Raw genomic sequence first — 232169 nt, forward strand, 5'->3', positions numbered from 1 at the left:
AGGCACAGACACGGTCTCAATGGGGATAGCTGAGCTGACTACACTGACTGTGCTAGTGGCAGACTCCACTAAGTTGGCAGGCTGGCTAACAGCCTGCTGCCTGGCTTTCACCCTATTTCATTGTGGAGCTAGGGGAGTTAGAGCCCTGTCTATGTTCGTAGATAAGATGAGAGCACCCCTCCAGCTTGGATGGAGTCCGTCACTCTTCAACAGGCCAGGCTTGGTCCTGTTTGTGGGTGAGTCCCAGAAAGAGGGCCAATTATCTACAAATTCTATCTTTTGGGGAGGGGCAGAAAACAGTTTTCAACCAGCGATTGAGTTGTGGGACTCTGCTGTAGAGCTCATCACTCCCCCTAACTGGGAGGGGGCCAGAGACAATTACTTGATGCCGACACATCTTTCTAGCTTATTTACACGCTGAAGCTATGTTGCGCTTGGTGACCTCTGACTCTTTCATCCTAACATCGTTGGTGCCGACATGGATAACAATATCTCTATACTCTCTACACTCGCCAGTTTTAGCTTTAGCCAGCACCATCTTCAGATTAGCCTTAACGTTGGTAGCCCTGCCCCCTGGTAAACAGTGTATGATCGCTGGATGATTCGTTTTAAGTCTAATAGTCGCCAATGACTAGGGTTTTCAATTTGTCAGAGCTAATGGTGGGAGCCTTCGGTGTCTCAGACCCTGTAACGAGAGGAGTAGAGACCAGAGAAGGCTCGGCCTCTGACTCTGACTCGCTGCTTAATGGGGAGAACCGGTTGAAAGTTTCTGTCGGCTGAATGAGCGACACCGGTTGAGCATTCCTACAGCATTTCCATCCAGAAGCCATGAGAAAGTTGTCCGGCTGCGGGGACCGTGCGAGGGGATTTATACTAACGTTACTATCTGTACTTACTGGTGGCACAGACGCTGTTTCATCCTTTCCTACACTGAAATTACCCTTGCCTAACTGAAGCTGGGCTTGCAGCACAGCTATCCTCGCCGTAAGGCGATCGTTCTCCTGTTTTTTATGAGTACAGCGACTGCAATTAGAAGGCATCATGTTAATGTTACTACTTAGCTTCGGCTGTTGGAAGTCCTGACGAACCATGTCCAGATAAAACGTCCGAAGTGAAAAAGTTGAATGAAAAAAAGTTGAGTGAGGGAAAAACTAAAAATATAAATATAAAATATAAAAACCGTAAAGTTGTCAGGTAGCAAAGTAAGATTGGCAACAAAATGCACAGCAGCACGTAAACAAGTCTGCAAGTTGTGACCGGAAATTACTCTAGTCTGATCTGTAAACCGAAATTCCAAACTGTAGCCAAGAGATCCGGCCAAGAGATCCAAACATCTTGACAAAGTCGCAATGTGTTGGATTAAGGCCGATTGTGTCCCCGTGGCACCAACCCACTTCTGACACCAATGTAGCGATTCGGGGGGGTAGCCCGGACCGGGACTCAAACCCGGGTCCAGTGATGATCAACCCAGTGCCGTAGCGGTTATGCCAAGAGATCCGAACATCTTGACGAGGTCGCTTAAGTCAGGTTGCCAATGGGATGCAGGTCAGAAGAGTCACCATAGTCTCTCCCAGAGCCAATGCAGTTGAACATTCTGAGAGCTACACTTTTTCCTCCATATACGTTGCTAAGTGATAATTAACGCTTCTGCGTTCTGCTGTTTATTTCTGATAGTTTTCTAAACCTATGAAGATGTCCAGTGAAAGCAGATATGCAATATGTTGACACTACACAGTAAAGACTTGGATACACATTTTCCCGAATGCTAATCAATAAAAACGACTGTTAAATATGCTGCTCTATTTTGCTTGTTTACAGTGGGTCATTTCATAGGAAACTGTTGGAGGCGCTCTTGTATTGTTACATCACCAACATTTCAACAATAAAGTTCTATATGGGCACTAACATGGCAGCCGCTTGTTATTGCCCTAACTCTCTATATACTGTATATGGCTTTGCTCTCTCCCATCTTTATCAGCATCAGAGAAGAAGAGGAGAAACAAGAGGGTCCACGCCCATCAGAACGTCTCCACAATAAGCAGACCGATAAGCAGACTAATATAAGCAGACTAAGCAGCAGACCGCCTGCCTCCTCGCCTTTGGGAGGACTCCCATAGTTAGGGTGGAGACAAGACCATCTTGTCAATATATAGGCTACAGTATCTCTGTCAGTAGTGAGTCACCTCCTAGGTCGTTGTCTTGTCCAGATGACATCATAGTTAAAACATACATATTTTCACCACAGAATCAAGTTTAAAAAATTGATCCATTCATATTTTTTTTGCCACTCAGCTCATGAGTTTGCAATACCTTTCATTCCACTCATCCCTATCCACTGTAAATTCTTCCAATTCCCATTATTGAATAGACCTTGTTCCAATCAAATAAACAAGTTCCCTATATTGCACTCATTCCTTTACCCCTCCCACCACCACCTCCCCCACCCCATACCCAGCCTGTCTCTCTATCGAAGAGAATATTATAATTTCAATTTCAAGATGAAAATGTATGTTAGGGGAGCTGGGTCAACGTGCGCACAGAATTCAAAATTAATGAGGGATTATGGGCCGCGAGAAGATCAAAACTCAGTGGTCATAGCGTTTCTTCATATTTCAGAGGATTATATTCTTAGGATGTTGCTAAGCAGCAGCCTGGGCCTGGTACCTTGTTTTATTAGTGTTTAACCAACCCTTATTCACTGTAGCTCTGCAATGCCCTGTAATGTACAGTATGGCAACTGAAGACCGTGGCCACATAGAGATTTTGCCACATGGTTTTTAACAGAGATGACTGCATGAAAAAACACACACTATGTCTGCCTTTGTGCGGTATGCAGCCAATCAGAAAACTGTTGACAAACAAAAACGGACAATAATTGGTGACTGCTTGGTGAATGCGTGTAAGCCTATAATTTAATCACAGCCTTTTCGATGACCACAAGATGATATTTGAATGTAACTAACTGCAGGTCACACCACCATATGGACAGGGATAGACAAAATGTTACACTTTATCAATACATAATAGATGGACATTTGAACAACTATCAACAAACTGTTATCAGTTATATGCAGCCCAACCCAACTACGTTTGGCTACTACCACACACACACACGCGGTAACACTGTGTGTGTGTAACACTGTTTACAGGGCATCAGCTGTGCAATAATAGTATACAAGAGCGGTACCTTTAAGAGGGTATGAGTAGGAGGGGTGATGGTCGTGTTTCGACTGATTTCTACTTCTCTGCTCGTTTACACAAACCGGTCACATTCGCTGTGAGTGTAGCGGGCGAATGAACAAGTCTGCGGGAGAGCGAGGCAGGCGACTTAAACCTACGAAGTAGGCATCGTTCTTTATTGGCTTTAACCTGTCTTGTGTGGTTGTGTCTTTTGATGGTTACAACTTCAAGGGATTATTATCGAACGACACGTTTCCCTGAAATGAAACCAGTCGGTAAGTCACAAATGTATGTTATATTTGCTGATAATGGTTAGGCTAATTTGGAGCGCTCCCCTCGTTTGGTTTTCATAGATTCAATGGCCAGTGCCAGAAGAAAGGTAAAACCACATCCTCCACTTCGCTATTTAGTAAAATTGTGGTAGTCTATTGGACATGTGTCATGGCACTGGTACTTTGTAGATCAATGTTTTGTGCGTGTATCCAAATGTAAGTTGCGTAATTTAATTGTATGTGGCTATACTTCCTTCCACTCATGATGGCTACTATGAAACCTAGATATGCAAATTTGGCCAATAAAATGATTATGATGAGAGATCATTGCTTTCTGTGGAGCAGTACACAACATTTGTTTCACGGTAACACACACCAAAGGGCAATTCGTAGGCTATGTATTTAGCCTAATCGAAAAGCACCACCATTACCTACCAAAATACTGTATGAGAACACCAGCTGGAAGGTAAATCGTTAGATGCGTAATACCGTTTTGCTCACGAACATGCATAGCGTTATGTGCGTCAGCTGGGATGGTTTAGCAAATGGTTTTGGAAGAATTTTTGCTAAAAATGACATATCAGGCTTTATATGTTAATGTCCATTGTTGGGCTACTATACATTGTGCTTGTGCAGGCCAGTTTGATTTAATCGGCGTACGGTTTCTGTTTTTGACTACAATTATATTTGCTGTGTATGTTCAGTAGGCTAAACTGTGATGACTTTTGTCATTCCCGTCGCTACAGATGGAGGGCACTGTCTGACCTCAACATTTCTGTCAACAAGACAGAGTGGAAAATACAGTATCGTAATCTGGTCAGCAGTCTATCCATGGCTTTTCTTAAATCTTGCTGTACAATTTGGCTTGTGAAACATTTCGGGTGTGTTTTACACAACCAATTTGTCAAAATATGTCTCCCTTGTAAAGAATAAAACTCTGTGCTTGCAGCGGCTTATGGTAGAGAAATTAACATTCAATTCTCTGGCAACTGCTCTGGTGAACATTCCTGCAGTCAGCATGGCAATTACACACTCTCAACTTGAAACATCTGTGGCGTTGTGTTGTGACAGCTGCACAGTTTAGTGGCCTTTTATTGACCCCAGCACACGGTTCACCTGTGTAATGATCATGCTGTTTAATCAGCTTCTTGATATGCCACAACTAGCAGGTAGATGGATTGTCTTGGCAAAGGAGAAATGCTCACTAACACGGAACCCAAACTGGCTGCGCGCGTGCGCCATCGTGCGCTATCGTGCATAAATGTATTTTGTCTCCCTACACCAAACGCGATCACAACACGCAGGTTAAAATATCAAAACAAACTCTGAACCAATTACATTAATTTGGGGACAGGTCGAAAAGCATTAAACATGTATGGCAATTTAGCTAGTTAGCTTGCACTTGCTAGCTAATTTGTCCTATTTAGCTAGCTTGCTGTTGCTAGCTAATTTGTCCTGCAATATAAACATTGAGTTATTTTACCTGAAATGCACAAGGTCTTCTACTCCGACAATTAATCCACACATAAAACGACCAACCGAATCGTTTCTAGTCATCTCTCCTCCTTCCAGGCTTTTTCATCTTTGAACTTATATGGTGATTGGCATCTACACTTTTACCACGACAATCGGCAAAACATTTAGTCTTTCAATCACCCACGTGGGTATAACCAATGAGGAGATGGCACGTGGGTACCCGCTTCTATAAACCAATGAGGAGATGGGAGAGGCAGGACTTTCAGTGCGATCTGCGTCAGAAATAGAAAGGAGTTATATTTTAGCCCTTGGCATTGCAGGTGCTCGTTGGCGTGTCCGAGCAGTGCGGGTGCAATAATTGAATAACATGGATTTCTAAATTTATTTTGCGACGCTCGCGCACGCGACGTGTCCGGTCTGGTCAGCGTGTAACAGGGATGTAAACAAATTTGTGCAACAATTTGAAAGAAATAAGCTTTTTGTGCCTATGGCAAATTTATGGGATCTTTTATTTCAGCTCATGAAACCAACACTTGACATGTTGCTTTGTATTTTGGTTCAGTATACATTTTAAGTTAAATATTAGCTTTTGTCTGAAGCTGAAAAAGACCAAAAATTCAAAAGCTGATTTGACCTATGCCCTGACAAGGCTTTTAAGCATCTATCTTCACTACTGCTAGAGTGCTGTAGCTTTTATTGATCTACTGTACTTCAACAACAGATGTATTCACATTGGATGGGTTAATTTTTATGATCCAAACCTTCTAAGAGCCTAATACATACTCTTAGAGTAGGTTTACCCCATTAAAGTACTTGGTAATGTAAAAACATGTATTCAGGTAAGACACATGCAATCTGGGAAGCTGTTCAATGTTCCTAATCTTGATATATGTGACTCACCATCTGGATTCGGTCTTATGTGGAATTGTGTTTTTTTACATTGGATAAAAGTAGAGGCTCAGAGCTACAAAATGGTATATCATGCACTGCATTTTTGAGGAATAATGGGAAAGTAATTCTGCTTTGAAAGTTGATCAACTTGTAAACTCACTTTTGAGAAAATGTCCTTTGAATGTTTTGGAATCTAGAGAAGAGCTCTTTGTCTACACCCATTCAGCATCGTTCACACCCTCTTTAAGCTTTAGCCCCATCCATCTAGTTTTGCTCTCGGAGCATTGAGCGCACACCTGGCGCTCTGGCTGATTTGTTACCTCTGGATAACATGAAAACAGCCTAACCAGCTCTGCTGGCAACAATTTCACTACGCTTTTTTTGCAGATGTTTACTGACACCGGCCATATTCAATGGGTGTTGTACACTTTAGCTTAAGACATGTAGCTAGCTAGGTAAACAATGAACCTAGCTAGGTAAACGTGTAAGATCACACACGTAACGTTTGCTAAAGAGCCAGCCAGCTAACAATAGCTAGTTAAACAACAATGAACACAGTGCCACATTATGTCATTACTACCCTGCATTAATATTCTGGAAGCTAACTAACCAGGTTCAATGTTAGCTAGCTAACATTAGCCTCTAACTAGAAATACAAATGGCTCTGGGATATGAATAATATCAGCTAGGGAGCCAGCCAGTTAACGTTAGCTAGCTCGCTAAAGTACACTTTAGCTTGAAATTAGAAACATGTAATATCTGAAAGTCTAGCATTAGCTAGCTACAGTATCTTACCTGTATACATCAGCATGCATGTTGGACTCGTCTCCCTGTCACGGATTCCATGCTTGGCCTTAGTTTGAAGATGTAATCCGGAGACATGTCCATCTCTTTAGCTATCATACTCTAATTCCACTGATTTCAAAACTTGATCCTCCAGAAAGTGGAGAGCAACACTTATGCAGATCCACTACACAATACATTTCCAAAAAAGCTGCGTTCGACAGGATTACCAACAGACAGACCAACTCAAATGGACAGAAGCCGTCTATATGGCAGACCAATCCGAACTCCTCTCTCAGCATGTCCAGCCCACTCGTCTCAGCCAATCATGGCTAGTGGGAAGGTTGCTGACTATCTGTGGCTTAACCAACAAGGCTCGTAATTTAACAATTGTATTCCTATTTACAGATGGCATACAAGTTTGTTATTAAGGCAATTGAACTAAGCTCATGAGACTTACTATATTGACTCTTTAAATACTGTAACTTAATGTCTCAAGAGCATAGCGCACCTATCTTACCCTGTCATAACCTAAAATATAAGGTTGCGTTACTCCATTGTTTATAATAGGAACATAAACCATGTATAGCTTCAAAAGCTGTCAACTACTGAGTAGCTTTATATATTAGGCTAATGTCAAATGTAGGGTTAAGGAATGGTTTCGTGAACTAGAATTCATTTGGGCTGGAGATTTTCCAGTCCTCTTGCTTTTTAGTCCAGGAAAACCTCCCCATAATGTTTAAATGGGTGCAATGTGATGTCTTACTATAAACACGTTTACGTTACCCATCTAAAGCTCATTTCCTGCATTTTACCACCATCTAATATGCCGTCTCTATTTAGAACAAAAAGTAAGGAAATATGCCTACAGTCATCAAGCTAGGTAAGATGTCATTATTGAATATGTTTAAGTGATAAGACTGAACTAGATCAAAGGTAATTCAATAATATTGTGTTGCACCTGTAACCAATAGCCTAACAAATGAACAACTCTTGACAATCAAGTCTTTTTCTCTTTATCAAGACATCCTCTATCAAATTTCAGCCAGACCGCCCAGCCAGCCCGAGCCTCCTGCATGCCCCCCCCCCCCCCCCCCCCCCCCCCCCCCCCCCCCCACCAGTCTATTCAAAACTCAACTCTCTCCCAACACAATCTCCTTTCCAGTTTCCACCTTAAAACAGTTGTATTCACATAGGGAAAGGTTTGGGAACCAAAAAAAAACCTACAGTCAAAATATACATGAAAACACAAACCGCAAATCCTCCATATAATTAAACAGAGGCCTAATAGTACTGTAGAGCTCTTTACTTGCACACACTATTTGGGTAGCCCCGTCCTGTGCCTAGGGGTCCACCACCCTGCAGCATCCCAACCCAACACAACCTACTCAGCTTTAGAATCGTAGTGAAATATTATTGGTTTCGGGTGTTAGGTCAAGGCCTGAGTGACAACCCACAGGACGGCAAACCCCCAGGCCCAGGACTGAGCAGCCCAGCAGCTAGGGATTGCCTAAATGGGCATGTTTTTAATACAGGTTCCTTTAGTCGTACTGTGTTCCATATAAGGCATCCAGACCGTATGAAAGTTGCCCAGTATACCCTTAATCTTGTAATAAATCAAACCTAGTGATGCATACTTTTACAGTTTGAGAGGATAACCAAAATTACAAATAATGGCAATGCATTTCTTACCCGCTATAAATGCTTGGTTACAGTCTCTTCAGATAAGTCTCCAGTATCAACATTTCGAAGCAAACAAAAACAGGGAGACTGAAGAATCTGTAGACCTGCTGAGATAAAAGTATATGGTCTTTGCCAGAATTCAGCCAGCCTTCACAAAAACATAACATAAGCCTTAGGAAAGTATTCAGACACCTTGACTTTTTCAACAAATTGTTAGTTTACAGCCTTTTAAAATGTATGAAATATTTTTTCCCCTTGTCAATTTACACACAATATCCCATAATGACAAAGCAAGTGTTTGCAAGTATTCAGACCCTTTACTCAGTATTTTGTTGAAGCCCCTTTGGTCTTCTTGGGTATGACACTACAAGCTTGGCACGCCTGTATTTGGAGAGTTTCCCCCATTCTTCTCTGTAGATCCTTTAAAGCACTGTCAGGTTGGATGGGGAGCGTCACGATACAGCTATTTTCAGGTCTCTCCAGAGATGTTCGATCAGGTTCAAGTCCGGGCTCTGGCTGGGCCACTCAAGGACACTCAGAGACTTGTCCCGAAGCCACTCCTGTGTTTTTTGGCTGTGTGCTTAGGGTCGTTGTCCTTTTGGAAGGTGAACCTTTGCCCCAGTCTGAGGTCCTGAGCTCTCTGGAGCAGATTTTTATTAAGGATCTCTCTCTGCTCCATTCATCTTTGCCTCGATCCTGACAAAGTCCCAGCCCCTGCCGCTGAAAAACATCCCTCCATCATGATTATGCCACCACCATGTTTCACTGTAGGGATGGTGCCAGGTTTCCTCCAGACGTGACTCTTGGCATTCAGACTCTTGGTTTCATCAGACCAGAGAATCTTGTTTCTCATGGTCTGAGAGTCTTTTAGATGCCTTTTGGCAAACTCCAAGCGGGTTGTTATGTGCCATTTTACTGAGGAGTGTTTTCTTCCGTCTAGCCACTCTTTCATAAAGGCCTGATTGGTGGAGTGCTGCAGAGGTGGGAGAACCTTCCAGAAGGAGAACCATGTCCACAGATGAGCTCTGTCAGTGACCATCGGGTTCTTGGTCACCTCCCTGACCAAGGCCCTTCTCCCCGATTGCTCAGTTTGGCCAGGTAGCCAGCTCTAGGAAGACTGTTGGTGGTTCCAAACTTCTTCCATTTAAGAATGATGGAGGCCACTGTTTTCTTGGGGACCTGCAATGCTGCTGAAATGTTGTGGTACTCTTCCCTAGATCTTTGCCTCGACACAATCTTGTCTCTGCGCTCTATGGACAATTCCTTCGACCTCATGGCTTGATTTTTGCTCTGACATGAACTGTCAACTGTGGGACCTTTTATATAGACTGGTGTGTGCCTTTCCAAATAATGTCCAATCAATTGAATTTACCACATGTGGACTCCAATTAAGTTGTAGAATTATCTCAAGGATGATCAATGGAAATAGGATGCACCTGAGCGCAATTTTGAGTCTCATAGCAAAGGGTCTGAATACTTATGTAAATAAGGCATTTCTTTTTTAAGAAATTTGCTAATTTCTAAACCTGTTTTTGCTTTGTTATTTTGGGGTTTTGTGTGTAGATTGCTAAGGATTTTTTATTTATTTAATCAATTTTAGAATAAGTCTGAGATCTGGCTAAGCTTGAAATATTGTTATCAGGTATCCTATTGAAATATTGAGTGCAATAGTCTAGGGTCTACACCAGAGGTTAATGGTTCTGTAGGAGGAAGGTATATGGTGGAGGCAATTAAGCTTGGAATGCAATGTGTAAAGTAAGTGTAATCACATGTGTCAGACACTGATAAGGATGGAGAGATGTGGTTTAGTGAGGAAGGGGGTCAGGCCAGGTCACATTAAGGGAGAAGGAACAGTTTATTGCCCTTATCGCTTTACATCTGTATTGCTAGACAGGAAGTTATGTTTAGAGAGGAGACTCCACACACATTGGAGTGTATATATACTACCACTGGTGGAAATATATTTTTGTCTGTTGAGCTGTTCGAGCATTTGAGTGAATAAACTTGGTTGGAGCTTTTATAGTGTCTGTAACGTAACAAAGTAGAAAAAGTCAAGGGGTCTGAATACTTTCCGAATTCACTGTATGTCCCCTTCTGTGTTTTACACCTCCAGCAGAGGAATAACATTTCTGAGTGTATGTAATTGTTTCACTGGCATATAGCACATTCTATGGATGGTCTTAAACTGCAGTAATGTGTCTGAGATGATATGAACATGACTGGGCATTCGAACATATCTGTATCCATTTATCATCAATAGCTTCTACCAGATCTTCACATTTTTTGTTTTACATGTTTTGTGTCATTGGGAAAAGCCTCTATCAACACTTGATACAGATTGTAAATCAACTTTGGAGGTTTGTCAGACTGCTTTAAAATAGCAACTGGCTTGTCCGGTGTTTGCTGCACAGAGAGAACAAAGAGTTGTATCTGCAAAAATCCACGTCAGCTCCATCAGACTGGCCTTCCCTGGCTGCCTGTCCCTGCTGAGACTACTGTTACCATCTGATCCTCCTAAAATGAGGCATGATAAAGAATTTCCATAATGGGAATGATGCAGAGGTGTGGACTCGAGTCACATGACTTGGACTCGAGTCACAAATATGATGACTTGGACTTGAGCCTTATGACTCGACCTGACTTGATACCCTCCCCAAGCCCAAATATAAAAAAAATGATGCTATTAAAAAAAAAGTGTGCAGCGCATCAACTCTTCATTTAACGGATTACAGTTTGAATCGGACAGCAGCCGAAAAAGTTGTGCGTGGCAGTGCAGAGGAATGTCGGCGAGTAAATTCAGATGGAGCCCTTGGATAGATGATACAACAAATTATTATTTTCGGATATAAAGACGACGCTGTATCAACAAAAAACGGATTGCGACTTGCGAAACATGCGGGAAGAAAATTACAGACGGCGGCGCAACAATTTCCAACTTTGTTCGACATTTGAAGCTGCACAAAGAACGGTAAGTCGTGGCTAATATAGCCGACAGCTATATAATTTATAACGTTAATAGTGTAGCATGTAGGCTAACGTAACATTAAATCAGTCAGCCTCCACACAGTCAGTGCGGGAACGTGATCATTGCACCCAAGGTTGAGCTACAACTGGCTAGGCAGTTGGTAGCCTAAAGCCTGCCTGACATTACTGCTGTTTCTAAAACCATTGACATACGTTAGCCTACTGTAACCACACAGAGAGAGTGTGAGTGTGTTGGGTGATTTTTGTACAAGCCTACATCGCCCGACTGCGATCCTCGATAGTCGATCACTATTGGGGGGGGGGGTCTTTCTCATGGCTACTCATGTATTTCCATGGAAATATAACGTTTATTTGGCAAGTAACACACAAATATATTATTAAAAGCATTCATGATTTGCCTAAATGTAATATACTAACTATTACTCTTGTTAAAAATATGAAGTGGTATTACATTTTGGTGAAGAGCACATTATGACTTGTTTAGGACTTGACTTGATACTTGACTTGGGACTTAAGTGCTAAGACTTGTGACTTGTAAACAATGACTTGGTCCCGCCTCTGGAATGATGTTCATTTATACATTTTTGATTCTATTCTTGTATAATATATGGTTTAATAATTGAAATGCCCATTATTCCCAGATCCCAGACTAACTTTATGCTTAACATGCTGTCCTGTAGCTACTGTAGGTCTACCCATTTCAAGATGGAACTTTTGTATCGTTCACTGATATTGTTAATATACTTCTAAATTCACCTGAGCTCTGTAGACTGGTCTTCCCTGGCTGTCTGAATCTGCTGGGACCCCTGTCACCATCTGATACTGCTAAGACATGAGTGTAGTGTAGTGCACAGTCAGTACACAAGAGGGCTGCATTCCCGCGGGATGCCTGCGGGAACTGCAGGTCCCAACCGAGATCATTACGGCGCAGTCGGCATTTTTCATTATGTGGGGGCAGGAGCAGGTGGTCAGACAGACGTCTTTGAGAAATAGTTTTGTTGTCCCACAGATGATCCTCTTTCTGCTTTTGTATGTGTTAGCCTACCTATTATTTTAAAAGCACATTTTTTTCGCATTATTCACACACAGAATTCGCTGCTTCAACTTCAGTAAGCATCACATTTTATTTGTCACATACACATGGTTAGCAGATGTTTAATGCGAGTGTCGCGAAATGCGTGTGCGTCTAGTTCCGACAGTGCAGTAACATCTAAACATTCCCCAACAACTACCGAATACACACAAATCTAGAGGTGAATGAGAATATGTACATGTAATTATATGGATGAGCGACAGTGCAATAGATGGTATAAAATACAGTATATACATGTGATATGAGTAATGTAAGATATGTAAACATTATTAAAGTGGCATTATTTGGAGTGCATTGTGTAAAGTGACTAGTGATCTATTTATTAAAGTGGCCAGTGATTGGCTCTCAATGTAGGCAGCATCCTCTGAGTTAGTGACTGCTGTTTAGCAGTCTGATGGTTTTGATGGAAGCTGTTTTTCAGTCTCTCGGCCTAGTTCCTAGCTCAAGTGTGCCTGTGTAGTTTCATTGCAAATAGAGTAGGCTGCCTCCATGGGTGGAGAATCACATGGCAGTTAATTTGAATATGACATTACGTTTAATGATTTAGACTGTAGTTTTACTACAGTGTCTGTAAATGTATAATGGAAAGAAGTGGAGGGCGCTCAACCAACGTGAGTCGAAGTGCAATCCATTTTTTTTATCATGATTGAAAAGGCACAACGCACACAGGTTAGGCTATGGTGAGCAAGTGTTTTGATTACCCTATTTGTCTCTGCCTGCAAGGTGTCCTCCTAAAAGTTAAGCTATATCCTATAGGCCTATGCAAGTCTCGCTGTCATTTGTTTTCTGCTTCAAGTTCAGTAGCCATACCTGCGAGATCGGGTGCGCGTGTGGTCTCAAATAAATGGAGTAGGCTATAGTCTACGACTGGGCGGAGAAGCACGGGGCGGATATCTTTCCAAGGAAATGTACTTCTTAAATAGATTAGACTATAGTTTACTACATTGCCTAGAGAAAAATATTGATCACCCATATTTCTCCATTTGGAAAATCGTCTGACTCCTAAAAGGTAGGCTATAAAAATAGCTCAAGAGAAAGTGCAAGTCTGTCCAACTCTGCTCTCTTCAAGTTACTTCTACCATATTGGCTGATATGAGGACATGCTGTATTTCTCACTTTGACTGAGACTAGTTTGTCATCTTAATTCTGTCCATCTTTTTCATTTTCTCCTTCAACAAAAATGATATGTTGGCCCCCATGTATCTAATTAGTTAGCTTTCCTTCATTGTTTGCTGTAAAAGATTGTTTTGAGTTACATCGACACCTTTCTTGAATATTCAAACGGAAGGAAGTGGTCATAATCTTTTTGTGATTCGAGTGTCACGTTTGACAATTAGGTCATTTATTGGAGGTAATTTCAAGTGCCAATTGGAAAATGCTAATATTTTAAAGCCTCACATGATTTTATATTACAGTTTAATAGACCAATTTGATTGGGTACTTGGCATACCTTTGTCCATTCCAGGTCGTTAGTGCTTGATAGATGTGATAAACTGTTTGATTAAACTCAATATCTGGCAATGTAATCGCACCTCACCTGTTTGCTGGGATTTCTTTGCCAGTAGTTAGGGCCTTATGGATGAAAGGATTGGTGCGGGTTGTCACATTTTTAATCAGACCAACCCTTTGGGAGTAGGTGTTTTGAGGGATTTGGAAATGTAATGCTGTTGAAGGAATTTGTGTAAATGTGCAATGCATGTACTTTTACACGCATCAAGAGGCCAGCATTGAAACCAGAGCTCACCGTGTTTGAGTCAACAATGGATGAATTAGTAGGAAGTCACAGGCCCGAGTGCAACACAGTGTGCATTTGAAGGACTGCATTATGGTAAAATTCGGCAAGCTTTTAATACACAAGTTCTTCAATTTCAGCTTTTCAGTGAGCTATGTTTAGCACAAAGTCACTTTTGGTTTGTTTTTGAGTTGAATTCAAGCCTCTTTTGGCACATTTGTGTTTTTTTTTAAAATATTTTTGTCCTATTTTGATGACACATGCTCGTCCGGCTACCTGTATGTTTTGGATGGAGTGGATGAAAAACATGTCTGGCATCCAAGAATAACAGGACGTGACTGGCTGGGCTAAGGTCTTCTCATCTTGGCCATGTCCCAGAGTAGTGCACAGACTGCTGACAAGGCAGGTAAGGGGCTTTTTGGCAATGGGGCAGAGGTGTGTGTGTGTGTGTGATGAATGGAAATAAAGCGCTGGGCAGTAGGTGTTGGGTGCAGAAACCACTCCATTCTCCCCTGGATGGCGTGGGGTTTGCTTGCTCTACCGGGCCAGATGTCGTGGTTGACAAGGGTTCCTGCCAGTCGCGGGGTAAGGTGAGAAGCTGGGCTGGGCTAGCTGCATGGGCGGACAAGCAGAGGGTACTTAGAGGCGTGAGCAGCTGCTGTGTAGACACCTATGCACACATCAATACAGGACACGCATGATCACAAACAGACACGTGCTATAGAATGGGCCAAAGGGATACACCTCAAATAGTGCCCATCCATTAAAGTACATGGACAGACATCAACATGCACCCACACAGAAGGAAGGCTTATCAAAACAACTGTCTTACTAATCCCAGATTCGTCCATCGGACTGCCATAAGGTGAAGTGCGATATATCAATCCAGAGAGCGTGTTTTTCGATTGCTCCAAAGTCCAATGGCGGTGAGCCATACACCACTCCAGCCGACCCTTGGCATTGCACATGGTGATCTTCGCCTTGTGTGCGGCTGCTCGGCCATGGAAACCCATGTCGTGAAGCTCCCGACGACCAGTTCTTGTGCTGACGTTGTTTCCGGAGGCAGTTTGGAACTCTGTAGTGAGTGTTGCAACCGAGGACCCATTCTGTGAGTTTGTTGCCTACCACTTCGCAGCTGAGCCGTTGTTGCTGCTGGATGTTTCCATTTCACGATAACAGGACTTACAGTTGACCGTGGCAGCTTTAGCAGGGCAGAAATTTGACAAACCGACTTGTTGTAAAGGTGGCATCCTGTGACGGTGCCACATTGAAAGTCGCTGAGCTTTTCAGTAAGGCCAAAGGAGATTGCATAGCTGTGTTCTCAATTTTATACACGTCAGCAAAGGTGTGGCTGACAAAGCAGAATCCACTAATTTGAAGGGGTGTCCACATACTTTTGTATATATAATGTGCCTCCTTTACCTCGTACCCCTGCACATCGAATCAGTACTGGTACCCCCTGTATATAAGTTATTGCTACTCAATTTTCAAAAATGTCTCCCTGCATTGTTGGGAAGGGCCCGTAAGCATTTCACTGTTTGTTTATGAAGCATGTGACAAATAACATTTGAATGATTTAAGTTTTGTCTAACCGTGGAAGAGAAGTCAGATTTCTGCCAGGATAGAACTGATTCTGATACAAAAAGGTTTTCTGGTGAGTTTTGCATTGATCTTTGTCAGGTCTTGTAGAAACTCCAAATAGAAATGAAGTGGGGAAAATAGCATACCCATGTCGTGGGCAGAATGGAGAGAGAAATGTGCAGCAGTTGCTGAATGCACTTTTATTTTTGGAACTATATTCAAATGTAAAAAAAATAATTTAAATTACATCTTAAACAAAGCTTTTTCATTGTTTAAAATAGGCCTACAAATGTTTTGCTTGGCTGAAACATGACTTTATACTGTGCTGTATGCTAGAATATTGGACATACACTGTCTCCCCTCATTTCAATTTTAAGCCTCCATCTCCGTCTACCAATCAGGGCCCCAGAAGAGTCAGAGGACACACTAACTCAGTGAAGTGTTACAGCGGGTGTGTTTGAGGACTCGGGCTGATCTGCTTGAATCTCAGAGATGTGAATAGGGAAACTGACATTTCAGTGGGGATTAAGGAAGCATGGTAGACACATACTAGTTTTGGGCTTGAAAAATACCTACTGTGCCTTTGGGAAGTATTCAGACATTTTCTTATGTTACAGCCTTATTCTAAAATGTATTAAGTTGTCTCGCCCCCCCCCCCCCCCCTCCCCTCATCAATCTATACACCATAATGACAAAGAATTTATTTTTTTAAGGAATTTTTGCAAATTTATTAACTTAAATATCACATTTACATAAGTATTCAGACCCTTTACTCAGTACTTTGTTGAAGCACCTTTGGCAGCGATTTACAACCTCTTCTTCTTGGGTATGACGCTACAAGCTTGGCACACCTGTATTTGGGGATTTTCTCTCATTCCTCTCTGCAGATCCTCTCAAGCTCTGTCAGGTTGGATGGGGAGCATCGATGCACAGCTAGTTTTAGGTCTCTTCAGAGATGTTCGATCAGGTTCAAGTCCGGGCTCTGGCTGGGCCTCTCAAGGACAGTCAAAGACTTGTCCCGACGGCACTCCTGCGTTGTCTTGGCTGTGTGCTTTTGGTCGTTGTCCTTTTGGAAGGTGAACCTTCGCCCCAGTCTGAGGTCCTGAGCACTCTGGAGCAGGCTTTCATCAAGGATCTCTACTTTTCACCGTTCATCTTTGCTTCGATTCTGACTAGTCTCCCAGTCCCTGCCGCTGAAAAGAGTGACCATCAGGTTCATGGTCACCTCCCTGACCAAGGCCCTTCTAGGAAGAGCCGGCCAGCTCTAGGAAGAGTCTTGGTAGTTCCAAACCAGTTCCATTTAAGAATGATGGAGGCCACTGTGTTCTTGGATCTTCAATGCTGCAGAAATCTGTGCCTCGACACAATCCTGTCTCGGAGCTCTATGGACAATTCCTTCAAACTCGTGGCTTGGTTTTTGATCTGACATGCACTGTCAACTGTGTGCCTTTCCAAATCCTGTCCAATCAATTGAATTTAACTAAGGTGGACTCCAAGTTGTCAAACATCTGAAGGATGATCAATGGAAACAGGATGCACTTTAGCTCAATTTTGAGTCTCATAGCAATTGGTCTGAATACCTATAAGGTATTTTACATCTGCAAAACAATCTGAACTTGTTTTCACTTTGTCATTGTGGTATTGTGTGTAATCAAATTTAAATAATGCTGTAACGTAACAATGTGGGAAAATCAAGGGGTCGAATACTTTCCGAAGGCACTATGTGAGCCTCAGTAAATGCAACACCTCCAATGAATATATTTAAGTCATTGCATTTGCAACTTGGCTCTTTGTTAGATGAAATGAATAAGAGAATATTACTTCTTTGTCATGGGTTGGGTGTTACTCCTGAGGTTGAGAAATTGACCAGTGGTCCCTTTTTTTTTTTTAAAGTCCGTGTTTCATGTTGGACTAACGGTTAGTCACTAACCCTCTATACGTCTTGGTTTCCTGTCTAGTTTGTCAGTGGAGGGTTGTGTTGGGAGAGTGTTTTAATGTCTTTTCACTTCAGGCAGTTGTCTGGCCTACTATACAGTATTTGTGTCTGGCTTGGGGGGCCTAGTGTTCACGGTGGGTTGGTGGGGCAGTGGTGCTAGGGTCTGAATAGTCTGGTCTGTTTCCCTCACACAGTAGTGGGGCTGTGAAACACCTGAGTCGGATAGGAACGGCAGCGTGGCAGGAATGCCCCCATGTGCCAACCACAACTGGCATCAGAACGGGACGAGGCTTGTCCAACCGTGGCGCGATGCTACGATATTAACAGGCACTGAATGCATGTGGGCTGGCTCCCACACTTACTTTCCACAGCGCGTGTCCGTCTCTCTGTCGCTCCTTTGTTGCCTCTTGGTCTCCCTCTACCCCTTTCTACTCCATCTTATGCATTTCTTTAACTTGAGGTCCATATCTTAAAATATACATACTTACATAGCATGGGAACTGTAGCACGATTTATCATATGCAGTTATGCAACTTGTAATGAATCTACTCCATTTTACATTTTAGTCATTTAGCAGACGCTCTTATCCAGAGCGACTTACATACCTGTCTGGCCTACTAAGCCCGAAAGCCACCCATTTTATACAGACCATAGTTTAAGTTCCTACGAGGAGGAAGTCTCCTTGCCTAATGGGATCTATTAAACAAAACAGTGGAAGAAGCTTTCTTATTCTTAACCCCCCCCCCCCCCCCCCCCACCCCCACCTCTTCTTCCTACACTTTTTTCCCCCTCCTCCTCAGTCTCTCCATCTTCATTTCCTCTGTCAGTTCCACAACACCCACGCCAACGTAATCGCGCGGTTAATTAACTCATTCTGCATACTCAATTGTAGAAAAAGATGCCTCCAAGTTCTGTTTTCATGTTCCCTTTTAACACGACGTGTTATCGTTGTCTACTGCCTTGACACCAGTGTTACTGTTGCGAGGAGAGCCTTTTCCTACCTGTCCCAGTACTTATTAATGGAAACAGTGGTTTGCTGCCTGAATAGCCTGTCTCTGTTGCTCCCACTAATTTATATTGGAGGTAATTTAAGCTTGGGCCGCTCTTTGAATTGTTTGAATTCAATGGAGAAGGGAGGCTGCATTTGCATCAATTCCTGCATAAATGAAGGCTAGATAGGTTCCTCGGTTATTATCTGACGCAAATGCTTGCAGAGCAGGTGCAACACTTGGCCTAATTATTCCCTGAGAAATGAAAGGGCCATCATGGGGAATGCTTTAGCACCAGGATAATGGGGGGGGGGGGGGGGGGGTTGTGAATATCCTAATACTTCTTGCAACCTGATGGCTTCAACCCCCTTCCATAATCCTCCTGCCCTATGCTCCTGCTCATCCCCCTTCACTCCTTCCCTGCCTCCATCACTTCCCCAGACCACTGACTCAATGAAATGGTTGTTTCTGTCCCCCGTCTCCCTTGCAGTCACAGGCAATTAGTGCACGTTATAAACAGGCCGCAGGACGGATGCCGGGAGTGGGCATCCGACCCTCACACAGTTATCTAATATTACCCTGGGCTACCGTGAAAGAACCATGGTAGGGGGTGGTTTGTGGAGAAAAGGCAGGGTCTGTTTCTGGACCCTCACACGTGCTACACTGAGCACAAAGCCCCTCTTTTACTAGGGATCTGGTGCACATATGGAAACATTTTCTTCAACTCCCCCCAAGCAAACCCCATTTTCTTCCCCTTGACTGCAGGTTTCCCCGCACCTCCACTGCTATCTACCTGAGGATAATTTGGGGGGCAGTGTACTACCTGGAAAAGGTTCTCTCTCCCTCTCCTTGTACCACAGAACCCTACTCACGCACCCGACTGCCTCAATGTCTGCTCATTCACTTACAGGGCCTTGCCCTCCAGCCGCAGGAGTAATATGAGGAATCCTAATTTTAACTGTGTCAATGCTTCTGGTTAGGGCTTTCTTTGTCTGGCAATACCAGCCATTCTAATGCAATGAGACAAGTATGACTGTTTCTGTTTTAGAATTTGACATGCGTACCTACTTAGGTCAGTCATTACCTGAGATTCTTGCAAAGGTACACCTTGCTGTCAGGCAGCAGCAGACCATTGGATCACATAAACATACATTTGTTGCATTCACTGCTTCACAGAAAGACTTCAGATTAGGTTCCTCCTTGCATTCCTTGCCTTGGTTCAAGATCGGTTCCTTGCGTTCAGGATCGAACATTCAGTAAAGTGTGCTTACTTCTCCATAATTGGATTCGTAGAAGCGCAACACTAGATTAACATCAGTACAACAGTAATACAATATTAGTGTGACATCATCTCGGAGCAGAGACCTTTGACTGCACAGCTGGGTGCAGATAACAGCACAGCTTGGATGTTTATTTTTCCCCCACTGCATTCCAGCTTCTTATTTATAATAGCGATGATATCCAACTCCGGGGGTTACTTCTATAAAAGGACATTTTGCAAACTCGCTAAAAAAAGGAGGGTTTGCATGCTACATTTTCCAGAGATGTAACCTTTAGATTTCCAGCAGAGAGACATCGATCACACTGAAATAATTGTGAGTTTGGCAAGGGTCAAAGATTGCGAGATGCATGACTGGGCACCGTAGCGAAGCTCGGCAAAATCCGAAGGCTGCAAATGGAAAGCTGTAAAGCTCCTTCAGTGGGGATCTGCTTGTGGATCTCCCATGTATATCATGGAGTTTAGGGTTTGAAACTGTGGTCGGGGATTAACTGTACTTCTATATTATGCACGTAGTCAAAGCTGGAATGTAGGCCGGTGGAGAAAGGGAAACCGGCTAAATGAATTTGAATAATCCTAGCCCTTCTACGTAGAGGGGACAGTGTTTTATCCAGAGGCTCGACAAATGTTTATCTGATTTTGAATAATAAATAATAAAATCTACCACAACATTAAACTCTACAACATCAACAGTATTGCAGAACATATAGACCAGAACAATTTAGCAGTGTCCTCATCTGAATATGAGCCAGTCAAACTATACTGGTAGCCATATTCTTTGGTGATACACAATGTGGGCCAACAGCGCTGGTCAGATGAACACATTAAACAGACTCTCGTCAGACTCCCGTTCATAGATCCTCAGAGTCCTTCCCATTTTTTCAGTTTGGAAAGACTGTTGAAATAGGAGTGGATGGGCCAGTTGGCCCAGCCGGGCCAGCCGCAAAGTCAAATTAGCTTTTTGGTCTTAAGGTTAGGCATAATGTTAGCAGTGTGGTTAGGTTTAAAATCTGATTTTATGACTTTGTAGCTAGGCTGGCTAGTGACCACCCTGTAGGCCTCCAGGACAAGATTCATCCCAATAAATGACAACCTGAAAAAAGAGGCCACGCCCAACACAGAGACCTGTGGAGAGGTTTGACCTTTTAACCTCTACAAACAGAATAAATGTCTTGGAGGGTTAAGTTGGTTATTAGACATCTGCAAAGGGGTGGTCATTATATACTTTGGATTCAATTATGCTGACAGCTGGGGGTAGTCACCCAAGGGCATTTCAGACCAAGCTCTGGAGTCATCTGACTTATGTTTTACTCCTCCACCAAACCTCGACTGAACTATTCCTCCCTCAACTTGAAGACTGAACAATTTGATCCCATTTGTTATCTTAAGATCTACCATTGGTGATTTGTTTCCTAGGATAGAACTCTGCTAAAGACAAATGAGTCCCCCCACAACACCCAATTTAATGCCTAGCAGATGGTTTTCAGGGCCCTCATGAGAGCCAGTTTCATTATAGTGGTTGTTGTGGGTTGACTGACCTTCATGTCTTAATGTAATGATGGACTGTTGTTTCTCTTTGCTTATTTGAGCTGTTCTTGCCATAATATGGACTTAGCCCTATTTGGTAAAAGACCATCTTCTATATACCAACCCTACCTTGTCACAACACAACTGATTGGCTCAAACGCATTAAGGAAAGAAATTCCACATCTGCACTTCAGGTGACTACCTCATGAAGCTGGTTGAGAGAATGCCAAGAGTGTGCAAAGCTGTCATCAATGCGACGGGTGGCTATTCTGAAGAATATAAAATATTTAGATTTGTTTAACACTTTATTTTGTTACTACATGATTCCATACGTGTTCATAGTTTGTCTTCACTGTTATTCTACAATGTAGAAAATTGTAAAGAATAAAGAAAAACCCTTGAATGAGTAGGTGTTCTAAAACTTTGGACCGGTAGTGTAAGTATTCAGACACTTTACTCAGTACTTTGTTGAAGCACCTCTTACTGACATCTACCCTCTTTTCCAACAAGCATCCTCACCCATGCGCACCGACCCACTCCGGATGTCTATGCACTTTGAAATTTGGTCAGTCTGCCCTGGCCGGACCAAATCTGAACCAATCATAGATGTCTATATTCCACATGTTTGGACAGTACAGAAGAGAACAGCACAGTGAAGAAAAGTACAGCAGAATAGAGTACAGTAGAGCACACTAGTGTACTGAACATATCTACTTTACTGTACTGAACTCTACCGTACTGTGCTCTACTGTGATGTCCAAACATGAGAAACATAGATGTCTATGATTGTTTCAAATTTGGTCTGGTACTGCCCATCCTAATGTCGTCTTGTCAATAATAGCCAGTGTGTAGAATAATACCTAAATATGCAAAATAAGGATATTTCATATTTCTACCTTTTTTTGTGTACCTATTCAGGATAACACCATGAAGAGGATGATATTCATATCCATAATTATTAGGGCTGGGAATTGCCAGGGACCTCACAATAAGACATATTATCACGAAACATCAAATTGTATTGGTCACATACACATGGTTAACAGATGTTAAAGCTAGTGTAGCAAAATGCTTGTGCTTCTAGTTCTTACAGTGCAGTAATATCTAACAAATTCACAACGACTACCGTATCCACACAAATGTAAAGGGATGAATATGTATGGATGATATCTGGATGGCCGTGCGGCATAGGCCAGATGCAGTAGATGGTATAGAATGCAATATATACATATGAGATGAGTCATGTAGGATGTGTTGACATTGTTAAAGTGGGGTTATTTAAGTGACTAGTGATACCTTTTTATTCAATGTATTAGTGGCAAGAGATTTTAGTTTGTATGTTAGCAGCAGCCACTCTGGTGCTGATTTTATATGTATTGCTATTCGAGGATCCAAACATATTGCTCACCATATGTATACTGCAGAGGGTCAAGAGGGAGCCATCAGTCATTGAAATAAAAGTGCTGAAAACAAATTTAGCTCCGTAATTAAAAAGATGGAGAACAAGCTATAAAGGAAAAATATATATATTTTTTTGTGCAGGTACAGCCAACTAGCGCAACAATTATATAGAGAAATTGTCAAAATGACTGTGTCTGTGACCCATTTCAGGAAACTAGGCATGTGTCAGCAAAAAAATATAATTCTACGCTCTGGATAACATGAAAACAGCCTAACCAGCTCTGTTAGTGTGAGTAAAATGGTCAGTGGGGTGTTCTCTCATTTGTGTCTGGAAGTAGCTAGCAAGTTAGCTTGGGTGCTTGACTGCTGCTGTTAGTACAAAACGCTTGGATCAACCCTTAATATTGCCTGCTAACATTATTTTGTTTTAACTAAAATATGCAGGTTTAAAAATATATACTTCTTAGTATTGATTTTAAGAAAAGCATTGATGTTTATGGTTAGGTACATTTGTGCAACGGTTGTGCTTTTTTTGCGGATGCGCTTTTATTAAATCACCCGTTTGGCAAAGTTGAATTGGGCTGTGAGTCGATGATAAATTAACAGGCACCGCATTGATTATATGCAACGCAGGACAAGCTAGTTAACCTAGTAATATCATCAACCATGTGTAGTTAACTAGTGATTATGTGAAGATTGATTGTTTTTTACAAGATACGTTTAATGCTAGCTAGCAACTTACCTTGGCTCCTTGTAGCAGCAAGGTCCTTTTGATGCTGCACTCGCGTAACAGGTGGTCAGCCTGCCACGCAATCTCCTTGTGGATTGCAATGTAATCAGCCATAATCTGCATCCAAAAAGGCCAATTACCGATTGTCATGAGAACTTGAAATCGGCCCTAGTTGCTACCAAATCATACAAAGGCCATTTTCTCAAAAGTGATAATGCAAGTTTGTCAACTTTCAAAGCAGAATTACTTTCCCATTGTTCCTCAAATGCAGTGTATGGTATGCCATTTGTCTCTGCTTTTATCCGATTTTTGCTTCATAAGACTGAATCAAAGCGGTCGGACACATATAGTAAAAAATAATATCTATCGATTTCAGGAAGTGTCTGGGAACGAGTTTAGCTGTAATGTGGCTAACATCTTCACTTTAGAACGTGTGCCATCCTTCAGCATAACACGTCAACCTTTTTTATAAAGCACATGTTTATCATATTCGACCATGGTGGGTTATGTCACATTTGACGTTGATTGCCACACAGTTGTGCCAAATTTATGAACCCTTTATAAAGCATGACATACGGTTATAGATGCTTTGCAACACATTTATGAAGGCTTTATGAAACTTTTATAAGCGGGACCCATTTCTGTATAGTACATTTAAAGCGGGACCCATGATGTCATGTTAACGGATGTAAATCCACTTCACCTACGGTAGTTCAATAACCCTTTTTTTTCTAAACTCAAGGTGTCATCTCATAGCAGACACCCCATCTTTCTGCAGACGTCTTTGACTCTTAATTCGGAGCAGATATTTCGTTTTTGGAAAACGTGATCATAACCTGAGGGAGGTTTTACCGTAATACTGTTACCAAACTTTGTATTTTATTTGACTAGGCAAGTCAGTTAAGAACAAAATTCTTATTTACAATGACGGCCAAGCCCGGAAGTAGTGCTTGTGCATAGAGTTGTAGGGTTTGTTAAACTTTTGAAATCAAAGTTTTTTTTTTGGTTTGTCATACGTTATAAAATATCGGAGTCAAAGCGCAATTCTGTTAACATGGAATTGCCCTGTAGCTGCTGTTCCCCTCCGTTCCCGCCCTCCCTCCTTCCCTTTCTCCCTCCCTCCAGAGGACAGGGGTCTTGGTCGCTGCCCTCTGCAGCTCTGTTTGTTTGTGGGAAAATTCCTGGTCGGTCCGTGAGAGCCCCCCGCTCTGGACACGTTTGTCCCTGGGGGTCTCCCGGCTCGGAGATGCTGAGCCCCCACCAGAGCTCTAGGATCTTCTTCCAAAAGCCACTGCGGGTGGCGGGCAGCTCCAGCACTATCCACTGCTTCCAGAAAATCCTCCCCCAGCCTTACCAAGCCAATTACGTATCCAGGGTGATTATTTTTATTTTTTTCTCTCTCTCTCTCACGCCACTGCAAAGAAATGAGAAAACACAATCAAAACAAAAGGGGAGCCGGTGAGATACAGCAGCCGAGCAAAAACAGTGCTCCCCAAATAAATCACCTCAGATCGAGGGCCAAGATCGAGACATGGATCTTGATGTGACACAGGGTTTGGAGAACAAGCCGAACAAAAAATATAAACACATTATGCAACAATTTCAAAGATTTTACTAATTTACAGTTAGTTCATATATGGAAATCAGTCAATTGAAATGAATTAATTGGGGCTTAATCTATGGATTTCACATGACTGGGAATACAGATATGCATCTGGTCAGATACTATTGAAAAAAGGTAGGGGCATGGATCAGAAAACCTGTCAGTATCTGGTGTGACCACCATTTGCTTCATGCAGTGCGACACATCTCCTTCATATAGAGTTGATCAGGCTGTTTGCTGCCTGTGGAATGTTGTCCCACTCCTCTTCAATGGCTGTGCGAAGTTGCTGGATATTGGCAGGAACTAGAACACCCGGTCGTACATGTCGATCCAGAGCATCCCAGACATGCTCAATGGGTGACATGTCTGGGTATGCAGGCCATGGAAGAACTGGGACATTTTCAGCTTCCAGTAATTGTGTACAGATCCTTGTGAAATGGGGCCGTGTGTTATGCTGAAACATGAGGTGAATGGCACGACAATGGGCCTCAGGATCTTGTCACGGTATCTCTGTCCATTCAAATTTCCTTGATAAAATGCGATTTGTGTTCGTTGTCTGTAGCTTTAACCTGCCCATACCATAACTCCACTGCCACTATAGGGTCCTCTGTTCACAACGTTGACATCAGCAAACAGCTCGCCCACACGACACCATGTCTGCCATCTGCCCGGTACCGTTAAAACCAGATCCCGTGAAGAGCAGGTGAAGAGCAGCGGGCAGGTGGCCATAGAAGGTAAGCATTTGCCCACTGAAATCAGTTACGACGCAAACTGCAGTCAACTCCAGATTCTGTTGAGGACGACTCCATCTCGTCCCTCACCCTCTTCAACGCGTCATTCTCCACCTGACTCTCCGCCAATGTCGACTGACTCGCCCATATCTCTGGAATGGGTAGCACCATAGAAAGAAGCTGGCTTACAGAAAACGATGTCCATTCCGTCTGTTCTCTTTGGTTTCAATGAAAAAAATGATGAGATGAACAAAATGTTGAAATGGTAACTGTTAAGGGCGGAGTTTAGGCTGGGGTGAGGAGTACTGGAAAGGTGTGACTCAAGGTTACAATAGGCCATACGTATACCTCCCACTGTCCTCAATTTGATTATGCTATAGCACATACGATGATGAGCGATCCCTCTGAAATGCAGACTATGACCCAAAACATACGTCCACCAGGGTTTAAATTGCAAAAAAGGGCAAAAAAATTTGTCAAAATTTGTCAACAGAGTAACTAGACCTACAACACTTTTTCACACCACATTACTTAACACTACTGAGACTCACCTAGCCTATGGTAGGCCTACAGTATATCTAAACATGTTTTTCATCTCTACATGTACTGTAGGTCTGATTTTTAAACTGGATCGAACTTGTTTGGCATCAACGGAAAACATTAAACCATAACTCCACCAATTCATCTTTGCTTGTAGGCTTGGCAAAGGCCGTCGACGTTTTGGCTTGAGAAACTGCCGATGCAACAAATATATTGATAATCTCAGCAAGGTTTCACCCGTGGTCGTGGAGCTAGGGGGAAGTGCAACTAAAATGTAGTTGAGATATTGTTGAAATAATATGCATTTTGAAAGTATTTATTGTATTCATGAAAACATGTAAAGATGTTGATGAACAATACTGTATATGCGTCTTTTAGAAATGTATAAATCATTACCTAATTATAAGGTTGATTTGATTATTATGTGGATTATAATAAATTGAAATATTTGTAGGTGGTTGATGCATTTTTCAGCAAATGAGGTCTGTGATATTGATGCAAGACAAATGTGAAATGTATCGGGTGAACTTTTGGTCTGATAATTGCCCCATAATCTCAAGTGTTCTCTTTCAATTGCTACAGTGTGCAAAGGGTGGCTACTTTGAAGATTCTCAGATATAAAATATATTTTGACTTGTTTAACACATTTTTGGTTACTCCATGATTCTATATGTTATTTCATAGTTTTGATGTCTTCACTAATACAATGTAGAAAATAGTAAAAAATTAAAAACCTTGGAATGAGTAGGTGTCAACTTTTGACTGGTACTGTATATCATTCATTCAAGGATTTTTCAAAACCAAATAACAAAGGGAGCCTTGAATAATTCAACAATAAATGAACCGTAACGTGAGTCGTGTTCATACTGTGTTTCACAACCTCTGTGGGCTTTTGGAGTTGCTTATACTGTACGCGATTTAGCAAAATAATAGGCTTACTCATTTATTTAGGCTACATTATTCCACATCCTCAATGTAGCCTAACCAATATCCTCACGGAGATTCAGTGAAAAGAAAACTCTGACATTGACATCAAGGGTGGATGGCTTCTTTTACATTCCAATTAATTGGAAATGCTGCGAAGATGTGAAACTTGTATTTAATTATGGTGAAATAAGTATAGCCAGTTATAATTGCAATGGCTTAGCAGATAAAAGATGGGCAGTATTTACCTTGCTAAAAGAGAAGGAATATATCTATTAACAGGAAACTCATTCAACAATTTTTAGATGAAGTTTTGTAGAAAAAGGACTGGGGGTGTGAAATTAAATATATTTCTCCCATGGGCAAAGAAATTCAAAAGGGGTGATGATATTAATTAACAGTAATTTTGATCCAAATGTGCAAATTGTCCAAACAGATCCTCAAGGTAGATGGATTATTTTAAATATGTTATTGGACAATAAACAGATATGGCTTATTAACCTATACGGTCCAAATAATGATGATCCACGCTTCTTTGAAAATATATATAATTTATCCAACCCTGCACAATACTCTATTATAATACGGTTTTAAATACTTCGATGGACCTTAAAGGAAATCACACTACAAACTATCACCCTCATGCACGTAAGAAAATCATGGATATATTGGAATTAGTGGATATATGGAGGCTTAAATACCCTGATCTAGTGAGACCGAGGAACAATGACACAGCCTACAGGGAGGAGGTGAGGGCACTCGGAGTGTGGTGTCAGGAAAACAACCTGTCACTCAACGTCAACAAAACAAAGGAGATTATCATGGACATCAGGAAACAGCAGAGGAAGCACCCCCCTATCCACATTGAAGGGCCTGTAGTGGAGAAGGTGGAAAGTTTTAAAGTTCCTTGGTGTACACATCACAGGCGAACTGAAATGGTCCACTCACACGCAACAGCACCTCTTCAAAAATACTTGAAATACCTTCAGATGTAAAAAGAACAGTCTTCACTAACTAAGGAAGTCTCGAGCTATTGTTCGCCTGAGGTAGAGTATCTCATGATAAGCTGTAGACCACACTACCTACCGAGAGAGTTTATCTGTATTCTTTGTAGCGGTTTACATACCACCTCAGAGGTTGGCACCAAGACAGCATTAAATGAGCTGTATTCTGCCATAAGCAAACAAGAAAACGCTGACCCAGAGGCGGCGCTCCTTGTAGCCGGGTACTTTAATGCAGGGAAACATCCGTTTTACCACATTTCTATCAGCATGTTAAATGTGCAACCAGAGGAGAAAGAACTCTGGACCACCTACACTCCACACACAGAGACGCATACAAAGCTCTCCCTCACCCTCCATTTGGTAAATCTGACCATAATTCTATCCTCCTGCTTACAAGCAAAAATGAAACTAGGGAGCACCAGTGACCAGACCAAGTTTTTAATTGATCAGATGAAGCAGATGCTAAGCTACATGACTGTTTTGCTAGCACGGACTGGAATATGTTCTGGGATTCCTCCGATGGCACTGAGGAATACACCACATCAGTCATTGGCTTCATCAATAAGTGCATCGATGACGTCATCCCCACAGTGACCGTACGTACATACCATGGATTACAGGCAGCATCTGCACTGAGCTAAAGGCTAGAGCTGCCGCTTTGAAGCTTTTTTTTTCTAACCCAGAAGCTTAAGAATTCCCTCTATACCCTCTGACGAACCATCAGAGTCAATACAGGACTAAGATCAAGTCGTAGTACACCAGCTCTGACGCTCGTCGGATGTTGCAGGGCTTGCAAACCATTACGGACTACAAGGGGAAGCACAGCCGAAAGCTGCCCAGTGACACGAGCCTACCAGACGAGCTAAACTACTTCCATGCTCGCTTCAAGGCAAATAACACTGAAACATGCAGAGCACCAGCTGTTCCGGAAGACTGTGATCACGCACTCCGCAGCTGATGTGAGTGAGACCTTTTTGAACAGGTCAACATTCACAATGCCGCAGGCCCAGACAAATTACCAGGACGTGTACTGTGAGCATTCACTGACCAAGTGTCTTCACTGACATTACCAACCTCTCCCTGTCCGAGTCTGTAATACCAACATGTTTTAAGCAGACCACCATAGTGCCTGTGCCCAAGAACACTAAGGTAACCTGCCTAAATGACTACCGACCCGTAGCACTCACGTCTGTAGCCATGAAGTGCTTTGAAAGGCTGGTAATGTCTCACAGCAACATCACCGCCCCAGCTGATCCACAGACGATGCAATCTCCATTGCACTCCACACTGCCCTTTCCTACCTGGACAAAAGGAACACCTATGTGAGAATGCTATTCATTGACTACAGCTCAGCGTTCAACACCATTGTGCCCTCAAAGCTCATCAATAAGCTAAGGACCCTGGGACTAAACACCTCCCTCTGCAGCTGTATCCTGGACTTCCTGACGGGCCTATCCCTGACGTAATCATATTGGATGATAAATAACCTAGCTATGAAAGCTAGAAGTTAATTAACTAGCTAAAGTCAGCTTTGCTGTCTCGCTCTTCCACCCTCCTTGCTCCCGTGTCACTCGCTCACAGTACAGACACCGCAAGGCCCCTCTGCCTACTAGAGCATCTCTCCCTCACACTTTATCAGCTCTGGGTAATAAAGTAGCTTACAATTGTACTTTTCTGCTGCTTCCCTCACTCGGATTGGACAGGTCTGGATCCGACCAGGTCTATACGGAACTGGTCTAGTTGTCTTTTGGTCTGAAACTGTTCTCTATATTTAAAAATGTATTCATGCATATCTGGTTTGGGTTGGAAAGCTCCAGGTCCATTTCAGGACAGGTCCAACTTTTTGGACCCGTGAAGACCTCTACTTGAGAGGCCCAACAAAACAATCCCTGTCACAACAAACAATGCCAGGAACATCGATTGCTGTCAGAAGCTGGACTTGGGCCAAAAATGGGGTGCATTTTATTTTTGCGTCTTTTGCCAGGTAAAAAAAAAAGAACTACAATAACTGTTGGAATTTCATTTTCCCGCTGTACCGTAACCGAACTGGGACCCCAAAACCGCAATACGTACCAAACCGTGGGTTTGGTGAACCGTTACACCCCTGGTTGTCATCCACGGTGGCTTTTCAATCGGAAAACGCTGCGGATGACACCACCCAAATGGCAAGGGCGATAGACCCTTTATCCTCCTGCCACCGTTTACAAAAACCTGGTCGCTGAATGACAAACCGTGTGGTTGGCAACAACCAAAGCATTCAACGGAGCTATGAAAAGGGCTCTTTATTTTGAGGGCCCTGCTGAAATGAGGCATTTTGTTTTCATCCCTGGTGAGGCAGATTGAACTCTCAGGTTTGCGCTGGTAGTACACTTCAAATGGTCTGAAAAGCAGAATGTTTATTTGTGCTGGGCTTTCAGCCATCCCCTTTCCCAAACCCATCATTACCACCGAGCGTACAGACACACACATTGGTGTTACTACTCTAATCACCCCATTACAACCCCTGTGACCTTGCCCCCCCCCTCCTCCCATCTTCATCTCCACTGGACCGGAAAAACAGCATAAGGTGAAAGAAATATGGTGGATATAGGAATTGCATCTAGGTTATGCTGCCCTCCTGTCTGTGTTGATGGATGTAGTTTTGGAAGTGTTTAATTGTAAATCAACCAAAAATAATGCACATCAAAATAGCCATTCTCAGATACAATGTGCATAATGTATGACTGGGTTCACATTGCTTTGATTTAGTGTGCATCTATAGGACAGACCACATTAAAATGTTATACTATAGAATACTGGAGATCTGTATTCCATTAGCAACTGTCAGTCAGTCTCATTCTCCTCAATTTTAGGATGTGCTTGACTACAGCTAAGTTGTAGAGTGGCGTGTTGTTTTTGGTTGCGCTCTGCTCGGTGCATAAATGGGAATAAGATCTGCTATCAGCATCCAGGAAGTCCGGAGGTAAACAAATGCCAAGCGCCAAGCCGTCAACAGAGACGCAAATTATTGGGCTGTGTCATAGCAACTACAGAGCAGGTTATTTGTGTGTGTGTGTTAGAATAGTCTGTTCTGTCAGCGAGGACAAACAGATAACCGTTAAGGTACTGTTCTGTGTGTGTGAGCCAAACTCTCATTCTCTCTAGAGCCTCTCATACTAAACAAAGCAGTTGAACCTGAGACTGACTCTCTCCATCCATCCCCCTCTTTCTAGCTCTCACTCACTCTCACTCATACTCCTCTCTGAGCACTGACTAACTGTTTAATATTATATAGGAACTAGGAACTATTGCATACAGTATTTACTCAAGGAAGGTGATATAGGCCTTCATGATATAATCCTTTTGAAGCCTGCCTCATCCCTCCTCCCTTCCCACTCTGGGAGTCTCCAACAGTAGGCACTGGGATTAATGCTGTGATGTTGCGTGAGGAGAGAAAAAGATGTGTCGAGAGAGACGGATAGGGAGGGACAGGGTGAGTGAAAGAGGATTGGGAGGGAGAGAGGAGAGCAAGACAGACTGGGAGAGCGAGCGAGAGATGTACAGACACACAGAGCGAGTGAGACAAACATACAGTGTGAAAGAGAGCCCTATAGAGAAAGGGTCTTCACTGACATTTTCAACCTCTCCCTGACCGAGTCTAATACCAACATGTTTGAAGCAGACCACCATTGTCTCTGTGCCCAAGAACACCAAGGTAACCTGCCTAAATGACTACCGACTCGTAGCACTCACGTCTGTAGCCATGAAGTGCTTTGAAAGGCTGGTCATGGCTCACATCAACACCATTATCCGAGAGAACCCAGACCCACTCCAATTTGCATATCGTCCCAACAGATCCACAGATGACGCACTCTATTGCACTCCACACTGCCCTTTCACACCTGGACAAAAGGAACACATATTTGAGAATGCTATTCATTGACTACAGCTCAGCGTTCAACACCATAGTGCCCTCAAAGCTCATCAATAAGCTAAGGACCCTGGGACTAAACACCTCCCTCTGCAACTGGATCCTGGATTTCCTGACGGGCCTCCCCCAGGTGGTAAGGGTAGGTAACAACACATTTGCCATGCTGATCCTCAACACGGGGGCCGCTCAGGGGTGCGTGCTCAGTCCCCTCCCTTTTCAACCATAACTGCGTGGCCAAGCACGACTCGAACACCATCAAGTTTGCCGGCGACAACAGTGGTAGGCGTGATCACCGACAATGATGAGACAGCATATAGGGAGGTGGTCAGAGACCTGGCCGTGTGGTGCCAGGATAACAACCTCTCCCTCAACGTGATCAAGACAAAGGAGATGATCGTGGACTACAGGTAAAGAGGGCTGAGCACGCCCCCATTCTCATCGACCGGGCTGTAGTGGAGCAAGTTGAGAGCTTCAAGTTCCTTGGTGTCTACATCACCAACAAACTAATGGTCCAAACATACTAACACAGTTATGAAGAGGGTACGACAACACCTATTCCCCCTCAGGAGACTGAAAAGATTTTGCACGAGTCCTCAGATCCTCAGTCCACAGCTGCACCATCGAGAGCAACCTGACTGGTTGTATCACCGCCTGGTATGGCAACTGCTCGGCCTCCGACCAGAAGGCACTACAGAGGGTAGTGCGTACGGCCCACTAGGAACAAGCTTCCTGCCATCCAAGACTTCTGTACCAGGCGGTGTCAGAGGAAGGCCCTAAAAATTGTCAGACTCCAGCCACCCTAGTCATAGACTGTTCTCTCTGCTACCTCACGGCAAGTGGTACCGGAGCTCCAAGTCTAGGTCCAAAAGGCTTCTTAACCGCTTCAAAAGGCTACCCAGTCTAGCACTTGCGTAGTTGCTCTTTAATTATTATTATTATTATTTTTTTTTAACTCTTTTTATTCTTTCTTTGTTTTAGTAAATACTTTAACACTTATTTTTCTTAACTGCATTGTTGGTTAAATTATGGCTGAGATCCCGCTACCGGGATCGATATGACAACAGCCAGTGAAAGTGCAGGGCGCCAAATTCAAAACAGAAATCCCATAATTAAAATTCCTCAAACATACAAGTATTTCACACCATTTTAAAGATACACTTGTTAATCGCACCACAGTGTCCGATTTCAAATAGGCTTTACGGCGAAAGCACCACAAACTATTATGTTGGGTCAGAGCCAAGTCACAGAAAAACACAGCCATTTTTCCAGCCAAAGAGTCACAAATCAGAAATAGAGAGAGAATTAATCACTAACCTTTGATCTTCAGATGACACTCATAGGACTTCATGTTACACAATACATGTATGTTTTGTTCGGTAAAGTTCATATTTATATCCAAAAATCTCAGTTTACATTGGCGCGTTATTTTCAGTAGTTCCAAAACAAAAAATCCGGTGATTTTGCTGAGAGCCATATCAATTTACAGAAATACTCATAATAAACATTGCTAAAAGATACAACTTATGCATGGAATTTTAGATCCACTTATCCTTAATGCAACCGCTGTGTCAGATTTCAAAAAAACTTTGCGGAAAAAGCACACCATGCAATAATCTGAGTACGGCGCTCAGAGCCCAAACAAGCCAAAAAGGTATCTGCCATATTGTGCAGTCAACAGAAGTCAGAAATAACATAAATATTCACTTACCTTTTGATCTTCATCAGAATGCACTCCCAGGAATCCCAGTTCCACAATAAATGTTTGTTTTGTTCGATAATGTCCATTTGTCCAAATTGCTCCTTTTTGTTAGCGCGTTTGGTAAACAAATCCAAACTCACGAAGAGCGTTCACTAGGAGCAGACAAAGTCAAAAAGTTCCGTTAGTCCGTAGAAACATGTCAAACGAAGTATAGAATCAATCTTTAGAATGTTAACATAAATCTTAAATAATGTTCCAACCGGAGAATTCCTTTGTCCTCAGAAATGCAATGGAACTCAAGCTAACTCTCACATGAACGTGCATGGTCAGCTCGTGGCACTCTGGGAGAGACCTTACTCAATCCCCTCTCATTCACTTTGCATGAGTCCCCCTTCACAGTAGAAGCATCAAACAAGGTTCTAAAGACTGACATCTAGTGAAAGCCTTAGTGGGATATTGGTCATATTGCACTTCCTATCTTCAATAGGGAATGAGTTTAAAAAACGACCAAACTCAGATTTCCCACTTCATGGTTGGATTTTCTCTCAGGTTTTTGCCTGCCATATGAGTTCTGTTATACTCACAGACATCATTCAAACAGTTTTAGAAACTTCGGTGTTGTCTATCCAAATCTACTAATAATATGCATATCTTAGCTTCTGGGACTGAGTAGCAGGCAGTTTACTCTGGGCACCTTATTCACCCAAGCTACTCAATACTGCCCCCAGCCATAAGAAGTTAAGGGCTTGTAAGTAAGAATTTCACTGTAAGGTCTACACCTGTTGTATTCAGCGCATGTGACAAATACAATTTGATTTGAAGAGAGCCAACGGTCTGTGACCATGCCCTTGACTGTGGGAAGGGGTGTTATGGTCTTAATGGGGCTGTGGCCTGATGGAGACATTAGCGCCTTTAATATCGACCACTCCTCCCCGCTGCTCCTACAAACAAATCTCTTAAATGCCCTTAAATGAACTACCAAAGTATTCTCGGTTATTAAGGGAGACGAGTAGAATGCTGGAAAAATTGATTTCTCGAATTTCTTTTAACACGTTTTTATTCGGCATGATAATGTTTTACATCAAGAAAGATAGGCTTTCATGCATGGATATTGTTGTGGGTGCTGCAAATGAGTGAAATGTATGGATACGTTTACTCAGTTAATGGTTTAACTTTTAAAAGTACCTTTATTGCTTCTGTATTACTTATTAGGGTTATTACAGTATTCCCATGATGACACCCTCACTTGCTAAATGTGAAAAGTAATTCAATTATAGTAACTATAGCTTTCTAACTCACCGGAATCATAACTGAAGAAAGAAAATTGTGCTTAACAGGCCATATTTCTTCTGCGAGCTTGGATGACAGAGAAAATTTAAGATAAGGAAGTAAAGAGAGGAGAGGGTTTTAGGTGGACAGGCAGAGACTTTAGAGATGGAGAAAGAGATGGGATTGACTAAACACACTGCCTTGTCACACAATACATACATGCACACACACACACACACACACACACACACTTCCTGACATTCCATCCGAGTGCTGAGGAAGAGGAAATGGTGCTGATGATACCAATGATTCACAGACATACAGGATAGAAATGAAGGCTTCCAGCTCATCAACAGACAGATCCCAGGCAACAGCTCCCTGTGCGCCACAGTACATTCCCTGATATGCTGTAGCATGTCCATCTCACATAAACAACCAAAGCTAGTGAGTGTGTTGCTGATGTTGTTTTTGGCTTGAGATGTAGGGCCTGTTCTCTCAGTGATAACATTTTGTGCTGATAATTGGCCAGTAGCATTGTCACCGGCTTGTTCTATCCAAACGGTGCCATACCTTCCTCTCTCCTGCCTCATTGTTTGATCTGCTCAGTGTGCACTGTTCTGGCTTTTTTGAGCTTAGGCCTCGGAGGTGTAGGTTCAGGCTGAGGCTCAGAATAATCATCAGAGATGTCATGATTAATTTATTCCCCACCACCCGAAGCGCTGCTACAATATCTGAATGAAAGCGACAATGCTGCATGTGCATCCATTCGTCTTGGTCTTCTTGCCATTGTAAATTCAGTACACTCACTGTGTACTGAAAGTAGGCCAGAGTAGACTGATAAGACTGCTTGGATTTGGTGGACTGATGTAGGGTACATATTATAATTAGAATATTACAATACACTGTTAGAAAAAAGGGTTCTTTGTGGTTTTATATAGAAACGTTTTAGTTCTTTGGACTATATTAAACAACCCTTTGCTAAAAAAAAAAAAGAGTACCAGTCAAAAGTTTGTACACCTACTCATTCTAGGGTTTTCTACATTGTAGAATAATAGTGAAGACATCAAACCTATGAAATAACACATGGAATCATGTTGTAACCCAAAAAGTGTTAAACAAATCAAAATATATTTGAGATTCTTCAAATAGCCGACCTTTGCCTTGATGCCACATGCTTGGCATTCTCTCAACCAGCTTCACATGGAATGCTATTCCAACAATCCTGAAAGAGTTCCCACATATGCAGAGCACTTGTTGGCTGCTTTTCCTTCACTCTGTGGTCCAACTCATCCCAAACCATCTCAATTAGTTTGAGGTCGGGTGATTTGTGGAGGCCAGGTCATCTGATACAGCACTTCATCACTCCTTCTTGGTCAAATAGCCCTTACACAGCCTGAATTCTAAATAAAGCAGACAGTGTCACCAGCAAAGCACCATAACACCACCTCCATGCTTCAGGATGGGAACCACACAAGCGGAGATCATCCGTTCACATACTCCGCGTCTCACAAAGACACAGCGGTTGGAACCAAAAATCTCTAATTTGATCTCATCAGACCAAAGGACAGATTTCCACCTGTCTAATGTCCATTGCTTGTGTTTCTTGGCCCAAGCAAGTGTCTTCTTATTATTGATGTCCTTTTAGTAGTGGTTTCTTTGCAGTAATTTGACCATGAATGCCTTATTCACGCAGTTTCCTCTGAAATGTTGATGTGTCTTACTTGAACCCTGAAGTATTTATTTAGGCTGCAATTTCTGAGGCTGGTAACTTTAATGAACTTATCCTCTACAGCAGAGGTACAGTTGAAGTCAGAAGTTTACATACACCTTAGCCAAATACATTTAAACTCAGTTTTTCACAATTCCTGACATTTAATCAGAGTAAAAATTCCTTGTCTTAGGTCAGTTAGGATCACCACTTTATTTTAAGAATGTGAAATGTCAGAATAATAGTAGAGAGAATGATTTATTTCAGCTTTTATTTATTTCATCACATTCCCAGTGGGTCAGAAGTTTACATACACTCAATTAGTATTTGGTAGCATTGCCTTTAAATTGTTTAACTTGGGTCAAACATTTCGGGTTGCCTTCCACAAGCTTCCCACAGTAAGTTGGGTGAATTTTGGCCCATTCCTCCTGACAGAGCTGGTGTAACTGAGTCAGGTTTGTAGGCCTTGCTCTCGCACACGCTTTTTCAGTTCTGCCCACAAATGTTCTATAGGTTTGAGGTCAGGGCTTTGTGATGGCCACTCCAATACCTTGACTTTGTTGTTTTTAAGCCATTTTGCCATAACTTTTGAAGTATGCTTGGGGTCATTGTCCATTTGGAAGACCCATTTGCGACCAAGCTTTAACTTCCTGACTGATGTTGCTTCAATATATCCACATAATTTTCCTGCTTCATGATGCCATCTATTTTGTGACGTGCACCAGTCCCTCCTGCAGCAAAGCACCCACACAACATGATGCTGCCACCCCCGTGCTTCACGGTTGGGATGATGTGCTTTTGGCTTGCAAGCCTCCCACTTTTTCCTCGAAACATAACACTGGTCATTATGGCCAAACAGTTCTATTTTTGTTTCATCAGATCAGAGAACATTTCTCCAAAAAGTACGATCTTTGTTCCCATGTGCAGTTGCAAACCGTAGTCTTTTTTATGGCGGTTTTGGAGCAGGGGCTTCTTCCTTGCTGAGCAGCCTTTCAGGTTGTCGATATAGGACTCATTTTACTGTGGGTATAGATACTTTTGCACCTGTTTTCTCCAGCATCTTCACAACGTCCTATGCTCTTCTGGGATTGATTTGCACTTTTCGTACGTTAATTTCGTTATTTCTAGGAGACAGAATGCGTCTCTTTCCTGAGCGGTATGACGGCTGCGTGGTCTCATGGTGTTTATACTTTCATACTATTGTTTGTGCAGATGAACTTGGTACCTTCAGGCGTTTGGAAATTGCTCCCAAGGATGAACCAGACTTGTGGATGTTTATTTGAGGTCTTGGCTGATTTCTTTAGATTTTTCCCATGATGTCAAGCAAAGAGGCAATGAGTTTGAAGGTAGGCCTTGAAAAACCTCCCATTGACTCAAATGATGTCAATTAGCCTATCAGAAGCTTCTAAAGCCATGACAATTTTCTGGAATTTTCCAAGCTGTTTAAAGGCACAGTGAACTTAGTGTATGTAAACTTCTGACCCACTGGAATTGTGATACAGGGAATTTTAAGTGAACTCTGTAAACAATTGTTGGAAAAATTACTTGTGCCATGCACAAAGTAGATGTCCTAACCGACTTGCCAACACGATGGTTTGTTAACAAGACATTTGTGGAGTGGTTGAAAAACGAGTTTTAATGACTCCAACCTAAGAGTATGTAGACTTCAACTGTAACTCTCGGTCTTCCTTTCCTGTGGCGGTTTCATCATGGTTTTTGCAACTGCACTTGAAGATACTTTCTAAGTTCTTGAAATGTTTAGATTGACTGACTTAAAGTAATGATGGGCTGTCGTTTCTCTTTGCTTATTTGAGCAGTGTAGTTATTCCCTCCGTAAGGCAATAAAACAGGCAAATGTAAATCAACGGCTCAGACATGAGACGTATGTGGCAGGGTCTACAGACAATCACGGATTACAAAGGGAAAACCAGCCAGGTCGCAGACACCGTCTTGCTTCCGGACACGCTAAACACCTTCGTCACCCGCTTTGAGGACAACACAGTGCCACCGACGCGGCCCGCTACCAAGGACTGTGGGCTCTCCTTCTCCGTGGCCGACGTGAGTAAGACATTTAAGCGTGTTAACCCTCGCAAGGCTGCCGGCCCAGACGGCATCCCTACCAACATCCTCAGAGCATGCGCAGACCAGCTGGCTGGAGTGTTTACGGACATATTCAATCTCTTCCTAACCCCACATGCTTCAAGATGTCCACCACTGTTCCTGTTCCCAAGAAAGCAAAGGTAACTGAACTAAATGACTATCTAGCACTGACTTCTGTCATCATGAAGTGCTTTGAGAGACTAGTCAAGGACCTCTACCTTACCTGACACCCTAGACCCACTTCAATTTGCTTACCGCCCCAATAGATCCACAGACGACGCCATCACACTGCACACTGCCCTATCCCATCTGGAAAAGGGGAATACCTATGTAAGAATGTTGTTCATTGACTATAGCGCAGCATTCAACACCATAGTACCCTCCAAGCTCATTGGTCTGAACCCCGCCCTGTGCAACTGGGTCCTGGACTTCCTGACGGGCCACCCCTAAGTGGTGAAGATAGGAACAACATCCACTTCGCTGATCCTCAACACTGGGGCCCCACAAGGGTGCATGCTCAGCCCCCTCCTGTGCTCCCTGCTCACCCATGACTGTCTGGCCATGCACGCCTCCAACTCAATCATCAAGTTTGCAGATGACACAACAGTAGTAGGCCTGATTACCAACAATGAGAGACAGCCTACAAGGAGGAGTTGAGGGCCCTGGGAGTGTGGTATCAGGTGGTGAGGCTCTCGTTATTACATTTGGTTACAAGAACCTGCAGTACAATGCCAGTGGCAAAAAACAAAATTCTGTTTGCAAAACTTGTGGAATTAACAGTAAAGATCTAACTTCATCTGACATTTTGAAAACTCACCGCGAAAGGTCAGTTAGGCTAGCTAGCTAACACTACAATGTGGTTAGACTAATAATAGCCTTGTTTAGCAAATGCCAGCTTGATATAGCTAGCTTTCTTGTGTGTCATCTTTTAGCTACGTGGAAATGTATTACTGTCGACTATTTCTTGAAAGGTTAAGAGGTGGGTTGTCAGATAGCTAGGCCTATTTGTTCGCAGAGATTATTAAGTTACATCTCAGCGATATGCATATCACAGATTTAATATACTTTGTTGTAGCCTGGTCTAGGAAGTAACTTAGTATAAAACGAGATTTCAAAGCATGCAACTTCTTGGACATTTCTGCTGAAAAATCCCATAGACTATATATATTTGTTTGAGTCCTTGTACTTCCATCTCAAGTCAGCAATAACTATCCAACATGTTGCTCATATGCAGGTTCACTGAATTCTGCAAAGCAAACGTGGCCAGCGCAGGGAAAGAAGGACAGAGCAGCATTGACTCATTCTTGACCAGCACAGGTGTCCATGTGTACAGACAGGGCCACCCCAGGCAGAAAGCCATAAGAGGCTATACTGCAAGACCTGATCATGTCCTGCAACCTGCCTATGTCCTTAGTGGACAACCCTTACTTTAGGCATTTCATGTCAGTGGTAGATGACATATAGACCAGTAAGTAGGCCCACGTTGACCAGGCGCCTGCATGACTTAACACTGATTAAAGAGGCTACAATCGAAAGTGCCCTAGAGAAGACAGAATCCGTGTCTGTCACTGTAGATATATGGACTGACAGGACCATGAAGGGCTTCATGGAAGAGAAAAAAACTCCCAGACTGGAGTCAGTTCTGTTGAGCTGTGATAGATTCACAGGGTCACACTGGGGAAAGAAGCAGTAACACATTTGAAGTGATGTGATCATTTTGGCATGAAACATAAATTAGATATGTGATAATGCTGCAAATATGAAAAAGGTCTTCACAGTTTGTTTCCTCAAAGCAAGCAATGATCACGATGATGATAACCCCAGCCTATGGAAAGAATTGTGAAGAGTACTGATGTTGAAGCTATCCAAACCAACTGCAGGCAACAGCGCATACAGCACTTTGCCCATTCATTACAACTGGTGATGTAGAGATGGACTAAAGGGAAACAAAAATCATAAACGGTGTGATGGCTAAGGTAACTAAACTTTGCAGCTTACTACATACTACCTGTGGTCTGAAAGAAGCATTTGAAGCCGAGTTTGGAGCCAATCGTAGTATCCTGCTGCTGTGTCGACCAGATGGAATTACATCCTCCGGCTTGTTAAAGCAGTCACCAATCTAAATCAACAAAGCATCTACTCGAGGCCCAAGGACACAAGGGAGCTCTGCTTATCACCAGGGGAATTGAGCCAGCTAGTGGACATTTTGGACCCCTTTGTCCAGCCCACCGACCTTACTCAGGGGGAGAAAGTGGTGACTCTCAGTGCTGACCTTCCTTGTGTACTGTAACTCAACTATCATCTGCAAAGTATGCTGAGCACAAGTCGTCTAGTAAAAGCACTGCAGCAGTCACTCAAACGCTGATTCCAGGGGGTGTTTGAATGGAGCACTCGGATGAACGGGCAACAAAACATTTGACAATATATACATAATGTCTGCCCTGCTGGACCCATCTTTCTGCCTGTTCTGGCTTGATCATGATGTCCATACCACATGAAGATAAAGCTGAATTGGAGAGTCTGATTGGTAGGTACAATGCATTGCAACATGCAACATTTTCTATTTCACTTGCAGTCAAATCGTTTTTTTTTTTCATGTATAATGTATACTGTTATATTCTTGATCATATACATTTTATGAATCTTTTTCAGACCTTGTTTTGGCTGAAGCACGGAAAGTCACCGTTAGAGAGCAGTAGTGGAGAAGACGACTAAGAACAACCACCTGCCAAAACCTCCAGACTAAAATTTGATTTGATTTGAGACTGTTCTCTGGCTACCGCAACAAGATCAGCAAGAAGGGAGACAAAGTCATCTGTCAGAGCAGAGATTATTCGCTACATTTTAAGTATCTTCTGATAAATGAAGTTGATTGCTTTGATTTTTGGAGAATCCATGCAAAAAACTTTAAGGCTCAAGCAGTTAGCAATGACAGTGCTGGCTGTGCCTGCCGGCTGTGCCCCAGTGGAGAGAGTGTTTAGTAAATGCGCCCTCATCATGCCAGGCCCAATGCAAGAATGCTGACAAACTTGATCTTTCTGAAATGTAAACTGTCTGCAACAGGAATGTTCTCTGTCTTAGGGCGCAGGACCTAATGTGCTACTTGTTACAGGAAATTGTATTTCTATTAAGTGTCCAGGTCAGTAAGTATATTTTAGGGATAAAGGTCATTATGTTTGAGGTGTGTGTGTGTGTGTGTATATACTGTATAACACTTTAGTAGTGCAGCTATTGAACAGTTGTCAGTCATTTTGGTTTACATTCATACTTGTCATTTATCTTCCCTCACCTACATATTTTCTGTTTTGTGTGACAGAATGAAGTGAAATATAGACAATGTCTGACACAAAATACCATGCACTTTAAAATGTTATGTTTGCTTTTTTTCCATATCCGGTACAATTACTTTTCTTAATGTAAACTGTCTACATTTTAAAATGACATTTATTTTGATTTAAATAGTGCCTGGTGTGCTTTCTTTCATACAAGTATAGACTAATGAACAAGGAAGTCTCTTCAAATAATTTACAAGGTATATAGACCTCTAACCCACAGCATGCAGAAAGCCATTGCCAAAAGGGACTTGAGACATGACTTGGCCCTAAAAGTCTTGAGACTTGACTGGGACTCTACCTCAAAGACTTGTGAACATCTCTGGTATATACTGTATTCTATTCTACTTTATCTTTAGTCTATACTGCTCTGACATTGCTCGTCCAAATATTTAGATATTCTTAATTATATTCCTTTACTGTAGATGTGTTGTTGTGAAATTGTTAGATATTACTGCACTGTTGGAGCTAGAAACACAAGCATTTCGCTCCACCCACAATCTGCTAAATACGTGTATGTGACCAATACAATTTGATAATTGTATATATGTGTGTGGTACAGAGAGGAGGTAGTCATGAAAAAAAATATGTTAAACAACAGTATTGCACACAGTCCATGCAACTTATTGTGTGAAAAGCACATTTATTTAGGCTTGCTATACCAAAGGGGTTGAATATTTATTGACTCAAGACATTTCAGCTTTTCATTTTGAATACATTTGTAAAAATTGGTGAAACCAAAATTCTACTTTGACATTATGGGGTATTTTGTGTAGGCCAGTGACTCAATTGAAATGTAATCCATTTTAAATGCAGCCCGTAACACAAAATATAAACAATTCAAGGTGTGTGTGAATACTTTCTGAAGGCACTGTATAACTTGTAGGGGTTCCATATATGAAGCAAGCAATATAACCCTTTTTGGTTCTATAAGGAACCTTTTTTCTACAGAATGGCAGTGTTATAAACGTATTTAGGCAAAGTTAAGGATGGAGGGGGGCATGACTTCTTCATTGTCAGAGTAATAACGCAATTAAATTCATGAGCAGTTGGTGTTAAAGGGACAATCAGGGATTTGAACAACAAAGCATTTACCACGCCACTGTTTTGGTTAACAGCTGAGTAGTGCTGTCCCGACTAAACAACATCTTGGTTGACAAAGTACTCTTCGTTCGACCAATCGATTGATCAAAATTTCAAAACCATTTATTTTTTCCATATATAGACACACCCTATGTTTTAATAAAATCAACTGTATGCTTGTCTGATGCTGTTTGATTAAATAAGACACAAATGACTCGAGTGCGCCAGATATCAAGATAACCATAAGAGAAAAACCTTAACCTGACCCGACCATCCTCCTCCCGCTCCTGTTAACTTTCGCAGATTCTGCCATTACTCTCCTGAAGTTGTCGGTAATAGGCTACACGAGGAGTTGGCAGCCTTTCCAATGTGGAATGCCAATTTATCTTAACATTTCTACCGCATATGAAAACCATGTTATTCATATGCACATTGTCATAGAACAATTTAATTTATAATAACGTCTTCGTATCATGATCATGTGGTTAATCAAACTATCCAAATCTACATGAAAATAATACAAACCTAAAAAGTAACTTATATTGCCATTGCCAACGATGTAAAAATAGCATATATAAAGCCAACAAATAAAAACATTGCAGCCTGCAGGTATAAATTATCCTGATAAAAATAAATGTCCTATGTATCACATTAGCTCCGCATGATCTGTCTGCAACGAACTTGAAACATTGTATAGTTTCCCCCACCAGTGAGCTCCGGATAGACACAGCTGTAGGCTATTTTGTGCAAGGGATAAGAGTTCATCAGGTAGATCAATTTTATGACATTTCCACTGGAGCACAACATTACATTTTTCCCCTTCACACCGAGTGGTTACCGAAAGGGAGAGTACTGAAACTATTGTCATTCTCAATGGATGAAAAAACAGAATTTGTTTGCTTGCTGTTTGAGGTGAAGAGAACATTACCCTGAGAAGCTCCACAGCTCATTCGTGGTGGTGCGTTAAGCCAATCAGAAATACTATCAGATTCCAAATTGGGCACATTTATATGCCTACATTTGCGCGCAGGCCAGGTAGCCTATAGGCCTACTTCTATGCGTAATCAGGTACGCGGCCTTACTCAACATTGACGGTAAGCACTCCAAACAAAAGACAATGACTAAATTGACAAAACTCGTAAATGGAATGAAATAAATAAAAACTTGTTTCTCACAAGTGTAGCATAGGTTGTGCGCTCTGCAAACAACGTGTCCACTTTGACAATGAAAACGGTAAAACCTGGAATAATAATATATTGAATGCATTAACACAACTATCCATAACCAAACAAACAGTTTGGTTATTAACGGTAAATATAGGCTACTACTGGTGATATAAACTGTATGCAATGGGGAATTGATAGACACTAACAATCAAGGCAAACGATGAATGTGCACAAATTGGCGGAAGAGAGACGTGCATTTTAGCCACACTCTTATTCTTGGACTGTGCCATCCACGAGGCTTCCGCAATGGATTAAAGGCGCTGCATGGTCATTCCGAAATCTGTTTTTTACGGTGATATGGCCTCTGCAGAAGGCAGAACATTCTTACTTCTTGTGCTTTGCTGCACAGCGCAGAGCTGTTGTCAAGGAAGTGAGTTTGTTTATACAGGACCTCCTGCCCTCACATCAACCAATCATGTCAATGAGGAGCTATATGGAGCCCTCCATTCTAAGCCAGAGCTACAGATGAAAAGACTGAAGTGTTAAAAAAACCTATGGCTATATACAATATGTCATTCATTTAAAACCCATAAGAGTCTAAGCCTTGTCTAAGCCGGGGGGTTCTGCTAAGCTATATGGCATTGTTTTAAGAATGTCATACCAAGGGTCATTTAGCTATTTAATTTGTAATTTTAAGACCCCTTGAAGTATAAACCAGCCGGTGTCTTTTCCACAAGTTACCACTGGCCAAATCTATGACTTTAAAATGGCAATTTACTCTGTTCCATCTGACTGCGCAGTCCACTGTCTCATCAGCCCAGGCAGGCAAATGATAAACTTAAAATCAAATACACATGGTTAGCAGATGTTAATGCAAGTGTAGCGAAATGCTTGTGCTTCTAGTTCCGACCATGCAGTAATATCTAACAAGTAATATAACTTAACAATTCCACAACAACTACCTTATACACACAAGTGTAAAGGAATGAATACAAATATGTACATAAAAATATATAAATGAGTGATGGCCGAACGGCATGGGCAAGATGCAGTAGATGGTATAGAGCACAGATAATACATATGAGGTGAGTAATGTAGGGTATGAAAACATATAAAGCGGCATTGTTTAAAGTGGCTAGTGATACATTTAATTACATCAAGATGGTAAGATGCAATAGATGGTATAGCGTACAGTATATACATATGAGATGAGTAATGTAGGGTATGTAAACATTATATAAAGTGGCTAGTGATAAATTGCTTACATCAATTTTTCCATTACTAAAGTGGCTGGAGTTGAGTCAGTATGTTGGCAGCAGCCACTCATTGTTAGTGATGGCTGTTTAACAGTCTCATGGCCTTGAGATAGAAGCTGTTTTTCAGTCTCTCGGTCCCCGCTTTGATGCACCTGTACTGACCTCGCCTTCTGGATGATAGCGGGGTGAACAGGCAGTGGCTCGGGTGGTTGTTGTCCTTGATGATCTTTTAGGCCTTCCTGTGACATCGGGTGGTGTAGGTGTCCTGGAGGGCAGGTAGTTTGCACCTGGTGATGCGTTGTGCAGACCTCACTACCCTCTGGAGAGCCTTCCGGTTATGGGCGGAGCAGCTGCCGTACCAGGTGGTGATACAGCCCGACAGGATGCTCTCGTTTGTGTATCTGTAAAAGTTTGAGGGTTTTTGGTGACAAGCCGAATTTCTTCAGCCTCCTGAGGTTGAAGAGGCGCTGCTGCGCCTCCTTCACCACGCTGTCTGTGTGGGTGGACCATTTCAGTTTGTCCGTGATGTGTACGCCAAGGAACTTAACTTTCCACGTTCTCCACTACTGTCCCGTCAATGTAGATTGGGGGCTGCTCCCTCTGCTGTTTCCTGAAGTCCACGATCATCTCCTTTGTTTTGTTGACATTGAGTGTGAGGTTATTTTCCTGACACCACACTCCGAGGGCCCTCACCTCCTCCCTGTAGGCCGTCTCGTCGTTGTTGGTAATCAAGCCTACCACTCTAGTGTCGTCTGCAAACTTGATGATTGAGTTGGAGGTGTGCATGGCCACGCAGTCGTGGGTGAACAGGGAGTACAGGAGAGGGCTGAGAACACACCCTTGTGGGGACCCAGTGTTGAGGATCAGCGGGGTGGAATGTTGTTACCTACCCTCACCACCTTGGGGCGGCCCGTCAGGAAGTCCAGGACCCAGAAGCTCAGGGCGGGGTCGAGACCCAGGGTCTCAAGCTTAATGACGAGTTTGGAGGGTACTATGGTGTTAAATGCTGAGCTGTAATCGATGAACAGCATTCTTACATAGGTATTCCTCTTGTCCAGATGGGTTAGGGCAGTGTGCAGTGTGATTGCGATTGCCTCGTCTGTGGACCTATTGGGGCGGTAAGAAAATTGGAGTGGGTCTAGGGTTTCAGGTAGGGTGGAGGCTATATGGTTCTTGACTAGTCTCTCAAAGCACTTCATGATGACGGAAGTGAGTGCTACAGGGCGGTAGTCATTTAGCTCAGTTACCTTAGCTTTCTTGGGAACAGGAACAATGGTGGCCCTCTTGAAGCATGTGGGGACAGCAGACTGGGATAAGGATTGACTGAATATGTCTGTAAAAACACCAGCCAGCTGGTCTGTGCATGCTCTGAGGACGCGGCCAGGGATGCCGTCTGGGCCTGCAGCCTTGCGAGGGTTAACACGTGTAAATGTTTTACTCACGTTGGCTATAGTGAAGGAGAGCCCACAGGTTTTGGTAGCGGGCCGTGTCAGTGGCACTGTATTGTCCTCAAAGCGAGCAAAAAAGTTGTTTAGTCTGTCTGGGAGCAAGGCATCGTGATCCGAGACGGGGCTGGTTTTTCTTTTGTAGTCCGTGATTGACTGTAGACCCTGCCACATACCTCTCGTGTCTGAGCTGTTGAATTGCGACTCCACTTTGTCTCTGTACTGACGCTTAGCTAGTTTGATTGCCTTGCGGAGGGAATAGCTACACTGTTTGTATTTTGTCATGTTTCTGTTCATCTTGCCCTGATTTAAAAGCAGTGGTTCGCGTGTTCAGTTTTGCGCGAATGCTGCCATCAATCCACGGTTTCTGGCACACCGAGTCAGCGTATTCTTCAATGTTGTTGTTCGCCGCAATGCGGAACATATCCCAGTCCACGTGATCGAAGCAATCTTGAAGTGTGGATTCCGATTGGTCGGACCAGCGTTGAACAGACCTGAGCGCGGGTGCTTCCTGTTTTAGTTTCTGTCTATAGGCTGGGAGCAACAAAATGGAGTCGTGTGACTGATTATGATCGAAGAGAATTCTCTTGGTAGATAATGCGGTCGGCATTTGATTGTGAGGAATTCTAAGTCAGGTGAACAAAAGGACTTGAGTTCCTGTATGTTGTTATGATCACACCAAGTCTCGTTAATCATAAGGCATACACCCCCGCCCTTCTTCTTACCAGAGAGATGCTTGTTTCTGTCGGCGCGATGCGTGAAGAAACCAGGTGGCTGTACCGACTCAGATAGCGTGTCTCGAGTGAGCCATGTTTCCGTGAAACAAAGTCTCGGATGTCTCTCTGGAATGCTACCCTTGCTCGGATTTCGTCTACCTTGTTGTCAAGAGACTGGACATTAGCGAGTAGTATGCTCGGGAGCGGTGCGCGATGTGCCTGTCTACGGAGCCTGACCAGAAGACCGCTCCGTCTGCCCCTTCTATGGCGCCGTTGTTTTCGGTGGCCGGCTGGTATCCAATCCATTGTCCTGGGTGGTAGGCCAAACAGAGTATCCGCTTCGGGAAACTCGTATCCACTTTAAAAGCATCTAGATATTATCTCATTTCTTTTAGAGTAACATTTTGTTTTCAACAGCGAAGATTTGTATGAACCTTGCTGTCTGTCTCTTCGACATTTGCAACATTGTTTCAATTAGAGGTCGACCGATTATGATTTTTCAATGCCGATACCGATTATTGGAGGACAAAAAAAAGCCGATACCGATTAATCGGCCGATTTATATATAAAAAAAAAATGTTTTTTTAAATATATATATATATCATACACACACACACATTTTTGTAATAATGACAATTGCAACAATATTGAATGAACAATGAACACTTTTATTTTAACTTAATATAATATATAAATACACACACACAGCTCTGAAGTGACAATGATACTGAAGAGTCTGCTTAGGAGACAAATACTCTCAACTGTTTGAATAAAAATAGAGTTTAAGTTACCTGTGATGAATGTTGAAAACAAAAACTTTAATTTCTATATGCAGGAAATCCTATTTTAATAATGGGCATGGTAAGAATTGACAACCAAAGTGCGAGTCATAATTCCCATGACACCTTCTAGCAAAATCTGAAAAGCGGTTCCTTAATTTATTCCATAGGATATTTTTAGATTCACTTAAAATAAGGTCTGTGTTTCGTGTAGGCTTACATCACCGTGCCAATTTTATAACTGTGTAGATATCCATAGGACAAGGTAACTCTGATCAATATTGGCTAAATATAAGCGAAGATAAAAAAAAATTGTAGTGGATTTATGAAAATATGTTGACAAACGTTACCTTATCCTAGTGAGATTTACACGGGTATCAAAACGTCGAGGCGGTTTAAGCCTGCACGAAACACAGACCTTATTTGAAGTAGATCAAGACATTCTCTATGGAAGACATGAACGGTAAAATAACGAAGGAACCCCTTTCAAATTCAACCGCAAGTTATTACAGGAATTATAACGCGTCGACTATTTCTCTCTAAACCATATACCTTTGACTAATCCGGAAACTTTCATCTCGAAAACAAAACGTTTATTCCGTTCCGTATTTTATCTAACAGGTGGCATCCATGAGTCTAAATATTCCTGTTACATTGCACAACCTTCAATGTTGTCATAATTACGTAAAATTCTGGCAAATTAGTTTGCAAAGAGCCAGGCGGCCCAAACTGTTGCATATACCCTGACTCTGCGTGCAATGAACGCAAGAGAAATGACACAATTTCACCTGGTTAATATTGCCTGCTAACCTGGATTTCTTTTAGCTAAATATGCAGGTTTAAAAATATATACTTGTGTATTGATTTTAAGAAAGGCATTGATGTTTATGGTTAAGTACACATTGGAGCAATGACAGTCATTGATTGATTGTTTTTTATAAGATAAGTTTAATGCTAGCTAGCAACTTACCTTAGCTTACTGCATTCGCTAACAGGCAGGCTCCTCGTGGAGTGCAATGTAATCAGGTGTTAGAGCATTGGACTAGTTAACTGTAAGGTTGCAAGATTGGATCCCCCGAGCTGACAAGGTTAAAAATCTGGCAGAACGTTCCTAGGCCGTCATTGAAAATAAGAATGTGTTCTTAACTGACTTGCCTAGTTAAATAAAGGTGTTAAAAAATATTTTTTTTAAATCGGCAAATCGGCGCCCAAAAATACAGATTTCCGATTGTTATGAAAACTTGAAATCGGCCCCGATTAATCGGTCGACCTGTAACGGCAGTCTATTTCGTCCTCCTCATCGGAAAAGGAGAGGCGAGAAGGATCGGAGGACCAATTTGCAGAGTGGTAAGTTTCCATGATATTTAATGTACACGAAAACAATACACGAGACAAAATAACAAACGAACATACCGTAACAGTCCCGTGTGGCACAAACACTGACACAGGAACAAACACCCACAAACCAAACGTGAAACCCCAGCTGCCTAAGTATGATTCTCAATCAGGGACACCGATTGACAGCTGCCTCTGATTGAGAATCATACCAGGCCGAACACAAAATCCCAACATAGAAAAACACACATAGACAACCCACCCCAACTCACGCCTTGACCATACTAAATACACACAAAACAAGGGAAATAAGGTCAGGAACGTGACACGACCTCTAGTTTCAATATTCAAATTCGATCTCCAGCTGTCCCACAGTAATGAACGTGTAGTGATGAGACACAGGCAGGCAGACAGGCAGGCAACGTTTCTCAGCCAGTCGAAATCATGAATCAGCTGGCATCATTTTTATGGATATATACAAAGAAATGTCAATTGAAAAAGGTAAAACGAAACAAAGAGCAGCTAGTTTGCAGTCTTTACAGCTTCAGTGTTTGAAGTGATTGTGTTAGCTGTGTTGTTGGCTAGCTCCTCTGAACAACAACGAGAGAGCAGATTTTTCCGTAGATACAGAACAAATAGAGTGAAATTGCAGGGCGCCAAATTCAAACAACAGAAATCCCATAATTAAAATTCCTCAAACATACAAGTATTTTACACCATTTTAAAGATAAACTTGTTGTAAATCCAGCCACAGTGTCCGATTTCAAAAGGGCTTTACGACGAAAGCACACCAAACGATTATGTTGGGTCAGCACCTAGTCACAGAACAACACAGCCATTTTTCCAGCCTAAGAGAGGAGTCACAAAAAGCAGAAATAGATAAAATTAAACACTAACCTTTGATGATCTTTATCAGATGACACTCATAGGACTTCATGTTGCACAATACATGTGTGTTTTGTTCGATAAAGTTCATATTTATATCCAAAAATCTTAGTTTACATTGGCACGTTATGTTCAGTAATGTTTTGCCTCCAAAACATCTGGTGATTTTGTAGAGAGCCACATCGATTTACAGAAATACTCATAATAAACATTGCTAAAAGATACAATTGTTATGCATGGAATTATAGATAAACTTCTCCTTAATGCAACCGCTGTGTCAGATTTCAAAAAAACTTTTGGGAAAAAGCATACCATGCAATAATCTGAGTACGGCGCTCAGACACAAAACAAGCCATACAGATAGTCAGAAATAGCATTATAAATATTCACTTACCTTTGATCTTCATCAGAATGCACTCCCAGGAATCCCAGTTCCTCAATAAATGTTTGTTTTGTTCGATAATGTCCATCATTTATGTCCAAATTCCTCCTTTTTGTTTGCGCGTTTAGTACACAAATCCAAACTCAGGAGGCGCGGGGCAAGTGCAGGCGAAAGTTCAGACGAAAAGTCATATTACAGTTCGTAGAAACATGTCAAACGAAGTATAGAATCAATATTTAGGATGTTTTTATCAAATCTTCAATAGTGTTTCAACCGTAGAATTCCTTTGTCTGTAGAAATGCAATGGAACGCAGCTAACTCTCATGGGAGCGCGCGAGACTGAGCTCGTAGCACTCTGCCAGACCCCTGACTCAATCAGCTCTTATTCCCCCCTCCATAGTAGAAGCATCAAACAAGGTTCTAAAGACTCTTGACATCTAGTGGAAGCCTTAAGAAGTGCAATATGACCCCATAGATACAGTATATTCGATAGGCAATGACTTGAAAAACTACAAACCCCAGATTTCCCACTTCCTGGTTGGATTTGTTCTCAGGTTTTTGCCTGCCATATGAGTTCTGTTATACTCACAGACATCATTCAAACAGTTTTAGAAACTTCAGAGTGTTTTCTATCCAAATCTAATTATATGCATATTCTAGCTTTTAGGACTGAGTAGCAGGCAGTTTACTCTGGGCACCTTTTTATCCAAGCTACTCAATACTGCTCCCCAGTCCCAAAGAAGTTAAGAACAAATTCTTATTTACAATGACGGCCTACCGGGGAACAGTGGGTTAACTGCCTTGTTCAGGGGCAGAACGACATATTTTTACCTTGTGAGCTCGGGGATTCGATCCTGCAACCTTTTGGTTACTGGCCCAACGCTCTAATCAGATAAAAGATAAAAGTGGAAAAGTGTTTATTGACAGCCTCTTGTAGTTGTCAATGTAGAGGGGGTCGTTCCATAGTCATGAGTGTTTGTATTCTGAAACTACTTTACACCTAGGCCTAAACAATGTCATAAGACAACTTTGTTGAAGCGAACTTTGCCTCGTAGCCCATAAAGTCGAGTGTGGATCTCCCTGTTTCAACCATAGTCTAACCACACGACTTAATGATTCTACAATCCACTGAACTGTCTATGGACAGTTGTTAAAAAATAATCTGCCCAGAGTGTAGTTGGTCGCTGGCAGATATACACTGAACAAAAATATAAACGCAACATGTAAAGTGCTGGTCCCATGTTTCATGAGCTGAAATGTTCCATACGCACAAAAAGTGTACTTTTCTCACATTTAGTGCACAAATTTGTTTACATCCCTGTTAGTGAGCATTTGATCCTTTGTCAAGATAATCCTTCCACCTGACCGGTGTGGTATATCAATTGGCTGATTAAACAGCATGATCACTACACAAGTGCACTTTGTGCTGTGGACAATAAAAGGCCACTCTAAAATGTGCAGTTCTGTCACAACACAATGCCACAGATGTCTCAAGTTTTGAGGAAGCGTGAAATTGGTATACTGACTGCAGGAATGTCCACCAGTGCTGATGCCAGAGAATTTTAATGTTAATTTATCTATTATAAGCCGCCTTATGAGAATTTGGCAGTACGGTCAACCGGCCTCACAACTGCAGACCATGTGTAACCACGCCAGCCCAGGACCTCCACATCCGGCTTCTTCACCTGAGGGATCGTCGTAGGGGGGTTGCGGAGGAGTATTTCTGTCTGTAATAAAGCCCTTTTGTGGGGAAAAAGATTCTGATTGGCTGGGCCTTGATCCCCAGTGGGTGGCCTATGACCTCACAGGCCCACCCATGGCTGCACCTCTGCCCAGTCATGTGAAATGCGTAGATTAGGGCCTTTTATATAAACTGTAACTCAGCAAAATCTTTGAAATTGTTGCATGTTGTATTTATATTTTGGTTCAGTCAGTTGGTGGTAGTTTAAATGAATAAGCTTCCCTTGGGGGGTAGGGCATACAGATCATTAACCAAGAGGTGAGAGTGATGGTGTGTGTGTGTGTGTTTGAAAGTGTAATTTTGGAGTCGTGTTGATCTTGAGACGTGTGGTGAATGGCGTGTCCTGAAGCGGTAGGGGGGTAGCTGTACCCAGCTGGTTCCAATCAACAGGACCACTCACACCCCTCAGGAGAGTAATCCGCACACAAAGACTTCCCTCATCATCACCAAAACAGCCCAGTCTACACACACACACACACACACACACACACACACACACACACACACACACACACACACACACACACACACACACACACACACACACACACCTATCAATCTGCTCTCGGTGTGTTCACTTAATTTACAAAGCCCTCTCATAGCTTCCTCTCATAGCTATCAGCAGGGGTGTATTCATTCCACCGATTCTGTTGCAAAACGTTTCTTCAACGGAAGCAAACGGAACAAAACAGGGATGAACCTAGCTGAATTTGTCCAATATAAACTCTTGCAACTGTTTGGGGGAATGAATACACCCCAGAATAGAAGGAACAGGGTAACATTGACCTAATACTAAAATCATGAATTTCAAAGACTTGGGCTAATGGTAACACGACCCAATGGACAACAACACATCACACTGTCTCATTGCATTCCACGTGACTCGGCTGGAGGGCCCCCGGGTCACCCTGTCTTGGAGGAATGTACATTTGGGAGCCCTCCTCTCTCTAGAGAACAGGATGTCCATGGCTGTGTCCCAAATGGCACCCTATTCCAAATATAGTGTACTACTTTTGACCAAGCCCTATGGGAATAGAGTGCCATTTGGGACACAGGCCATGTGTGCGAGAGGAGCGGCCGTAGTTATAAATCAGAACTGAACGCCTCTCCTCCCTAAGAGGGTTGCTGGACTGAAGGATGGAGGGATGAAATGACAGACTAACTCTCTCTCTCAGGGTTCGGGGACACAAAAGGCATTGAAAAATACTGCACCAAACATCTTAGTTAGTTAATTAGTTTCGCGACTAAGATCTCTTTGGCAAAATCGTCAAAACTCAAGAAATCGGTCATTAATTATCTTAGATGAAGTCTGACTATTTTGAGAGAGTGTATAATGGCTACGGTGTGTCAAAATGGACAAACAGTACTGTTGCTGCTTTTTTCTTGTTTTTTTTCAAGTGAAGGTCTTTTAAGGGAGTATGTGAGCACACTCCTTCGGTTCGGCTAGCTGAGTTCAGCTGTGCACCAGCCGAACTGAAGCATGCTGACTGACACCTTAAGCCCGTCTCTACAATACAAAGTGTCACACTTTTGTCAGAGAGCCCTTTGAAGAAAGGCTGCTGTGGATTTGCTGAGCGTGTTTTATTTTGTGCGTGTGGTATGCAGTGTTTGTGAGCATGTGTGTTTGGACATGTGTGTGTCAGAATCATTGTTGTAATGGTTGATCTATCAAGGGATTCATAGTACGAAACAACATATCCGTTGCTGATATTTAATTTCACAACCTTCGACAACACTCAGCTACTCTTTGTACTTGTCATCTGTTTTAGTTGTGTTCATTTTGGTTCAATAAAATAAAGGAATGAAATAAAGGGCTCAAGTAGGAAGGACAGTGGATTGCTTCAGGGTGAAGTGTCCCCGAGGTACAGATCTAAAATCGGCTTCCCCTCCCCCAATCTCTAACCTTAAAGCTGGAATCCTTAATACATTTTATTTTACAAAACCGGTCACCCTGCCTGTGTTTCAGTAAAAAGCTGAGGGATGGGCCTGGAGAAATGTAATCACTATCAAATTCAAAGCAAGAGTTATGTATGCAAGGACTGACCATCCATGATATCACACTTATAGTTTTAACATCAAATCAATCAAGTTTATTTTATTTTATATAGCCCTTCGTACATCAGCTAATATCTCGAAGTGCTGTAGAGAAACCCAGCCTAAAACCCCAAACAGCAAGCAGTGCAGGTGTAGAAGCACGGTGGCTGGGAAAAACTCCCTAGAAAGGCCAAAACCAAACCATAACCATGTTTTAAGGCTATACCGTGTTTGTTTACATTTACTTTATTTACAAACATTGCAGTATCACAAGCTTCTATTGTTATTTTTGAGGGTACAACAGTTACACTAATATCATGAGGTGTTTGTAAGTTTTATTCTTCAAGAATCAACGGGTATACAGTATATCATATATTTATTAGTCCAAAAAATGAATGTTGCTACTAAGGATTCTAGCTTTAACTACTGGTGGGGAAAATGCAACATCTACCCAAGATGAGCGTCTAGGGGCAACTTCACCCATCCAAAAAGATTGTTCCAGCCAGCCATCTTTATAGATAAACAGGAAGTGCTGTGTTTGTTATGGTTATCCTCTCTCTGGGGACTACATTAGACAGGGTTACAGTGCAGTGCAGCACCCTGACAGCTAAAGAAAGGTTAGTGACCACGAGGGAAGTTTGCTGTGGATCATTACGTTTCTAATAACTGGTCCAATGATTTTTTTTTAAATAATTTTTTTTGCTTAGTCAGTGATAGTGAGCGTTCATTTTGAGAGCTACCTTTTTGCAGTTGAAGTCGTTTTGGAACATGCCTTCACTTTCCAATCGCAAACTCTGCAGACATGCTCCACTGTAAACAAACGAGCACTTTACTTACAAGGGGTGAGAGAGCACTTATTTACAGTGTTTTACAGAGTTTAAGAAAGGACATTTTTGCACATGGAAATGCTTTTTTCTTATTTTTTTCTTGATTTACATTTCAATAAAAGCTGAATGTTGACAACACTCACAATGTGGCCTGATTTAAGGCAGAATCAGACTGCTTACTGTGTGAACCTCAAAAAAGCCATGTCCAGTCCGTACGTTCTGTTTGAGCACACATTCCACCCATAACAAGTAGAACTGCTTAAAGATGTATGTTCGTAATATTCTGTTTGGCCGTTCATTGTTGACCCCCATGACCAAATAATAACTTCATGGGTTACGAGGATGAAGCTGTCATCGTAAGTCATTTGCTATGCCGTTCTACAAACATGACAAAATGTAGCTGGCACACGTCCATACATACAGTGAGAAGCTTTGAGGGTGCAGGCGGTTGGTTGACTTCTAACCCTGCCCAGTCTGCTTCGTGGACAAAAGAGGTATTCAGAGGCCCAGTGGCTACTAAGTGACCCATACAAACACCAATGGTTGGGCCTGGAGGGTGCAAGTCATGCTAAATTACTAGGTTGCTAACTTGGCACTTTTGAGTAGACAGTTGAGTTGAGGCTGTGGTTGGTCAGAAAGGAGTGGGAGAAAGGGGCAGCATTTATTATTCAGCAACATATGAACAGTGGTAAGTAGCTGGTGTGAGGTCCAGTACAGAAGTGGCAAATCAGCACCACTGACCATAAATGTTCTGTACTTAAAAAAACACATGAAGAAAAGTTGTGTTTTTTGCATACTGGAACTACGTTGGTCATTGTTGTTAATTGGTGGCCTACAGTTTGTTCATGCACACATGTGTCTGCCGGTTACTGCTGTCAAGAGTTAAAGTTTTTAGCCAAGTAACCGTGTCAAGTTTCTGCTACAGCATGAGCATGTTGAGCGAGCAGCAACGTTTCCTCCTTTGCCCGTTAATTTATGTGCGGGCACCAGAGAGAATGCTTCAAGTGCGGTCCCAGGAATTCCTTGTGAGCCAAACAAACAGAAATAGAGTGACTTTCTGGCTAAGAGAAAACCTCAATAATGCATTAAGGAACAACACGTCGTAAAACATGACTTTCACCGTGATTCAGCTCCGGCAACGGCACAAGGACTCTTGCCAATTCTGCCTGGTTCCATTCGGTTAGGCCCCAGCAAAGGTGACCTCAGAGGCTGCTTTATGCCGTTTTCAATGGATTCTTATAAACTCTGCTTCTTTTCACTTTGCTGAGTTTGACTACTCCTCTGTACTAGACAAACCAGAAATGGAGAAAAAGAGGCTCGAGCTGCTATAGAGGCATTACAGAGACCACCCTGGATGGCCAGTTCATCGTATCCAATGTTCCGTCTGCCTTTTGTCTAACTCCATACAAGTGCCAAGTTCCCTTTCTCTTACAATCTGACAAAATTGTGCCTTTGTCAGGAGAGCTATAACATTGCCTCTGTTGTAGCAGCAGTGCTTCTCTTTCCGAAGGACAGATCAAATGCCTTTTTTTCACGGCGCTAGCTCAGCGAAATCAAGCTGAATGCTCAGACTGCACCCTGCAAGCCTCCCTGTAAGCTAGTCCTGAATGATTGGCAAGTGATTGACAGGTACTGTGGGGCCTTGTGTCATTCCATTCCGCACAGTAGACCTCTGGGGCTAGAAGAAACTCAGTAGAATGCTCCAATAAACCACTGAGCTCGTATTGCCATTTCAACAAGCGAGGGTAAATATAGAACCTTGTTGGCGGGAGACACCGATCAGTAACACGCAATTACCCAGGGTGCAGTGCAAGTTCACCCAAGTGATTTAGAGCAGTGGTTCCAAAACCTTTTTTGGTTACTACACCACCAACTGAATTTTGCTCTGCCCAGAGTATGCATTTTAGCAGTAGGCCTATGGTCTCATGAGTCTTCTCAAGTACCCCTGTGGATAGGCCAAGTACCCCCAGGGGGCCTTGTATCCCTGGTTGGAAACCACTGATTTAGAGGATCTGTGGAAAGGACTCTGTGGAGGCCACTCTATGGTCCATCCTATGGCGTACAGAAAGACAGTATGGTGTCGCAGACAAGGGTTTCTACCCTCTCATTTTCTTTTACTGGAAAGCGCACACTGCAATAACGATGAGTCATAACAAACACACCCAATCCAGAGAGAAGGATAACGGAGAGAATTTGGGATAATTTGTGCTCTGATGTTCCTCAGTTTTGTCAAAATGTATATCTTGAGTGCATTTGGCCCATCTCCATTTGCAATAAATAACCTATTTAATTTTCATCCTGTCAATCAGTGTGCCTGGGGTGGTCACGGTGTACAAGGTCACATTGAATCGTGAGATGAACTATAGGCCTATTCCCCTGTCTGGCTCCTGTGTTTTAGTCAAGGAGGTTTAACCTCCCATAGAGAGGGTAAAAAATGGAGGGGGGGTGAAAAGCGGTAGCGGGAGATGAAGGGAGAGAAGTAGACAGGCCGGGCTGGGAACTGGGCTAATGGATGTGTCCCTAGAGCTTGTTCAGGAATGTGTCCGAGTCTGTGTCACCTGTCTTCTGTCCCCCCTGAGAAAGATGGCATTCAACATTATGGCTGACCTTTATCGGGCTCTGCAGAAAATTAATCAATGGTTAGTAGGCGGGGTATCAGGAGAGGGGGATGGAGGTTTGGGTGTTGTGACTGTGTATGTCTTTGTGTATCTCGTCTTCATGGACAGAGATGCTTTTCATTTAGTTTTGGTATACCTATACAAAGACTTGACTCATGAGCATCAATGAATTGCTCTTTTCCTAATACTGTATACTTTTTTATACTGTACTTGAAATTGCTGTAACTGTTTCATCTGTTGCTGATTAATCCTTAATGTTTTTGTCAAGACTAATATATAGTGTATTCGAAAGTATTCAGACCCCTTGACTTTCAACATTTGTTACGTTGCAGCCTTATTATTAAATGGATACAATTTTTTTCCCCTCATCAATCTACACACAATACCCCATAATGATGAAGCAAAACTGTATTTAAATGTTTTTTTTTTGCAAATGTATTAAATATAAAAAACTATCACATTTACATAAGTATTCAGACACTTTACTCAGCACTTTTGTTTAAGCACCTTTTGCAGCGATTACAGCCTCAATTATTCTTGGGTATGACGCTACAAGCTTGGCACATCTGTATTTGGGGAGTTTCTCCCATTCTCTGCAGATCCTCTCAAGCTCTGTCAGGTTGGAGTTGGAGCGTCGCTGCACAGCTATTTTCAGGTCTCTCCAGATGTTTGATGGGGTTCAAGTCCGGGCTTTGGCTTGGCTACTCAAGAACATTCAGAGACTTGTCCAGAAGCCACTCCTACGTTGTCTTGGCTGTGTGCTTAGGGTCGTTGTCCTGTTGGAAGGTGAACCTTCGCACCAGTCTGAGGTCCTGAGCGCTCTGGAGCAGGTTATCATCAAGGATCTCTCTGTACTTTGCTCGATTCATCTTTGCCTCGATCCTGACTAGTCTCCCGGTCCCTGCTACTGAAAAACACCCCCCCTGCATGATGCTGCCACCACCATGCTTCACAGTAGGGATGGATGGTGCAAGATTTCCTCAGGCCAAAGAGTTCAGTCTTGGTTTCATCAGACCAGAGAATCTTGTTTCTCATGGTCTGCGAGTCCTTTCGGTGCCTTTTGGCAAACTCCAAGCGGGCTGTCATGTGCCTTTTTATTAAGGAGTTTCAAACTTTTTCCATTTAAGAATGATGGAGGCCACTGTGTCATTGGGGACCTTCAATGCTGCAGAAATGTTTTTGTACACTTCCCCAGATCTGTGCCTCAACACAATCCTGTCTCTGAGCTCTACAGACAATTCCTTCGACCTCATGGCTTGGTTTTTGCTCTGACATGCACTGTCAACTGTGGGACCTTATATAGACTGGTGTGTAACTTTCTAAATCATGTCCAATCAATTGAATTTACCACAAGTCGACTCCAATCAAGTTGTAGAAACATCTCAAAGATGATCAATGGAAACAGGATGCACCAGAGTTCACTCTTGAGTCTCATAGCATAGGGTTTCATTGTGTAAATAAGGTATTTCTGTTTTAACATCAAATATAAACCTGTTTTTGCTTTGTCATTATGGGGTATTGTGTGTAGATTGATGAGAACAATTATGTATTTAATCCATTTTAGAATAAGGGTTAATTAACAAATTGTTAATTAACAAATTAGCCCCCCTATTTACACAAATGACAACACACGTCACTAAATTCAGTACTTCCTAGGTCCATTAATAATTTATTTCAGTTATATTAAAAACAGGAAAATCTGGAGAGTCCCCATGCTGACCCATAAGTTTAATAAATTGTTACAATAAAATAATAACAAAGCTTATAAGCAATATAATGGCAAAAGTCTTTCCGGACTTGATACATATCAATCAAATAGGGTTTATTAAAAATAGACCCAAACAAATACAAGAACATGATTCATTTTAATACAATACACAAAAAAACTAGATATAGATTTATCATTAGTGGCTCCCGGGTGGTGCAGCAGTGCTAAAGGCGTCACTACAGACCCTGGTTTGATGCCAGGCTGTATCTCAACCGGCCGTGATTGGGAGTCCCATAGGGCGGCGCACAATTGGCCCAGCATCGTCCGGGTTAGGGTTTGGCCGGGTTAGACCGTCATTGTAAATAAAAATGTGTTCTTAACTGACTTGCCTAGTTAAATAAAGGTTAAATGAAATAAATAAAATGTCTGTTGACGCTGATATGGCTTTCAAACATCTTGAATGGCCTTTTCTGTTCAACATTTTGGAAGCTTTTAACTTTTCAGCTGAAATAGTCAACATTTTATAAAGGTATTGTATAAATGTCCTAAATACATTATCTGATGAAATTGCTTTAGAAAGGGGCTTATGATCTACATCAATCCTTCAAGTGGACCACAAAAAATATATGAAATACTTAGGAAGCTTAGTAAGTGACAACAAATATATAAATATAATTTTATTCCATTACTCAACAATATGAAAGCAGATCTAATTAAATTGGTTAGTCTTCCCATAAATCTTACTGGCAGAATAAACCTATTTTTAAAATGGCATGGCTCCAAAAGTTTTTGTATTGTCTGTAATACCAGTTTCTCAACCGAAGACATTCTTTGAAAAAGAATGCTCGGTCATAACAGACTTTATATGGTCTAATCAAATTCATAGAATAAAAAGGTACGTTTTACATTTCTAAGTCTGAGGAAGGTTTTAACGTAATTGTATCAACTCGCTACCCAAGGCTTTTACTGGCGACATTTAGTTAATGCACTAAAGAGGAACAATGTGTACATATCGAAGATGTGCATGCTCATCCCCAGATTTTTTTTTACATGTCTATTTTCAAAGGATAAAGCTAAGAACATTAACTTAACAGTTAAGAACACTATAACAATATGGAAGAAAATAAAACGTATTCAACAAGAACTAATATCAATCCCTAAAATAACAACCTCATGGAACACTAGAGTTCGTACTCTTAGGTGACCTAAACTGGGATATGCTTAACACCCCGGCCGTCCTACAATCAAAGCTAGATGCCCTCAAGTTCTCATTTACAACTGCGACTTGACCAAAATAATGCAAAAGAAGTGCGACACAAACAACAACAAAGAGTTACACATGGAATAAACAAACATGCAGTCATTATTACAATAGAAAATGTCTATATACAGTGTGTGCAAATGAGGTAGGATAAGGGAGGTAGTAAGGCAATAAATAGGCCATAGTGGCGAAATAACTACAATCTAGCAATTAAACACTGGAGTGATAGATGTGCAGAAGATGAGCGTGCAAGTAGAGATACTGGGGTGCGATGGAGCAAAATGAATAACAGTATGGGGGATGAGGTAGTTGGATGGGCTATTTACAGATGGGCTATGTACAGGTGCAGTGATCTGTGAGCTACTCTGACAGCTGGTGCTTAAAGTTAGTGAGGGACATATGAGTCTGCCTTTCTAAAATCTTCAAAAGCCATGTTAACAAACAGATCACCGACCATTTCGAATCCTACTGTACCTTCTCCATTATGCAATCTGGTTTCCGAGCTGGTCATGGGTGCACCTCAGCCACGCTCAAGGTCCTAAACGATATCATCACCGCCATTGATAAAAGACAGTACTGTGCAGCCGTATTCATCAACCTGGCCAAGGCTTTCGACTCTGTCAATCACCACATTCTTATCGGCAGACTCAATAACCTTGGTTTCTCAAATGACAGCCTCGTCTGGTTCACTAACCACTTCTCAGATAGATTTCAGTGTGTCAAATCGGAGGGCCTGTTGTCCGGACCTTTGGCAGTCTCTATGGGGGTGCCACAGAGTTCAATTCTCGGGCCGACTCTTTTCTCTGTATATATCAATGATGTCACTCTTGCTGCTGGTGATTCTCTGATCCACCTCTACGCAGACGACACCATTCTGTATACGTCTGGCCCTTCTATGGACACTGTGTTAACAAACCTCCAAACGAGCTTCAATGCCATACAACACTCCTTCCGTGGCCTCCAACTGCTTTTAAATGCTAGTAAAACTAACTGCATGCTCTTCAACCGATTGCTGCCCGCACCCGCCCGCCCGACTAGCATCACTACTCTGGACGGTTCTGACTTAGAATATGTGGACAACTACAAATACCTAGGTGTCTGGTTAGATTGTAAACTCTCCTTCCAGACTCACATTAAGGATCTCCAATCCAAAATAAAAATTTAGAATTGGCTTCCTATTTCACAACAAAGCCTCCTTTGCTCATGCTGCCAAACATACCCTCGTAAAACTTATTATCCTACCGATCCTTGACTTCGGCAATGTAATTTACAAAATAGCCTCCAACACTCTATTCAGCAAATTGGATGTAGTCTATCACGGTACCATCCGTTTTGTCACCAAAGCCCCATATACTACCCACCACTGCGACCTGTATGCTCTCATTGGCTGGCCCTCACTACATATTCGTCGCCAAATCCACTGGCTCCAGGTCATCTATAAGTCTTTGCTAGGTAAAGCCTCACCTTATCTCAGCTCACTGGTCACCATAGCAACACCCACCCATAGCACGTGCTCCAGCAGGTATATTTCACTGGTCATCCCCAAAGCTAACACATCTTTGGCCGCCTTTCCTTCCAGTTCTCTGCTGCCAATGACTGGAACGAATTGCAAAAATCACTGAAGCTGGAGACTTATATCTCCCTCACTAACTTTAAGTATCAGCTGCCAGAGCAGCTTCCCTGTGCACAGCCCATCTGTAAATAGCACACCCAACTACCTCATTCCCATATTGTTATTTTTCTTGTTGGTCTTTTGCACCCCAGTATTTCTACTTGCACATCATCATCTGTACATCTATCACTCCAGTCTTAATGCTAAATTGTAATTTTTTCGCCTCTGTGGCCTATTTATTGCCTTACCTCCCTAATCTTACTACATTTGCACACACTGTACATAGATTTTTCTATTGTGTTATTGACTGTACGCTTGTTTATTCCATGTGTAACTCTGTTGTTTTTGTCACACTGCTTTGCTTTATCTTGACCAGGTCGCAGTTGTAAATGAGAACGTGTTCGCAACTGGCCTACCTGGTTAAATAAAGGTGAAATAAAAAACTCCTTGGAAAGCTTTTCAGAATTCACTGATAAATTGGTCCACATGGAAAACTAAAGGCATGGAAACCGTAAATGGCTTGGTAACATTCCATTACAGAATTAAAAAGTTACTTGCGTTCTTGTTGATACGTTTCCAGTTTTTTGTTTTTTATGAATAAGCTTTTCATCATACCCACATTTGCACAAAATACTTACTTGCCAGCTTGCAATACAATATTTCAACCACTTGCAGATGTGTGTACACATGGTATAAAGTTTGTGGGGAGGTGAACACATTTTCACATCAAGTTAGATTTTTATAAATGCCAACTTTTGTGTGAATTGGCGCACGCTCATTTTGGGGAATATTTTGTATGTACACACGGTTTTTAAATGAGGCCCATGGTGTTGTCATTTCCTTTCATCCTGCTCTCTGTCTCTCTTTGTCTGTCTCTCTCTCTGTGTGTCTCTCTCTCTCTGTCTGTCACACGCACACATATATACACAAACACACACATTCACACACACACGCACACACACATATATATATATATACAAACACACGCATACACACACACTCACGTACACACCCTCACACACTTACACATACTCTCACTCAAACACATACACACACAATCATACACATACACACGCATACACACACACGTATACTCACACACATACATACACACTCACACACACAAATACACACATACAGATACATTCACACTCACACACATACACATACCAGCCAGGTCACCCGTGATACAAGTCAGTATTCGACGTCCATCCATGTCTGAGAACTTCAGAAGTTGACCTGGAAACCAGCCACTAGGGGGCAACAGTGAGCGCTGTTACCGACAAGTAATCAAATCACATTTTATTGGTCACATACACATATTTAGCAGATTTTATTGGGGGTGAGGCGAAATGCTTGTGTTCCTAGCTCCAACAGTGCAGTAGTATCTAACAATTCACAAAAATATATAAAAGTCTATCTAAAAGTAAGAAAATGGAATTAATAAATATATAAATATTTGGACACGCAATGTCAGTGGCATTGGCTAAAATACAGTATATACATATGAAATGAGTGAAACGGTATGTAAACATTATTAAAGTGACTAGTGTTCCATTATTAACACGTACCATCAAATGGGTGTGATCATTCTACAGTGGTCCCTGCAGCATACGCTCAAACCGGTGTGATTAGAACGCTTATTTAGAACGTCCAACATTTGAGCTTGCCATACTTTTTTCACAGAAGCATTTTGCTCAAACACAGTCCTTACAAAGTTATGTCCAGAATGTGACCAGTTTATTTTTGGATGCAATGTTCAGACATTCACAGAAGTAGCTATAGCATAACACAATCATCCAAACCGGAAAAATGTAGGCTACATTTGTCCTAGCGCTAACTGAGGAAAGATTGCCAGAAGAGGACTGGCCACCCCTCATAGCCTGGTTCCTCTCTAGGTTTCTTCCTAGGTTTTGGCCTTTCTAGGGAGTTTTTCCTAGCCACCGTGCTTCTACACCTGCATTGCTTGCTGTTTGGGGTTTTAGGCTGGGTTTCTGTACAGCACTTTGAGATATCAGCTGATGTAAGAAGGACTATATAAATACATTTGATTTGATTGACATAACACAAGCAGTCATATTTTTATAACTCTCCGCTGACAGAAACTACAATATGAATTAGCTAATAGCAATTACTATTTATAATTAATCACCCCACGGGTGAGCTCACCATTGATTTAAATAATTGAGTAAAACAATGGGTCGTTGTGCGCGCTGTCATGTTTGTTTTTTCGCTTCAACCAAAGATAAGAGGAGACAAGATGAGTTTGGTCTGTTTATAATATGCATGTTGAAGGGGGTGTGTCGTCTACGATCATTCATTTCCCTTCTTTCACTTTCGGAAGTTTACCCGAAAGATGAGTGAACCATTCCTTCACCTCATTATAACATCTTTGGTCTGACAGACGTTTACGTGACACCCAGAATTCATTGTATAATGTCAACAAACATGATGCCACACATAGCTGGCAAATAGCTTAGCATTAGCTCATTATAATCAGTAAAACCCTCAAAATAGTATTTTACACACATCACAGGTGTCCACTACAATCTATGCAATAATCGGAATGCATTATTTGTGAACAGTACTTGAATTTTGTTTCTGGTGTCCTTTGACAGCTCTTTGGTCTTGGCCATAGTGGAGTTTGGAGTGTGACTGTTTGAGGTTGTGGACAGGTGTGTTTTATACTGATAACAAGTTCAAACAGGTGCCATTAATACAGGTAACGAGTGGAGGACAGAGGAGCCTCTTAAAGAAGAAGTTACAGGTCTGTGAGAGCCAGAAATCTTGCTTGTTTGTAGGTGACCAAATACTTATTGTCCACCATAATTTGCAAATAAATGTATTAAAAATCCTACAATGTGATTTTCTGGATTTTTTCTCCTCATTTTGTCTGTCATAGTTGAAGTGTACCTATGATGAAAATTACAGGCCTCTCTCATCTTTTTAAGTGGGAGAACTTGCACAATTGGTGGCTGACTAAATACTTTTTTGCCCCACTGTACATACTCTCTCTCACTCTCACACACTCACTCAACTACACACACTCAAACATACTCACACACATTACACTCACATTCATACACACACACTCACACAAACACACATATACAGACGCACACGCATACTCACACACAAACTCACTCTCATGCACACTCACATTCCCACTCACACAAACTCACTCTCATGCACACTCACATACCCACTCACACACTCACTCTCATGCACACTCACATTCCCACTCACACAAACTCACTCTCATGCACACTCACATTACCACTCACACAAACTCACTCTCATACACACTTACACTCACATTCATACACACACTCACACATACACACACACCCACACACTCCCATACTCTCTCACACACATACATACACACACTCGCACACACACCCACTTGTTTACATACACACACTCACTCACACACTATCACACAAATACACACACAAATACACACACACACACATGCACACACTCAAACATACGCACACACTCAAACACACACCCACACGCGCACACCCACACACACACACACACACACACACACACATAGACATACACACACAAACTCTCACACACACACACTCTCTCTCACACACTCACTCAACTACACACACATTACACTCACATTCATACACACTCACACACACTCACACAAACACACATACACACAGACGCACACACACACTCACTCTTATACACACTCACATTCCCACTCTCACACACTCACTCGCATATTCTCTCACACACATACACACTCAAATACATACACACACACTAACATGCACACTCGCACACACGCCCACTGGTTTACATTCACTCACTCACTCACTCACACAAATACACGCACTCACACGCTCTCTCTCACACATACAACCACACACGCACTCACACGCTCTCTCTCACACACACACACACACACACTCAAACATACATTCATACACACACACACGCTCACTCCCATACTCTCTCACACACATACACACTCAAATACATACACACACTCACACTGTCACACTCTGTCTCACACACACACTCGCACATGCCTACTGGTTCACTCACTCACTCACTCACTCACTCACTCACTCACTCACTCACTCACTCACTCACTCACTCACTCACTCACTCACTCACATGCATACGCACACACATACTCACTCTCTCTCTCGCACTTGCTCACACACACACACACACACACACACACACACACACACACACACACACACACACACACACACACACACACACACACACACACACACACACACACACACTCACTCCCATACTCTCTCACACACACACACTCACACTGTCACACTCAGTCTCACATACATACATACATACATACATACATACATACATACATACATACATACATACATACATGCATACAACCACTCACACATACATACAACCACTCACTCACACACACACTCATACAGACTCACTCTCTCCCACTGGTTTACAGACTTACGCACGCATGCTGTCCAGGCAGGCCAGGCTGCTGTCATATGCAGGGCTTGGAATCCAGAAGGGGAGGTGTGAGGGAATAAGCAAGGAGCAGAGGAGAGATGAAGGGGGGGCAGGCAATGTCAACAGCTCGACTCCCAGCGCAGTCAGCTGAAATCCAGACCTCGATGCAGTAGTTCGGAGAGGAAGCAGCAATGCAGGCTGAACCGGGGTATATAGTATAACTTCACAACGTCTGAGAGACAAAACAGGACCTACTGCAGAAAGAGAAGAATATAATGCAATGATAGGATGTACAAAACTTTTCCTGGGAAATTTGTAGTGTCTTTCGGGTTGTGTTGATCGACAGTGAAAAGGACAATCCACAGGCAGCAGTCTGAAGTAGGTAGGTAACGAGACACATGATCTTCTCATTGCTCCCCGAACTCTTCCTCACTTGTCTATGTAGCTGCACCCCGGTGCTATCGGAAGGAGTTTGCAAGCGGAATGGTTTTATATGACATGTTGAGCGTGGCCAGGCCAGCTTGTCAGCACAGCACAGCCGCTGATGGCCTAGTAGGGAACCATAGACTTCTTCACCCGATCAATTACACTTTCGGGAATGGTGTTGGTGGCTAGCTGAGTAGTGAGGGGAGAGTAGAGACTGGACGGCAGCAAACAGACTCAGTTGGCTGTCTTGTTGTGATTGGAGACAGAATACAAAGATTGTGTTTTTACCAAGACTTTTACGGAATATTTTGCTACGGGGGTTTTATAGGTCATAAATGGTAGCGGGGACTTGTGTGTGTGAAACAGGAGCAGTCTTGAAGTTAGTGCTACGCATCGACTGGTGATGACAGCACTCTTTCATTCACCCCCTGAGTGAGGTGGGTTATACAGTACGTGTACACTAGCATGCAATGCCGCACGGTGAATCACCGCTTCCCGTTAATTTTCAATGGGCGGAAAGCAGTGAGAAGCAGAGAGAGCGGGGACCGTTGGGCGGCGCAAATGGGGAATGGGAGACAGAGAAAAAGTTCAACATTTCCCAACTGGAAATCACCAGCGCAAACCGCTAAGCGATGTAGGCGATGACCAATCATATCAAGTGGTTCCCATGACGAATTTGACGCTATGCGGCCCAAGGCTGGAGACTTTCTTCAGCAAAGATGGCTGACAAAAATACTAGGATGGGAAGGGGAAAGGGGGATACCTAGTCAGTTGTACAACTGAATGAAGCAAATGTAAGTAATTGTAACTAGCTAACATTAGCCAGCTAGCTGGCTAGCTTTATGGGTGTTGTGACATGAGTATGAAATTGTAAATCGCGTTGTTTCATGCTTTAGGGCCGCCTGAAACAACCAGCAAACCAGGCTGTCGTCTTGTTTAACAGTGGATTTAAAGAATCTAGCTAGCTAAAGCATTTTTACTGCAAATTGAATGTACAATTTTGCAAACTTGCCTTGCTGATATTTGCCATGCAATGCAGCTGAAGTAACGTAGCTAGCTAACTATTTACTTGCTTATTGTGCAGTGGAGGATAAAAATAACTGTGTGCCTATGGATGTGTAGCTAGCTATGTAGCCGATATGTGTATAGACCCTAAAACATTTGGTATACATATTAGTTCAGAACTTAGCTATGCACCTCAGCTATCATAGCCAGTTGTATCAACTTCAAAACAGTTTGAATGCCAAGGATGCAAGTCGTATATACATGTAGTTATTACCATGCATGAGATCCTCACATTGTAGCCTGTACATTTAATATATCATGTACTCTACCTTGGCAAATAAAGTTGCAGTGCAGGTATGAATGTCTGAGATTATTTTTCAGTCATATCCAATTCCAGGAGTATCAAATTCCAGTCTTTGAATGATGCTGTCTCTGCATGTACGTATTACAATTATACACTTCAAGTGTTTACCAATCCTGGTCCTAGGACATCAGTGGTTACAAATTGTAACTATACAATAGACTATAAACATGATTTAACTAGTTAAAGGCTGATCTGTAATTCATATATTCAGAAATAGAATAAAAAAACAGTACACTACACTTCCTATGCATCATGTAAATACTCTAAAACCGGTTCATCTCACTATCTAATTTCCTTCATCTGGATTGATCTGATAAACACAGGATAGGTTTAGCATTTCATCAAATGAGAGCCTTATTCCAACCAGTAGAGAATGTGAAACTCTTAATTGAAAGAAGTTCATTATTAAGTGTTATAAATGCATAATACATGCATTGGGCTACTGAGTGGCGCAGCGGTCTAAGGCACTGAGCTCTCAGTGCAAGAAGTGTCACTACTGTCCCTGGTTCGAATCCAGGCTGTATCACATCCGGCCCTGATTGGGAGTCCCATAGGGCGGCGCGCAATTGGCCCAGCGTCGTCCGGGTTTGTTCGGGGTAGGCCGTCATTGTAAAGAGGAATTTATTCTCAACTGACTTGCCCTGTTAAATAAAAGTTGAATCATTTAAAAAAAAAAAAGTTTTTTAATAAATATTATAATTGTAATATTATAAATACAATGTAAGTCTTTACGTCAATGCACATCAGGTGTGCATTATAGAGAGGTGTAAAGGGACGGGAAAGAGGCAAGAACAGAGCAGGGAAGACAGCATATGAATAACAGTGCTATGCTAATACTCTCTCAGTTCATCACAATTACATAATCGTATCTCTAGTGGTGTCTCCTAACAAACCTTTGGCTCCCTGTCCAGCCCAAAGGTTATCTTAAGAGCGGGTGGGGTGGAGATGACAGGACTGGGGGATGACAACCTCTCTCACATCAAAACATACCTGCAGACGAGAGACAGATGGGGAAAGTGCATGTTTAAGCCTTGTGTTTTTTTTAGTCTATAACACTGTCAGTCATAATCAGTGAAATGCAAAACTCACCTTGGATCATTAAATCTGGGACTACTACATCTCTATCTGTATTTCATTGTAAAGCATCTCTTTAATAATACTTCCTGTTGACCCGACCAAGTGACCTCTCACCTGTGATCATGCTGTGCCCTCTATGTAGCCAGGTCAGATGCGGGAGGGGTCAGATGCCGATATAACCTTGAGGATTTAGGGAGAAGGGGAGAGAGGGATTACATTTACATTACATTTAAGTCATTTAGCAGACGCTCTTATCCAGAGCGACTTACAAATTGGAAAGTTCATAAATATTCATCCTGGTCCCCCCGTGGGAATTGAACCCTGGTCCCCCCGTGGGAATTGAACCCACAACCCTGGCGTTGCAAGCGCCATGCTCTACCAACTGAGCCACACGGGACCACGGGATGAAGGGATGAAGTGAAGGAGAGAGACTGTTATTGAGAAAAAAAGGTAGTGAAAGCAACAGTGTTCAACAGGAATCTGTGTGTGTGGCCTCACCTGGTGTCCACACTAAGTGCTGAAAAACATGCACAGACACATGAGGACAAACAATATAGCGTAGTTATAGGGTTGGCCCTCTTGCCTATTCTTTGAAGGTGGAAGGAGCCACGGTTATACACCTGAGCCTGCTTACTGCACAACACAATCCATCAATCAGATTGATACATGAGTGTGTGGGTTATAGGGTGTATAATTGTTCTACTTTTTTTCTTTTAATACGGGTGACTTAAAATAGCCTGTTTTGTTTTTGTACAGACATCACACCCTTCCCTAAACAGCACCCTCACCTGAGAAGTAGAAATCAAAGGGAGAGAAACTGGGAATTGAATAACTGCAGTTGACATAGCTAAGTAAATGGATGAATACTCTTATTGCAATGAGGATGGCTCTTAAAAGAACCTTTTGGTTGTGCATAGTGTAGTCTATTGTGTTGCCAGGTAACAGCACCCTCTTCGAAGGCAATCGTTTTGAAGGAATCTCCAGTTACAAGGTATCTGTAGGAATATGGAAGACAATTAGACTTTTACATCAACAGGTCATTGTGGATTACTGAAGTATAATATCCCTTATAACAAATCATGATAACATTGGATTGACAGATGCATGTGCACACACATGTGCATGTGTAGCATGTGGCAATAGCAGGATCATATCAAGGATAGCGTCACAAATGAAACCATCAATACCACTTGAAGCTTGATGATGAGTTGATCATTTGAATCAGCTATGTAGTGCTAAGGCAAAAACAAAAATGTGCAGCCCCTCTGAGTCCCTCCAAGACTTTGTTTAATTTTATTTAACTGGGCAAATCAGTTAAGAACAAATTCTTATTTACAATGACAACCTACCCCGGCCAAAACTGGACGACGCTGGGCCAATTGTGCGCCGCCCTATGGGACTCCCAATCACGGCCGGATATGATACAGCCTGGATTGGGACCTGTTATTTTTTTCACCTTTATTTAAACAGGTAGGCCAGTTGAGAACAAGTTCTCATTTACAACTGCGACCTGGCCAAGATAAAGCAAAGCAGTGCGACACAAACAACAACACAGAGTTACACATGGAGTAAACAAACATACAGTTAATAACACAATAGAAGCGTCTATATACAGTGTGTGCAAATGAAATAAGATTAGGGAGGTAAGGCAATAAATAGGCCATAGTGGTGAAAAACTTACAATTTAGCAATTAAACACTGGAGTGATAAATGTGCAGAAGATGAATGTGCAAGTAGAGATACTGGGGTGCAAAGAAAAATAATATGGGGATGAGGTAGTTGGGTAAGCTATTTACAGATGGGCTATGTACAGGTGCAATGATCTGTAAGATGCTCTGACAGCTGATGCTTAAAGTTAGTGAGGGAGATATGAGTCTCCAGCCTCAGTGATTTTTGCAATTCGTTCCAGTCATTGGCAGCAGAGAACTGGAAGGAAAGATGGCCAAAGGAGGAATTGGCTTTGGGGGTGACCAGTGAAATATACATGCTGGAGCGCGTGCTACGGGTGGGTGCTGCTATGGTGACCAGTGAGCTGAGATAAGGCGGGGCTTTACCTAGCAAAGACTTATAGATGACCTGGAGCCAGTTGGTTTGGCGACGAATATGAAGTCGGGGCCAGCCAACGAGAGCATACAGGTCGCAGTGGTGGGTAGTATATGGGGCTTTGGTGACAAAACGGATGGCACTGTGATAACAAATTGGATGCAGTCTAAATAGAGTGTTGGAGGCTATTTTGTAAATGACATCGCCGAAGTCAAGGATCGGTAGGATAGTCAGTTTTACGAGGGTATGTTTGTCAGCATGAGTGAAGGATGTTCATCTGCAGACATGCTTTCACAGCTCTCTGTATCTGAGGACAGAAAACCTCACAATAAACAGAAACAGACTTCATTATACTCAAATTAGACCGCACTGAATATTATGTTACTATTATCTCTGGAACTACACAAAAGTATCCAGAATAGCCTCCTCTCTCACTTTGACAGTTGGGGCTGCTATCATTTCACACTCCACCATGGCTGTTCGCTAGCTACCTACAAGTGCCTTGCAAAATTATTCATCACCCTTGGCATTTTCCTATTTGTTGCTTAACAACCTGTAATTTAAATTGATTTTTATTTGGATTTCATGTCATGGACATACACAAAATAGTCGAAATTGGTGAAGTGAAATGAAAAAAATTAATTAAAAAAAAGAAATGTGAAAGTGGTCTATTCACCCCCTTTGCTATGGAGCCCCTAAATAAGATCTGGTGCAACCAATTCCTTTAGAAGTCCTATAATTAGTTAAATAAAGTCCACTTGTGTGCAATCTAAGTGTCACATGATCACAGTGTGTTTATATACACCTGAAAGGCCCCAGAGTCTGCAACACCACTAAGCAAGGGGCACCACCAAGCAAGCGGCACCATGAAGACCAAGGAGCTCTCCAAACAGGTCAGGGACAAAGTTGTGGAGAAGTACAGATCAGGGTTGGGTTATAAAAAAATATCTGAAACTTTGAACATCCCATGGAGCACCATTAAATCCATTTATTAAAAAATTGAAAGAATATGGCACCACAACAAACCTGCCAAGAGAGGGCCCACCAAAACACACGGACCAGGCAAGGAGGGCATTAATCAGAGAGGCAACAAAGAGACCAAAGATAACCCTGAAGGAGCTGCAAAGCTCCACAGCGGAGATTGGAGTATCTGTCCATAGGACCACTTTAAGCCGTACACTCCACAGAGCTGGGCTTTACAGAAGAGTTGCCAGAAAAAAGCCATTGCTTAAAAGAAAAAAACAAGCAAACACGTTTGGTGTTCGCTAAAAGGCATGTGGGAGACTCCCCAAACATATGGAAGAAGGTTCTCTGGTAAGATGAGACTACAATTGAGCTTTTCGCCATCAAGGGAAATGCTATGTTTGGTGCAAACCCAACACCTCTCATCACCCCGAGAACACAATCCACACAGTGAAGCATGGTGCTTGCAGCATCATTCTGTGGGGATGTTTTTCATCTGGAGGGACTGGGAAACTGGTCAGAATTGAAGGAATGATGATGCTAAATACAGGTAAATTCTTGAGGAAAACCTGTTTCAGTCTTCCAGAGATTTGAGACTGGGATGGAGGTTCACCTTCCAGCGTGACAATGACCCTAAGCATACTGCTAAAGCAACACTCGAGTGGTTTAAGGGGAAACATTTAAATGTCTTGGAATGGCCTAGTCAAAGCCCAGACCTCAATCCAATTGAGAATATGTGGTATGGCTTAAAGATTGCTGTACACCAGCTGAACCCCTCCAACTTGAAGGAGCTGTAGCAGTTTTGCCTTGAAGAATGGGCACATCCCAGTGGCTAGATGTGCCAAGCTGATAGAGACATACCCCAAGAGACTTGCAGCTGTAATTGTTGCACAAGGTGGCTCTACAAAGTATTGACTTTGGGGGGTTGAATAGTTTCACGGTCAAGTTTTCAGATTTTTTGTCTTATTTCTTGTTTTTATCACCCCCCAAAAAATGTTGCATCTCAAAGTGGTAGGAATGTTGTGTAAATCAAATGATACAAACCCTCCCAGAAATCAATTTTAATTCCAAGTTTTAATGCAACAAAATTGGAAAAATGCCAAGGCGGGTGAATACTTTCGCAAGCCACTGTACAAATCCATTTGGAGTTAATTTTTTTACAGTGATAAATACATCAAGATAGCTAGCTAATTTGAAGTTAGGTTGTTGGTGATATTTAATTCATTTAGTTAGCTCTCTATACAGTATGTCAAGTTGGCTAGATAGCTAGCTAGCTACATTAGCTGTTCACTGAACTGTAGCTAGTTAGCTAATAATCCATATTTTTTTTAAACATTTTTTAAATGTATTTACTTACTTGAATAGGTTCTCCCAGCCATATGAATGATTGGAAACAGGGCAGAAAAGTTTGTTTGTCACCAGAGCGTTTTAGAACATATTACTATGTACCTGTGAGTAAATTCATGAAATGGAGAATGGATCATTTGTTTTACCCATTACTGTGTACTAGTGCACACAAACCATAAGGCTCTGTTCTGCCTGCAGATAGTCAAGGAGTCTTTTTACAGTTCAAAATCCTCATGCCTCTTATGCATGCAAAGCAGTTAAGGAAGATGCTGATCAGTTGAACATGTAGCTGTGGGAATGAAGCGACCCATAGTTGCAGCATGGACATTTACAGGGTTAGGCACTCATTTGAACGTCCGGGGTGGCAAAAGGAACATTCCATATTTCCTGTATGGGAATTCTGGGATCCATATAATGGTTCCTGGTACATTTGGAATTTCAGGAATAGAGCTTGCCAGCTTGTAGTCCTAAAACCCGGACATGAGTTACCTCTGGGTCGTTCAGCAATCCCTATGGGAAAAATGGCTGATGAATGGCGAAGGGTTTTGGAATAAACCCTGAAAATAAGGTCTAAGGTTAACACACGCTTAAGAGATCTAATACATTTTGTAAAATTTTATTTGATTCTGAGATAATAGCAGTCAGTAGGAACCCCTCGACAACATTCTGCTGAAAAGGCAGCGCGGGAAATTAAAATATATTTTTTAGAGATATATAACTTTCACACATTAACAAGTGCAATACACCAAATGAAAGATAAACTTCTTGTTCATCTACCCATCATGTCCAATTTCAAAAAGGCTTTACAGCGAAAGCACAACATATGATTATGTTAAGTCAGAGCCAAGTCACAAAAACACACACAGCCATTCTTTCAGCCAAAGATAGGAGTCACAAAAAGCAGAAATATAGATACAATTAATCACTAACCTTTGATGATCTTCATCAGATGACACGCATAGGACATCATGTTACACAATACATGTATGTTTTGTTCGACAAAGTGCGTATTTATATCCAAAAATCTCAGTTTACATTGGCGCGTTACGTTCAGTAATGCTTTGCTTCCAAAACTTCCGGTGATTTTGCAGAGAGCCACATCAATTTCCAGAAATACTCATAATAAACATTGATAAAAGATACAAGTGTTATTCACAGAATTAAAGACAGACTTCTCCTTAATGCAAACGCTGTGTCAGATTTCAAAAAAACTTTACGGAAAAAGCACACCATGCAATAATCTGAGTACGGTGCTCAGAGACAATATCAGCCAAAGAAATATCCGCCATGTTGGAGTCAACATTAGTCAGAAATAGCATTATAAATATTCACTTACCTTTGATGATCTTCATCAGAATGCACTCCCAGGAATCCCAGTTCCACAATAAATGTTTGATTTGTTCGATAAAGTTCATCATTTATGTCCAAATTCCTCCTTGTTGTTAGCGCGTTCAGCCAAGTAATCCATCTTCATGAGGCGCGAGCACTAGTTTCAGACAAAGTCCAAAATTTCCGTTACAGTCCGTAGAAACATGTCAAACGATGTATAGAATCAATCTTTAGGATGTTTTTAACATAAATCTTCAATAATGCTCCAACCGGAGAATTCCCTTGTCTGTAGAAAAGCCATGGAACGAGAGCTACCTCTCACGTGAACGAGCGTCAAAGGTTTGTGGCACTCTGCCAGACCACTGACTCAAAGAGCCCTTATGAGCCCCTCCTTTACAGTAGAAGCCTCAAACAAGTTTCTAAAGACGGTTAACCTCTCTGGGATATGTGGGAAAATGTAGAGCGCCAAATTCAAAAAAATGATATAAAATCAAACTTTCATTAAATCACACATGTAAGATACCAAATTAAAGCTACACTCGTTGTGAATCCAGCCAACATGTCAGATTTCAAAAAGGCTTTTCGGCGTAAGCATAAGATGCTATTATCTGATGATAGCACAACAGTAAACAAAGAGAGTAGCATATTTCAACACTGCAGGCACGACACAAAACGCAGAAATAAAATATAAATCATGCCTTTGACGAGATTCTTTTGTTGGCACTCCAATATGTCCCATAAACATCACAAATGGTCCTTTTGTTCGATTAATTCTGTCCATATATATCCAAATTGTCCATTTATTTGGCGCGTTTGATCCAGAAAAAAACAGCTTCCAATTTGCGCAAAGTCACTACAAAATATCTCAAAAATTACCTCTAAACTTTGCCAAAACATTTAAAACTACTTTTGTAATACAACTTAAGGTATTTGTAAACGTTAATAATTGATCAAATTGAAGACGGGTCTATCTGTTTTCAATACAGGAGATCAACAAACTAACGCTACTTTTCGAGTCTTGCGCAACTCTCAAACAGTACACATGACGTTACACTGTTTCCAGATGGCCTTACTTCTTCATTGCACAAAGGAATAACCTCAACCTATTTCCAAAGACTGGTGACATCCAGTGGAAGCGGTAGGAACTGAAAACATGGTGATTAGAAATCCAGTATCCCAATGAAAACTCATTGAACAGACAGTGGCCTAAAAAATAAAATAAAAATGAATGGTTAGTCCTCGGGGTTTTGCCTGCTACATAAGTTCTGTTATACTTACAGACAAGATTCAAACAGTTTTAGAAACTTCAGAGTGTTTTCTATCCAAATCTACTAATTACATGCATATTCCAGCTTCTAGGACTGAGTAGCAGGCAGTTTACTCTGGACACCTTTTTATCCAAGCTGCATATCTTATATTCTGGGGATGAGTAGAAGGAAGTTGAAATTGGGCACGCTATTTATCCAAAAGTGAAAATGCTGCCCCCTATCCTAGAGAAGTTAACAAATAGTGGAAGCCTTAGGAAGTGCAAAATGACCCCATAGACACTGTGTATTCAATAGGCCAAGCTTTGAAAAACTACAAACCTCAGATTTCCCACTTCCTGGTTGGATTCTTCTCAGGTTTTCGCCTGCCATATGAGTTCTGTTATACTCACAGACATCTTTCAAACAGTTTTAGAAACTTCAGAGTGTTTTCTATCCAAATCTACTAATAATATGCATATATTCGTAACTGGGACTGAGTAGCAGGCAGTTTACTGTGGGCACGCTTTTCATCCAAACGTGAAAATGCTGCCCCCTATCCCAAACAGGTTAACATGACCTTTATGATTTAAGTGTTTTTAAGTACATCAATTCTTCAAAATTCACAAAAACTGACGTTAGCTGATGAAGATTATCTCATAGAACAAAACATTTAAGATCTCCTAAGCCTGTCTTTATCACAGACCTTACAAAAACGCTTTGTCCAATGAACCATGGTGTATTTAGTGCCTACAAAAAGACGCCATTACTGTTTTTCTCTCTTGAGAGAGGATGTCATGTCTCATGGGCATAGATCTTGAGTGTCACTATTTTTGTCCAATTCCTGGGATGATCTTTATCAATCACCAAGTCAGCCTTTTGGCCTATGTTATGGCCCATTATCCCATTTGCTAACTTGGTGAAGTCCCACTTTGGAACTCCCATTTACTGTGTAGCTTTGTTTCCTGAGGCTTGATTGCAGGGTGTAACTCCAACAGTGGCAAGGTCTCCCAGGAATGCCAATGCTGTTTGGGAAGGCTTTAAGAATACTAAGCACTGTCAGTGACACATTTTCCCTCTTGGGAAACCAATACTTTATGACCGCTCTCACCAACATAAACACTCTTTCTCCTTTCCCCCCGGAGTTACTCATTTAGAGAATTAGGGAGGCTCTGCCTTGCATCTTTCCCCTTTCCCCAGCTGCAGCTATCCCGGTGAGAGGACTTCATCCCGCTCATAAGTCCCCCAAGCGTCAAAAGCACTGTGATTTAAAGTTCATGCATCTGATCATGCATCAGCCCTGCACATTTCCACCTGTGGAATCAGTTAGGGATACCTGTTGTGGCTCTGCCCGGGCCCAATAGTTTATTGGAGGGGAAAATTCCAAATGGATCCCACAACCTCTTTTGCTTGAAAAGATGGGCCATCCTATTTCAGATGTTAATGGGGATTCAGTTGCAGAAGAAGAACTGTTTTGTGCCTCGTAAGAACGCTCATTCTAATAATTAAGACGATGTCTGTTTGCTGAACAATTTTGAGACCAATGACAAGTGTGTATTTTCACCCTGCTGGAGCAATGTTCTTTTTTTGTTGCAACGTGGCTTCGATAATATATTGCGAGGCTACATCTCTGTTTTGATTGAAGCAAAGAGACACATGCCGTTGCATTTTTCTGTATGAGCTAAAGAATCACACGTAAGCAGAGTGGCCTGTCTGAAAGATTGAGTGCTTGACATTAGTGAAAGATGAGGAGCTACAGCCAGGCCTTTGCAGTCAGCTCTCGTAGGTTTTCATTTTTTTGTCATCCATTACGGATGCATGAACTACTCTCCCAGGATTAGAGGAGTGGGTGGGCGGGAGAATGAGCGACTAACAGCTTTCAATCATCTCAATCCTGCTGCTCAGTTGAGGTTTATTAAACTATGTCCTCATTTGCAGAGCGAGAGAGAGACTTCTAAGACGGTCATCTTCGATGTAGTTGTTAAATATGTGTACATCTCTTGAAATAATAGTATTATCATTTTACTGTGTACATGTATTTGTTACTGTTGCTACAGTATCAGTATTTTAGGGTGTTCACAGTTAGATTGTCTGCAGGGGGAACACAGTGGAATTGCCCGCTAACAGGAAATACCGTCATCGTGTGTGTGAAAAGGCTGCCATTGTATTTGTGCCAGTGACACACTTTCGGGGCTTATGATGTGTAAGCATATCTCTACTGTACAGTGCCTCAATTCAGAGAAGAGCTTCACTGGAGGCTATTTTAGAGCCAGCCCCTTCAGAAGCCATTACCATGCATGCTGCTATAATGGTCCAAGATGAACATTCCAGACATTACCCACAAGCGCTGCAGCTGTTAACCTTTGAACCCCGCAAAGATGTGGCACAGCTATAAACAATGTGCAATATGGAGTGCGCAGAGCCGTAGACCATTCACGTCCACAGACTAGACTACACTCATGTCTATGGCACTTTGTTTCATGGGAACCCCTCAAAACCAGAAATTCTAGCCGGGGCTACACAGTCCTTAGACCTGCCATTGCTACAGCAAACTGACAAAACGCATCTGCTGAAAATAGCAGAGCGGGACCAGATAGTGTTTTTAGCATTTATAAAAATGTAAGTCATTGGTTATTAGCTGTTAAGTCAATGTTTTTGTTTCATTTGGAGTCCAAGCGTAAGCCTTTTACCACCCAAGACTGTCCGGCGGTTCCCAGACCTTGTGTGGTTTAGGTGACACAGCCCATGGAAATGTCCGCTTCCCTCCAAACAGGATCGAGACTAGACAACATAACATTTGAGGGAATGAATGTTTGAGGAACATTTCAGTATTATGCTAAGTCTTTCCCCTCTACTAGAGATTCTCGATTTCACCCTCTTTAGTTGTACCACTGCCAAAAAAAGGTGTACTGTGTATTTTTTCCCCAGCCTCCCGAGTGGTGCAGCGGTCTAAGGCACTGCATCGCAGTGCTTGAGGCGTCACTGCAGTCCCGGGTTTGATCCCAGGCTGTGTCACAGCCGGCCGTGACCGGGAGACCCATGAGGAGGCTCATAATTGGCCCAGGGTCGTTAGGGAAGGGTTTGGCCGGCCGGGATTTCCTTGTCCCATCGTGCTCTAGCGACTCCTTGTGGCGGGCCGGATGCCTGCAATCTGACTTCGGTCGTCGGTTGGACAGTGTTTCCTCCGACACATTGGTGCGGCTGGCTTCCGGGTTAAGCAAGCAGTGTGTCAAGAAGCAGTGGGGCTTGGCAGGGTCGTGTTTCGGAGGACGCATGGCTCTCGACCTTTGCCTCTCCCGAGTCCGTAGGGGAGTTGCAGCGATGTAACTACCAATTGCATAACACAAAATTGGGGAGAAAAAGTGGTGAAAGTACAAATATATATACACTGCTCAAAAAAATAAAGGGAACACTAAAATAACACATCCTAGATCTGAATGAATGAAATATTCTTATTAAATACTTTTTTCTTTACATAGTTGAATGTGCTGACAACAAAATCACACAAAATGATCAATGTAAATCAAATTTATCAACCCATGGAGGTCTGGATTTGGAGTCACACTCAAAATTAAAGTGGAAAACCACACTACAGGCTGATCCAACTTTGATGTAATGTCCTTAAAACAAGTCAAAATGAGGCTCAGTAGTGTGTGTGGCCTCCACGTGCCTGTATGACATCCCTACAACGCCTGGGCATGCTCCTGATGAGGTGGCGGATGGTCTCCTGAGGGATCTCCTCCCAGACCTGGACTAAAGCATCCGCCAACTCCTGGACAGTCTGTGGTGCAACGTGGCGTTGGTGGATGGAGCGAGACATGATGTCCCAGATGTGCTCAATTGGATTCAGGTCTGGGGAACGGGCGGGCCAGTCCATAGCATCAATGCCTTCCTCTTGCAGGAACTGCTGACACACTCCAGCCACAAGGGGTCTGAGGATCTCATCTCGGTACCTAATGGCAGTCAGGCTACCTCTGGCGAGCACATGGAGGGCTGTGCGGCCCCCCAAAGAAATGCCACCCCACACCATGACTGACCCACCGCCAAACCGGTCATGCTGGAGGATGTTGCAGGCAGCAGAACGTTCTCCACGACGTCTCCAGACTCTGTCACGTCTGTCTCATGTGCTCAGTGTGAACCTGCTTTCATCTGTGAAGAGCACAGGGCGCCAGTGGCAAATTTGCCAATCTTGGTGTTCTCTGGCAAATGCCAAACGTCCTGCACGGTGTTGGGCTGTAAGCACAACCCCCACCTGTGGACGTCGGGCCCTCATACCACCCTCATGGAGTCTGTTTCTGACCGTTTGAGCAGACACATGCACATTTGTGGCCTGCTGGAGGTCATTTTGCAGGGCTCTGGCAGTGCTCCACCTGCTCCTCCTTGCACAAAGGCGGAGGGAGCGGTCCTGCTGCTGGGTTGTTGCCCTCCTACGGCCTCCTCCACGTCTCCTGATGTACTGGCCTGTCTCCTGGTAGCGCCTCCATGCTCTGGACACTACGCTGACAGACACAGCAAACCTTCTTGCCACAGCTCGCATTGATGTGCCATCCTGGATGAGCTGCACTACCTGAGCCACTTGTGTGGGTTGTAGACTCCGTCTCATGCTACCACTAGAGTGAAAGCACCGCCAGCATTCAAAAGTGCCCAAAACATCAGCCAGGAAGCATAGGAACTGAGAAGTGGTCTGTGGTCACCACCTGCAGAACCACTCCTTTATTGGGGGTGTCTTGCTAATTGCCTATAATATCCACCTTTTGTCTATTCCATTTGCACAACAGCATGTGAAATGTATTGTCAATCAGTGTTGCTTCCTAAGTGGACAGTTTGATTTCACAGAAGTGTGATTGACTTGGAGTTACATTGTGTTGTTTAAGTGTTCCCTTTATTTTTTTGAGCAGTGTATATATATACACACACACACATACAGTACCAGTCAAAAGTTCGGACACCTACTTATTCAAGGGTTTTTCGTATTTTTTTACTATTTCCTACATTAGTAGAATAATAGTGAAGACATCAAAACTATGAAATAACAAATGTAATCATGTAATAACCAAAAAAGTGTTAAACAAATCAACATATTTTATATTTGAGATTCTTCAAAGTAGCCAACTTTTGCCTTCATGACAGCTTTGCACACTCTTGGCATTCTCTAAATCAGCTTCACCTGGAATGCTTTTCCAACAGTCTTGAAGGATTTCCCACATATGCTGAGCACTTAATGGCTGCTTTTCCTTCACTCTGCGGTCCAACTCATCCCAAACCACCTCGATTGGTCGGGTGATTGTGGAGGCCAGGTCATCTGATGCAGCACTCCATCACTCTCCTTCTTGGTCAAATTGCCCTTACACAGCCTGGAGTTGTGTTGGGTTATTTTGTATTTTCTTTAACCTTTATTTAATGAGGCAAGTCATTTAAGAACAAATTCTTATTTTACAATGACGGCCTACCCTCCCCTAACCTGGACAACGCTGGGCCAATTGTGCGCCACCCTATAGGACTCCCGATCACGGCCGGTCGGGATCGAACCAAGGTCTGTTGTGACACCTCTAGCACTGAGATGCAGTACCTTAGACCGCTGTGCCACTCGTGAGCCCTAAAGTAATTTCAAATGATAGTCCCTCTCACCGCAAACCAGATGGGATGGCGTATCGCTGCAGAATACTGTGGTAGCCATGCTGGTTAAGTGTGCCTTGAATTCTAAATAAATCACTGACAGTGTCACCAGCAAAGCAAACCCACACCATCACACCTCCTCCTCCATGCTTCACAGTGGGAACTACACATGTGGAGATCATACGTTCACCTACTCTGCATCTCACCAAGACATTTCGGTTGGAACCAAAAATCTCAAATTTGGACTCAAATCAGACCAAAGGACAGATTTCCACCAATCTAATGTCCATTGCTCATGTTTCTTTGTCCAAGCAAGCCTCTTCTTCTGATTTGTGTCCTTAAGTAGTGATTTCTTTGCAGTAAATCGACCATGAAGGCCAGATTCACGCAGTCTCTTCTGAGCAGTTGATGTTGATGTGTCTGAGGCTGGTAACTCTATCCTCTGCAGCAGAGGTAACTCTGGGTCTTCCTTTCCTGTGGCGGTCCTCATGAGAGCCAGGTTCATCATAGCGCTTGATGGTTTTTGCGACTGCACTTGAAGAAACTGTCAAAGTTCCTACATGTTCCCGATTGATTGACCTTTATGTCTTAAAATAATGATGGACTGTCATTTCTCTTTGGTTATTTGAGCTGTTCTTGCCATAATATGGACTTGGTTTTTTAACAAATATACCACCCCTACCTTGTCACAACACAACTGATTTGCTGAAACGCATTAAGAAGGAAAGAAATTCCACAAATGAACTTTTAACACGGCACACCTGTTAATTGAAATGCATTCCAGGTGACTACCTCATGAATCTGGTTGAGAGAATGCCAAGAGTGTGCAAAGCTGTCATCAAGGCAAAGGATGGCTATTTAAAGAATCTCAATCTCAAATCAATCTCGATTTGTTTAACAGTTTTTTGGTTACTACATGATTCCATGTGCCATGTTTTAGTTTCTGGCCCAGCTAGGGCTGGTGACTGCCAGTAATGCCTTCTCTGACAAAATAAGAATAGAAATAAGAAATCGATTTCACACTGCAGGGGAGCACTCTGGAATTTGAGGGAAAGGGATGACAGGAATTGGGTTTCAGTCTGAGCCCTGTTAATATGTGGGAATGTAAGGGTCCATGGAACGCCGGCGTGCCTGCCTTTCTACTATAGCTCCAGTATTAATAGCAGAGATATCCCAGTGATTCAGTCTATTTGGGGGAAACAACTGTGCCAATGCAAAGTGGGTCAACTGTATGACCATCAGAACTCGGACTTTGACCCCCTTGACATTGTCTCTTGCCACCATCAACCTCTCCACTAGATCAAACCAACCACCGGAAGGAGAGTCTTAACAAATTATCTTAAGAGTATTGTCAGGCTGTTGTTCCATACAAATGTTGGACTGAAACCTAGGAAGCAGAACTATCTCTCTGTAACAGATTAATAGCAAAAAAATGACAGAGCGGAATTTATGTGCCATGGCCAAAAGTGGTACACTATACAGGGAATAGGGTGCCATTTGGGACGCAAGCTAACTCTCAGAGGAAGCCCATTATGAAAGATCAGTGGATACAATAGCAATAGTGTAATCCTTTGAGTGCATTCATAGAAATGTGTCCTCTCTATCCATAGTCTCTTTCTGGCAAGGCCTAGATCTACCAAAAGCTGGATCTGTTTATAAACTGCAATGCAAATGAAAAATGTCTCGACCCAAATGTGATTGCGTATTTTGGGGGGGAACGTCTGGAAGCAATCCAGCAATAGCTGCTAACAATTATTTCAATTAATAGTCACTGTAATAATGGTCAACTTTTCTTGAACCATTCTGAAGTGGATTTCCTGTTTCTGTGGAGTGTAACGGTTCCCCTTCCATCTATTTACTGTAGCTCTATTGCTTCTTTTCAAAGAAAACTGTATGGATTCATAAATTCATAAATTAACTGGCGTTTTCTCGAAAACCTTGTTTCAGAAATAAATACGTGATTTCTTAAATACATTTAAGAACTGTGCAAGTACCCCAGCGTTTCCCTATATTCATTTAGCAGCGGAAAATAATCCTAAGGGAAACATTATTGTAGCCTATTGACCAGTTATTACTGTAGTTTCCATGGTTTTTTTTGTATGTTGCTCTTATATTTCAAAAAAACTTGGTACTGTAGTCCAAAGTGATGAACTGTACTGTTCAAAGAAATGGATCTGAAACTGGGAAGGACCACATTGACTTGTCCGATAAGAAACACTTATTTTTTTCGCTTAAAAAAATCGGTTTTTAAAAGGTTGTACACTTCCAGATGTAGAACCTGGTTTTACTATCCCAGAAGATGCAGACTGTCTGAAAGGATACCTTTGAATTGGCCAGTTGAATAGGTTTTCAGTAGCAAATACCAAGTCCTCTTCGTGCTTTCCTTTATCTGATCAAGGGAAGAGGAAGTGTTTGAGGGAGAAAGTGAGCAAGAACGAGGGAAGGATAGAATTTCCAATCTTCAGATCCTTTGCTCATCCTGGTAGAGGCCCTTCGGGACAGATATGGGCAGACAGGCACGTCACACAACCTTATCAGCAGTCACTCAAAACCCTGAGGTATTCTAGGGGTGGAGGCAGGGGGCCATAGAGGCAGCTTGGGGCATAACCTAATCTCTGTACCTTAACTATAGACAGAGCAGACTCCAAAATATTTTTGGACAACATCCTGTTGATTTCAGGTCAACTTAGAATAAAATGTTTTAAAGATTCTAATATAATACTTTGGTGTAATACTAGTTGAATTGATTTGTTGTTGTGCCACTCAATGTAACCAAGACACTTCTGGAAAAGAGTCATGCTATCACTGCTAAAATTAACCACCCTCAGATTTAGCCTACACACACATGCCCTAAAGTGAAAGGGAAAATATTTAACGTTGCACACATTGAAAAATACCCTGGCCTGCAGTGTTCACAACAACCCTACAGGGCCCCTCCAGAATTGTCCAAACTAAATCCTTTTTCCCATTGTTTCAGACGAGGACGCCGGCCGGCCTGTCATTGACCGAAAATGGTCTCTTTAAATGGTCACATCCATCCAAGAAATGTTTCAGTGTAAACATACAGGCCACACCTAATTTACTTTAACTACTGCAGAGCAAACATTTAAAGGCTTTTGTGCCACCTAAACCCGTCCAACTTGAACACTCATGTTTTCGCATCGTCCTTCCTATCGTTTTTGTTGTTTTAGTTTTTGTGGTACAAATGTTTCGTGGCGATTCTGTGGGAAAGTCAACCTGAGCATGCCAGAGAAAGTTTGTCATTTTTTAAAATTAAACCACTTTCATAATTGTCCTTAATGCTGGGCATACACTACACGACATCTAAAATGATTACACAATTATTTCCTAGTTGATCCTGCCCTGCAAGATCCACATTCCACATTATTATGTGCAGAAACATTAAAAAAGAGACGGAGGCGCAGAATATGGAGCTGCAAATGGGCATAAGTGGGCAGTTGGGCATAAGTGGACAATATGGACTTTCTATTCTACAGAGGGAATTGAAGGTAATATAAAACAATTCATATTGAAAAGACAGCTGTGTTCCCTCCACTGCTCCATCAGTCTGTCTTCCATAACCTCAGTTCGCACGTTGCTTTCCTCTTCACCGTCATTGTTTTGGTCTCAAACGCTGAGTGCTCATTGGCTATTGGCAGTAGTCCTTTCCCAATCGCATTGTGGCACTCATTCTACAAGATGCATGACCAAGATATCTGACAGAAAATGTATCGGGACATCCGACAGGGGTCTAGAGAACGGAACCTGCCATAATCGGCGCGTCTTTGACCCACTCAAACTACACGAGTCCCGATGTACTGATCCTAGACCAAGTTCATTGGATTTCACTCTGATCATGAAAATGTATCTGGGACAGCAAAAAAACGTGGCAAATTCGTGTAGTGTATGCCCAGCATAAGGTGTACATGTTGCAGTGCAGGCTTTATTTAACCAGTAATTTGCTTTATTTCTTCAACATGCCAATATGTACAAGTCTGCCTTTTTGGGCATACACTCCCCGCAAGGGCTACTATAGACACAGACATTAAATGTTTAATTTATATTTTGTCCATTCTATGAAACATTAAAGTAGTGATTTTGCGTCCAAATGCCTCATCCACAATGCTGGAGTCACCCTCAGCGATAGTTCCAGTTTCACCAAAACGTCCACTCCCTCGTCCTGCCTTCATCCCCTTGATGAAACCCGCTCTGAGAAACCAGTGATGCATACATACAGTAATGTGAGCTCGTCATTGCTAGCCATGTCCACATGCCATCTAGCAGACACTTTTATCCAAAGTGATTGCATGCACACTTCGGCCACCGACATTTTTCGTATCGGTGGCCCCAGCTGGAATCAAACCCAGAACCCTAGTGTTGCAAGCACCTTGCTCTACCAACTGCTTTTTCCACACGGTACCAAATGTCCAGGACTGTACCCGTTGGCCTCCGATGCATTACCTTAGAGGATTAGCTGCACAACATTGGCCTCTGACCCTGACAGGGAAGACTGATGTGTAATGTGTAGGGTTAGGATTTCCCAAGGGGCCCCATAGTGACCTCAGTGGGTGGAACACAAAGGTAGCGGGTCCCAAGGGAGAAGAGGTTTCCAGTGGCCCATTCATGACCAGAGATTTGGCTCCAAGCCAGAGAGGGTAGGAATTGGTTTATCCATTAGTCATTGGATGGACAGACAGTAAAAAGGGGGGTAGGTACATTTGAGAGGGCATGTCTGTCTGGGGAATTGCCGGCCAAATGCCCCTGACATGGTAGAGCATGGGTGGAATAGGCATTGTGGTGCTCATGTGAATTTCCTTTATTTTTTGGCTTCAGACCAATGCCTATTCTCACTTAAAACATAGCGACTTCCTTGAGTACTTGAAAAGTTGATATTTTCAAATAAACTACAAAATACATCTATTTTCTGCCCAGGTCTGACACATACACCACATACACATAATACTAGGGGCATGGGAATACTGCACCAAACGAATGAATGAGTGAATGACATTTTCTTATCAAATCACCAATTGGCAACCCATCCTTTATGGGATTAATTGGCACATAAACAAACATGACAATAATTCACTATGTTAATTAAATGATAATTCTTCTTCTGGTGTGCTCTGCATTGCGCATCGCATAAAGTGTGAATTAAAAAAATAAAATAATAAGGTTATCCAAACAATAATTACATCCCTAGAGCAGTAAAATAATATATATACATACATATATACACATACACACATACATACATACATACATACATACATACATACATACATACATACACACATACACACATACAGACAAATAAATACCAGTTGTTTACCATCAACATCAGCGGTGCGTGCACTCCAGCATGTTCTGTCAATTAGCGCTGCATTCCCAGCCCCTATGCCAACCTCATGCCAACCCCATAATCTATGTCTGTCTCTGTTGACATAGGCCTGCATGTGCCAGCAAGGCACAGCCCCCCTCCCCGCCACTGTTTGGTTACGTAAGCCACCTGTACCCTCCTCGCCCCAGTGCAACCTGTAGACTGACATTCTTTATCAGGGCTAGAACAATGTGTGGTCAGTGTCTTGCCTTTCTGTCTCACCATGACAGTCTCTCTTGCTCTCTTTCTCTCTCCTCTTTTCAATTCAAACTTGCTTTATTGGCACAACATTCAGGCACTATGTATTGCCAAAGCATACAACACATTTACAATGCAAGACATATAGATGGAAAGAAAAACATGAATGAGAGTGTGTGTTGTCTTCGACAGTGGGGGGTCTCGGTTGCTGCGTAGTTCGCTCCTACAGTATTGTGTAGGCAATGTGGGAGTATCAGTATTGTATAGTAATTAAGTGTCTGTGTTTAAAAAAAAGAAGAAACGTAATGATATACATCCAAAGAATAGTGTGTGTGTCTCTCTCTATCTCCCTCCCTCAACCTCAACCAGTACTCCCAGACCAGAAAAAGCCAGAGCTTCAATCACAACACAACATGTTATGGGTATGCTTGTAATCGTTAAGGACTGGGGAGTTTTTCAGGATAAAAAATAAACAGAATTGACCTTTTTTAAAAGCACACGTAGCCTGTATATCAATACATACACACACACTATCTAGGTCAAATAGGAGAGAGGAGTTGTGCCGTTAGGTGTTGCTTTATCTGTTTTTTAAAACCAGGTTTGCTGTATATTTAAGCAATATGAGATGTTCCATGCAATAATGGCTCTATATAATACTGTACGCTTTCTTGAATTTGTTCTGGATTTGGGGACTGTGAAAAGACTCCTGGTGGCATGTCTGGTGGGGTAAGTGTGTGTGTCAGAGCTGTGTGTAAGTTGGCTCTGTAAACAATTTGGGATTTTCAACACATTGTTTCTTATAAATAGAAGTGATGTAGTCAGTCTCTTCTCAACTCTTAGCCAACAGAGACTGGCATGCATACTATTTATATCAGCCCTCTGATTACAATGAAGAGCAAGACGTGACGCTCTGTTCTGTGCTAGCTGCAGCTTAACTAGAGGTGTGTTCGAATACTCATACTAACTGTACTAACCATACTATTTGTGATGTAAATTGAGTATGTAGTATGCTTATTGGTCATAGTATGGATATAGTTAGTATGTCAAAAGTTCCCGGATGTCATACTACTTTCGCCAAAGTACGAAGTATAAAAGCAGTGGACACTATTTCTGTGCTTTTAGGGCCCATAATGCAATTCTTCCGAAAATGGGTGTGGCTTCACAACGTTTTCAGATTTGAAGAAAATGGCAGAATAACTGATGAATTTACGAACGCTCAACACCCATTGAATGTGGCCTGGGTCAGTAAACGTTGGCAAAAAAGCATAATTAAATTGTTGCCAGCAGCACCGTTAGTCACCATCACTCTGGATAACATTAAAACAGCCTCACCAGCTCTGCTAGTGCGAGTAAAATGGTCAGGGTGAGGTGTTCTCTCATTTGTATCTGGAAGTAGTTAGCCAGTTAGCTTGGGTGCTTGACTGCCATTGTGAGGTCAGAACACTCGGATCATCCCTACTCTGAACACTCCGAGAGCGAAACGCTCTGAATTTACCCAGAGGGCACTCTGGCACTCCAGATTGAATTTACGAACACACCCGAAGTCGTAAGATGTCTAGTTAGTAATTTGTTATGCTAACAGGCTAGCAAGAGGTTGCATAGCAACAGCATCAACTTCCGGTAGACAGGCGAAGCGCTTAGTACGCTCAACTGAAAGAATACAGGTAATTTACAGTATACTAAAATTAACTAATAGTATGTAGTATATACTCATTAAGTATGTAGTATACAGTATGTTAGTATGAGTATTCGAACACAGCTTAGGTTTTCATTGCAGCACTAGGCCACACGACTGGACAATAATCAAGATTAGACAGAACTAGAGCCTGCAGAACTTGCTTTTTGGAGTGTGGTGTCAAAAATGCAGAGCATCTCTATTACAGACAGACCTCTCCCCATCTTTACAGCCATTGAATCTATATGTTTTGACCATGACCTTTGTTAAGGGTTTCAGTATCTTCATTAGCTGTGCGTATATGGTTGAATTATCAGCATACATGGACACACATGCTTTGTTTCATGTCAGTGGCAGGTCACAGTTAAAAATAGAAAATAGTAGAGGGCCAAGAGAGCTGCCCTGCGGTACACCACACTATATATGTTTGACATTAGAGAAGCTTCCATTAAAGAAAACCGTTTGAGGTCTATTAGATAGATAGCTCTGAATCCACAATATGGGAGAGGTTGAAAAGCCATAACATACGTTGTTCAACAACAGGTTATGGTCAATAATATCAAAGGCTGCACTGAAATCTAACAGTACAGCTCCCACAATCTTCTTATCAATTTCTTTCAACCAATCATCAGTCATTTGTGTCAGTGCAGTATATGTTGAGTGCCCTTCTCTATAAGTGTGCTGAAAGTCTGTTGTTAATTTGTTTACAAAGAAATAGCAAGCTGATAGGTCTGCTGTTAGAACCAGTAAAGGCTGCTTTACCACTCTCGGGTAGCAGAATTACTTTGGCTTCCCTCCAGGCCTGAGGACAAAGACTTTCCTCCAGGCTCAGATTAAAGCTATGACAGGAGTGGCTATAGAGTCAGCTACCATCCTCAGTAGCTTTCCATCTAAGTTGTCAATGCCAGGAGGTTTGTCAATATTGATTGTTAACAATATTTTTTCGACCTCCCCCACACTGACTTTACAAAATTCAAACTTGCAATGCTTTTTTTTCATTATCTGTTTTTTTATGCATGAATATGATGGATCACTGTTCGTTGTTGGCATTTCCTGCCTAAGTTTGCCCACTTTGTCAATTAAATAATAATTCAAATAATTTGCAACATCAAATGGGGTTTTGTGATGAATAAGCAATCTGATTCGATGAAAGATAGAGATTTGTCTGTCTGCCCATAATTTAATTTAAAGTACTCCAAAGTTGTTTTCATCATTCTTTATATCATTGTTCTTGGCTTCAAAATACAGTTTCTTCTTCTTTTTGTTGAGTTAAGTCACATAATTTCTCAATTTGCCACTCCTTTTGCCCCATTTCTTTCAACCATACAGTTTTTCAATTCATTATCAATCCATGGAGCCTTAACAGTTCTAACAGTCAGTTTCTTAAAAGGTGCATGTTTATCAATAATTGGAAGAAGCCATTTCCTAAATTCATCAAGTGCAGCGTCTGGATGCTCCTCATTAATCACATGAGACCAACAAATATTTTTTACATCATCCACATAAGAGTCACAGCAAAATGTTTTGTATGATCTTATACAGTGCCTTGCAAAAGTATTCATCCCCCTTGGTGTTTTTCCTATTTTGTTGCATTACAACATGTCATTTAAATTGATTTTTTATTTGGATTTCATGTAATGGACATAATAGTCCAAATTGGTGGAGTGAAATGAAGAACAAAAAAAAACTTGTTTCAAAAAAGTCAAAAAAATATATATATGAAAAGTGGTGCGTGCATATGTATTCACACCCTTTGCTATGAAGCCCCTAAATTAGATCTGGTGCAACCAATTCCTTCAGAAGTCACATCATTTGTTAAATAAAGTCCACCTGTGTGGAAAAGTGTCACATGACCTCAGTGTATATATACACCTGTTCTGAAAGCCCCCAGAGTCTGCAACACCACTAGCAAGGGGCACCACCAAGCAAGCGGCACTATGAAGACCAATGAGCTCTCCAAACAGGTCAGCGACAAAGTTGTGGAGAAGTAAAGATCAGGGTTGGGTTTTAAAAAAATATCCAAAACTTTGAACATCCCACGGAGCACCATTAATTCCATTATTAAAAAATGGAAAGAATATGGCACCACAACAAACCTGCCAAGAGAGGGCCGCCCACCAAAACTCACGGACCAGGCAAGAAGGGCATTAATTAGAGAGGCAACAGAGAGACCAAAGATAACCCTGAAGGAGCTGCAAAGCTCCACAGCGGAGATTGAAGTATCTGTCCATAGGACCACTTTAAGCCGTACACTCCACAGAGCTGGGCTAGACAGAAGAGGGCCAGAAAAAAGCCATTGCTTAAAGAAAATAATAAGCAAACATGTTTGGTGTTCGCCAAAAGGCATGTGCGAGACTCCCCAAACATTTGGAAGAAGGTACTCTGGTCAGATGAGACTGAAATTTAGCTTTTTGGCCGTCAAGGAAAATGATATGTCTGGCGCAAACCCAGCATCATTCTGTGGGGATGTTTTTTATCTGCAGGCACTGGGAAACTGGTCAGAATTGAAGGAATGATGGATGACGCTAAATACAGGGAAATTCTTGAAGGAAACCTGTTTCATTCTTCCAGAGATTTGAGAATAGTGATTAATAACCTGAACAAGATTTCATATACTGGTTACAGTAAGAAGCTTTCTCTTGAGTGGACAGCTTGATGAAAACCAGGAAATATTCAGGTCCCTATGAATGTAGACCTCTCTGTTTACATCACATACACTGTCAAGCATTTCACACATATTATTTAGATACTGACTGTTCACACTTGGTGGCCTATAGCAACACCTCCAAAGAAAAGTCTTTAGATGTGCCAAGTGAACCTGCAACCACAACACTTCAATAACACTTTACGTAAGATCTTCTCTAAACATTACAGGGATATGGCTCTGAATATTTACAGCAACACCTCCCCCATAAGCATTTCTGTCTCTTCTATAGATGTTATATCCTTGTATTGCTACTGCTGTATCATCAAAATAATTATATAAATGAGTCTCAGAAATGGGGATAAGATGGCGCTGACAGAGATGGTCGCCTCGCTTCGAGTTCTTAGGAAACTATGCAGTATTTCGTTTTTTTATGTATTATTTCTTACATTGTTACACCAGGAAATCTTAAGTCTTATTACATACAGCCGGGAAGAACTATTGGATATAAGATATAATTGCTCTTATATCCAATAGTTCTTCAATAGTTCTTTCTCAAGTTTTGAGGGAGCATGCAATTGGCATGCTGAATGCAGGAATGTTCACCAGAGCTGTTGCCAGATAATTTAATGTTAATTTCTCTACCATAAGTCTCCTCCAACGTCGTTTTAGAGAATTTGGCAGTACATCCAACTAGCATAGCAAACCGCAGACCACGTGTAACCACTCAACCCTAGGACCTCCACATCTGGCTTCTTCACCTGTTGGATCGTCTGAGGGGGAAGGGGCGCTGAAGATTATTTTTGTCTGTAATAAAGCCCTTTTGTGGGGAAAAACTAATTCTGATTGGCTGGGCCTAGCTCCGCAATAGGTGGGCCTGACTGTCACGACTTCCGCAGAAGTCGGCTCCTCTCCTTGTTCGGGCGGCGTTCGGCGGTCGACGTCACCGGCTTTCTAGTCATCGCCGCTCCATTTTTCATGTATCCATTTGTTTTGTCTTGTTCCCTGCACACCTGGTTTTCATTCCCCAATCAATCTACAAGTATGTATTCCTCTGTTCCCCATCATGTCTTTGTGTAAGATTGTTTGTGTTACGTGTTTGTTGTTGACACGCAAAACTGGTTTGTTTTTTCCGTGGTATTTCACGAAGATGTTTATTGTTAAACATAATTCTTGTGACTGGTTTGGTCGTTTTGCACTTTTGCCTCAATAAAGTGTGCACCTGTTCACAAATCTCTGCTCTCCTGCACCTGACTTCACTACCAGTACTCACACACCTGACACTGATTCCCAAGTGGGTATGCCTTTGCCCAACCATGGCTGTGCCCCTGCCCAGTCATCTGAAATCCATAGATTAGGGCTTAATGAATATTTATTAATATTGACAGATTTCCTTAAAAGAACTGTAGAATCTTTGAAATTGTTGCATATTGCGTATATATTTTTATATCCCCTGATATGGACCCTTTTCGCCCAGTGTCCCTCCCTCTCATCCTTCTCTTATCACTTCTTCTGCTCTCTGGAGCAATCAAACGCAGAGCAACCAGCATGCACCTCTCTGCTCCAGGGTGTGTACATGTCAGTGGAGGCTGGTGACTTGAAAATTGAGGAGGATGGGAGATCAACGGTGTTGTGTCTGACTATCATTAAATATGAAGACTGTTATCAAATCAATTCTCTATTTGTAATTATTATTATGTGATTAAACTAATCATGTAAACGTTTAATTAACTAGGAAGACGGGGCGCTACGGGAAAATGTTTAGAGTCTCTATTTCCCGAATAGACTCTTCAGATATTTTCACATCTTATCGATTAGTCTTCTATTAATGTATCATTATTACCTCTTCAGTCTCATATCTGAATGTCGCAAACCCTTGGATATCTGCATGAACCCTAGTCTCCATAATGAATCAGCGATATACAAATTGGTTTAATTATTTATTTACTAACTAACTAATCAAATCACAGAATTACATAAACAAACAATATAGTTATTGGTTACTAACACAATGCATTTAAGTCCCTAGTGGGCTAATCCGGTATGACGGCTTGGTAGACAATGGAAAGGGGTGGGGACAGATAAAGAGTGGGAAAGATAAAATGGATTCACTACACACAGTTGATAATTATATGCATTGAAATGCTAATACTTTGCACATTCGAAAATAAATAATTCGAAAATAATTACAATGTATATACACTGCTCAAAAAAATAAAGGGAACATTAAAATAACTGAATGAATGAAATATTCTTATTAAATACTTTGTTCTTTACATAGTTGAATGTGCTGACAACAAAATCACACAAAAATGATCAATGTAAATCAAATTTATCAACCCATGGAGGTCTGGATTTGGAGTCACACTCAAAATTAAAGTGGAAAACCACACTACAGGCTGATCCAACTTTGATGTAATGTCCTTAAAACAAGTCAAAATGAGGCTCAGTAGTGTGTGTGGCCTCCACATGCCTGTATGACCTCCCTACAATGCCTGGGCATGCTCCTGATGAGGTGGCGGATGGTCTCCTGAAGGATCTCCTCCCAGACCTGGACTAAAGCATCCGCCAACTCCTGGACAGTCTGTGGTGCAACGTGGCGTTGGTGGATGGAGCGAGACATGATGTCCCAGATGTGCTCAATTGGATTCAGGTCTGGGGAACGGGCGGGCCAGTCCATAGCATCAATGCCTTCCTCTTGCAGGAACTGCTGACACACTCCAGCCACATGAGGTCTAGCATTGTCTTGCATTAGGAGGAACCCAGGGCCAACCGCACCAGCATATGGTCTCACAAGAGGTCTGAGGATCTCATCTCGGTACCTAATGGCAGTCAGGCTACCTCTGGCGAGCACATGGAGGGCTGTGCGGCCCCCCAAAGAAATGCCACCCCACACCATGACTGACCCACCGCCAAACCGGTCATGCTGGAGGATGTTGCAGGCAGCAGAACGTTCTCCACGGCGTCTCCAGACTCTGTCACGTCTGTCACATGTGCTCAGTGTGAACCTGCTTTCATCTGTGAAGAGCACAGGGCGCCAGTGGCGAATATGCCTATCTCGGTGTTCTCTGGCAAATGCCAAACGTCCTGCACGGTGTTGGGCTGAAAGCACAACCCCCACCTGTGGACGTCGGGCCCTCATACCACCCTCATGGAGTCTGTTTCTGACCGTTTGAGCAGACACATGCACATTTGTGGCCTGCTGGAGGTCATTTTGCAGGGCTCTGGCAGTGCTCCTCCTGCTCCTCCTTGCACAAAGGCGGAGGTAGCGGTCCTGCTGCTGGGTTGTTGCCCTCCTACGGCCTCCTCCACGTCTCCTGATGTACTGGCCTGTCTCCTGGTAGCGCCTCTATGCTCTGGACACTACGCTGACAGACACAGCAAACCTTCTTGCCACAGCTCGCATTGATGTGCCATCCTGGATGAGCTGCACTACCTGAGCCACTTGTGTGGGTTGTAGACTCCGTCTCATGCTACCACTAGAGTGAAAGCATCGCCAGCATTCAAAAGTGACCAAAACATCAGCCAGGAAGCATAGGAACTGAGAAGTGGTCTGTGGTCACCACCTGCAGAAGCACTCCTTTATTGGGGGTGTCTTGCTAATTGCCTATAATTTCCACCTGTTGTCTATTCCAATTGCACAACAGCATGTGAAATTTATTGTCAATCAGTGTTGCTTCCTAAGTGGACAGTTTGATTTCACAGAAGTGTGATTGACTTGGAGTTACATTGTGTTGTTTAAGTGTTCCCTTTATTTTTTTGAGCAGTGTATTTATGCCCATATGTTGTTGTTGTCTTCTCTGTTGGAATCACCGGTCCATCTGCTGGAGAGTCAGTTCATCAGAGAGTCTCTGGTTAACTTCCCCAGAAGTCACAATGTCTTTCGTGGTTGTAGCTTTCTCAGCGGCTCTGGATAGTGTCTGTTGTAATGGATACGTCAGGCGTACACATGGTCGTTGCATAGAATAGATGCTTCCGCGGTTGTCGGTATTCTCGTATTCTACGTCTAGGATTTGCTCTTATTCTGTAGTGATCGATAGTCTCAATTTAACCATTTCCAACACTACACGCTGTCTGGTCTCCTGGGCCTATAGAGGGGTAGACATTTCAACGTGGGGACTCCGTCCCGGCGTTGTTTGACTTCAGTTTGTAGATTTCTCCACCATTCCAACATGTAGCGACAGCTCCATATTTTCTGGTCGAATATACATTTCGTCAGGAGTAGGTTTTATATACTTCTGAGAAAAGGGAAGTCCATGACGCCGACGTAATGTCTATGCTCAAGGTGTGACCACTGATTTGCTTAACTTTATATGAAAACCCTTATTTTCTCATTTAGAAGGTTAACATCACATTACATCTTTTCACAAATAGCTTCATGTTTAATCACATACGTTTCACAATATTTAGATGACAACCCCATAATTAAGAAGAGTACACAACCAAAGACACAGTAATGAGTGTTTCCTGTCCTTCACGAGATCACCAAATGAAACACACTCATCATGACTGTCCCTTAAGTGCCCACCTACCACTCCCACATTATCAAAATTAGAAATATTGTTTAATTATTCAAATCTTTGATGTCCAAGGGTCTCTCTGTGTTCCACAGTTTACATTCCAATCTCGAACACTACAGAGCATAGAGGCAGCGTATTTGATGACTGCCATAAAACAGTCGACTTGCCGCACTCCTCTACGAGAGAGAGCACGCTGTAGAGCGGACCCACGGTAACCTGATCTTTCACATCGTCACAGGAGAGTTATGACAATGGTATAGGCTAGGACCACATGGAGACGACAGTGTGTTTCAAAGACTAATTATTTTAACCAAAAGCATTTAATGAAGACATTTATAGTACAATATTATGGGGAATGGAAATGAGAGGGCTACTTACACAGTGTTGGGAAGGGATCACAGGGATTGAATGAGGGTATGAGACTTGAGTTCGGGTGTTCAGAGGCTTGATTTCAGTGCAGGACTTGACTGGGAAGAGAAAAAACAATAACACAACACACTACACAGTTAGACAAAAGAGCTAAGAGTGAGTTAGTCTAATCAAGGAGTAAATCATTGATGTGTTACAATCAAATGAAATCAAATTGTATTAGTCACATGCGCCAAATACAATAGGTGTAGACATTACAGTGAAATGCTTACTTACGAGCCCCTAATCAACAATGCAGTTTAAAAAAAACAGATAAGAGATAAAAGTAACAAGTAATTAAAGAGCAGCAGTGAAATAACAATAGCGAGACTATATACAGGGGGGTACCAATACAGAGTCAATGTGCAGGGGCACCGGTTATTTGAGGTAGTATGTACATGTAGGTTGAGTTCTTAAAGTGACTATGCATAGATGACAACAGAGAGTAGCAGCAGTGTAGAAGAGGGGGTGTTGGGGGGGCACTGCATATAGTCTGGGTAGCCATTTGAGGAGATGTTCAGGAGTCTTATGGCTTGGGGGTAGAAGCTGTTTAGAAGCCTCTTGGACCTAGACTTGGCGCTCCGGTACTGCTTGCCGTGCAGTAGCAGAGAGAACAGTCTATAACTAGCGTGGTTGGAGTCTTTGACAAATTTAGGGCCTTCCTCTGACACCGCCTGGTATAGAGGTCCTTCGATGGCAGGAAGCTTGGCCCCAGTGATGTACTGGGCCGTTCACACTACCCTCTGTAGTGCCTTGCGGTCGGAGGCCGAGCAGTTGCCATACCAGGCAGTGATGCAACCAGTCAGGATGCTCTTGATGGTGCAACTGTAGAACCTTTTGAGGATCTGAGGACCCATGCCAAATCTTTTCAGTCTCCTGAGCTGGAATAGGTTTTGTCGTGCCCTCTTCACGACTGTCTTGGTGTGCTTGGACCATGTTAGTTTGTTGGTGATGTGGACACCAAGGAACTTGAAGCTCTCAACCTGCTCCACTGCAGCCCTGTCAATGAGAATGAGGCGTGCTCAGTCCTCTTTTTTCCTGTAGTCCACAATAATGTCCTTTGTCTTGATCACGTTGAGGGTGAGATTGTTGTCCTGGCACCACACGACCAGGTCTCTGACCTCCCTATAGGCTGTCTTGTCGTTGTTGGTGATCATGCCTACCACTGTTGTGTCATCAGCAAATTTAATGATGGTGTTGGAGTAGTGCCTGGCCGTGCAGTCATGAGTGAACAGGGAGTACAGGAGGGGACTGAGCACGCACCCCTGAGGGGCCCCTGTGTTGAGGATCAGCGTGTCGGATGTGTTGTTACCTACTCTCACCACCTGGTGGTGGCCCGTCAGGAAGTCCAGGATCCAGCTGCAGAGGGAGGTGTTTAGTCCAAGGGACCTTAGCTTATTGATAAGCTTTGAGGGCACTATGGTGTTAAACGCTGAGCTGTAGTCAATGAATAGCATTCTCACATAGGTGTTCCTTTTGTCCAGGTGGGAAAGGGCAGTGTGGAGTGCATTGGAGATTGCATAATCTGTTGATCTGTTGGGGCGGTATGCAAATTGGAGTGGATCTAGGGTTTCTGGGATGATGGTGTGTTGGCATTACAGACTCGGATAGGGAGAGGTTGAAAATGTCAGTGAAGACACTTGCCAGTTGGTGATAATGTGATTCTGTTTGTGTATGTGATTGACTTTACATACAGTAATGAGAGAGAATTGATAGGGGTACTCACAGTGCTTGGAGAGGAAACATTCAATGTGCCAATGGACGAGGGGGCACGTGACGTGGCTTCATTTCATGTCAGGAGAGAGTTGACAATGATAGTGGAGTGGAGTTGTCATCACCTCTTAATCAGGTAACAGGAGGGGGCTTAGCTGTAAATATAACACACTACAGTATGTTCATTCTCCGATCCTAATCATATGATTGGATGGACAACGTCAGTTCATTCTGCAAAATATTTGATTGGTTGGAGGTCATCCTCCGGAAGTGGTCATAATTAATATGTAGGTCTATGGAAAGGGGGGAGGCCTACGAGCCTCCTAGGTTTTGTATTGAAGTCAATGTAGCCAGAGGAAAACGGTAGCTAGCTGTCCTCCGGCTACACTATGGCGCAACCCCAGAGAGTGCTGTTGAAGTTACTATAGACCTTCATTGCAAAACAACTTTTTTTGTGTTTCACTGTTTTAATTTTTATGACATTTTACTGAGGAGGATGGTCCTCCCCTTCTTTCTCTGAGGAGCCTCCACTGGTGTATCTGTATATTTCTAAAAACATGTTTTCAATTTGTCATTATGGGGTATTGTGTGTAGATGGGTAAAAACAAGTATTGAATCCATTTAGCATTCAAGCTGTAACACAAGAACATGTGCAAAAAGTCAACAGGTATGAATTCTTTCTGAAGGCATTGTATATATGATCCCCTGTGAGTTGCACTCTAGAGAATATTGTGTCGCCGTGAGTGACACACGCGCATGTAGGGAAAGACAGAAAGGTGTGCAGGCAGGCTTGCTCATACTCTCCCCTTGTTTCTGAGCTAGACTGCCATCACGTGGGTTGTATTTAAACGTGTTGTATAAAGCCATTGCTAGACATTTACATTTTAGTAATTTAGCAGATGCTCTTATTCAGAGCGACTTACAGTAGTGTGTAAACATTTTTTACTGGTCCCCCATGGGAATCGAACCCACAACCTTGGTGTTGCAAGCGCCATGCTCTACCAGCTGAGACACACGGGACCACAGACCCTGCTCTTGGGTCAGTTTATCATTTTTGGTAGTATGGTCGGGCAGACTGACTGCTATATTCACGTTTCCTTTTACTACACATGTCAGTGAAACAGAATGTGAGCGAGATGGTTTCATGCGATTTCTACCTTGAGAAAATGATGACGGAAAGGCGGGCGGTTCTCAAGATCCTCCCTTTAGCTTACTGAGCCAACGGTGTAGATTGCGTGTTGACGAACAGCATCAGTGCGGATGATACTAAGGCAGGCTTTTCAATGAGGTTTGTTTGGTTTTTTTAAACCTGGAATCTAGGGAGTATTTTGACTGAGAGTTGGCTTGATGTGGATGGGTGGAGTTGTGGTAATGTGGAGTGCGTGTGAGCCTTGCTGGATTGACAGCTCACTGACACAAAATGGCAGAGAGAGAGGGGGAGGGGGACGGAGAGAGAGATGAGACGAGAAACCAGAGAGGAGGAATGGAAAGGAATGACTGCGAGAGGTAGAAACAAAAAGGAAATGGGGAAAAAAGCAGAAGGAGATGTAGAGAGAGAAGTGGGATTGCCAAAGGTTAAGATCAGTGAGAGAAAAAGAAAATAGAGTGGTATGAAAATAAATGACAGTATTTGAGGAAGAATACGTTGAGGGAAGACTGATGGAGAATGACAAGAAGAGACAAGAGACAGTGCCTGAAATGGGGAAACAGACGAAACCGGCAATACAAGAAAGAGAAGGGAGGTCTAAAAAATACATAAGTTATTGTTAGAAGAGGGTAATGGCGGGGGGAGTTACAATTCTAACCCCTAAAGAAAGATGTAACAGTAGAAGGAGGAGGGGAGGGAGAGAAGAGGAAGAGAGATGAAACAGAAAATGAAAGAGTGAATTATTTGGAAGCAGAAACTGATCATATAGAAGGATGAGCAGCTATTGGGGATATTAACACATACTCTCTCTCTCTCACTCACTCACTCACTCACTCACTCACTCACTCACTCACTCACTCACTCACTCACTCACTCACTCACTCACTCACACACACACAGCTGGGGAAAGAGTGTACACACGTGTATGTGAGTGCATGTCTTGGCCTACTTTTCCTGGGCATGGTTGGAAGAGAGCCAGGGGGACTGTTGCTGAGTGAAGACTGACCGCACGTGGTCCTCTCTAGGAGGCTGGAGATATAGTATACACACACACACACACTCATGTGCTTATAATTTCTCCTTTCATACACTTGATCATGTGCTTACACTCACACACCCACATGCACACATACTTTCTGCTTTCATACACTTGTTCATGCAAATACACCACACACACACACACACTAATATGCTTATACGCTGAGTATACCAAACATTTGGAACACCATCCTAATATTCAGTTGTTGCACCCTTTTGCCCTCAGAACAGACTTAATTTGCCGGGACTCTACAAGGTGTCGAAAGCGTTCCACAGGGATGCTGGCCCATGTTGACTCCATTGCTTCCCACAGTTGTCAAGTTGGCTGGATGTCCTTTGGGTGGTGGACCCATCTTGTTACACACAGGAAACTGTTGAGTGTGATAAACCCAGCAGCGTTGCAGTTCTTGACACAAACCGGTGCATCTGGCACCAACTACGTGGACAACTACATGCGTGGACAACTACTATATGTGGACAACTACAAATACCTAGGTGTCTGGTTAGACTGTAAACTCTCTCTCCAGATTCACATTAAGCATCTCCAATCCAAAATTGAATCTAAAATCGGCTTTATATTTTGCAACAAAGCATCCGTCACTCATGCTGCCAAACATACCCTTGTAAAACTGACCATCCTACCGATCCTCGACTTCGGCGATGTCAATTACAAAATAGCCTCCAACACTCTACTCAACAAATTGGATGCAGTCTATCACAGTGCCATCCGTTTTGTCACCAAAGCCCCATATACTACCCACCACTGCGACCTGTACGCTCTCGTTGGCTGGCCCTCGCTTCATACTCGTCGCCAAACCCACTGGCTCCAGGTCATCTACAAGTCTCTGCTAGGTAAAGCCCCGCCTTATCTTAGCTCACTGGTCACCATAGCAGCACCCACCCGTAGCACGCGCTCCAGCAGGCATATCTCACTAGTCGCCCCCAAAGCCAATTCCTCCTTTGGCCGCCTTTCCTTCCAGTTCTCTGCTGCCAATGACTGGAACGCACTGCAAAAATCACTGAAGCTGGAGACTCATATCTCCCTCACAAGCTTTAAGCACCAGCTGTCAGAGCAGCTCACAGATCACTGCACCTGTACATAGCCCATCTGTAATATAGCCCATCCAACTACCTCATCCCCATACTGTATTTATTTATCTTGCTCCTTTGCACCCCAGTATTTCTACTTGCACATTCATCTTCTGCACCTCAATCACTCCAGGGTTTAATTGGTATATTGTAATTACTTCGCCACCATGGCCTATTTATTGCCTTTACCTCCCTTATCTTACCTGTAACTCTGTGTTGTTGTATGTGTCGAACTGCTTTGCTTTATTTTTGGCCAGGTCGCAGTTGTAAATGAGAACTTGTTCTCAACTAGCCTACCTGGTTAAATAAAGGTGAAATAAAATAAAACTACCATACCCCATTCAAAGTTACTTAGATATTTTGTCTTGCCCATTCCCCCTCTGAATGTCACACATACACAATCCATGTCTCAATTGTCTAAAAGCTTAAAATCCTTCTTTAACCTGTCTCCCCCCCTTCATCTACACCCGTTGAAGGGGATTTAACAAGTGACATCAATAAGGGATCATAGCTTTCACCTGGATTCACTAGATCCGTCTATGTCATGGAAAGAGCAGATGTTCTTAATGTTTTGTATACTCAGTGTACTTTCTCAACACACACGCGCTCACACATGGACACACACTTTTTCTGCTTTCATACACTCTTTCATGCACGTTCGCACACACACACACACAGTCATATGCTTATAATTTCTTCTTTCATACACTCGTTCATGACACACGCACCTGCACATACACGCACAGACGCACAGCTTGGAGAGATCTCAAGGACACTCATCGTTATTCATCACAGGGATAGAGAAGGGATGTTTTTTGCATGTCCCAGCTCAGTTTAGTTGACAGAAAATGCTACCCTGGCCTGCAGATGAACGACTCTGGTGGCAGTTGACATGTGATGTATGGTCACATCTGGTCAGTGTATTAAGTCCTGCTTTATGGGATGTGTGTCAACATTTATTTAAAAGGGAAATCTGGGATTTTTGTGACATTTTCACTTCATTTACAGTTGAAAACAGAGGGGGAGAGTGGCAAATGGAAGCAGGAGGACGGCTAGATGCAGGACTTCCTGTCTCCAGTGGGAAGTATTACATGACCAGCCAGGGAATTTTGGTTGAACAGCTGATGGAAGCGATTGGAGAAATGTAACCACTCTCAAATTGAGAGACGCAGCAATGGATGCAAGGACTGACCATCCAGGATAACAAAATTATAGTTTTAACCATGCTTTAAAGCTATAGTTTTTATTTACAAAAATAGAGTAAAACAAGATATTCTGTGTTCTGATAAAGTCTGACCGTTGAATTAAACTCGTGAGGCATTTCTAAGCTATCCCAAATTGCCCCTTTTAAGACCCTGTCCCCATTGACAGACAGATAAGCTTGCAGATTGATGGAAGAGGCTGGCAAGGCTAACACTATGGTAATTTCTATGTAGAAGGACCCATGAGCATGAACAGTTGAAGTTCATAGAAGCATGTCAAATTGTGTGTCAAATGAAAGCTAAGAGTCTTTTTTTGAGAAATTAATGGCATATAAATACATTTTTCAAACATTATCCATTCTAAAATTAGGAATATGCATAGACTTTGATTTCTGGTCAAACAGATAGAAAAGGGCTGTTAAGTCCCCTGCCAACTAATATCAACACTTATATTTAGTTTTTGATAAATGTTTCTAAGTTTAAAAAAACATTGCCTTGTTCTTTGACATTCTCTTACCAAAAACCCACATATCTTTAACATATTCGTTCACAGAAGTAACACACAAAGGTAGACCTACCAATTAGTTATAGTGTTTTTACTGATGTAATTTGTTTTATTAATTATTCAGTTATTCAAACTCGATATTTCGTGACCAAATCGGTAACGGAATTTCCAGCAAAATTGCTAACGTAATTTCTGCAGTTGAATTGACTACAGTGCGAAATCATAGTAGTCACAAACCACAGTTGGGTTCACAAGTTTGGACAGTACAGCACAGTAGAGTATGGTAAAGAAATGTATAGTTCAGTACTATACAGTACAATATAGTTCTGTACACAGTAAAGCAGACTAGAGTTGAGTGCACTATAATGTCTTGTACTGTAGTGAACTATACTGTACTGTAATGAACAACACTCTACTGTACTGAACTATACTGAATTCTAAAGTACTGTACTATAGACATCTATGATTGGTTCAGATTTGGTCACGTCCGGACTAACCAAATTTGGTCTTGCTTGGGGGCAGAGCACATTAAAATAATAGCCAGTGTGTAGAATAATACCTCAAAATGCAAAAGAGGATATTGCATATATATATCTTTGTGTACCTATTTAGGATACATCACCATGAAGAGAATTATATTAATATCCATAATTATACATTTATGTGTAGTACAGATCAGGAACCCATGATGAAATTCCGTTACAGCAATTCCGTTACCATGTGTCAATCCCCTTCACACAATAACCAGTCATTGTGTCATGTCACAGCCGAGTTTTTAGAAAATGTGGACACAAAAACAGATTTTATAGAAATTCTGTTACTAAACCTTGCATCTGCACAGTTCTTTCATTAAATGTGTTTTTGTAACATGTTCAATATAAATGGTTAAAAGTAGTCCTTGTGCGTAGAGTTGTATGGTTTGTTAAACTTTGAAATCAATGGTCTTTGATTGGCATACATTTTAAGTCAAAAATCAGTCTCAGCGCAATTCCGTTGCCGTGGAATTGCCCTTACCTGACTGCAAAGCTGATGTAAACGCCTGAGTAACATTAAGACAGCGCTAGCCCAACGCTGCTACCAGGTGGTTTCCATGGGGTCATTGATAGCGTTGGAATGTCACACCTCCCCTGCGAATGTTTGTGGCTTGTCTGTTTGCCTGTTTGTCTGTTTTCTTGTCTGTTTATGTCTGTACCCGTGTGTGTGTGCCCAAGTGTTTGTGCCTGTACAAACACACACACATCCACAAACACACAGATGCAATGTCAAACTCGCACATACTGTATAATGTATAAACCAGTACACATTGATGTACTGGCTTGCAAACCTACAAAGACACATTGAGCACAGCCACACATACACACAAATATTTTTTTTACTTAGGAGGGTCAGAGCAAGTCTGTTATTTCTCATTGGCAAACTACATTATGTTGATTACCATATCATTTGTATGGACTCTATGGAAAACATTGATTCTTCCTGAGTGCCTGACCACCTTGCTTCTGTTTCAGTCACTATTGTAATGTTTCTTAATTTGCTTTTAAAGAGAGAGCGGGTGTAGGAGGTTGAAAAACAAATGAGAGAAAGAACGAGAGAAACCAAGGTTTTTTTTCCGTCGCTTTTTTCCCACCTCAGACTCTGTTGAGAAAGGAGCATATTCATAAAGAATTTACAGTGCGTTGGCTACCATATATTTTTTAGAGATTGCACTGGAAACTCACTCCTACGTTGAGAAAACGCTTAGGGAACCTGCAAGAGAGATGCATGAGACTTGGCCTCTGGGTAAAAGTAACGCACTGTACAGGGAATAGTGTGCCAATGTTGTGTCTTATAAATGCTTATAGATTATTATGCTTTGTGAATGATTATAAATACATGCGTGCGTGTGCGTCTGTGCCTACTTGTACAACACCGGTATGGGAGTAAGCATTCATACGCCACTGACCACCTATCTCCTTTTCTAATCGCTGCAGCTCGGAAATCCTCCCGTCGCCTAGTCTCATTGAAAAATCAGCCCTTATTTTGGACTCTGTCATTGAGTATAGCCAGCCCATTTCTGCGCAAACAGAGTCCTTTACCCGTCTTGTCCTCCCCCATCCCCATCTTTTTTTGTGCTGCTTGAGTGAAGGAGCAAACATGGTACGGCCAGCTTTTAGTGCCGCTGCCTGCGCCCTCGCCCCACACAGACAGAGGCCTCGTTGTAGGTGGTCGAAGAAGGCCAGATAGGGCCCATGCGAATGCACGGCGAGGAGACGGGTGCAGGTCCCTGCAGACCGCATCTCAGGCCGCCGTGGCCCATCCCTTCTCGTATACCCCCCCTGCGCAAAATGGAGGGATGGATAGAGCGAGAAGGTGGGAAAAATAGTATGGCCCCTTGAGTGGACATGGGTGAGGGGTTCAGTGTGGTTTTATAGAAAGAAACGCATCTTCATTCTTGGCTCAGAGTGAGAGGGTTTTCTGGAAGGGAAGCCTTCTTCACTTTTTACTTTCCCGCTGGCCCTTCATTCACGGGTTTATGGCAACCTACTGTAACCTGCTTACCTAGGGATATTGTTAGGGGAAGATCTGGCAAACCTTGTGTCCCATTACATACCAGTACAACAAATTGGAAAGAAAATATAAAAGGCGAGTCAGGGAAGAGGATATGGCTATCAACATGATGGCAGATGAGGCTGTAATATTGAATCACAGTATCCATATATTGTTATGCCTGTTTCTTTTTGTTACTCCTTAGGAGGTTCTGTGATTGTACAGGACTATATCTTTGCGTATTTCAGGCTGTGAAGTTCTCAACAATGATGCAACTCACAATGTTGCCATGACAAGCCACCCTCTGGGATTGTTTAGCCCTAATTCTAGCCTTACCTCCCTTTCTCTCTTGTCTTTCAGATCATGCCCCCTAGATAGCAGCCTCACCACCCCTTTACTCCCCCCCCTTACCCCTCTCGTCCCCTACTCTCCGGTGGTCCACGATGCCCCCGCGGAAGCGGACGCGCCCCGCCCTGGGGTTCCTGTGCTGCTTTGGCAGCAGCGAGCCCCCGGAGATCAACCTGAAGGACAGCGTGCCCCTGCAGTTGCTGGAGTTCAGTGCCCCCATGCCCCCGGCCGAGGAACTGCACGCACGTTTCTCTGAACTGGTGGTGAGTAGGGGAGAAACAAATATTTCCATCATCTACTACAGCAGGGCTGCCCAACCGTCTTCCTTGAGTCCAACCCTAACCTAACATACCTGATTCAGCTAGTTAAAGGTTGTGTTTCCCTGCTCAGACGTTGCTGACGCATACCAGATCTTACAATGCCTGGATAGGTATCTTACATACAGTGGCGGCTGGTGGGAGGAGCTATAGGAGGGCGGGCTCATTGTAATGCCTGGAATGGAATCAATGGAACGGTATCAAACACGTTTGACTCCTTTCCAGGTTTTCCATTCCAGCTATTATATAGAGCCCCTCCTCCTATAGCTCCTCCCAACAGCCTCCACTTTTTACGAATCAACTAACCACATCATATATTATAGCAGTCTGGCGGCCGACTGCACAGCTGATGACATGCAACCATTGGTTGATGCATGCAACGTCTGAGCAGGGGAACGTGACCAAGGTCTTGGTGAGCAGCTGATAAGTAGAATCAGATGTGCTAAAAAATTAGGGTTGGCCTGAAATCCTAGGTTTCCAGGAAGAGCGTTGTGCAAGCCTATACCACAGTATATACACCAGTGGAGACTTGTGGAGGGAGAAATCAGATGATGGGAGAAATCGGATGAAGCATGCAAACTTTCCTACCATTCCAGCCATCTTTTTAAAATATTTATTTATTTTTATTTAACTAGGCAAGTCAGTTAAGAACAAATTCTTATTTACAATGATGGCCTACCCCGGCCAAACCCTAAGCCGGATGACGCTGGGCCAAGTGTGCGCCGCCCTATGGAACTCCCAATCACAGCCGGTTGTGATACAGCCTTGAATCGAACCAGGAGCTGTAGTGATGCCTCTAGCACTGAGAGGCAGTGCCTTAGACCACTGCGTCACTACAGACCCGGGTGCGATCCCAGGCTGTGTCACAACTGGCCGTGACCGGGAGTCCCATGGGGCGGCGCACAATTGGCCTAGCGTCGTCCGGGTTAGGGAAGGTTTGGCCGGCAGGGATATCCTTGTCTCATCGCGCACTAGCGACTCCTGTGGCGGGCCGGGCACAGTGCACACTGACCAGGTCGCTAGGTGTACGGTGTTTCCTCTGACACATTGGTGCGGCTGGCTTCAGGGTTGGATGCGCGCTGTGTTAAGAAGCAGCAGTGACGTACTTGGTTGGGTTGTGTGTCGGAGGACGCATAGCTCTCGACCGTTGCCTCTCCCGAGTCGGTGCGGGAGTTGTAGCGATGAGACAGTAACTACTAACAATTGGATACCACGAAATTGGGGAGAAAAAAAAGAAGAAAAAAAAGAAGCATGGTTTGGCTGGTCATGTTTTGGAGAACCCATGACTCGACTTTCGCCACTCGACTTTCGCCTCCCTGTTGGGGAGTTGCAGCGATGAGACAAGATTGTAATTGAATCCCACCCACTGGGGATCCAGGCCCAGCCAATCAGCATTCGTTTTCCCCCACAAATGGGCTTTATGACAGACAGAAATACTCCTCAGTTTCATCAGCTGTCCGGGTGGCTGGTCTCAGGCGATCCCGCAGGTGGAGAAGCCGGATATGGAGGTCCTGGTTTGGTGTGGTTACACGTGGTCTGCGGTTGTGAGGCCCGTTGGACGTACTGACAAATTGGAGGTGGCTTATGGTAGAGAAATGAACATTCAATTCTCTGACAACAGCTTTGTTGGACATTCCTGCATTCAGCATGCTCCCTCAAAACTTGAGACGTGTGGCATTGTGTTGTGTGACAAAACTGCACATTTTAGAATGGCCTTTTATTGTCTCCATCACAATGTTCACCTGTGTAATGATCATGCTGTTTAATCAGTGTTGATATTCCACACCTGTCAGGTGGATGGATTATCTTGGCAGAGGAGAAATGCTCACTATCAGGGATGAAAACAAATTTGTGCGCCAAATTTGAGAGAGCTGTTTTTTTGTGCGTATGGAAATTGTCGGGATCTTTTATTTCAGCTCATGAAACATGGGACCAACACTTTACATGTTGCGTTTATATTTTTGTTCAGTATACAGTGGGGCAAAAAAGTATTTAGTCAGCCACCAATTGTGCAAGTTCTCCCACTTAAAAAGATGAGAGAGGGCTGTAATTTTCATCATAGGTACACTTCAACTATGACAGACAAAATGAGAAAAAAAAATCCAGAAAATCACATTGTAGGATTTTTAATGAATTTATTTGCAAATTATGGTGGAAAATAAGTATTTGGTCAATAAAAAAAGTTTATCTCAATACTTTGTTATATACCCTTTGTTGGCAATGACAGGGGTCAAACGTTTTCTGTAAGTCTTCACAAGGTTTTCACACACTGTTGCTGGTATTTTGGCCCATTCCTCCATGCAGATCTCCTCTAGAGCAGTGATGTTTTGGGGCTGTTGCTGGGCAACACGGACTTTCAACTCCCTCCAAAGATTTTCTATGGGGTTGAGATCTGGAGACTGGCTAGGCCAATCCAGGACCTTGAAGCCACTCCTTCGTTGCCTGGGCGGTGTGTTTGGGATCATTGTCTTGCTGAAAGACCCAGCCACATTTCATCTTCAATGCCCTTGCTGATGGAAGGAGGTTTTCACTCAAAATCTCACGATACATGGCCCCATTCATTCTTTCCTTTACAAGGATCAGTCGTCCTGGTCCCTTTGCAGAAAAACAGCCCCAAAGCATGATGTTTCCACCCCCATGCTTCACAGTAGGTGTGGTGTTCTTTGGATGCAACTCAGCATTCTTTGTCCTCCAAACACGACGAGTTGAGTTTTTACCAAAAAGTTATATTTTGGTTTCATCTGACCATATGACATTCTCCCAATCTTCTTCTGGATCATCCAAATGCTCTCTAGCAAACTTCAGACGGGCCTGGACATGTACTGGCTTAAGCAGGGGGACACGTCTGGCACTGCAGGATTTGAGTCCCTGGCGGCGTAGTGTGTTACTGATGGTAGGCTTTGTTACTTTGGTCCCAGCTCTCTGCAGGTCATTCACTAGGTCCCCCCGTGTGGTTCTGGGATTTTTGCTCACCGTTCTTGTGATCATTTTGACCCCACGGGGTGAGATCTTGCGTGGAGCCCCAGATCGAGGGAGATTATCAGTGGTCTTGTATGTCTTCCATTTCCTAATAATTGCTCCCACAGTTGATTTCTTCAAACCAAGCTGCTTACCTATTGCAGATTCGTTCTTCCCAGCCTGGTGCAGGTCTACAATTTTGTTTCTGGTGTCCTTTGACAGCTCTTTGGTCTTGGCCATAGTGGAGTTTGGCGTGTGACTGTTTGAGGTTGTGGACAGGTGTCTTTTATACTGATAACAAGTTCAAACAGGTGCCATTAATACAGGTAACGAGTGGAGCACAGAGGAGCCTCTTAAAGAAGAAGTTACAGGTCTGTGAGAGCCAGAAATCTTGCTTGTTTGTAGGTGACCAAATACTTATTTTCCACCATAATTTGCAAATAAATGTATTACAAATCCTACAATGTGATTTTCTGGATTTTTTTTTCTCATTTTGTGTACCTATGTGTACCTATGTACCTATGATGAAAATTACAGGCCTCTCTCATCTTTTTAAGTGGGAGAACTTGCACAATTGGTGGCTGACTAAATACTTTTTTGCCCAACTGTATGTCAACAATCCTTCCTCCAAAGGACCATTCTATGGATTAAATTGCGTGAAAATCTCCCAAATCTTTTTTGGTCTGGGTTTCACATCGAATCACTCAATAGTCTTGTCAATCAAATTTTGCATCAACCAATGTCTAGACAAATGGTTAGCTCAACTGGTCCTGATGTATGGCCAACTGGTTGACAGGTTGTCTGTATGGGCATCTGCTTAAATGGTCTTACCCACTGGTATAGTTATCTGGATACTTGGTTTGATCCTGCTGACATTTTTGACTAGTTTGCCAGACATCTGGTCAATTGGATGTCTGGTGATCTGAACATCTGGCTGTAGTACTTTACACCAAAACTGAGGTCTGTCATGTTGAGCTGAAGTTTTGCATAACACCGTAGGGAGAAAGTAGTGGGGTAAAATGTAAGGAAAACATAACTGAGTGTGTTTCCATGTCACCGGGAGTGAGGGATTATTATTATGAAATGCAGCTCCTTTTTTTCACAAAGAGCACTAAGCTTCGGTGGAGTCTGGAGTAGGAGTGACATATATGGGCCAAACAGTGGAGCAAACCATCTCTGTATGTTTTTCTGGGGGCCTGGCACTCCACAAATGGTGTCTCCCAGAGAAGTCACTATATAGGTTTAGTTTTAAAATAGAGTTGCTTTTACAGTGGGCAGTAATTGTGCCACGTTAACACCCAACGGGTTATGTTTTGGCACCCCAGTAACACTTTATTTGGATAGTCCCAAATAGATCATTTGTAGATGTTCAGTAACTGTCAACAACATTTCAACTAACCATCCTGTAACCCTCGCCCTAACCTTAACCCTTATCCTTACCCTAAACTTAAACCTCATCTTAACCCTAACACTTATTCTAAACCTAACCCTAACTGTAACCATGGCAAGCAGTTGCTTGTCAACAGATATGGGACTATCGATATAAAGTGGGGCCGACGCCTGTTTTATTAGAGATACTGAAAATTGCCTTACTTCCTTTCGGATATGTACACTCATTCCACTCAACATTTTGTCGTGCCAGCTGAGTAAAACACTGCAAGAAATACATTTATTGATTCAACCATGTTGATCTTCATACACCATCACCTATTGGTCCACAGATCCCATGAAGTACGGGCATAGGACATTGTGTCATATTTCGCTAACTGATGTCATTCTTACCTCAAGTGCCTCTTGGTTCTTGACAACCTTCTCGGTCTAACCTCTCGAGATCCTTCTGTGCCGTTCGCTAACTCTCAAACAAATCCAAAGGAACCTGGGAACAATTGCGATTGATTTGGACAAGTATAATGGAGACCACATCAGAAGTTAATGGATACCACTAATCACAATAGCCATTTAGGGCAGGCCACAGCATTTCCTGATACAGAATGTTTAGCTTCCATTAATTGACTTGGGGCTCGTTTAATCGGTTTCTTCCCAGTGTCGTGTTCACAGCACGCACACAGCAATGATTTATTTGCCACGTGTGAAAATTTGACTCTGGGTGGAGTGGTGACAGTACATTTTTTGTTTATGGCAATTCCATCTTGGGTGATAACATTTAATCATCAAAACAGAATTGCTCTCAGATTTGAATAATTGAAAATGGGCTCTCTCTGTAATCTCTGTAAACGCTGTGAGTGTGTAAGTGTGTGCTTGTCTGTGGTGTGCTGGTTTGTTGTGATGCCAGTGTGGTTAGGTGAAATGCCTCTTGAGATTCCTGGCAAAAGAGCCAAAGTGTAAGGTTGTTTGGGGACAACGCGGGTGACATTTGAAATGAGTGCTGATGGCGATAGGATAGATGCAGTGGAATTCAGGTCTCTGTTGTCTTCTGCAGTGCTGTAGAAATGTCTACATATGGCTGCCATGTGCACACAATATGCTCACACTGGGCCAAACTCAACCGTGGCGCTACCTCCATACACTGCACAGTGAAAGAGGAAAGAAAGTGAGTGAGAGACCGACATAAGATGCGAGGGGAGAAAAAGAAAGAGGTTTTGGTGGGCAGCGAAGAAAGTAAATCAAATCTATTGATTGTGTTTGTAACTAACAACTAATATATACAGTACAACCTGATTGTGTATGTATTTGTTTTGATTGAAGGTGTGTTGTACTTCCACATTTGACAGTGTCCAAGTCTTATGATCTTGGATCATAGGCTGTTCTGGATGGCTGTAAGTGGGGAGTAGCTTGTTGAGCCTAGCCCAGTTGGTGCGACAACATCAATACCAGTGGGCATCTGGCATGAGTAGGGGGCAGATGACAGATTAGTGAGGAGGCTTTCTCTCTTTGCCTCCGTCTCGCTCTCTCTTTCGGTCTCTCTCATTTTGTCTCTCTGTTTTTTTCTATCTTTGTATTTATCTTTTTCTATCTCTCTTCCTCTCTCTTTTTGTCTCGCTTTGTCTCTGTTTCCCTCTGTCTTTTTCTTTTTCCCCATGTGTTTCTCTCTCCCTGTCTGTCCCCCAGCAGAGATGAATCTGGGGCAGTCTTAATCCCACCATTCCAGACTAATGTCCAGCCCAAGACCAGAATCTTGTCCCTTGATCTTTGCATGGCAACCTTCAAAGACCCCACCACAAAATAGTTGTTTTAATGTACATTCTAGTTACTATGTTTCATCTGACATTATACTCATGTCATTTAGCAGATCCTCTTATCCAGAGAGATTTACAGTTAACTAACTGGGGATGTTAAAAACCCCACCCTAACGTTTCCCCGGCTGTGGGGGAACGGTCCTTCGAGCCGGATGAGAACAAAAATGTGTTGTGTAACACGGGGAACAGCCCTCCGTCCCCTGAGAGCCCATTGGAGCGACTACCCTCAGCGGAGGCCATAGGATGCATCCTAATTCCTCTTCCCTCTTTTCCTCTTTCCCTAGTTGTGCATGTCTGTCCAACTGGCTTCCTTCTTTCCTTGCCCTCCCCCTCTCACTTTCTCTCTCTATCTCTCTGGTTTCACCTCACTTTCTCTCTCCCTTTCTCTTGCTCCCCTAACCCCCCCACCCCTTCCCCATCTCCCTCACCTTCCTCTCCTGCCAGCCCTCCATGTACTGAGCCAATCCCATTAGTAGGGCTTGATCCAGGGCTCACTTGGACCAGAGGGGGGTACACTGTGGCTCATCAAAAGGGTCTGAGGGAAGAGTAGCAGTGGGGGGAGGAATTGTGGTGGTGGATGTAGGGGTGGAGTTGGAAAATACCAGAGCGGTGCCAAGCCCAAGACACTGATCTTTGACATCTCACTGAGATTAGACTAGTATGGACAGAGAGGACATGTTCCTAGATCAGCACTCTGAGACTCTTGATGAATACGGGTCCTGGGCTTGCTCCAGGGCAAAGACCTCATGGTATATGTTGGGAAAGAAGTCTGGGTGGTGTTCAGTAGGCACAAAGCTGAAGAAAATGTGCCAAAATGGTAATGTCTAGACCTTGTCCGTTGCAAAACATTTCACTACAGTGTGCCCTAATGAAGACAGCCTTGGGGTATTTCTCTCTGTCTCGTTCATCTCATTTAGTCGCTACAGCTTCCTGTTGGTCCTCCCGGGGCCTTATATGACTTCCTCCCATCTTGCCTGTCTTTCCTCTCCTTTCCTGTCCAACCCTGAATGGGCTGGAGTAGAAGATCATGTGTGTGCATGCGTGCGCCATTCGTTAGCAGCAAGCAATCTCAGTCTTATCCACACATACAGGACCCATATGCCCCATACACACTCAATGACACACACACACATCTGTCATCACGGCCAAGCATCATATCTAAAGAGATTGAATGGTACGTTGGCTTATTTTTTAGACCTCCCACTTTGGGCTGGATGTGTGAAAGTGTAGTTTAAACCTGCATAATCTATGAGCAGAATTACTGTTTTACCTCAATTATCCACGAAATCCATCATTTGAAGGCACTGTTTTCAGTGTCATTTTCCCTACATTTTCCCCACGTGCACCAGCCCCCTAGTAATTTGAGTTTCAGCCAATGAGCTTCAGCCCCTTGCCATTTGAGTGACAGCTAGCAAGAGGCCTGCCCAGCGTTATCCAATGAGGTTGCAGGGCGGACCAACGGCTCAATGGACACAGCAGAGACAGAGAGAGAGCAATGACGTGGTGCACATATATGCACATAGACCCCTTGACTTTTTCCACATTTTGTTATGTTACAGCCTTATTCTAAAATGTATTAAATCAATCAAATTCTTCAGCAATCTACACACAATACCCCATAATGACAAAGCGAAAACAGGTTTTTTGAATTTTTTGCAAATAAAAAATAAATAAATAAAAATAACTAATTTACTTAAGTATTCAGAACCTTTGCAACGAGACTCAAAATTGAGCTCAGGTGCATCCTGTTTCCATTGATCATCCTTAAGATGTTTCTACAACTTGATTGGAGTCCACTTGTGGTACATTCAATTGATTGGACATGATTTGGAAAGGCACACGCCTCTTTATAAGGTCCCACAGTTAACAGTGCATGCCAAAGCAAAAACAAAGCCATGAGGTTGAAGGAATTGTCCGTTGAGCTCCGAGAAAGGATTGTGTCGAGCCAGATCTAGGGAAGGGTACCAGATCTAGGGAAGGGTAGATCTAGGGAAGGGTACCAAAAAACGTTGGCAGCATTGAAGGTCCCCAAGAACACAGTGGCCTCCATCATTCGTAAATGGAATAAGTTTGGAACCACCAAGACTCTTCCTAGAGCTGGCCGCCCGGCCAAACTGAGCAATCGGGGGAGAAGGGCCTTGGTCAGGGAGATGACCAAAAACCCAATGGTCACTCTGACAGAGTTCTAGAGTTCCTCTGTGGAGATGGGAGAACCTTCCAGAAGGACAACGATTTCAGCACCACTCCACCAATTAGGCCTTTATGGTAGAATGGCCAGACGGAAGCCACTCCTCAGTAAAAAGCCCACCTGGAGTTTGCCAAAAAGCACCCAAAGACTCTCAAACCATGAGAAACAAGATTCAACTCTTTGGCCTGAATGCCAAGCGTCACTTCTGGAGGAAACCTGGCACCATCCCTACGGTGAAGCATGGTGGTGGCAGCATCATGCTGTGGGGATGTTTTTCAGTGGCAGGGACTGTGCGACTAGTCAGGATCTAGGCAAAGATGAACGGAGCAAAGTACAGAGAGATCCTTGATTAAACCCTGCTCCATAGCGCTCAGGACCTCAGACTGGGGCGAAGGTTCACCTTCCAACAGGACAACGACCCTAAGCACACACAGCAGTGGCTTCGGGACAAGTCTCTGAATGTTCTTGAGTGGCCCAGCCAGAGCCTGGACTTGAACCTGATCTAACATCTTTGGAGAGACCAGAAAATAGCTGTGCAGCAATGCTCTCCATCCAACCTGACAGAGCTTGAGAGGATCTGCAGAGAAGAATGGGAGAAACTCCCCAAATACAGGTGTGCCAAGATTGTAGCGTCATACCTAAGAAGACTCAAGGCTGCCAAAGGTGCTTCTACAAAGTACTGAGTAAAGGGTCGGAATACTTACGTAAATGTGATATTTCAGTGTTTTTATTTTTAACATTTTTTTTATAAATGAGAAAAACCGTCAAATTCTGTTTTTGCTTTGTCATTATGTGGTATTGTGTGTAGATTGATGAAGGAAAAAACAATATAATACATTTTAGAGTAAGGCTGTAACATAACAATGTGGAAAAAGTCAAGGGGTCTGAATACTTTCCGAAGGCACTGTATGTGACGTAGTACGCAATTTTCGTAGACTACATTCGGCTGCTGAGCGCTACTTTCAAAACTATTGGCTGAAATTATACAAATGTTTGACAGTGCATCTTTAAGTTACACACAAATTCTCACTGTGCTCAATATTTCTCGCACCCTCAATCACTCCTTACCACAATCACACATCCACACGTACTCCTACATGCATACCCCTCACACCTACTCACTGACACACACACTTTCATTCCTTTACTATTTCCTCTCCACGTCTCTCCACACAAAATGAACAAAACTAAGATACTAACACACAATCGTATCCTTTTGTCCACTTTCTTATCAGGCCTGCTCAGCTCAGGATTATTTAGTCTCAAGTGCCGGGTCTAAGTAACAGTTTATCATAAGGGAGAAAAGTAAGAATTGAACAGGTAAGTCTTGTCCGAGCCAGAACTGCCCATAGGGTATCTCCTGTTTCTGTAGCGTGAGGCCGCTTGATGTACAAGCACGCCCTCTGGACAGGACACTAGTCTTTCGCATGGCCCTAACCCCAAACTATCTCTTTAATGCTAAGTGTCAAGCAGAAAGTCATCCATTTCCATTTTTAGAGGCTTTGGTATGGCTCGACTGGGGATTGAACCCCCAACCTTCCAATTTCAGGTGGACACTAATCACAAGGCCACTGAAGATGGTTTGTCTCTCCTTGAACTACTGATAAAATAATCTATGCTCATACTGTACATGTCACACAGTCCCGACCCTTCTAATCCTTCAATGCTTCAATGTGGCATACTAGAGGGAATATGACAGTTTCAGACAGTTTCAGTTTCTGTTGTGTTCAATTCTACGCCGGTGTGTGTATCATCTCCCTGCAGACAGTTCATGAGTTCCTCAGCAGTGGAACAAAGGAATGAATGACAGACAGTCAAGTAGCTACCTAGCTAATCCTTTGTGGACAGACTACATAAGATAAATTGTATCGTAACATCTGTCAACAGTAGTTGTTTTGGCTCGCAGGTTTTTCGTCACTGGGTTATTTTGACGAATCACGATTAAGTGGGCATGCACGTCTTTCGAAATTGAGAAGGGGTGGGGGCCCGTAGACTTGACTGAAACTTGCAGAGAGAAGGGGGAGGAGCTACCGCCCTGCTCCTCGTTCTAGCACATTTTCTCATACATTTCCCCTCAGAACTTAATCGAGTATCTGTTGCAATTATGCTTGATTTCGGAGACTACTAGCTAGCTAACTCGTCATATCCAATGTGCTTGACACCCGTTTTAATTTGTAACATTATTCAATTAGGTTTTTAGCTGAAATATGAATATAAGTTGGTGTTACGAAAAGCCAGGTATGTATTTTTCTTTTTCCCGACAGCAGGTGTATCAATATTAGCTTTGGTTTATGTGAATTCCACAGGAGCACAGGCCAACGTGGGGGCATACCAGAGAAAGGGTGCAGGAGGTTTCTCGATTCTCCGGTTCGGTTTTGGAGGCGGGAGGGGCTGCCACTGGGGGGGAGCCATGTGATTTTTTTTTTTTTAGGGGGGGTTGTGGTGTAACTGTGCACACTCGTTCTCTTTCTGCCTCTCTCACTCGCTCTCTCTCGCTTTCTCTCACTCTATCACACTATTACCTATGTAGTGCACTACTTTTGACCAGGGTCCATAGGGCTCTCGTCAAAAGTTGTGCATTATGTAGGGAATAGCATGCCATTTGGGATGCAGACAAGGCCCGGCGAGGTCATGAACAGGAGGCGGAGGCTGAGTGGAGGAACAGGAGGAGAGGAGAGAAGGAGATCACCGGGCCTCTTTCCCATCTTGTAATAATCCAGGAGTCTTTTCCCACTGATTCCCGAACTCGCCAAATCATCTCGAAAACATCAGTGGTTTGGACACCGGGGCTCTGACCCGCGAGTAGGCAATCAGCCCAGAGCATGGGAGTTTGTGTTTTTCCTCTCCCCATCCCAATTTCATTCGGCAGTTTATACGTCTGCAGAGAATGCGTTTCAGAACGGGTTTCTGATACAGGGACTGTATGCGGACTGAAAGCTATATCCGCATCCCAAATGGCACCCTATGCCTCATATAGTGCACTACTTAAACTAGTAAGCAGAATCTGTTGCAATAATGCATTAGTCTGGCACAGCATTAACACTCCTGACTCCGGACCAAAGACACTCTCCATGGCAATGGGGGTTTGAGCCTCGGCTTCACCGAATGTCTGAGCCCTTCCTACCGGTTTCTCCTCCTTTGTCTATCCCCATGTCTCACTTCCTACTATCTAAAACGTCACTAAAATATACAAGGAAGTGTGCACCTCCGTTCTCCCCCCAAAAATCCAATTATAATAATGTCATTGTAATACCTAATCAGCTCATAAAGAGTTAGTTCACCCAAATTACAAATGTACATATTGGTTCCCTTACCCGACAAGCAGTCATTTTGACAGAGTATGACAGCAAGCCACACCTTGGTTTTGTTTACCTGGCCACTGTTTCAAATGCTAAATTGTTTGCATTTGTGGCACAAATCAAATGAAAGTCAATGGTACCTAATATTAGTAGTTTCACACTTGTCCATATCATTTATAAGTAATTTCTTTGAGTTAGACAAAACATTTTTAGATACTAAACAAAGGATGATTTGGACATGAAGAGCACAAAAATGCCAGCCAGACTAAACTGAATTACCTATATAAATAAAGGTGAGATAAAACAAGTTATATTCCTTCCTATGTCTACTGCATCTCTGCAGTTGACTCTCTCAGTGAAATGCCTGGCTTAGAGCTGAATAGCTGAAGACAGCCCCTCTGATACCCCTGGCAGTCCGATGTTTGTTTTCTTGTATATAAAATAATCTTGTAATTCAGATTCTGTAATTGTACATTTTTATTTATTTTTTACTATTGTTTATTACATTTTACCCCATTTTCTCCCAATGTTGTGATATCCAATTGGTAGTTACGACATTGTCTCATTTCAACAACTACCCAACGGGCTCGGGAGAGGCGAAGATCGTGACATGCGTCCTTTCGAAACACGCTCTGCTGCTCCTTAACACACTGGTCACTTAACATGTATGTCAGACAAACCAATGTGTTGTAATTGTACATTTGAACCCTGATGCTATGCTTAACAATAAAACATGATTGTCCAGGCCCAGACCCCAACCTTGGACAGGGCCTGGTTGGGGGGCTGGTTGCATGGTTGACATCATGGCAACCTAGTCATTATGGCCCAGATTAGTGGAGAGTGGAGCACAAAGCCTGGTGCTTTAACATATCCTCCTCCTCCTCTCTCTCTCTCTCTCTTGCTTTCTATCCCTCTCTGTCTCTCTTCCCCCAGTCTCTCCTGTGCTGTCTCACCCTCTCCCTTACCCCCATTCTCTATCTGTCCCTCTTTCTTTTCGCTCTACTGCTAGAGGGCTCTTTCCAAGACTTTATTTACTTTCTTCCATGGCTGAGATTCATTTCCTGAGCTCATATGCATTTCAAAAGTCTCCGGGAGGGAAGCACCTTGTTCCAGGGTGAACAAATAGTCACCGCAGTGAATACTAAACCCATCAGAGGTGTCGCGGCTGTTTGCTGCCTTCGGATTCGTTGGCAGTTGACTGTCGGTCCGATGATTGACATACTGACTTACTGTTGAATATACTGTCTGACTGGCAATAAACGCAGAATGTATCTAATAACACAATAGCATTTTCATTAGTTTATGACCCTGTAGGCTATATGTAAAAACACAAGCATTAAAGTGTTCAAAAAATGTTATTCGTGGAGTACCTTTGTTACAACTATGAAACCGAAAGCATATGTGTTGGAATGCGGTAAGAGCTTATTTTTACAACGACCAAAAAATGTATACCTCAACCACCAAGACGTTAGTAGCCTAAACATCTTTATAAGCGCCAAGTGTGCTTGTTAAATAGTGAAATTCGGCACAAAAGTAATGATGATTGCATGAGGGAAGATAGTCATTCTGCTACCCAAGAATAGTAAAGCGCCCTTTACTGGCTCAAATAGCCGACCATTCAGACTGTTACCAACCCTTAGTAAATTTTTGGAAAGAATTGTATTTGACCAGATACAATGCTATTTTACAGTAAACAAATTGACAACAGAATTTCAGCATGCTTGTAGGGAAGGACACTCAACAAGGACAGCACTTACACAAATGACTGATGATTGGCTGAGATAAATTGATGATAAAATGATTGTGGGGGCTGTCTTGTTAGACTTCAGTGCAGCTTTTGACATTATTGATCATAGTCTACTGCTGGAAAAATGTATGTGTTATGGAATGTGGATAAAGAGTTACTTGTCTAACAGAACACAGAGGGTGTTCTTTAATGGAAGCCTATCAAATATTATCCAGTTAGAATCAGAAAATCCACAGGGTAGCTGTTTAGGCCCTTTGCTTTTTTCAATTTTTACTAACAACATGCCACTGACTTTGAGTAAAGCCAGAGTTTCTATGTATGCAGATGACTCAACACTATAAACGTCAGCTACTACAGTGACTGAAATGACTGCAACACTCAACAAAGAGCTGCAGTTAGTTTCAGAGTGGGTGGCAAGAAATAAGTTTGCACTAAATATTTCTAAAACTAAAAGCATTGTATTTGGAACAAAGCCCTCACTAAACCCTAAACCTCAATTAAATCTTGTAATAAATAATGTGGAAATTGAGCAAATTGAGATTACTAAACTACTTGGAGTAACACTAGATTGTAAACTGTCATGGTCAAAACATATTGATGCAGTTGTAGCTAAGATGGGGAGAAGTCTGTCTATAATAAAGTGATACTCTGCCTTCTAACCACACTATCAACAAGGCAGGTCCTACAGGCCCTAGTTTTGTCGCACCTTGACTACTGTTCAGTCGTGTGGTCAGGTGCCACAAAAAAGTGTCAATTGGAAAAGTGGCAAATTGCAATTGGCCCAGAACAGGGCAGCACTGCTGGCCCTTGGATGTACACAGAGTGCTAATATTAATAATATGCATGTCAATCTCTCCTGGCTGAAAGTGGAGGAGAGATGGACTTCATCACTACTTCTATTTATGAGACATGTTGAATGCACCGAGCTGTCTGTCTAAACTACTGGCACACAGTTCGGACACCCATGCATACCCCACAAGACATGTGACAAGAGGTCTCTTCACAGTCCCTAAGTCCAGAACAGACAATGGGAGGCACACAGTACTACATAGAGCCATGACTACAAGGAACTCTATTCCACATCAAGTAACTGACACAAGCAGTACAATTTGATTTAAAAAAACACTTTATGGAACAGCAGGGAAGCAACAAACATTGGCACAGACACATGCTCGCATACGCACGCACGCACGCACGCACGCACGCACGCACGCACGCACGCACGCAAACACACACACACACACACACACACACACACACACACACACACACACACACACACACACACACACACACACACACACACACACACACACAGTATACATACACAGTATACATACACAGTATACATACACATGGATTTAGTAATGTAGATATGTGGTAGTGGTGGAGTAGGGGCCTGAGGGCACACAGTGTGTTGTGAATGTATTGTAATGTTTTAAAATTGTATAAACTGCCTTCATTTTTCTGGACCCCAGGAAGAATAGCTGCTGCTTTGGCAGCAGCTAATGGGGATCCATAATAAATACAAAATACAAATACAAACTCACTCATTCTTCCCCCTTTCTCCCCCATAACACTTTACTTCATTTACGTCATCTGTTATTATACTATATGTGTGAAATTATAGTTGAGGTTCAGTTTTGAGGCAATTATCAGGGTGATTAGAGTAATAAAACAGTACAATTCATGAGCAGTCCAAATGACTGCTTTAGCGGTCCTAGCGTTAATGAGTTAGACAGTATGTCATCCTTGACATATCATTATGAAGCCTCAAAACAATAAATGAGATAATCATGTAACTGATTACTTAATTCCTTGATTGACTAATTGATGGATTGATTGTGACTGACTGGCTGATTGATTCATTGCCCTTCTTCTGTTGTCACAGGATGAATTGGACCTGACAGACAAGAACAGGGAGGCAATGTTTGCTCTACCTGCCGAGAAGAAATGGCAGATCTACTGCAGCAAGAAGAAGGTGAGTTCTGACACACACACACAGAACATTATTTAGAATCAACAATATTTATCCCATTGCCCTTAGGTGAATACACACACACACACACACACACACACACACACACACACACACACACACACACACACACACACACACACACACACACACTATATCCAACCTCATCTCTTGAACAGACTGTTCCCTCGTGCAGCTTCAGATTGTCAACATACAGTCTGAAAGGGGGAACGTTTTGGTTAGACCTCCCTTTCACCCCTTTCTCTTGCCATAATGTCCTTCCTTTCTCGTTCCATAACAGTGCTGGTTTACTCTGTGGTCAGGTCTCCGTGAGGAAACAACATTCTTGATAGAAAAAAGTGAGCTTGGGCCCCTTCCTCAACAGCAAATGAAAGAAATACACAGGGTGTGCTTTCCAAATGGCACACTATTCCCTATGTAGTGCACTACTTTTGAACAGAGCCTGGTCTCTGGCGCCATTTGGGACATGGACATGAACTTCCCAGTCCTTTTGGGGAGAATTGTTTTTTTGGCAAAGCACATGCGTTTTTTGACCATGCACATGTGCTCCTGTGTTTGCTCTAGCCTTTTGGGGACCCTAAGCAAAAAATTGCAGTTGTACAGCTAATTTATTACAATTCTACAAGTTCTGCTATGGGGTGGAGAGACATTTTTGCAATTTTAAAGCTAATTTCCTGGAATTTGACACATTTTGTAATGACCAATGCCATGTTAATATGATATCTGAGTGAGAATGACTAACAAAATCAATGGGGGCCTGCCATCCCAAATAATATCCCCCGGCCAAAAAGTGTCCTCCTCTGCATCACAATGGGATTCCATGAACTATTAGCATCCGTTGCTATATCAACGTTGTGTTGACCTAATGATTCGAATTTTGGACAACATTACAGCCTAAATGACATTCTTTTCATCATCGCTATGCAAACAAGGCTGATTTCCACGTCAATTTCGCTGTTTAAGTTTTGTTTAGCTAATAAAATGAAAACATTACTTCTAACTACGTTTGGGTACCTTGTTAACATTACAACATGAAATCCATGTCTTAAACGCTAATACGTTTCGGAAATGGCAAAGAAAATGTGTAATCTGCTTGACACATTAGTTACTTACAGCAAATTTCCACTCCTTCCATATGCAAGTCTGTTTTGTCTGGCTGGCATGTTTTTATTTTAATCTGCCCTTCCCTTATCTACACTGAAATAATATAATTGTCTATTGTGATACATTTTCGTTCTATCGCACATAGCTCATTAGTACACCCTTATGGTTGAATATATATGTATCTATTGTAGGTCCCAGGATACAACAATGAATAATGTGGAACTAATAAATACCATCAAAGGATACGTTACAACTTACAATAATGAACACCTTGTGAAACAGCTGTGAAAACCAACCTGGCAATATTTAAAATTTTAATATGTAAACTTTGATTGTTTTTGGTACAGTGTCATTCATTTATTTTCACCCGTCAAAAAAATTGTACACTCACATGACAATCATAGACTAAAATACTACATTCTTGTGTGTGGAATATAGAGGAGGTGGTTGCTGTGTGGGTGGGAGGTTCTGCTGGTCACTTCTCAACAGGCAGCCAGTCTTGGAAGGGGGAATTGAAGAGGGAGACTGCAAAGTCCAGGCACTGCTGCTCTCTTTGTTCTGAGTGTTTGCAGTGCTAGTGTTTATCGTTACTATGTGCCCAGTATGATAGAGCAAAAAATCTTTCTGAGCAGATAATGACAACATGACAATAACAGTAGCTGTAGAGGATGTAATGAAAAGTTGGAGGGTAGTTGGTAATGGAGGACCTCAGGTGATCCACGTCTGGATGTTGAGCATAATTCCTAGGTTCTGGAGAACAGGAGCAGAGTTAAAGGGAACAGGGTAGGAGACAGAGACGTAAACAAGCAAACACACAGGTTACACTTTACTGTGAGAACATTTGGAGTAGTGCAGTGTTATAAATGGGAGATATGTACTCTTCAAAACTTACCGATCATGTGCTATGGTGAAACAAATTTGATAGGCTTGAACTCCGGCGCCACGGTCTTCTCCCTCTCAAACTTCTGGCAGGCTAGAATGACCTTTAAGCAAAAAGTAACACATTGAAACATTGTTGTGCTCTCTGATATGACATTCATTGAAATCATAACTTCAGATATAATAGAACGTGATTGATAAACAAAAGGTTATTTCACATGCCCAGCTGTCCACCTCCTTGACAATTCCACGTCAGAAGAAGCGTAGGTTAATTTTGGACGTCATGCGTTTCACTCCGAAATGGCCAGCATGCATCTCGGTCAGCACGGCCTCCTTCTCCTCATTAGTAAAAATCACCCTCCTGTGTGGCTGGCCATCCTTCCACTGTAGGTACATATGATTGCCTAACAAGTTGGAAGATAACAGTTATTGAAATAGTCAAGTCTAAGTACATTTGCACTGCTGTCTTAATCTCTCTGTTTCTCTCTCTCCATCTCTCTCTCTGTCTTCCACTCTTTTCCACTCTCTTCTCACTTCCCTCTCCCTCTCATTCTTTCTTTTTCACTTTCTTCCTCCCCCCTCTCTGTGTCTGTCTAGCGAAGACACCTAGTTAAGGGCATTTGGAATTACCATAATTGCTTACTCTTATCCATTTGATTGATCAGGTTTAACTTACAGCTAGATACCTCAATATGACAGACATATACAGTTGAAGTCAGAAGTTTACATACACCTTAGCCAAATACATTTAAACTCAGTTTTTCACAATTCCTGACATTTAATCAGAGTAAGAATTCCCTGTCTTAGGTCAGTTAGGATCACCACTTTATTTTAAGATTGTGAAATGTCAGAATACTTGTGGAGAGAATGATTTTTTGCAGCTTTTATTTCTTTCATCACATTCCCAGTGGGTCAGAAGTTGACATACACTCAATTAGTATTTGGTAGCATTGCTTTTTAATTGTTTAACTTAGGTCAAACGTTTCAGGTAGCCTTCCACAAGCTTCCCACAATAAGTTGGGTGAATTTTGGCCCATTCCTCCTGACAGAGCTGGTGTAACTGAGTCAGGTTTGTAGGCTTCCTTGCTCGCACACGCTTTTTCAGTTCTGCCCACACATTTTCTACAGGATTGAGGTCAGGGCTTTGTGATGGCCACTCCAATACCTTGACTTTGTTGTCCTTTAGCCATTTTGCCACAACTTTGGAAGTTTGCTTGGGGTCATTGTCCATTTGGAAGACCCATTTGCGACCAAGCTTTAACTTCCTGACTGATGTCTTGAGATGTTGCTTCAATATATCCACATCATTTTCCTGCCTCAAGATGCCATTATTTTGTGAAGTGCACCAGCCCCTCCTGCAGCAAAGTACCCCCACAACATGATGCTGCCACCCCTGTCCTTCACGGTTGGGATGGTGTTCTTCGGCTTTCAGTCCTCCCGCTTTTTCCTCCAAACATAACGATGGTCATTATGACCAAGCAGTTCTATTTTTGTCAGACCAGAGGACATTTCTCCAAAAGGTACAATCTTTGTCCCTATGTGCAGTTGCAAACCGTAGTCTGGCTTTTTTATGGCGGTTTTGGAGCAGTGGCTTCTTCCTTGCTGAGCGGCCTTTCAGGTTATGTTGATATAGGACTCGTTTTACTGTGGATGTAGATACTTTTGTACCTGTTTCCTCCAGCATCTTGAGAAGGTTCTTTGCTGTTGTTCTGGGATTGATTTGCACCTTTTGCACCAAAGTACGTTAATCTCTAGGAGACAGAACGCGTCTCCTTCCTGAGCGGTATGACGGCTGCGTCGTCCCATGGTGTTTATACTTGCGTACTATTATTTGTTAAGATGAACGTGGTACCTTCAGGTGTTTGGAAATTGCTCCCAAGGATGAACCAGACTTGTGGTCTACAATTTTTTTTTTGAGGTCTTGGCTAATTTCTTTAGATTTTCCCATGATGGCACTGAGTTTGAAGGTAGGCCTTGAAAAACCTCCCATTGACTCAAATTATGTCAATTAGCCTATCAGAAGCTTCTAAAGCCATTACATCATTTTCTGGAATTTTCCAAGCTGTTTAAATGCACAGTCAACTTAGTGTATGTAAACTTCTGACCCACTGGAATTGTGATACAGTGAATTATAAGTGAAATAATCTGTAAACAATTGTTGGAAAAGTAGATGTCCTTACAGACTTGCCAAAACTATAGTTTGTTTACAAGAAATGTGTGGAGTGGTTGAACAACGAGTTGTAATGACTCCAACCTAAGTGTATGAAAACTTACGACTTCAACTGTAACTATATCAGTGGAAGCTACTGAGGGGAGGACGGCTCATAATAATGGCTGGAATGGAGTTAATTGAATGAAATCAACCAAATGGAAACCACGTGTTTGATACCATTGCATTTACTCTATTCCAGATATTATTATGAGCCGTCCTCCCCTCAGTAGCCTCCACTGAACTATATGTACAGCTAGCAACATGTAGATGACCAACTAGCTAGATGGAAAATGGTTGTTGAAAAATAGTTGTACATAGCTAAACTCATCCAGTTATCTAATAGATGTTACTGTAGCTGGCTAGCTGACTAGGCATGCTGAGGTAAATAAGTACAGTAGCTAGCACTGTAAATCTAAAAACAACTTAAATTATTTCTTCCTATTTAACAATATTTTCTTATGTAAAGACAAATATATGGTAAAGAAAGCGTGTTCTCTTTCCAGTCTTTTCGGTCCTCTGAAGCAGCACGTAGTCAGCAGGTTGTCACTGTCAAAAACAGCGTCCTTGGAGAGCAATTCTGAGGTAATAATTTTGCGAGGACTGAGCGAGCGTTTATGTGGTGAAATGGAACTAGAACTACCTGCGTCCTCTTTCCTTTGCGACCGCTACGAGTTATAATAGAGCCAAGCAACCAGCATAGCAACGGACGCTTTGGTTCATTAAGTAATCAGGGACACTTTTTGGCAGGGGGACACTATTTGGCATGGCAAGCCCCCTGGAGGTCTGGGCCCCTGGGCACGTGCAAGCCTGGTCGGTGTTCTACCATGATTACTACAAGTTTAGTATGCTGTCTAGACTAACTACCAATCAACAAATTGTTAGCTAATATTGCTAATAGAGTTACTGTTGGTGACTTACATAACATATTTTAAAAGGTGACTCACCACCTGGATTCGGTCTTATGTAGTAAAATTTGAAATGGTGTTTTTTACATTGGATAAAAGTAGAGACTCAGAGCTACAACATGTGACCCGATTCAGGAAACTAGGCATATGTTGCAAGTCAGGACTTCACAGGAGAGCCGTTTGAAAATGCGTTTTTTGGCAGAAATGCCTTCTCGAACATGTGAACTTTCATGTTCCTTAATAACAAACTTGTATGCCATCTGTAAATACGAATACAATTGTTAAATTACGAGCCTTGTTGGTTAATCCACAGAAAAAGTAGCAACCTTCCCTCTAGCCATGATTGGCTGAGATAATGAGTGGGCTGGACATCCCGAGATAGTAGTTCGGATTGGTCTGCCATTTTGAAGGCTTCAGTGTATTTGAGCTCATCAGTCTGTGTTGGTAATCCTGTCGACCGCGGCTTTAAAAAAAATGTATTGTGTAGTGGAGCTGCATAAGCGTTGCTGTCCACTTTCTGGAGGATCTAGTTTTGAAAATCAGGGGAATTAGATTATGATGGCTAAAGAGATGGAGAAAACACCTGTCTCTGGATTACATCTTCAAACTAAGGGCAACCGTGGTATGGCATTCCTGACAGGGAGGGAGACACGTCCATCATGCTAGCTAGCTAACGTTAGCTGGCTGGCTCCCTAGCTGACGTTATTATTTGTTTCCCAGATCCGTTTGCTTTTCTAGTAAGAGCCTAATGTTAGCTAGCTAACATTGCACCTGGTTGGTTAGCTCCCAGCACTGTGGCATTGTTGGCACTTTGGTCATTGTTGTTTAACTAGCTAACGTTAGCAGGCTTGCTCGTTAGCTAACGCTATGTGACGCGTGTACAACACCCGTTGAATATGGCCAGTGTCAGTAAACATTTGCAAAAAAGCGTAATGAAGTTGTTGCCAGCAGAGCTGGTTAGGCTGTTTTCATGTTATCCGGAGGTAAACAAATCATCGGCCAGAGCGTCAAGTGTGCGCTCCGAGAGCGAAACGAGATGTGTGGGGCTAAAGCTTAAGAGGGTGTGGATGATGCTGAATGGGTGTAGACAAAGAAGTGCTCTTCAATACCAAAACATTCAAAGGTGATTTTTCTCAAAAGTGAGTTTACAAGTTGATCAACTTTCAAAGCAGAATTTGCTTTCCTATTGTTCCTCAAATACAGTGTATTATGTACACCATTTCACATTTTGCAACATAAGACCGAATCCAGATGGTGAGTCACAAACGGTATATCATACACTTTGTGAGTCTCCCGTACTAAAACAGCCGGTCGCAGAGCCAGGCAAATATAGGCCAGGACCAAGGAACAAGTCACAACAAAAACAAGGTGTACACACCAAACACACCTCTCATTCATAGGCATCCAGGGGTAATGGAGTATAGGGAAATGGAGAGAAGAACAGCACCACTGACTGCTTAGAATGTAGGACGATGTGCACGCAAACACACACACACACACACACACACACACACACACACACACACACACACACACACACACACACACACACACACACACACACACACACACACTTAATCACACACGGAGACATACAGACATATGCAGGCACGCATGAATGCACGCACACGCACACACACACACACACACACACACACACACACACACACACACACAAAGCAGCCATTGTTTGGTCGAGATGACAGTGATTTTAATGGGAAGTACCTCAGAGCCATAGCACGGATTAGGGAAACTTTCCTTCCCTCAGTCTCTAGAAACAGTGGCCCTCTTGTTACTTGGGCAAAACCAGCAGCTGCTGTTGTTGTTTTGCCTGTATGATAACATTGGGAATGCCAATAAGAGTTTTCAGAGTATCTCAAGTCCACTTTAGAAATGTATCTATAAAACTGCAGTGTAGTGTGTTTTAGGATCTTGAACTTATAATATCTGTGTATTTTGTAAGTATTTTTGGACTTTATTGAACTGATAGAGAGAGGATGACAGTGGGGAAAGAGAGAGAGAGGTTAGTAGTTTCTAAACTATGTCGACACCGTAGACATGTGTGCCAGAGGCTGCAGTGCAACTTTCTTCGAGGTCCAGAGTTGAGGTTGAGGGCTATATCAGCTGTATGAAGGCAAGAGTGTTCAAGGCGGTTTTGAATGTCAGTCTGTCAACTCAAATTTGTCTCTTGACCTGTGTGCACCTACGTTGTAAACTTTAATTCATAGGCTAGGTTGTAACAACCTCATGATGGGTATAGGGAAAATTTGAGTATCATGTAGTAGCCTAAACCTATCGCTGTTACATTGAACCGGGTGAATGGAATATGAGTGACAGTCATCCAATATGATGTCATGGAAATAAATAAAATAATAAAAAAATGATCATCCTCCCTCACCTTAAACGGCACTGACCGCAACTGACAGGATGTTTAACTTATGGGCAATCACTATATATTAAACCTGCTTTAGATAGGGAAAGGCTCAAATCAAATTGTATTGGTCACATACACGTGATTAGCAGATGTTAATGCGAGTGTAGTGAAATGCTTGTGCTGACAGTGCAGTAATATCTAACAAGTAATATCTTACACAACATATACCCAATACACACAAATCTAAGTAGGAATGAATTAAGACTATATACATATGGAGCGGAACGGACTAAGAAACAGTAGAATAGTATAGAATACAGTATATGCATATGAGATGAGTAAAGCAAGATATGTAAACATTATTTAGTGACTAAGATATCGTAGGATAGTATAGAATACAGTATATACATATGAGATGAGTAATGCCTGGGCCCTGACAGTAAATCTCAGTAAGACCAAAATAATGATGTTCCAAAAAAGGTCCAGTCGCCAGGACCACAAATACCAATTCCATCTAGACGCCGTTGCCCTAGAGCACACAAAAAACGACACATACCTCGGCCTAAACATCAGCGCCACAGGTAACTTCCCCAAAGCTGTGAACGATCTGAGAGACAAGGCAAGAAGGGCATTCTATGCCATCAAAAGGAACATAAAATTCAACATACCAATTAGGATCTGGCTAAAAATGCTTGAATCAGTCATAGAACCCATTGCCCTTTATGGTTGTGAGGTCTGGGGTCCGCTCACCAACCAAGATTTCACAAAATGGGACAAACACCAAATTGAGACTCTGCATGCAGAATTCTGCAAACATATCCTCCGTGTACAACGTAGAACACCAAATAATGCATGCAGAGCAGAATTAGGCCGATACCCACTATTCTGCCCTTGAGTTGCGTTCCCATGCAAAACTAGACAGATAGCTGTATTACTTTGCTCGTGTGTCATGCAAACGAATTGTAAAATATACAATACTGTAGTTTTGTTACTGTTGCTAGTGTAATATGCTTTGTTATTCTACATAGATGGTTGTACATTATTAGAGTAATGAAAGGAGTTAGTCAATTACCATATGAGTAACAATTAGCTATATGGTTTGGCATCATGCCAGATGCATGGTACCTTTAGCACGTGCTTTGTATTCATGCAACTTCAAATGTATAATGTACAGCTACAGTATGTTGGTGTGAATTGAATACTGAAGTATATTCTTTTCTGTATTTTGCAGTTTTACAACATTAACGTTTTCAATATATTCATTCAAGAAAAGTCACGCCTTGGGAGTTTTATTGAAGACTTAGTTGTTAGCTATCTGTCTAGTTTTGCATGGGAACGCAACTCAAGGGCAGAATACCCACTAATTATCAAAATCCAGAAAAGAGCCGTTAAATTCTACAACCACCTAAAAGGAAGCGATTCCCAAACCTTCCATAACAAAGCCATCACCTACAGAGAGATGAACCTGGAGAAGAGTCCCCTAAGCAAGCTGGTCCTGGGGCTCTGTTCACAAACAGACCCCACAGAGCCCCAGGACAGCAACACAATTAGACCCAGCCAAATCATGAGAAAACAAAAAGATAATTACTTGACACATTGGAAAGAATTAACAAAAAAACAGAGCAAACTAGAATGCTATTTGGCCTTAAACAGAGAGTACACAGTGGCAGAATACCTGACCACTGTGACTGACCCAAACTTAAGGAAAGCTTTGTCTATGTACAGACTCAGTGAGCATAGCCTTGCTATTGAGAAAGGCCACCGTAGGCAGACATGGCTCTCAAGAGAAGACAGGCTATGTGCACACTGCCCACAAAATGAGGTGGAAACTGAGCTGCACTTCCTAACCTCCTGCCCAATGTATGACCATATTAGAGACACATATTTCCCTCAGATTACACAGATCCACAAAGAATTCGAAAACAAACCCAATTTTGATAAACTACCATATCTACTGGATGAAATTTCACAGTGTGCCATCACAGCAGCAAGATTTGTGACCTGTTGCCACAAGAAAAGGGCAACCAGTGAAGAACAAACACCATTGTAAATAGAACCCATATTTATGCTTATTTATTTTCCCTTGTGTACTTTAACCATGTGTACATCGTTACAACACTGTATATATACATATGACATTTGTAATGTCTTTATTATTTTGAAACTTCTGTATGTGTAATGTTTACTGTTCATTTTTATAGTTTATTTCACTTTTGTATATTATCTACCTCACTTGCTTTGGCAATGTTAACACATGTTTCCCATGCCAATAAAGCCCCTTGAATTGAATTAATGCCAGATATGTAAACATTATTAAAGTGACTAGTGTTCCATTCCTTAAAGTGGCCAGTGACTTCTAGTCTATGCCTATAGGCAGCAGCCTCTAATGTGCTAGTGATGGCTGTTTAACAGTCTGATGGCCTTGAGATAGAAGCTATTTTTCAGTCTCTCGGTCCCAGCTTTGATGCACCTGTACTGACCTCGCCTTCTGGGTGATAGCGGGCTGAACAGGCAGTGGCTCGGGTGGTTCATGTCCTTGATGATCTTTTTGGCCTTCCTGTGACATCGGGTGCTGTAGTTGTCCTGGAGCGCGGGTAGTTTGTCCCCGGTAATGCGTTGGGTAGCCCGCACCACCCTCTGGAGAGCCCTGCGGTTGTGGGTGGTGCAGTTGCCATATCAGGCAGTGATACAGCCCGACAGGATGCTTTCAATTGTAGATCAGTAAACGTTTGTGAGGGTTTTAGGTGACAAGCCAAATTTCTTCAGCCTCCTGAGGTTGAAGAAGCTCTTTTGTGCCTTTTCCACCACACTGTCTGTGTGGGTGGTCCATTTCAGTTTGTCCGTGATGTGTACGCCAAGGAACTTGAAGCTTTCTCCCTTCTCCACTGTGGTCCTGCCAATGTAGATGGGGGGTGCACCCTCTGCTGTTTCCTGAAGTCCACGATCATCTCCTTTGTTTTGTTGACATTGAGTGAGAGGTTGTTTTCCAGGCACCATCCTCCCTGAGCCCTCACCTCCTCCCTGTAGGCTGTCTTGTCATCGTTGGTAATGAAGCCTACTACTGTTGCGTCGTCTTCAAACTTGATGATTGAGTTGGAGGCGTGCTTGGCCACGCAGTCATGTGTGAACAAGGGAGTTTCAAGAGGGGGCTGAGCACGCACCCTTGTGGGGCCCCAGTGATGAGAATCAGCGGAGTGGAGGTGATGTTTCCTACCTTCACCACCTGGGGACATCCAGGACCCAGTTGCACAGGGCGGGGTTCAGACCCAAGGCCTTAACGGGATTGCAGCCATAAGAAGATAACGGGATGAGCCAGTGAAAGTGCAGGGCGCCAAATTCAAACAACAGAAATGTATCTTATAACATTTTAACCTGTTGAGGATAGAGGGCGCTATTTTCACTTTGGGGAAAAATCGTGCCCAATTTAAACGGCCTCGTACTCTATTCTTGCTCGTACAATATGCATATTATCATTACTATTGGATAGAAAACACTCTCAAGTTTCTAAAACTGTTTGAATTATATCTGTGAGTAAAACAGAACTCATTTTGCAGCAAACTTCCTGTCAGAAAGTGAAAAATCTGAAATCTAGGCTCTGTTCCAGGGCCTGCCTATCATTTTGCTTGAAATTTATGACTATACATGCACTTCATACGCCTTCCACTAGATGTCAAGAGGCTGTGAGAGGTGAAATGGGGTTTCTAGGTATTTCTATGGTCAAAAGATAGAGCTTGGAATGACATGACCCCAGAATTCCTTTGTTCAGGAAGCGCATAAAGGTCACCAGTATTGGCTTCTGAAAAGCATTCGTTATAGACGTCTTATATCTCCGGCTTTGATTTTATTTGATAAATGTGAAAATATCATCGTAAAGTATGTTTTTTCAATATAGTTTTATTATAGTATAGTTTATTATTGACATTTTTTCGGGAGTTTAGGCGTGTTGCGTTCTTTGCGTTTGGTGACGAAGGAGAGCTTAGCGCCACTTGGCTAGTTTTGCTTGCTCATTCGAGAGGGAAAAATGCCATTCTAAAACCAAACAACGATTGTTCTGGACAAAGGACCACTTGTACAACATTCTGATGGAAGATCATCAAAAGTAGGACCCATTTATGATGTTATTTCATATATCTGTCGAACATGTTTACTTTTAGTTTGCGCCCAGATTTTGGGCGCTCTCTCGCAATAACGTAAGCTGCATGTCGTAATGAAGTTCTTTTTAGAATTCTAACACGGCGATTGCATTAAGAACTAGTGTATCTATCATTTCCTATACAACATGTATTTTTTAGTAAAGTTTATGAATAGTTATTTGGTCAGAATAGGTGTGTCAGAAAAATATCCGGACATTCTGGGAAAAAGATGCTAAGTTTTCAGAATGTATAACCACGGATTTCAGCTCTAAATATGCACATTTTCGAACAAACCATATATGTATTGTGTAATATGATGTTATAGGACTGTCATCTGATGAAGTCTATGAAGGTTAGTGAAAAAATGTATATCTTTTGCTGGTTTATTCGCTATCGCTAACGTGCCTATTGCTATCGCTAACGTGCCTTGAATGAATGCGGTTGTGTGGTAGGCTATTGTAGTAAGCTAATATAATGCTATATTGTGTTTTCGCTGTAAAACACTTAAAAAATCGGAAATATTGGCTGGATTCACAAGATGTTTGTCTTTAATTTGCTGTACACCATGTATTTTTCAGAAATGTTTTATGATGAGTATTTAGGTATTTCACGTTGGTCTCTATAATTACTCTGGCTGCTTCGGTGCTATTTTTGATGGTAGCTGTGATGGTAGCTGCAATGGAAAACTGATTTATACCTCAAATATGCACATTTTTCGAACAAAACATAGATTTATTGTGTAACATGTTATAGGACTGTCATCTGATGAAGTTGTTTCTTGGTTAGTTTGGTTGGTTCTTGGTTAGTTTGGTTGGTTTTGTGCATGCTACCTGTGCTGTGAAAAATGTCTGTGCTTTTTTGTATTTGGTGGTGAGCTAACATAAATATACGTGGTGTTTTCGCTGTAAAACATTTTAAAAATCGGACATGTTGACTGGATTCACAAGATGTTTATCTTTCATTTGCTGTATTGGACTTGTTAATGTGTGAAAGTTAAATATTTCTCAAAAATATTTTTTTAATTTCGCGCTCTGCCTTTTCAGTGGAATGTGGGAGGAGTTCCGCTAGCGGAACCCCGGGGCTAGACAGGTTAAAGGTAATCGTGTTGTTAATCCCACCAAAGTATCCGATTTCAAATAGGCTTTACAGCGAAAGCACCACAAACGATTATGTTAGGTCACCGCAAAATCACAGAAAAACACAGTAATTTTTCCAGCCGAAGACAGGAGTCACAAAAAGCAGAAATATAGATAAAATGAATCACTAACCTTTGATGATCTTCATCAGATGACACCCATAGGACTTCATGTTACACAATACATATATGTTTTGTTCGATAAAGCTCATATTTATATCCAAAAACCTCAGTTTACATTGGCGCCATGTTCAGAAGTGCCTCCAAAATATCCGGAGAAATTGCAGAGAGCCACGTCAAATAACATAAATACTCATCATAAACTTTGATGAAAGATACATGTTTCACATAGAATTAAAGATACACTTGTTCTTAATGCAACCGCTGTGTCAGATTTAAAAAAGCTTTACGGCAAAAGCACAATATTCAATAATCTGAGAACAGCGTTCAGCCACAAAAGGAAGCCAATACAGTTACCCGCCAAATTGTGCAGTCAACAAAACTCATAAAAAGCATTATAAATCTTCACTTACCTTTGCTGATCTTCGTCGGAATGCACTCCCAGGACTCCCACTTCCACAAGAAATGTTAGTTTTGTTCGGTAATGTCCATCATTTATGTCCAAATAGCTATTTTTGTTAGCGTGTTTGGTAAACAAAGCCAAAGTCAGAAAGCGCGTTCACTAAAAGCAGACGAAATGTCAAAACGTTCCGTAACAGTCAGTAGAAACATGTCAAACGATGTATTGAATCAATCTTGAGAATGTTTTTAACTTAAATCTTCACTAACATTCCAACCGGAGAATTACATTGACTTCAGATATGCGATGGAACAGAGCTCCCTCTCATGTGAACGCGCATGGTCAGAGCATGGCCAGGTCATGGTAGACCTGACTATTTCCTGTCTCCTTCAGCCCCACTTCACAGTAGAGGCATCAGACAAGGTTCTACAGACTGTTGACATCTAGTGGAAGCCGTATGAAGTGCAAACTCATCCATATCCCACTGTTTGTTCAATAGGGGCTGTGTTGAAAATCTACCAACCTCAGAATTCCCACTTCCTGTTTGGATTTGTTCTCAGGTTTTTGCCTGCCATATGAGTTCTGTTATACTCACAGACATCATTCAAACAGTTTTAGAAACTTCAGAGTGTTTTCTATCCAATACGAATAATAATATGCATATATTAGCAACTGGGACTGAGGAGCAGGCAGTTTACTATGGGCACCTCTGTGCACCTCTGTGCACAGATACAGTGGGGCAAAAAAGTATTTAGTCAACCACCAATTGTGCAAGTTCTCCCACTTAAAAAGATGAGAGAGGCCTGTAATTTTCATCATAGGTACACTTCAACTATGACAGACAAAATGAGAAAAATCCAGAAAATCACATTGTAGCATTTTTTATGAATTTATTTGCAAATTATGGTGGAAAATAAGTATTTGGTCACCTACAAACAAGCAAGATTTCTGGCTCTCACAGACCTGTAACTTCTTCTTTAAGAGGCTCCTCTGTCCTCCACTCGTTACCTGTATTAATGGCACCTGTTTGAACTTGTTATCAGTATAACAGTATAAAAAATGTAAATAGTGACACAAGGAATAAATACACAGTGAATGACAAATAACAGTAACAAATAACAATAACATGGCTATATACAGGGCCTGTGTTTACCCTTTGCCTTTTTGATGGCTCGTTGGTCGTAGTGGGATTTCTTATAATGTCCTGATTAGTGTCCCACACCTCAGCTCTAGCCTTAGTTCTAGCCGCCCAGTGCGTATGTTGCCTGTAATCCATGGCTTCTGGTTGGGGTTTGCACGTTCAGTCACTGTGGGGACGTTGTCGTCAATGCACTTATCAAGGAAGCCAGTGATCTTTGTGGATGGTGTGTTCTCTGTAGTGGCGGCTTCACTCACGGCTGTCACAGCTCTGGACAGCGTCTCCTCTAGAGTCCAAGGGATTCAGGCAGAAAGCCCTAGCATCTCACTGAAGGCCTGAGGACCCAGTTAAAGGAAACGACTAGCCCTCCATTAACCAGAGAATGGGAGAAACACTTTAGGCCGTTGTAGAGGTAGCCAGGGGTCGACATCAGCCCGTTCCAGAGCTAACAGCTTGCCTGGCTACAGAAATCAGTGAATGAGCGAGTTGGAGTGAGTTAGGGCCAAAACCAGGATTTTGGCACTTCAGAAGACGTGAAAGTGAAATGGGCTCCCTATAATCTTGGAAACACGTGTGTGCGTTTCTTTGTGTGTGTGCGCTCGCGTGTGTTTGTGTTCGTGTGTGTGCTCGCGTGTTTGTGCATGTGTAATGGGGTCGTGATTGGGCAGATATTGAAGTTGGCAGAGGCCAACCAACACAGTCTTCCAATGTTGATTTTATTCCCCATTAAGAGTGAAACAAACCCAAGAAACTCCTAATGCATTTCAGAATTCCTTTTAGAGCAAACCTTTTGTCTGGGCTATGATATGTCTTATGTCTTGGTTAAAATATGAAGCTGTGTTTGAGATTTCTTGATTGATTTGATTTAGATAACACAGAAATAAAATTGACAACACACCTTGAAGGGAGCACAGTAAAACATGTATAAGTACCTCGTATTCCAAGTTTTCTACAGCTGGTTCTACAACTGTTTAGAACTTGAATATGGTGTTGATTGAACAGTGAAAGGAACTTGACTGATTTCTTTTTTTTTTTTTACATCGTTTTATAAATAAACATATACATATTTACATATTTCACATTTCCTTCAACTTGTTGACTGGTGTTTGCGTGTTGATAAAGTGATGGTATGGTATTTTAATTGAGTACTACCATACCACACACAGAGAAATTGATAAAGCGATGGTATGGTATTTTAATTGAGTGCTACCATACCACACACAGAGAAATTGATAAAGCGATGGTATGGTATTTTAATAGAGTACTACCATACCACACACAGAGAAATTGATAAAGCAATGGTATGGTAGTTTAAGCAAGAGATGTGTTTTTTTGCATTGGATGCAGTCTGCCAACTTCTGTCTGTAGCATCCGAACAGTTTGGGATACAAACTAGTATGACCCCTCTGTGTAAAGGTGAGACTCTCATTTGCTCTAGGGCGCCCACAGGCTTCACAAGACTTGTCTGACGGTCCCCCGGTACCAGTTGAAAAAATTTATGGAAGTATATATGGAAACTGTTTAGTGTCAAAAATAAGGGATGCTACATGACAGAAGTCATCACATGTAAAAAAAAAAAATATATATATATATATGTATGTATGTATATGTTTCCTGATCTTTCTTATACAGTTCCACCCACTAATATTGGCACCCTTGGTAAATATGAGCAAAACGGACTGTAAAAAAATGTATTTATTGTTTATCTTTTTGGTCTTTCATTCAAAATATTCACAAAATTCGAACTGTTAATTAAAGTAAAATAATTGAAAGAAAAAATACATTCTTATCATAAAAAAAATATTTTTCTCAAATATGTGTGACACAATTATTGGCACCCCTTCATTCAATTTTTTATTTTTTTTATTTTTTTATTTCACCTTTATTTAACCAGGTAAGCTAGTTGAGAACAAGTTTTCATTTACAACTGCGACCTGGCCAAGACAAAGCAAAGCAGTGCAACACAAACAACAACACAGAGTTACACATGGAATAAACAAGCGTACAGTCAATAACACAATAGAAAAAAAAGAAATTCTATATACAGTGTGTGCAAATGGCGTGAGGAGGTAAGGCAATAAATAGGCCATAGTAGTGAAGTAATTACAGTTTAGCAAATTAACACTGGCGTGATAGATGAGCAGATGACGTTGTGCAAGTAGAAATACTGGTGTGCAAAAGAGCAGAAAAGTAAATAAGAACAATATGGGGATGAGGTAGGTAGATTGGGTGGGCTATGTACAGCTGCAGCGATCGGTTAGCTGCTCAGACAGCTGATGTTTAAAGTTAGTGAGGGAAATATAAGTCTCCAGCTTCAGTGATTTTTGCAATTCGTTCCAGTCATTGGCAGCAGAGAACTGGAAGGAAAGGCGCCAAAGGAGGTGTTGGCTTTGGGGATGACCAGTGAGATATACCTGCTGGAGCGCGTGAAGAGGACCACAATGGAAATAAGTCCCAGACTTTATTGTGTGTTATCCTCAATGATTTTATTCATGTGCATGTATGGCTTTTAAGTTTTATGTGTGCTTGTTTTTTTTAAATGGTTGAATTAATAAACTAAACTAAACTACGGGTGGGTGTTATTGTGACCAGTGAGCTGAGATAAGGCGGAGCTTTATCTAGCATAGACTTATAGATGACCTGGAGCCAGTGGGTCTGGCGACGAATATGTAGCGAGGGCCAGCCGACTAGAGCATACAGGTCGCAGTGGGTGGTGGTATAAGGGGCTTTGTTGACAAAACGGATGGCACTGTGATAGACTGCATCCAGTTTGCTGAGTACAGTGCTTTGTGCAACCTCCCTTTGCCAAGATAACAGCTCTGAGTCTTCTCCTATAATGCGTAATGAGGTTGGAGGACACATGGCAAGGGATCTGAGACCATTCCTCCATATAGAATCTCTCTAGATCCTTCATATACCGAGGTCAACGCTTGTGGACTCCTCTTCAGCTCATCCCACAGGTTTTCTATGGGGTTTAGGTCAGGGGACTGGAATGGCCAAGCCAAAACCTTGATTCTGTGGTGAATGAACCATTTTTGTGTTGATTTTGAGGTGTGCTCTGCTGGAAGATCCAACCACGGCCCAGTTTAAGCTTCCTAGCAGAGGCAGTCAGGTTTTAATTTAATATCTGCTGGTACTTGATGGAGTCACTGATACCATGTATCCTAACAAGTTGTCCAGGGCCTTTGAAAGAAAAACATAGATCCCGGTCCTATTGAAAGTTCCAGTAACGTTTGGCAAACTGTAGGTACTTGAGTTTGTTGTTTATTGACAGCAAAGGCTTTTTTTATGGTAACCCTCCCAAACAACTTGTGGTTATGTAGGTGGCATCTGATCGTAGTTTTGGAGACTTTCTGACCCCAAGACCCAACTAACATCTGCAATTCTCCAGCTGTGATCTTTGGAGATTTTTTTGCCACTCAAACCATCATCCTTACTGTGCGTTGGTTCAATACAGACACACGTCCTCTTCCAGGCCGATTGTTAACTTCTTAATTATTGCCCTGATAGTGGAAATGGGCATTTCCTGATTTGTGTGGCTCAACATTTTGTTGCACATCATTACTGTATTCAGGTGTCTTTCCCATAGTGATGGATGACTATGGGAACTTGGCCTGTGTGTCACCTCATATTTATACCCCAGTGAAACAGGTCATGGCTTACCACTTAAGTGTTCCTAATCACTCAAGTGAACTTAAATACATAAAATATGAATGGGAATATACTTCAGTTAGATAATTATGGCACACATATTTCTGAGAAAAGTATATATTTCATTTATTTTAAAAACTTTTTTTAAACTTCATTTTAAGGTTAGATTTTTGCGAATATTTTGAATGAAAGACCAAGAGGATTAACAGCAAAGAACACATTTTCACAGCCCGTTTTGCTCATATTTAGCAAGGGTGCCAATATTAGTGGAGGGCACTGTATCTCTCAGATTAAGGACAGACGCTAAAGAACAAACTAACTTTTTGATTTCATTTGGGACTATCTGTTCCATGTAGAGAATCTGTTATTCAATGTGTTTGTAATTATCCTTGGTATGACCTTCTTAAAACAATTCCATCTAGCTTAGTAGATGTTTGTGTGTGTGTGTGTGTGTGTGTGTGTGTGTGTGTGTGTGTGTGTGTGTGGTGTGTGTGTGTGTGTGTGTGTGTGGTGTGTGTGTGTGTGTGTGTGTGTGAGTGAGTATGAGGAGAGAGCGACAGAGAGAGACTTAAAATGCCCTCACATTTCTCATCCTTCCATGGGCTCCGTCATAGCGTTGCAGGAGGACTTTGTTTTCAACCCAACTCTCCTCAGGGTCTATCTATTCTCCTAGTTATTAAAAACATACTACCCTTTATCAACTGTGTTTGACTCCTAGCCTTGCATGGATTTAGCCACGAAGCTGACGAGGCAATATTTATTATTTGTTTCTCCTTTGGGCACTGTTTTTTATTCAGGCACTAGGGAACAGCCTACTACCGTTAGGACCCCCAAAACAAACAACCCCTGTCTGGTAATCACCTCTCATTTGTCCTGAAACAAGATGGAAATTATAGTATTTTGTGCAGACTTGTGAAGCTGCCAGGGTAAATGTTGCATTGGACCTGACATGTTTTGAGCCGTATCGACTGCTGAAATTCGACAAAAAGGGTCTGGAGAGAGGCAGTTAAGTTTTTAATCTCGCCATCAAAATCTGTCTGGCTGTATGTCCAGACCGAGTCTGTCGACTAATGTGGCAACAAGAGAACACAACTGGTCTGAGAACAGGGAGTGCTAATAGTAGTTTTTCTTTTGAATCGACACCAGAGCACAGTACGAACCTGGAGAAAACACTGGCCTTATTGTCCGCCCTGCATTTAAACACGTCTTTGTTGGGTATGGTTAACACTTCAAGGAAGGGGTCACTACATAAACATTTAGCGCTTAGTAGAAACCATTAGGTGTCATCAGGTTAGAAATGAATTACAGCAAGGTAAGCAGTTTTTTTTTAATCATGTACTTTACATACATGCCAAATTCTGTAAACAAAGGAAGTATGTATGCGCCTAATAACTGGCCCGTTTTACCATCTACTCTGAATTCCAGTATTATCATGTGTTGTTTGGAGTGAAGAGAAAATTCAGCAACTCTTGGAGGACTGTGAAGGTTGATAAAAGTGCCTCTTTATTGTTACAATAGAGAAGCACTTTTATCAACTTCCACTGTCCTGCAAGAGTTGCTGAATTTACCCTTCACTTAATTTTGCTGCTCAATTCGTGCATCGGTTGGAAGGCGAAGGAACGGCAGTGTTCCCTTCCATATGTTTTGTTTTGTTTTTTGGAAATTCAGGGGCACATGCACTGACATGGGACTTGAGAACGATTGTTCCGTTGACACTCGTGTGTGGTACTTGTGCCTCCACAGAAACATGTTGTACCCTGGTAAAGTACTTGAGGGCTTACCATGTACTGGACCCTGTCCTGCACAATTGATCATATCAACAAAATTCAATGATTGATTAGGAGAAACTCAGTGCATGGAAACAACCCAACAAACAGGCTATGTCCCAAATGGCACCCTATTCCCTACATACTGTGGTGCACTCCTTTTTACCAGAGCTCTATGGGCCTTGGTCTAAAGTCGTACACTAAATAGGGAAAAAGGTGCCATTTGGATGTAGACAGCTAGTAAAGGCACACTAATCAAACTGTTTTCCAGTTCCTTATGTTCTCATGGGTACACAAACTGAGCCTGAAGTTCTTGACTCCCCTGTGCTCAAATCCAAGCTAAACAGTACCAGATGTGAAACATCGGTGAAGAATCTCAGAGCTAAACTGTCTTCATATTCTCCTGTGCGTTTGTTGCTCGTGGCATCGCTCTCCCTGGAAAGGCCAGTACAAATTGATTTCCGACAGCGCTATTGAAAAGAATTGTGCAGAATACTCCATCCCGAGGGGGTCTTTCCCTGACTGTATTAAAATGGCAAAACAATTGAATAGTTTGATGTGCACTGTGTTGTGACCCAGATTTGAAGTATTAGGCCTCCTTCATTTTGTCTGTTTTGGACGTTGAGAGGACGGACACACACACACACACATTGTGTCTGTTTGGGATGGGGAGATGGAGTAGTATTACTGGGATGAAGAGCCACAAACACACACATTTTGTCTGCTTGGGATGTTGACATGGAGTAGTAACTGTACATGGTATGGACGGGAAACAAATTGGCTTGCAGTGTTAAAAAGTGCACAGCAAGTCATTTATTAAACCATTTACAGTTAACACAATGGATGTGGTGGAGTGTAAATGCAATTCAAGTGCTGTTTATGCACATTATTATCTGGTGAATAGTGCAATCACCTATTATGCTATATTAGCGTTAGCATTTACAGTGCGTCGATGCATCGCTCTCCATCTCCACTTTTATGTCCGGTTTCCTGGACAGAGATTAAGCCTAGTCCTGGACTAAAAAGCAAGCTTAATGGAGAATCTCCATTGAACATGCGTTTTAGTCCAGGATTAGGATTTACCTGTGTCCAGGAAACGGACCCTTATGGAAAACCCATGTTTCTTTAGCACTACATCCCTGGTCAACACTCTGTGGTCCATTCCATGTATCACTCTAACCTATGATTCTGCTGTTGCAATCACTATGCTCAAACCAACTGAGAACCTTTATTAAGTACTTTTGTGTACATGGATTATTTTCTGTGTTTTCTTCATTTGTTTTCCCTCTCTTTTTGTCTCTGTTCAGGAGCAAGAGGACCCCAACAAGCTGGCCACAAGCTGGCCCGACTACTACATCGACCGCATCAACTCCATGGCTGCTGTAAGTGACAACTTTAAAGGCATACTTCAGGATTTTGCCAATGAAGTTTTGTATCTACTTCCCCAGAATCAGATGAACTCATGGATACCATTGTTGTCTCTGCTTCCAGTATGAAGGAAGTTAGAGGTAGTTTCACAAGCCAATGCTAACTAGCGTAAGCGCAATGACTGGAAGTGTATGGTATCTACTAGCATGCTAGCAGGGGATGTAGATAAAGGGCTTCATTGCCAAAATACTGAAGTATCCCTTTAACATTCTCTAACCTTCATTTCTCCTTATGGTTTCTACCTGTGCCTCCCTCCTTTTTATTTCCCGCTCTTTATTTATTTTCTCTCTCTCCTTTTCTCACCTTGGTCAGCAACATCTAGGGGCTTTGTGGTCACCTAATTCGCTGCTGGCAGCTCTTAGTACATTCCTACCATCCAAACCCAACACTCACACCCAGAGCCATGACACACGTCCTAGTTAGTCACTCAGCAGCTCACTCAATGTGAATGATTGTCAGAGAATCTAAGGGAGACATGAAAGAAAGCAGGGCCCGGTAAACAACATTCTCATTGAGCCAAAATGGCTGCCAACTAGCATGCTAATGATACATATTTTTTGCCGCTCTTTTTTAATTGAGTTTTTATTGACTTCATGTGGTAAGCATATGCAGGGGCAAACCGATAGGATAAAGTACACAAACATAATATTAATTCATACCCAGCACAGGGTCAAAAGAAGAGATTCCAATGTTGTAAATGGTGTTAACAACGACCAGAGATCAAATCAAAAGTATTTGTCACATGCGCAGGTGTAGACCTTACCTTGAAATGCTACAAGCCCTTAACCAACAATGCAGTTCAAGAAATAAACTAGAGATGGTATGGTATGAATGGTATGAAAATGTCAAATCATGATTATAGAGACCAAAATTATCACGGTTATCAGTATTATCGCGGTATTGTTCAAATGTGCTGGACATTTTCAAACAGTACTGATACACTGAAATCATTTCACCAAGTTTTATATTGAAAACCAACAAACAAATAAAATTAGCAGCACTATGCACTTTTTGTGTGCATAAACATTAAAATAATAACATTAACATTAAAGATGACACCATGTGGCCATGAACGGTAAAAGTGTCCCTAGTGCAGGTTTTAATGAACACAACCTTAAAAAAAATCTAATGTGCATATAAAAGCAACACAAGTAAAGCAATGTGCATGTAAGAACAATACAACCATATGTTAACACATCCAATGTGCAGCACATTATGTCCGTTCTCTCCTTCATAAAGAAATATGGTGCTGCTGGCCTAACATCCTGTATGTATGCATCTTTGTTCACTTGAGGTTGAAATGTAAAAATGTCAGCATATTTCCTTTGCCTGGTTTAAGTAGTGATCTGCGACGGGGAGACAATGTGCCCGCTGGCACTGAACACTCTCTCTGATGACACGCTGGTTGCTGGGATGCACAAAATCTTCCTGGCAACCCTGGCAAGATGAGGCAGCTCTGATGCATGGCCCCTCCACCACATCAGTGGATCCTCTTCTGCTGGAATGGGTGGCAGAGACGGGTAGACCTTGATCTCTTCTTTCACTCTGTCTTCTGGGGTGGTCGGAATCTGACCCTCTTTACCTCAACAAGGCAGCAGAGAGGGGATCTTTCTCAGCAACCCAGCCAGGCCTTTCCCCTCCGATGCCGCTGTGGGGGTGTTGGTGGCGGAGGTGCTGCTGGTGCTTTGTGGTTCTTCCCTGACTTGTGCAGCTGCCAGCTTCAAGGCCTCCTGGATACAACTGTCAGTGTAAACGTTTGCAGACTCAGGCTCATCTAAAAATCTCCTTTTGAAGCGGGGGTCAATGAAACAAGCATGACTCTCTTTGCCTTCTCTCTTGTGTATCTGTTGTTAAGGTCTTCTCTCATTACCCTTTTCATCTCCTTGGTCAGGGATGGCTCCGTATCCTTTTCCACCAGAACATCATGGGTATGGTCCAGGACAGGCTTGATGGCTGACAGTGTCACTCGTGTCTCTGAGGCAAGTGCATCTGTAAAATTGCTCAGAGGTTCAAGGAGCTGGCACAGTTGCTCCATGACATTTATGTCGGTGTCCTTGGGCATCAGATGCCATGTTCCTCTTTCTCCAGCCAGTGTCGCACAGACTGGCTGCTGTTGGCTAAGGAAACGCTCAAGCATCTTGTGTGTAGATCCCCATCGGGTCACCACATCATGGATCAGACAGAGCCTTCTGTGGCATGTTGAGGACAGCTTGCTTTTCTCTCAGTTCTCGCCTTCTCTTCCAGCTCTGTCAGAAGCCTTGAACCAGATGGCGGCAGGCCTTGACTGCTGTGTCATCTCTCTGAATTTTCAGAGCCTTTGAAATGGCCAGGTTCAAATTATTGCCAAAGCACCCAAGCCACAGATCTGGGAATTCTTCAAAAGCCTTGATCATGTTTGTTGCGTTGTCTTTGGTAATGCAGACCAGGTCTTTCTTGTTGATCCCCCCCCACTCTTACAGCATATTCTCAAAAAACTCTCTGATGTTGTGAGCCGAGTGATCTTCTGGAAAGAACTGTGTTTCCAGGCAGTTTGATTCCAGTTGCCAGTCTGGGGTGAGGTAATGGATAGTGAAGCTGATGTAGGGTCCAGGTCCAGACCCCCGCTGGTCCAGAGGTCAGTAGTTGCAGCAAACCATGTGCCTTGAGCCAAACTTTTTCCAACATCAGCTTTAACCTGGTTGTACAGGTTTGGGATTTCAGTCTTAGAAAATAATGTTTGTGATGGCACATTGTAGTGAGGCACGGCAACCTTCATTAGCCTCAGAAAGTCAGGCCTCTCAACAATATGAAATGGCATCATGTCCTTTGCAATGTAATATGAAGGGCTGCAGTGAGGTCTTGATCATTTTTTGATGTGGGTGCATAAGCAGCCTGCCTTATAAATGCTTCCTGGAGTGTCTGTGTCACAACTTTAGATGAGGAGGGACCAGTAGCATCACTGGGTTTGCCTGCTGCACGCCCACTCTGTAAACAAGGGAATAGCAAATGTATTATTATTATTATTATTGGTGTTACATTATAATTATTATTATTCACACACACACACACACACACACACACACACACACACACACACACACACACACACACACACACACACACACACACACACACACACACACACACACACACACACACACACACTCTTCTGTGTTGCATTTGAGTATATGCAGAGTATATGCATGCACAATTTACATAAATACAAAGGAGTCCCTGTGATAGGAATCGCAATGAGCCCAACAATTGACATAAATACAGGAGTCTTGTATAGGAGTCTATAGTGTTTCTCCTATTGGAACACTTTTACAACCAAGTTGACGACTGACAGATTTTAAATTAACAAAATATGTTGGTTGGGTGACTAAACTACATAACGTGTTATTGGGCGAATAGAGTCTGCAGACACACGACGCATACAGCAGTGAACAACATGTAGTGTTTTTACAAGAGTAAGTAACACTGAAAGCTTCAGTTTACATTATTGACAAGCTATTAGCAAGTTAGACAGACAAACCATGACATTTTCTCCCATTCTGAAGTTAATGTAAATAGTCCAGGTGGCCATTTGATTAATTGTTCAGCAGTCTTATGGTTTGGGTGTAGAAGCTGTTAAGGAGCCTTTTGGACCGCTTGCCGTGTGGTAGCGAAGAGAACAGTCTATGGCTTGGGTAACTTTTGGGCCTTCCTTTGACACCTCCTAGTATATAGTTCCTGGATGGCAGGAAGCTTGGCCCCAGTGATGTACTGGGCCATACGCAATACCCTCTAAAGCGCCTTATGGTCGGATGCCGAGCAGTTGCCATACCAGGTGGTGATGCTGCCGGTCAGGAAGCTCTCGATTGTGAAGCTGTAGAACTTTTGGAGGATCTGGGGACCCATGCCAAATCTTTTCAGTCTCCTGAGGGGGAAAAGGTGTTATCGTGCCCTCTTTACGACTGTCTTGGTGTGTTTGGATCATGATAGTTCGTTGGTGATGTGGACACCAAGGAACTTGAAACTCTCGATCCACTCCACTACAGCCCCGTCAATGTTAATGGGTGACTGTTCGGCCCTCCTTTTCCTTTAGTGATCAATCAGCTCCTTTGTCTTACTCACATCGAGGGAGAGGTTGTTGTCCTGGCACCACCTTGCCAGGTCTCTGACCTCCTCCCTATAGGCTGTCTCATCGTTGTCGGTGATCAGGCCTACCACTGTTGTGTCATCATCAAACTTAATTATGGTGTTGGAGTCGTGCTTGGCCACGCAGTCGTGGTTGAAGAGGGAGTACAGGAGGGGACTAAGCACGCTCCCATGAGGGGCCCCAGTGTTGAGGATCAGCGTGGCAGATGTATTGTTGCCTACACTTACCACCTGGGGGTGGCCCGTCAGGAAGTCCAGGATCCAGTTGCAGAGGGAGGTATTTAGTTCCAGGGTTCTTAGCTTAGTGATGAGCTTTGTGGGCGCTATGGTGTTGAATGCTGAGCTGTAGTCAATGAACAGAATTTCCACATAGGTGTTCCTTTTGTGCAGGTGGGAAAGGGCAGTGTGTAGTGCGATTTGTGGTTGTGTCATCTGTGGATCTGTTAGGGCGGTATGCGAATTGGAGTGGGTCTAGGGTTTCCGGGATGATGGTGTTGATGTGAGCCATGACCAGCCATTCAAAGCACTTCATGGCTACCGACGTGAGTGGGAAGGGATCAAGTCACAATTTTGCAAGTCCTAAGCAAGTCTCAAGTAAAGTTCCAAGTTCCACAGCTCAGGTCATGTCAAGTCACAAGTCCCTAAATTTGGGTTTCGAGTCCTCAAGTCAATGTTTCATCTAACATATCCATGGAATGCATGATTGATATTTTGATATGCAGCCTGTCAAAATAGGATTTATTTTTGGCTCTTCAGAGATGTATTTGCCAACATCTTTGTGCATATTGGTCTAGGCTATATTATTCACCACCTGAGGAAGTGGGAAAACACTAAGCTAAATTTAAATAGGATCTTGTTGCTAGATAGATTAATCAATTAGCCTACCTGGCTATCAGTAAATGTAATGTCCTACAACATTTTTCCAGTGCTAGGCCGAGGCTAGGCTACTTGATGTAAGCCTATTCACCGCAAATGGCGTGCCACTCTGCGGGCGCATCAAAATCATAATCCATAAACTCAATATTAAGAGGTGAGAAATAAATGATATACTCATAGAAAGCTATGACCCACCTCTCTGTAACTAGAGCAACGGTAGTTGCTTTGAAAACTGTCTTTTTCCCGCAATTGCATTTTGAGCAACAGGTCATGTACTTGTACTTACAGTTCCTACAGTACACATTCTGTTGTGTTACAGCCTGAATTATAAATTTAGATTTTTTTGTCTCTGGCCTACATAAAATACCCCATAATGTCAAAGTGGAATTATATTTTTTCGAAATGTTTACAAATTAATTAAAAATGAAAAGCTGAAATGTCTTGAGTCAATAAGTATTCAACCCCTTTGTTATGGCAAACCTAAATAAGTTCAGGAGTAAATATTAGCTTAACAAGTCACATAATAATTAGCATGGACTAACTACTTGTGCAATAATAGTGTTTTACATTATTTTTGAATGACTACCTCATTTCTGTACCCCACACATACAATTATCTGTCAGGTCCCTCAGTTGAGCAGGGAATTTCAAATACAGATTCAACCACAAAAAACAGGGAGGTTTTCCAATGCCTTGCAAAGAAGGGCACCTATTGGAAAATAGAAAGATATTGAATATCCCTTTGAGCATTGTGAGGTGTTTCATTAAATGTTGGATGGTGTATCAATACACCACCAATAGAGTCACTACAAAGATACAGACAACTCAGTTGCGGGAGAGGAATGAAACTGCTCAGGGATTTCACAATGAGGCCAATGGTGACTTTAAAACAGTTCCAGTGTTTAATGACTGTGATAGGAGAATACTGAGGATGGATCAACAAGATTGTAGTTACTCCACAATACTAACCTAATTGACAGAGTAAAAAGGAAAAAAAAATATTCCAAAATATACATCCTGTTTGCAGCAAGGCCCTAAAGTAATACTGCAAAAAAAATGTGGCAAAGCAATTAACTTTTTATCCTGAATACAAAGTGTTATGTTTGGGGGAATTCCAATAGAACACATTACTGACTACCATTCTCCATATTTTCAAGCATAGTCGTGGCTGTATCATGTTATGGGTATGCTTGTAATTGTTAAGAACTGAGGTGTTTTTCAGGATAAAAATGAAAGTGAATGTAGCTTAGCACAGGCAAAATTCTAGAGGAAAACCTGGATCAGCCTACTTTACACCAGACACTGGGGGAGATTAATGCACCTTTCAACAGGACAATAACCTAAAACAGAAGGCCAAATCTACACTGGAGTTGTTTACCAAGAAGACAGTGAGTGAATGCTTTTGACTTAAATCTACTTGAAAAACTATGGCAAGACCTGCAAATGGTTTGACAGAGCTTGAATAATTTCTTTATGAATAATGTGAAAATGTTGCACAATCCAGGTGTGCAAAGCTCTTAGAGACTTACCCAGAAAGACTCACAGCTGTAATTGCTGCCAAAAGTGCTTCTACAAAGTATTGACTCAGGGGTGTGAATACTTCTATAAATTATATTTCTGTATTTCATTTTTAGTAAAATTGCAAATATTTCTAAAAACATGTTTTCAATTTGTCATTATGGGGTATTGTGTGTAGATGGTGTGCAGTTAAGTCACGAGTCATAGATGCTCAAGTCGAAGTTAAGTGGGAAGTGTTTTTTTTTGCCAAGTCTCAAGTCACAAAATGTGCATCTTGAGCTGTGACTCGAGTCCGCATCTCTGACAACAACACAATGAGATACCATCTTGCTTTTGGAAACCCCTGCTCCCATTAAAGCTGTATTAAATCCAAGAGCAAGGAATGAAGCATCTGAGTAAATTAGTTAATGAAACAAACTGCATCCCTTTTCTCACAATACTAAAAGATTCTATTAGACTTGGCTGTAGAAGCTCAGTGTTTCCCCTTACTTAAAATTTTCCGGCAGGGCATAAAGGCTTCCAAAGCATCTGGCTTTAAACTAGGTTGGAAGGCCATCCCACCTATTTCATGGTAAGAGAACCACTGTAATGACGAATGAAGCTGGGAGAGATCGAGGGCACTGGTGGATATGATATAGAGATGTCAGTACAACCTCAGTGACTGGCAGCTTTGTGTCACTGCCCCTTGACCCCTGACTTTAGCGCTCAAGTCGGAGACACAGTGTCTCCACGAATGTTTGTAAATCAGAAAATTTGCACCGACCGCTAAGGAATGACTATAACAGAGAGATTGAAAAACAGCTTCTATCTCAAGGCCATCAGATTGTTAAACTCTTTTAAAGAACCGTGTGACTCTCTGAATCTCACTTCAATTAATTAATGCGCCTACAAGACCGAATCCCAGAGCACCTAACAAATTCAGTAGACCATGAATTGTTGCTAGGTAGACTCAGAAACATTGGTCTCAGTGAAGTGGCAGTAAATTGGTTTAGGAACTATCTTTCCGACAGAACACAATGTGTATATACTGACAATCACAAGTCTAGCTTTCTTGAGATTAATAGAGGTGTGCCCCAGGGTTCCATTTTAGCTCCTGTGTTGTTCTCAATTTTTATTAATTATTTGGAAAATGGGATGCAACCAGCAAAGTTACATCTATATGCAGATGATAGTTATATATTCATGTGCTCCTTCTCTGGTTCAGGCTGTTGAAGAGCTCCAGACTGCTTTTCAGTTACTGCAGGCCTCCCTTTATGGTCTCAAACTGGTCTTGAATATACAAAAAACTAAATTCATGACCTTTACCAGAGCTAGAACGTTAACATTGTCACATCTGGTGGCTTGTCCATTGAAAAAGTGTCATCCTACAAATACCTAGGTATTTGGTTGGATGACAAGTTGTCCTTTAAAGTGCACGTGGATAATCTTGTGACAAATTGATATTTTTTTTATTTTTTCGTAATAAGAAGAAGCTTGTTCAGGTGTCACGCCCTGACTTTAGATATCTCTGTTTTTCTATATATTTTGGTTAGGTCAGGGTGTGACTAGGGTGGGTACGCTAGTTTTTGTATGTCTATGTTGGCCTGATATGGTTCCCAATCAGAGACAGCTGTTTATCGTTGTCTCTGATTGGGGATCATATTTAGGTAGCCATTTTCCTCATTTGTGTTGTGGGATCTTGTCTACATTGAGTTGCCTGAGTGCACACCTGTAGCTTCACGTTTCGTTTTGTTAGGTGAGTTTCAGTTGATTAAAATTATGTGGAACTCTACTCACACTGCGCCTCCTCTTTATGATGATCGTGACATCAGGCCACTTTTCTCTCTGTAATTGATTATGGTGACTTGTTGTATATGCATGCAACCTCCTCCGTCTTACAGAGACTGGATTCTGTTTATCAGGCATCCTTGCGCTTTATTACAAATGCCAAGTCACTCACCCACCATTTGCACATTGTACCAAATGGTAGGTTGGACCTCACTTTATATGCGCAGAAAGATACATTTGTATGTGTTCATCTACAAAGCCCTTTTGGGTAAACTCCCTCTTTACCTCTGTAGTCTGGTCTCCTTCACCACCAGCAGTTACCATGCCCATGTCTGCTAGGTGGTTGCTACTTAAAATCCCCAGGACATTCACAGTATTAGGCAAAACTGCCTTCTCTTCTTGTGCACCAAATGCATGGAATAATCTACAATCCATGCTTCATCTAGATATGTTAGTGCCACTGAATTAATTGAAAATATTGATGGGAGACTGTGTTACAGAGGAGTGTAAATGCTTTTTAGGCTGGATCATGCTGTTGTATTGTTGTATTAGTTATATTCAAGAATAAAGGCAATCATTAATTTTTATTGTGATTCATATGAATGTATCCTAGTAAAATGTCAGTGTTTAAAAAAATATTTTATGCACATTTTTCATAATCACAAGGTTATATATCCATGCTTAGACTGGCAGAAATATAACTACCCAGAAAAAATGACATTATTTTATTTTGAATACCACATATTTGATGTCACGGGTACAACAAAAAAAAAATACAAAAACTTCCTGCCTTACTTTGAAGGAAATGCAAAAATATATGAAAATATCTTTCAATTCATCGTTTGAGATTTGTCAACAAACAAAGTTATTGAATTTTAATAGAAAATACTGGTGTTATACTGTATGACAATATTTTGTTTCCCTGAATGACACAATAAATAAATGCATTTATTTGACCTTTGCATGCCCTTTCGTAATTTGTCGCTTTTTTGTTGTGATTGTTTTAGTTGCATTTCCAGTTGGAGAATTTTCTTCTTTAGTTCTCGTTTTTCCTTTTGCAGCCGCTTGCAACGCTTTGATACCTTTTTCACTTTTTCTGGAATGGAGGAAGCAAGTGGTTGCTCCAGTGTTTGAGAATGAGGCTCAAGGGATTGCTCTAGTTCTGGAGTCAAGGACTCAGATGGTTGATTGTAGCTATTAACTAATATAATGAATCATTCATTTTTAATCCATAATTTTGTGTGTGTAATATTATATTAACTATTCTAATCCATCAGTTATACCTTAACTGCATTGCAATAAAACATTTACTACAGTGTAATAGTGTAACTTAATGTTAAGTGTTATCCACCCAGCTTTATATCCTATTTTATCCTATTCTGTTGCTGACAGTGGCATGAAACCATGAAAACAATACCTTGCTTTTCTTCTGGCCAGTCTTTACTCCCTAGCAACTGGATTAGGCTGACAATACTATTTACTCCCGAGATTAGGCTGGCAATACTATAGTGCCTATAAGATCATCCAAAGTCAAAGGTATATGAAATACAAATGGTATACAGATAAATAGTCCTATAATTCCTAGAATAACTACAACCTAAAACTTCTTAACTGGGAATATTGAAGACTCATGTTAAAAGGAACCACCAGCTTTCATATGTTGTCATGTTCTGAGCAAGGAACTTAAACGTTAGCTTTTTTACATATATTTCACTTTTACTTTCTTCTCCAACACTGTGTTTTTGCATTATTTAAACCAAATTGGACATGTTTCATTATTTATTTTATTTATGCATTATATTAAGTTAAAATAAAAGTGTTCATTCAGTATTGTTGTATTTGGCATTATTACAAATATATATATAAATCGGCCGATTAATCGGTATCGGCGTTGAAAAATCATAATCGGTCGACCTCTACTCTCCTTATTAGACAACGGCATCTACAGTATAAAGTAGTGGTTGACCGATTAATTGGCACTTAAACGTTACCTTTTTCCACGGCACATATTGCACTTTTACTTTCTTCTCCAGCACTGTGTTTTTGCATTATTTAAACCAAATTGAACATGTTTTATTATTTGTTTGAGACTAAATAGATTTTATTTATGTATTATATGAAGTTAAAATAAAAGTGTTCATTGTTAATTCAGTAGTGTTGTAATTGTCATTATTACAAATATATATATATGTAAATCAGCTTTTTTTGGTCCTCCAATAATCTGTATCGGCGTCAAAAAATCATAATCGTTCGACCTCTAGTATAAAGATAATGTGCCTTTAAATACCTTAAAATGCCATGAAATTGTTTAAAATTATAATATTCAGTATTCATACAACAAGTAAATAGGAATTGCATTATTAAATGTTGTAAACTAGTGAAAACATGGGATAACAAAGCTACTGTCATTCAGCATAACAGGTGACATTGTGGTATGACATGAAACTTGTGTGGCGCTGAAGAACAAAAGCGTGATACTGAAGGACGGATTTCATACATAAACATATTTAACAGGCCTGTAAAAAGTAATGACCTTAACCTATAAAGATTATCCTTACTTTTCATATTTAATCTAGCTTTTATGAAATAATAACATTATGTATGTTTTCTGTGTTGTATTGAAGGATATGCATTTTTGTTACAAAGGTTACTAGAAGGTGAAATCATCAACTATTTCAGAGAGATTTACATTTGAAGTCGGAAGTTTACATACACTTAGGTTGGTGTCGTTTTTCAAACATTCCACAAATGTCTTGTTAACAAACTATAGTTTTGGCAAGTTGGTTAGGACATCTACCTTGTGCATGCTGGAAAGTTTTTTTTTCAACAATTGTTTACAGGCAGATTATTTCACTTATAATTCACTGTATCACAATTCCAGTGGGTCAGAAGTTTACACACACTAAGTTGACTGTGCCTTTAAACAGCTTGGAAAATTCCAGAAAATGATGTCATGGCTTTAGAAGCTTCTGATTGGCTAATTGACATAATTTGAGTCAATGGGAGGTGTACCTGTGGATGTATTTCAAGGCCTACCTTCAAACTCAGTGCCTTTGCTTGACATCATGGGAAAATCAAAAGAAATCAGCCAAGACCTCAGAAAAAAAATTGTAGACCTCCACAAGTCTGGTTCATCCTTCGGAGCAATTTCCAAACGCCTGAAGGTACCACGTTCAATAGTACGCAAGTGTAAACAACATGGGACCACACAGCCGTCATACCGCTCAGGAAGGAGACGCGTTCTGTCTCCTAGAGATGAACGTACTTTGTTGCGAAAAGGGCAAATCAGTCCCAGAACAACAGCAAAGGACCTTGTGAAGATGCTGGAGGAAACCGGTACAAAAGTATCTATATCCACAGTAAAATGAGTCCTATATCGACATAACCTGAAAGGCCGCTCAGCAACGAAGAAGCCACTGCTCCAAAACCGCTATAAAAAAGCCAGACTACAGTTTGCAACTGCACATAGAGACAAAGATTGTACTTTTCAAATGTCCTCTGGTCTGACGATACAAAGATAGAACTGTTTGGCCCTAATGACCGTCGTTATGTTTGGAGGAAAAAGGGGCAGGCTTGCAAGCCGAAGAACACCATCCCAACAGTGAAGCACGGGGGTGGCAGCATCATGTTGTGGGGGTGCTTTGCTGCAGGAGGGACTGTTGCACTTCACAAAATAGATGGCATCATGAGGAGGGACAATTATGTGGATATATTGAAGCAACATCTCAATACTTTTTAAATTTATTTTAAATTCCACCTTTATTTAACCAGGTAGGCCAGTTGAGAACAAGTTCTCATTTACAACTGCGACCTGTCCAAGATAAAGCAAAGCAGTGCGACAAAAAACAACACAGATTTACACATGGGATAAACAAAAGTACAGTCAATAACACAATAGAAAAATATATATACATTGTGTGCAAATGGAGTAAGGAGTTAAGGCAATAGATAGGCCAATAGTAGTGAAGTAATTACAATTTAGCAAATTAACACTGGAGTGATAGATGTGCAGATGATGATGTGCAAGTATAAATACTGGTGTGCAAAAGAGCAAAAAAGTTGATAAAAACAATATGGGGATGAGGTAGGTAGTTGGATGGGCTATTTACAGATCGGTAAACTGCTCAGATAGCTGATACTTAAAGTTAGTGAGGGAGATATAAGTCTCCAACTTCAGCAATTATTGAAATTCATTCCAGTCATTGGCAGCAGAGAACTGGAAGGAAAGGTGGCCAAACGAGGTGTTGGCTATGGGGGTGACCAGTGAGATATACCTGCTGGAGCGCATGCTACGGGTGGGTGTTGTTATGGTGACCAGTGAGCTGAGATAAGGTGGAGCTTTACCTAGCAAAGACTTATAGATGACCTGGAGCCAGTAGGTCTGGCGACTAATATGTAGCGAGGGCTAGCCGACAAGAGCATACAGGTTGCAGTGGTGGGTGGTATATGGGGCTTTGGTGACAAAACGGATGGCTCTGTGATAGACTGCATCCAGTTTGCTGAGTAGAGTGTTGGAGGCTATTTTGTAAATGACTTCGCCGAAGTCAAGGATCGGTAGGATAGTGGGTCGCAATGGGTCTTCCAAATGGACAATGACCCCAATACTTCCAAAGTTGTGGCAAAATGGCTTAAAGACAACAAAGTCAAGGTATTGGAGTGGCCATCACAAAGCCTTGACCTCAAACCTATAGAACATTTGTGGGCAGAACTGAAAAAGCGTGTACGAGCAAGGTCTACAAACCTGACTTAGTTACACCAGCTCTGTCAGGAAGAATGGGTCAAAATTCACCCAACTTATTGTGGGAAGCTTGTGGAAGGCTACCCGAAACGTTTGATCCAAGTTAAACAATTTAAAGGCAATGCTACCAAATACTAATTGAGTGTATGTAAACTTCTGACCCACTGGGAATGTGATGAAATAAATAAAAGCTGAAATAAATCATTCTCTCTACTATTATTCTGACATTTCACATTCTTAAAATAAAGTGGTGATCCTAACTGACCTAAGACAAGGAATTTTTACTCTGATTAAATGTCAGGAATTGTGAAAAACTGAGTTTAAATGTATTTGGCTAAGGTGTATGTAAACTTCCAACTTCAACTGTACTTAACTCATCACATTGATAGAGGGTCTTCAATGGGTATTCTTTGTGATGACACACACTGTCACATGATTATCATCGTGTGATATGCTTTAAAATGGCATTTCACCTATGTTATAATGAATGACATTGATGAAGCGCAAAAGTCCAGATACAAGTTATTCAAGTTTTAAAATATTTTTTAAATACAGTATGTCGCCCATTATTCTATATATTGTTGCAAACACTAACACAATTATGCCATGTGTGTTCATTTATATTTTTAGGTTGAATATCTACATTTTAAAAACACTTGTCATTATAATTTCAACCCCGACAGTTACACTGAAGGACATTTTGATGCTTTAGAGCTCAAAAACTCCCTTAATTTAATAGTTTGCAATACAAATATTTCTGGGTCAAAAGAAGAGTAAGAGTTGAGTGATTTAATAATATATTTATACATATTTATATTTTTATGTTAAATTAATGGCCTTCGGACACCAAATGTACACGTCTCGTCTTTGACCCATATAATGTATACTGTATCCTTCACTATCTATTCTTTACTATCTATTGCATCTTAGCCGCCATGTCACTGCTCATCCATATATTTTATACCTATATATTCTTATCCCATTCCTTTAATAGATTTTGTGTTTTCGGTTTTGTTGTGGAATTTGTTAGATATTAGGTTTTGTCATGGAGTTGTTAGATATTACCTGTTAGATACTGCTGCACTGTCGGATCTAGAAGCATAAGTATTTCGCTACACTCGCAATAACATCTGCTACCCATGTGCATTTGACCAATACAATTTGATTTGATTTGAACAAGTATTACGTTGACAGTGGAGTACTAACTAGCAGACTAGCGTTTGGGACCCAGTCAGTGCATGCTGTGAGATCTTCTGCATTGCTTATGGGCTTTCAATATTCCTCAGAGGCGGTTTTCTGTGTCGTACCTGGCACGAACAGCTAAAGAATGTATTTAGTTTACAGATTTTTGCAGGCTATAGAGTGCAAACTTGTTGCGTGTCATTCAGGCTGAGGATACAGGGCCAACCAAGTAATGGCATTTGATATTTGGGCTTTTTGGGCATTCTCCACGTTACATTTTGTTGCTCATTTTCCTGGCAGGCATGCCCATAGCAACAAACATTGTTTACGTGTCAGCTATTTTTACAGCTGTTTTTGTTTTTGACTCAGGTAAGGTACAACTGTGTCCTATCTGAGCCTGGTACATACTGTAGATATCTGGAAATACTATTACTGAAGCGGAGGAACACACAAACAAAACCCATTTTGCTTCTATAGAAATCCCTAAGATACATTCTTTAGTGCTGTCAGAGCACCCCCCTTTCTCTCCCCACTTTTCATTCACCCCCTTCATCTCTCCCTCTTCACAAATTTTCTCTCCCACTGTCTGTCTTTCTGTCCTCCACCCAGTGAGATTACACCGGCTCCCGAACACCATTCATAGAACTCTTTCAGAGCCCTGTGCAGTCTCTCCACCTCCAAGTGGAGAATTCAATAGCCACCAAGCACCAACTCAAAATGGTAGCTAGTGCCCAGTTCTGATAAGCCACATTAAGTGTCTCTAACCTGCTGTGCAGAGTAGCTAACACATTGTACCTCAGAGTTCTCCTATGGAGTTGAGGGTTTCTGTTGGGATTGCATGACTAGCTGGAAGTGTGGGTTGGGTTGTCTTGCGAGCTAGCGCCTCTGGTTAGAATTAGCATCTGTGTGTAATGACTGGCTAGCGCTAGTATAAAAATGTAGTTGTCTGGTCTCTTTCGTAGTTCTGGAGAGCTACAGGGGGTGCAGGCTTGTGTTACGGCCGAGCACTAACAAACAGACTTCAACTAATTGTTTTTGCTTGATTTGTACAAGAGCCAGCACACACTGTAGCTTTCCAGGACCAGGGTTGAAGACCATTGTATGATAAAACATTTGGTTTTTGGCTAGCATTTACATAGTGTCTGGCTGGCTAGATTTTAGGCCTGAAATAGTGTGCTGTACTGGGGGTAAGCAGAAGGGTGTCTGGCCACAGGTTAGCACTAGCACACAAATACCAGATGTATCTGGAAGTTAGCATTTTGGCTAGTAGCTTTGACATGGTGAACTGGCTCTCACTGCACAGGCAAATAGTTCCTCCTCTCTCCGAATCCTTTGTCCAACTTTCTATTGAGAATCTCTAAATAAGTATGTTCAAACAGGAGCCAGAGACATGACAGCTTGGCAAGGGCCTCGTAACCATCTGGACAAGGCTAAGCCGGCCCGATGGATGTTATGACTGAAACATCTGTAGGTTACATAGACGCACACAGAACCAGAAGTATATATGGAAGTACTTTAGTGCCAAAAAAGGGTTAGATATTTTTCATCTCTCTGACAGACACTTCAAAACATACTTTTTTGACTGTTTCGCCACATATGAATATGTTGTTCAATGCGTTTCTATGGGCTAATGGTAGTAAGGCCAAATTCAATGTTTCATCAAATATTTTTTATCTATATTTTTGTGATTCTTACTGGGGTCCTAAAATTCTAAATGAAATAGCTAAAGGATCCTTGGTATGCCCATCTTAAAACATTTCCATGTGTTAGTTTAGTAGAAACCCAGCCCCGGGCCCTTAGACCTTTTGGCATAGTCGTACAGCCTCTTCAAATGCATTACGCCTCTTTAATAGGAACATAGCAGGAAAACAGAGAAGATGTGATCTGTTTGATTTGCGGTGCCTAAAACAGAGCCAGTCCCCCATAATGAGCTCAGATGAGGGGAGCAATCTTTTTACACAGAGCTTTTCTGGTGTTACGGATGACTGAGAGATCTACATATACCATGGCATTGTTGAACACTCCTTTCTGATTGGCTTGAAGGGAATTTTAGAGCGTGCATTATTTCCCTATAACGCGCGGTGTATTTGCACGGTAGAATTCAATGGCTATAGTTCATTTTTACAAGTTTTGTTTGAGTTGCTTTTGAAAGCAACAGTATTGGTATTGTTGAATTTAAATTTTCAAAATAGCAAGCTAGGACTGATGGTTTGGTTAGCTGAACTAGCAAGTCTGTTTGGTTACCACATCAACTACTGTAGCTATCTAATAAACTTGCTACTTACTTCAGTGGATGTTGAACACATTTCTACTGGCAAATGTACACATTTCTGGTGGCAAATGTGTAAATGGTATAAAAGGGATAATCAACTTGGGGCTCTATGCATTCTCTGGAAAATAATGCAACTCGGTGCAAGGTCAGTTCCCACTCCGCTAGCGCGCAGTGTTTGCCAACTCCTCAGTAAGTAAAGTAGCTATTGGCTGTCCTAAAAGTCGCTAGAAGTCGCTAAATTTGCATAATTGGCCATGTGCATGTAATTGTGATAGACGCTGTAGGAGAGAGGAATAACGTTGTGGGAGAGACAAAAAGTGAGTAAAAAACCACCCAAAATATGTTTAGAACTACAAATGAACTTTCTTCTGTCGATTCTTGTTTTTTTAAATGTCACAATTCCAACCCTCCTCCTTTATCCGGGCTTGGGAACGGCAAAAGTGACCCAAAAGAGACACTCTGGCGGAGTTACTTTTAATTTTTAATTTAATTTTGTAGTTAATTTTTTTACATTTACATCCCACCCTGAATGTAAGCCAGGACAGGATCAGCCAGCGGCGGCTTCCCGCATGCGCGATTCATTTGCAGTCCGGACACGGAGGGGTGAACATATCCTGCTCTGACTGCAGCGCCTGTGAGTGCTTTGGGACTGGGACTGGGACGGGGGACGGGGGACGGGGGTGGGGCCCACTGCAGCACCCGCTGTTTGTTGAGAAGAGTAAGAACGATACCTGCTTTTACGTCTGCGTCTCCAATAACACCAGAAAAAGTCGCTAGATTTGTCGCTAGTCGCTTTTTTGAAATGTGTCGCTAGAGGGGTCTGAATACTCGCTAAATATAGCGACAAAGTCGCTAAGTTGGCAACACTGCTAGCGCGTCATGAACACACCTTCCACGTCGTTCATTATTTTCCATAGAATGCATAGCCCCTCGTTGATTATCCCTTACACACAGCAACAGCGCACAGCCTCCATATAATTAATTTCATGATAATAATGCTGAGCTCTCTTTGTACACAATCAGTCCTGTGTTCAAATAATATTCCTAATATACCAACCACTTTCACAAACATTCGAAGCAAGTATTCAGACATCGTCCACTTTAAATTACAATTAGTAAAGCACTTCAATGTACCTGGAAATACACCTGGAAAGTATTTTTAAAATACTCAAGTATACTGACTCAAATACACTCGTATCCATTCAACCCAGGCATCTGAAAACGGTACTTGAAACAAGCATGCGAAAATCCTGTCAAATATCACTTGGCAGACCACCTGGCCTTCACTCAAACAAAATCACCTGTTTTGGGCTGTGCAATTTAAAAATACTCAAATACACAGAAAAACTATTTCAAATACCAGATACTCAAATACACATGCATTTGAACCCTGGTCTGCACACAGTCTAGCTTGGTCGCCCCTCCCCACCCACTGAAAGTCAAACTTATTGGAGAACTCCAATGATGAACTCATTTTGTGTTCCTTATTGTGCAGTTATGATAAAGATAATTCAGACTCCCTTCAACTAAGCCAGAATCAAAAATACCGTTATCATAATTTTTTTTCTGCTGTGTCATGGAGTTTGTTTTGTCATTGTGCAGATGCAGACCCTCTTCGCCTTTGACGAGGAGGAGATGGAGATGAGGAACAAAGTGGTGGAGGACCTGAAAACAGCGCTTCGGACTCAGCCAATGAGGTAGGGTTTTGAACCACAGCTGGCAAACATTTTCATTAACTGCTGTTCATCCTCATCTTTCACCTATCTACCTCAGGATGACGCTCTTGTTACTCACACTCTATGGTCAAGTAAAATGGCTCCACCACAATGTCTCTCCATAAGAGAGCACTGTGTCACAAGGTAGGTCTATACACTTCATTTACTTACAGTATATACTGTATATGGGATCATTTTCATCACCAGAAAAGCTTTCACACTCTTTATTAGGCAGGGCAATTCCCCTCTCCTCTGTTTGACACATTCAGCGGCAGCTTTGAGATCTCATTGATCAACCACAAAGAAACACGTGAGGAGGTTTAGACAGCCCAGCCAATATTACATCTCCCACCGTCAGGAGCATGTCTGTGCCTGTTAAGTGATGTAGTGATCTGGACCAAGATGGGGGGTGTTGAGTTTTCTCCCAGGGGCCAGTGCAGCGTCAGCCTTAAGTGTGGAGTGACAGATTCCCACGAGCACCACGGTGTCTGGGTCACGTCTGGGTTTGTGTGTGTGCATGTGTATCATGTTGAAGTGGACAGGGTGATTAGCGCAAGCCTTATTGTGCCTGACCACCTTTGGCTAGTAGTCTTTCATTTTGTAGAACAAAGTAACATAAAACAGAACCACAGCGCTAATACTTATGAGGATGTTAAGGAGGCAAGAAGTATGAAAGTTATTTGTGAGCAGGATGAGGAATGCACAAATGTAGGCTAAGATATCCTATAATATGAATTTCCACATTGTTTTAGCCTCACAATTGGACATTACAAGAAGCTAGCTGTATTCCCTTTGTTTCATTTCTAGTGCAACCAGAAAAACTTATTTACCTGATTAATCTTGTCATTAGCTATATGACATTATCGATCTACTCTATAACGTTCACAATACCAATTCTGTTGGAGTGTTCTGTTGTTTCTGTTGTTTGTTCTGTTTTCCACTCTTACTCTCCAAAGTACCTACATTGTATTCAGAAAGTATTTAGACCGCTTGACTTTTCCACTTTTTTTTTTAATCCCATATCAATCTACACACAATACCCCATAATGACAAAGCAAAAAGAGGTTTTTAGAAATGTTTGCAAATGTAGTAAAATTCAAAAAAAAAATGTTTTGATTTTTATTTCACCTTTATTTAACCAGGTAGGCAAATTGAGAACACGTTCTCATTTAGAATTGCGACCTGGCCAAGATAAAGCAAAGCAGTTCGATACATACAACAACACATAGTTACACATGGAGTAGAACAAACTTACAGTCAATAATACAGTGAAAAAATAAGTCTATATACAATGTGAGCAAGTGAGGTGAGATAAGGGAGGAATGGAAATGGAAATAATACATTAACATAAGTATTCAGACCCTTTACTAAGTACTTTGTTGAAGCACCTTTGGCAGCGATTACAGCCTCGGGTCTTCTTGGGTATGACACTATAAGCTTGGCACACCTGTATTTGGGGAGTTTCTCCCATTCTTCTCTGCAGATCCTCTCACGCTTTGTCAGGTTGGATGGGGAGCGTTGCTGTACAGCTATTTTCAGATCTCTCCAGAGATGTTCGATCAGGTTAAAGTCTGAGCTCTGGCTAGGCCAGTCAAGGACATTCAGAGACTTGTACCGAAGCCACTCCTGCATTTTCTTGGCTGTGTGCTTAGGGTCGTTGTCCTGTTGGAAGGTGAACCTTCGCCCCCAGAGCGCTCTGGAGCAGGTTTTCATCAAGGATCTCTCTGTACTTTGCTCCATTCATTTTTCCCTCGATCCTGACTAGTCTCCCAGTCCCTGCCGCTGAATAAAATCCCCACAGCATGATGCTGCCACCACCATGCTTCACTGTAGGGATGGTGCCAGGTTTTTTACAGATGTGACTCTTGGCATTCAAGCCAAAGAGTTCAATCTTGGTTTCATCAGACCAGAGAATCTTGTTTCTCATGGTCTGAGAGTCCTTTAGGTGCCTTTTGGCAAACTCCAAGCAGATTGTCATGTGCCTTTTGCTGAGGAGTGGCCTCTGTTTGGCCACTCTAACATAAAGGCCTAATTAGTGGAGTGCAGCAGAAATGGTTGTCCTTCTGGAAGGTTCTCCCATCTCCACAGAGTAATTATAGAGCTCTGTCAGAGTGATCATTGGGTTCTTGGTCACCTCCCTGACCAAGGCCCTTCTCCCCCGATTGCTCAGTTTGGCCGGGCAGCTAGCTCTAGGAAAAGTATTGGTGTTTCCAACCTTTTTCCATTTAAAGATAATGGAGGCTAATGTGTTCCTGGGGACGTTCAATGCTGCAGACATTTTTTTGTACCCTTCCCCAGATCTGTGCCTCAACACAATCCTTTCTCTGAGCTCTATGGACGATTCCTTCAACATCATGGCTTGGTTTTTGCTCTGACATGCACTGTCAACTGTGGGACCTTATATAGACAGGTGTTTGCCTTTCCAAATCATGTCCAATCAATTGAATTTACCACAGGTGGACTCCAATAAAGTTGTAAAAACATCTCAAGCATGATCAATGGAAACAGGATGCACCAGGTCTCAATTTTGAGTCTAATAAGCAAAGGGTCTGAATACAAATACAAATACCTAGGTGTCTGGTTAGTCTCCTTCCAGACTCACATTAAGCATCTCCAATCCAAAATTAAATCTAGAATCGTCTTCCTATTACGCAACAAAGCCTCCTTCACTCATGCCGCCAAACTTACCCTCATAAAACTGACTATCCTACCGATCCTTGACTTCGGCGATGTAATTAACAAAATAGCCCCCAACACTCTCCTCAGCAAACTGATTGTAGTCACAGTGCCATCCGTTTTATCAACAAAGCCCCATATACTACCCACCACCGCGACCTGAATGCTCTCGTTGGCTGGCCCTCACTACATATCCGTAGCCAAACCCACTGGTTTCCGGTCATCTATAAGTCTTTGCTAGGTAAAGCCCTGCCTTATCTCAGTTCACTGGTCACCATAGCAACACCCACCCGTAGCACGCGCTCCAGCAGGTATTTTGCACTGGTCATCCCCAAAGCCAACACTTACTTTGGCCACCTTTCCTTCCAGTTCTCTGCTGCCAATGACTGGAACTAATTGCAAAAATCTCTGAAGTTGGAGACTTATATCTCCCTCTCTAACTTTAAGCATCAGCTGTCTGAGCAGTTTACCGATCACTGTACCTGTACACAGCCAATCTGTAAATAGCACACCCAACTACCTCATCCCCATATTATTACTTACCCTCTTGCTCTTTTGCACCCCAGTATCTCTACTTGCACATCATCATCTGCAATCCAATATTAATGCTAAATTGTAATTATTTTCGCCTCTAGGGCCTATTTATTGCCTACCTCCCTACTCTTCTACATTTGCACACACTGTACATAGATTTTTCGATTTTTCTATTGTGTTATTGACTGTACGTTTGTTTATGTGTAACTCTGTGTTGTTTTTTGTCGCACTGTTTTGCTTTATCTTGGCCAGGTCGCAGTTTTAAATGAGAACTTACCTGGTTAAATAAAAGTGAAATAAAAAAGAGCAAGCTACATGACATTTAGTATGAAGTCACCCAGGTGTCCCTCACGATTTGCCCAAATGTACCCAAGTGGCCGAATTGGTAAATGTATACGTTTTCAAGAACATAACTATAGAAAACATATAGAAATGCTATGCTAATAAAAAATACAAGTTTACACACTCCCAGGAATGTCATACATGATGGATCATTAGCTTCCCTACATAAAATGTATTAACAGGAGATGCAACAAGAATGCTGATACATTGTCTCCAAACACAGAAGTGAAATATTCATGATATGGGCCAAGTTAGCAGCCAACGCTGATCTAATGTCGTAAGTGAACACACCACAAACCACACAGAAAGTAAAAAATAAGTAAAGAAATGTACACGCTATATACAATTACAGTTTTTAGAACACCCTCTACACAAGATGTTGCTGCTGGTCCCAAGTCCTAAGTCTCTTTCTGCTGTAAAGCACTTACCATCCTCTACTTGTAGGCTGGCTGGGTATTCACACCTCTAGATGGCCGGGCGGAAGTTTGTTGTGGAGCCAGAGAGAGCAGCAGTCGGACTAAGTGGGGGATGGAGGACTTGAATGTGGTCTCTTTGAAGTCAGTCTTTACCACTATTGAAGATTCTTTTTAAATCAGTAAGAACTCAAGTTTATTACTTATTTTATTGGAACCTTTATTTTAGCAAAACATCAAATAAACAACACATCTATAAACATATATTATATAGAGTAGGAGGAACACTATTCTTTTTACATTTTTTATTTTTAACCTTTATTTAACAAGGCAAGTCAGTATAAATTCTTATTTACAATGACGGCTATCCCGACCAAACCCGGACGACGCTGGGCCAATTGTGCGCCGCCCTATAGGACTCTCAATCTCGGCTGGATGTGATGCAGCCTGGATTCGAACCAGTTACTGCAGTGTGTTAGACCACTGCGCCAGTCGGGAGCCCAATGTATATTATATGTTGACGTTGACATGTTGTGGCTATCGAGTGCCTTGTTTGCTGTTCATACACATATTTCATTAGGATTTATATATATATACAGTATATACAGTGCCTTGCAAAAGTATTCATCCCCCTTGGCGTTTTTCCTATTTTGTTGCATTTCAACCTGTAATGTAAATTGATTTTTATTTGGATTTCATGTAATAGACATATACAAAATAGTTCAAATTGGTGAAGTGAAAAAAATGACTTGTTTAAAGAAATGTAAAAATAATTCTAACGGAAAAGTGGTGCATGCATATGTATTCACCCCCTTTGCTATGAAGCCCCTAAATAAGATCTGGTGTAACCAATTACCTTCAGAAGTCACATAATTAGTTAAATAAAGTCCACCTGCGTGCAATCTAAGTGTCACATGATCTGTCACATGATCTCAGTATACACTACCATTCAAAAGTTTGGGACCACTTAGAAATGTCCTTGTTTCTGAAAGAAAAGCTAACTTTTTGTCCATTAAAATAACATAAAATTGATTAGAAATACAGTGTAGACATTGTTAATTCTGTAAATGGCTATTGTAGCTGGAAAAGGCAGATTTTTTATGGAATATCTACATAGGCGTACAGAGGCCCATTATCAGCAACCATCACTCCTGTGATCCAATGGCACTTTGTGTTAGCTAATCTAAGTTTATAATTTATGGGCCTCTGTACACCTATGTAGATATTCCAAAGAAAATCATTTACAACATTAACAATGTCTACACTGTATTTCTGATCAATTTGATGTTATTTTAATGGACTTTCAAAAACAAGGATATTTCTCAGTGATCCCAAACTTTTGAATGGTAGTGTATGTAAATGTGATATTTCAGTTTGTTTTAAATACATTTGCAAACATTTCTAAAAAACAGTTTTTGCTTTGTCATTATGGGGTATTGTGTGTAGATTTATGAGGGGGAAAAAACAATTTAATCAGTTTTAGAATAAAGCTGTAACGTAGCAAGATGGGGAAAAGTCAAGGGGTCTGAATACTTTCTGAATGCACTGTACCTCAACTGATATACCATCCAGCCCTGGAGTTTTCCCGGACTTGAAGGCTTTAAGTTGCATCTAGAAGTCCCTCCTCTGTAATTAGGCCTTCACATGAGTCTGACCGTAGACCGTTTATTTTACACTATTAATAGAAAACAAATCCTTAAAATGAACTTCAGTTAGTGGAGATGGAGAAGACAAATGAAAACATATGCTTAAAGTACTTTGCTTCCTTTTTCAAAATATTGTTTGTTCAATCATGGATGACTCTGTCATTTGTAACACGTTTCTGTAAATTATTTCTACATATTCTTTCCAGTTTGCTTACATATTCTGTTCAGTTCACTTTATTTTGTATAATATATTACACTTGATCTTTCTTTAATAAGTTCCTCCATTTCTTATTCTGTGCCTCTTTTACAGTTTTTATTGCTTTCTATCTGTACTGTTAGTTCCTCTATTTCCTTTGTTAAGATGAACTATTTTGACCTAAAAGAGGAGAGAAAGGAGAGAGAATGAAAAGGAGGAGAGATAAAGAATGAGGGAATGAGAACATTTGTGAATGGTTGGATGATGTTGGTATGTAGAGGGGGGACTGTTTCCACTGTTGAGAATTAGGCATCGTTGGATGTCCTTTGTAAGGAGCAGGAATTCATGGAGCGCAAAGAGTGTGTGTGTGTGCGCGCCTGTGTGTGTACGTGTATATGCATGCTTGTCTGCGTACGCGCTCTTGTGTGTGACAGAGCATAGCTGTGAGTAGCCACGTGTGACACCTAGACACCCACCTTCGTAATAACATCTGCCAACAGTGAGCGGGCGATGTTACACCTTTAGGTAGAGAGATCAACTTCAGTTTGCAATGTGACAAAGAGTAATGTTAGTGCTGAAATTAGAAGCACATTGCATGTCGAGGGAGTCTGTTTTACCTGTGTGTGTGCACGTCTATGTGAATGTGCTGTATGTGTATGCGCACTCGGCCTTTGAGGTGTGTGCACCCCCCTCCCGGTCTTGGTCTTGACTCGGACTCAATTTGCACTGGTCTTGGTCTTGAATCAGTCTCGCTTTAGATGGTCTCGAACCCAACACTGGTGTACGGTATTTATGACCTTACCCGTGTGTTCCTGGGGATCTGAGGGTTGCAAGAGCATTGCCAGGTGAACCGCGTGCACTCTCGAAATCTGGGATTGAGTTAGCGGCAGGGTAGCCTGGCTTCAGATGTATAGGATAATAACGGGGTGATTTATGCGCTTTGAAGGATGGGGTGTGTTTTTTTCCACTACCGCTCTTGCCAAGAAAGCGGTGTGAGGGCATGGAACTTGGACTCAGCTCGTCTGACAGTGTCAAAACAATCTGTTACAATGACTGACTGTAAATCTCCCTCTGATTCTTTTTTTTCTCCTTCTTTCTCTCTTAATATTGCTCTCTCTCTTGCTCTGTCTGTTTGATGTTTCTTACATTTCTGTTTCTTAATTTTTCTTTCAGTGATGAATAAATAAGACCTACCCCCCTCACTCTCTTTCTCGTTCACTTTCTCCCTCTCTTTGTCTGTCTGAACAGAAACAGACTTACGTTTGTTATGAACTCGATCGATTTACATGATTTATGAACTTGATCAGGGAAAGAATCTGTGTGAGGGGAACATCAACATGGCTGACTTGATGTCACGCCCTTCATGTTTGTGTATTGTAGGTGATCAGATAGGCTTGCAGTTCTGCAAGAGGAAGGGGTTAATGAGGTGATTGACCCTTCATTGGCCCTGTTAATAAAGTCTGTCTTTAGGAAAGTTCTAAGATGAATGTGGGTGGTTTGAGTTTTATGGTTTACAGTTTCATGTGGGATCCCTTACTACAGCTGGTTAATGGGGGTAGGTAGCGAAGCAAGGGGTGCCTATATGTGTATCTATACTGAACAAAAATATAAGCACAACATGTAAAGTGTTGGTTTCATGAGCTGAAAGAAAAGATCCCAGAAATGTTCCATACAAACAAAAAGCTTTTTTCTCTCAAATGTTGTGCACAAATTTGTTTACATCCCTGTCAGTTATCGTTTCTCCTTTTCCAAGGTAATCTATCCACCTGACAGGTGTGGCATATCAAGAAGCTGATTAAACAGCATTATCATTAGACAGGTGGACCTTCTGCTGAGGACAATGAAAGGCCACTCTAAAATGTGCAGTTTTGTCACACGACACAATGCTACAGATGTTTTGAGGGAGCGTGCAATTGGCATGCTGACTGCAAGAATGTCCACCAGAGCTGGTGCAAGATAATTGAATGTTCATTTCTCTACCATAAGCCGCAACGTCGTTTTAGAGAATTTGTCAGTACATCCAATCGGCCTCACAACTGCAGACCATGTGTAACCACGCCAGCCTGGACCTCCACATCCAGCTTCTTCACCTGCGGGATCGTCTGAGACCAGCCACCCGGACAGCTGATGAAACTGAAAGTATTTATGTCTGTAATAAGGCCTTTTTGTGGGGGAAAAACGTATTGTGATTGGCTGAGCCTGGCTCCCCAGTGGGTGGGCCTGGCTCCCAAGTGAGTGGGACTATGCCCTCGCAGGCATACCCATGTGAAATCCAAGGATTAGGGCCTGAGGAATTCATTTTAATTGATTGATATCCTTATATGAACTGTAACTCAGTAAAATCTTTGAAATTGTTGCATTTATATTTTTGTTCAGTATATGTTCAGTGGCAGTTCTTCGACCACTGACCCTTTGGTTTACCTGTGTTTCAATTCAGTACAGTTCAGTTCAGTAAATCTGATGTGCATGACACGTCTTACACTTGGTACAACTTTTTACACATTTTACTACACCTTTCGAACTCTTGTTATCCTAAAGCCTCAAACAAACAACTTAGGACAGACACATTTTGGGTTTCAGTTAAACACAGAGATATTTGTCAAGGTGAATGAGATTTCATAAAAGTCAACTTAACCTCCCATTTGTGAAGCAGACTATAGTTTCCAGTGTTTGTTTAATCTTTGTCTTCCATTGTTGACCTTTCAACCTTTTTTGACTGACACATCCTCACGCCTCACCCCTCCACCTCCCAGGTTTGTGACGCGCTTCATTGAGCTCGACGGCCTCACCTGCCTGCTCAATTTCCTGCGGAGCATGGACTACGAGACGTCGGAGAGCCGCGTGCACACCTCGGTCATCGGCTGCATCAAGGCCCTGATGAACAACTCGCAGGGTCGAGCACACGTGCTGGCCCACCCGCAGAGCATCAATATCATCTCCCAGAGCTTGCGGCAGGACAACGTCAAGACCAAAGTGGCCGTGCTGGAGATCCTGGGCGCAGTGTGCCTGGTGCCCGATGGCCACAAGAAGGTGCTGCAGGCGATGGCCCACTACCAGAAGTATGCCGCCGAGAGGACCCGCTTCCAGGTATAGTCCAACAAGTGCAGGAGTACTCCTAAAGCTAATCAGAAGTAAATGACACACACATTTTAGGTCATCCCCAAGAGTTAATATGTATTTTTAACCATGTTTAGAAGAGTTGCAAGGAAATTGTCCCTGTAACCCAGGGGTGGGCAAACTTCTTGGCCCAAAGGCCACATCAGGACGGGTAGTGCAAATTCTTAACCTCTACCGCCTCTCTCTCCCGGATCCGGGATCCCCCCCATCAAAAAAGCTGACTAGCATAGCCTAGCCTAACGCCACAGGGATAACATCATTTTCATGAAATCACAAGTCCAAGACACCAAATGAAAGATACACATCTTGTGAATCCAGCCATCATTTCTGATTATTAAAATGTTTTACAGCGAAAACACTATGTATTTCTATTAGCTAACCACAATAGCAAAAGACTCAACCGCATATTTTCACAATTTTTTTACCGCATAGGTAGCTATCACAAAACCGACCAAATAGAGATATAATTAGTCACTAACCAAGAAACAACTTCATCAGATGACAGTCTTATAACATGTTATACAATAAATCTATGTTTTGTTCGAAAATGTGCATATTTGAGGTATAAATCATAGTTTTACATTGCAGCTACCATCAAAAATATCACCAAAGCAGCCAGCCAATAATTACAGAGAGCAACGTGAAATACCTAAATACTCATCATAAAACATTTATGAAAAATACATGGTGTACAGCAAATGAAAGATAAACATCTTGTGAATCCAGCCAATATTTCCGATTTTTTTAAGTGTTTTACAGCGAAAACACAATATAGCATTATATTAGCTTACCACAATAGCCAAACACACAACCGCATTCATTCACCGCAAAGGTAGCGATCGCAAAAAAACAGCAAAAGATATAAAATTATTCACTAACCTTGACAAACTTCATCAGATGACAGTCCTATAACATCATGTTACACAATACATATATGTTTTGTTCGAAAATGTGCATATTTAGCGGTACAAATCGTGGTTTTACAATGTGAATACGTAGCCAAAATGCACAAAATTCTCCGGAGATATTTTGGACAGTCACCTAATCTAATCAAATAACTCATCATAAACTTTACTAAAAAATACATGTTGTACAGCAAATGAAAGATACACTAGTTCTTAATGCAACCGCTGTTAGATTTTCTAAAATAACTTTAGTACGACATACAGCTTACGTTATAGCGAGACAGCGCCCGCAATAAGGGCGGAAAATAGGACTAAACATTTTCCACAGAAATACGAAATAACATCATAAATGGTTCCTACTTTTGCTGAGCTTCCATCAGAATCTTGTACAAGGAGTCCTTGGTCCAGAATAATCGTTGTTTCGTTTTAGAATGTCCTCTTCTCCTGTCGAATTAGCAACCATAGCTAGCCATGTGGCGCAAACGTGCCCAACTTCACATGACGCAAAAAAAAGAAAATTCCAAAACTCGCAATTAACGTTCAATAAACTGATATAACTCGGTTGAAAAAAACGACTTCATGATGTTTTTATCACATCTATCAAATAAAATCAGAGCCGGAGATATCTAACGTGTATACCGAAAGCTTTTCAGAAGGCAATCTGGGGTTCCTTCTCGCGCCTTCGAAGACAATGAAATTTCCAGACACGTCATTCCAAAAGCTCTTGTTCGACCTCAGATCAAGCTAGACACCCCATTCCACCTCTCACTGCCTGTTGACATCTAGTGGAAGGCGTATGAAGTGCATGTATATCCATAGATTTCAGGCAAATTAATAGGAAGCCCCTGGAACAGAGCCTCGATTTCAGATTTTTCACTTCCTGTCTTGAAGTTTGCTGCAAAATGAGTTCTGTTTTACTCACAGATATAATTCAAACGGTTTTAGAAACTTGAGAGTGTTTTCTATCCAATAGTAATAATACTATGCATATTGTACGATCTAGAATTGAGTACGAGGCAGTTTAATTTGGGCACGATTTTTTTCCAATGGGGAAACAGCGCCCCCATATTGACCAGAAGGGCTGATTTGATTATTTTATTTCAATTGGACCTTAAAACCATAACATTTACTTGACCGGTGGGATTGATTGGCTGTAGTTTACCCACCACTGTAACTCTTGCAGATCAATTTCATTGTTTTTTAAATTTATTTATTTAATTGAACCTTTATTTAAATAGACAAGTTAGTTAAGAACAAATTCTTATTTACAATGAAGGCCTACTCTGGCAAACCCGGATGACGCTGGGCCAATTGTGCGTCGCCCTATGGGACTCCCAATCACGGCCCGGTTGTTATACCGCCGGGAATCGAACCTGGGTCTGTAGTGACGCCTCTAGCAGTGAGAAGCTGTGCCTTAGACTGCTGCACCACTCGGGAGCCCTGAGTTGTTTATGTATTGTAATGAATTGAACTGAATAATTGTCAGTTCAACCCATGCACCTAACTGAGAACTGTCCCTGTAACCCATGCAGACGTTACTGAATGAGCTAGACAGAAGTACGGGGCGCTACAGAGACGAGGTCAACCTGAAGACAGCCATCATGTCCTTTATCAACGCTGTGCTCAATGCCGGAGCTGGGGAGGTCAGTCATGATCGCCATGTTACTCTTTAACCCCCCTGTCACACCCACAGCTAGGTCTACTTTCTATTGGATGATTCATGGCAGAAAGATTTACATTTAAACAGTTCTACCAAGATATCATCTAATAATTTGACTGCATACACCCTTAGAAATACATTAGATTTGAGTGATAGAGGCTACATCATTCATTGTTCATGGTTGAATTTGGGATGACCTTGGTCCCTTGTCAAACAGTCAGAATATGTCAAGAATACATCTTAAAGATGGAGTCTGGAGTAGGGGGAAACGTCGTCACTGGCCGCCCCACCACTGTTTTTATTTTTTGGTTGGCAGGTTGAGGAGCGTAATTTAGTAAAAAAATGTATTAGCATGGTAAATTGAATTGCAGTACATATTGTGCTCTTCCATCGCGTGTGCAATGATGTCCGAGCGGGGAAAAAACGGTGTTTGCAGTAACTTCTTGTTGTTGAAATATTGCAAATGAACATGACTGTTTCATCATTAAGGATTCCAGCTGTACAGTGCCTTCGGAAAGTATTCAGGCCCCTTGACTTTTTCGACATTTTGCTACGTTACAGCGTTATTCTAAAATGGATTAAATAAATAAAAAATCCTCAGCAATCTACACACAATACCCCATAGTGACTAAGCGAAAACAGGCTTTTTGACATTTTTGCAAATGTATAAAAAAGTTATATACAGAAATACCTTATTTAAATAAGTATTCAGACCCTTTGCTATGAGACTCGAAATTGAGCTCAGGTGCATCCATTAATCATCCTTGAGATGTTTCTGCAACTTCATTGGAGTTCACCTGTGGTAAATTCAATTTATTGGACATTATTTGGAAAGGCACAAACCTGTCTATTTAAGGTTCCACAGTTGACAGTGCATGTCAGAGCAAAAACTAAGCCATGAGGGCGAAGGAATTGTCTGTAGAGCTCCGAGACAGGATTCTGTCGAGGCACAGATCTGGGGAAGTGTACCAAAACATTTCTGCAGCATTGAAGGTTCCCAAGGACACAGTGGCCTCCATCATTCTTAAATGGAAGAAGTTTGGACCCACCAAGACTCTTCCTAGAGCTGGCTGCCCGGCTAAACTGAGCAAGAAGGGTCTTGGTCAGGGAGGTGACCAAGAACCCAATGGTCACTCTCACAGAGTTCTATAATTACCCTGTGGAGATGGGAGAACCTTCCAGAAGAAAACCAGCTCTGCAGCACTCCACTAATCACGCCTTTATGGTAGAGTGGCAAGACCGAAGCCACTCCTCAGTAAAAGGCACATTTTTTTTTTTATTTTACCTTTATTTAACTAGGCAAGTCAGTTAAGAACAAATTCTTATTTTCAATGACAGCCCAGGAACACTGGGTTAACTGCCTTGTTCAGGGGCAGAACGACAGATTCGGTTACTAGTCCAATGCTCTAACCACTAGGCTACCTGCTGCCCACTTGGAGTTTGCCAAAAGGCCCCTAAAGACTCTCAGACCATGTGAAACAAGATGAAACCAAGATGGAACTCTTTTGCCTGAATGCCAAGCGTCACATCTGGAGGAAACATGGCACCATCCCTACGGTGATGCATGGTGGTGGCAGCATCATGCTGTGGGGAGGTTTTTCAGCAGCATGGACTGAGACACTAGTCAGGATCGAGGAAAAGATGAACAGATCAAAGTACAGAGAGATCCTTGATGAAAACCCGCTCCGGAGTGCTCAGGACCACAGACTGGGGCGAAGGTTCACCTTGCAACAGGACAACAACCCTAATCACACAGCCAAGACAACACAGGATTGGCTTCGGAACAGTTCTCTTAATGTCCTTGAGTGGCCCAGCCAGAGCCCGGACCTGAACCCGATCGAACATCTCTTGAGAGACCTGAAATTGCTGTGTCGCAACGCTCTCCATCCAACCTGACCTTGAGAGGATCTGCAGAGAAGAATGAGAGAAACTCCCCAAATACAGCTGTGCCAAGCTTGTAGCATCATACCCAAGACGACTTGAGGCTGTAATCGCTGCCAAAGGTGCTTCTACAAAGTATTGAGTAAAGGGTCTGAATACTTATGTAAATGTGATATTTCAGTTTTTATTTTTGACCTGTTTTTGCTTTGTCATTATGGGGTATTGTGTGTAGATTGATGAGGGACAAAAAAAAAATGTTATCCATTTTAGAATAAGGCTGTAAAGAAAAACAAATGTGGAAAAAGTCAAGGGGTCTAAATACTTTCCGAATGCACTGAAAGTCAAGTTCTTTCTTGCGTTACAATTGTACACAGACACAGTAGCCTACATACATAAACAACTGATGAAGCTAATTAAAAGTCCAAGATCAAGCTACTGTATGCCTGAATGATTCAGTGTTGCTGCTGTTGTCATCAGCTGTGTTTGATACCCTGTACATCAATCTTCAGGACAACCTGGAGTTCCGCCTCCACCTTAGGTACGAGTTCCTGATGTTGGGGATCCAGCCCGTGATTGACAAGCTCAGAGGGCACGATAATGCCATTCTGGACAGGTGAGGCAGGGGACAAGATGACCACCAAGCCTCTTAGAAAGCTTCTTAGTCCCTACAGTAAGGTTGTTAGATTCAAAGCTGGCATCCAGCTCGTAAGATTTACAGACAGAGATGGAATGACTCACTCAAGCTCATTGTCCCTTTCATGCCTGTGTCATATTTCCAGGCATTTGGACTTCTTTGAGATGGTGAGGAATGAGGATGACTTGGAACTTGCCAAGCGTTTTGACCTGGTGAGTGCCTGTTTTACCATCCACATTGACATCAATACATTGTATAATTAAGCCCAGATTGTTTTATTGAACTGAAATCAAAAGTATTGTCAAACCGAGCACTGGTATTAATGTGCAACCTAGAACAGGTTCTCCTCTACGTTAGGCCCATGGAAAGTTCACGTGTCTTTATTGGAATGTTCTCCATCTATGAATGTCGAACTTGGGTCATCCAATGCTTGTGTTGAAGATTGCTAATAGCATCCATGCCTCATTTCAGGCTTATTATTATGGATTGACTTGGTGTTTTAATGATTGTAGGTTTTCCTTTCATTCAACAGACCCACGTGGACACTAAGAGCGCTGGCCAGATGTTTGAGTTGATCAAGAAGAAGTTGAACCACACAGACGCCTATCCTTACCTGCTCTCTATCCTCCAGCACTGCCTCCAGATGCCCTGTGAGTACATCCATCACTATTAAATTTGCCTCACGGGCTGGTGAGGTATATTTTGTTCACGATTTCCATTTCACAAATACACTACGGCAGTTTACATGACATGTCAAACTGAGTTTTTCTATTTGTTTTTATTATGGATTCCCATTAGCTGCTGCTACTCTTCCTGGGGTCCAGCGAAATTAAGGCAGTTTATACAATCTTAAAACATTACAATACATTCACAGATTTCACAACACACTGTGTGCCCTCAGGCCCCTACTCCACCACTACCACATATCTACATTACTAAATCCATGTGTATGTATACTGCGTATGTTATCGTGTGTGTGTGTATGCATGTGTCTGTGCCAATGTTTGTGTTGCTTCACAGTCCCCACTGTTCCATAAGGTGTTTTTTTAAATCTAATTGTACTGCTTGCTTCAGTTACTTGATGTGGAATAGAGTTCCATGTAGTCATGGCTCTATGTAGTACTGTGTGCCTCCCGTAGTCTGTTCTGGACTTGGGGACTGTGAAGAGACCTCTTGTGGCATGTCTTGTGGATTATGCATGGGTGTCCGAGCTGTGTGCCAGTAGTTTAGACAGACAGCTCGGTGCATTCAACATGTCTCATAAATAGAAGTAGTGATGAAGTCAATCTCTCCTCCACTTTCAGCCAGGAGAGATTGACATGCATATTATTAATATTAGCTCTCTGTGTACATCCAAGGGCCAGCCGTGCAGCCCAGTTCTGAGCCAATTTGCAATTTTCCTCAGTCCTTTTTTGTGGCACCTGACCACACGACTGAACAGTAGTCAAGGTGTGACAAAACTAGGGCCTGCAGGACCTGCCTTGTTGATAGTGTTGTTAAGAAGGCAGAGCATCGTTTTATTATAGACATACTTCTCCCCATCTTAGCTACTACTGCATCAATATGTTTTAACAATGACAGTTTACTATCTAGTGTTTCTCCAAGCAGTCATCTCAACTTTCTCAATTTCCACATTATTTATTACAAGATTTAATTGAGGTTTAGGGTTTAGTGAGGGCTTTGTTCCAAATACAATGCTTTTAGTTTTAGAAATATTTAGGGCTAACTTATTCCTTGCCACCCACTCTGAAACTAACTGCAGCTCTTTGTTGAGTGTTGCAGTCATTTCAGTCACTGTAGTAGCTGACGTTTATAGTGTTGAGTCATCTGCATACATAGAAACTCTGTCTTTACTCAGTCAGTGGCATGTTGTTAGTAAACAAGAAAAAAGCAAGAGGCCTAAACAGCTACCCTGGGGAATTCCTGATTCTAACAGAATAATATTTGATATGTTTCCATTAAAGAACACCCTCTGTGTTCTATTAGACAAGTAACTTTATCCACGTTATAGCAGGGGGTGTAAAGCCATAACACACACGTTTTTCCAGCAGCAGACTATGATCAATAATGTCAAAAGCTGCACTGAAGTCTAACAAGACTGCCCCCACAATAATTTATTTATCTTTGCAGTGCACATACACACAATGACTATATCTGTCTCCAGGCTGGTCCATCACTATAACATCTGCCTCACAGGCAGTTTTTTTCAATGCCTCGCAAAGAAGGGCACCGATTGGTAGATGTTTAAAAAAATTAAAAATTAAAAAAGCAGATGCTGACTATATCCCTTTGCGGATGGTGAAGTTATTATTGAGGCTTTGGGTGGTGTATCAATACACCCAGTAATCACAAAGATACAGGCGCCCTTCCTAACTCATTTGCTGGAGAAGAAGGACACTGCTCAGAGATTTCACCATGAGTCAATGGTGATTTTAAAACAGTTACTGAGTTTAATGGTTGTGATATGAGAAAACTGAGGATGGACCAACAATATTTTAGTTACTCCACAATACAAACCTAATTGACAGAGTGAAAAGAAGGAAGCTTGTAGAGAATACAAATATTCCAAAAATATGTGTCCGATTTGCAGCAAGTTTTTGTCCTGAATACAAAGTGTTATGTTTGTGGCAAATCCAACACAACACATCACTGAGTACCACTCTTCATATTTTCAAGCATGGTGGTGGCTGGATCATGTAATGGGTATGCTTGTCATCGGCAAGGACTAGGGAGTTTTTTATGATCAAAATAATCGTAATACAGCTATAAGCACAGGCAAAATCCTAGAGGATAACCTGGTTCAGTCTGTTTTCTACCACTAATTGGGATACAAATTCACCTTTCAGCAGGACATTAACATAAAACAACAGGCCAAATCGACAATGGACTTGCTTGCCAAGATGACATTGAATGTTCCTGAGTGGCCTAGTTACTGTTTTAACTTAAATCAGTTTGAAAATCTATGGCAATACTTGAAAATATCTGTTTGGCAATGATCAACAGTCAACTTGACAGCTTGAAGAAATGTTTTAAGAATATTGGACAAATAATGTACAATCAAGATGTGGAAAGCTCTTGTAGACTCAAAAAGACACAGCTGTAAAAAACAAAACATGTTTTTACTTATTATGCGGTATTGTGTGTAGATAGGTGAGGATAAAAATCAAATTAATCCATTTTGAGATCCGGTTGTAACACAACAAAATGTGGATTAAGTCAAGGATACATTTGAAAACTTTCTGAAAGCACTGTAATAGGCCCAGACAGTACAGTGTTATTTTTGTATCAAGGATGATTATTCACTTTGGCGCCAGTCTTATGTTAGCACATAAGTTGCACAGATCGCTAGCTAGCTAGCTAAGCTAACTACCTTGCTGGATAGCTAGCCAGCTAACATTAAGTCAGCATATGATGAGGCCAGAGGGGTATATCCTACGAAGAAGGTTTTAGGAGTTAGCGAGGTAACTTTGGTCATTCAAATATGGTTCACCTTTAGCAAGGTACATTTCTATGGCAAAGAATCCTTCAGAACTAATCTTCTCCTTGGCAGGTTAACTCATGGCTAACTCCACTTACCCGAATGAAATGATAGAGTTGAGGACCAATTAAATCAGATTCCATCCCTCTCGCAAAGATTGTGTCATCAGCCCCTTCATTTGAGGAAGAAGACTGATTTGTTTTACACATTTAGTAATGGTTTAATTAAATTACATTTAATTTAGCAATTAGCATTTTAAACTTCACGCAATGTAACACTTTTGTATGACTTAATACTAATTATAATATTGATAGGAGTGGAAAAAAATGTGCTAGTGCATTGATAAAATGTAAATGTAAATAAGCACACCAAAGACACCATTAACGATAAGTAATAAAATAAAGACTGCAGTTCTAAAAGCCTATTTCACATAGCCTGCTGATTTTGCAAGATAACTTTTATTTCATTTTGATTTCGGCACAAACGAAAATGTGGCACTGACTCGCCCATGGATTGGTATTTCAGCATTGTCTCAATGAAGAGTTAGGCTAGCCATGTGCGACATGCTCACGCAGTTACAAGCCTGCTAGATTTAGCGGCAGGTGGATGAACAATGTCCGCTGCCATAGTATGGATGAAGCCTTCGCTGGAATGTGAAGCTAACTGAAGCTGGTTAATTTTAGAAAACCCTTAGTAGATCTAGCTTGCTTCGTAGGATATCCCTCAGGGGTGCTTGGTTGGTGAAGTGTACTTTTAATTGTTTACTCGCCATCACCGTCATGCCTACTTTCTCTAACTTTGTGACCGAGGGCTGAATGATGTTCAATGAGCGACTCGTAGAGCGCCTTCTACAGGCAATCATTGCATTTTTTTTTTTAAATGAGCGCAAATGAGCAGACATATTTGTTTATTCTACAGTGGCTTGCAAAAGTATTCATCCCCCTTGGCATTTTTCCTATTTTCTTACCTTACAACCTGGAATTAAAATAGATTTTTGGGGTTATTGTATCATTTGATTTACACAACATGCCTACCACTCTGAAGATGCAAAATATTTTTTATTGTGGAAGAAACAATACTTTGTAGAGCCACCTTTTGCAGCAATTACAGCTGCAAGTCTCTTGGGGTATGTCTCTATAAGCTTGGCACATCTAGCTACTGGGATTTTTGCTCATTCTTCAAGGCAAAACTTCTCCAGCTTGTTCAAGTTGGATGGGTTCCGCTGGTGTACAGCAATCTTTAAGTCATACAACATATTCTCAATTGGATTGAGGTCTGGGCTTTGACTAGGCCATTCCAAGACATTTAAACGTTTCCCCTTAAACCACTCGAGTGTTGCTTTAGCAGTATGCTTAGGGTCATTGTCCTGCTGGAAGGTGAACCTCCATCCCAGTCTCAAATCTCTGGAAGACTGAAACGGGTTTCCTTCAAGAATTTCCGTGTATTTAGCACCATCCATCATTCCTTCAATTCTGACCATTTTCCCAGTCCCTGCCGATGAAAAACATCCCCACAGCATGACGCTGCCACCACCATGCTTCACTGTGTGGATGGTGTTCTCAGGGTGATGAGAGGTGTTGGGTTTGCGCCAGACATAGCGTTTTCCTTTATGGCTAAAAAGCTCAATTTTAGTCTCATCTTACCCGAGTACCTTCTTCCATATGTTTGGGGAGTCTCCCACATGCCTTTTGGCGAACACCAAATGTGTTTGCTTATTTATTTTTTTGGGACATTCTTCCGTAAAGCCCAGCTTTGTGGAGTGTACGGCTGAAAGTGGTCCTATGGACAGATACTCCAATCTCCGCTGTGGAGCGTTGCAGCTCCTTCAGGGTTATCTTTGGTCTCTTTGTTGCCTGTCTGATTAATGCCCTCCAAGCCTGGTCTGTGAGTTTTGGTGGGCGGCCCTCTCTTGGCATGTTTGTTGTGGTGCCATATTCTTTTAATTTTTTTAATAATGGATTTAATGGTGCTCCGTGGGATGTTCAAAGTTTTGGATATTTTTTTATAACCCAACCCTGATCTGTTCTTCTCCACAACTTTGTCCCTGACCTGTTTGGAGAGCTCCTTGGTCTTCATGGTGCCACTTGCTTGGTGGTACCCCTTCTTCAACAAGCAGGACGCACAGGACATTCTCCGAACAACCGACAAGTTCAAAATCCCAGTTATTTGCAAGAGGAAGAGACGCAGGTACAGAGGACACAGAGCGGGGTGCCTCGTAAGGATCCACAGAATGCGAGTGGGAAAGCTGCCGTTACCGTCAATATTACTCGCCAACGTGCAATCATTGGACAATAAATTAGACGAGGTACGATCACGAATATCCGACCAATGGGACATTAAAAACTGTAATATCTTATGTTTCACGGAATCGTGGCTGAATGATGACATGGATATTCAGATAGCGGGATATACGCTGCAGCGGCAGGATAGAACAGCTCACTCCGGTAAGAAGAGAGGAGGCGGTCTGGGCATATTTGTAAACAACAGCTGGTGCACGAAATCTAAGGAAATCTCTAGATTTTGCTCACCTGAAGTAGAGTATCTTGTGAAAAATGCAGACCACACTATTTGCCTAGAGGGTTTTCCGCTATATTTTTCGTGGCTGTTTATTTACCCCCACAGACGGATGCTGGCATTAAGACCGCACTCAGTCAGCTGTATAAGGAAATAAGCAAACAGGAAACTGCCACCTAAAGGTGGCGCTCCTAGTGGCCGGAGACTTTAATGCAGGGAAACTTAAATCGGTTATACCTCATTTCTATCAACATGTTAAATGTGCATCCAGAGGGGAAAAAATTCTAGATCACCTGTACTCTACACACAGAAATACGTACAAAGTTCTCCCTTGCCCTCCATTTGGTAAATCCGACCACAATTCTATACTCCTGATTCCTGCTTACAAGCAAAAATGAAAGCAGGAAGCACCAGTGACTCGGTCTATAAAAAAGTGGTCAGATGAAGCAAATGCTAAACTACAGGACTGTTTTGCTATCACAAACTGGAACATGTTCTGGGATTCTTCCGATGGCATTGAGGAGTATACCACATCAGTCACTGGCTTTATCAATAAGTGCATCGAGGACGTCGTCCCCACAGTGACTGTACGTACATACCCCAACCAGAAGCCATGGATTACAGGCAACATTTGCACTGAGCTAAAGGCTAGAGCTGCCTCTTTCAAGGTGTGGGACTCTAACATGGAAGCTTATAAGAAATCCTGCTATGCTCTCCGACGAACCATCAAACAGGCAAAGCGTCAATACAGGGCTAAGATTGAATCGTACTACAACGGCTCTGACGCTCGTCTTATGTGGCAGGGCTTGCAAACTATTACAGACTACAAAGGGAAGCATATCCGCGAGCTGCCAAGTGACACGAGCCTACCAGACGAGCTAAATCACTTCTATGCAAGCAACACTGAGGCATGCATGAGAGCATTAGCTTTTCCGGATAACTGTGTGATCACGCTCTCCGTAGCCGGCGTGAGTAAGACTTTTAACAGGTCAATATTCACAAGGCTGCGGGGCCAGACGGATTACCAGGACGTGTGCTCCGGGCATGTCCTGACCAACTGGCAGGGGTCTTCACTGACATTTTCAACATGTCCCTGATTGAGTCTGTAATACCAACATGTTTCAAGCAAATCACCATAGTCTCTGTGCCCAAGAACACGAAGGCAACCTGCCTAAATGACTACAGACCCGTAGCACTCACGTCCGTAGCCATGAAGTGCTTTGAAAGGCTGGTAATGGCTCACATAAACACCATTATCCCAGAAATCCTAGCTCTACTCCAATTTGCATACCGCCCAAACAGATCCACATATGATACAATCTCTACTGCCCTTTCCCACCTGGACAAAAGGAACACCTACGTGAGAATGCTATTCATTGACTACAGCTCAGCGTTCAACACCATAGTACCCTCAAAGCTCATCACTAAGCTTAAGGAACCTGGGACTAAACACCTCCCTCTGCAATTGGATCCTGGACTTCCTGACGGGCCGCCCCCAGGTGGTGAGGGTAGGTAGCAACACATCTGCCACGCTGATCCTCAACACTGGAGCCCCTCAGGGGTGTGTGCTCAGTCCCCTCCTGTACTCCCTGTTCACCCATGACTGCATGGCCAGGCACGACTCCAACACCATCATTACTTTTGCAGACGACACAACAGTGGTAGGCCTGATCACCGACAACGACGAGACAGCATATAGGGAGGAGGTCAGAGACCTGGCCGGGTGGTGCCAGAATAACAATCTATCCTTCAACGTAACCAAGACAAAGGAGATGATTGTGGACTACAGGAACAGGAGGACCGAGCACGCCCCCATTCTCATCGACGGGGCTGTAGTGGAGCAGGTTGAAAGCTTCAAGTTCCTTGGTGTCCACATCTCCAACAAACTAGAATGGTCCAAACACACCAAGACAGCTGTGAAGATGGAACGACAAAGCCTATTCCCCATCAGGAAACTAAAAAGATTTGGCATGGGTGCTCAGATCCTCAAAAGGTTCTACAGCTGCAACATCGAGAGCATCCTGACTGGTTGCATCACTGCCTGGTACAGTAATTGCTCGGCTTCTGACCGCAAGGCACTTCAGAGGGTAGTGCGTACGGCCCAGTACGTCACTGGGGCTAAGCTGCCTGCCATCCAGGACCTCTACACCTGGCGGTGTCAGAGGAAAGCCCTAAAAACTGCCAATGTCCCCAGCCACCCCAGTCATAGACTGTTCTCTCTACTACCGCATGGCAAGCGGTACCGGAGTGCCAAGACTAGGACAAAAAGGCTTCTCAACAGTTTTTACCCCCAAGCCATAATTTGACTATTTGCATTGTGTCCCCCCCCCCAAGCCCTCTGTTACTCTGCTGCTGCTCTCCGTTTATCATATTTGCATAGTTACTTTAACTATACATTCATATACATACTCCCTCAATTGGCCCGACCAACCAGTGCCTCCGCACATTGGCTAACCGGGCTATCTGCATTGTGTCCCGCCACCCACCACCCACCAATCCCTCTTTTTCCTACTCTCTGTTTATCATATATGCATAGCCACTTTAACCATATCTACATGTACATACTACCTCAATCAGCCCGACTAACCGGTGCCTGTATATAGCCTCACTACTGTTATAGCCTCACTACTGTATATAGCCTTGCTACTGTTATTTTTCACTGTCTTTTTACTGTTGTTTTTATTTCTTTACTTACCTATTGTTCACCCAATACCTTTTTGCACTATTGGTTAGAGCCTGTAAGTAAGCATTTCACTGTATTTGGCACACTTGACAAATAAACTTTGATTCGATTTGATTGATTCATAGCAAAGGGGGTGAATACATATGCACACAGCACTTTTCTGTTTTTTTGTTATTTTTTTTCATTTCACTTCACCAATTTGGACTATTTTGTCCATTACATGAAATCCAAATAAAATCCATTTAAATTATAGGTTGTAATTCAACAAAATAGGAAAAATGCCACGGGGGATGAATACTTTATACTGTATGTATATAATATCTGAGCTTTATCTCTGGAATGAAGTCCAATACACATTTTTCCTGTGAAAGGCTAATGTCGGACAATAATATCGGTCAACCGATTTATCGGTAGGCCTCTAACTGTTACATCAGCCTCCCAGGCTGGTCACTATTACATCTGCCTCAATGCCTGGTTCATCACTATTACATCTGCCTCACAGTGGTCAAGAATAAATCTCCAGAGGTGTGAAGACAGCGTACCTTAACTGATATAAAGGATTGACTCTAGTCAACACTGCAAAGGCTGGTTGATAACGATAGCTGCCTCACAAGTTGGTCAATGTTTCTGCCACTACTCAAAACCGTGAATCCATGGAGCCAGTTATACCCCCTCTTACAAAACACACCAGTTGTTCTTGAAAAAAATCTTCACTTCTGAATTGATGAGAGTAGTGAGGCTACAATCTTAACATTGATCGTTGTCATTGAAGTCCTTCTGCTTGTCCTCCAAGGAGCTAACCGTTCCTTCATCAGTGTGTGTGTGTGACCTTAGAAGTATGTGGTGTTTATTAACTCTGTTTGGTGTTTTCCAGACAAACGCGGAGGGGGCAGTCTGCAGCATTGGCAGCTCCTAGACCGGATCCTGCAGCAGATAGTCCTGCAAGATGAGAAGGGAGAGGACCCGGACATAGCGCCCCTAGACAACTTCAGTGTCAAAAATATCATTCGCATGTGAGTAACCTGGCCTCACACGATTTGTGACACACCGACAGATACAAACATAGATACACACTCTCACTCATACTCACGGACACAACCAAAAACACCCCCTGATGTTGGCACACACAATGTTGCTTATGATCATGTGTCTTCATGTTGTCAAGCAACTGTGTTGATAAAATGTTGATATATAGAGCTATTATGAGATATGTTCTTTGTTGCTAGAGCTGTATATAGAACCTGACTGAACCAATTAGGAAATTCAAGAGACACATGGAAGCATCCTTTTGGCATTACATCTTGTGCTGATCAAAGACTTCCTTGACATCGACAGCTGCTGTTATGACACAATGTTTCAAGCTTGGTGGGAACACACAAAAATACTGAAATAGCTCACTGTTTGCTTACCAGAGTTCAAAGAGAGTGAAGAGAAAGGGGTGGGGCATCTTTTGTTCACAAAACTAGACAGGGTTTTAACTGGAAATTCAACATGGGCTGCGGTACAATTCCCTACCTTTATTCTCAGTCTGCAGCCCTTCACTCCCCCTTATGGATTTAAACAGAATGGACTAATATAGGAAATTTGGCGAAGACACCCTCTAGCCTTAACATACACCAATCTAACGCTATCATATCCACAAGGGGGAGTGAGCAAGTGCACCCTTCACGGACAATGTATAGAACATTGGACTGCAGCCATAAGCTGGGCCTGAGTGAGGATTCAGGGAAAGGGATTGGTTAGAATGGGGAGGTGGGGTGGCAGCAGGGGGTTGTGGGAATGCACGGTACCTGCCTCACTCAGTGAGGTGAATTGGCATGAAAGCAGAAGCGAGATCAAAAGGAATTGCTGTAATCGTGTTAGCCGAACGACTCCACGATTCCCAGCCCAGTCGACCATGTTACATTGAAGCAGTTGTTTGGTGAGATAAAGAAGGGGAGAAAATAATAATTGTAACACTTTACTTAAAGCATCTCGGTATAACTTGTTATGAGCATGTACAGTATGAGCCTATATAATGTCTTATAACTAAAGCCCTCTGTTTTGGTTAATCATGTCACATGACCTGGATTTGAACTTTTATATAAAGCTTTTTCATCAAACTGTCCCCTTTTCATTTTGTCAGATGTTCCAGTACCATCCTCAGATAATTGCTTTAATTTTTGGTTTAATTCCAAAACACAGGGCCCTACTTATAACAATACTTATTATATGGTATGTCTCTCTGTCACATCTGCTCCCGCTCCCCCTCTCTGGCGCTCAAGGTCTCCAGGCTGCTCATCATTAAGCACACCATTATTACGCGCACCAGCGCTTCATTGGACTCACCTGGACTCCATCACGTCATTGATTGCCTCCCCTATATCTGTTACTTCCTCAGTTTCATTCCTGTGTCTGCATTGATGTTGTTTTGTTTCTCTTGTTCAGACGCTGTTCTTGTTAATTTCAAGTCTATTTATTATTTATTCCTCACCCTGTACTTGCTTCCCGTCTTCCAGCATCTGTAGTTACTGTTACACTCTCTCTGCATACAATTCTCAACTGTTTCAAACTGGCTGTTACTTTGTCTGGATCATTATGAGACGATTGTAAGACATTGTAAAGGCATCATACTTATAACAAGTCTTACAATATATTATAATTGCATTGTAAGGCATTATACCTGGATGCTTTAACCTTTCTGGCGCAGGCGTTCCGCTAGCGACCCACCTCGACAACATCTGGAGAAATTGCAGAGCGCGAAATTCAAATTACAGAAATATAAATATTTAACATTCATGAAAATTCAAGTGTCATACATCAAAATAAAGCTTAACTTCTTGTTAATCCAGCCACGGTGTCAGATTTCAAAAAGGCTTTACGGCGAAAGCACACCATGCGATTATCTGAGGACAGCGCCCCGCATACAAAAGCATGAAAAACATTTTTCAACCAGGCAGGTGCGCCACGAAAGTCAGAAATAGCAATATAATAAATGCCTTACCTTTGAATATCTTCTTTTGTTGGCACTCCAAAAGGTCCCAGCTAGATCACAAATGGTCCTTTTGTTCGATAAAATCCTTCTTTATATCCCCAAAAACTCAGTTTAGCTGGCGCGCTTCATTCAATAATCTACCGGTTTCCCTCCTTCAAAATGCATACAAAATTAATCCCAAGCGTTACCAATAAACTTCTCCAAACAAGTCAAACAATGTTTATAATCAAACCTCAGGTATCCTAATACGTAAATAAATTATCAAATTTAAGATGGAGAATCTTTATTGTCTTTACCGGAGATAAACAACAAAGAACGCGCTCTCATCCACGCGCATGAAAACACTACAGCCAAAATGGGAGCCACTTAGAAAAACTACAAATTCTAGCTAATTTTTCCAAAAACAAGCCTGAAACTCTTTCTAAAGACTGTTGACATCTAGTGGAAGCCCTAGGAACTGCAATCTGGGAGGATTTCACCTCATAATAAACATGACAGCCATTGGAAACAGTGGTAGGCTGAAATGTATTTTATTTTATGGTTTGTCCTCTGGGTTTCGCCTGCCATTTCAGTTCTGTTATACTCACAGACATTATTTTAACAGTGTCAGAAACCATAGAGGGTTTTCCATCCAAATATACCAATTATATGCATATCCTAGCTTGTGGGCCTGAGTAACAGGCAGTTTACTTTGGGCACGCTTTTCATCCGGACGTCAAAATACTGCCCCCTAGCCCAAAGAGGTAAAGTGTTACCAGAGTGATCATTTGAGCTGAAAAACATTTTTAGATATGTCATCAAGGGGAATATTTACATTGGTTCTGGGAGAGATTCCCTTTCGAATGGTTGTAGACATGTTTCTTTTTGAGGTTGGGGAATTGTAAAACATAGGTATCTGAACCCATATTCCCTACTTTGCGCTGTAATAATGTACACAGTGTTAAAAGACAGAATTCAGGACTCCTTCCTTGTGTATCAAATCAAACTTTATTTGTCACATGCGCCGATTACAACAGTGCAGTTCAAGCAGAGTTTAGAAAATATTTACCAAATAAACTAAAGTAAAAAATGGATTAAAAGTAACACAATAAAATTAAAATAACGAGGCTATATACAGGGGGTACCGGTACCGAGTCAGTGTGCGGGGTTACAGGTTAGTTGAGGTAATTTGTACATGTAGGTTGAAATGTCCAAGTTCTGTCTCTTTCCCCCTCTCCATCTCTGTCTCCCTTCTTCATCTTTCCCTCTCCCTCTCTCTCTTCCTCCCATGTCTCCTCATAGTCATACTGTACACACCCCCCCCCCCCCCCCCCCCATCTCTCTGTCATTTTAAAAACAAGCTAAGAGCAATGATTAATGTGTTTAGTCTTCTCTATGAAAGCACCACAAAGCATCGGGAGGAAACCTTGGCCAACGCTAGCCACTCAATTGACTTCATTGACCGTTGTTTGTATAATCGGTACACTTAGGCGTGATTCTTTCCAGTAGCAAACTGGGCAAGTTTGGACACAAGTCCACCAATTGTGCCTCCATTAAACAGTTTAAATATTTAAGTATGTTGACATTAATGACAGGCTTGTTTTGTTTCCATATAAACCCTCTTAGAGTAAATTGTGCTTGGAAAAGAGTATAAGTTGAGAGGAAGAGAGTAGAAAACTAAGTTATAGTCAACTGTCGAAAGAGTACAGTACGGTTAAGTGTCGGAGCCGTTGGAGCCATTGTTGTTGATGGCAACTAAGGGTTTGTCTCGTGCGCAGACGCTCAGGAGTAGACGGTCTGAAAACAAATAAAGACAAAGTCGTTAATCATTTGTAGTCGCTGTGAGGACGGCTCTGACCGCTCGCCTGCACTGACAGAAATGAACACTCCGCAAAACAGTTTTTTTTAACTAACACATCTAGTGCGGTGTGTTGAGTTCTAGCAAATAACTCTCATTCGTTGATAGGTTTGAGCTGTTTAATGTACTTGGTTCTGAGATAGGTCTGTGCTTTCATAGTGTAACAAAGCTGTGCACTAGTGATCTCAATTTGGTTAACGCCTAAGTCACCTTGTCATCCTCATCTCTTGTAGGCGCCCTTGTAGGTATGAATCTGTGCCAACTTATTTGGCCATTTCCTAGTCATCAATAGACGGTCAAAACAATGTGTCCATGTTCTCTGTCTGGATCTTCATTCTCGTTCTCTCGCTCTCTAGCTCTCTTGCTGTCTCGCTCTCGCTCTCCTTTAAACTCTATTTCCACTCCTTCACCTCCAGCCATGGGTACCACCGTTGCACCAGGTGTCTCTTTCTCCATCATCTAGTCCTTCATGGCGCTTCCATTGATCATCTTTACAATTTCTTAGTCTCTCTCATAGCTTCCATATCCAATCTCACACTTTCACCCACTATCAAACATGCTGTACCACTATACCTATTGTAACATATTGATATCAGGACCCTTTTCACAAAGAGTCTCGGGGTAGGAGTGCTGATGTAGGATCAGTTTTGCCTTCTAGTTTGCCATAAAGAAGTTGATATGGACAGGGGAAACCTAATCCTAGATCAGCACTCCTACTCTAAGGTGCTTTATAAATACAGGCCTTAAACTCGAACCCGTTATAATGTATAGCATTGAAAAACTTAATTTGGGAACAACATCTATAAATATGAAAATAACACTACAGCCTTATAGCCTCGATTGCGTATTAATGACGACGTGCTATGCGAAGTTGGATCAATTACATTTCAACCCAGTCAGCAAAGCCAATTAATCGAAATTGCACTCATTACCAATTGTTCGCAAGATGGTGCCGACAGAGATGGTTGCCTCGCTTCAAGTTCTTAGGAAACTATGCAGTAATTAGTTTTTTTATGTATTACTTATTACATTGTTAGCCCAGAAAATCTTAAGTGTTATTACATATAGCCGGGAAGAACTATTGGATATAAGACTGACATCAACTTACCAACATTACAACCAGGAATACGACTTTCCCGAAGTGGATCCTTTGTTCGGACCTCCACCCTGGACATGGGATCTTATCCCAGAGACCGAACCAAAACAACGTCGTCACCGCAGGAGAGGCAGATGGAGCGGCCTCCTGGTCAGACTTAGAAGGCGAGCACACCACCCACCGCTTCCGAGCATATTAGTCGCCAATGTCCAGTCTCTAGACAACAAGGTGGACGAAATTAGGGCATGAGTTGCCTTCCAGAGAGACATCAGAGATTGTAACATTCTCTGTTTCACAGAAACATGGCTCACTTGGGATATGTTGTCAGAGTTGGTACAGCCACCGGGTTTCTTCATGCGTCGCACCGACAGAAACAAACATCTCTCTGGTAAGAAGAAGGGCGGGGGTGTATGCCTCATGATTGACGACTCATGGTGTAGCAACAACAACATACAGGAACTCAAGTCCTTTTGTTCACCTGACCTAGAATTCATTACAATCAAATGCTGACCGCATTATCTACCAAGATAATTATCTTTGATTATAGTCACAGCCGTGTATATCCCCTCCCCCTCAAGCAGATACCTCGATGGCCCTGAAAGAACTTCACTGGACTCTATGTAAACTGTAAACCATATATCCTGAGGCTGCATTTATTGTAGCAGGAGATTTTAACAAAGCTAATCTGAGAACAAGGCTACATTGTAGTACCCGCTCGAGCAAAACACTGGACAACTGCTACTCTAACTTCCGCGATGCATACAAGGCCCTCCCCCTCCCTCCCTTCGGCCAATCCGACCACGACTCCATCTTGCTCGTACCGTCCTATAGGCAGAAACTCAAACAGGATGTACCCGTGACTAGAACCATTCAACGCTGGTCTGACCAATCGGAATCCACGCTTCAAGATTGTTTTGATCACGTGGACTGGAAAATGTTCCGGGAAGCCTCAGACAATAACATTGATTTATATGCTGACTCAGTGAGTGAGTTTATTAGGAAGTGCATTGGAGATGTTCTACCCACGGTGACTATTAAAACCTACCCCAACCATACGGCCGAATATAAACGGTGTAGTTATTCCCCCCGGCAAGGCAATCAAACAAGCGAAATGTCGGTATAGGGACAAAATGGAGTCGCAATTCAATGGCCCAGACACAAGGGGTATGTGGCAGGGCCTACAGGCAATTACGGGCTACAAAAACAAAACCAGCCTCGTCACGGACACCGACGTCTTGCTTCCAGACAAGCTAAACACCTTTTTTGCCCGTTTTGAGGATAATACAGTGCCACCGACGCTAACAAGGACTGCGGGCCCCGCCTCTCCTTCTCCATGGCCAACGTGAGTAAGACATTTAAACGTGTTAACCCTCGCAAGGCTGCTGGCCCAGATGGCATCCCTAGCCGCATCCTCAGAGCATGCACAGACCAGCTGGCTGGTGTGTTTATGGACATATTCAAACACTCCTTATCCCAGTCTGCTGTCGCCACATGCTTCAAGATGGCCACCATTGTTCCTATACCAAAGAAGGCAAAGATAACTGAACTAAATGACTATCGCCCCGTAGCACTGACTTCTGTCATCATGAAGTGCTTTGAGACTAGTCAAGGATCATATCACCTCCACCTTACCTGCCACTCTAGAACCACTTCAGTTTGCATACCACCCCAACAGGTCCACAGACGATGCAATCGCCATCACACTGCACACTGCCCTATCCCATCTGGAAAAGAGGAATACCTATGTAAGAATGCTGTTCATTGACTACAGCTCAGCATTCAACACCATAGTACCCTCCAAGCTCATCATTAAGCTTAAGGCCCTGGGTCTCAACCCCGCCCTGTGCAATTGGGTCCTGGACTTTCTGACAGGCCGCCCCTGGTGGTGAAGGTAGGAAACAACATCTCCACTTCGCTGATCCTCAACACCGGGTCCCCACAAGGGTGCGTGCTCAGCCCCCTCCTGTACTCTCTGTTAACCCACGACTGCGTGGCCATGCACGCCTCCAACTCAATCATCAAGTTTGCAGACGATACAACAGTGGTGGGCTTGATTACCAACAATGACAAGACAACCTACAGGGAGGAGGTGAGGGCACTCAGAATGTGGTGTCAGGGAAACAACCTGTCACTTAACGTCAACAAAACAAAGGAGATGATTGTGGACTTCAGCAAACAGCAGAGGGAGCACTCCCCTATCCACATTGACAGGACGGTGGAGAAGGTGGAAAGTTTTAAGTTCTTCGGTGTACACATCACGGACAAACTGAAATGGTCCACCCACACAGACAGCGTGGTGAAGAAGGTGCAACAATGCCTCTTCAATCTCAGTTGGCTGAAGAAATGTGGCTTACAAACTTTTACAGATGCACAATCGAGAGCATCCTGTCAGGCTGTATCACCGCCTGGTACGATAACTGCACCGCCCTCAAACGCAAGGCTCTCCAGAGGGTATTGCGGTCTGCACAATGCTTCACCGGGGGCAAACTACCTGCCCTCCAGGACACATACAGCACCCGATGTCACAGGAAGGCCAAAAAGATCATCAAGGACAACAACCACCCGAGCCACTGCCTGTTCACCCCGTTATCATCCAGAAGGCGAGGTCAGTACAGGTGCATCAAAGCTGGGACCGAAAGACTGAAAAACAGCTTCTATCTCAAGGCCATCAGACTGTTAAACAGCCATCACTAACATTGAGAGGCTGCTGACCCAAATCACTGTCCACTTTAATAAATGGAATTAATAAAGGTATCACTCGTGAATTTAAATAATGCCACTTTAATAATGTTTACATATCCTACATTACTAATCTGATATGTATATACTCTATTTCATACCATCTATTGCATCTTGCCTATGCCGCACGGCCATCGCTCATCCATATATGTATATGTACATATTCTTATTCCATCCCTTTACATTTGTGTGTATAAGGTAGTTGTTGTGAATTTGTTTGATTACTTGTTAGATATTACTGCGCTGTCGGCGCTATAAGCACAAGCATTTCGCTACACTCGCATTAACATCTGCTAACCATGTGTATGTGACAAATAACATTTGATTTGATTTGAAATGGCCCGTTTTTCCTCCAATCCATGTATTGAATTGACCGTTTGGCTCGATTTGGCGTGGACCATCGAGCCCTGTTTGTTACCAAATAGACTTTGATCAGGTTAAGAGCCATGTTGTTTGTCTTTCCTCACAGGTTGGTCAATGAAAATGAGGTTAAGCAATGGAGAGACCAAGCAGAGAAGTTCAGGAAAGGTAAAACGGTATCTTCTAGCTCTACTTGTTTGAAACATCGCCATATGCTGGCCATAGTGCAGAAGTGCATCTATGGGATTGTGTTATGCCTTTGGCCAGAGATGCAGAGAGCCGTGTGTGTGTGTGTTTGTGTCTGCATGTGTCCTTCTGTTTGCTTCTGAATGTCTACTGTGTGTAGGTGTAGTGTGTGCCTTTCTGTTTGTGTGCGTGTGTGCAAGTCCGAGTGCTAGTGTGTGCGAATTTGAGAATATACAACAATTTGAACAGCAATGACATCTTCTTCACCATGTGTTCTTTTAGACCACGCAGAGCTTATGGCCAAGCTGGAGCGGAAAGAGAGGGAATGTGATACCAAGACGCAGGAGAAGGAGGACATGATGAAGACCCTCAACAAGATGAAGGACAAACTACAGAGAGAGGGAGTAGAGTTGCGGTCAGCGCGGGACCAAGTGCTCGACCTGCACTCGCGCATCAGTGACATAGCAGTAAGCGTGCTGTCACAATGTCTCTTCTTGTCCCACTGTTTTAGGTTAAGTTTTCATTATTCGATGCAAAATCTCTGTATGTCTGTAGCCTTAGGGTTGGCAAATTGTAGTTAAAGATTGAGATTCAGAAAATCTTTATTGTCCCATTGCTAGCAATGTAGTTTCAACAGTATACATATTTTTACACATATTAAGAAAAGGCAAGCACATGGTCATGTTCAATTACATACTGTTCGAAGGTTGGTTTGAAACCACATGTTATATTCTTAATGTAATGCCAAATGCTCCATAGTTTGTTTTGGTTTAATGGTGTGCAAATAAAAGTATTTAATAGATTGTTTGATTTTCTTATTTCTAACTTGTAAACATCCCGTCATTTTGTCTTTCTTTCCACCGATAGGGTGACAGCGTACCTTTCCCTCCTCCGCCCCCTGGTGGCCCCCTCCCCCCTCCCCCCATGACCGGAGGCTTCCCTCCGCCCCCTCCCCCTTTGCCATTCAGCTGCCCTCCTCCTCCCCCTCCTCCACCTGGAGGCCCTCCTCCTCCTCCTGGAGCTCCACCCATCTTCTCTGGAATCCCACCTCCTCTGGGCCCACCTGGATTTGGTACTACTGCAACCATGCGCTCCAAGTCTATCCCGCAGCCCTCGCACCCGCTCAAATCCTTCAACTGGGCCAAGCTGGGCGAGGTAAAGAGTACTGCTCTGTTGTCTGATTTCACTGAAATAACCACTTCTAGGGCTACATTTAATATAAATATATTTGTGTTAATGTACAGTACCAGTCAAAAGTTTGGAAACGCCTACTCATTCAAGGGTTTTTCTTTATTTTGACTATTTTCTACATTGTAGTATACTAGTGAAGACATCAAAACTATGAAATAACACAAATGGAATCATGTAGTAACCAAAAAAGTGTTTTTCTTCAAAGTAGCCACCCTTTGCCTTGATGACAGCTTTACACACTCTTGGCATTCTCTCAACCAGCTTCACCTGGAATGCTTTTCCAACAGTCTTGAAGGAGTTCCCACATATGCTGAGCACTTGTTGGCTGCTTTCCCTTCACTCTGTGGTCCAACTCATCCCAAACCATCTCAATTGGGTTGAGGTCGGGTGATGGTGGAGGCCAGGTCATCTGATGCAGCACTCCATTACTCTCCTTCTTGGTCAAATAGCCCTTACACAGCCTGGAAGGGTTTTGGGTTATTGTCCTGTTGAAAAACAAATGATAGTCCCACTACGCGCAAAGCTGTCATCAAGGCAAAGGGTGGCTACTTTGAAGAATCTCAAATATAAAATATATTTTGATTTATTTAACTATTTTTTTTCTCACTATTATTCTACAATGTAAAAATAAAGAAAAACCCTGGAATGAGTAGGTGTGCAATTTAGACTATGAAGAGGAGGTTGTTAGAATTCCAGCTAAGGTCCTTACGATGGTGATTGATGAACGTATATTGCAACAGACCACTGTGCTAGCATTTCACTATGCGCTGAATGGAGCCCATTTTGTTGAATTGAGTTTCTCAGGACAGAGAATATGCAGTAGACTCTATTCTGTCCTGGGTTAACTTTTAGTAAGTACATCATTTGTTACATGGGTCGTTCCACGAAATGAGTGCCTTTTGCATCCCAATATTGAATTTGAAAAGCCTGATATATTAAATGAAGTGCCCTTTAATATAGACCACATGGATAATTCAATTAATCAGATGTTTTATGTGAGTTGAGGCTTGCTAAAGTGCCAAGATTCTGCATTTTGACGTACCCTCCATCAACCCTGTGTCATTTCTCTGAAGATTTTAACCAAGTTTCACCATCATTGTAAAACCCTAGTTATTTTGTTGCTCTGACAAAGTCATTTCTGAAGACTATTATTTATTTAATGTGATTAAGGATTTTTTTTAGATATGTCTCTTACTTTAAGGTCAACCCTGTTACGTGAACTGAACTCTCGTTTTAAATGGTGAAACTGTTCCTTTATCAATATTTGTTTCGAAACAAATATTGAACATCTAGTAGTCAAATCATAGAGTAAAACAGGTAAGCCGGTTCTACTCTTTTTGGACATTTTCTGTTTTGTGGTGGAAAACTGAGCGAGTCGACATAACACTTCAACCCTGTTACTCATAAATAGGCTAATAAATGTTTTAAGTTTCATTTTTTTGGTGAAGCTTGCATTCAATTGCCAATCCCTGTTGCACACAACAAGTTTCATTACTGGTCACAAGGGGATTTATGGCTGATTTAAGAAGAAATCGTCAACCATGTCACGGTCAAACCTGTAACTTTTCTTGGCACTTAATTGATACTTAATATAGTAATTTTTTATTCAACCTCTTGAGATGGGAAAACTTAAGTTGACTAAATGTTAAAATTAGTTGAAATAAAACGTTTATTTTGATCTAGTTACACTTCTCAAAAGATGATTTTAACATTTTTAAATTTGCCCGAAATGACTAACATTGCTAACTTGCTAGCTAATTAGAAAAATAGTAGGCCTATGCAGTAGACTGTTCTGGGGCTAACTATTAGTTAGGGCATAATTTATTACAATGTATAATTGCTAAAATTCTTACACTTACATTTGTCTGCAATCATCTCTGGCACACAGCACATGCAGTGCCCCCCCCCCCCCCTCCAATCCTCGATTATTACCGTTTATAATCTGGTCTAGGGTGAAGTTGGCCCTAGATGGTGATCTTGGGTCAGTTTAACATTTTCCCCACTAATTAATTTGAGGATCGGTGGGAGGGGAAGCTGATCCTAGATCTGTACCTGCAGGAAACTTCAGAGTTTGTAATCCACCCTCAATTTATGCCCACCCTATGTCCCGCCTGTGTACCTCGCAGAACAAGATCACTGGCACCATCTGGCACGACGTCGATGACCTGAGGGCCTTCAAGATCCTCGACCTCAAGGACATCGAAAAGATGTTCTCAGCCTATCAGAGACAGCAAGTATGTACGCTTTGAATTGATTGGATAAGTAAAACAGCATTTTTAGTTAGTGGGGCGTTATCACCTAAACTGTCAACTATCGTGGGGATTGATATGTGTCTGTGTGCGTGCATGTTGGTAGTGTATGTAAAATATGTAGACATGCACTGTGTGGTTGCAGTGGCAGAAAGGGGTTGATTGTGTTTGAAGTAATGCATTGAGTCTTGATATCTTGGTGTGCGTGCATGTGCTTGTGCGTGTCTATGTGAGACAGAATGTATGTGTGTGTGTGTGTGTGTGTGTGCGTGCGCATGTGTGTGTGTTTGAAGAGGACCTTTGAAGAGGACCTTTTGAAGAGGACCTTAGTCCCAAAGCCAGGAGTCTGGCTTACTCATGGCTTTATGCTAACCTTAGGTGCTGTTCCCTCCTGAATGGCTGATTCTGTGAATGTCAAAGAGCTGGAGCGTGCAGTAGTGTCTTCAGTGCAGGGGGAGGCAAGGTTCTTCACAGGCTCATGGGCTGCACCTCAAATGGCACCCAATTCCCTACATAATGCACTAATTTTGACCTGGGCCCATTGAGCTCTGGTCAAAAGTAGGGCTGTGGTGGTCATGAAATTTAGTCAGCTGGTAACTGCCATGCAAATAAGTGCCGGTCTTACGTTAATTGGCTGTTAATTAACATAAACACATTAAGTATCTCTGGGCCTACAAGACACTGATTCAAACCTTTGGAACATCAAGGGCTACATTATAAAAAGTGTAATAAATCCATTTAATATAGCCTACACAATCACAATAAATCCATTATTTGTTTTAGGCAGCTCTAAAGAAACATTATGATATGAAGACAATGTAGCCTATTTCAGAAGAATAGAATAACATATTCTGAGTCGTCCTTATGTTAGGCCTTGATCTGGCTATGCCATGTGGGTGTGGGCTACACTGGTTCATTTAGCAGACAATAATATAATTCCCGTGGCATTATTTTTTATTAATTTATAGAAATAAGAATACAATTGAACATAGCTGAATAAAATCGAAAGGATATTTTTCCCCAAACGATTTCCGAGGGAGTGCAAACATTCTGTGTTGAGCATTTAACAAAGTGGTCATTTGAAACAGGTCCTCCTATATGCTTAATTTAAAGTTATTTATGCAACTTTAGTTTTGATACAAACCTTAGGCTATGCTATATGTTTTGATTTCTAATACATTCTAAGGCTGCATGATGTGACTCTATTGATGATTTGAAAAGAGTTGCATGATAGGCATGCACTCTGCTCTGTTTCGTGGTCCGTAGTGCTTGAGACATCAAGCCCAGAGGCACAATTGGCCCAGCTTCGTCTGGGTTAGGGGAGGGTTTGGCTGGCTGGGATTTCCTTGTCCCATCGCGCTCTAGTGACTCCTTGTGGTGGGCCGGGCGCCTGCAAGCTAACTACGAACGCCAGCTGGACGGTGTTTCCTCTGACACGTTGGTGTGGCTGGCTTCCGAGTTAAGCGAGCAGTGTGTCAAGAAGCAGTGCGGCTTGGCAGGGTCGTGTTTCGTAGGACGCATTGATCTCGAACCTTCGCCCCCTCCCGAGTCCGTAAGGGATACACTGAGTGCACAAAACATTTAAGAACACCTTCCTAATATTGAGATGCACCCCGTTTGCCCTCAGAACAGCCTCAATTTGTCGGGGCATGGACTCTACAAGGTGTCGAAAGCATTCCATAGGGATGCTGGCCCATGTTGACGATATTGCTTCACACAGTTGTCAAGTTGGCTGGATGTCCTTTGGGTTGTGGACCATTCTTAATACACACAGGAAACTGTTGAGCGTGAAAAACCCAGCAGTGTTGCATTTCTTGACACACTCAAACCAGTAACACTACCATAACCCTTTCCAATGTACTTAAATATTTTGTCTTGTCCATTCAACCTCTGAATGGCACACATATGCAATCCATGTCTCAATTGTCTCAAGGCTTAAAAACCTTTCTTGAACGTGTCTCCTCCCCTTCATCTACACTGATTGAAGGGGATTTAACAAGTGATATCAATAAGGGATCATATCTTTCACCTGGATTCACCTGGTCAGTCTATGTCATGGAAAGAGCAGGTGTGCCCAATGTTTTGTGCGCTCTGTGTCTAGGCCTATGGGCTACATGATGCATGTGCTGTTTCTTGCCTTAGACTGCACACACTGGGCTTCATTCATAAGTGATTATATTCTCACCCATCAGACTATTCTCAATTTAATCTGGTCTTTACATATACTAAGTAATATATGTGTGAAATTAGTTTAGATTTGGAATTGGCTAGTGGAGAAGGCAGAAATCCATTCATGGCAGGGCCAGCAAAAAATGTAGGTGGGACATCATTTGGTACTCAAACCATCATTAAATTATCATAAAACCTACCCTGTACCCGACTGTAATCGATCGCACACAACAAACCATCTAACGTGATTTTGCATTACAGGCCAAATAGTCGTGTAGGACCACGTAAATACATGACTCTTGCATTTAACATGCGACTCACATAGACCTACCCTTAATAAACCATAGGCCTATAATGAATTGACTACCAGGCAAGAACATAATTCCTATATATAACAGTAATGATCACAATAGGCAGCCATAGCCTATATAGAATAGAACAGTGGTCACCAACCTTTTCATAGTCGAGATCCGTTTGAGTCAAAATGAAAGCCAAGTGCAATTCTCTGCTGGGCGCCGCAGATCAACTGTGCCTACAATGTATTGTGTGATAGCAATGACATGATCAATAGCCTATAGACTATAGTGCATGGGCAGAGAAGCACAGGGCAAAGTTCCATTTCCAATTAAATAGAATTCCTAAAAATGATAGGTTATTTACCTTGACTGGAAATAAATATTGTTTCATGCATTTGCCTTTTTTTCATATATTATAAAAGAGGTCAGATTTTCTCCATGTAGGCCTACCCCTTATTATAAATAACATAGAGTCCCTTATATTTCAAAACTTGAGTCTCAAGCTAGGCTATGTGATAACACTGGTCAGAGGTCAGTTGTTGTAGCTAGGCTATGTGTTAACACTGGTATTAGGTCAGTTGTTGTAGCCTATTACTTGCGAGGCACATCGGTGCATAAATTAAAATAACTTTCTTTTTTTTCACTGAATTGATGGTCATGTCTTGTTTTTGCTAGTCAAGTTGGATAGTGAGTCTTAGCTAGCTAGCTAATGGTAAGTAGCCTACACCGTGTATCTTAGCCTACACTGCGATAGCTACTATTTACTGCACATGTTATCAGTGCGAAGTGACACGTGCCAGAACCCGCCCATTATTTTGAAATTGATAAGCTGCTATTTTTTATTTATTTTTTTTACAAATTCAATCAATCAATCAAATGTATTTAATAAGCCATTTTTACATCAGCCGATGTCACAAAGTGCTGTATAGAAACCCAGCCTAAAACCCCAAACAGCAAGCAATGCAGATGTAGAAGCACGGTAGCTAGGAAAAACTCCCTAGAAAGGCCAGAACCTAGGAAGAAACCTAGAGAGGAACCAGGCACTGAGCGGTGGCCAGTCCTCTTCTGGCTGTGCCAAGTGGAGATTATAACAGAACATGGCCAAGATGTTCAAATGTTCATAGATGACCAGCAGGGTCAGATAATAATAATCACATTGGTTGTAGAGGGTGCAACAGGTCAGCACCTCAGGAGTAAATGTCAGTTGGCTTTTCATAGCCGATCATTCAGAGTTAGAGACAGCAGGTGCGGTAGAGAGAGAGTCCAAAACAGCAGGTCCGGGACAAGGTAGCACATCCAGTGAACAGGTCAGGGTTCCATAGCATAGGCATAGCATAGGCAGAACAGTTGAAACTGGAGCAGCAGCATGACCAGGTGGACTGGGGACAGCAAGGAGTCATCAGGCCAGGTAGTCCTGAGGCATGGTCCTAGGGCTCAGGTCCTCCGAGAGAAAGAGAGAGAGAGAAGAAGAGAGAGAGAGAAATAGAGGGAGCATACTTAAATTCACACAGGACACCGGATAAGACAGGAGAAATACTCCAGATATAACAGACTGACCCTAGCCCCCCGACACATAAACTATTGCAGCATAAATACTGGAGGTTGACACAGGAGGGGTCGGGAAACTGTGGCCCTGTCCAACGATACCCCCGGAAGCCCTTACACCACTAGAGGGATATCTTCAACCACCAACCTACTACCCTGAGACAACCCCTGGGCCAGCCTAAACTCAACCATAGGACCTACTGAAGAGACGACTCTTCAATGAAGTCTTAAAGGTTGAGACCGAGTGTGTGTCTCTCACATGGATAGGCAGACCATTCCATAAAAATGGAGCTCTATAGGAGAATTTCCCCCCCCCCCCCCGGTAAATAATCAAGCATAATTCAAATTCATTACATAGGCCTAAATGAAATTGATTTTATGTTCAGTACTAGATGTAATGCAAGATATCCTTGAGTGTCCTGAAAGGCATCTGCCAAATAAAATGTGTTATCTTATGGTGTATGCATCTTTAGGCCAGTGCTTGACTCATTTCGGGTGCCAGTGGCGTTTTCTATTTAGATGCATTCTATAGGTGCAGGAAAAATAATACAAAAAATGTTTTGTTGCTCAATGTGCTTAATATTAGGAAACTTGTCACTTTTTTTCATAGAGGCCATCAAAACTCTGTTTTCTCAAGCAAATTGCATAGCATAGACTATAGAAATGTTGCCGCAACATAGGCTTATAGGAACACTTTTTTCATTCTATGCATCAAGCAGCCATGAGGAGCTGGATCTCGCTGCGTAGCAGGTGACCCTATTTCACCCTGAATACCAGGGCTCTCATGAAGTGTTTGATTTGATTTGCGATGGCATTTGCATCGATGTCAATGATTAGAGGGACAATCGAGCGCTGAACACCAGGCCCTTAGCGACTGGCCGTTAGCAAGTTTGGTAGGCCACTAATTACAATGGCAACAGAGCGCACGTTTGGAGAAGCCTCGTTACCGCGACTCAACTATGATGTGGAATTTGACTGCGGTCATGACTTGTGACTGCCGGTGTGGCCGTCATATGATCATCATAATAGCCCTCGTCAAAAGTAATGCACTATGTAAGGAATAGGGTGCTACTTGGGACGCAGGCATGGAGTAGGCTAAAACAATCAGTCAAAACCAGTCAATATCGTCACTGTCATGAGGACTTACCACACCCCACACTTAACCAAAGACTTATATTCTCGTCAAGACCTTGAAATAGGGTGATTAGGGGACACTGCGCTACAGTATTTGAGTATAAGGGAACGGGAAAGGATGATACCTAGTCAGTTGAAAGCATTCAACTGAAATGTGTCTTCCGCAATTAACCTAAAAACCTTAGCTGCTAGTTAGCTGTTATGACTAGCTATGCCTATACATGTTTTTGAAGCTAATGTACTTAGCAATGATTTAATCATGTACACACGCCCGTTTTAAGTCTGTACCGGTGTACGTAAGCTAATTAAGGCTAACTAGTCCAGTGATGTCAATGGTAGGTCCTAATTATCTTCAAATCTCCCAATTGGGTTTGTATGCAAGATGGATTAATCAAGTAAATTGCTGGTAAGCCTAATGTCAATAGTTTAAACAATGTTTTACCCACAGACTTAGTAAGAGGGTCATAAAATGGCCCATATGGAGGTGTTACCATAGTTTGTGTAACATTTAAAAAAACATGTTTTATTGGTTTAATCATGAGGTCTTTCGACTGCCAATTCCTTCGCCTTTGTTCTTATAAAGGGTCAGCTATGATTAATGGCTCATTTGAAGACGGTAGTGAAAGTGACTCATGAATGATATTTATTTATACAAGTAACCAATGGTCTCGTCCTACAATTACAAGTGCTATATTCCGTTTGATGGTAAACCAAAGCTTATATATGACTAGTCTTCCTTTATAGACTTTAAATTTGTAATTTTATCCACTAATATCATTTTGATGGGTTGTTTCCCAAAACCTTTTATAAACCCATCGCCACCAGTAGTGATGAAACAAGCCCTCGAAGACTTTCGATGAAGCAAGCCCCCCCAGAGACATCTGCACTTTTGCATTCTAGTATGTAGCGGTGTAGTCTCTAGTTGCCCTATAGCTAGCTACTGTGGTTGTGCCTTTCTTTGCTGGCTTGAAGTGCTAACCTTTGCATGTGTTTCGATTTTGGTCTCTCTCGCTCTCTCTCTGCACTCTCCGACTACCTGGGCAGGAGCTGCTCACTAACCAATCCTTCAAGCAGGTGAGTCTCTCGTGCTCCCGCACTGTTACCTCTCTCTCTCCTTCCTTCCCTCCCTCCCTTCCTCTCTCCCTTCTCCAAGCACACATGGGCTGCCACATGGATAATCATGTAGTGTTTGAAGTAGCTGGTGGAGTTATTGGTCTTTTGACCTCAACGGGGACTTTCTGGTGAATTAAAGGTTTAAATAAAAAATGTAATACATATTGGAAAATGAACCATTTATAGTATATTTCAATTTTAATTAATTGGCTTGCTTGATTAGAGGTTAATAAGCATTACAAATGTGTTCTAAATGTACTTACCTGGATAAAAAGGGTTAAATTAGTAAACAAATAAGATAACAGCGATAGATCTGTTTTAACAGTGATGGGTTGTAGATTGTGCTTTTAATGATATCTTAGTACTAAAACTGTCCGTTAGATAACATATCTAAACATTTCAGTCCGCTCATGACTGACAGTGAATTTGAAAGTGTCATGGTCAAATGGGGTTGGGATCCGTTCAATTTCAATTCAGTCATTCAGGAAGTAAGCACATTGGAATGTGCGCTTACTTCCTGAATTGGCAGAATTTATATGGTATTGACCCCATCCCTGACATGTACAGTACGCGTGGGAAAGCAATCAGTGGTAAAATCATCAGTCAGTTGTTAACAGCACTTCTCAGTTCTGACCTTAGTTAGGTTCATGAAGGCAACGTGTAATTTCACTATCGATCATCATTGTCATAACAATCGTCAGCATGATCATAACCATCATCACTAAACTACAACGGACAAAGTAAGAGAAGTATGAAGCAGAGCTCAGTTAAGTCCACTTCGCTAAAGCCAACAAACTAGTGTGGCCAAGAACACAAAAAAAGGTTCCCCCAACTACCTTTTGATCACCCCAGTTCATCGTAACAATTATAAAGGTGTATACAGCTTGAGTGCGTGCGTGAGTAGAGAGAGATAGCAAGGCTGGGCGGCTGCAGTACAGCAAATGGGAGTGGTCCCTTGACCCTGTGCCATCCTGCCAGTCAGGCTTTGCGGTAGAACTATTGGTCAATGCGGGCATGGAAGAAAAGCATCTTTCTTTGGAAGCCAGTAGCTGTTTCACATGCGTCATCCTTCCCGTAACCCCAAAGGGACATTTCGGGAAGTGCCGTAAGCCTGCTTAGGCCATAAATAAAATACTTTTGAACATTTCAACCCCAGACAGTTTTTAAACATCTATTCGTTCCCCTTGTGGATTTTTTTTATGCCACATTTGTGTGAAGCTTACCAAAATATCTGACAAGCTGCCTCGAGCCCAGTTCGTAGTGCCGTTTCCTGCCCTTTCGGAAATGTTTATGGAATAGCCTGCGCTGTGTTCTTGATGGTGACTCACCAAAAAGCTTTCCTCCCAAGACCTATTTTAGATTTTCTGCTCGCACCGACATGGACTTTTGATGCTCTTTTTTTCATGGCTTTTCTGAGCTGTTTTTATATGCCTGACTGCAATGCTTCATTTCATCAAGATGTTTGTAAGACCTCCATAATGCCCTAGTAAGTGATGTGTGTGAAACCTGACATAAGCACTCGGTGACAGTTGAAAACCTTTCCTGGCCAGGTGCCTTAGCATTCAACCATAGGGAGGGTACAGTATGGTAGTATTGTGGGTAGACTTCAATGTAGGGGCTTTAAATACCCTTTTCCTGCACTTAAGTGTCCATTTGTCCCATTTCACATGAAAAGAAGTGGCATCACACGTCTTCCATCCAATCATTTGCTAATTGGCCTTAAACTGAATATGGGTGCGTCTGAAATGGCACCCGTATTCCTTATAGTGCACTACTTTTGACCAGGGCCCGCCTTGGTCAAAAGTAGTGGACTATAAAGGGAATAGCGGCACCCAAATCGATTCTCACTTGAGGTGTCAATACTGTACACTGTCAGACACTGATCTCGTTTCTTCTCTCCTCCCTTTCTTCTCTCTCTCCGTGAAGAAAGAAACAGGCTCGATGGATGACCTGTACCTGTGCACTCGCAAGGTGAAGGAGCTGTCGGTAATCGACGGCCGCCGCGCTCAGAACTGCGTCATCCTGCTCTCTAAGTATGCACAATCCCCTCCTGTGTCGATGCTAAGTCTTTTGATGTAACCCAGGACTCAGTACATTTAGACACATACAGAATTAGAGGGGGGTACAAAGAGGTCGGAGGAATGGCTGGAAGGGTGGACTCTGGGATTTGAAATCGGTCTGCTAGGGAACAATATATGTATGTGCCTAGAGCGTTACCACTTCACAACAGCCACCACATATAGGACTCAGTGTTGTTTTGTTACGCACATCACATTATGGTCCAGTCTCAGATCTATTTGTGCTGTGTAGCCAACTACTATGTTCGTTATAGGAGTTAGCTATACAACACAAACAGATATAGGATCCAGGCTAATCGCATTATAATTCTCAACCCTTGTAACCATAAAGATGGCATTATATTTGCCTTTTTGGCATCTATCTTTGCAATATATTATGTTAGAAAGTATGGAAGGTACCCTGAACTATACTGCAAAGTAAGTACACGGTAACTCAATTGACGCCTCTGTGGTGCCGTGGTAGCAACGAGGTGGGGGGACGGGACCTCCGCGGGTCAAGCGTTCCACAGAGATGCTGGCCCATGTTGACTTAGATGCTTCGCACAGTTGTGGCAAATTGGCTGGATGTCCTTTGGGTGGTGGACCATTCTTGATACACACGGGAAACTGTTGAACGTGAAAAACCCAGCAGCATTGCAGTTCTTGACACACTCAAACTGGTGTGCCTGGCATCTATTACCATAACACTTTCAAAGGCACTTACATATTTTGTGTTGCCCATTGACCCTCTCAATGGTACACATCCATGTCTCAATTGTCTCAAGGATTAAAAATCCTTCTTTAGCCTATCTTCTCCCCTTCATCTACACTGATTTAACAGGTGATATCAATAAGGGATCATACTGTAGCTTTTACCTGGTCAGTGTATTTTTAATGGACTCCTCAAGGAGGAGGACATCTGTTGAGGAAATGCAATTATATGGCATAGTAGTCATTTAGAAGAGCAGGGATTTTTAAACTGGAGCCAAGGATGTGTGATTTGAAAAACATGACATTTCTTTTTGCCGAAGTCGAAGTAATTGGGGAATCACAGTTCTAAGCATGACTGAAATGACAAATGTCTAAAACTAAACAGTATAACTTCTCCTTGGGGGATGTCCAGTCACATAACATCTTGACTGGGATCAATTTTTGTCACTTCAAGGGAGCTAACTTCTCCCCCAATTCACAATATGGCCATTTGTATGCTTTAGTGCCCTAAGAGAGATGATTGAGAGTCTTGTCCCACTTCACAGATCAATAGACAGGATGTTAGAGCCCCCCACATGCCCTGGAGCTCAGGTCCCTGTCATTGCCTACGTCCCAAATGGCACCCTATTCCCTTATGTTGTGCATTACTTTTGACCAGAGCTCTATTGGCCTAAGGGTCCCAATCGCCAATGCCATTGCCTAAAAACTAGTGGGTACATACACAGGCCCAACCATTTCCAAATGAGGTCAGTCTGTAGTCAGTAGGGCTTTGTTGTGTACTGCCAGAGAGTGTCATCGATCCAAACCCAATGCAGTGGGCATTGATCAACTCTGCTGCTGACAGCAGTTGGCCATACTCCCGAGGTCGAGTATGGTCTGGTACAGCAGTACAATGTATGGAAGTCACCCTCCAGTACTACAGCACATTGGAGTGATTGTGTTGCTTGTACTGTTGGTTTTTCATTAGTCAATCCTTTGATTATCTTATAACCTAGTTGAACGGATAGGTTGACATCCTAGTATTTTTTGCGCAACCAATTTCCTGTGGATGGCCAACTCATTTTGACAGGCTATTTCATGTGAAATGCTTTGTTTTGTTAGGTTCTAATTTTGAGTAAATAACTCACGGACACTTGAGAAGCTTAACCAAGTTGAATTCTTCCCAAAGGGTCAATACAGCTGTAATTCAGAGAAACGACATGTCACACAAGCACTGATATTTAACCCTTTCTCCTATGCTGAGTCTCCTCCTCCACAACTGAACAGCCAATGCATCTCTGTTGCTAGACCTTAGTGATATCTGTTCTTCCTCACTTCATCTGACCTGACCTCTTCCCCAAAGTGCTCACTCCTCCCCAACTCACGGCTGTCACGGTTATTGATTCCAGACTGTGTCTCTTCTCCTCCCAGAGGTTCCCGATGGCTAACAATAACATATCCTGACATAATGTCAAGTTATACATCGCCCTCTCTCCCTCGGTGACATTGTTAGTTTCTAAGATCTCCACCCGTCTCCCCTTATCAATGCCTGTCACATGTAATCGCTTCCCTGCACTCAACACATTCCGAGCTTAGTTTCACACACTACATACCTTCCTCCTATAACCCCTTACTTCTGGTGTAGACCCTCTAAACCTCGGCACTCCATCAGTGACATGATTAAGTATGTTTTCATATTCTCAGAACCCAACAGTTTGCATTGTGTAACACATTGCCTGGTGGGGTTATGGTATATTGACTTTTCAATAGGAACCCACATTGATTGGAAACATGGCACCACTGTGTGTTTGTTTGCAAATGGTTGGTTAGGTTCTACAGTGCTAATTGTCCCCCCCCACCGATGAAATTGGGAGGGGGACTATGGATCTGCCTCCGTCTGGATGTACGTTAGTACGTACGTCACACGTGATATCTCAGACACCCACTGGCCCGAATGCAGATAGGCTAGTGGTTAGAGTGTTGGCCCAGTAACTGAAAGGTCGCTGGATGGAATCCCAGAGCTGACAAGGTACAAATCTGTCATTCTGCAAGGCAGTTAACCCACTGGGAGCCGAAGACGTGGGTGTCGATTAAAGGCAGCCCCCCGCACCTCTCTGAGTCAAAGGGGTTGGGATAAATGTGGGGGACACATTTCAGTTGAAGGATTTCAGTTGTACAACTCACTAGGTATCCACTTTTCCATGAATGTATTTTGCCATAGAGATCCGGCATTTACAAAAGTACACTCATTGGCCCAAGTTGGGAGCGGCGTCATTCATGGGGGATGACATGTTTACTGTTGCCTTGTTAAGAGAGAGGGTTTGTTTTACTGTTCTTCAACAAGACATTGTACAAGCTAAACTGTGGGTACAAATTAAATTAAAAATGTAATTAAAACACAGTAAACAGAAGACATACGCGAGCTAAGGCAGTTAAGTCACATTTAGTGTAGATTCAGTATCCCTCCTGCCTCCCTGCAGTTTGTATTATCATTGCTAACTAAATCTCTTGGTCTGTCCTCGCAGGTTAAAAATGAGCAACGAGGAGATCAAGAGGGCCATTCTAGAGATGGACGAGCGGGAAGAGCTAGCCAAGGACATGCTGGAGCAGGTAATTTATCCTCAATAAAAAATACATTAAAAACAATCCTTTCATATCTTGATTACATTGAGACAGCGTCACGTCTCTTTTGTTATTTGTGTGAATACTTGGGAATCGATTTCCTAAATTAAATTCATTTTTAGATGAATTCCTGGTGATTTAAGTATTTTTTTTAACAAAAAACGACCCCCCCCCCCCCAAAAAAAATGCCTTGCGGAAGGTATTGGCCCTCGGGCCGCCTGTTGCCGACCCCTGCTCTACCAGATCATCAGAAGACTCCATCATCATAATTTACTGACCCTCCAGAAGATGCAGTATTCAAAGACTTGGCCCCTATTGGTTGACCTGACCTGTCATATATTGCTTGTTTGTTTGTTTGTTTTTGGTTATGAAGCACAATGAGATTTCTATTATGAAAAGAAGTTTAATAAATTATTATTATGATTATTAAAGGGGTAGTTCAGAATTTTACAAATTAATGTTAAATGGTTCCTCACCCAAGTAGACCAGTGACCAGGAGAAAATGTAATCCATGGTTTGTTTTTTCTTTATATGTCAAATCAACTCAATATTTGGTGGCTGATAGCTTGTGGATGTTTAAAGAAAAAACCCATAGTCACTTGGGAAAGAGATAAATAATTCCTTTTGCCAGGCAGACTTTTATGCAAAGCGAGTCTTGCGGCGTGCATAGACATTGACAAAGAAAACCAGGTTAATGCTTTGCTTAGGGGTACAACAATAAAGTAGACCACGTGAGAATTAAGCCACTTTCTGGCTACATCCCGATTCTCCCCTCTTATCTGAAGTGTGCACATGCACACTCCCTATCATAGATTTAACACTGGTGGAAACTCCTTCCAACCAATGCTCACACCCATCCTATGCTTTTAAATCCTTTACTGGATGTGTGCAAGTGCACACTTTGGAAGAAGGGTGGAGAATTGTTTTGGCATTTACTTAATAAGTATAACTCAAAATATCAGACTTAAGATATTTACCTGTATACAGTACCAGTCAAACGTTTGGACACACCTACTCATTCCAGGGTTTTCCTTTATTTTTACTATTTTCTACATTGTAGAATAATAGTGAAGACTTCAAAACTATGAAATAACACATGTAGTAACCCCCCCCAAAAAGTGTTAAACAAATCAAAATATATTTTATATTTGAGATTCTTCAAAGTAGCCACCCTTTGCCTTGATGACAGCTTTGCACACTCTTGGCATTCTCTCAACCAGCTTCATGAGGTAGTCACCTGGAATGCATTTCAATTAACAGGTGTGCCATGTTAACAGTTAATTTGTGGAATTTCTTTCCTTAATGCGTTTGAGACAATCAGTTGTCTTGTGACAAGGTAGGGGTGGTATACAGAAGATAGCCTTATTTCGTAAGGAAACGACAGTCCATCATTACTTTAAGACAAATTGTCAGTCAATCTGGAAAGAACTTTGAAAGTTTCTTCAAGTGCAGTCGCAAAAACCATCAAGCTCTATGATGAAACTGGCTGTCATGAGGACTGCCACAGGAAAGGAAGAGGATAAGTTCATTAGAGTTACCAGCCTCAGAAATTGCAGCCCAAATAAATGCTTCACGGAGTTCAAGTAACAGACACATTTCAACATCAACCATGAATCAGGCCTTCATGGTTGAATTGCTGCAAAGAAACCACTACTAACGGACACCAATAAGAAGAAGAGACTTGCTTGGGCCAAGAAACATGAGCAATGGACATTAGACTGGCGGAATTTGTCCTTTAGTCTGATGAGTCCAAATTTTAGATTTTTGGTTCCAACCGCCATGTCTTTGTGAGACGCAGAGTAGGTGAACGGATGATCTCTGCATGTGTGGTTCCCACCGTGAAGCATGGAGGAGGAGGTGTGATGGTGTGGGGATGCTTTGCTGGTGACACTGTCACTGATTTATTTCGAATTCAAGGCACACTTAACCAGCATGGCTACCACAGCATTCTGCAACGATACGCCATCCCATCTTGTTTGCGCATAGTGGGACTATCATTTCTTTTTCAATAGGACAGTGACCCAAAACACACCTTCAGGCTGTGTAAGGGCTATTTGACCAAGAAGGAGAGGAGAGATATTGTGCAAGAGTGCTGTGTAAGAGCTATTTGACCAAGAAGGAGAGTGCTGCATCAGATGACCTGGCCTCCACTATCACCCAACATCAACCCAATTGAGATGGTTTTGGATGAGTTGGACTGCAGAATGAAGAAAAGCAGCCAAAAAGTGTTCAGCATATGTGGGAACTCCTTCAAGACTGTTGGAAAACCATTCCTCATGAAACTGGTTGAGAGAATGCCAAGAGTGTGCAAAGCTGTCATCAAGGCAAAGGGTGGCTACTTTGAAGAATCTCAAATATAATATAGATTTTGATTTGTTTAACACTTTTATGGTCACAACATGATTCCATATGTTTTATTTTGTCATTTTGATGTCTTCACTATTATTCTACAATGTAGAAAATTGTAAAAAATAAAGAAAAACCATTGAATGACTAGTTGTGTCCAAACTTTTGACTGGTACTGTACATAACTGTAGATTAAACTACAGCCACACAGATGCATGAACATGGATAAAATCATATATACATGAATCAATTGTCAATTTTTTGTCAGTCAAAAGTTAAACTCACGTCAACTTGTTTTATACAAAAGTGGTTACAGCACAAAGGCAGACATATTGTGCGTTTTTTTGATAGGTAATCATCTCAATTGACCATCATCCGTCTATAAGGATTACTCCCATTAGCTCAATCTGTCATTTTCAGGAACAAAAGCTGCGGCCTACATGAAAATAACATATGTATTTGGGGATGAACCAGAACTATTCTAACCAGTAAAATGACACAAATGATGATATGAATGCAGGGATGCAAATTCAAGTAATCAATCGTGTATTGCTAACTACGTTGACATTTCTTCGATGCATTATAAGACAACGTGGGATTTGATTTGAGTTCCTCCTGGGTTTGTGCTTGTGTAGCTGCTGAAGTTTGTCCCTGAAAAGAGTGACATTGACCTCCTGGAAGAGCACAAACACGAGCTGGAGCGCATGGCCCGTGCTGACCGCTTCCTCTTCGAGATGAGCAGGTGAGCTTCGCCATTTTGCTGACACCCCATTCCCAATGAGGTTCTATTTGCCATATATTTTTAACTGTGCTATTTCACAAAAGTTCTGAACCTACAGTAAATACATTTTACAGACAGTCTATTTTACAATTGTTATCTTGTTATTAGTCCCACCCTTTATCTCCATTCAACCCCTCCCATCTATCTCTTAACACCATCCATATTGGATTTCTGTTTGCCATCTATTTTTAAACTGTGCTGTGATGCTTCACAAAAGTTATAAACTTTCTATTCTCATAGTTTCTACAGATTGTAAATTAAAGATAAACATTTGTTGCTAAAAGTATTATTATATTATTGATCGATTGACTGTGACTTTTCAAATCACCCAGTATTGCTATCTGCAGCGTTAGCTCCAGGTAAATGTTGCAAGGGAGCATGCTTTTTTTTCTCGTTTTGAAATGATTCTCCCCGGGGACAACATTAACTCGTAACTATTTTTGTGTGTGTTTTTTTCTCTCTATCCCGTCCCTTTCATCCCCTCTTTAATCCCACCTCTAGAATCGACCACTACCAGCAGAGACTTCAGGCCCTGTACTTCAAGAAGAAGTTTGCAGAGCGCCTGGCGGAAACCAAGCCCAAGGTCGAAGGTACGATTGAGTAGCTAGTCAAAGACACTCGGTCCCTGTGGTCCTGTGTGGCTCAGTTAGTAAGTGTGTGGCCCTCAACTCACTGATAAGTTGCTATACACAAAAGCCTCTGGCAAAGAGCATATCTTCATTCGGATTCACTTTTTTTATTTTGGCTACATTGAATGTTCTTGAAGAGGCTCCTGTAGATGAACTGAAATAGCAGAGGAAATGCGAGGAGAGTAGCCATCAGACTATTATAAATAAAAAGGCCCTGGGTATCTGTGGTGAAACCGCAATGAAGAGAAAGATCTAGTAGGAGGAGAGGAATTGTCAATAAGTCTGTTAATTAGACATCTAGCAAAGCATTTCTCTGAGCTTTTTGTGTTTGTGAGCATGTGTGTGTACGGTATGTGTGAGTCGTGTGTGTGTGCACGTGAACTTATGTGTGTGTTTGGACTGTATGTGGACTTGTTTTTTTTCTCCAGTTGAAATAAAGAGGGAAGTTACCAGGGAGGCTGTTTTGGAAAGCTGGCAATTGTTGAGAGGGGAGAGGCGTTCTCATAGACACTGCTGTTCCCTTCTAAGTGCCGCATGGGTAAAGGCTTCCAGCAAAAGGCACGCCGTACACACATGTGTATATGTGTGCTCGTGCATTCGGGAGAGAGAGTGTGCGTGAGAATGTGTATTTGTCTGTGATTTGACTGTGCGTGCTTGCGCTTGTTTTAGAAGTTACCTGAGAGGTTTCTACTCCGGCTTATGACATTAAGACACACACAGTTGAATAAGATACAAGACAAGTAATCCTATCATAACCTCGGAGACAACTTTTGATGGAGGAAATAAGCAGCCCTCAGTGGAATTGATTTCAAAAACTCTCCATGACGTCCATGCAGGATGAGGACAGTTTGTGGGTTCTGGAATGGAACGAGGCAGACACTGTACAAGTATGATTCAGTCATGTAACTATTGACTATGTCTATATTTCACAGAACGTCTGCTTAATACTGCATCTGGAAGTGTTTGGTGATTTGGTGTATTTTGACAATGGCTTTTTAAAATAAATATTACTCTTCGGAGTACAGTAGGTGGCTCCGACAGTGTGAAAAGGTTCTCTACCTTTTCACTAAACCTGATTTTGCTCCCTTCACAATCGTCATTGTCGGAAGTAGATGGGAGTAAAGGAAGCGTCAAGGGGTCAGATTGTTGACGTCTACGAAGCATCTACGAACTGCTTATGTTCTTCTTGTGAATGTATTACGTCCGGGTTACGAAGTCCTTATGTAGTCTTACTGTTTTTCCAAGGCCCACCCAGGACGTCCAGTCCATCAACTGACTGTATGGGACCTACATATATTGTGTTGCTAGCCTTTAATTTCAACCCAAAAAATTCGCTTCAAGCCAGTGTTTTACAAGCTCCCTCGCGGGAGAACGGACTGTAATAATAACAATATGGATTTAAAAAGGTATATCTTTACATCCATCCAACCAGGGACTTCAGTTCCCAGGGGGAAGAGATAGGCAGGGGATGATGTCGTGTCTCATTTCAAGTATCCCCACAACCACATTGGCTCCACCTGACCTGTGTCGTGTATGGGGTTCAATGCTACCAAAACATTCAGACATTAAATGCATCATGTAGAATATACATCCTCCTCTGTCAGATAGGTCATCTCTGCTCTGGAGGAGACATATCTATCTGGGACAAATGTGCACCCTCCTGAACTCCACTCATGCTACTGTATTAATTGCGTTCTGTCATAGTTTGTTTTTTGGGGGGGGGGGGTCTCACGCATGGTCTGTCCTTGCATTTCTTCAGCCCTATCGCTCAGCTATTTACCAAAACGGTAGCGGGGATAACAGCCTTGTTGTTTGAGCTGCAGATTGATCTTTTAAGGTAAAGAAAGAGATCTCTGAAGAGATGCGGCCTGTTCTGTGATGCCAACTCTCACGCCAGGGAGAGATAGATTAGGATGGGGATGGCTTTTGTTCTACTCGTACTCCGTAGATCTGCATTGTGGTTTTGATCCTTTTAAGTCAAAGAAACACTCTCTCTCCTTCCTTTGCGTCTGAGGATGAACCCTTTAGCTACTATGGACATCTTGCATATTGATTGTAGTCTATGTGTTAGCTATCATGACACGTTGTTAATTGCCCTCTCTCTCTCACTGGAGTTTGAGGTTGAACCCTCAGCTAAGACGTCATGGATGTAGTCTATGGGAAGATCTCAATTGCATGCTCCTTGCGTCCTCTCACCTCGTCTCCTTCTCAAAACCCATTAGAGGAGGTCATCAGAGGGGAGGGACTTCTGGCTTTCTTATCCAATGGGTTTTGAGAAGGAGAAGATGAGAGAGGACGCAAGGAGTATGCATTTGAGATCTTCACCATGTTATACCTATTACAAAAGATTGCAATTGTTCTCTCTCCCTCTCTCAGCGGAGTTTGAGGTTCAAACCTTAGCTACTAAGGATGTCTTTCGTTGTTGAATGCAGTCTGGGACAGCTATCACGATGCATTGCAATTGTTACCCCCACCCTCTCGCTCTCTCTCTTGCTCGCTTGAGTTGAACCCGTCATCTACTATGGACTTCATGTCTAGCATTATTAAATGTAGTCTAATATGTTATAGCTATCACATATAGCTCTCCCTCAACCCCCCTCTCTCTCAGCCATACTGAGTGCCTCTAAGGAGGTGGTCCGCAGCAAGAGGTTGACTCAGACCCTGGAGGTGGTCCTGGCCTTCGGCAACTTCATGAACAAAGGTCAGCGGGGCAACGCCTACGGCTTCAAGGTGTCATCCCTCAACAAGATCGCAGACACCAAGTCCAGCATAGACAGGTCAGAGCGGGCACACGAGGGCTTAACTAACGGTTGCACGAACTGGGAGGGGTTGTGGGCAGAGATTTGCAGATCAAATGTGTGAGTGTGAGAGGGTGTTTGTAAGGGTGAGAGAAAGTGGATTAGAGAAAGTGTGTGTTTTTCTGTGTGTGAGAGAGAGTGATTTCAATGACATGTGTGTTCTCTCACTCTCCATTCTAATGTGCGTTGAAACAGGAACATCACCATGTTGCACTACCTAATCATGATCTTTGAGAAGAACTACCCTGACATCCTCCACATCCAGCAGGACCTGCTCAGCATACCTGAGGCAGCCAAAGTCAAGTAAGTACCCACCGCCTGCTTGACGCAGATCTAGGATCAGTTTACCTCATACCGAATCCTAACCTTAACCATTAGGCCGCACACAAACCTGACCTTAGATCAGTGTCTAGACGCAACTTTGTCCTACTCCACTTTACTGAGGTACCATTCAAAAGCTATTTGAAATAGGGCGCTGCTCTATGGGAGCTCAAGGGAGAGGTTGCTCTTAGCCACAGATCTAGGATTAGATTATGCCTTATTACCCCAATATACTTAACCCATAGTGGGATAGGATTAAATAATAACTGACATCTGAACGTCTTCCTTTTCTAAACCAGTCTGGCTGAGCTAGAGAAAGAGGTGCACAACATCAAGAGTGGACTGAAGGCTATAGAGACGGTGAGTTGTCAATCATTTGTGTGTGTGTGTGTCTGTCTGTCTGTCTATATGTGTGTGCTTGTGATGCGAATCTGGCGACTGTCTCTGTCTTTACTTACTACACACACACTACACACATTCCTATGTAATACCTCCCTCACTTAAGAGAAAGAATAAGACATTTTCTGTGCATACAAGAGCGTATGTTACAAAGACTAACAGCAGAAAAAGTGAGTGAAAAAGAAAGTGAAATGATAACATTTCTCTCTACCCCTTCAGGAGCTGCAGTACCAGCAGAGCAGGACGACGGACCGAGGGGACAAGTTTGTCCCCGTGGTGGGGGACTTCATCACAGTGGCCAGCTTCAGCTTCTCTGAGCTAGAAGACCTTCTGAACGAGGCCAAGGACAAGGTAGAAACCGTTGACCTCTCAACCCTTACCATCACCCTGGCCCTAATCATAATATTTTGAAGTAGGCCAAGGACAAGGTAGTGGCACCTCTCAACCATGAACATTAACGGCTCCAATCCCATTCAGAATAATCTTGCCAAACCAGTATGAGAGGAGTTGGTGGTGGGTAAGAGCGGGAAGAGAGGAACCTTTTGTGCATCTTTCCAACCCTGTGTGATGACTAATATTTATTTGTTTTTAATTCCATTCCTTTACTTTAGATTGTGTGTATTGTTAGATATTACTGCACTGTTGGAGCTAGAAACACAAGCATTTCGCTACACCCGCAATAGCATCTGCTAAACACATTTATGTGACAAATACAATTTGATTTGACTTCAACAGGCCATGGAACCCTGATGTTGAATTTTTTCTCTCTCTGTTTATCAGATTTATTCCTGTTGAAATGTAGTCGGTCTCCTCTGTAACCTCCTTCTAAGGGAATGAGAGAAAGGCTTTTTGAACTCTGTAGGGGACAAAGGGTTGTAGTGGAATGCGTATGAGAATGTTTGAGTGGGACGGCAGTTGCTATGTTTTGCAGTATTTTTCGATTATGTGTGTGTGTGTGTGTCGGTGAGTCACATGGCCATGAGCATTGATGTGGTGTGTGTGTGTATGTGTGCATGTAAAGGATGGAAAGAGGGAGGGAGAAAGAGACAGACGGAGAGAGAGAAAAAGAGGGGAAGGGCACTCGTTGCCATCACAGAGCCTCGTCCGTGTTAACGTCTGTACTCCTAATTATTTGTTCAAGGAGCGCTGTAAAAAGGAGGGGGAAAAAACGGTCCGTTTAGAACGTCACAGGAAAAGGCCTGAGCCGAAGCACCATTTGCTGCTATAAAACAAAATAACCTCTGTGTGCACCAGGCCAGACTCTATCTAACCCGCTGTGTGTGTGTGTTGGGGAGAGGATGAGTCAACGTGTAGGTAACCCAGTCAGGCTCCTCAATATTCATGGGGATGTGTCTGTCTGTCCTGGGCTGGGCTGGGCTGGGCTGGGCTGGGCTGGGCTGGGCTGGGCTGGGCTGGGCTGGGCTGGGCTGGGCTGGCTGGCTTAGTAAAGTAATAGAGAGGATTATTTCTGATGACATCACTTCTTGGATAGGGAAACTGATTCCAGTGAAGTGTTTACTAATGATTAAAAAAAGTACTGTCATCGGTGCAGTGAATTGCTTATGTTCCTAGTCACCGTCAATCAATGCAGTAAATCTCAACAAGAAGCACAAAATAATGTACAGCAGTAGACATATATGTATAGTATGCAAACATTATTAAAGGGATACTTCAGGATTTTGGCAATGAGGCCTTTTATCTACTTCCCCAGAGTCAGATGAACTAGTGGATAGCATGATAGCAAATTTTAAAAAATGATAGCATAGACTTCCAGTCATTGCGCTGAAACAAGGTATGATTTGCTAACTTCCATCATACTGGACCCAGGGCACTACTTCTATGCGTAATCAGGTGCGTGTCCTTACTCAACATTGACAGGAGCGCTCCAATCAAAACACAATTCATAAATGGATAACTCGTTTAATGGAATGAAATAAACCAAAACCTGTTTCCCACAAGCCTAGGTTGTGCTCTCTGCAAACAACGAAATTATGGGAATTAATGGTAAGTGTACTACTAGTGACACTGGTGTGCCATCCCCACTGCCTCCACAATGGATTAGTCCTTTGAGAAAGGCATCAATCAAGACGTGCTGTAAAAAAAAGAAAATGTGTTGTTGCAAATGCTTGACTAAAATATTGTTGGTCGACCAACAGCCTATCGACCAGTCGACTAATGGGGTCAGCACTAGTTTGGGAACATGGGTGTGTACAGTCACCTTGCTGTGGTTAAATGCGTGAATGCTGCCATCTATCCACTGTTTCTGGCTTGGATAAGTTCTAATCGTCACAGTGGGAACAACATCCTCGAGGCACTTCCTGTTGAACCCAGTCACCGAGTCAGTGTATACATCGATATTATTCCTAGAGGCGGCCCAGAACATATCCCAGTCCGCGTGATCAAAACAATCTTTAAGCATAGATTCCTATTGGTCAGACCAACGTTGAACAGTCCTTACCACGGGTGCTTCCTGTTTAAGTTTCTGCCTATAGGCAGAGAGGAGCAGGATGGAGGTGTGGTCAGATTTCCCAAAGGGTGGGGGAGGGCCTTGTAGCTGTCCCAGAAGGGAGAGTAGCAATGGTCAAGAATTTTCATGCAGCGAGTAGCAAAGGAGATGTGTTAGAATTTCGGGAGCGTTTTCCTCAGATTTTGTTTATTAAGTCTCCAGCTACAATAAAGTGATGCGGTTTCCAGTTTGCACAAAGTCCAGTGTAGTGCCTTGAGAGCCGTCACAGTGTTGGCTTGTGTGGGGAATGTACACAGCAGCTATTCAAACTCGCACCAACAATTTGCCAGGCTAGCTGGGCATAGGGGGGAAGGGGAGCGGAATGTACATGGAAGGTAATGCGGTCATCCAATCTGGGATTTGAACCTACAATATTGGGTTAATCAGACCAACGTCTTAACCACCACACCATACAACCACCTCTCAACATTCTACATTCTTAGGTGTATAAACTCACACCAAGGGGGAAAGGGGAGCGGAACGTCAGGCTTGAACTTTGGGACAACTGTTTGACAAGCTGTCGGGAATGTCGGCTTAACGGGCAAGGGAATCAGTTACAGGGCAGCGGGCACCAACTAAGGAGCCATTGTGGGGCAGAATTTGACTTAGTCATTCAGAAAGACTCTGGCTCCTCAATGCCCCAAGAGTTAAGGGAACATGGGATGTACCAAAAAATGAATAATTCAGGAAGGATTTCTATACTAATCAAGGGCCTGAATGAGTTTGATTGATTTCATTATTATTAGTGTCTTGCACCTTTTCAAGAGATTTCAAGAGTAGTTGATCGATTGAGTCAAGCGTTTTACTGCTGGGCTGGAACAAAATCTCGCACACCGTGTTGCGCTCCAGGACCAGGATTGGTGACCACTGTACTATATGAGGAGTCCCATGACTCTCAGCAGTAGCACAACATGTCCTATGTTCCCACAAGTGTCCAAATGGTTTTAAAGTGATTCCTTCTTGTCTTGTTTCCTTCATGACGACTAATCTGAATACCTTTAACCGTTGTGAAATTAATATAGTTGCAGTGGTCAAATTGAAATGGTAATGATACAGGGTGTAATGATAATGATATGGTGGATGCCCATGTAGCCTTTCCATCTATCCACGGTCATTAAGGAACGGAAATGAGGAAGGAGGATACTTACAGTATTGGGATGTAGCCAGCTACAAACCTCTAACACTTTATTTGGATAGTCCCAAGTACATGGTGTGTAGATGTTCAGTAGATGTTCAAAAACATTCGACAGCATTTCAACTAACTATCCGCTAACCATAGCCCTAACCTTAAGCCTTGTCCTAACACTTACCAAACCCTTACTCTAAACCTAACCCTCACATTAACTTTACCAAGCGGTTTCCTATCAACAGACTGTCAAACTATCAACAAACTGTCTGTAGATCTATATGGGACTGCCTAAATAAGGTGTGACCCAAAACTCCACTTGCAGAGACCACTTCACACTCTTTTACTGCACTCCCTGCCCTCACCTCCTCTTTCTCCTCCTCTCCTGTCTCTTCTACCCATCATAAAATCTGTGTTGGACAGGGGGTGGTGTGCACACCCCGTGTCCAACACAGACTTTGACTACCACAGACGACACATTCCGCTGCGTTCTGCGGGGTGCTAATTAGCAGCATGCAAACGGGAATGTGTGTGTGTGGTGAGGAGCCTCAGACTGGCCTCTGCTTGGGGCCTCCCAGTCACCAAGTCCTGCTAGGTTTAGAGGAAGCAGGCTTGCTATAAAGCACTCTGTCTAGGTGTAGAGTAATCTCGGTTAATCTCGTGTTAAGAGAAGAGATAGAACGAGGATCGGGGACTGGAACGTTACGAGCAAGTATATGGGCCAAATGTCCCGTCCCCGTTGCGAAATCGTGATTTGTCCAGAGCGCCAAAACTATTGCTGCTCATTATCTCACGCATCCCGTCATGACAGATCTATGGTACAATTTATGTTTACCTAGTCTGTCCACGAGACATTATGTGTAGAGAAATCAGGCTGGCTATAAAGCCCTCTATTGAGGTTTAGAGGATTTTTTTTTTTTTTTACAAATTTACGTCCTACAATTGTTCGCCTCAATTGGGATTTGTGGGAAATTCCACAGTCCATGGTAGAGGTGTATCAATACCATTTATTTCCAAACGATCCAGCTCTTACGAATTGGCCGATACCAACTACCATTGCTAATTATGTTAACTTCATTTGGGCTTACGTTTGAGATCTTTCGCAACATAGCATCCTTCACTCATGCTGCCAAACATACCCTTGGAAGACTACCCATCCTCGACTTCGGCGATGTCATTTACAAAATAGCCTCCAATACCCTACTCAATAAATTGGATGCAGTCTATCACAGTGCCATCCGTTTTGTCACCAAAGCCCCATATACTACCCACCACTGCGACCTGTACGCTCTCGTTGGCTGGCCCTCGCTTCATACTCTTTGCCAAACCCACTGGCTCCAGGTCATCTACAAGACCCTGCTAGGTAAAGTCCCCCCTTATCTCAGCTCGCTGGTCACCATAGCAGCACCCACCTGTAGCACACACTCCAGCAGGTATATCTCTCTGGTCACCCCCAAAACCAATTCTTCCTTTGGCCGCCTCTCCTTCCAGTTCTCTGCTGCCAATGACTGGAACGAACTACAAAAATCTCTGAAACTGGAAACACTTATCTCCCTCACTAGCTTTAAGCACCAGCTGTCAGAGCAGCTCACAGATTACTGCACCTGTACATAGCCCATCTATAATTTAGCCCAAACAACTACCTATTTCCCTACTGTTTATTTTGCTCCTTTGCACCCCATTATTTATATTTCTACTTTGCACATTCTTCCACTGCAAATCTACCATTCCAGTGTTTTACTTGCTATATTGTATTTACTTCGCCACCATGGCCTTTTTTTTGCCTTCACCTCCCTTATCTCACCTCATTTGCTCACATCGTATATAGACGTATTTTTTTTCTACTGTATAATTGACTATGTTTGTTTTACTCCATGTGTAACTCTGTGTTGTTGTATGTGTCGAACTGCTTTGCTTTATCTTGGCCAAGTCGCAATTGTAAATGAGAACTTGTTCTCGACTTGCCTACCTGGTTAAATAAAGGTGAAATAAAATGAAAAATTCCAATTACTAGGTAAACTCACACACATGTAGTACTAACAGGTGTAAAGAGGAAAAAACACACTGCACACTGGTGATTCAGGTGCTTCCAATATTTACGTTTCCGTCACTTGACCTTCATTAGGGTGAGATGTGTAATTCCAACATTCCCCATCCCTCCCTCTCTCTCTCTCCTTGTGCAGTTCACCAAGTCGCTGAAGCACTTTGGGGAGGAGCAGGATCGCATGCAGCCCGATGAGTTCTTTGGGATCTTCGACACATTCCTGGTGTCGTTCGACGAAGCCAGGCAGGACCTGGAGAACATGCAGCGCCGCAAGCAGGAGGAGGAAAGGAGAGCACGCATGGAGGCCATGGTGAGAGAGAGAGAGAGAGAGAGAGAGAGAGAGAGAGAGAGAGAGAGAGAGAGAGAGAGAGAGAGAGAGAGAGAGAGAGAGAGAGAGAGAGAGAGAGAGAGAGAGAGAGAGAGAGAGAGAGAGAGAGAGAGAGAGAGAGAGAGAGAGAGAGAGAGAGAGAGAGAACTAGACTAGCAAATGTAGCATTAAGAGGAGAGCATGCATTTAGGCTATAGTGAGAGAGACACACACACAAAAGGAAGGACCTGGAGAATATTCATAACAACAGTCATGGGAATGTGGCTTGGAGAACTGGAAAAGTCTGGGAACAAGACAGACCTCCAGACATCCATCCCCCTGCACTTATGCTTAGAGACGCAGAACAACCTTGCAGCCTGAGTAACACCACATCATGTTTATGTAGTGATGAGGATGATGATAAGCATTTTAGTCATCTGTAGTAACCTTAAAGTCTGTACTCTGTTCTGCATTTGTTAAAGAGATTCTCTGGTACTTTTATATACTCTTTAGCCAGTTCTTCTGAAAGTAGCACTAGTAAAAAATACATTTAAAAAAAAGTGTCACATATGTGCACCACGTCATAGCTCTCTCTTTTTGTGGTGTCCACTGAGCCATTGGGCCCGCCCTGCAACCTCATTGGATAACGCTGGGCAGGCTCTTGCTAGCTGTCACTCAAATGCAAGGGACCGAAGCTCATTGGCTAGAACTCAAATGGCTAGAGGGCTGGCCCATGTGGAGGGATATATAGGGAAAATGGCATGGCACAGCTTTAAGAAAACAGTCGATTTCAAACTAAGGATTTTGTGGCTAATTGAAGTAAGACAGTAATTATGCTCATGGATTATACATGAAACATCTAGCCCAAGTGGTTGGTTTAAAAATACTTTCTTAGTCACCAAAGTCCCGGAGCATGTTTTTAAGATGGCACGTCTGGTTTTCCCTGTGTTTTTGGTTTGTCTGTGTTTTATTGGTCCTGTGTGTGTCATATGGCTGTCTGTTTCTCTGTTTTGTGTTCCTATCAGCACTTCTGTTCAATGTTCTGTCTGTCTATAACTATGTGTCTCTCTCCTCCCCTTATATCTCTCCCCTATAGCTGAAGGAGCAGCGAGAGCGTGAACGGCGGGCCAAGAAGGGTGGCGCCACGGATGAGGTGGGGGGCGAGTTTGACGACCTGGTGTCGGCGTTGCGCTCCGGCGAGGTCTTCGACAAGGACCTGTCCAAACTCAAGCGCAACCGCAAGCGTTCGGTCAACCAGCTAGTGGAGGGGGGTGGACGCGAAAGACCGGTCACCAAGGTCAACTATTAATGACCCCTGGCCCCCAAGAGTCATAGGTGAATGGGAAACAACAAACAATGTTGGCACTGTTTTCCTCACCGGTGAACTCTAGAGGTTAAGGGTCAGAGGGTAAGATTTTGGGTGTCGGATTGCCGTTTTGATATAGCAGCCACACAACCCATCGGAAGGAAAGTAGACTTTGAGTTGACGAGAATTGCTCTTCTTCAAAACTCCACCAAGACACCTGACCCCATCTTCGGAAGTGGACTACAGACACTTAGACGGACTGACAGACGGACCACTGTGACATGACTCCCTTTCCCCTTTAGACCACCTCTCCATCCCCTTTTGACCACATCGCTCCAGAACTGTGCTCCATGTCTCTCTTTGTCGATCCCCCTCTTTCTCACCGTGCTCTTCCACTCACACACACACTCTAATAATAATCTTTTTATATCGCTCTTCATTACATAAAGGAATCTCAAAGCGGTGTAAAGCAACAGCAAAAACAAACAATAAAATAAACATAATGAGAAAATGAATGGCGTGATTGAGGTGGTCAGCGGAGGGAAGAGGTGGTCAAAGGGGAGAGGAAGCAGCGGGCAAGCAGCATGCAGCACGTTGTCATCACGGTGTCTCGCCATCCACGCCGTCTGTGGTTTGGTAGTCGGACTCAATCAGATGAAGTTAGAGTTCCCTAATAGCCACTGGACTAGCTAGCCAACTACTCTTCACTAATACCAAAATGCAGCACCCACTTGGCAGTCACAAGGCGCCAGAAAGTACACCACAACACACAATAGTAATTCAGGATTAGCCAGTCATGGTCATCTCATTACACCTCTGTATTATGGCTTCTCTCAATCCTCAACATCTGGAAAGTAGGCATAATCAAATCAATACAAAACATTGCATACTAGCAAGCTAACATTAGTTTTCTAGCTCGCCAAAAAACAACCGCCAATTTCAGCCTTTAAAACATGCTGGATTCAGACTATAATAATAAGCTAATAGTTAATTCATAAAACCCTAAGTTTGTAGGGAAAAATGCTATTAAAGCAATTAATGACAACTATTTACAAAATTTACAGGAGCTCTCTGCCTAGCCGACCTTACGGTGCCATGGCAACCACGGAACCCAACTATGTTGATTCTATTTGTCCCATGTTGGGTTGCATCGCTCTGTGAGTTTTTGCTATTTGGTGTAATGACTCCTTGAGCCCAGCAGAGGGTAGTGGTTGTCTGTGGAGCCTCCTCTCTCGCTCTCTCTTACTCTGGTGGTGCTTATACTAGTTGGTAGTAGCTTTACTTCAAGTAGTGAATGTAAAGACAGGAGACTGTGGCCACATCGGCTGCCTTTGGGAACACTCTTTTCCCAAGTGCCTCTACCATGTGGCATTCCCGAGGACTCACTCCCAGATGGAATTTCACAGAGCGAGAGCACAACACTTCCCAGTACAAATACGTGGGAGAGTACCCGTGCCCCAAGTTCACCTTTTACTATTAATTTGTCTTCAACAATTTGAAGAGAAGGATTGTTTCGGCAGTACCCTGTGCCAAAGCAACAGAAAAACACTATATACAGTGTTTGTCACAACACAACTGATTGGCTCAAACGCATTAAGAAGGAAAGAAATTCCACAAATTAACTTTTAACAAGGCACACCTGTTAATTGAAATGCATTCCAGGTGACTACCTCATGAAGCTGGTTGAGAGAATGCCACGAGTGTGCAAAGCTGTCATCAAGGCAAAAGGGTGGCTACTTTGAAGAATCTAAAATATATTTTGATTTGTGTAACACTTTTTTGGTTACAACATGATTCCACATTTGTTATTTCATAGTTTTGATGTCTTCGCTATTATTCTACAATATAGAAAATAGTCAAAATAAAGAAAAACCCTTAAATGAGTAGGTGTGTCCAAACTTTTGACTGGTACTGTGTATATAAATACAAAAAGTACTGCAAAAGGAAGCCGTTTATATATTTATATTTAGATGCAAACGTCCCCTGTCAAGTATCATCTAGGTTTCCTAACACATTGATAAAATGGTACATATTCCAATGGTGCTAACGCAATGCATTGTCACTTTTATCCTCTAATAATAATAATAATGTGCTAGGTTGGTTATACCACAAGCAGCTAACTCCATTCTGGTCAAAATGGTGGTTACTGGTACTAAGATTTGGGGGTCACGATTAAATAATAACAATAATACGTATAATTGAAGGGGAATCCTTTTTCTCGTCTCTTTTCTTTTGACTTTGTGATTTGCAACGTGAGGATGAATGTACACAGCACTTAAAATGGTGAACGATGTATTGGAGTGGTCTCAAAGCAAATTGGTAGCTAGCAAGTGTTGCGTGTAAAAGAAAATATGATGCGCAACTGACTATAGGACTGACAACAGGCAAAACAGACGAGCGGCGACACCTGTGTTTTTAGCCTGGAAAGACTTCCTCCCTTTGTCCTTATTCCCCAGGTCCCCATGTATCTTTTGGCTTAAGGGGTCATTCTTCTGACCGTAAGCCAGTGGTTCAGACAACTCCATGGAAGAACAAGGCCACACAGTTCACATAGTGCAGCCCACTTGGGTATTTTATTTGTTTCAGTTTTGATTTATTCCTATTATTTTGTCATACAAATTTCTAATACTTTAGCAGTAGGCAGGACAAAGGCTGCATGTATGTGGACGTGGATCTTTTGGCAGTCTTGGGGTTGGTCTGTATATGTTTGTCTGAGAGTTTGGGCTTCTGCGGTGAAGGAGGGAGGAGAGAGGGGAGCAATAGAGGTCCTCTCCCCAAGGTGAGAGCTCCATTCCTGGGGTCATGACTTCTCTTTGCCATGGGGGATTGGCTCCCAGACATAGTGGTTAGGGAGATGAGTCCAAGGGGGTAACTAAACCAGACTGTGGTCTGGACTGTCAAATGAAGGGGCAGACATACTGTAAGCCTTTTAGACTCACAAACACCCACACATATTACATAGAAAATAAACATGTACAAATGTACACATTTTGTACATTGAAAATACACAAAAATACAGTCACGTGAGCAGTGCCTGACACATACTTAACCCTGCCCTACTCATTCACACACATAAACCCAGTCAAAAGAAAATTCCTTTCCACTAAAATTAAAGCATATATCCTTAGGGAGACATTGGAGCAGATTCCTGGAGGGCAAAAGCCTGGGAACCCCAATGAAACCATGCTAGGGATCAGAGTGGAGCGGGCCCAAACACAAAAACAAACATGGCCACCATCCGTCATCCATGTCACAACGCTGGCTCTCTTCATGCTGAGGCCGCGTAGCACAGGTCACCACTTTTCCACATCCATTGAACTCGAGTCGAATTAGACATTGAATCTCATGAAGTTAAATGAAGATAAGGCACTTTTCAATAATTGACCATTCATTGCACAGGAGGCTGGTGAGAGGAGGATGGGTAGTAGTAATAATGGCTGGAATGGAGGCAATGGAATAGTATCAAACACGTGTTTGATTCTATTTCGTTCCAGCCATTATATGAGCCCATCCTCCCTAATTAAGGTGCCACCAGCCACCTATGGTCGAGTGCTAGAAAAGTTAGGCAATATTATGGTTATTCTTAGTTGATTACATCTGTGTTGTTCTATGATGGCCCCTCCTGTTCTATGGTGATAGTTATACAGTATGTGTCCATATGTGAGGGGCCCAACAGTGCAGTAAGAGGATTGGCTTTTAAGGGTAAATTGAAAATTGGACACATTCTGTGCTAATCTCTTCGTGCGTGTTTAACCCTCCCTGGTGAATGGAGGAAGGCAGTGCTCAAGACATGTTTCTTCTACTCCCAGGAACTGAGGGGAGAAAGGCAGGTCTGTCATTCTAATAGAGGACTAAATGGCGTGCCGCTTTACTGCCCTATCTAAGCTTTCGAGACTGGACACTGGGTTGTGTGCAGTAGGCACGAAATGGAAGAAAACGCTCTGAAGCAGAGTGAAACAGGGAGGTACTAGCTGGTTGTACCTGTCCAAAGAAAAACACACATTTTCGCTTTCCCCTCCTAAAGGTTTTTGCTTAGTGTGCCCTAATGAACACAACCCTGGAAATTCTCAATAGCTTTTTACGAGGCAAAGGGGGATGAATTAACAACCCATGTTGCAGTTCCGAAGCAGATACAACTCAAACGGGTATCCGGAGGTAGAACTCACAATCACACTGATCTCAAAATGAAGCAGAATCGTCAGTCTCGATCTAATGGCATCACTGATGTAATAAATACCATGGGAACAATGAGAAAGAGGGTGTTATTTTGGTTTTGTGATTGATAAAAAACAATTTCATGACAGTCCCGCATGTATCTTAAACTAGACTGTGACGATTGCCTGTATTGAAGGCGTAACCGGCTAACAGAACTTAACTCACTCTCGTGGAAGACAATCTTGTAAAACACTTTGAAGTGATGTTGGGTGTTTCCAATGGGGACACTGTTTGTGTGGCACACATCCCAAACAGAGTGAATCGATACAAGTCAAGTCACTGTCTGGTGGCAGTAGTGATTTTTTTGCAGAGTAAGCATTTGACATTTTAATCATTTAGCAGATGCCCGTGTACAGAGCAACTTAAATAATCCCACAGTACCCCCCCCCCCCCCCCCCTAGGTTGTCCCACTTAGCTATCTTAAGATGAATGCACTAATTAAGATACTCTTTGAAGCGGCAGGGTTTTAGATGTTGTCTCTCCCCTGATCATTGTTGCGGGTTCTTTTTTTTCTTCTCTTTTCTGGATTTTGGGCAGGGACTCTGCTGTCCTAGCTTAAGGGGGAAGCTGGTTCCACCATTGGGGTGCCAGGACAGAGGAGAGCTTGGACTGCGCAGAGCGGGAGGGCCAAGAAACCAGAAGTGGCAGAATGTAGTGCTCGGGTTGGGGTGTAGGGTTTGAGCATAGCCTGAAGGTAGGGAGGGGCAGTTCCTCTTGTTGTTCCGTAGGCAAATACCATGGTCTTGTAGTCGATGCAAGCTTCGACTGGAAGCCAGTGGAGTGTGCGTAGGAGCGGGGTGGGAAGGTTGAACAGGCCGCAGCATTCTGGATAAGTTGCAGGGGTTTGATGGCACAAGCGGGGAGCCCAGCCAACAGAGAGTTGCAGTAGTCCAGACGGGAGATGACCAGTGCCTAGATTTGGACCTGTGCCGCTTCCTGTGTGAGGTAGGGTCGTACTCTACGGATGTTGTAGAGCATGAACCTGCATGAGCGAGTCACTGCTTTGATGTTCGCAGAGAACGACAGGGTGTTGTCACAGGTTATGCCAAGGTTCTTATACAGTACATTAAAAAACATGGGCCCTAGCCACACTTTCCATTTTTGTTCACCTTTAAGTGCCTCGATCTATTTTGGATGTGTTCCTTTCCTGCCACCGGTGTTTTTTCCTGAAATGTCTATGGTTATTAATATGGAACGAAGAAACAAAGTGGATAGGTTGGAAGTGTGCTGAGATTGGATAGAAATAAGCACCTGTCTTGGGGTTTTGGATGGCTGAGAACCATGTCTACCCACCCTCTATTCCCATAATGTGTGTGTTATGGGTTGACCTTGTTGGGTGATGTAAAAGTACTACATCACCCATGTATTATTTTCAACCCAAAAGGCACCCTATTCCCTTTATAGTGCACTACTTTTGACCAGGGCCCATAATGCTCTGGTCAAAGGTAGTGCACTATAAAAGGAAAAGGTGCCATTTGGGACTCAATCATTATGTACAGTATGTCAGTTATGGTATACATGTTGTTTCATACGGGAAACTGGAGTTTCCAAGGATTTAGTCATCTAACCATGAGGTTTGCCCTTCCATCTGTGTGCTGAAATCCCTCTGGGGACCCTTCTCTATACATCCAAGGGAATAACAAAAGCTTTAATCTATCAATCATCGGAGCTATCACACCGTGAGGTCCCGAAAAAACATTTCTGCGTCATGTCTTTTTTTGGAGAGGGTGAAGAAAGGATCCTGTGTCAGTTAGCACTCACCCCACTCCACAGACGTTAACTGTTGAACCAAAAAGAAAACCCACTCAAACTTTGTAGTGTTGCTCCCATTAGGAAAAAATATTAAGATCCAACTGAGGGGAAAAATCTAACATTTTGACAACATAATTTCCTCAACATCACTCTATAGTTGGGCATTTAGAGCTATTCTATTTTCCATTCATTTGGCTTTTTATTTATTTTCATTCTTAGGCGAGCGATTTAGCAGTTTCTACTGGTAACACAGTTCATTGTACAACATTATTATTATTTTTTAACTGTTAAATCAAAGCTTAAATTATTCTTAAACACCATATGACCACAAGTATGTGGACACCTGCTTGTCGAACATCTCATTCCATAATCATGGGCATTAATATAGAGTTAGGCCCCCCTTTTCTGCATAAACAGCCTCCACTCTTCTGGGAAGTCTTTCCACTAGATTTTGGAACATTGCTGTGGGAACTTGCTTCCATTCAGCCACAAGAGCTTTAGTGAGGTCGGCACTGATGTTGTCCGATTAGGCCTGGCTTGCAGTCAGCGTCCCAATTCATCCCAAAGGTGTTCAACTGGTGTTGAGGTCAGGGCTCTGTGCAGGCCAGTCAAGTTCTTCCACAGGGGCATTGTCAAGCTGAAACAGGAAAGGGCCTTCTCCAAACTGTTGCCACAAAGTTGGAAGCACAGAATCGTTTAGAATGTCATTGCATGCTATAGCGTTAAGATTTCCCTTCACTGGAACTAAGGGGCCTAGCCCGAACCATGAAAAACAGCCCCAGACCATCATTCCGTCTCCATCAAACTTTACAGTTGGCACTATGCATTGGGGCAGGTAGCGTTCTCCTGGCATTCGTCAAACCCAGATTCGTCCGTTGGACTGCCAGATGGTGAAGCGTGGTTCATCGCTCCAGAGTCCAATGGCGTCAAGCTTTTCACTACTCCAGCCGACGCTTGGCATTGGCCATGGTGATCTTAGGCTTTTGTGCGGTTACTCGGCCATGGAAACCCATTTCATGTTCACGAAGCTCCCAACAAACAGTTATTGTGCTGACGTTGCTTCCAGAGGCAGTTTGGAACTCTGTAGTGAGTGTTGCAACCGTGGACAGATCATTTTTACGCGCTTCAGCACTCGGCGGTCCCGTTTTGTGAGCTCATGTTGCATACCACTTCGCGGCTGAGCCGTTGTTGCTCCTAGATGTTTCCACTTCAAAATGACAGCACTTAAGAGTTAACCGGGGCAGCTGTAGCAGGGCAGAAATTTGACTAACTGGCTTGTTGGAAAGGTGGCATCCTATGACGGTGCCACATTGAAAGTCACTGAGCTCTTCAGTAAGGCCATCCCACCGCCAATGTTTGTCTATGGTGATTGCATGGCGGTGTGCTCGATTTTATATACCTGTCAGCAACGGGTGTGGCTGAAATAGCCGAATCCACTAATTTGAAGGGGTGTCCACATACTTTCTTTTATATATAGTGTACTTACTGTACTGAGGGGTATTTAAAAAAATCTACAGTATTATGTGTTTGTATTGTTACATATTTGGTATAGGTATATGTTATTTTGGCCATTGACTGGCAGTGCGGAGTTGGAAGATAACATTTGAGAAAATGTAGCTTGTTGCTGAATGCACTTTTATTATGGGACATTTCCATTCAGACACCAATGCGGGCTACCTATTTCAGCCCCCAGGTGAAAGGGTGCAGCTTGCGGTGATTCTGTGGGGATAACCCCCGTTAGATGGAGGAAGAAAAAACGCAAGTGAAGTTGGGTACTCCGGCTGGAGTATAATTTGAGATTGAGAGGGCGGGACTTACGACATATGTGTTAGTAGGCAAGCATGGGCATCCCTAGTGGGGATGCTCCAGTTTAGCAAGAGTGCATCGAGTTTTAGGTCCTCACTTCTTTTCTTGTCTACATCACTTGCTTTGCATCTTGTGGCGTGCCTAGAATGTTATTCCACCACCACATTTCTGTCTGATTATGCACTTGGCGTTGGCCCACATGCCCAAAGAGGGGTGCACAAAGTGTGATCTTTTGACTTTTCCTTTCATTTTAATGCCTGCAACA

The 232169-nt window shown here is 42.3% G+C and overlaps 1 protein-coding gene across 1 annotated transcript; it reads left to right on the forward strand.

The window, feature by feature from the left end:
* Nucleotides 1-3301: 3301 nt before the first annotated feature.
* On the forward strand, nt 3302-225719 carry daam2 (dishevelled associated activator of morphogenesis 2). Its single transcript, XM_038969618.1, has 25 exons — nt 3302-3455; nt 107508-107758; nt 123093-123182; nt 144325-144399; nt 162519-162613; nt 171192-171525; nt 173993-174103; nt 176511-176614; nt 176781-176847; nt 177168-177285; nt 186185-186323; nt 194426-194484; nt 194785-194969; nt 195370-195657; nt 197820-197927; nt 206126-206232; nt 209472-209556; nt 212550-212656; nt 213197-213285; nt 215933-216101; nt 216318-216425; nt 216743-216803; nt 217062-217193; nt 222658-222828; nt 223922-225719. The coding sequence occupies exons 2-25, from the start codon at nt 107591-107593 to the stop codon at nt 224132-224134; spliced, it is 3183 nt and encodes a 1060-aa protein (XP_038825546.1). The 5' UTR covers nt 3302-3455; nt 107508-107590; the 3' UTR covers nt 224135-225719.
* The last annotated feature ends 6450 nt before the right edge of the window (nt 225720-232169 follow it).

The sequence above is a fragment of the Salvelinus namaycush genome, chromosome 30 (genome assembly GCF_016432855.1).
Source record: "Salvelinus namaycush isolate Seneca chromosome 30, SaNama_1.0, whole genome shotgun sequence".
In the NCBI taxonomy this organism is placed as follows: Eukaryota; Metazoa; Chordata; class Actinopteri; order Salmoniformes; family Salmonidae; genus Salvelinus; species Salvelinus namaycush.

Coding starts and splice junctions, on each gene's coding strand:
- daam2 (XM_038969618.1), top strand. CDS start 107,591: ATGCCCCCGCGGAAGCGGACGCGCCCCGCCCTGGGGTTCCTGTGCTGC. Junction 123,183..144,324: donor TCTACTGCAGCAAGAAGAAG/GTGAGTTCTGAC, acceptor GTCTCTGTTCAG/GAGCAAGAGGACCCCAACAA. Junction 177,286..186,184: donor GCACTGCCTCCAGATGCCCT/GTGAGTACATCC, acceptor GGTGTTTTCCAG/ACAAACGCGGAGGGGGCAGT.